Source organism: Anomalospiza imberbis, chromosome 27, assembly GCF_031753505.1.
Source record: "Anomalospiza imberbis isolate Cuckoo-Finch-1a 21T00152 chromosome 27, ASM3175350v1, whole genome shotgun sequence".
In the NCBI taxonomy this organism is placed as follows: Eukaryota; Metazoa; Chordata; class Aves; order Passeriformes; family Viduidae; genus Anomalospiza; species Anomalospiza imberbis.
In genome coordinates, this window is record NC_089707.1 from 4,805,865 (window position 1) to 5,029,974 (window position 224,110).

The following is a 224,110-nucleotide window of genomic DNA, read 5'->3' on the forward strand; positions in this document are numbered from 1 at the left end:
AGTGCCCCTCAGAGGGCAGGGACACCCATCAGGAGGTGTCTTTGTGCCGAATTTTCACAGGGATTGGTGCCGGGGGAGGTGGGAAGGCCCCAGATCGGTGCAGACAGCTGGCAAACCCTGCCCAGCGCGGGCAGCGGCTCCGAGCGTGTCCCCTCCTGGGATGGGAGCCGGGCTGCAGACCGTGGACAAGCTCCTTGTCTTTAAACTGGAGTCAGATTCCTCCCTGCTGGCTCGGGGTGCAGGAAACCGTGCCCAGGAGCAGGTGAGGAGGGACCCCACTCTAACAAGAAGGAGACGCATGAAATTCGCTGGTTCCACTCCCCCCAGCAGGCAGCCGGGGGTTTTTCCACCCGACGCCTTTTCCTTCTCATTCCCTCTTTTATTTTTTCACAGGGAAAGGGAAATTCGTGGTGTGTGGCCCCATCGGCCATGGGCAAGCCAGGCTGTGGTGGGATCACCCTCCAGCCCATGGTGGTGGTGAGGGCATGGGGGCACCCTGAGCCCATGGTGGATCACGTCCTTGGGGCGAGCATTTGTGTGCCCACATTCACATCCATGTGTCCATCGTCGTGTCCTCGTGTCCATCCTCGTGTCCTCATGTCCATCCTCCCATCCTCATGCTCATTCTGATGTCCTTGTGTCCACACTCACCTTTATGTCCGCATGTCCACGCTCACACCCTTGTGTCCACTCTCACCTCCGTGTGTCCACATGTCCAGCCACAGCTCCACAACTAATCCCAGATGTGTCTGCGGCAAGAAGTACCCTCAAAAAGTGGGAAAAATCCCGCAAGTTTCCCCCTACACTTCCACCACAGACCCCTTTGGCATCTCCCCCCTTGGCCGTGGCTCGGTCTCTGTGCCAGCAGTGGGTGCTGAGGGTTGTGGGGGTCTCACCAGCTGTAATCAGGGTCAACAGCCCCCCTGGCTGCTCTTGGTGGCTGCATTGAGCTGCTGTTGTCCCCTCCAGAAAATCTCAGCTGCTGGGAGCTGGCCTGGCTCCACCAGGCTCACACAATGCCTGGAGGAGCTGGGCCAGGCATGGATTTCCCTCCCCTCCTTTCCCATCTGCTCCCAAGCGTGCCTTTGTCCCGGTTTCTCGCCCCGTTCCCTTCAGGAGCACTTGCAGCTCCTTGTCCTTGAGCCCTGGGCCTGTTCCTCCAGGATGTCTCTGCTCGGGGAGAGCACTGGGGTCCTTGGGATGCCTCAGAGGGCAGAAATCCCAGGACTGGGTCAGCAGGCAGGAGAAGTCCATGTGCCAATCCCCTTTTTGCTGATTTGGGACCAATGATCCCACTCTCATCCCAGGGAGATTCTGCAGGACACCAAGAGGTCAGGGGAGGTTTCTTATTCCTGTCTTGTAGGAGGAAGAAGGTGATGATTCCCATTCTTCCATGGGAGTCCCCAGCCTGGGTGAAACAGCAGGTTTGGAGCTGCAGGGCTCCTGGAGGTGATGGAAGCAGAGCCTGGGCTCCTCTCTGACATGGGAAAGGATATTTTCCAGCAGCTCCAGCTGCCTCTCCCTGCTTCTGGCCCAGCTCCTGTCAGCACAAAGCTGCGATCCCGAATTCCCGACCAACACTCAGAGCTGTAAATTCACTTTTAACCCCAATGGAGATAAATCCTCATCCAGGGATGGAGCGAGGATGAGGAGGTGAGATGGGGAGCTGGACAAGGGCTCAAAGCACCTTCCTGAGCCCGCATGTGGAGCTGAGCCCTTTCCCTTACAAATTCTCCTTTGAATCGTGCCTGGAGCCACCACAAAGCCCACCAGGCCTTCAAAGATGGAAACCCCATGGAGCTGCTGGAACTGGGCAGGGCAGCACCATGCCAGGGATGGGAAAACACATCCATGGGTTTCCTCTCCCAGTCCTCCTTCCTATGACCTACCCCACCGAGCCGGAGCCACGGGTGATTCAACAACAACAAAACCAAAGGAAAAACAATCTCCTCGTGCTAATGGGATTGGTTCTGTCCCTACCACGCACATTCCAGCCCGGCTCGAGGGACCCCTCGGGGGGCGGGGGGGATAATGAAGCCAAATTATTCCTTGTCTTCAAATGTCAGAGTTGAGCGCGGTGCCGCTGGCCGGGCCTGGCGCAGCTGCTGGGCCCTGGCGCTGCCGTGGGGAAGTGGAGCACCCTCGGAGCACAGCCAGTGACAGGCATTTTCCATTCCCTGGCCTTCATTACTTCTTGGAACGCCGGCCCCGCTGGCCGGGCCGCGAGGGGCTTCGCTTCCCCGTTCAGTCGTGTGTTCTCCTGCCAGGTGAGGAGCGCAGCCAAGCTGGTCGGGGAAGCTGGGGTTTGACTGGGTGGATGGGAACCAGGCTCCCCAATGGGCTGGGGTGGTGCTGCAGCACCTGCTCCCCTCTGGAGCCATCCCCTGGTTTTGGGGGGATGACACGCGTTGGGCACGGAGGGGACCTGCGGGATCGTGGCCTCGCCGCGGTGCCAAACGGCGCTGGGAATGGCCAACGCCGCCAGCTGAGCGGGAGCCAGCTCCTGAGGGGGTCAGCTCTCCATGTGGGAGTGGAAGGAGCCCAAGATTCCTGCCAGAAGGTGTTGATCCTTCCCCCAGTCCAGACCCCACATGGCTCCATGCTCTGTGTCCCGCTCATTCCTGCTCCTCCTGCTCGCTCACCGGCACAGGGCAGCATTCCCACACTCCGTGTTCCATCCCTGCTGGATAATGCTGCACCGCTGCTCCGCAGGGTGGGGGGCACTGCCTGGGGTGGGAATCCAGCCAGAGAACCAGGCTGGCTCCGTCCTGGCACAGAAGGGATGCTGCTGTCCCCGTGTTTTGTGCCAGAGCTGAGCTGCTTGTGTTGGATCATCTCTGAGATTGGGGAATTTGGGACTGGCGGGGCTTGGCTGCACCCCAGGATGGTGGGAGCTTACAGAGCTCGTCCCGACGGACTCGGGTATCCCACATCCCTGGGGGTCCCACATCCCTGGGGCTCTCACATCCCTGAGAGTCCCACATCCCTGGGGGTCCCACATCCCTTGGGGTCCCAGATCTCTGAGGGTCTCACATCCCTTGGGGTCCCACATCCCTTGGGGTCCCAGACCCCTGGGCTTGGTGGCTGCTCACCACCATGGAATTCTCTCTCTGCCATGGGACCTGGCAGTGGTGGAGCTGCAGGGGGAAGGAGGGGATGATCCACCTCCACCAGCCCAAAGGGGCAGGATAAAAGGGAGGGAGAAAGGTTGGTCCATCCTCCTGGCACAGCAGACGCACCCCAGCCCATGCTCCCGACCTTCCCCAGGCTCACGCTGTGGTCAGGATTACCCAGGATTAGCAGGGAGCAGTGGAGCAGAAATCCAGAGGGAATAAAACCAGGCACTGAGAAACTCCACCACACCCTCATGGCAGGAAGGAGACAGGGCTGGGATATCACCAAGGAAGAGCGAGGGAGGTCATTGCAGCTTCCTCCACAACAAGGGAAAATAAAGCAGCCAAAAAAGTAACAAGAATTGGGAAAAAAAACAAAAACAAAAACAAAAACAAAAAACAAACCCGTGCTGGGAAAAATCTAACAAAAATTGGAAAAAATAAAACCTCTGGATGCTGGTGCTGGGAGCTGTGAGGAATTCCTGCTCCTGAGCAGAATGAAGTGAGGGGGTCTGAGGGAAAGGCAGTGCTGCCAGCTCATGATTTTGTCATTACTCTCCCAGTGTTGGCTGTGGATTTTAAAGTCCAGCTGTGGGAGCCGTGGGATACACAAGAGCTTGGCTTGCAGCAAAAGGTACATGGAGAGACCTCATATTTTGCAAAGGGGAAAAACAAACAAACAAAAAAAAAAGGGTGAAAATATGACTCGAATAGTCATAGATTGAAATCAAGATCAGAAAGAAGAATGTAAATAGTTTGGAGTATATTCCTTTTTTTTTAAATAAATCCAGTCCAGTTGGAGTTGGGATTTTCCAGGCAGACCTCTGCTCTCCACAGTAGGAATTCCAGGCCTGCCTGGATGTTCTGAGTGCACGGGATAAATATATTACAGTTGTGTGAGTTGCTCAGATTGCTGTGCTAACACTGGTCATAAAATTCACCTTAGATATAAGGCAGGCTGCTCGGGGAAGGGGGCTAAGTGCACTCAACAAATAATGAAGAGAAATAAAAATAAATATCAAATGGCCCATAAAATCAAACAATAATGGTAACTAAAAAGTTCCTGGATTTGCTGCCAGAGGTAAAATCCCATCAGCAATATGAAATAACAAGAAATACCCCCCTTGGTTCCTTCTCCACATGACACAAGTCAGCACGCCTGCTCACCAGAGTCGTTATGGAATACATCTTCCTTCCAGGGTCTTATAAATGCATTTTTCCTGCTTTGAGAGACCTTCTGGGGTTCAATTTAACTGGGATCTGGGGAACATGTGAAAGGCATTTACAGCATCCAGCCCGGCCCCGCTTTTCCTGCAGGGGAAGCAGAGGTGTAACGCTCACAGCTCCCATCGCTGCCCCACCTGGGATGGAGAGGGCACAGCCCTTTTGGGACAGAAATAGCTGCACTTCAAATATCAGGGCAGACCTAAAAATATCAGGGTGGACCTAAAAATAACAGAGGGGAAGCGTTTGTTTGAAGCCTTTCACAGGTCGGGGTGTGCTGATCAGGTGAGGGGCAGCTGAGGGAGCTGGGGAAGGGGCTCAGAAGGAGCAAAGGAGGCTCAGGGGGGACCTTTGGGCTCTGCACAGCTCCCTGACAGGAGGGGACAGCTTGGGGGTGTCAGGCTCAGCTCCCAGGGGACAACAGGACCAGAGGGAACGGCCTCAGGCTGGGTATTGGGAAAATTTCCTCATGGTCAGGCTCTGGAAGGGGCTGCCCAGGGAGGTTTGGAGTGCCCTTCCCTGGAGGTGTCCAAGGAACTCGGGGATGTGGCACTCAGAGCTCTGGGCTGGGGACAAGGTGGGGATCAGTCACAGCTTGGACTCGGTGGTCTCGGAAGTCTTTTCCAACTTAAATAACTCCGAGATTCCATAAAGTGACCCCCAGAGAAAGGGGAAGGTGTCAAATTAAGCCGAGCTGGAAGCTGGACAACCACGAGGTGTTGGGAAGGAGGGGCAGGACCCCCCCCCAAACACCAGAACAAGGAAAAGAGCACCCCTGGAGAGGGGGGAGAGCTGGGTGGGAGCTCCTGCAGCGCCAAATTCCAGAACGGAACACCAGGAGGGTCCGTCCGTGGCCTCTTCCCGTGCTGACATCTCCTCCTCTGTGCAGGTCGTGTCTAAAATAACAAGGCCCCGAGGTCCTGGCCGGGGTCTCCGTGTGCTTCAGCAACACAAATAGCAAATTAATAAGCACTGCTTCCCTTTCTCCCCAAGGTTCTGCGAGGCTTAATTAATGAATGTCTGTAAAATGCATTTGGAGCTGGGAATGAAATGTGCTGTGGAAATGCCAAATATTTTTAATGCTCCAGCAGATTTAGGAGGTTTAAATAAGAAAAATACACAGCTTTTCCTCTTCGAAACAGATTGCTCTCCTTGAAGCAAAGAGCTCCAGAACATGAAGTTTTCATCAGGCTGACTTGAAAGGGAGTTTTCACGGCTTTCCAAGCGCGTTTATTCTCATGTACGAATCCCCCCCTTTCCCTTCTACAGATGTGGACACCGAGCATGGGAAATCAAAGAAATCTACCCCCGGCCGTTGGCAGGGCCAGCGCTATGAATAATTTCCTGATTCCCACTGATGATTGGAATGCCCCCTCGAGCAGATGCGAGCCGGCTTTAGGAATTACACGGACCCCGCGTGGCCTCGGTGGCTTTGGGGAGAGCTGGGAGGGCTCTGATGCCGACCATGTGTGGGGACGGAGGCGGTTTTGGCACCGGGAGGCGCAGGGAGCTCCGGTGACATGACTGCACCCTCTGGAGGGTACTGCTGCTCCTGCACGTGCGGCTTTTGGCCAAAAATCCTGCTGCAGAACGGCCCAGGCGGCCTGGCAGGAGGTTTTGTCCCCACCAGGGCCGTCCCCGCAGTCCTGGCTGGCTGCACATGTGATGGGCCCCGCAGGTGACACGGAGTGATGCGCAGGTGACACTGGGTGTGGAATCCCGAGGGAAGTGCTGGGATTTCCAGGGCAGGCTGCAGCAAAGGACATCGGCTGATAACGCTCGGAGGGAAGGGACTGGTGGCCTGCGGGGTGGCGACAGACCCCTGCGACCCCGCAGCTACAGGGCGGTGACATCTCCTGGGACATCCCTGGGGACCGACCCCCAAGTCCTCTCAGCCGGGAGGCAGTGGCAGACCCTCAAAGTCCTGAGTCTGGGGGGTGACAGAGTCCTGGTCCCTGCGGTCTGGGGGGTGACAGACCCCCGATCCCCTCGGCCACGGGGAGGTGACAGCCCCCAATCCCCCAGCCCCGTGGGGAGGTGACACACCCCAATCCCCCAGCCCCATGGGGAGGTGACAGCCCCCAATCCTCCAGCCCCGTGGGGAGGTGACACCCCAAAATCCTCCAGCCCCGTGGGGAGGTGACAGCCCCCAATCCCCCAGCCCCGTGGGGAGGTGACACCCCCCAATCCTCCAGCGCCGTGGGGAGGTGACAGCTCCCAGTCCTGTCTGGGGGTGACAGCCCCCAATCCCCCAGCCCTGTGGGGAGATGACAGCCCCCAATCCTGTGGGGGGGTGACACCCCCCAATCCCCCAGCCCCATGGGGAGGTGACACTCCCCAATCCTGTGGTGGGGTGACACCCCCAATCCTCCAGCCCCATGGGGAGGTGGCAGCCCCCGGTCCTGTCTGGGGGTGACAGACCCCCGATCCCCTCGGCCACGGGGAGGTCACAGCCCCCAATCCCCCAGCCCCGTGGGGAGGTGACACCCCACAATCCTGTCTGGGGGTGACACCCCCCAATCCCCCAGCCCCATGGGGAGGTGACACTCCCCAATCCTGTCTGGGGGTGACACCCCCCAATCTCCCAGCCCCATGGGGAGGTGACACTCCCCAATCCTGTCTGGGGGTGACAGCCCCCAATCCTCCAGCCCCATGGGGAGGTGACAGCTCCCAGTCCTGTCTGGGGGTGACACCCCCCAATCCCCCAGCCCCATGGGGAGGTGACACTCCCCAATCCTGTCTGGGGGTGACACCCCCAATCCTCCAGCCCCATGGGGAGGTGGCAGCCCCCGGTCCTGTCTGGGGGTGACAGACCCCCGATCCCCTCGGCCACGGGGAGGTCACAGCCCCCAATCCCCAATCCCCGTGGGGAGGTGACACCCCACAATCCTCCAGCCCCATGGGGAGGTGACACTCCCCAATCCTGTCTGGGGGTGACACCCCCCAATCCCCCAGCCCCGTGGGGAGTTGCCAGCCCCCCCGGTCCCGGGGAGAGGTGCCAGCCCCGCTCTCCCGCGGGGCGGTGACACGGCGGTGGCGGCGGGGCGGCGCCAGGCCCGGCGGGCTCGGAGCGCAGCCCGCGGCTCCCGGTCCCCGCCGCTGCTGCGCCTTTAACGCGGCGGCCCCGCCGCCTCCCCCGCGGCACCGGCGGCGGCGGCGGCGCTGGGCGATGGCGGAGTCCGGCGGGGCCGAGTTCGGCGCGGAGCGGCCGAGCAGGTGAGCGGGGCCGGCGCGGCCTAGGCCGGGCAGCGGGGCCGGGCCCCATCGGCCCGCGGGGCTCCGCGCCTTCCCCCGGGCCCGGGGTCACGGAGCGCCGGCCCGGCCGCACCCAGAGCCGCTGCCCGGGGGCGCTGGCGGGCGGCAGCACGGCCCGGTGCCCGGTGCCCGGTGCCCGGTGCCCGGTGCTCGGTGTCCGGTGCCCGGTGCTCGGTGCCCGATGCCCGGTGCCCGGTGCCCGGTGTCCGGTGCACGGTGCACGGTGCCCGGTGCTCGGTGCCCGGTGCCCGGTCCCCGGTGTCCGGTGCACGGTGCACGGTGCTCGGTGCCCGGTGCCCGGTGCTCGGTACCCGGTGCTCGGTGCTCGGTGCTCGGTGCCTGGTGCCCGGTGCCCGGTGTCCTCGGGGCATTGTCCTGAGCGGGGCCCGCGGGAAGAGAACGATCGTGATGAGCAGCGACGCTGTTGCTCATGGGGTGTCTGAGGTTTGGGGGAGGCTCTGAAGCAGAAAATAGCGTGAATCCTACAGTGAATCCTACAATGAATCCTACAGCGAATCCTACAGTGAATCCTACAGCGAATCCTACAGTGAATCCACATGGTGAATCCTACAGTGAATCCTACAGTGAATCCTACAGTGAATCCCACCCAGTGAAACCCCCCAGTGAGTTCCACCCCGGGTCAGCTGTGTGGAGCCACCAGCTCTGCGGGTTTGTAGGGGCACCAGGTGTAGCAGCTCCAGAGACACCCAGTTTTTGGTGGTTCAGGCCCATTCTGCTGCCCCCCATCCCCTCTGCTGTGCCTGCAGACCCCCAGTCCCTGATTTTGGGGGGTTACTCAGGCTTTGAAGGCAGCACAGGGCAGGTGGTACCTGTCAGGGTGATGTGGTACCTGTCAGGGTGATGTGGTACCTGTCAGGGTGATGTGGTACCTGCTGGGTTATGTGGTATCTTTTGGGGTGATGTGGCATCTTTTGGGGTGTGGAGTACCTGTCAGGGTGTGTGGTGCCTGTCAAGGTGTGTGGTTCCTCTTTGGGTTTGTGGTATCTTTTGGGGTGTGTGGTACCTGATGGGTTATGTGGTACCTGTCAGGGTGATGTGGTACCTGTCAGGGTGATGTGGTACCTGCTGGGTTATGTGGTATCTTTTGGGGTGATGTGGCATCTTTTGGGGTGTGGGGTACCTGTCAGGGTGTGTGGTGCCTGTCAGGGTGTGTGGTTCCTCTTTGGGTTTGTGGTATCTTTTGGGGTGTGTGGTACCTGATGGGTTATGTGGTACCTGTTGGGTTATGTGGTACCTGTTAGGGTGATGTGGTACCTGCTGGGTTATGTGGTATCTTTTGGGGTGATGTGGCATCTTTTGGGGTGTGTGGTACCTGTCAGGGTGTGTGGTACCTGTCGGGGTGTGTGGTTCCTCTTTGGGTTGTGTGGTATCTTTTGGTTGTGTGGTACCTGATGGGTTATGTGGTACCTGTCGGGGTGTGTGGTACCTGTCAAGGTGTGTGGTTCTTCTTTGGGTTTGTGGTTCCTCTTTGGGTTTGCAGTATCTTTGGGGTGTGTGGTACCTGTCAGGGTGTGTGGTTCCTCTTTGGGTTTGTGGTATCTTTTGGGGTGTGTGGTACCTGTCGGGGTATGTGGTTCCTCTTTGGGTTTGTGGTTCCTCTTTGGGTTTGCGGTATCTTTTGGGGTGTGTGACACCTGATGGGTTATGTGGTACCTGTCGGGGTGTGTGGTACCTGTCAAGGTGTGTGGTTCTTCTTTGGGTTTGTGGTTCCTCTTTGGGTTTGCGGTATCTTTTGGGGTGTGTGGTACCTGTCGGGGTGTGTGGTACCTGTCAGGGTGTGTGGTCCCTGTCGGGGTGCGTGGTTCCTCTTTGGGTTTGCGGTATCTTTTGGGGTGTGTGGTACCTGTCGGGGTGTGTGGTACCTGTCAAGTGATGCTCTGGGTGTTGCAGGTGGTACCTGCTCACGGAGGAGTTCCCGTTCCCAGGGTTTCCCTGTCCTGGTGTGGGACGGTGCTCGGGAGTTGTGGTGTCTGTCTCGGGGATGTTTCGCTGGTGCTGCCTGGCTGTCACTTCGCCTCAAAGCATTGTTTATCCTCAGCTTCGCTCAGCACTGCCTCCTGAAATAACCCCCGTGTGTGTCAGCCGTGGAGGGGAAGCTCTCCCAGGCATTGTTCAGTCTGAAGAAGCCTCTCTGAATCCTCACTGATAGATATATTCTATTTTTTCCCCCTAATAACCATCTGTGCTCTGTGAAGCTCCATGCTGTGTCACCTGCAGCATCTCATTTTATCCCTCTGTGCCTCCTTTTCCTTTCTCAGACAGGAATTCCAGCACTTCTCACTCCAGGTGTTGGTAGCACTTCTCCCCTGGCACTTGGGAGTTCCCTGGGTGTGCAGCAGTGAGAAATGGAAGTAATTTGTTTCAGGGCTATGATAAATCACCCAGGCTGGAGCTGCAGCAGTTTTATTCCCCTGAGCTGCAGCTCCGTCATGTTCCCTATCGTGTTTATTTTCTTTGTTAATTTGAAAGCAAAGCCCGTTCAAGTTTGGATCCAGCTTCTTGTTGGTCGGCAGTTTAAAGGGTTTTTTTTGCTTGTTTGAAGGTGGATTTATTGGGCAATACGAGGAGAAACCTGCTGGAGGACTTTGGATGTGCTGTGGAGCGTGAGGAGGATTCCAAGGGCATTCCCTGTCGGCAGTGATTCCTTGTTAGGTGCTTCCACTTGTGACTTTTTTGCACTTCTTATTTGCTCTCTGAGGCAGGAGGACAGAGGCTCCGGGGCTGTTTCACACGTGCCATTTGGATGGTGCACTGCAGCTCCAACACCACGGGCAGAATTTCCATCTTTGGAATTGCTACCGCTTGCCCGGGAGCTGTGTGGCTGCCCTGAGCAGGAAAATTCACTTCTCTGCTGGGATCCTGCTCTTCCATTCAGCACAGAACAGGCTGTGCAAGACCATGGGGACAAAAGGACACGCTGATGGCACGAGATAAAGCCACTCCTGGGCATAGAAAAGCAAACGGCCCCAATCTTCTGTTTTGAAATAAACTTGGGGTTTGGGGTTTGGTTTTTGTTTTTGTTTTTTTTTTTTCTTCTTTTCCTCCTTGGGTAGAATTTCATGACTTACAAATGGGTTTCCTATTTTACTCCCAGCCCTCTTCATCATGTAGAGGAAGAGTTTCAGGCTGCAGAATTCACTCTGCAGCACTGGGGATGTGCTTTGGGAGTGGGGAGAGGAAATGTGGAACCCTTCCGGACCCTCAGCAGGAGAATCTTCTGTGCTTGAGCCATCGTTGCTGCAGCATTGGTGAGGTGCGGTCAAAAAAAAAAAGCAAAGCAGGGTCACAAAATCTGGGAAGAACATCATCCCAGATGCTGGAGAGAATGTCCCTTTGCAAGCCTTTCCATGGGAATTAATTGAGGAGTCCAGACTAGCTGCTGAGGAATTAATTGGGAATAATCCCCTGAAGGACACACAGGAGTGTTGGCTGTGAAAACCAGGATGAACAGGCAAGGTCTTATCACAAATGTCTGGGTTCCCATCAAGGGAGTGCTGACCTGAGCTTCCCAAACTTTATTCCTTCTGAGAAAGTGGTGGGAAGGAGAGAAATGTCCAGGAGGATGGAGTAAAACCACAAATCGGGGAAGATAAGGGCTGTGAGCCTGCCTTGCTTTGGTGTTCCTGTCATCTCCTACAGCTTTACCCTTCAATCAGGCTTGGTATTTTCTTCCCTTTTGGAGCTGAAGTGGAGTTTTTGTGGGGTTTCTATGATCTATCCTCTGCCACATGGCAAGTTTCAGACAGATTTAGTTGTTAGATCTGGTAGACGTGGTGTAAATGTTTATGCTCGAACTGAATCACTGTAAAAATAACTGCTGCCTGCTCTTGCAGTGTTGGGAGAGTCCTGAGCTGGGGGCTTTATTTAGACCAAAAGTAAACTTGGGGGATGCTTTAGAGGTTCCTGTCCTACCTCTGAGTGTTGTGTGGCTTTGTAAGGAGGAGCCTTGCCCAGCAGGACGCTGGTTAAAGTGTCTCTCCCACTTTCTCATTTATTTAAGAAATGCTGGAGTTGCACAGAAATTTGGGATCTTAAAGAAAAGCTGTTCTGGTGGCCTTGGTGGCTCTGTTCAGGGCAGGGTGGCACAATGCCTGTGCAAGACAGAGCTGCCCACGGAGCTGGGAGAGAAAGCAATGTTGTGATGGGGACAAACCTGAGTGCAGAGGGTTCAGGTGAGGAGAGGAGTGAGCTGTAAGCAGATTTGAGCTGGAATTTGACGCTGAGTGCTGGAAAACACCAATTTCTTCATTTCCACGGAAGGAATGGGGCGTTTGCTGCTGCTCTCTGCTGTTCCATCACTTTGTGCTGGTTTTGCCTGAGCTCCCTGGCTGCTGCCAGGCTCTAGTCAGGAGGGTGGAGGTGCAGGGAGGGCAGAGGAGCACCTGCTCTGCACGTACCTGCTCCTGCTGTTCTATTGCCACACTGCCCAGGCTGTGCAATCCTGCTGCACAAACAGCCTGGCACAAGCACTGCTCCCAGGACCTCCGGAAAAGCTGGAAGTTTTCCCGACTTCTCCCCAGGTGTGGAGTGGGGTGGTGGTGTGGGACAAAGTGGGGAGTGATTCTCTTGCAGTGGGGACCCTGCCAGAGCTGCTGGCAGAGCTGGCACGGGGAAGGTGACCCAGAGGTCGCTGACCTGTGCAGAGCCCGGGCAGGTCCTGGCAGGTTTTTGGATGGACGTCATGGCATGGATCAGCTCTGCTCGCCTCCCGGGGATGACAGGGTGGCACTGGAGCGGGCTCAGGGCAGGAGGGAGTGTCCAGCAGTGCCGTGTGTGGCCCAGGTGACACTTTTGGGGTGGCCTTGGTGGCTCTGCTGTGCTTCCCGACACCACTAGGTGCCTCCCGGCCTTTGCACTGCTGGGAGAGGCTCAGGAGCACCCGCTGCTCCCCCGGGCTGTTCCATCAGCAGGGCACAGCTCGCGTTTTTGGCTTATTTTGGACGTGGCACCGCTGTAGTTCTGCAGGGTTTGACCCTCAGCTGGGCAAACGTGCAGTGTTTAGGGCAGAGCTGTCAGGGAGTACTGAGTGCGTAAGGAGGCTGAGCTGGGGGTGTACATGGATTTTATGGGATGTAAACTCCACACTCTGAGTATTGAGTGCGTAAGGAGGCTGAGCTGGGGGTGTCCGTGGATTTTATGGGATGTAAACTCACGCTCTGAGGGTGCCTGTGTGCCTGGCTGTGTCACTGCTGTCACACTGCCTGTGCCTGCCACAGTCACGGACGTGCTCCGAGTGCGCTTTGTGTTTGCTCTGTTTGTTCCTGGCTCAGAGGAATTAGGTTTGGGGCTGACCAAAACGAATCACCGTCGAGTTTGTGGGGTGGGGGAGCATCTTCCCGTTTTCAGTTGTTGTGACAAGAGCAGGTCGAGGTGGTGACAGGGCAGGGAATGGGTGGTGATGAGTGTCACCTCTCCAGCTGTCACCTTTCTGTTGGGACCAGCTTTGGGCAGGACTGAGGAAAACCCCAGTACAGGACAAAACCCTCTGTGGTAGCTTTAAATATGAAAAAAAGAGAAATGGCAAATCCTTGTCATTAATCTCACTGTGACATTTTTGCCCCTCCAAGCCCTGGTGTCCAAGCCTGGGCTCGTGGACCTCTCACCTGAGAGTCCACTGGTCCTTCTGGCTGCTGAAGAACCAGCACCAAACTCCTTTTCCCACTGCACCAGCACAGAGATGCCTCTGGCTCTGTGACAGAAACATTTAAAAAATCTGATTCTGGGTTGTTTTTTTTTTTTTGTTGCCGTTTTTCTTCCTCCCCACAATTTCTCCTGGGTACAGCATGTCCTGCCCAGAGCCTCACGTTGAAACCCCGGGCGGTGGCAGAGTTGAACGTGTTCACATTTTTCACCCTCCACTTTTTTGCTGCTCTGTTTTACCAGGCCAGCCAGCTTTTTGACAGCCATCCACAGTTTTATTAGTGCAGAAACCAAAATCCCACCTCTTTTGGCTTGCAAACAGCCTCCTGATTGATGCCTGGGAGCAGAATAAATTCGTGTGTGTCTGCTGGGCCCCGAGTGAGCCCGGCTCAGAAGAAAAGAAAAACAGAGATTTTGGAAATGTCTGAGACTTCTAAGGACATAAAAAATAATATTTAACAAGTAAATAAATTGAAAAGCTTCTTGCTGCTTTACCTCTGGGCTCCAGGGTGTACCTTGGTTCCAGCCTGGGGGAAATGGGATGCAGATAAGGAAATCAGGGGACCAGCAGGACCTGAGACGGAAAGCACTGGAAAATGAACCAGGTGCCTCCTGGCTTCTGTAAAATGCAGCTTTAATTGCTGTTTTCACGAAGCTGCAGGGCTGAATCCGGCCTGGGTTGGCTGGCAGTGGTCAGTGTGGGGGCACAGCAGTGCCCAGTCCCATGCCAGTGCTGACCATTCCAGCTGCTGGAAGAGGGACCAGCCTTTGGGGCCCTGAAACAGAACTAAAAAAAAGCTTTGTTTGCTGGGCTTTGTCCTTTTTCTTTCTTAAACAGTGAATGTTTCTTTGCTCTCCCTTTGCCAAACAATAATTTCCCTTAAATTCAGAGGCTGGAGACTTTTCAAACTTTCCTGTTGCACTCGAGGCGTTTTCCAGAGGTCCATTATTTTCACACAAAGTATCACTCCTCGTGAAACTCAGCCCCATTCGTAATCTCTTTATTTGAGCCCTGCAAATTGCCAGTCACTTTTAAACAGCGATATTAGTCTCAGGCTCTCTCCTTTTATTTATTGCTTTGATGAAAGAGATGGTGTCAGGAGTGGAAAATGAGTGGAGGCAGAGGAGGGAAATGGGAGAAATTAAGGGAAGGAGTTGGAAAAGAGAGCAAAGAAATCGATTAAATACTTTTTTTTTGCGCCCGTATCTTTCTTGAGGATGATTATGTTTCGCTGGAAAACATCCCCTTCATTCAGAGTGTTAATATTTAATTAGTTGCTGATCATTAAGTGCTTATTGTGGTTTTCTGATTTGGCCAGGAAACGCTGTAAATGCTGCTGGGAACAGAAGTAGGTTAACGGGGCAGGTATTTTTGTGCCTCATCTTCCTTGCCCCCGAACTTCCAAGGAAACTCCTTGCTGTGTCTTCTTAGAGGGATGCAAAGGCCACGGGAACGTCATCCCAAAATCCCAAATGAGAGTCTGGGAAGCAGCAAATCCTCAGTGAAGGGCTCAGCCTTTCTGCCCTAACGTAGCATTTGTGAGTGTGAAGTGCTGAAAACTCATTTTTGTCGTTTGGGCATGTGATAGAAAGCCTCAGGATCTGAAATATTACAGTCACCATGGCTACCAGTGACTTATCTGAGGGAGTTTGACTTTTGTTTTGATTTTAAGTGTCTTAATTGTAGTTTAAAAATCAGAATCTAAATGTGTTTTTTTTACTTAGGCATGAAACTAAAGGCATTAAATGATTTGCATTATTAAAATATCTATAATGCTGCCTGTCAGAGGTTCCTAAAGAAGGTCCTTAATATTCATACCTTATGTTCTAAATAAAGTTACTCTCCAGCTTTATGGGAGTTCTGCTTCTCTCACCACAAAAAATCCCTTGCAGGTGCCTCGCTGGCTATTTTGCAATCCCAGCCCTTTTTGTTTAGCCTTGGAAAAGCTGTGCCACTCCATACCTGGTGCTTTTCCACACATTCTGCTGCTTTTCCTCCTTCCCCTCCTGTCCCCCAGCCGTTCCCTGCAGGGTCCCACCTCTGGAGCTGGCGTTTATGGAAGAGTTTGGCTGTTGGAAGTTTGCCCTGCTCAGGAACCCTGCCAAACCCCCTCGAGTTTCTCCTGGATGAAAAATTACCCAGCACCACCTGCCCAAAAAGTGGGAAAACGTGGGGATGCTGAGCTGGGGTGGAGAGCACCAAGCTGCCCCTCCTTCCACGTTGTAAAAGAAGAGGAGGAACACGACAGGCAGTGGCGCAGCCAAAGATTTTTCTCCCTTAATTCAATCACTAAAATGTTACAATCTGTCCTGCTCTAATTCTCTCCACTTGTACTTGTGCAGTGGTTGCAAACATGCTGAAATATGAACTCATGCCTGGTAAGCCTTTAATTCCAGCTTTGATGTTTTTAATCATCAGTACAGATTTGGTAAAAATGATTCATTAGCTCGAAACGCATCTTGGATTCCACGTGACGCCGTGGGGAACGGAGGAGGCAGCGCCAGGGGCCGCTTGTTCTTGGGACGTTCTCGGTGCCTGAGCTGATTCTTGAAGTGTGGCCCTCAACATCTCCGCTTCAGAGGCCTCTGGGGTGTCCAGGTGCCTCCTCTCTGCATCTGGTTTTGGTCAAAACCCGAGCGTTCCTTGCTGGGAAGTGTGTGAGCAGAGCCCGAGCTCGGTGAGCTCAGGGTGAGGGCTCCTCTCTGGGTGCAGCAGCAGGAGGATTTCTGGCCCTGTTTGCCTTCCCTGCCTGGAACCACTCCCTTAACCCTCGCTGGGACACCTCCACACCCTCCCCGAGCTCCGGGGTTCAGCTTGGGGCTGGTTTCCCCCACGCCGAGCTCTACCCCGCAGTGACCGCAGAGGATTGAAAGCAATCTGGCTTCAGAGCAGCGGCTGGAGACAAATCCTCAATCCCATTACTTGTTCCCTGGCTGGATCTGGGGTACCAGGGATGTTACCAGAGCCTCTGAGGCTGCTGCCCAAAAGGCATCGCCCTCCTGGCTCAGCGTGGCTGCCGGATTCCAGCTGCCCCCGCCGTGCGTGCCACGGACATAAAGATCCCTTTCACAGCTGTTTCCATAGGGAAAGTGGGAATCCTGCTCCTGCAAAGCCACCTTTGTGCCGCTACAGCCAGGTGAGAGGCCCTGCTGGTGGCAGGCTGTCGGGATCCTCACCGAGGGGTGTTGCTGGGGCTGTGATTTTTGTGCCCTGCATTTTCCCAACGGAGAAATTCGGCTGCAGCCCCGCGCCTGACCCTGCTCCAAGCCGAGCTGTTGAAGGACTCTCTGACCGCAGAAACCCCCGTGAAACTCCAGCTTTTTCAGGACAAAGATGAGCATCCCGAGGAAAATTCCAGAAGCTCTCCAGCCCTGCCTCCCAAGGAAAGGGAAGGAGCGGAATAAACACTTTCTCCCTGTTGTGCTGAAAAGCTTTTATCTCCCGGGGCACGTTCTGAGCTGCGAGGAGGAGACAAAACTCTTCCCAAGTTTCGTCTTCCAGGCTGTTCCTGCTGTAACAAATTGTTAAGCAACAAGTACACGGCATTTGGAGATCTGGGATGAGATAGCGACAGCCTCACAAAGGCGCTCTCACATGTTCAAGGCTTCCTTTTGTGCTCCGGGGTTTTATATATTTATTTTTCACTCTCTGGCATCCAACTGCTGCTCCTCTTCTTCCTTCATTCCCAGTGCTGGAGTGGGAGCCAAGGCCGTGGATTCAGGCGTGCTCCCGTGTCCAGCCAAGCCTGCTCTTATCACAAGTCCCTTTTTTCTCCCCGCAGAGCAAACACTGCTTGGTGCTGTTCTCTCACCTCTCCTCCTCCCACTTTGTTTTCCATAAATCCCTTACTTGATTTCTCATGCTTTGTGAGGATTTTGTTTTGTTTCCAGCTTTTTTTTTTCTCCTTAAAATCCTTTTGGTTTTTTTTTCTTTTTGCTGGACATTAGCGATGCTTTTCTTTGTTTTGCTTTTTTTTCCCCCTCCTTCAGGGTATTGTGTAATCATTGGATCCTTTTATTCTATCCCTGTAAATAGACAAAGGAACCAGAACACAGAGTTTTTTCCTGGAGTAGCTGTTCCATTACCTGTTGAGGTGAATCCCACATCCAAACACCTTTATTCCACACAGATGGGCCAACCCGCCCTGAGCTAATCCTGTAAATGTGAATTGAGGGAAAAAAAAAAAAAAAAGAATATTTGTGCAGGTGACGCTCGTTGTTTGAACCTGTGCTGCCTGTGGATGCAGGGACAGCATTCCCATAGGGATGAACCCGAGGCTGGGAAGAGGAATGCTTGAAATCAGTACCAAATAAAAACCACTGAGGAAAGTTCTCATGAGGAGACTCCTGGAGGAGATCGAGAGTGATGAGGTCACAACAAACTCGGGAATTTGGGCTCCTGCTGGATCTGTCCCTGTGGATTTTACCTGTCCAGCCTGGAGCTCTGGCTTTGCTGGGTGGCTGATGCTGTGTCCAGAGGGAGCATCACTTCGTGCTGCTGCTGGACCTTTCCTCCTTCCTCCCCCAGCAAATCCAAGCTCCAGGGAGGAGAGGGAAAGGGCTCTGACGTGCTGAGAATCCCTCCAATCTCTTCCCTCTTTTTCCTCAGGAAGAGCTAGAGTGGACAGACATTTCTTGGCTTGCAGAGTGTGGATAAAGGTCCTGTCAGCAGCTGCCTTTTTGCTAATCCTTTTTATTCCAGCAAGGAATACTCCACACTTTGCTCTGGGGCTCTTTAGAGTGCTTTGATTTTAGGGTGGGAATTTCAGACCACCCTACCCCAGCTGAGCACCACCAGCCATCCCAGCAGGAGCTCCCATGGATTTTGAGGCGCATTCTCAAGGCTGAGGAGCTTGAACCAGCCTGCCAAGGTTTGCTTTGTGCATCCCAGCGAGCTCCAGAGCCGCCCTCCCAGTGCTCTGATGGACATCCCAGATTTCCCCTCGCTCCCTCTCCCTAAAGCTTGCAGGAAATTGCAACCCGATAGGAGCGAGCTCTGTCCCTTGTCCCTCATTGTTTGAGGATTGTTTACATCCCCTTTTTTTGTTATCCCATCTCCCTGACTCTTCCCTGACCTCGCCGGCTCGTTTGGTCCATTGTGTGTGGCTGTTGTTGTTCCAGGGAGTTCTTAGGGAGGAGGGTTGGAGCAAACCCTGGGATTACTCAACCCAGCCTACTCCTTTTTGGCTCCGTTGCTTTATTCCACCTAAATAATAATAATAATAATAATAATAGTGATGATAATTCCCTCTAAGTGCAGTCCTAAGTGAACTCTCCCACTGTGGATTTGGGAGCAGCTCACGCACCTTCCCAGACTCGGGATATTCTCCTTGGGATTTTTTTGAGGTCACGTTTCCATAAAACATTTCTCAAAAACGCAGACACCAAGCAGCAGGATGCTCCTGGAAACATCAGCCCCATCCAGAATATTGATCCCTGTGTTTTCTCCCCAGGAGCACACAGGATCTTGATCCCGAAAAAGTCGGTCAGAGCTGGATTAAATTTGCAAATGAATTTGGGATTTCCCACGAGCGGGCTCAGGGAACCTTGCAGTCGGTTCTGGAGTTCTTTGCAGAGCATCCCACAGCCCCTTTCTTCCCCTGGAGCGGGGCTCCTGCTGCTCCCACTGACAAGTGCATCTGAGGGCAGGCAGATCCCGGGATGCTGCTGGGGAGCACGTGTGAGAGGCACTGGGAAAAGCAAGGAAATGTTTACGCTGGGAGGGGACTGTTGACAGTGCAGCTCAAACAGCTGACGTTATTCGGGGCAGCCAGGGCCGTGCAGTATTTTGCTTTTTGCTCCTCTCCTGGGGGTCAGGCAGAAGGGAAGGATCAAATGGGGCTGGCAGGGCTGTCCTTGGCCGGAGCAGGGAATCCAGCAGCTGCAGGCAGGGAAGGTGGTGAGGAGAAGCAGCAACTGTGACTTGGTTGAAGTCGAGGTCAGGGTGGACTCTGGGGCAGCTCAGCGCGGAGACACCAACATTCCTTGGAGGCTGTGGCCCCAGGAGATGTTTGGGTGGTGTCTGGAGCCCCATGTGTCACCAGTGCCAGAGGATATCTGGGCAGCATGGAGGTGTTTTGTGGAGAAGGGAGCTCCAGGTGCTGATGTTCTCTGGGTGGCTGCTGAGGTGGGAATTTGCCTTCCAGCTGCTGCCAGTTCCCGTGTGTCCCCATCTCGCTGGGTGGGTATCTGACATTCTGTGTTCGTTTCAAACCAGCCTGTCTCTCTTGTTCTGTTTTTAGCATGGCTGACAAGAACAGCACCCTGAAATGCACGTTCTCTGCTCCTGGCCACAGCACCACGCTGCTGCAGGGACTGGCCTCGCTCCGAGCCCAGGCTCAGCTGCTTGATGTCATCCTCACTATAAATAATGAAGTGTTTCAGGTTCATAAAGTTGTCTTGGCTGCCTGCAGTGACTATTTCAGGTGAGAATCCCGTAGGGAAGCAGGCACTTTCACCTTTCTCGTGGGTTTGCTGTCTCCCCATCCTCCCCCACCCCAGCCTCCCCACCACACCCCAAAAGTCCCACCCCACAGAAGCCTTTGGAGGTTTGGTTTGCTCCATAGATGTCCTGCAGGCAGGTAGAGGTTCAGGATCAGTCCCTCTGCACTCAGGTCTGTTCAGCTACAGCTGCTGGGCCAGGGCAGGAGCCCAAGCTCAGGTTTTGACCCCACCTGGGCAGGTGTTGGTGCTGCTTTTGCTGTTGGAGCCACTTGAGCTGATTTGGAAGTGGCAGTGAGGGCTCCAAAATGAGGCATCTCATCCTGCTGTTCTCTTTAACCACAACTGCTCTGACTGTAGGGCTCCCTGCCCCTGGGCTGAGAGCAACAAGGTCCTCATGTGGTCCCAGAAGGTCTGGGAGAGTTGTCCCAGCCGGTGTGGGCTGAAAACCGAAGCACTGCGAGGAGTTCCTGCAGCCAAATTAATGCACAGGGAGACAATTGCAGGGCAGGGAGTTCAGTCCTGAGTGAAAATAGGTGTTTTCATCTTGCCTCTGTCACAGAATCGCAGAATTGTGGTTCAGGTTGGAAAATACCTCCACGGTCATCAAGTTCAACCAGCCCAGAGCGCTGAGTGCTATGTCCAGGATTTCCTTGGACCCCTCCAGGGATGGGGACTCCAAACTGAGCGGGCACACAATTAATCCTGGAGCTGCTCTCCCCCAAAATGCTAATGGCACTGTTCCGTTCCTCCCTGCTGGGTGCAGGGCCACTGCCAGGGTGGTTTCACCTATCTGAGTAGGTTCCTCCTTAGAACTTCAGTGGTGCTCAAGAAGGTTGTCCTCATGAACAATGGCAGAATAAGAATCCAATTTTTGAAAACACTTTGTGTGTTTTTTTTTTTTTCCTGCGGGAAGGGGGAGGGAAAAGAGTGAAATTGAGGCATTTATATAATCAGCATTTTAGAACCATAACACTTTTGAAGGGGATTGCATTCTAGTTGACGATTTGTCTTCAGCATGGCGACAATAAAGGCTTTCCTCTCCCTGCTCCGCTGGTGCAGGAGCACACACGTGGCTGGGTGTCCTCTGGGGCGAGGGATCAGGGCTGGGACAGGGGATATGCTGGGATTTCTGCAGAATGCTCTCATCTGCTGCACAGACAAAGAATTGGGAGCAGCCTTCCTGGTCACTCGCTTACAGCAGGCTGATCTCACGTGCAGATATTTCCTTATTTAGGTCATTTAGGATTTCTTGGGTCTATGCTGGACGGCAGCAGGTTTTGTAGCCTGGTTTGGACAGGAAACTTGGAACTCCTGTCTTTTGACAGTGTTCCCAAGATATTCCTTTATTCCTGTGTGGATGCAGGGTCTGGTCAGCATTTTTTGGGGCTGACTCGAACCTTGGAGCCGGCGCAGGCAGCTCTGGTGACACCACAGATTTACCTTTCCCATGGAAAAGAGCAGGTGGGAAAAAACAGCCCGAAAAGTGCAGTTTTAAGACCTTTTGTGCGACATTTCACGGATTACTGGGACGTGTGTGCAGTGGCAGGGAGTGGTGACACTCCGCGTCACCCCGTGTCACTCCATGTCACCTGCTCTGACTTTGCCTGACCCACAACTGCTCTGCCCCTGCCCCTTGAGCACCACGGGGTGCAAACCTTCACCCCCTGGGCAACAAAACCCTCTGGAACGGGCTGTAAATGGCCCAAAGGGCCCAAAAGGGCCCAAACCCCACAAGTGCAGCCCCGTCCCCATCCCGCCCCCGGTGCTGGGAGCTGCGGCCTCCCAGCCCTCGGCGTGGAATGTGCTTCCTGTGGAATTTAGGAGCCTCCCAAGGAGGTGATCCAGGGCCTAAGCTCTGCGTGGCCTGGGCGAGTGATGTGCTCGCAGCTGTGCTGTAACTGAGCCTTTTCCCCCCATTTTTGTTTAATTGCCTGTCAGCCCCCTGCTGCAGGGGCTGCGGCTCCCATTTTTTCAGGCCTTGGGAAGGAGCCTTGGAGGGGAGGTTCTGCTGGAAGACCAAAGCTGTTCGTGAGATGTGTTGCACCTGCAATTTTTGAGCCGTTTCGTAGCTCCCTGCGAGGTAACAGGATAACAGGGCCTAAGGGCCTCGCTGCCAGGAATCACTGGCCTCCCACCACAGGTGTGTTCCCTCCTTGTGCTCCCAAATCCTAAACCTAAGCCTGAAACCCTTCAGGGTACAGCTCCCAACCTCTGCTGGTGCAGATCCCGTGGGATCTGGTTTTTTCTGGACATCACGGATTCGTTGGTGTCCAGAATTGTTCACTCTGGCAGCTCTGCCTCTTCCTGGAGCTTGCTCCTGTGGTCTGCTCTTACTCCTGCTGCCAGTGGGATTGAAAAACTTCTCCGGTTGCTGAGTATTCCTCCTCAGTGCACTGTTTATGCAAGCCTTATGTAAGTCATTGCACACTCTCATTTCTCCCGGCTCGTAGAGATTTAGCCTTGATTTATTCCCCCATTTCCCCACCCTAAGAGAATCAGAGTGTTAAATGAAATCCAGTTCCGAGGTGCTTCATCTTTTGCTTAATCAGGGGGGATTTTTTTGTTTGTGTTGCTGACCTGCAGGGCGATGTTCACGGGCGGGATGAGAGAAGCCAGCCAGGACGTGATCGAGCTCAAAGGTGTGTCCGCCAAGGGCCTGAAGCACATCATCGACTTCGCCTACAGCGCCGAGGTCACTCTGGACCTCGACTGCATCCAGGACGTGCTGGGAGCCGCCGTCTTCCTGCAGATGGTGCCGGTGGTGGAGCTGTGCGAGGAGTTCCTCAAGTCCGCCATGAGCGTGGAGACGTGCCTCAACATCGGCCAGATGGCCACCACCTTCAGCCTCGCCTCCCTCAAGGAATCCGTGGACGCCTTCACCTTCAGGCACTTCCTGCAGATCTCCGAGGAGGAGGATTTCCTCCACCTGCCCCTGGAGCGCCTGGTGTTCTTCCTGCAGAGCAACAAGCTCAAGAGCTGCAGCGAGATCGAGCTGTTCCGCGCCGCCGTGCGCTGGCTGCAGTTCGACCCCGCGCGCCGCGCCAGCGCCAGCCAGGTGCTCTGCCACATCCGCTTCCCGCTCATGAAGTCCTCGGAGCTGGTGGACAGCGTGCAGACCCTGGACATCATGGTGGAGGACGTGCTGTGCCGCCAGTACCTGCTGGAGGCCTTCAACTACCAGATCCTGCCCTTCCGGCAGCACGAGATGCAGTCCCCGCGCACGGCCATCCGCTCGGACGTGCTGTCCCTCGTCACCTTCGGCGGCACCCCCTACACCGACAACGACCGCACCGTCAGCTCCAAGGTCTTCTGCCTGCCCGACGCCGGCGGCCGCCAGTTCCGCGAGCTGACCGAGATGGAGGTGGGCAGCAGCCACTCCTGCGTGGCCGTGCTGGACAACTTCGTCTACCTGGTGGGAGGGCAGCAGCTGCAGTACCGCAGCGGGGAGGGCGCCGTGGACATCTCCTACCGCTACGACCCCCACCTCAACCAGTGGCTGCGCATCCAGGCCATGCAGGAGAGCAGGATCCAGTTCCAGCTCAACGTCCTGCGCGGGATGGTTTACGCCACGGGCGGCCGCAACCGCTCGGGCAGCCTGGCCTCGGTGGAGAAGTACTGCCCCAAGGACAACGAGTGGACCTACGTGTGCTCCCTGAAGCGCAGGACGTGGGGCCACGCCGGGGCCACGGTGGGGGACAAGCTGTACATCTCGGGGGGCTACGGGATCTCCGTGGAGGACAAGAAGGCCCTGCACTGTTACGACCCCGCCGCCGATCAGTGGGAGTTTAAGACGCCCATGAACGAGCCCAGGGTGCTGCACGCCATGGTCAGTGCCAACAGCAGGATTTACGCCCTGGGAGGCCGCATGGACCACGTGGATCGGTGTTTTGATGTCCTGGCCGTGGAATATTACGTCCCCGAGACGGACCAGTGGACCACGGTGAGCCCGATGCGCGCGGGGCAGTCGGAGGCCGGCTGCTGCCTCCTGGAAAAAAAGATTTACATCGTGGGGGGCTACAACTGGCACCTGAACAACGTGACCAGCATCGTGCAGGTCTACAACACGGAGACGGACGAGTGGGAGAGGGACTTGCACTTCCCAGAGTCTTTTGCCGGCATTGCTTGTGCCCCCGTCATCCTCCCGCAGGTGACGAGCCAGAGGTGACTCTGGGGGGCTCTGGGGCTGTGGGAGAGGGAAGGACAAAACAGCTCCAGAACGTTCCTCCTCCTGCTGGGGAGTGCTGGCAAGCCAGTTCCATCAGCAGCACTTGTCAGCCAGGCAGACTGAACAGATGCTACAGCTGGGAAAAGCTTTTCTCTCCTCTCTGTCTCTCTTTTTTTTTTTTGGTGGGGGGTGCATTTTGCCAACTTTTCGTATTTTTAACGGCGCCACGCACTGCAAACATTGGCAGCTCAGGAGTCATTCACTCAGCACTGGGGTCTTGTTTCCAAGAGATCAGGTGAGGGTTTTTTTATCAATAGCTCCAGAAATAAAAATCATCGTGCGTCGCTTTGTTGGTTTTTTAGCAAATGACAAACAAAAAAAAAATACCAAAACCTGTGTAACACATTGACCTCCAGAAGCAATAAAAGGACAGTGGGAGCTACAAGAGCTCAGGTGCTTGGATTGGGAAAGCAGATCCCTGTTTTTCAAAGGTGACTTCTCCTTTTTTTCCCCTTCCTGAAAAAGGGAATATTTATCCCTGCACACCTCTGGTCTTCACTGCTTGGATCACGCTGCGATTCCTCGCCCCCTCCAGCTCCTCTAGTGCAGAAATTCTCCCTTAATTGGGGCGTGCAGAGTTTGCAGCACTAAAGCCATGGCGAAAGCTTGATTATATATAAACAGGCATGATTATTTGGGTTTAGAAGTGCCAAAAATTTGGCTGCCCTGGCAATAAGAGCTCTGCAGTCGTCCACCAGTGAAGCCAAGAGCTCCTGCAGATTCTGGGTCAGGATTTTCACCTTTCCCAACACCTTCATCCCAACTCTTCCTCCAGTAAAGGAGGCGGGTGCTACTCCTTCAGCAGCTGGAAGGTTTTCTTCCCTGCCACGTGAAATGAGCTGCTTGGCATCCCAAAATGATGGGAGTCCCAGTGGAATGTGGTTTTGTTGTTGTGGTGGTATTTTAAATTAAGAGGCTGGTTTAAGATGGCTCTGTCATTTTTGTAAAATCTTCACTGCACAGAACGCTTCCTGAACCTTCCTCTCCTCCAAGCCATTTCCCTTATTTAATTTGATGAATGAATTGCAAAAATCTCTGCTTCTATCAGGAATTCTGTTTCCAAGGGCTTTGTTTTGTATCTGTGTCAGCTTGATTTGGATGCACACGGTCTCCTTTTGTAGAGAAGCTGTTGCATTCTGCTCTGAAATAAATCCTGGGCTGCAACCTTTAGTGACAGCTCTAAGTGTCTGGTGTGCTGATGAATCCTTGAGAGGTCTGTGCACAACATGAGCTCCACACCTCAGAGATTTTTCTGGAATCCATGGGATCAGAGCACCTCCGGGTAAGGATGCAGGGGTGCTCGCATTCTGAATTTCAGATAAAAGCCATGCAGAATTTCCTCTGTTCCTCTCCATTTGTTGGTTTGCCAGTAAGAAATCGATGAAAAGGACGTGGTGCTGTATGGAATGCTGCAGTTGGGGGGCTCTCAGGCACTTCATGACTCCTTTTCTCTGTTCCTTTGGCCTGGCCTGGCCGCCAGAAACGCCCAGGGCGGGCTTGGCAGAGACAGGAGATGCTGAGAGGATGAGCTGGAACTCAGTTCAAGCTCCACAGTTCCAAAAGAATGGATTTTCCTTGTTGAATGGTTCCACATGTGTATAAAAATGGTATTTCTCAGGTTGGTAACAAACTGCGGTGCTCTCCCTTTCCTGTGTGCGGGATCTGCTCAATCCCCCTCCGAGGGTGTTGTTCCTTCATCCAGAGTGACAGAGAGGGGCTTTAGGTGGGATATTTGGGATAAATCCTTCCCTGGGAGGGTGGGCACCCCCTGGCACGGGTGCCCAGAGCAGCTGGGGCTGCCCCTGGATCCCTGGAAGTGCCCAAGGCCAGCTTGGAGCCACCTGGGACAGTGGGAAGTGTCCCCACGGCAGGGGTGGCACTGGATGGGATTTAAAGTCCCTCCCAACCCAAACCACTCTGGAATTCCATGATTCTACAGCACTTAGATATTCTTCCCTGTTTTATTTGCACCTTTCCCCGACTGCTGGGGCAGCAGTGGATGGTTTGGGTGCTCTCTAATCCCTGAGTTTTTCTGGATGTGCAGCCGTGGTTCCCATCCCACACACGCCCCGAGATTCACGTGGGGCCCATCCCTGGAATCTCTTGCTGAGGAAACCAAACTTTAGTTTCTATTTTTCCCTTCAGCCTTCTCAGGTGTGTGTGTGTGTTGGGGGGAAAGAGGAAAATCCTTGGAAAACATGGAAAAGCCTGTTTGATCTCACTTTTAAGGACAACCTTGCAAAAATAAACGTGATCCAGCATTCGTTCCTGCTGGAAGCGTTGTTTTGCAGACAGGAGGATGCACAAAGCCCTTCTGGAATTCCATTTATTAAACAATTGCCTGCCACGAAGCAAAACTAACCTGGGATTGCCATTCCTGTTCCCTGCCACTGAGGAGCAGGAGCTGGGAAAGAATCTGGAGGTCTCTGGATCAGAGCACTGCAGCTCTTTGTTGCTGGAATGTTCTTTTTATAGCAATGTAAATAATTATTTCTCATCAAAAGAGCTGGAAGTCTTCTGGCCGCTCTAAATTTAGCAGAGACTCAAATATTTGTGGACCATAAATATTTTGGATCATAAATTTTGCTTGACCCCTGTGCAGGGGATGGAGTTGTGGCTCTGGGCTGGGCACAACCTCTCTGATATTCTGACAATAAATGGGTTTGGTGCTTTTGGTGCATTCAATAACTGATGGATTCAGGAGGGTTTTCCCATAAATACGGATGGGATTGTGTGGAAACATTTCCCAGGATGCCCCACATGGAAAGGAGGTGGATTGGGCTCCTCTTTTCCTGAGGAATGAGCCAAGCCAGATAAATGTTTGACTGCCCTCAGAGTCCTTTGTGGGTCTCGGAGCAGCCATAAAAGCCCTGGGGGTGAATTGGGTAAATTTGGAAATGCCCCTGAGCAGATGGGGAGCAGGAGAAGCCGGAGCATCGTTAGCACAGAGCCCGTGTGTCCCTCCAGAGGCTCCTGTCAGGCCTGGGATAATAATTCCTGTCTCCTCTGATGTTTTATGGGCCTGAAATTGTGCTTAAAACGATAAAGGCAGCCCTGGGAGTCTTGGCAGGGCGGAGAGCAGCGAGGGATTGGGAATGTCTGCATCCCATTAATGGTGTCACTGACCCTTCTCCAGAGGGTCTGCCTGCTCCCAATCCCACTGTCACTTCCCCCTAGCCCAGAACCCGGATAATTCACACAGACGTGCCTGCAGCCCTGGAAGATTTTTAGCAGCAGTGGAAATATTTCAGTGTCTTTGATTCAGACAGAACCAAGACACTCCCAGCAGCTCCCAGTTAGCCTGGTGCTGGTTTGGAGTGCTGCTGTGGGAGCCACATCAAACCCAGGCAGAAATTCCCACTTCCAGGGCTGTGATAAGGGCTGGAGCTGCTGAAACTCCACAAACTTTCGGGACATTTATCACGGCAGGATTATTGGAGCCAGACTACTGTCAGGATAAATAAAACATGTTCCCCAGTGCAGCTCTAATTATGATTTTTAGCCAGTTGTGTAATGTGCAGAACTTTATTTACAATAAATCTTCCAGTTGCTCGCACAAATGAATGGGATTTCATCACTCGTGGCTGAAGGAGCAGGAAAAGTGGATGTGGCTGGAGAAATTCACAGGCTGGGGGTGTTGGCACGTCAGGAGAGGGAGGGAGCAGGGCTGCCTGCCCTGGCCTGCCAAGGAGGGCTCAGCTCTCCTGGACTCCACCTGGGAGCACAGAAATATCCCCCAGCCATCTCCCCCCGAGGTGTTCTGTGCAGAGACAGCTCTGCCTGTTCATGGGGAGTGGGCACAGCAGCATCCCACGGCCTGCAGAACTTTTGTTTCTCCTTCCCAGCTCCTCGCTGAGCTCCAGGAGCAGGCACTTCTTCTTTTTTGGCACTTCTCTGTTTGATCACTCAGCTCCAGGGAGAAGTCCCAGCTTTTATTTTATGGGGCAGGTAGGTTTCTGACTGCTCCAACCCCGAGGATTCCAGAAAATGAACACAAAATGGGCTTTTCTGCAGGGAAACAGCTGCTGGTTGAGCTGTGCCACCCGAAATCAGCCCCAGAGCTTCAGGAAAAGGGTGGGGAGGAAGAGGAGGGGGACAGTTCCCACCCCTGGAGTGTCCAAGGCCAGGTTGGAGGGGGTTGGAGCAACCTGGGGTAGGGGAAGGTGCCCCCCCAGATGATCTTTATCCAAGCCACACCACTCTGGGATCCTCTGAAAGCAGAAAAGCTGCTGGGACCAAAGTTTTCAGGAGGCTTTACAAGCTGGAGAGAGAAATCAAAGCTTCTTGGCCAGATCCCTGAGGCTTTGCAGTTGCTCTTTCACACCCAGGCCCCTGTAATTAGCTCGAGCTGGTTTATATGGCTTCTTAAGAAATGAAAATCTCTTTTTTTTTTTTTTTTTTTTTGGGGGGGGATGGGGTGTTGTTTGTGCAGGCCACCAGCCCAGCCTGCTGCTGGCTGCCCCTCAGCCCAGCTGGAGCGAGGCCTTTGAAGTCACTGGGCTCGCACCACATCAGGAGCACCTAAAGCAGAAAGGATCCTTTAATATATTTAATCTTTTTTTCTTTTTCTTTTCTTTTTTTTTTTTTTTTTGATCATCCGGGTCCCAGCGCTTTGCAAACTGCACTAAAAGTTATTTTCCATGTGGCTAAGTGATGTTTGTAACCAGGCTGCTAATCTGGGCCTGCCCACAGAGCTGGCAATTATTTAGCTTGAAATGCAAAGTTCTTTTAAAGTTCTTTTTATCCCCCTTCTGCTGTGGCCTGGGGTCGTGTTTGATCCTCCTGAGGATGCAGAGTGAGTCTCTGGCAGGATCAATGCTGGCACTCAGCGCCTCCAGGAGCTGCTTTCCAGCTGCATTTCGCAGGAATGTTTGAATTTCACCCAGCTTTGCAAGGCAGGAGTTTGCCCTGGGGTGCAGGTAACGTGCCTGGGCTGCTCCTTTTTGCAGGATTTGGGGTTTGCACGTGAGGGGAGGCTGCCAAAAACCCTGGGCTCGGGGTTTCTCAGGGAGAAAATCCCACAGTTCCCAGTTTTCCCCATGGAAAAGGGGCAGGATTGACCCCTGGATGGGCAGAGGTGCCCTCCGTGTGTCCGCCCTGCGTGCTGCAGCTCCCAGGGGGTCAGGGGGACCTGGCAGGGGGGTTCAGACGGGATTTTGGGAAGAAATCTTTCTCTGGGAGGGCGAGGAGGCCCTGGAATGGAATTCCCAGAGCAGCTGTGGCTGCTCCATCCCTGGCAGTGCCCAAAGGTTGGGTGGGGCTTGGAGCAGCCTGGGACAGGGGGAGATGTCCCCGGGCCGGGGGAGCAGCTCCCAGGAGCCACAAAAGCAGGAATTCCGTGGTGGCTGCTCGGTCTCCCGCTGGAAAATCGGCTTTAGTGATGCTCCCACTTCACTGAAATGAGGGAAACCCAGGAGGTGCCCGACTTGGTTTATCAGGATTTCATGCAAAAAACACCTGTAACTGCAAAAAAAACAAAACAAAACAAAAAAAAAAACCAAAAAAAAAAAACCCAAAAAACAAAACACCACAAACACCCTGAGCTCCCCTTCACGCTTTGATTTCTTTCTTTTTAATACCTTCAGCCTGAAAATCGGGCTGTGACTGGCAGGTGACCGCCTGCCCTAAGGGAGGGACGGAGCAGAGCTCGGGTTTTCTCCGGGGTGTGAACCAGAGCTGGCTTCCAGGAGCCTGGAATGGGTTGGGATGGAAGGGACCGTAAAGGTCACCCTGCCGTGACAGGGACACGTCCAGCCTGGCCTTGGGCACTGCCAGGGATCCAGGGCTGACCACAGCTGCTCTGGGAATTCCATCCCAGCCCCTCCCAGGGAGGAATTGCTTCCCAAAATCCCACCCAACCCTGCCCCGTGGCAGTGGGAAGCCATTCCCTGTGCCCTGTCCCTCCATCATTTGGAAATTGTCTTTCCATCCCTCCTGTGGCTCCTTCTCTCCCTGGAGTGTCAGGTGCCTCCTCACCGAGTCTCTGGCAATTCCCACATGGAATTCTCTGCCTTTGGGAAGGCTCGGAGTGGCTGCTGCTTTCCCAGCTCCCCACATCACCTCAGCATCCCTGGAAATGATCCCTGCATCCCGGGAATGCTCCCTGCATCCCAGGAATGATCCCTGCATGCCAGGAATGCTCCCTGCATCCTGGGAATGCTCCCTGCATCCTGGGAATGATCTCTTCATCCAGGGAACACTCCTTGCATCCCAGGAATGATCCCTGCATTCTGGGAATGCTCCCTCCATCCTGGGAACGATCCCTGCATCCCAGGAATGATCCCTGCATCCTGGGAATGCTCCCTCCATCCTGGGAACGATCCCTGCTTCCCAGGAATGATCTCTGCATCCTGGGAACACTCCCTGCATCCCGGGAGTGCTCCCTGCATCCCGGGAACGATCCCTGCATCCCGGGAGTGATCCTTGCATCCCAGGAACGATCCCTGCAAATGCTCTCTACATCCTAGGAATGACCTCTGCATCCCGGGAGTGCTCCCTGCATCCCGGGAACGATCCCTGCATCCCGGGAACAATCCCTGCATCCCAGGAATGCTCCCTCCATCCCGAGAACAATCCCTGCATCCCGGGAACAATCCCTGCATCCCGGGAACGATCCCTGCATCCCGGGAACGATCCCTGCATCCCGGGAGTGATCCTTGCATCCCAGGAACGATCCCTGCAAATGCTCTCTACATCCTAGGAATGCTCTCTGCATCCCGGGAGTGCTCCTTGCATCCCGGGAACGATCCCTGCATCCCAGGAATGCTCCCTCCATCCTGGGAACGATCCCTGCATCCCAGGAATGCTCCCTCCATCCCGGGAACGATCCCTGCATCCCGGGAATGCTCCCTCCATCCCGGGAACGATCCCTGCATCCCGTGTGGAACAAAGCCAAGCCCCGATTCTGGGAAAAGGGACCGGGAACAGAACCCTCGGCGTGGCTGCCAAAACCTCCCCGAGCAGCAAAAGGATCCGAGGTGTGGAAATGGGAATTAATTTCTCTCAGCAGTCGGTGTTTGCTTGGCTTTTCTGTAATTTTAGAATTTACAGGGAATGGTAAAGGAGCGGAGCTGGAAGGGTGACAAGGGAATATTGGCGCAGGGAGCCGAGCCAACCTTCTGTGGGAGTGGATTTGCTGGGCTCTTGGAGGGGAGAGTGGTTCAGGTGCTTTTATTTGCCCTCTGGAAACAAGGACATCTCAAATTAAAGGAATTTTCACCAGTTCCAAGTGAAACAAGAGAATGTTTTCCTACTCCAAGCACGGTTTGGAGCCCGGTTCGAAATAACTGGGGACTCTGAGGATATTCTTCTCCGAGGATAATGGGAATGTCAACAGGAACATTAAGTAGGAAGTGTGAAAGATCAAAATCTTCGTGTCTGCAGGCAAAAAAAAACCAAAAAAAAAAAAAAAAAAAAAACACCCAAAAAAAAAACCCCAAAAAAAACACAAAAAAAAAAGAACCGCGAGCTCATTCGAGGATCACAGCACAACCTCAGCGCTGCCCTGGTGCTGTGTGAGCCCCTCACCTCACACCTTCCTGGGAAAGCTCCGAGGAAGGAAGGAGCTGGATTTTGTCTGCAGGGGCTTCTGGAGGATGAAAGCCAGCGAGGAAAGCGAGGAGCAGCTCCTCCCTGCAGCTCCTCCCTGCAGCTCCTCCCTGCAGCGCACCTGCCGCAGGTCGCTCGCGAGGATTTCTGGCAGCTGTGGCCGCAGCAGCCCCGGCCCCGGGGGTTCTCTGTTTGCCCCGGAGTCTGGGTTACCAAAATCTCTTCCCAAACACTGCTGGAAGGAGCCGGAGCCGCCCCGGGGAGGATGTCTGGGGAGAGGGGGCAGCTCTGGAGAGAGGAGGCAGCTCAGTTCAGGGGAGAGGGGCAATTCTGGGGAGACTGGGCAGTTCAGGGGAGATGGAACAGTTCTGGGGAGATGGAACAATTCTGGGGAGATGGAACAGTTCTGGGGAGATGGAACAGTTCTGGGGAGAGGGGGCAGTTCTGGGGAGAGGGGGCAGTTCTGGGGAGATGGAACAGTTCTGGGGAGAGGGGACAGTTCTGGGGAGATTGAACAGTTCTGGGGAGAGGGGGCAGTTCTGGGGAGAGGGGACAGTTCCAGTGAGATGGAGCCATTCAGGTGAGGTGGGGCAGCTCAGTTCAGGGGAGACTGGGCAGTTCAGGGGAGAGGGGACAGTTCAGTTCAGGTGAGATGGAACAGTTCTGGGGAGAAAGGGCAACTCAGTTCAGGGGAGATGGGGAGATGGAGCAGTTCTGGGGAGAAGGGACAGCTCAGTTCAGGGGAGATGGAACAATTCTGGGGAGAAGGGGCAGCTCAGTTCAGGGGAGAGGGGGCAGCTCAGTTCAGGGGAGATGGAACAATTCTGGGGAGAAGGGGCAGCTCAGTTCAGGGGAGAGGGGATAGCTCAGTTCAGGGGAGATGGAGCAGTTCTGGGGAGAAGGGGCAGCTCAGTTCAGGGGAGAGGGGATAGCTCAGTTCAGGGGAGATGGAGCAGTTCTGGGGAGAAGGGGCAGCTCAGTTCAGGGGAGAGGGCGCAGCTCAGTTCAGGTGGGACGGAGCCGTTCAGGTGAGATGGGGCTCAGAGATGGAACGAAGCTGGATTTTGTCCCAGATGTGCTGGAGGTGAGGCAGAAATGACCCTCGGGGCGCGAGCTCATGGCCCTGTCCAAGGAATGGCACAATTCCCCGGGGACAGGAGGAAACCTGGCACCCCCCGGAGCCTCTCCCTGCCCTCACCCCGACCTGCAGGGGCAGCAGCACCCAGAGCCACCCCAAAACCTGGGGCTCCGAGTGCCTGAGATGTTCCAGCAGCCCCACATTAGAGAAGTTTGTGCTGCAAACTCGGGTAAAACGTGGGGATTTCGGGAAGCGGGCTCCAGGTTCACGCTGGAATTTGATCTGATAAAGCTGCACAGGGAAACAATGAGAATTAAGGGAGGTTTTTAGGGGAGGAAGCTGCAGCCCCCTCCCCTTGCCTCCCTGGCCATCTGCATTCCTTCCCAGGGAGCAGGAGTGGAGATCCCATCTCGGGAGATCCAAAAGGGGAGAATTTATCAAGCTCCATCTCAGGCACTTCATCTTGCAGCGCTGGAGCAGAGGCAGAGTGGCAGCTGGGGCTGGAGATGGTTGATATCACCACCTTCGGGATGAAACCCAGGACAGCCGCAGCAATTATTTATCATTGTCCCACTCCTCGAGTGAAAACAATGTGGATAATCAGTATCTCCCCGGTAAATCTCGGTGATTGATGTGCTTTTAGCATGACAGGCCAATTTTGCAGGTCATGTGCTTGTTCGTGTGCACAGCCAGAGGGGATTTTAGGGAAAATGGTGTTTATTCCTGGTGGGAAAGGCAAGGAAGGGCTCGGAGCAACATCTGCCAGGAGGGAGGGAGGGAGGGCTGGTCCTGCCAGGTCTGCATGAGCTTCCCGAGATGGTATCTCAGCTCGTGTTGGAATTGTTAAGTGCAAGTTGGCAGCCAGGATTTAGGGCAGGACGTGACTTTGTGGCTAAGCCTGAGCCTGGAATGAGGACTGAGCCATCCATCAGCGGGGGAATTGTGGGACCTGGGTGGGAAATGCTGAGAAATAAGTGGTGAAGTGACCGGTCCGGGGTGGGGACCACACTGGGGACACCTTGGGGACTTTCTAAACACGGCGACCCGTTTAGGAAGGAGTTTATTCCGCACAGGTTTTGCTGCAGAAGTTTTCCACAAATCAAGCCCGAGGAGTTCCAAACCTCCACACTGCGAGTCGTTTTAGCGAACAAAGAAATCGCAGTTCCTTGGCTACAAGTCACCGGATTCTTTATTAATGAATGCTCTACCTTCCGCCGGTTAATCGGTTCTCTCTCTTCTCATGTTAATTAGTCCTCAGGCTCAACTTTTCTCTTTACATTTTTCATGCTCCTGATCCCCCTCTGCCCGAGGCTGCGGATTGGCACCGACCCTGGCACCACAAAGGGCGCGGGGACCCGTGTGACACAGCAGGCGACAGGAGACAGCCAGGTGGCAACAGGAGGTGACAACTCCACAGGAAGACCCCCGAGGATGCGATTAAAGCTTTTGTGTTTGAAGCTCCCGTGTCAGTGACAAGGCAGAACCCCGCTCCCAAACCCTGCTCGTTATCTGGGAGAATTGTTAATTATTCCTGGCTGGCTCCTGGGAGCCAGCTCTGGTTCACACCCCGGAGCAAACCCGAGCTCTGCTCCGTCCCTCCCTTAGGGCAGGCGGTCACCTGCCAGTCACAGCCCGATTTTCAGGCTGAAGGTATTAAAAAGAAAGAAATCAAAGCGTGAAGGGGAGCTCAGGGTGGTTTTGGTTTTGGTTTGTTTTTGGTTGTTTTTTTTTTTTTTTTTTTTTTTTTTTTTTTTTTCAGTTCCAGGTGGTTTTTGCATGAAATCCTGATAAACCAAGTCGGGCACCTCCTGGGTTTCCCTCATTTCAGTGAAGTGGGAGCATCACTAAATTCGATTTTCCAGCGGGAGACCGAGCAGCCACCACGGAGGGACCGGGACAGGGACAGAGGGACAGGGAGGGAACAGGGACAGAGAGAGGGGCAGGGATGCGGACAGACAGGGACTGGGATGGGGACCGCGACTGGGACAGACTGGGATGGGGACCGGGACAGGAATGGGCACCCGGGACTGTGACAGGTGATGGGGACAGGGACGGGGACAGGGAACGGGACAGGGACACGGTCCGGGATCGGGATTAGGACAGACACAAGAACAGGGGGCAGGGACGGGGATCGGGGACAGGAATGGGGATCGGGACAGGAATGGGGATCGGGGACAGGAATGGGGATGGGGACAGGAATGGGGATCGGGACAGGAATGGGGATCGGGGACAGGAATGGGGATCGGGACAGAACCGGGATCGGGACAGGACCGGGATCGGGACAGGAATGGGGATCAGGACAGGAATGGGATCGGGACAGGAATGGGGATCAGGACAGGAATGGGGATCGGGACAGGAATGGGGATCAGGACAGGAATGGGGATCGGGACAGGAATGGGGATCAGGACAGGAATGGGGATCGGGACAGGAATGGGGATGGGGACAGGAATGGGGATCGGGACAGGAATGGGGATGGGGACAGGAATGGGGATCGGGACAGGAATGGGGATGGGGACAGGAATGGGGATCGGGACAGGAATGGGGATGGGGACGAGAATGGGGATGGGGCCAGGACCGGAATCGGGACAGGAATGGGGATCGGGCCAGGACCGGGATGGGGACAGGACCGGGATGGGGACAGGAATGGGGATCGGGCCAGGACCGGGATGGGGACAGGACCGGGATGGGGACAGGAATGGGGATCGGGCCAGGACCGGGATGGGGACAGGAATGGGGACAGGGCCAGGACCGGGATCGGGACAGGAATGGGGATGGGGACAGGAATGGGGATGGGGCCAGGACCGGGATGGGGACAGGAATGGGGATCAGGACAAGACCGAAGATCAGGACAGGAATGGGGATGGGGCCAGGACCGGGATGGGGCCAGGACCGGGATGGGGACAGGACCGGGATCGGGACAGGAATGGGGATCAGGACAGGACCGGGATGGGGCCAGGACCGGGATGGGGCCAGGACCGAAGATGGGGCCAGGACCGCCGGTCGGGCCAGGACCGGGAGCGGCTCCGGGCCCGGGCCCCGCGCGCGCCCCCGCCCCGGGGAAGCCCCGGCCCCGCGCACGCGCGCGCGCCCCCGCCCGCGCCGTCCCTCCCGCGCGCGCCCGGCCCCGCGCATGCGCGGCCTCCGCCCCCTCACCGCCCCCTCCCGCCCCGCCGCCGCCGCCGCGCAGGCGCCCTGCGGCCGCCCCCCCTCCCTGGGCCGGCGCATGCGCGTCGCCCCCCCTCGGCCGCGGGGAGGGGGATGCGGACGGGGGAAGATGGCGGCCTCGAACAACCCGCGGAAATTCAGCGAGAAGATCGCGCTGCACAACCAGAAGCAGGCGGAGGAGACGGCGGCCTTCGAGGAGGTCATGAAGGACCTGAGCCTGACCCGCGCGCACCGGGTGAGCCTCGGCGCCGCCGCCCCCGGCTGAGGCGGGCGGAGGGGGGGGGGCGTGAGGGGCGGCGCCCCCCCCCGCGGAGCCCCTCGGGCCGGGGGCAGCGGCGGCGCGCGGCGGGCGGGGCGGGCAGCGCCCCCTGGCGGGGGCGGGCGGCGCCCGCGGTGTGGTGTGGGGGGGAGGCCCCCTCAGCCCCCCCCTCACGGCCCCCGTTCCCCCCCCCCCCCCCACACCCCGGTTCCGCGGCACCGGGCCCGGCCCGCGCCGCCCAGCGGGCCCGCAGCATCCTCCGGAGACCGGCACCTGCCGCGGGGGGAGGCCCCGGTGCCGCCCGCCGGAGGGGTCGGGGCAGCGGCATCACGGCACGGCCGGAGCGGGCCCGGCGGGGCGGGGGCTGCGGCGGGGGCACCCCCGTGTGTCCTGCCAGGGGGCTGAGGAGGGTCCCGGTTCCTCACACCGGGACAGGCCCCGGCTCGGAGGGAAGGGGATCCCGGATGCTGTGCCGGTGTCTGAGGGGAGATCCCAATTGCATCAGCCCGGGACAGGCCCGGCTCTGAGGGGGATCCCGGTTCCTCCAGGCCCGCCCGGAGGGATCCCCGGCTCCCGATCCCGGCACAGGCCGGGGGCTGCGGTTCGCTCGCACCTCCGAGCAGGTGTCGCGGTTTCTTCACCGGAGTGCGCGGTGGGCTCCTGGTTCCTGGGCTGGGGTCCCTCAGAGCCCCCCGGGGCATCCCCCGCTGCTCCGGGCGCGGGCACGGAGCAGCCGCGGGCGGGAGCCCCGGGCTCGCCGTGGCCGGTGTTGTTCCCGTTACACTCCGGTTGTCGTAGGTGCAAATTGCTGCACTTCCAAAGCCTCCCTTGGCTGCTGGTGTCTCTGCAAAGCCCATCAGCAGAAATTCCCGGCATAACCAACGCGCTTTCCGGGCACGAGATGCCTTTCCTGGTCCAGATTCAGGGATGTCAGGGCTGTTCTGTTCTTGTCTCACCTGCTCGTGTCAGTGTTTTGTTTTTAACTGCTCCAAGAAAATTTACGAGCCTGTTTGCGGCGGAAGCTTTGCAAGAACAACAGAACACACGGTTGGATTTGCAGGAAAAGGTTCCCTTTTATTCCTCTGTGTCAGGAGAGGGTAAATATTTGTTTTGAATTGGTGGTGCTGCTGGTTGGATGGAAAGGAAAGGCACCTGCCTGGGAAGGTGTGGGGCTGGAGCTCATGCTCACCTGGATGTTGGATGTTCCTGCTGGAGCTGGTTGGCACCAGAGTGAGGATAATTTGGAGGTGTTTGTAGTCACTGGAATCATCTTGTGTGGCTCAGTATCCTGGGATTTTGCCTTCAGTGGTCAGTCCTTGCTGCCACTCCAGAGCTGGGTGTTCCTCAGGGAGTTCTTGCAATCTGCAATTACAGGTTGTCCTTCAATTAACTCACACACTGAGCTCTCACCTTCTGCAGGAGGAGTCAGAATCCAGATTCATTTCTCCTTAATCCCATCTCAGTTTCTCCCAAATCCGAGCGCTCCTAACCCAGGTTTTGCTCTTGGAAACCCATCACACTCTCAAGAACCTGGTTTTGAGGAAAGAACCCAAGATGAATAACTTTTCTGAGCATTCTGGGTACTGAAGTGATGGAAACACTGACCAGAGAGCTGAGTAAAATGTCTCCTTTGTAGACTTTTTCTTTCAAATTCCATGATTTCATCGGGGTTTAAAATGCAGCATAAAAGCAAAAAGGGGTTAAGCACAACTTTGCTGTTTGCTCTCATTTTCATTTGGCAAGCAGCACGTTGCTGTCAGTTTGAAAACGCCTTACTCAGTTGGTGGAAGCAGCCCAAAATTTCTGTTGCCTTTTCATTATTAGTAATTGTCTTTTTGCAATGTTTACCATCTTGTCTGCTTTATTGTTGGTTACTGCTCAGAGCAGAGGCAGAAATTCTGAACTTCCTTTCTGCAGTGGTCATCTTCCACCTGTTTGTGATGGATCCACGTGGGATTTTTCAGTTCTGATCCACCCCATTCCTTTACTACCCTCACCAAAAAAAAACCAAACACAAACACAAAAATCATTTGAGAAAGAATCAACTTTGTTTTGCAGAGGGTTTCCCTGTAGCGTGGAGCAGCAGAGTGCTGTTTTTCAGCTGGCACAGTGGATTTTTGGCATTTCAGCTCTGCTGGGAGGCGCAGACCTTGCGCAGAGCGGAGGTGGGTGGTCGATGGAAGCTCTGGAGCTGCTTAATTGTCTTGTGAGTGGGACCTTGGTGTTCATAATCCAGAGCTTTCTGCCAGTCCCATAGTAACAAAGTGGGTGAGGACAGGAGAGGGGGAGTTAGTATTTTAGTATTTTTTTCTCTGTGACATTGACTCCTGTTTTTTGTTTGTGGCTCTGCTATTTTCCTTTTTTTTTTTTTTTTCCTCTGTGAGGTTTGGAATTTCAGGACTGCACTGATTTCTGGGCTTGTTTACCAGGGCTTGTCTCAATTTCTCAGCCCAGGGATGCTTTGATGCAGCTATTTACTCATCCAAGGTTGTTGCTGCCCTTTCAAATTGTAATTAACCAAAAAATTAACGTGCAGATACTGCTGAGCCCTTCAATATGCGACTCTTGAAATGCTAAAAAATGTAAGATTTTAAATTTGTGACCTGCATTTTAAGGGTTGTGCTTGTTGGAGATCTTCTCAAGTTTCCAAGATTGCTTTTTTAAAATTTTAATATTCACTTAAAGTCACTTAATTTTGAGGGCTTTCAGCCAGAGCTGTGTTTGAGCTCCCTCTGATGGGCCTTGCAGTCTTACCTTGGAAAAAAAAGACCCCCCTCAACCTCCAAAAAGCTGCCAGTGGGTGCTGTCTCCCAGCCCCACCTGCCCTGGAACAAACCTAGGGAATTAAATCCAGGTTAATGGTGATGTTTGGAAACATTGTGCAAATTTTCATCACCCTTTGCTTGTGTATTTTTAGGTGTAATCCAAAGTTCTGCGTGGCTTTTTTTGCGTTCCTGAAAACCATGTGAAGTAAAAAGTCTGTGTTTTTATTTTAAACCTGGCTAATTTTAATACAAAATCCCGTTGTAGTTTAATTTTGTCAAGCGGAGTATGTTGCAATAGCACAGATTTGATTTTTTATTTGAAATAGAAATGAAGTAGAACCCCACAGTTTGTGATGGAGTGTGTGTAAAACCCACACACATCCCCCTGCCACAAAATTTGTACTTAAAAAAAATGAGGCACTCAGTGGTTTTCTGGTTCCTGTAGAAGAGATCAAAATGTCTCTTTGTACATCCCCAGCTCAGAGTTGGATGTAGATAATATGCAAAACAGTATTTAAAAGCTTAGTTAAATCAGGAATGCTAATCTGCTTTTAAAAATGAGAAGCACTAATGATGATGATGATGATGATGATACAGAGCTGCAGCAGTTCCTGATGTCCTCAGCAGGTTTTTATTAAATAATGTGATACAAAAGAAATTCCTGATGACGTAAGAGTGGTTTTGAATGTCTGAGAGATATTAAAGAAATGCATCAAAATCAGGACTGAGCTCTCCTAGCACAGAAATTGATGCTTCCAGCTGGCAGCTCAGCTTAAAAGTGAGTTTCTCTGAAACACAAACGTGAATTTTTCAAGCTCTAGAGGGTTTTTTTTTCTTCATTAACTTTCCCAAAGTTTGCACATTTCCAGACCAAGAAATGAGTGGCTTGGGCTTCACCTGTGCTCACCACTGGTGTGATGAATTCCTTTCTCTGCTGCATCCCAGGATCACTGAGGTTGGAAAAGCCCTCCCAGCCCAGCCTGTGCCCATCCCCAGCTTGTCCCCACGAGTGCCACCTCCAGGCCTGGGGACTCCCAACGCCCCTGGGCAGCCCCTCCAACACCTGAGCACCCTTTCCTTGCAGGAATTCCTGCTGGTGCCCAGCCTGCAAAGCTTGAGGCTGTTCCTGGGAACCTTGTGGCCATCACAGAGCAGGACCCCAAGCGAAGCAGGGAGCTTGGAGCCCCCAGAGGTGCTCCAGGTGCCACCAGTGGCCATCACAGACAGGACCGCAAGCGAAGCAGGGAGCTTGGAGCCCCCAGAGGTGCTCCAGGTGCCACCAGTGGCCATCACAGACAGGACCCCAAGCGAAGCAGGGAGCTTGGAGCCCCCAGAGGTGCTCCAGGTGCCACCAGTGGCCATCACAGAGCAGGACCCCAAGCGAAGCAGGGAGCTTGGAGCCCCCAGAGGTGCTCCAGGTGCCACCAGTGGCCATCACAGACAGGACCCCAAGCGAAGCAGGGAGCTTGGAGCCCCCAGAGGTGCTCCAGGTGCTACCAGTGGCCATCACAGAGCAGGACCCCAAGCGAAGCAGGGAGCTTGGAGCCCCCAGAGGTGCTTCTTGTGCCACCAGTGGCCATCACAGACAGGACCCCAAGCGAAGCAGGGAGCTTGGAGCCCCCAGAGGTGCTCCAGGTGCCACCAGTGGCCATCACAGACAGGACCCCAAGCGAAGCAGGGAGCTTGGAGCCCCCAGAGGTGCTCCAGGTGCCACCAGTGGCCATCACAGAGCAGGACCCCAAGCGAAGCAGGGAGCTTGGAGCCCCCAGAGGTGCTCCAGGTGCCACCAGTGGCCATCACAGACAGGACCCCAAGCGAAGCAGGGAGCTTGGAGCCCCCAGAGGTGCTCCAGGTGCCACCAGTGGCCATCACAGACAGGACCCCAAGCGAAGCAGGGAGCTTGGAGCCCCCAGAGGTGCTCCAGGTGCCACCAGTGGCCATCACAGACAGGACCCCAAGCGAAGCAGGGAGCTTGGAGCCCCCAGAGGTGCTCCGGGTGCCACCAGTGGCCATCACAGACAGGACCCCAAGCGAAGCAGGGAGCTTGGAGCCCCCAGAGGTGCTCCAGGTGCCACCAGTGGCCATCACAGAGCAGGACCCCAAGCGAAGCAGGGAGCTTGGAGCCCCCAGAGGTGCTCCAGGTGCCACCGGTGGCCATCACAGACAGGACCCCAAGCGAAGCAGGGAGCTTGGAGTCCCCAGAGGTGCTCCAGGTGCCACCAGTGGCCATCACAGACAGGACCCCAAGCGAAGCAGGGAGCTTGGAGCCCCCAGAGGTGCTCCAGGTGCCACCAGTGGCCATCACAGACAGGACCCCAAGCGAAGCAGGGAGCTTGGAGCCCCCAGAGGTGCTCCAGGTGCCACCACCTCGGGCTGTGGCATCACAGGTTGGCTGAGCCAGCAGTTCCCTTAATTCTTTGAAAGAATGTTTGTAAAGCAGCAGGGTGAGAGGCAGAGGGGACCTGCCAGGGCACAAAGAATCTCTGTTCTTGTGCAACCCTTGGCTTCCCTCAGCCTGCCTGAGCTGTCCAAGGTAAACACAGAGCTCTGCTGTGCCATCCTGGGAAACTGCACTGAGCAGGGCAAGGTTTCTTCTGGCAAACCCAGGCAGCTTTTGTTGGATTTTTTTTTTTTATTATTATTATTTTTTTTAAGGAGACAATGACTTTTTTACTGATTGTCCCATCACTCCCACACAGCACAGCTGCTGTTGGACAAAGTCTTTCTGTGTGCAGTGGCCAAATCCCTCGGTGTTAATGATGTAGCAAAGCTGGGAAGGCTCTGGGAGCGCGTGAGGCTGGATTGTACAACTGCTGCATTTTGGGTGTTTGGTTGTAATTCTCAGGGTGAACATGTGGGACTCGGCTCCGGCTGCTGCGCTTGGGTTTTATTTAGCATCAGCACTGGGTGGTAATTTGCATTTATAGAAGGTGCTCATTTAGGAAGAGAATTTGTTCTCAAGGTGAGGTACAGTCAGTTCTTCCAGTTCTTTGGGGTTGATTTGGGGTTTTCCCCTCAACAAGCTGCAGAGGGGAGCTGTGCTTGTGGTTACACTGAAAAGGGGGAGGTGTGGATACTGAATCTCTTGGTTTACCAGTCAGAAATTGAAATTTGTGGTGCAGGCTTTGAGTTCCAGCTGTGACTGTAGAAGTGCCCGAGGTGCCAAAGGCCGCGGGGACAGGAGGGGCTGGTGCTGAGTTAATCCGAGTTCTGGGCTGGCCAGGGCTGAGGGAGGATCTCTGCATGAGTAAAACACCACCCCACAAAGCACAGCCACAGGAATTGTGCCTCAGAGTAATTTTCAAGAGTATTTGGTACTGAAAAATGATTTTAGTAGCAGTGTGGCCTGAGGGTGAGCTATCTTCAGGATCTGTGAGGTGAATGGAAAAAGAGCTGTTCCTCCCAGCACAGAGGAGAAGGAGGGGAAACCCCAGGACCTGGAAAGCCCAGAGTGTGGTTGTGGTTGTGTGAGGACGTGGGCTTGGGAACCATTTTTACCTGTTCTTGGGTTTCTCCATCAGATTAGTTCTTATCGATTTTTTTATCGACTAAACTGCATTTTTATTTTTCTAACTGTCTCAGAAACAACGTTTATTGAAATCTGCCACCCATCAACTCCCTGCTCCTCTCACTAACACTCTGTTCTCCATTTTATAATCAATTTGTCAATGCCATTGATTTTGGTTCAGCAGCACTTCCTGCACTTCAGGAATATCAAAGCCCTGACTCTGCTGAGGCAGCAGCACTGGGCACATTTCAGTGAGAGTTTTCCCTCCTGTGTCCAGCACCGTGTTCAGTCCAGCATGGCTACAGCAGGGATGGACCAGAGTAAACCAAACCCATGGCTTTGGGGCTGTTGGGGGGAGTTTTAACCCAGATTTCCTGCACTGTGTGAATTTTCTCTAAGAAATTCCTCCCTATGAGGGTGGGGAGGCCCTGGCAGGGGTTGCTCGGATAAATTGTGGATTTCCCATCCCTGGAAATGTCCAAGCCAGGGGCTTGGAGCAGCCTGGGATAGTGGAAGGTGTCCCTGCCTGTGGCAGGGGGTGGAATTTGATGATTTTAAGGTCCTTCCAACCCAAACCAGTCTGGGATTCTGTGAAATTATTGAGTGTTACTGAGAACCTCCATTGTCGTGGTAATCAAACACTAATTTGGCAAAAACCAGGCATCCTCTCAAAAATGATCAATAGGGATTTAACCAAAATGTATTAAAGGCTAAATATTTATCTGTGTTCTCCATTATCCATCTGTGATTGCAAAGGAGCGTTTTCTTGAGCAGTGGAAGGGCAGTTTGGTCCATGGCCCTGACAGCATCGATCACTCCCTAATGCTCTGTTCCACACTGGCATCGATATTTTTGTGCCTAATGCAGGATCTGAAACTCAAGTAGACTTCAAGGCACTTTTCAGCAAATATAAGGCTGTATTTTGAAAAAAAAAAAAAAAAGAAGCTTCTCTGGTTTAAAACCATTCCTGGTTGTGCTGGTTGGAATTCTGCCCTGGTGTTTTTGTAGCTGTGCTGGAGGAGCTGTTGCTGAGGGGTTCCTGAGGGCTTGGAGTGAGGCAGTGAACAGCAGCAAATTCAAAACCAGGTGGATTTTTTGAGAACAGGGTTCATTTTGTGACAGTGACCGGCTGTGACCTCGCTGCTGCTTCACTTTGTTCTCTTTTGGGCTCAACTCCTCACATTTTGTGAAACAAATGTGATCCCAAAGGCTGTGGTGCCCCATCCCTGGGAGTGTGCAAGGCCAGGGTTGGAGCAGCCTGGGGTGGTGGGGGGTGTCCCTGGATGATCCTTAATGTCCCTTCCAACCCAAACCATTCTGGAATTCCGTGAGCTGGAGGTGGCAGCTGGATGTGAGTCTCTGTTATCAGCATCTCTGGAGTTAATATTTAAAATGTCGCGTTGATTTGTTTGAAGTGATTTGTGTTTTGTGGTGTTGGGAGTGAAATCTGGGAATGAGGATCTGTGAGGATCTCCAGCAGTGTTTGTGGAGCACTGAACAGCCCCTCTTGATCATTTTGTGTTTTATGTTTTGGCCTGATCTCCTTGGGACTTGATAATTTATAAAGTTGTAACCAAGTGTTGATAACAGCCTTGTTTTGCAAAGAATTTCTCGGGAATTAAAAATTCTTCCCCTTGTACCAGAACAATCCTTTGCAATCAAACAACACCACCACACACCCACAAAAAACAGCTCTTAAATAATTAAGTGGAGGAGGCTCAAGTGTTGCAGCCTGAGGCTGCAGCAAGAATTCCCCAGCCCTGGCTGAAAGTGTCTGCTTCACAGGCAGGTTTTCTCCAAGTGTCTTTTCCTTCCTTTGCCTGGTCTATCACTTTTCCTGATGATTGGGAAAATCTCCTCTGTGCTGTCCCTGCTGAGCTGCTCACTGGTGGTTTTACTCTGGTTACTTATCACTCCAGAGCAGTAAGATGTGTTAACTGCACACTGCAGCTCTGTCAGATGAATTCTCAATTAATTTTGGTACCCGGCTATTACTATTTATGTGAATATTATTTTCTTTGGATGGCTGAGGTCTCAGAGGGGAGGGAATTGGAGTTGATATCCCAAAAATATGAATTTCCAGGCAGATGGTGATAGCTCCCACCTCAGACAGAGGAGCAGTTGTTGGTGACAGGATGGGGCCTCTTCAGACCTGTTGGAGGAGCAGCTGGTGAAGCTGTGCAGGAGATTTTTCCAGCTCTGGAGCCTCAAAGTGGGATTTCAACATCTGTAAGCTGGATTAAAGGAATAAAACAGCTCCGTGGGAGAAGGGAAGGCAGGGATTGTTTCATACCCTGACTTCTCACTTTTTGATTCCTTGCAGAGTCTCGGTGTTGAGTGTATTCCTGGCAGCAAGAGGGATAGAAAATATCTGATCTAATATTTATTTAATATCTTAAATATTGCACAAGTTTCCAGCAGCCAGCTCAGATTCAAATGTCTGATTGACCTTCTCCTTGTAATTAGATTTGCCTCTGGTTCAGGGAGATGATTGTGCTGAATGAGCCTTTTGCATTCGAAGAATTTGGACTCTGAGGATATTTTGGATATTTTTGGTACCTGCAGGGTTGGCTGATGCCACATTTTCAAGCCACAAACAATTTTCTGTAGCTTTTGGCCACTCTGAGGGCAGAGTGAGGTGGCCCTGAACCCCAAAGAGTGCAAACCTGCCCTGCTTGGCTCCTAATTTACGAAACTTGTAGGGTTACATAACTGAATTTTCATTCTTTAGCTAAAAATAAAAAATGGAACATAAAAGCTATTTTCATCTTACTTAATGAGGGCATCTCTGCTTTTATTTCAGCTTTTCTGAGGCATTTCAATAGGAGGGATGGGGATGGTTGAGGAGCTTTTTATTGAAGCTGGACGATTGTTTCCTGGTGTTCTCCATCAGATCCCTGCTCAGAAGGAATATTTGCTTTAAAAAAAGAAGGTCCCTTTTAACTCAGCCTTTTCTGTGACAAATTTATTTATTTTTAGGTTGGTTTGTAGTAATTAGTGTTGCACCTCAGCTGTGTGGGGCAGGGCTGTGTCTCTGCTGTTTGGGGTGGATTTTTGGGTTGGCTTTGTCTCCTGCTCTCCACAAGTCACCCAAGTGCCCAAAGTTTGATGATAACAAAGAAAAAGTGATCCTTGCCTCCCAATTCTCTGCACAATTCATTGTTATTTAATAACACTCAAAAAAATAAACAAAATTTTGAGAGTGTCAAGCTCCATCTAAATATAACCAAAAAGAATTCTTTCCTGTCTGGATATCAAATAATAAACAAGCTCCAAGCCCTCTCCTCTGCTCTCTGTTGAATTATCAGCAGCATCCACGCCTGCCTCTCACTGAAAGCCTGGCAGGGAAGGAGGGTGCCACTCTCTGAGCTGCCACGGGCTGGGGTTTGTTTTTCAAAGCTCTCAAATCAGGTTTGGTGCCTGTTGTAGCTTTGCTTGGCTCCCTGCCCGGCGATAGAGCACAACTCGGAAGAATAGTCACTATTTTAAGGCTCCAGTTTGCTGTATCCTGTTTTTGCTGCTCAGTTGTGACTGTGAAGTTTTAAACAGTAAACCTTTGTTCACCAGAAATAGCAAAAGTTGTTTTAAACACCGAGTCGCAGCCTGTGCATTAAGTTTAATTCTTTCTTATTATGCCTTTGTTTATTTATTTAAATCCTGCAAGGTGTGTTCCTAATGATTCTTTGCCCTCGACCACCTAGTGATTGATATTCATTCATTTTGGGGAGAAAAATGCAGTTTTTCTCTGTTTTTACTGTTTGGAGATTAGAAAAGAAATAAAACAGAAATAAAGAATAAAAAATAATCACAGCATTAAATTACCTCCCCTCTCCTCTCCTCTTTCTGGTTCGTTTTCTTTGGGCTCACAAGAGAAAATTGATTTTTCTTGTGGGAAAAAAAATTGTTTTGTTAAAAAAAATTATTTCTTAAAAAAAAAAAAAGGATTTGAGTTTGCTGTGGATTTTGGGGGTTGTAAATAGTGTTGGGGTGTGAGATCTTTCCACTTTGACAGGAATTGGAGGAGGCAGCTGGGGGAGAGCTGCGAGCCTGGGTGATTTTTACAGCCCCGTTTCCTCACGGTTTTATAGCTCAGGCAAGCTGGGGAGCTGCTTGCAGCTCCTGAAGGAGAATCTAATGGGGCCTTGGAATTTGGAGATGACTCATAAGAGGACAAAACAATCCAGTTAAGTGATTTGAGGTCTTAAATAATCTGTTCAACAGGAAGGTGAAGAAAACATGAACTCATGAGTAATAATTGGCTCTCTTGGAGTGCTCAAAGTGCAGCGCTGGGGCTTGGCCAGGGCTCAGCTGATTGCTGCTTTGCTGATCAATAACATCTCAGCTCTCATGAATGGAATTTATCGGGCTGGACTGTAATGCTCTTAGCTAAGGATTATTTGGATTGCAGTTCTGAGTTGGGATTCTTGGGGTGTCCTGTGCATGGCCAGGAGTTGGGCTTGATCCTGATGGGATCCCTTCTACCTCAGCCTGTTCTGCGATAAATTCATTTTAGGTTGATCCTGATGGGATCCCTTGTAACTCATCCTTTTCTGCGATAAATTCATTTTAGGTTGATCCTGATGGGATCCCTTGTAACTCATCCTTTTCTGCGATAAATTCATTTTAGGTTGATCCTAATGGGATCCCTTCTACCTCAGCCTGTTCTGTGATAAATTCATTTTAGGTTGATCCTGATGGGATCCCTTGTAACTCATCCTTTTCTGTGATAAATTCATTTTACGTTGATCCTGATGGGATCCCTTGTAACTCATCCTTTTCTGTGATAAATTCATTTTACGTTGATCCTAATGGGATCCCTTGTAACTCAGCCTGTTCTGTGATAAATTCATTTTAGGTTGATCCTGATGGGTCCCTTCTAACTCAGCCTGTTCTGTGATAAATTCATTTTAGGTTGATTCTGATGGGATCCCTTGTAACTCAGCCTGTTCTACGATAAATTCATTTTAGGTTGATCCTAATGGGATCCCTTGTAACTCATCCTTTTCTGTGATAAATTCATTTTAGGTTGATCCTAATGGGATCCCTTCTAACTCAGCGTAGTCTGCAATACATTTATTTTAGGATTACTCTAATGGGTCCCTTTAAGTCAGACTTTTCTGTGAGAAATTCATTTTAGGTTGTTTTATAGTGGGTGCTGTGTTGTACCTCAGCTGTGTGGGGTAGGGCTCTGTCTCTCCTTTTTGGGGTTCCTTTTTGGGGTTGTTTTTTGGGTTTGCTTTGTCTCCTGTTCTCCAGAACAGGAGTCACCCAAATGCCCAAAGTTTGATGATAACAAAGAAGAATGGATCCTTGTCTCCCAATTCTCTGCTTCCAGGACTTGCAGCCTGCAAAAATAAGTGGTTTGAGTCCCAAATCCAGAGGGTGGGAATGCCTTCCTCAGGTTATCACAGACTGGAGATAAGAAGTGACTCCATCACCTCCTTCTCCTCTGTCAGAGCACAGAATCTGCAGCTCTGCCTTAATTCTGGAGAGGTTTTTCAGCAGCTGCAGGGGCCTCCTGCAGGTGTTGCAGCCTTTGAGCCCTCAGGGTTTTCCTGGGAAACCACTGGAAGTGCAGCATTGAAGCAATACTATCAGGTAACCTTAAAAATAATCAGATTTACAAAGTCTCAAGTCAGCTGCCTCTCTGTGCCCTTCCCTGTGCCTGGCAGCTTTTATTACTCTCATGATGAAAACATCTTTTTCTGAATCCCAGTTTGTTTTTCCATGGAGCTCCTGTTTCATCCCAGGAGATGGAAGAGGAGGATTTTGCTCCCCCTTTGCTCTGTGCTGAGCTGGTGGGAGCTGGAACACTCCCAGGCAGCAGCACAACCCTTTGCTCCTGGTCCTTGGAGGTGTCACCTCCCATTTTGTTGTTAATTTTTGAAGTTTTGGAGAAAATTTGGGTGTTTTAGTGGTGAAAATTAAAATCCCTGAAAATCAAGGCTGGCCTCATGTTCTCAGCTCAGCTCTGAGGAAGGAGTTGCTTGGGAAGTGTCTCAGTGGCAGAAACAAAACTGCTGCTCTTTTGTGGCTGCTAAATTCCAAGATATTACAACAGCTTCCTTCCCATTAAAAAAAAAAAAAAAAACAAAAAAGCAACCAAAATGCTTTTTTTTTTTTTGGCCTTTTCCTGCATTTTTGTTCTTCCTGGCTGCGTTTGCTTGGCCTGAGAGCCGTGTTTGTGTCCTGACACAGCGATGGGATAATGGAACAAATCCTTAAAAGTGACTGCAGTGACAGTTGTGGTGCTGGAGGAGTAAACAATGATGTAGCAGTTCCACGAGCCTGGGGTCACATCCAGTTCATCCCATATGTCTGCAGTTTTTCGGGGTAATTTTCACTTTGTTTCTAGTAGACATTTGGCTTCCTGTTTTGGCTTTGCTTGTCCCATTCCTTGCAAAATCCATCGCTCCAGGACAGCAGGATCCTTGGGAGCCCAGCAAGGATTGGCACAGGCAACAAGGGAAACTTTTCCTGGGCTTGTCCTCACTCCTCTGTCCAGAGCCAGCCTTCAAATCTTCACTTTCATGACACTAAAAACACCCTGGAAATTCAAAACACCCCCCCCAAACCGTTGCAAAACATTTTGTTCCAAGCTGCTGCTGGAATCTCTGAAGTCCCAAGCGAGGCAGGCAGAGCAGCTGCTCTCACTGTGGATTATCCCTTTCCTCTCAACCTCAGCCTTCATTTCCTCTCCCCTCCTTCCTGGGAGGAACAGCTGCGCCTTTGGAGCCTCTGCTGCTCTTGGAGCACGGCTGGAAACTGCAGGAAATCGGTGACTTTAGAAATCTGCCTCTTCCTGAGTGTGACAGCCCAGTCAGAGAGAGGCACGGGCTCCTCTGCTCTTTATCCTGACCAACGGGGCTGGGAGAGCGAAGGAGCTGCCTCTGCATCCCCTTCCCTCTTCCTCGTGGCCATGAAATGTTGATTATTCCCCAGAAAAGCCCTGGTTTGAGTCCCAAATCCAGAGGGTGGGAATGCCTTCCTCAGGTTATCACAGACTGGAGATAAGAAGTGACTCCATCACCTCCTTCTCCTCTGTCAGAGCACGGAATTTGCAGCTCTGCCTTAATTCTGGAGAGGTTTTTCAGCAGCTGCAGGGGCTCCTTTGTGTTCACACAGGCACTGCTTGGGATTTCAGAGCCCCCTGTTTTATCTCTCAGCTGACAGCAGCCTTCTCACCTCGCTGGAGTTGCAGATATTTTTTATCTCCCTCTGGCTCAAGCCCTTTCCTAGAGGATCAGGGTGTTTTATCACAGAATTTGAGCTGTGGTTTGCTGTTATCGCACCTTTTTCTTTCTCTGAGGTGCTCTGGAAGACAATTTCAAACATGTGGCTTTGCACCATAAGATTTATTTCCGTCATTTATCAGGGCATTGAAGATAAACTCCATTATTTACATACTACAGGTGCCTGCCGAGGTGAAAATATTACTGTTGCTAAATTTCATAATATTAATTTTTAATTACATGGGAAATTAAAATAAAAAGCTAAACTTGCAAATCCATCTCATCAGCCATTGAATATTTGATAACAGCATGAGTGAATTTATATCAGTTACATGTAAATAATGGAAGTATTTGTAATTATTTGCAATAAATTATCCAAAACATAATAAAATTATAAGAACAAGCAGTATTCACTCAGTAGAGATTAAAAAGTCCAAAAGTCTTCCCAACCTTCATTTATCTCCTCTGGGAGCAGCAGGATATTTTAATTCATTTATCCTCACTCCCCAGATGGGATCCAGAGGTGCTGGTGGCTGTCTGGGAGCCTCTGGAATATTTGGAATGTCTTCATTTGTCCCCACTTTTCCCTGGATTGCTCCAGGCTTGGAGCTCCACTCGAACTTTGAGTTGCTGATGGGAGAATTAAACCTGCAGGGAGGGACTGTGAGGAGTTCCAGAGCAGCCTTTCCAAAATGCCCCTGCTGGGATTATTCCCATTTTCCGGGAGGATCCCTGAGATGGGAACAGTTTGGTATCTAAAACCAAATCCTCTGCCCCTGAAACTTGCTCTGTGCTCATTATTGATTTTAATTTTCAGCCTGGGGGTGTGGAGAGGCACTGGCAGCTGCTGGAATTAACAAAAATGTGGCCAGCACAGAAGTTCCCTTTTCCTTGGTTCACCGGGATTTTCTCTTATTCATTTGTGATTCTTTCCTCATTGCATTAAAGAAATCCCAGGCAGTTTTCAGGGAGGGTGGGCTCATAAATGAGCAGTTATTTCAATGTGTATTCATTTTTATTTTCAATGCTTATTCATTGCTGCTCAAATTTTAGTAATTATTTGAGTAGCAAGCGTTGGGTTTTTAAAATTCAAATTTCAGTGTGAATTTTGGACTGTTAACAGAAAAAGATTCCCTTGAGAAGCCTAAGTCTGGGTGGCTGGAGAGTTTCTGGCACCTTAAAGAACTTTTTAAATAATTCAAGGGTTAATGAGGTGATTTGTAGCTGGTGGCAGCACTGCCACTAAATCTAAACCCGAATCATTAGATGGCTGTTAAGGTCTCTTTCTTTTTGAGCTTTTATTTGCTTTTCTTATGGACACAGGACTGTGAATGGGGAGAAATCTCCCTTTGAAGGCACCAAGCCCTGGGATGGCAGCAGGAGCTGCAGTTTGTTTGACTTGCAGGGCTTGGGGAACCTCCTTTTCTTCTGCTTCCTCTCTGGCAAGTTCCTCACATCCCAAATCCAGTCCTGACACCAATCCCAAATCCTGCACCCAGCAGGGCTGCGTGCTCCAGGTGAGAATTCCTGGGAATTTCATCCCTGTCCAAGCAAACTCAGCTTGGCACATCGGGATTTCCCAATAATGCAGCCTCTAAAACTCCCACTAAATCCTGCCTCCAGAACTGAAGGCCCAATTAAGCTTTAATAATACTTTTCTAATTTTAATCTGCGCTGGTTTTGCTGCTTATTAGGCTGCAGGTTCTAAAGAGGAAGGGTTTTTTTAAAGGGTAAAAAATGAAATTATAAGAAAGCTCGGTGTGGAAACTGCAAGGCAGTGCAAAAGCTGTTATCACCGAATCTTTGCTTCCTGCAGTCATCAGATATCTGGGCTTTTATCAAACGGACACTCCACCCTTTTATTATCGTTCTGGCAGTCCACATTTCGTTTTTTTAAAAAGGCATTTTAAGAAAAACCTTTACTGTGGAATTGGGTTGATTTACAGTGCCAAAACTGCCAAATTTCCCAATGATTTCTGCCCACAAATTTGTAATTTACTCAGAATTTTTCAGGGAAGAATTTCAGTAACTTCAAGTATTGAATTCTTAATAAATGCTTCGTTTAATTCCTATCTGTATATTAGAAAATCTGTAGGAAAACTGGATTTGTATTTAGGGTTTTGTTTCTGTCTTTATTTATTATTTTTTTAATTGTAGAAGTTGAATCTCTCCCTGCAGACACAGCTGTCTGTCCAGCAAATGGTAACCCAAATGGAAAAATTGATGTGTTTCATATAAATGTTCGCATCAATTATGTGATTTTTCATGATTAAATTGGATTTTAAAGGGGAAAAAAAAAGAGGATTTAAAGTTAAGTGGAATAAGAGAAAGGCTGGTGAAAGGAAAATTACAGATTCCATTTGGATCTGGTGTTTGGGGAGCATTTCTTCAGAATAAGAAGAAATGAACAATAAGAAAAGAACAAGAAAACCAAAATAAATAAAGTGGTAGAAATAAAGTGGTTTAACAAGCAAAAGCTGCTTCCTTACCAAAAGGTTCCTTGGGAAGGAACTGGGATATTTAGCAATATTTTCAGCTGTCAGGGAGCTGCTCTTGGCCACACCACAGAGAAATGGAAAAGCTGCAATGTAGAGACACCAAGTTCTGGTGGTTCATGAAATTAATAAATCTGGTGAGCACTCAGTAGTTCCTTGTCATCCTCCCCTGTCTAAATTCATCCAGAATCCAAATTGCACTAATTGAATCCAACCCCAGGAGATAACCCTGGGGCTGCCCTGAGACTTGTTAACATTTCCAGAGTAATTGGAATTTTTCTGTTAAGAAAAGGCTTTTCCTTTTTGTTATTTTCTTTTAAATTCAATCCCCTTTCAAATCCTCATCCCCAGTTGTGCCATGTACCTGCTCCTCCTTGCAGGGTGGATGGAGAGGAAAATGAAATTTCATTTTGGTCACAGCATCTGTTTTCCTAAAGGGTGGGGAGGCCCTGGCTCAGACTGCCCAGAGAAATTGTGGATTTCCCATCCCTGGAAGTGTCCAAGGCCGGGCTGGAGCAGCCTGGGATAGTGGAAGGTGTGGGGTGGAATGAAATCATATTTATGGTCCCTTCCCAAACTTTTATTCTGGATTTTGATGCTGCTTCCCACTGTGCACTGAGGTATCTGAGAAATTTGCAGCTTTTATTTTTTATTTTTTATTTTATTTTTTTTTAAGAGAAGGAAAAAAACCGGAGCTGATTTCACTCCTGATTTCCTGCTGGAATGACAGCAAGCTCCTAAGATTCAAACAAAGTTTTCTTCCAGCTCAAAAGACGGAGCCCGGAGGCGCTCAGGACACAAATCCTGCTCTGCTTCCACTTGATCTTCCCAGATTGCAAGTGGCAGTTGTTGATGGGCTCCAATAAATGCGGAGTCTGGGGGCCACTCTCTCCTGAAAGGCAGGAGCTGAGCAGAGCAGCCAGCCCCGCTCTCCCCGGTGTGCTGATGGATGAGAGCAGCAATCGCTGCTCTTATTTCTGGCACGCATCTCCAGGAGTGTTTATCCTTGCTAAAATCAACGGTGCAGCCAAGGCATTGAGCAGCCCGGGCTCCCCAGCTCTTGGGTCGCCTCATTTCCATGGAAGTGCAGCAGAAAGACAAATGCTCCTGACCTCCCTGTGCTGTGCTGCTTTGAGGTGGGAATATCCTGAGAAAAAACCAAAATCCTAAAAAAACACAAAGCCACCCCCTCCTCCCTGGGTGCCTTTTGGAGGTTCTTGAAAGGAAACCAACACCTGTTGAAATAGTTACTTCAATGTTTGGCCCAAATCCCAAACAAGGCTTTTTTTTTAAAATTTTTTTTAAATTTTTTTTTTAACAACAAAAACATATGCAGGGGCCAGGGAAAAAGCACAGCTAGTTCTGATATTGTGCTTTTTGTGCTCTGAGTTGGAGGGGCTGTGACTCATTAAGTGATACTAACACAGGGTTTCTCTAATTTCACGTCTTGCTTCAGGAATTGTGTGGCAAAATATTGCACAAAAAAGGCAAAGGGGCCTTTCCTGCTCCTCACATGGGACCTTTCTGAGCCTTTTGATAGGGAAAACTGGGAATATTTTCTAAATCTTCAGCCTGAGGGGATTATCTGCCCTCATTTTAAGGAAAAAACGCTCAACCACTTTGTGGGTGGTGACTTGCCCTAAGATCTGAGGCTTTTGGGAGCCCCCTGGCAAAGGGCTGGACAGGACCTTGGAGCTGTTTTTCCACCTCAGTGATCCTGGCATTCTGTGCTCCGTGGGGAGGTTTCACCTCCAGAATCAGCTCCTGAGTCAGGGATTAGTTTGGTCCCTCAGCTCAAGCACAGAGATTTTGTTCAGTTGGAAATTGCTGGCTTCTGGGGGAAATTCTCTGCATAAAAGGTCTTTGAGTTTTCTAGGAATTGTTTGAATGTCAGGAAAATGTATGAGCTGTCCTCAGGGTGAGCTTGTACTCAGGGACTGTTTTAATATAAAATTCCTCCCTGGGAGGGTGGGAGGCCCTGGAGTGGAATTCCCAGAGCAGCTGTGGCTGCCCCGGGATCCCTGGCAGTGCCCAAGCCAGGCTGGAGCAGCCTGGGGTGGTGGAAGGTGTCCCTGCCATGGCAGGGGTGGGGATGAGATGATCCTTGAGGTCATTTCCAACCCAGATCATTCTGGAATTCTGTGATCCTCCATGGATACTCCCCAAAGTGTTGGCATGAACTAAACAGGCTGGGCCTTATCTCTGCAATCCTGTCTGGGTGCTGGCAGTGTGGGGTGGGCACCTGGAGCATCCCTGAACATCCTTGAGTACCCCGGAGCACCCCTGAGCATCCCTGAGCACCCCTGAACACCCCTGAGCTCCTCTGAGCATCCTGAGCATCCCTGAGCACCCCTGAACATCCTTGAGCACCCCTGAACACCTTGAGCTCTCCTGAACATCCCCGAGCATCCCTGAGCTCTCCTGAACATCCCTGAACATCCCTGAGCTCCTCTGAGCACCCCTGACCTCCTCTGAGCACCCCTGAACATCCCTGAGTTCTCCTGAGCATCCCTGAGCTCCTCTGAGCACCCCTGAACATACTTGAGCACCCCTGAACACCCTGAGCTCTCCTGAACATCCCCGAGCATCCCTGAGCTCTCCTGAACATCCCTGAACATCCCTGAGCTCCTCTAAGCACCCCTGACCTCCTCTGAGCACCCCTGAACATCCCTGAGCTCCCCTGAACACCCCTAAACATCCCTAAGCACCCTGAGCATTCCTCAGCACCCCTGAGCACCCTGAGCACCCCTGAACACCTGAGCTCCCGTGAACACCCCTGAACATCCTGAACATCCCTGAGCACCCCTGAACATCCTGAGCATTCCTCAGCATCTCTGAACACCCCTGAACACCCCTGAGCTCCCCTGAACATCCCTGAGCACCCCTGAACATCCTGAGCATTCCTCAGCATCTCTGAACACCCCTGAACACCCCTGAGCTCCCCTGAACACCCTGAGCACCCCTGAACATCCCTGAGCACCCCTGAACATCCTGAGCATTCCTCAGCATCTCTGAACACCCCTGAGCTCCCCTGAACACCCTGAGCACCCCTCAGCATCCCTGCTAAACATCCAGCAGTGTCTCCAGCTCTGGCAAACACCTGGAATGTTTTACTGGACAGTGATACCTGGAATTCAGGGAAGTTCTGCAGACCATCCATGTGGACCTGTCCCACGGGGAATTCTTGGTGGTGGTTTGATTATTCCTTGGCTGGAGGGGTTTTCTGTGAAAACCTCTGTCCTTTGTTTGAAAACCTGGCTTTGCCTTTTCCTTGGAAATCTCTCCCTGTCCTTTCTCCAGGGCTTTTCCTGCTGCAAGAAACTTGTGGAGAAGGTTGACCCTCCTTTGTAAAAGTTGGATTGATGCCTTTTAATGATTTCCACTCTCAGTGATCGCAGTGTCGAGTTGTGCTGGTTTTAAGAGTTGCAATTGTATTTTCTTCCTTCTTTTCTTTCAGCTACAGCTGCAGAAAACCCAATATTTGCAACTGGGGCAGAGCCGTGGCCAGTACTACGGAGGGTCATTGCCAAATGTGAACCAGATTGGGAACAGTGCCATGGATCTCCCCTTCCAGGTGAGTTCAGAGGCTTTTTCCTTGGATTTGCTGATGAATTCTGGGCTTGGATGCTGGTGTGCCCTCCCAGGCAGCTGCTGGTCCAGAAGTCATCACCCTGGTTTAAAAACTTCTGGTGGGGTTGGGATGTGAGGGTATTTTTTTATGTTGATTGTGGTAGATTTTAGTTCTCCTGTCCCTGGTTGTGAGGCTTTGGGGTCAGGAATACTCAGAGAGATGCAATTCCTGATGAAATCTTGGAAGATGCTGTAAATTCAAAGCAAAATGAGAGGAAATACAGATGATGCTGGGGGCTGGGGGTGGAAGAATCGATGTGCATGTTCTGTGGGAGGAATTCTGGGAGAGGAGAAGAGCAGTGGGACACAAAGTGGTATCAGAATAATCACTTTTTTTTGGGGCTGGCTGGAAAGGAAATATAAGAATGTCCTGGCTGGGTTTTGTGCCTCCAGGGATGATGCACCTTAAACAGAAAATCAGAGTTTCAGGTGAATATTTTGCTGTTTGAAGCATGTTTGGACAGAGGATGTTGTCCAAGGACAGGATTAGTTGGCGGATCCTTTGTGGACTCCTGATTTGCACATTAGTTGATTTTAGAGTGGTCAAAATAATGAACATTTCTGCATTAGTTTTCCTTTTTTGAGCAGTCAGAGTTACAGTTGAGCTCACGAGGATGTGGTGGGAAGGAAATTTTGCAGTTTGTGGTTTTCTGATGAAGGCTGCTTAATAAAGATGGAGAAACTCTCGGTGACCTCCTCTAACTGCTTCTTGAAATAGGTGCAGACAGCTGAATTTGGGCAGGTTAAAACCTTGAATCTTATGCCAGAGGAGAGGCAAAAGTCTATTTTAATCTTTAATTCTTTGGGGAATACAGAGCAGAGGTTTGTAGTGGATTGAAGTCCCCAGTGTTACTCCACAATATCTGCTCTGTTCAAGCTTTTCTCTTCTGCTTTTTGTTAAGGAGGTTAAGAATTCCTTTTAAACAATAATATTTCAGTATTTCTGTGCTTGATGGCCATCACTGGTGGTTCTTACCTGGACTGTTTTAATCCTGACTGCTGAAAAGGGAATATTCAAAAATTTATGAATGACTGGAGGAGGAGACAGAAACAAACTATCCTTAAACCCTGGGGTTTGCTATATTTTTTCCACACACACTCTAAAAAAAAACCCAAATTGATGTTGTTCCAGATAACAAATGGTGACAAGCAACAAAACAACCCCATGTGTTTGTAGCAGGGGGGGGAAGCTTCCCAGGTTTTTCCAATCTGAAGCTCAAAACACGACTGCAAACGACTCTGGGATGGTGTGAAGGCAGAGCCTGGGTGGTTGTGCCTGCTGAGAGCGTTGGTGTCTGAGCATCTTCTGCTTCTTTGATTTGCAGCACAACGGAGCTCTGGCTGAAGCCTTTGGAGCAGTTCCTGTCTCTTTGGTAAACAAGTTTTTAGGTTTGTGCAAATACGTATTTAGGACTGGTCCTGTTTGCCCAGGTGGATACGTATTTCTGCACACCTGCTCTGCTGTGCACAGGATTTATTTGGTTCACCCCCAGCTCCACAGGACTGCAGGGCTGCCACACAAATCCAGGTTTTGCCATGCATCCCAGTCTGGAACATGCAAATAATTCCTGTGCAGACTCCCTGGACTTGCTGTCATGTGGTTATTTCTGGTTTTTTGGGGGTTTCTTTGGTGCAGCCAGTGGATTATTCAGTCTTGGCCTGTGGTTTCAGCAATCTCTGAGCATGTGCACTCAGCCTGCATGTTCAAATCCATGGGGAAGGGCAGAATGAATTCCCAAATCCTGCTTGGCACCAGGAGGCACCAAAATATCAACCAGCAGTAGGTACCACTCCTCCTTCCCCCTCATCCACCTCACCTGGGTTTATTTCCTGATAAATCCTAAAAGGACGCTTGGAGAGCACTGAGCTTTTTCCTTCCTGTCTGTATTGAGCTGCTTTTTTCATGGTTTGGGGGGGTTTTGGGTCTGGTCTCAAACCCTTGAATGTTTTTCAGGGCAATGAAACCCTTTTAGTTCTTCATTTTCCCAGATACAATCAATGCTCAGATCTATTAATTGCTTTTAATCCATTTTTTTCCCTAAATATCTCATGCCATGCAGAGATGGGGACTTTTAATCCAGGAACATTGTCCTGGTGTTTGGCCCTAAATAAATTTTATAGGAAGGTTGCTGAGAGAAGCCAGACCTGTTAGAGGTGATACCCATTTCCTCAGGTGTTTCTGGTTCCCTAAATTCTTTTGGGATCTGGGTTCCTGGAAAGGCAGGGAACAGCATTGCCCCAAAATCCCCTCTATAAACTGTAGCCCTGATTTGGGACACATTCTGCGTTTGTTTGTGCCACTGCTGCACTCAAATGAGATTTTTATTGTGTTTTTAACAAGGAAATTGTGCCAATAAAAGGTAAAATCCTAGGAAATAGCTGTTTTTACATGGAACTTTTTGTCTTTATAGTTTTATGCTTTGGCCTCCCTTTAAATTCCAGGTGAGCCCTGTGCTCAGGGCTGGCTGCTCCTTTTTTAGCAGCACTGTGCTGACACCACTGACATAGGAAATTGCTTTTCCTGTTGACCTTCCAAGCACGTATTTGCAAGTTTTGCTGCCTTTTGGGCTGTAACAACAGTAAAAAAGGAGGAGTTTGAGACCTTTTGTCACTTTGGAATGATGAATATTCCCACTTGTGTGTGGGGATTGTTGCTCAGTGCTTGCAGCAGAGATTAAAGCACCGTGTTTGAATTTAAAACCCTTAAAATTGAGATTCTATTTGAGATTTCTCAGCCAAGTGAGGAAGTGAAGCACAAACCCCATGATCTGAAGTGCTGAGAGTCCTGTAAAAAGTCACTGTGCTCCTTTCTAGTCCCCTGTTGCCTTAAATATTCTGCTGCATATAAAATGTTGGCCCTGAAATGAGAAAATAAACACCACAGCCCCTCTGCAGCTCTGTTAACACAGCCTGTGTGTGCAGAGAGGGTGAGGAGCCCAATATTTGCTGAAGAGAAAAGAGTTTAAAATAGTAGAAAGACTCTTTAAAAAGTTCATACAAACAAAGCCTTTGAAAATAAATGCAAAGCTTTGTAGAAATAATCTTTTCAACAGCCAAAGCTGACACTTGAAAAAAAAAAGAAAAACCAAAAAAAAATCCCCAAAAGAAAAGGGATGAATGTGGAAGCCAGATGGTTTCATGGCTTGGCAGACAGGACAGTGCATTTGCCACGTGCAGCACCTGAATGGAGGAGGAAATTTTGGATTTCCAAACAGATGGTGTTGAGGGACTCAGCAAAGCTGTTCACATTGGCAGGGAGTGCGGGGCTGGGGAGGATTTTTCTCCCTGGAGACCCATAAATTGCTGGTGGAGTACGAGCAGAGATTGACCCCTCGGTACTTCCTTTGTCCCCCCCGGTACGCCCTGGGAAGGGCTGTGGAAAATGTGAAAGTTTTCCAGTTTAGCCTGGGAATTCATCTTCCCTGTCCTTCCCCTGCCATCCTCTGCTCTGAAATCATCTGCTCAGGATGTCAGTGAGATAAGAGTCCAGGTGGGATCATCCCACCTCGGGTCACTGAAGGAGCTGAAAACCACTTCAAAACCATCCGACAGAGGAGGAAGGAAACTGCTTTTCTTTTCCTTTTCATTCTCTCAGTGTCCCCTTCAAATAAATCTGCTGCAAGGAGGGGTGAGAGGCAGCCCTGAGAGCAGGCAGCGTGTCCTGGGGCATGCTGAGCTCAGCGTGCAGCTCCTCCCTGCATCTCCTGCCCTCGGGTCAGGCTCTGGATGGCGGCATGTTCCTCCCGTGCACCCTGCATGCTGCACCAAGGGCATGTGGACAGCGCCTGGCAGCTCCTGCCACGCTCAGCCCCGGGGCTTCAGGGGAGCCAAGGGGTGAGGGCAGTGCTGGGCCAGGCCAGGGCAGCTCCAGCATGGCCCCTTCTGGAGGAAGCAGCTTTCCCAAAAAGCTGTCGGAGGGAAAACAAAACCACACAAGGCGCACATCTTGTTTTGAGTCTGATTCCTTGGAGCGAGCCAGCCTGGCACAGGAGGAGGAGGAGGAGGAGGCTCTGGGCAGGCTGGGGCTGTTTCCCTGTGGGTAACCCCTGTGTCTCTCCCAGACCCCGTTCCAGTCCTCGGCGCTGGACACGAGCAGGACCACGCGGCACCACGGGCTGGTGGACAGAGTGTACCGGGACCGGAACCGCCTGGGCTCGCCCCACCGCCGCCCGCTCTCCGTGGACAAGCACGGCCGGCAGATATCCTTGGGAGCAGGGCTGCCACACCACCAGCATCCCTTCTGCACCCTGGGGTGCCACACCACCACCTCAGGTCCCTTCTGCACCCTGGGGTGCCACACCACCCCCTCAGGTCCCTTCTGCACCCTGGGGTGCCACACCACCCCCTCAGGTCCCTTCTGCACCCTGGGGTGCCACACCACCACCTCAGGTCCCTTCTGCACCCTGGGGTGCCACACCACCCCACAGGTCCCTTCTGCACCCTGGGGTGCCACAGCACCACCTCAGGTCCCTTCTGCACCCTGGGGTGCCACACCACCCCTCAGGTCCCTTCTGCACACCTGGGGTGCCACACCACCAGCATCCCTTCTGCACCCTGGGGTGCCACACCACCCCCTCAGGTCCCTTCTGCACCCTGGGGTGCCACACCACCAGCATCCCTTCTGCACCCTGGGGTGCCACACCACCCCACAGGTCCCTTCTGCACCCTGGGGTGCCACACCACCCCACAGGTCCCTTCTGCACCCTGGGGTGCCACACCACCCCTCAGGTCCCTTCTGCACCCTGGGGTGCCACACCACCACTGGTCCCTTCTCTCTCCTCCCCCAGCAGCAGAGTCACTTCCAGCTCCATGTCCCTGCTTTTCCCAAGCCACGATCTATTCCATAATCACCTCCTGTTTGCAAAGTAAGAGTTCACCTTTGCTCAGCTTTCCGTGGGGATGATGATCCACGTGGAGCTGAGGGATGCTTGGATGGATTGGGGCACCCAGCAGGGCTTCACTCAGGGCAGAGGTGCCCTGGGGATTTGGTGGCCTTCTCTGATGGGGTTGCTGCCATCATCAGCTGGGCTTGTGTGAGGCATTTGGCCCTGTCCCACAGAATATCCAGTGTCTGAACTGGATTTGGAGGATGGATCAGTGGATCAGGAATTGGCTGGATGGATGTGTCCAAAGGGTTCTGGTCAACAGCTCAGTGTCCAGGTGGACGCCAGTGACAAGTGGCATCCTCAGAGCTGGTTTGGGGACATTTAAGGGTGACATGGACAGTGGGATTGGGTGTGCCCTCACTGTCAGCTCTGGGTCCTCTCATTCCAACCCAAACCATTCCAGGATTCCCTGAAAGGTCAGGGCTGTCCTGGGGAAATGGAGTTTCCCTTCAGAGCTGAGCAAGCCCAGCCCAGGGTTCTGCTTTGCAGCTCCTTGTGCATTTCAGTGCAGGTTGATTCATGCTGTTGGCATTTGGGGACGAGGATGAGCTGAGCATTTCTGACAGGTTTAAAATCAGCTGGGGCTGGAGGGGATGTGTGACAGGAGGGTGGAGGCACCAGGAGGTAAATCCATGGAAAAGGAGGAAGGATTTTTACTGCTCAAACATTCCAGCAATCCAAATACCACTTTGAGTTGAGATCCTTTTACAGTTCCCCGTAGAGAATCTGTGAGTTTAGTGGTTCTGACAGGATAATTGGAATTATTCTTGGGAAAAGATTTCCTGCTGGAGTGGGAAGCGTTGCTGCCTTAACCCTGGCCCACGTGGACAGCTGCCCCTATGGCACCGTGTACCTGTCGCCGCCGTCGGACACGAGCTGGAGGAGGTGGGTGCCACCATCCTGGGGTCTGGGGTGTTCTCTGACCCTGCAGCACTTCCAGCTGCAGCAGGTTGCAGTTGTGCCTTTTCATATTCAGAAACTCAGGCTTGAATTCAGTAATGCTCCTTTTAGATGAGCTTTCAAATTAAGGTGTCTGCAAGTGATACTTTCATTTAATGGTACTTTTTTAAAGGTAAATCCTTAAAGTTTAATCTTCAAAAATCCTTAAAAAGCTGTAAAAATCCAGAAGTTCCCAGGCACAGCCCAAGATTTGGATATTTCTATGGGTGCAGAATCTGGGCTGGGAATGTTCCAGTGGGAAGGAACACAGAGTTACACTTTGAGGGTGGCCACACTCACAAAGTTCATCCTGAGATGTGCTGGCCATGAAAATTCCCATCTCCACAACATCCTGATCCATTCCTTTTGCTCCTCCCAACCAGGAATGTTTGTTTTAACCACCACAATAACCAAAGCATGGCTAAACAGCTTAAAAATTTGATCATGTTTACTCTGAACAAAGCAGATAAAAACTCTGTTCTAACACGGGCAACCAATTTATCCTGTGTTCCTCTCAATCCCATTATTGAAACAATTGCTCTTCAAACTTGATCTAATTTGTTCTGCAAATTGATTGTTTCACTGGGAAATTCTGCCTGGTTTCTGCCATATAGAGATTTTTGGGTTTTAATGCACAGTATTGAGGTTTTACTGAGTTGTTGCTTTTCCCTGAGAGGAAAATTCTTTTATTTAGTGAAGCTGACAATAAAAATGTTGTGGGTTTTGCTTTCTCTCAGGACAAATTCTGATTCTGCCTTGCACCAGAGCACCATGACTCCAGCTCAGCAGGAATCCTTTTCAGGAGGGTCACAGGACATGCAGCAGAAAAGAGGTGAGCAGAAAAAAAAATAAAATAAATAAAAAGATTTATAACAGTGGAATCCCCACGGATTGGGCTCCATGTGTTTGTAAAATTCAGGAGTGCTGACACTTCCTGTGACACGGCAGCTGGGTCACATTCACCTTTCTGGGTGCTGAAATCCAGGAAAAAATAACACAAAACGAAGGGAGAAGATTTTCCCGAGCCCCAAATTTTGTCGTTCCTGCCCTGGGGGGATCCTCTGGGCTGGCGGGACTCTGGTGCTGAGTTCTCAGCTCTCCCAGAGCTGGAATTCCCAGAATTTCAGTCAGGGACACACAGGGAAGGAGCAGAGGCTTCACCCCGAGTTTATTCCTGGCTGGGGGATCCCCATGGAGGAGGCAAATTCCAAAGGATCCCAGAAGAATTCCAGGCTGGATCCCAGAACAATTCCAAAGGATCCCAGAACAATTCCAAGGGATCCCAGAAGAATTCCAGGCTGGATCCTGGAAGAATTCCAGGCAGGATCCCAGAACAATTCCAGACGATCCCAGAACAATTCCAAGGAATCCCAGAAGAATTCCAGGCTGGATCCCAGAAGAATTCCAAGGTATCCCAGAGCAATTCCAAAGGATCCCGTAAGAATTCCGGGCTGGATCCCGCAAGAATTCCAGGCTGGATCCCAGAACAGTTCCAGGCTGGATCCTGGATGAATTCCAGGCTGGATCCCGGAACAATTCTAAAGGATCCCAGAAGAATTCCAAAGGATCCCAGAAGAATTCCAGGCTGGATCCCAGAAGAATTCCAAGGGATGCCAGAAGAATTCCAAAGGATCCGAGAAGAACTCCAGGCTGGATACCAGAAGAGTTCCAGGCTGGATCCCAGAACAGTTCCAGGCTGGATCCTGGATGAATTCCAGGCTGGATCCCGGAACAATTCTAAAGGATCCCAGAAGAATTCCAAAGGATCCCAGAAGAACTCCAGGCTGGATCCCAGAAGAATTCCAAGGGATCCCAGAAGAGTTCCAGGCTGGAGCAGCTCTGGCACCCTCTGTTCTGGTGCCCTCTGCTGGGCCCTGCTCCAGCTCGGGAAAATCGGGAATTGCTCATCCCAAAGGGCTTTTCCAGCCTTGAAATGCCCTAAAGGTCCTAAAGGAAACTCCGAAATTTAATCCTTCAGCGAACGCCCAGAAAACACCCTGAATCCTGTGAAGTTCCAGGAACCAAGTGAGTTCTCAGCAATTTTTAATTTGAAAAGCACTGAGATCCTTAAGAAGAACTGTGGATTGGACATCCTTCGGAATTTTCTGGGAAGGTTTTAGGTACAGAACAAGACCCTCCGAGGGCCAGAAATACCCTTATGAAAATAACCTTCTTTATGGAATTTCTTGTTAAAAACATTTCAGAAAGCGTAAAAAAACCTCTTAAAGAGATATTCTTGTTAAAAACATTTTTTAAAAGCTCAAAAATACCCTTTGTATGGAATTCCTTGTTAAATACATTTTTAAAAGCTCAAAAAGGTCTGCTTTATGGAATTCCTTTTTAAAAACATTTCAAAAAGCTTCAAATATATCCTTTAAGGAATTCCGTGTTAAATTCATTTCAAAAAGCTTAAATCACATTCTTTATGGAATTCCTTGTTAAATACATTTCAAAAAGCTTAAATCACATTCTTTATGGAATTCCTTGTTAAATACATTTCAAAAAGCTTAAAATATATTCTTTATGGAATTCCTTGTTAAATTAATTTCAAAAAGCTTAAAAATATATTCTTTATGGAATTCCTTGTTAAATTAATTTCAAAAAGCTTAAAAATACATTCTTTATGGAATTCCTTGTTAAATTAATTTCAAAAAGTTTAAAAATACATTCTTTATGGAATTCCTTGTTAAATACAATTTAAAAAGATCAAAAATATATTCTTTATGGAATTCCTTGTTAAAAACATTTCAAAAAGTTTAAAAATCTATTCTCCATGAAATTCCTTGTTAAATACATTTTAAAAAGTTTAAAAATATATTCTTTATGGAATTCCTTGTTAAATACATTTTAAAAAGTTTAAAAATAGGTTCTTGGTGGAATTCCTTGTTAGATACATTTTAAAAAGTTTAAAAATATATTCTTTATGGAATTCCTTGTTAAATACATTTTAAAAAGTTTAAAAATAGGTTCTTGATGGAATTCCTTGTTAAATACATTTTAAAAAGTTTAAAAATAGGTTCTTGATGGAATTCCTTGTTAAATACATTTTAAAAAGTTTAAAAATAGGTTCTTGATGGAATTCCTTGTTAAATACAATTTTAAAAGATCAAAAATATATTCTTGATGGAACTCCTTGTTAGATACATTTTGAAAAGCTCAAAAATACCTTTTGTATGGAATTCCTTGTTAAATACATTTCAAAAAGTTTAAAAAGAGGTTCTTTATGGAATTCCTTGTTAAATACATTTAAAAATGTTTAAAAATATATTCTTTATGGAATTCCTTGTTAAATACATTTCAAAAAGTTTAAAAATCTGTTCTCCATGGAGTTCCTTGCTAAATAATTTTTACGAGCTCGCGTAAGCCGGGGGTTGTGGGCACGCAGCACACGGCTTGGGCAGGTCTGTGCTGCCCTGCCGCTCTTCCCTGTGCTCCTGGAGCTGGCTTCCACCCACTCCAATCCAGAATTCCATACAGCTTCATTTTTATTGATTCATCTCTCTCTGGCTGGGCTTTTTTTATTGACTTGATTTTGTTTTTTTGTTTCTTTACCTAATAAACGACAAAGAAATGTCCTTGGGGTGTGGGGAATTCCCCAGCTTGGGGGCGTTTGCCCGTGCCGGCGAGGAGGGATTGGATTTTCCCCCTGGAATTGTCCTCCCTGCCGCCCTTTGGATGTTCAGCTCGCAGCCCTTCATTGCAAAAGAGGGGAAAAAGCAGAATAAAACCCCAAATGCCAAGGAAACCCCTCCACGGGCGTCTCGGCAGGAGAAGTTGGAAGCCAGAATGGTTTAAGTGTTATTTGGGTGGGTTTTTTTTGAAGCCTCGTTGATTGAAGAATTAATTAAAGACCGTCGCAGTCCGGTTTCAGGAATCTTTGGGTTTTTTAAAACAACAAAATGCACCTGGTTCATCCTCCCTGAGAGCTGGAACTGTGTAAGATTTTTTCCCAGAGGTTCAACTTGCACGAATCTGAAGATTATTGATTATTAATGATTCCTTTTCATCTTCTTTTTATTGGGTTTTTTTTTTTTTTCTTTTTTTTTAGTTTTATTGCTGACCGTCCCTGGAATGGAAGAAACCACCTCAGATGCAGACAAAACCCTCTCTAAGCAAGGCTGGGACACTAAAAAGGTGGGAATTGCTCCTTTCAAAGCCCAGAAATTTCATTTTCTGAACATATTTGGATGAATGAATGCTTTAGTTCCTGTCAGTATTAATTAACTACTTGAAATCGGAGATCAAAAAGAAACAATAAACATTAGAGAGGAACGAGCATTCTGCGTGGGTGAGGAGAAACTCGAAATTTAAGATTCTTTGGGTCGATAAAACAACAAGAACAACAACAAAAAAAAAAAGATAAATATCTTGTAAGAGCTGCCAGATCTTACACAGAAAGGATGAAATTCAATTTAGAAATTGAAATATCTCGGGGAGGGAAAACCCTCCAGCAGCAGCTTTGCTTTTAAATCTCTCTCCCTTCTGTTTCAGACTGGGTCGTCAAGACCTAAATCCTGTGAAGTTCCAGGCATCAAGTGAGTTCTCCGCAATTTTTTATTTGAAAAGCACCGAGGGCTTTAAAATGAACTCTGGATTGAGCATCCTGTCGCGTTGGAAATTTTGGGGAAGGTTCTAGGTACAGAACAAGACCCTCTGAGGGCCAGAAATAAAACCAGAAAAATAAAAATATAATTAAAAAAAAAATATATATATTAAAAAATAAAAATATCTTATAGAAATGGATAAAATATGTAAAAATCATCTTAGAAAAAGATCTTCTCTGTAGAATTTGGTGTTAAAAACATTTTAAAAGCTCAAAAATACCTTTTGGATGGAATTGCTTGTTAAACACATTTAAAAAAGCTTTAAAATCATCTTCATGAATTTCTCTTGTTAATTGCATTTAAAAAAGCCTTAAAATCATCTTCATTAATTTTTCCTGTTAATTGCATTTAAAAAAAGCTGAAAAATCATCTTCATGAATTTCTCTTGTTAAATACATTTAAAAAAAGCTTTAAAATCATCTTAATGAATTTCTCTTGTTAAATATATTTAAAAAAGCTTTAAAATCATCTTCATTAATTTTTCTTGTTAAATACATTTTAAAAAAGCTTTAAAATCATCTTCATGAATTTCTCTTGTTAAATACATTTTTAAAAAATCAAAACAACCTCTGAATGGAATTTTGCCTATTAAATATATTTTAAAAAGCTGAAAAATATCTTCCTAATGAAATTTTCAGGTTAAATACAATTAACCTGATATTTAATGGTTAAATTATTGCATTGAACCATTAAAATATTAATAAAATTTTAATTAAATATAAAAAATATTAATAATTTAAAAAATAACAATAGGAATAAAATTTTAATTAAAAATTTTAAAATATTAATAAAAATATAAGACAAAATTAAAAATCTCAATAAAATTTTAATATAAATTAAAAGTGTTAACAAGTTTTAAAAATATCAATACAAATTTAATAAAAATGAATAAATATTAAAAACAATAATGAATTTTTAATGAAAATAAAATATTAATAAAATTTTAATAAAAAACTTAAAAGCACAATAAAATTTTAATAAAATTTTGATGAATATTAATAACATTTTAATAAAATTCTAAAAATCTTAATAAAATTTTAATTAAAAATTAAAAAAAATAAAATTTTAAAATCTTAATAAAATTGTAATAAAAACTTTAACAATCTTTATAAAATGTCAATAAAAAATTCAAAGAACCTTAATAAAATTTCAATTAAAAATGTGAAGAATGTTTATAAAATGTCAATAAAAAATTTAAAAATCTTAATAAAATTGTAATAAAAATTTTAGAAATCTTAATAAAATTGTAACAAAAAATTAAAAAATCTTAATGAAATTTCAATAAAAAATATGAAGAACCTTAATGAAATGTCAATTAAAAATTTAAAAATCTTAATAAAATTGTAATAAAAAATTAAAAAATCTTAATAAAATTTCAGTAAAAATTGTGAAGAACCTTAATAAAATGTCAATAAAAAATGAAAAGAACTTAATAAAATTGTAATAAAAAATTTAAAAATCTTAATGAAATTTCAAATAAAAATATGAAGAACCTTAATGAAATGTCAATTAAAAATTAAAAAATCTTAATAAAATTGTAATAAAAAATTAAACAACCTTAATAAAATTGTAATAAAATTTTAAAAAAATCTTAATAAAATTGTAATAAAAATTTAAACAATCTTAATAAAATTGTAATAAAAAATTTAAAAATCTTAATGAAATTTCAATTAAAAATATGAAGAACCTTAATGAAATGTCAATTAAAAATTAAAAAATCTTAATAAAATTGTAATAAAAAATTAAACAATCTTAATAAAATTGTAATAAAAATTTAAAAAAATCTTAATAAAATTGTAATAAGAATTTAAACAATCTTAATAAAATTGTAATAAAAAAATTAAAAATCTTAATGAAATTTCAATTAAAAATATGAAGAACCTTAATGAAATGTCAATAAAAAATTAAACAATCTTAATAAAATTGTAATAAAAAATTAAAAAATCTTAATAACATTTCAGTAAAAATTGTGAAGAACCTTAATGAAATGTCAATAAAAAAATTAAAAAATCTTAATAAAATTGTAATAAAAAATTAAACAATCTTAATAAAATTGTAATAAAAAATTAAAAAAAATCTTAATAAAATTGTAAGAAAAATTTAAAAAAATCTTAATAAAATTGTAATAAAAATTTAAACAATCTTAATAAAATTGTAATAAAAATTTAAACAATCTTAATAAAATTGTAAGAAAAATTTTAAAAATCTTAATAAAATTGTAATAAAAAAAATTAACAATCTTAATAAAATTGTAATAAAAAATTAAACAATCTTAATAAAATTGTAAGAAAAATTTTAAAAAATCTTAATAAAATTGTAATAAAAATTTAAACAATCTTAATAAAATTGTAATAAAAAAATTTAACAATCTTAATAAAATTGTAATAAAAAATTAAACAATCTTAATAAAATTGTAATAAAAATTTTAAAAAATCCTAATAAAATTGTAATAAAAATTTTAAAAAAGTCTTAATAAAATTGTAATAAAAAAATTTAACTATCTTAATAAAATTCCACTCGAATTTTTAGACAACTCTTCACAAACTTCCCCCGCTGACTGAAATTGCGAGCGGCTCTTTCCCGACCGAAACGCCGATTGATCCGGCTTTTCTTGTCCCCCTTGCACCCAGCATCTTCCCATCGGCCGAGCAGGAGAGCACCGCAGCCCTGATTCCTGCCGCGCACAACACGGGCGGCTCGCTGCCAGACCTGACCAACATCCACTTCCCCTCGCCCCTGCCCACGCCCCTGGACCCCGAGGAATCCACCTTCCCTGCCCTCAGCAGCTCCAGCAGCACCGGGAACCTCGCTGCCAACCTGACCCACCTGGGCATCGGCTCTGCCAGCCAGGGTGAGCTCGGCGGCTGCTGCCGGGGAGGGCGCGAGCGCTGCCGGCCGCCAGGTTGGCCGCAGCCGTGCCTGCCGAGAATGGGGCTTTGGTTTGGTTACGGGCCTTTATCTCGTGCTCTTGATGCTTTTTTGGGGTTTGTTTTGGGGTCTTTTTCATGGTTTTTAAAAAAAAATTGGATTTTTAACGCGTTCGTCACTTGGAATTCCTTGTGTGAACCCCAGCATCCCCTGTGGTATGGGAATGATTGAAATTATTAATGTTTAAACTTGGAATTCCTTGTGTCAACCCTAGCATCCCCTGTGTTATGGGAATGATTGAAATTATGGGAATGATTGAAATTATTAAGGTTAAACTTGGAATTCCCTGTGCTGAACCCCAGCGTCCTCTGTGTTATGGGAATGATTGAAATTATTAAGGTTTAAACTTGGAATTCCTCGTGCTGAGCCCCAGCATCCCCTGTGTTATGGCAATATCTCCAGGACCAACCTCCCCTACAATTATGGGATTTGTGGAATTTTGTTCTTTCCCAGCGGGAATTTGGCCTCACTGTTCCCGTGTATTATACATACCAAACATGGGCAGTTTTTCTGTAGTTTCAGGACCTTTCTGTCCTGTTCCTAATGCCCAACACGTTGGGTTCGCTGCCAGACCTGACCAACATCCACTTCCCCTCGCCCCTGCCCACGCCCCTGGACCCCGAGGAATCCACCTTCCCTGCCCTCAGCAGCTCCAGCAGCACCGGGAACCTCGCTGCCAACCTGACCCACCTGGGCATCGGCTCTGCCAGCCAGGGTGAGCTCGGCGGCTGCTGCCGGGGAGGGCGCGAGCGCTGCCGGCCGCCAGGTTGGCCGCAGCCGTGCCTGCCGAGAATGGGGCTTTGGTTTGGTTACGGGCCTTTATCTCGTGCTCTTGATGCTTTTTTGGGGTTTGTTTTGGGGTCTTTTTCATGGTTTTTAAAAAAAAAATTGGATTTTTAACGCGTTCGTCACTTGGAATTCCTTGTGTGAACCCCAGCATCCCTTGTGTTATGGGAATGATTGAAATTATTAATGTTCAAACTTGGAATTCCTTGTGTGAACCCCAGCATCTCCTGTGTTATGGGAATGATTGAAATTATTAAGGTTTGTACTTGGAATTCCTTGTGTGAACCCCAGCATCCCCTGTGTTATGGCAATATCTCCAGGACCAACCTCCCCTACAATTATGGGATTTGTGGAATTTTGTTCTTTCCCAGCTGAATTTGGCCTCACTGTTCCCGTGTATTATACATACCAAACATGGGCAGTTTTTCTGTAGTTTCAGGACCTTTCTGTCCTGTTCCTAATGCCCAACACGTTGGGTTCGCTGCCAGACCTGACCAACATCCACTTCCCCTCGCCCCTGCCCACGCCCCTGGACCCCGAGGAATCCACCTTCCCTGCCCTGAGCAGCTCCAGCAGCACCGGGAACCTCGCTGCCAACCTGACCCACCTGGGCATCGGCTCTGCCAGCCAGGGTGAGCTCGGCGGCTGCTGCCGGGGAGGGCGCGAGCGCTGCCGGCCGCCAGGTTGGCCGCAGCCGTGCCTGCCGAGAATGGGGCTTTGGTTTGGTTACGGGCCTTTATCTCGTGCTCTTGATGCTCTTTTGGGGTTTGTTTTGGGGTCTTTTTCATGGTTTTTTAAAAAAAAATTGGATTTTTAACGCGTTCGTCACTTGGAATTCCTTGTGTGAGCCCCAGCATCCCCTGTGTCATGGGAATGATTGAAATTATGGGAATGATTGAAATTATTAATGTTTAAACTTGGAATTCCTTGTGTCAACCCCAGCATCCCCTGTGGTATGGGAATGATTGAAATTATTAAGGTTTAAACTTGGAATTCCTTGTGTGAACCCCAGCATCCCCTGTGGTATGGGAATGATTGAAATTATGGGAATGATTGAAATTATTAAGGTTTAAACTTGGAATTCCTCATGCTGAACCCCAGCATCCCTTGTGTTATGGGAATGATTGAAATTATTAAGGTTTAAACTTGGAATTCCTTGTGTGAACCCCAGCATCCCTTGTGTTATGGGAATGATTGAAATTATTAATGTTTGTACTTGGAATTCCTCGTGCTGAACCCCAGCATTTCTTGTGTTATGGGAATGATTGAAATGATGGGAATGATTGAAATTATTAAGGTTTAAACTTGGAATTCCTTGTGTGAACCCCAGCATCCCCTGTGTTATGGGAATGATTGAAATTATTAAGGTTTGTACTTGGAATTCCTTGTGTGAACCCCAGCATCCCCTGTGTTATGGCAATATCTCCAGGACCAACCTCCCCTACAATTATGGGATTTGTGGAATTTTGTTCTTTCCCAGCGGGAATTTGGCCTCACTGTTCCCGTGTATTATACATACCAAACATGGGCAGTTTTTCTGTAGTTTCAGGACCTTTCTGTCCTGTTCCTAATGCCCAACACGTTGGGTTCGCTGCCAGACCTGACCAACATCCACTTCCCCTCGCCCCTGCCCACGCCCCTGGACCCCGAGGAATCCACCTTCCCTGCCCTCAGCAGCTCCAGCAGCACCGGGAACCTCGCTGCCAACCTGACCCACCTGGGCATCGGCTCTGCCAGCCAGGGTGAGCTCGGCGGCTGCTGCCGGGGAGGGCGCGAGCGCTGCCGGCCGCCAGGTTGGCCGCAGCCGTGCCTGCCGAGAATGGGGCTTTGGTTTGGTTACGGGCCTTTATCTCGTGCTCTTGATGCTCTTTTGGGGTTTGTTTTGGGGTCTTTTTCATGGTTTTTTAAAAAAAAATTGGATTTTTAACGCGTTCGTCACTTGGAATTCCTTGTGTGAGCCCCAGCATCCCCTGTGTTATGGGAATGATTGAAATTATGGGAATGATTGAAATTATTAATGTTCAAACTTGGAATTCCTTGTGTGAACCCCAGCATCCCTTGTGTTATGGGAATGATTGAAATGATGAGAATGATTGAAATTATTAAGGTTAAACTTGGAATTCCTCGTGCTGAACCCCAGCATCCCCTGTGTTATGGGAATGATTGAAATTATGGGAATGATTGAAATTATTAATGTTCAAAATTGGAATTCCTCGTGCTGAACCCCAGCATCCCCTGTGGTATGGCAATATCTCCAGGACCAACATCCCCTACAATTATGGGATTTGTGGAATTTTGTTCTTTCCCAGCTGAATTTGGCCTCACTGTTCTCGTGTATTATACATACCAAACATGGGCAGTTTTTCTGTAGTTTCAGGACCTTTCTGTCCTGTTCCTAATGCCCAACACGTTGGGTTCGCTGCCAGACCTGACCAACATCCCCTTCCCCTCGCCCCTGCCCACGCCCCTGGACCCCGAGGAATCCACCTTCCCTGCCCTCAGCAGCTCCAGCAGCACCGGGAACCTCGCTGCCAACCTGACCCACCTGGGCATCGGCTCTGCCAGCCAGGGTGAGCTCGGCGGCTGCTGCCGGGGAGGGCGCGAGCGCTGCCGGCCGCCAGGTTGGCCGCAGCCGTGCCTGCCGAGAATGGGGCTTTGGTTTGGTTACGGGCCTTTATCTCGTGCTCTTGATGCTTTTTTGGGGTTTGTTTTGGGGTCTTTTTCATGGTTTTTTAAAAAAAAATTGGATTTTTAACGCGTTCGTCACTTGGAATTCCTTGTGTGAACCCCAGCGTCCCCTGTGGTATGGGAATGATTGAAATTATGGGAATGATTGAAATTATTAATGTTTAAACTTGGAATTCCTTGTGTCAACCCTAGCATCCCCTGTGTTATGGGAATGATTGAAATTATTAATGTTTAAACTTGGAATTCCTTGTGTGAACCCCATCATCCCCTGTGTTATGGGAATGATTGAAATTATTAAGGTTTAAACTTGGAATTCCTCGTGCTGAACCCCAGCATCCCTTGTGTTATGGGAATGATTGAAATTATTAATGTTTAAACTTGGAATTCCTTGTGTGAACCCCATCATCCCCTGTGTTATGGGAATGATTGAAATTATTAAGGTTTAAACTTGGAATTCCTCGTGCTGAACCCCAGCATCCCTTGTGTTATGGGAATGATTGAAATTATTAATGTTTAAACTTGGAATTCCTCGTGCTGAACCCCAGCGTCCCCTGTGTTATGGGAATGATTGAAATTATGGGAATGATTGAAATTATTAATGTTCAAACTTGGAATTCCTCGTGTGAACCCCAGCATCCGTTGTGGTATGGGAATGATTGAAATTATTAAGGTTTGTACTTGGAATTCCTTGTGCTGAGCCCCAGCATCCCCTGTGTTATGGCAATATCTCCAGGACCAACCTCCCCTACAATTATGGGATTTGTGGAATTTTGTTCTTTCCCAGCTGAATTTGGCCTCACTGTTCCCGTGTATTATACATACCAAACATGGGCAGTTTTTCTGTAGTTTCAGGACCTTTCTGTCCTGTTCCTAATGCCCAACACGTTGGGTTCGCTGCCAGACCTGACCAACATCCACTTCCCCTCGCCCCTGCCCACGCCCCTGGACCCCGAGGAATCCACCTTCCCTGCCCTCAGCAGCTCCAGCAGCACCGGGAACCTCGCTGCCAACCTGACCCACCTGGGCATCGGCTCTGCCAGCCAGGGTGAGCTCGGCGGCTGCTGCCGGGGAGGGCGCGAGCGCTGCCGGCCGCCAGGTTGGCCGCAGCCGTGCCTGCCGAGAATGGGGCTTTGGTTTGGTTACGGGCCTTTATCTCGTGCTCTTGATGCTCTTTTGGGGTTTGTTTTGGGGTCTTTTTCATGGTTTTTTAAAAAAAAATTGGATTTTTAACGCGTTCGTCACTTGGAATTCCTTGTGTGAACCCCAGCATCCCTTGTGTTATGGGAATGATTGAAATTATTAATGTTTAAACTTGGAATTCCTTGTGTGAACCCCTGTGCATACCCCAGCATCCCCTGTGGTATGGGAATGATTGAAATTATTAATGTTTGAACTTGGAATTCCCTGTGCTGAACCCCAGCATCCCCTGTGATATGGTAATGATTGAAATTATGGGAATGATTGAAATTATTAATGTTTAAACTTGGAATTCCTTATGTGAACCCCAGCATCCCTTGTGTTATGGGAATGATTGAAATTATTAAGGTTTAAACTTGGAATTCCTCGTGCTGAACCCCAGCATCCCCTGTGTTATGGAATGATTGAAATTATGGGAATGATTGAAATTATTAAGGTTTAAACTTGGAATTCCTCGTGCTGAACCCCAGCGTCCCCTGTGTTATGGCAATATCTCCAGGACCAACCTCCCCTACAATTATGGGATTTGTGGAATTTTGTTCTTTCCCAGCTGAATTTGGCCTCACTGTTCCCGTGTATTATACATACCAAACATGGGCAGTTTTTCTGTAGTTTCAGGACCTTTCTGTCCTGTTCCTAATGCCCAACACGTTGGGTTCGCTGCCAGACCTGACCAACATCCACTTCCCCTCGCCCCTGCCCACGCCCCTGGACCCCGAGGAATCCACCTTCCCTGCCCTGAGCAGCTCCAGCAGCACCGGGAACCTCGCTGCCAACCTGACCCACCTGGGCATCGGCTCTGCCAGCCAGGGTGAGCTCGGCGGCTGCTGCCGGGGAGGGCGCGAGCGCTGCCGGCCGCCAGGTTGGCCGCAGCCGTGCCTGCCGAGAATGGGGCTTTGGTTTGGTTACGGGCCTTTATCTCGTGCTCTTGATGCTCTTTTGGGGTTTGTTTTGGGGTCTTTTTCATGGTTTTTTAAAAAAAAATTGGATTTTTAACGCGTTCGTCACTTGGAATTCCTTGTGTGAACCCCAGCGTCCCCTGTGGTATGGGAATGATTGAAATTATGGGAATGATTGAAATTATTAATGTTTAAACTTGGAATTCCTTGTGTCAACCCTAGCATCCCCTGTGTTATGGGAATGATTGAAATTATTAAGGTTTAAACTTGGAATTCCTCGTGCTGAACCCCAGCATCCCTTGTGTTATGGGAATGATTGAAATTATTAATGTTTAAACTTGGAATTCCTCGTGCTGAACCCCAGCATCCCCTGTGGTATGGGAATGATTGAAATTATTAATGTTTGAACTTGGAATTCCCTGTGCTGAACCCCAGCGTCCCCTGTGTTATGGGAATGATTGAAATTATGGGAATGATTGAAATTATTAAGGTTTAAACTTGGAATTCCTCGTGCTGAACCCCAGCATCCCTTGTGTTATGGGAATGATTGAAATTATTAATGTTTGAACTTGGAATTCCCTGTGCTGTACCCCAGCGTCCCCTGTGTTATGGGAATGATTGAAATTATGGGAATGATTGAAATTATTAATGTTCAAACTTGGAATTCCTTGTGTGAACCCCAGCATCCCCTGTGTTATGGCAATATCTCCAGGACCAACCTCCCCTACAATTATGGGATTTGTGGAATTTTGTTCTTTCCCATCAATTTGGCTGCGCTGCTGCTGTGTGTGCCAAAAATGGGGATTTTATTTGGTTCCAGGACTTTTATCTCGTGTTCTTGATGCTTTTTTTGGGGTTTTTTTTTGGGTCTTTTTAATGTTTTTTTTTTTATTAAATTTTAAAATGTTTTCATCACTTGGAGTTCCTCGTGCTGAACCCCAGCATCCCTTGTAGTATGGAAATGATTGTAATTTTTAATGTTTAAACTTGGAATTCCTTGTGGTATGGGAATGATTGAAATTTTTAATGTTTAAACTTGGAATTCCTTGTGGTATGGGAATGATTGAAATTTTTAATGTTTAAACTTGGAATTCCTTGTGGTATGGGAATGATTGAAATTTTTAATGTTTAAACTTGGAATTCCTTGTGGTATGGGAATGATTGAAATTTTTAATATCTAAACTTGGAATTCCTTGTGGTATGGGAATGATTGAAATTTTTAATGTCTAAACTTGGAATTCCTTGTGGTATGGGAATGATTGAAATTTTTAATGTCTAAACTTGGAATTCCTCTTGCTGACCCCCTGCATCCCTTGTGGTTGGGCATGGGCTGGGCACCTGCCTGGCCTGAGCCCCTTCTCCTGCTGCCTCCTTGGCAGCCTGGCCTTCCTGGCTCCCTGGCAGCTTGCCTGGAAGCCCTGAGCCTTTGCCAAGTGCCCGGGAGCTGCAGGCTCCTGCGAGCTGCTGCTCCCTGGCAGCTCTGAGAGGAGCAGCTCACGCTGGCTTGGCCTCAGATCCTTCCCTCACTTCCTCTGGGGTGAAGCAGAAAAGAGGGGAGGTTTCTAAACTCACTGTTTTTTGGCTTGATCTGAACAAAATGACGATATTTGGGTTGTTTTTCCTCACCCCGTGCTGGGTCGTGGCTCTTGGGAGCGTGGTGGACATTTCCTGCCCTGCCGTGCCATTAAAAATGGGGCTCTTCCTGCATGACCAGTTTTGCTTCTGCTTTTTCCATTCGAGGGGTGTTTGCTTTTACAGTACCTCGAGTGCCCTCTGATAAGCCTGGGTCCAGGATTTGTTATCTCATTCCCAGAGCCTGAGCCCACACAAAGGGAGCAGAACCTGCTCTTCCCGGGCTGGGCGAGCGCAGGTGTGCGAGCACGGTGCCTGTGGTGTCTGCAGCTGCTGAGGCTGCCCTGCCTCTTCCAGTTCCTCATCCTGGCCACCAACCCGACCAACCGTGCCTGGGGTTGAGCCAGGACAACCCACAGGACTCTTCCTCTCATCCTGATGCTCTTCAACCTGACAAAATTAATTACAAATCACCTAACGAGCTCCCGCCCGATCGCCCGCGGCGCCTCCTGTGCTGCCCGCTCAGGCCGCTCTTTTCTCCAGGTTTAGGGAATTATTTTGGGCACAAAGCTCAGCAGGGCCTTGCTGTGTCCCTGCTGAGGGTGGTTTGCTGTTCCCAGCAGGAATGACGACGACGCCGGCCCCGTCCCAGCACCGCCAGCCCAGCGTCAGCCCCCTGTCCTTGGGCGCGGACTCACGGCGACCTCAGTCCCAGCAAATGTCCCCCACGCTGTCCCCGCTGTCACCCATCACTCAGGTAGGAGCTCAGGGGCAATTCAGGCTTTCTAATCACAGCTTCATTGGTTTAATCTGCTTAATCAAAGAGCCACAGGGGTTTTGGGAAGGAATTTCTCGTTGGGAGAGTGGGAGGGGAATGGGATGGAATTCCCAGGGAAGCTGTGGCTACTGCATCCCTGGAAGTGTCCAAGGCCAGGTTGGACTGGGTTTGGAGAAGCCTGGGATAGTAAAAAGTGTCCCTGCCCATGGGACAAGATGAGCTTTAAGGTCCTTTCCAGCCCAAACCATTCCGTGATTCCATGAACTTCATCTCTTGTTCTGTAATTTCCTCCTTGAAAGGTGTTCCTTAATTCAGAGCCTTAAAACAGGAGAGATTTGTAGAGGGGACAGATTTTGCTTCCTCTTTTCTAGAGCTGTGATAAAAACCATCTCTTAGACCGCATTTATTTTGTGTTGTCCCAAAGTGAGCTGTGAAATTTGAAAGCCATTTCTCTTAATTTGTGAGAGAAACTCAATTAACTTCTAACATCGGTTTCATGGTGGCTCTGTGACTGCCCAGGCTGGTGATTTCTGACCTTGAGATTCAACTGAGCTTTTAAAACATTGATTTATACAGGATGGTTTGGCTTGGAGGGAACTTAAACCTCGTCCAGTCCTCCTCTGCCAGGGACAGGAACATCTCAGAGCAGCTTCTTGACGCTCTGACCCTTTAGGTGCCGTTTTTACAGCACCAGGCCAAGCCTGACTCCATTATCTTGGCGTGAAGAGGAATCCCCTGCCAGCGTGGCTGATCCTGCTCCTTCTTTTGCAGGCCGTGGCTATGGATGCATTGTCCCTGGAGCAGCAGCTCCCCCCATACCCCTTTTTCACCCAGACCAGCCCCCAGCAGCAGCAGCAGCCAGCAGTGGCCAGTTCCCTGCCCCAGACCCCCCCTCTGCTGCAGAGCTCGGGGCTGCAGAGGGGCCCCCAGCTCCCCCCTCTTTCTGTCACGGTACCTTCCACCATCCCCCAGTCACCTCCAGGGAGCCAGAGCCAGCCCTCCATGGGGATTGACATCAACTCGGTGAGTTTGGGAAGGGCTTTCCTTGGGAAGAGCTGGGAATGGGCAGTGTGGGCTGGCAAATCAGCTTGGACAACCCCGTGATCATGAGAATGTTAGGGAGGATGAAGTAAACTTCAAGTGGTTCTGGTTAAGTGTTTTCTAGAGGAAAATTTTTATTAAATTTTGCCCCAGGTTTGATTAGACCCAGCTTAAATCTGTCAGTATTTACTAGGAGATTTTCAGGGTGTTCAGTGTCCCCCTAACACATCACGATACAGATGGGGGAACTCCCAGAGCCTTCAGAGAGAGTCCAACCACAACAACCATTTCCCAATAAAACACAAATAAATTTGGAAAATTTATTTTCCAAAAGTTGTCTAGAACCAGGTATTCTCTGCAGCTTCGCTGCTTAGAACCCTTTGAGGAATTTTAGAGTATTCCAAAGTGGGATTTGTGGCTGCCTCCAGTGCCCAGAAGAATGGGAGCAAGGATTTATGGACAGATCCCTTTTCCTGCTTGTTCTAACGTGGCCTCTTAGGAACTGTTCTGTCTCAGCAGCTGAAAATGCCAAATCAGGAATCACAGGCCAGGAAAGAAGGGAGGTCCCAGCTCCCCCAGCTCCTCCTGGCCCTGGGGGGTCCTGGGTGTCCCACCCGTGGTGTCCTGGCAGTGCTGCAGTGACAGGAACGCCTTTGGGAATGAGAACAAAGCGATTCTACTGCTCTGCCCTCGGTTGTGGGTGAAAGTTTTAACAGTTGGTGCTCCTTGGGAGCAGCTGCTTCCCTTCCAGGGTGGGAAGGGGAAGAGGGAAGGACAATCCAGCAGCGGAAAGGATCCCACCCCACTCAAAACGTGTCCCTGTTTTGATTCTAACCCTCATGTAGCCCCAGTACAGACAATTCTGATCTCATCCTCTGCTTTCTGTGTTGCTTTCCTCATCCTAAACCTCTTTATGACCTGAACTTTTAGGCTGCTGTGTTTATCTTCTAAAGCAACTCAAGTAATTCCTAAATAAACAGATTTAAAGCCACTTTATCAAAAAGCCTTTGGAGCTGTCACAGCCTCGCTGGCAACTTCTGCACAGGTTTTGTAAAGCAGAATTGAAATTTATTTGTAGTTTGTACAACCTTCTGACAGGCTGTAAGTGGCAGTGCAGAGCAAAAGGGGAAATGTTCTCAGAATTTAGAGAATTTGGGGTGAAAAATTGGCAGTGCAGAGTTCTCCCACACTGCAAATCTGATTAAATTCACTGGATTGCAGGTTCTTCTCGATCATCCCTTAATTTCTAATGGAAGTAAAATAAGAAGAGCTGGGCTACTCTTGATGTTAATTAGTGCAGCATTATTTAAATACCATTAATATTATTAATTTGTTCCAAACCAGGGTTCTTTATGATAGGGAAAAAACCTAAATCTTTGAAAATAACTTCTCAAGACACCTGAGAAGAGTATAAACATCCCAGATACGAGCCTGCAGAACACGGTGTGAATTCCCTGAGGCTGCCTGCTCCATGTCCTGGGGTGCAGTGCAGGTTGGGGCTGTGTGGGGACAGCTTTGGAGCCCAGGTTATCATTCAGGTGTTCTCACCTGCACTGTGCTGATAACACAGCTGGAGGCAGAGCAGCATCCCAGTGAGCACACACGTGGGGCTGGCACTGGAACTGAAGCATGAATGACATTCTTTTTGAATCATTCCCAGCTTCCAAGACTTCTTTGCCCTAAATCCTTGGCTGACCTGATTTTTTTTTTTAATATATTTTGAACTGAGCATAAGTGAGAACAGGCAGGAAATGCTCCCAGCTGTGCCTGCCCCTGCCCTGGGGCTGTCCCAGAGCTCTCCCCTCTTTTTGGGGACCTCATTCCCATAATCCTATCTACCCACACAGACTCTGAAGAGGATGTTTTCTCCCAGCTGTTGGTATTTGCAGGGCTCCCTCAGTGGCACGGTGTTTAACTCTGTGTTGTTCTGTAGGCCTCACTCCAGCAGTACCGCAGTAATGCTGGCTCCCCAGCCAACCAGTCTCCCACCTCTCCTGTCTCCAATCAAGGCTTCTCTCCTGGCAGCTCCCCTCAAGTAAGGGACTCTGTGCTTCCACAGGCCTTGCTTCTCGTGTGTGTTTTGAGCTGGATTTCTCCATCACTGCCCCATAGCCGTCTCACTGTGACTCCGTGTGTGCCTCATGCATCACCGACGTCCCATCTCGGCCGCCCCTCCATCCCCACTCCCACAGGGCTGCAGGAGCTGCTGAATTGCCTTTTTTAGGGAGCAGAGAACCACAGGATCAGGCTGCTGGTGGAACACTGGGGTGGTGTTTGTTTGAAGGGCGGAACCTCCAGGTAGAATCCTTTCAATTGCCAGGATCCCAGGGGAGCTGATGGGTGCGAGGTTGGGAGGGCGAGAAAGGGGGAATTTCAGTGCCTCCTGCAGCAGGAAAACTCCTGGGGCGCTAAATATTCAAATATTTACACTAAATATCCCAAACTGATTTAGATCAGGACCTTTTTTATGTGACAAGACACCCAGTGAAAGAAAACACTGGAGAAAATGCTCTTAAAATGAGCAGCTTGTGGCTGGCAGGGAATGGGTTCCCAGCACGCTCCCTTGCATGCCAGCTGCTTTTCCTTGCTCTGCCTGTATCTCCTCACACATCCACATGTCCTGGATGGAAATCACAACTTGGGGGAGTGTGTGATCCTCTGAAGGGCTTTTTTTACCTGCCAGCAAAAAAATTAAAACCAGGCAAAGAAATTAAAATTAAATTAAAAACCAGGCAAAATTTGAGGGTGCCCCAATGTAAGAAAGTGCATTTTCAGTGCCTGATGCTGCTGAAAGAGCCTCAGCTGGCTGCTCTGGAGAATCCCACCTGGAGAAAAGAAGTGCAGGGAATTCTTCCAGAGCATCACAAGAGTCTGAAAATCCATTTTCTGTTCCATCACTGAACACTGAAGGCTGTAAGGAGGATCCTTTCTAAATAAGTGCTGCCCCTTCATGGTTCCCAGGCAGAAGCTCCAGGTCTCCTTCATTAGCCAGGTCATGGTAAGCTCAGCCCTGGATCCGAGTGGCAGGAACTGTCTGCGTTTCCTTAACCCTGCCTTAATTGCCTCTTAACCTCTCTCTTCTGCCTGCTCCTGTGAGTTCTGCTGTGCTCTGTGTGCCTCCAGAAACCAGCACTGTCCCCTAGAGCAGAGCATGCTGCAAACTCTCAGTTCTCACTGGACAGCACGTCCAAATTTGGGGTTTATGTTGATTTTTTTTTGTTTTCCCTTTGATTTCTCAATCACTCTGGCTTGGTTTTGTCCCCAGTGGTCGGTCCCAAGGACCAGAGCACACACACACTGGGTTATGATTTTTCCTGCTGGTTTTATCCTGTAAAAACTTCCTCAGGTTTTGCTGTGTTTGACAGGGACACCACAACTCTTGAGTGGAAGGCAGAGGATTTGTTAATTCTGCTCTCTGTAGTTTTGGCCTCTTAAATACCCACAGAATTCCTTAAGTTTTGCTAAATTAAAACCGAGGTGGATTCCGTGCCTCCAGGAGTGCCCCGAAAGCCGGTGGTGGTCACAAACATGAAACGTGGAGAGAAGAAAAACTAGTTTGGAGGGGAAATTGGGCTTGGTCATGAAGATGGGGCAGCTCCAGGCAGCAGAATCCCTTGATCTGCCCAGAGGGAAGGCAGATCCCTTCCAACAGCAGAATATCCCACTGTGGAGCAGCCTGGCACTGCTGAGTGGGATGCAGTGACCGGGCAGGTGCCTCCATGTGCTCTTCTTCCTCCCGTGGATTTGGGGTTTCATCCCCACAGTGCCAAAGGACATTCCTTAAACCACAAACCCAGGCTTTGATTTGTGTCCCACATCCACCACAGGTTCTTCTCCATGCTCCCACCTCTCCCAAGCCCCGTGCTCCTGTTTCCCAGCTGTGTGTGTGTGTCCCACCAGTGCTCCCAGTGCCCGCAGGGATGGGAGAGCCCTGCCTGCCCCCCAGCTCTGTGTTTGCATGGCTTCCACCCCAGTGCCTGGGCTGTGCTTCCCTGCTCTCACCCTCATTCCCGTTCCAGTTAGATACAAACATTCCTGCTCTAGTGGCTCTGACCTGGAGAACCTGGTAGGTATTTCTAGATGGATCATCCCAGCCAGGGATTTGTGCTTTGGGGTTGGTTTTTCCTCACAGAAGATGCTCTGGTGACTCCCCAGTGGTTCTGGAGATGGTGTTTGCACAATGTTGCTCCTGGAGTTGTTGATAAATTATTTTGAGGCTCTGAAGTGTTGAAGGAATGACATTTCCAGTGGGAATTTTGGGTTTCCTTTGGGAATTTCCATGCTTGCAGCTGTAGGAACCAGCACACTTCACAGGAGGAGCAAACCCAGCCTCGGGGTGGGTAGGAGGCTCTGACCTGGACTTGCATGAGCCCGTTCTGCTCTCCTCTTGATTACTTCAAAAGTTTTTTGGGATGGAAACAGTGCTTGGTGAAACACAAAGATTTTAGGGGTTGTCCTCATTTTGGGAATTCTCCTCTCATTCCCAATCTGTGGAATGAAACCACAGGAGTGAAAGGGACAAAATACCTTGATCCTCTTTGGAACTCTCAAATAGATACCCATTGGATTTTAGTGTTGGTTTTGCTTCCTGTCAAGTCTGTGCCATCCCAAAATTCAGGTTTTCCTTGGAAATGGTTATAAAACATAGGTTGGACTGGATTTAGATTGGTTAAAAAACCCCAAATTTTCTTTAAATTGCTTTAAGTGGTGCTTTGCTTTTCTCTTATCAGCAGTTTATCAGAGGCTCTTGTGGTGTTTGATCCCTTTTTCCCAGGGGTGTTTGATCCCTTTTTCCTGGGATCCAGCAGCCTCTGGAGCGTTGATGACCAGGTGATAAATTGGAGAAGTTTCCAGTTCCAGCCCTTTCCCAGTTCTGGCTGCACATGGGGCAGGGATTGTTGGGTGGTCTGGCTCTGACAGACCATAAATGCTCAGGAAAGGGAATCCCAAATCTCTTCTCCAAGTGCATCCAAACCATCCCAGCTCGGAGCAGCTCTGGGACCAACCAGGATCTGCTCAGCCAGGATTTTGGAGGAGGAGTTCCAGCCATGCAGTCCTGGGTTGGGAATTCCCCCCTTGATCCACATTTATCCCAAACCATCCCCAGGATGTGACAGCCCAGGGCTCTGGCTGGAACTGGGGAGGTTTTTGAGGAATATCTTGGTGCTTCTTTCCCTCATGGAAGGGGCAATTCAGGTGGTTTTTAAATTATTTTTTCATACAAGGTGTTTTTTTGAGGGTCCCGTTCCTGTTCTGATTCTTCCTAGACTTTCCCTGAATTTCCCATGCTTAGGTTTTTAAGGAGGAAATTTGTGGCCTTCTGCTTTTGCCATGTGGATAAACCAGCAACTGAATTTTGTTTTCCAAGACTGAGAAAACACTCCGTGGGAATTGTCTTTCAGAGATGTTCTCTGTCAGTTAACGGTTTTTATTTTCAGCTGGAATATCAGAATTTGGCAATTTTAAATCAGGAGTGATGTTGCCGATTTTTATCTGGCATTTTTGATCAGGATTAAAACACGGACCTCAAATTCTTGGTCACCTTTAGAATAATTGATAAATGATGGAGGGACTGGACAGGGCTGAGGAATTCCTCCTGGAATTCTCACTGAGCTTCCCCCTGACCTTTCCTGCTCTGCAGCTCCTGACTTTAAATCGGGAATTTTGCCCTTCGGGGCTGCAGATACAGACCCAGAACAGCCCCTCCCGCCTCAGTGGGGGGAAATTCCACAAAATCCCCCAGAAATCCACAAAATCCCCCAGCAATCACGGCGCTGCTGTCCCTGCCCGTTTCCCAGCGCAGTGTCCTGTCTGGAAATCCCAATTTTCCATCCCGTCCCTGCTCTGGGAGAGGCCTCTGGGCTTCTGTGGTGTCCCCGTGGCAGGCGCAGGGTCCTGGGGGATTCCCTCGTGCTCCATGAGGATCCTGTGGGATCTTCATGGTCCTGGGGGATTCCCTCATGCTCCATGAGGATCCTGTGGGATTCCCTCGTGCTCCATGAGGATCCTGTGGGATCTTCATGGTCCTGAGGGGTTCCCGCCTGCTCCGTGAGGATCCTGTGGGATCTTCATGGTCCTGGGGGATTCCTTCCTGCTCCGTGAGGATCCTGTGGGATCTTCATGGGCCTGGGGGATTCCCTCGTGCTCCATGAGGATCCTGTGGGATTCCTTCCTGCTCCATGAGGATCCTCTGGGATCTTCATGGTCCTGGGGGATTCCCTCCAGCTTCCTCTGGATCCTGTGGATCCTCTGGGATCCTCTGGGTCTGGAGGGATTCCTGCCTGCCCCGTTTGGATCCCCTGGGCCCTGTGGGATTCCCGCCTGCTCCCTGTGGATCCTCTTGGCCCCCGTGAGGGCCCCGAGTGATTCCCGCCAACTCCATGCTGATTTCTCCGGCATTCCCAGATTTCTCTGGGATTCCTGGATTAATCTGGAATTTCCAGATTTCTCTGAACACTCAGATTTATCTGGCATTCCCAGATTTCTCTGAATTCCCAGATTTCTCTGAATTCCCGGATTTCTCTTGAATTCCTGGATTTCTCTGGCATTCCCAGATTTCTCGAGAACTCCCAGATTTCTCTGCCATTCCCGGTTTTCTCTGAACTCCCAGTTTTCTCCGCCATTCCCAGTTTCCCTGGCATCCCTGCTTTCCCCATCATTCCTTTTTTTTTCCCAGTTTTCCCTGGCATTCCTGGTTTTCTCTGAATTCCCAGTTTTCTCTGCCATTCCCAGTTTCCCCGGCATTCCTGGTTTCCCCAGCATTCCCGGTTTTCCCGGCATTCCCGGGTTTCCCCGGCACTCCCGGTTTTTCCTGGTTTCCCTGGCACTTCCAGTTTTTCCTGGTTTCCCTGCATTCCCGGTTTTCCCCCATTTCCCTGGCACTCCCAGTTTTTCCCGGTTTCCCCAGTTTTTCCCGGTTTCCCCAGCATTCCCAGTTTTCCCCAGCATTCCTGTTTTTCCCCAGCACTCCTGGCATTCCCGGTTTGCCCAGCATTCCCCAGCATTCCCAGTTTTCCCCCGCATTCCCGGTTTCCCCAGCACTCCTATTTTTCCCCAGCACTCCCAGCATTCCCCGGCACTCCCGGTTTCTCCTGGTTTCCCCACCATTCCCGTTTTTCCCCGGCACTCCCGGTTTTTACCGGTTTCCCCAGCACTCCCAGTTTTCCCCGGCACTCCCAGTTTTTCCCCGGCACTAACGGTGTTCCCGGTTTTGCCGGTTTTCCCCAGCATTCCCAGTTTTCCCCTGCATTCCCGGTTTCCCCAGCACTCCCGGTTTCCCCGGCACTCCTGTTTTTCCCCGGCACTCCCGGTTTTTCCTGGTTTCCCCGGCACTCCCAGTTTTCCCCGGCACTCCTGGTTTTTCCTGGTTTCCCCGGCACTCCCAGTTTTCCCCGGCACTCCCGGTTTTTCCTGGTTTCCCCGGCACTCCCAGTATTCCCCCGCACTCCCGGTTTTTCCTGGTTTCCCCAGCACTCCCAGTTTTCCCCGGCACTAACGGTGTTCCCGGTTTCCCCAGCACTCCCATTTTCCCCCGGCACTCCCGATTTTCCCCAGCACTCCCAGTTTCCCCAGCACTCCCCGTTTTCCCCGGCACTCCTGGTTTTTCCAGTTTTCCCTGTCACTCCCGTTTTTCCCCGGCACTCCTGGTTTTTCCTGGTTTCCCCAGCACTCCCGTTTTTCCCCGTCACTCCCGTTTTTCCCTGGCACTCCCGTTTTTCCCCGGCACTCCCGGTTTTCCCAGTTTCCCCGTCACTCCCGTTTTTCCCCGGCACTCCCGTTTTTCCCCGGCACTCCCGGTTTTCCCAGTTTCCCCGTCACTCCCGTTTTTCCCCGGCACTCCCGTTTTTCCCCGGCACTCCCGGTTTTCCCAGTTTCCCCGTCACTCCCGTTTTTCCCTGGCACTCCCGTTTTTCCCCGTCACTCCCGTTTTTCCCCGGCACTCCTGTTTTTCCCCGGCACTCCCGGTTTTCCCCGGCGCTCCCGGCGTTCCCGGTCTCCCGGGGCCAGCCGGGGTTTCGCACCATGCCGCCTCTGTTTCGTTTTCAGCATTCTTCCATGCTGGGCAGTGTTTTTGGGGACTCCTATTATGAGCAGCAGATGACAGCTAGGCAGGCTAATGCCCTCTCCCACCAGGTGAGCAAATTCATCTCGGGCCACGCCCGGCCCCTCCCACTCCAATTAACCCCAATTAATTCTGCCTCCTTTGCGTCACGTCCCCGTCCTGTCCACGTTCACTTTTCCTGCTCTTTTCTTTTCCTTTTTTTTTTTGTTTTTTTTTTTTCCCCCCACCCCTCGTTTGTTTCTTGTTTTGTTTGGCTTCCCTCCCGCCCCACGCAGGCGTTCTGCCGAAAGAAATGGGAGAGCAGGTAAAAAATGGAAAATAATGGAGGTTTTGAAATCAGAGATTAACTAAAAAATGGAAAATAATGGAGGTTTTGAAATGGGACATTAACTAAAAAATGGAAAATAATGGAGGTTTTGAAATGGGACATTAACTAAAAAATGGAAAATAATGGAGGTTTTGAAATCAGAGATTAACTAAAAAATGGAAAATAATGGAGGTTTTGAAATCAGAGATTAACTAAAAAATGGAAAATAATGGTGGTTTTGAAATCAGAGATCAATCGAAAAATGGATGATAATGGAGGTTTTAAAATGGGACATTAATTAAAAAATGGAAAATAATGGAGGTTTTGAAATCAGAGATTAACTAAAAATGGAAAATAATGGAGGTTTATAAAATGGGACATTAACTAAAAAATGGAAAATAATGGAGGTTTTGAAATCAGAGATTAACTAAAAATGGAAAATAATGGAGGTTTTGAAATCAGAGATTAATTAAAAATGGAAAATAATGGAGGTTTTGAAATGAGAGATTAATTAAAAAATGGAAAATAATGGTGGTTTTGAAATGGGACATTAATTAAAAAATGGAAAATAATGGTGGTTTTGAAATCAGAGATTACCTAAAAAATGGAAAATAATGGAGGTTTTGAAATCAGAGATTAACTAAAAAATGGAAAATAATGGAGGCTTTGAAATCAGTGATTAATAAAAAATGGAAAATAATGGAGGTTTTAAAATGGAAGATAAATTTAAAAATGGATGATAATGGAGGTTTTAAAATCAGAAATTAATTTTAAAAATGTATAATAATGAAGCTTTTAAAATCAGGAGATCAATTTTAAAAATTGAAAGAAGAAAAATACTGAGATTTTCAAATAGTGAAAGTTAATTTTAAGAAGGAAAAATAACAAGAAGAAACTTAAAGTAATGAAAACTTTAAAAGGAAAAATAGTGACATTTGAAAGAGGAAAAATACTGAATATCTTTAAGTAGTGAAAATTCGTTTTTATAAGGAAAAATAATGCAAATGTATTTTAAAATAATGAGAATCAACTTCAAAAAATAAAAATGAAAAAAGAAAATTTTTAAATAATGATTTTCTAAATGAAAATTTTATCGAGGAAAACGATGAAATTAAATTTTAAAATGACAAACCAAAAAATCTAAAATAATGAAAATAATTCTGACCAAATTTAAGATACTGAAAAATCTTTGAGATGAAGCATCGTGGGAATGCATTGAAGAGTGAAAATAAGGAAAAATTTCCAGCTCCACATTTCTGGCTGGAGTTGCAGTTGGGAAGGATTCCCTTGTGGGGATTGAGTCAGGAATTTGGGAATAATCGGAGCCTCCCTTGGTTTGGCCAACCAGGGCAGGGATTAATTAAATTATTGGATTGAATTCTGGAATTAAATCAAATTAATTATGAAATACTATACCGGGATGTGTCCTGGAGGGAATTCTGCTGGGCAGAAACCTCGGAGCCAGCCCGAATTCCCTTTATTTCCCTTTCAGAGCATGGATTAGTTAAATTATTGAGTTTAATTCTGGAATTAAATCAATTAAATTATGAAGTACTTAAACCGGGATGTGTCCTGGAGGGAATTCTGCTGGGCAGAGACCATGGACTGAGCCTGAATTCCCTTTCAGAGAATGGATTAATTAAATTATTGGATTTAATTCCGGAATTAAATTCATTAAATTTTTAAATAGTAACCTGGGATGTGTCCTGGAGGGAATTTTGCTGGGCAGAGACCTCGGGCCAGCCCGAATTCCCTTGATTTCCCTTTCAGTCTTCCACCAGAGAGGGGATTAATTAAATTATCAAGTTTAATTCTGGAATTACATTCATTAAGTTATGAAGTACTTAAACCGGGATGTGTCCTGGAGGGAATTCTGCTGGGCAGAGACCTCAGAGCCAGCCCGAATTTCCTTGATTTCCCTTTCAGAGTGTGGATTAGTTAAATTATTGGATTTAATTCTGGAATTAAATCAATTAAATTATGAAATACTTAAACCGGGATGTGTCCTGGAGGGAATTCTGCTGGTCAGAGACCTCAGAGCCAGCCCGAATTTCCTTGATTTCCCTTTCAGAGCGTGGATTAGTTAAATTATTGGATTTAATTCTGGAATTAAATCAATTAAATTATGAAATACTTAAACCGGGATGTGTCCTGGAGGGAATTCTGCTGGGCAGAGACCATGGGGTGAGCCTGAATTCCCTTTCAGAGAATGGATTAATTAAATTATTGAGTTTAATTCTGGAATTAAATTCATTAAATTTTTAAATATTAAACTGGGATGTGTCCTGGAGGGAATTTTGCTGGGCAGAGACCTCGGGCCAGCCCGAATTCCCTGGATTTCCCTTTCAATCTTCCACCAGAGAGGGGATTAATTAAATTATCAAGTTTAATTCTGGAATTATATTCATTAAGTTATGAAGTACTTAAACCGGGATGTGTCCTGGAGGGAATTCTGCTGGGCAGAGACCTCAGAGCCAGCCCGAATTTCCTTGATTTCCCTTTCAGAGCGTGGATTAGTTAAATTATTGGATTTAATTCTGGAATTAAATCAATTAAATTATGAAATACTTAAACCGGGCTGTGTCCTGGAGGGAATTCTGCTGGGCAGAGACCTCGGAGCCAGCCCGAATTCCCTTTATTTCCCTTTCAGAGCATGGATTAATTAAATTATTGGATTTAATTCTGGAATGAAATTCATTAAATTTTTAAATATTAAACCGGGCTGTGTCCTGGAGGGAATTCTGCTGGGCAGAGACCCCGGGGCCAGCCCGAATTCCCTGGATTTCCCTTTGAACCCTCCCTTTTCTTCTGTTCCCCCAGCCCCTGTCCCCAGTTTGGTTTGTGCCTCCCTCTCCCGGCCGGGGCAGGGGACGTCCCGTGCAGCTCAGGGCCCGGAGCCCCGTTTTGAGCAAGGAAAGATGAATTTGTTTGCCTGTCTGTGTCCTGTCCTGGAGCATGTCCTTGTCCCCCCGTCCCGTCCCTGCCGGGGCTGCCCGTTAACCCTTTGTGCTGTCGCCCTGCAGCTGGAGCAGTTCAACATGATCGAGAACGCCATCAGCTCCAACAGCCTCTACAGCCCCTGCTCCACCCTCAACTACTCGCAGGCTGCCATGATGGGACTGACGGGCAGCCACGGCAGCCTGCAGGACTCGCAGCAGCTCAACTACTCCAGCCACAGCAACATCCCCAACATCATCCTGACAGGTAAACCCACCTGGGAGCAGCCCCGGGCTCCTGTGTTGCTGTTGAGTTCTCGGGGTCCGGGTGTCGAGGTGACCCCGAGAGTGTAAAAGTCCTCGTTTCCCAGCCCGAGCAGCCAAAGGAGGAGTCTGGATGCGCAGGGTCGGCTTCTCCAGGTTGTTTATTTCCCTTATCCAGAACATTCTCTCTCTGCCCTGCTGAGCTCTGTCCAGCAGGTCGGCCATGGCATTCTGTCTGCCCTCAGGGCGGTGTTCACATTTTATACCAAAACTCCGTGTGCCACATTTACAGTAACGTGCCAATGTCTGTCATTTCTGTTGGGCAGTGTGTCTGTACCTTAAACCAACAGAAAAGTGTCACCATCACAGCAACACATGGAGGGCAAGGAGAAGGAGGAGGAGGTCAGGACACACCCAAATCCCTCCATCTTGTACCCCTGAACCTCATTCTAAAAACCCCAAAATTCCACTTTTTCACCCTTTGTTAATTCAACTACCACACCACTCAAACCCCTGTGGCTTGTAATTCCTCACACAGAGCTGGCAGCTTTTCCCACGGGCTAAAATGGAAGCCACAGGTGTTTTTGACTTGGTGCCAAGGTCTCCGAGATCCCTGCCAGGGTCTGGAGCCAGCCAGGGCAGCCAGAGGGGTGTGCTGGACTCCGACACTGAGTAAGGAAGCAGCACAGACTCCGAGCAGGCTGCTCTGCACAAAACTCTCTCAGAACAAGGACGAGCCCGACGCAGGGAAATGGTGAATTTTGGCTTTAGGTTAGGAGGCTGAAGGATTGCCTTGTTAAAACCATACTATACTATTTTAAAGAGATACTTACTGTATACTTACTATCTACCAAGAACTAACAAAATTCATGACACTCTCTGCTCGAGAGTCCGACACAGCTGGATTCACTTGGTCCATGAATCCAAACAACCTTCACTCGAATCTAATCATCAGTCACTTTGGGTAAACCATCTCCATGCCACATTCTATGTGGGACAAACACAGGAGCAGATAAGAATTGCTTTCTCTTCTTCTCTCTGTGCTTCTCCAACAAAAACCCTGAGGGGGAGAGGATGTGAATGCCACACTTCTCTTTACGGACTGTTCAGATACATTCTGCCTGATGGCTAATTAACAAAACCACTTTTCTCACAAACAATGCTTGAGAAGAGCAGAAGAACAAAGAGTAGAAAAACACCAGCTGCAGGTTGTTTACAGTAACAAGCTCTCATCGTTTCTCTACAGCTCCCTAAAAGTCTCACAGGTCCTCCTGAGAAAACTGATCTGGTTTTCTGCTCTCTGAGCCGGCTGTCACATCCACAGTTCTGCCCCTCAGAACTCCAGCTACTCAGGGAGTGGCCCCAGCCCTGCCAGAGCTCCAGGCTGTTTGGACAACACTCGGGGACAGGCTGGGATTTTGGGGTGTCTGTAGAAGGCCAGGAGCTGGATCCATGATCCTTGGGAGTCCCTCCCAGCTCAGGATGTTTCAGGATTCCACGGTCCCAGCCTGGGGGTTTCTCTTGGGGGTTGTTTCACCTGGGCTGTGGTGCCAGTCCAGTGTGGATGCTGACAGAGAGAGAAAGGGATAACTTTCCCAGGGAAGTTGTGAGAATGCTCAGAGAAAGAATTAAAACAATTCTTACCTTAATCTCTGCACCTGGTGCTTGTGAACACGTGGAACGTTTGTACGTGATGTTTATGGAAAGATAGTTACAAAACGGTGGTGTTCCTGTTTACCAGTGGTGTGAGGGGTGGTGTTCAAGGACCAGTCAGGTTCTGAGTGAGCAATCCTGTCTATAAATATGTAAAGTTCCTGATAAATCTCACTTCATGTCTTCTGAGCACTGGAGTCAGTGTCGCCTTCCTTCAGCCGTTCCTAACGCAGCGGCGACAGGTCCAGGTGTGTCCCAGTGCTCACCTGCACACAGGCAGAGCACCAGTTTTCCTGTGGATTTCCCCTCCCTCTGAATTCCCTGGACCCTCTGCTACAGTGAGGAAAAGCTGGGGGAGCCAAACTGCTTCCCCTGCTCTGCCCAAGCTGGCCAGCAAAGGGTTGGAGTGTCACATATGGTGGCCAGTCTGGTCACAGTGGGGTTTTGGAAACAATCCCTGCCCAGGGATTGCTGATGGCAGTGGTGGAAATTGAGGTTATTCCCCCTAAAGCTGAGGGAGAGAAAAGGCTCCAGTTGCACCAAACACGAATTTTGGGTTGTGTTTGGTGGCTTGGAGATGCCGTGAAGAATCGGAAATGTGAAGGAGGGTGGATGTTCCTCATCTGAGAGCTCCTTAAACATTTCCAGGGTTTTTGGGAGCTGTTTTCTGACCTCCACACTGGTGTTTGACCCCTGTGTGTTCTGTCCCTGCAGTGACAGGAGAATCCCCCCCCAGCTTATCAAAAGAACTGACCAGCTCCTTGGCAGGAGTGGGGGACGTCAGCTTCGACACGGATTCCCAGTTCCCTCTGGATGAACTCAAAATTGACCCTTTGACCCTGGATGGACTGCACATGCTCAACGACCCCGACATGGTCCTCACCGACCCCGCCACAGAGGACACGTTCCGCATGGACCGGCTGTGACCCGCCGGCACCTCCGCAGGATCCGGCCCGGAGGGTCCGTCCCGTCCCAGAGGGTCCATCCCATCCCGGAGGGTCCGTCCCGTCCCGGAGGATCCATCCCGGAGGGAGCAGCTGCTCCGTGTCCCCTGTACAATGAGTAACCACAGCTTGTTGTTCTGAGCTTGCCGCGCTGCCGAGCCCCCGTCCCCGTGGCGCCCAGCGATGTCGCCCCCGAGCCGCTGTTGCCGTCCAGCAGTAAGGAGTTGTCCGGTTTCCCCCGGTTTTCCATCGGCCTTTTCCTCTCCAGAGCCCCCCTTTCCCCCAGCAGAGCTCCGGCGGGACCGTGCCCGTGTCTCCTGGCACCAGAGAGGGGCTTTGGGCAGCCGGGCGGGGCAGGAGGTGCTGGCAAACCCCGGGCTGCGGGGCTGGGGGGCCGTGCCCCCTCCTCGTCCCCGGCTTGGGAAGCAAATCCCCGCATTGCCGCCTTTCCCTGCGGCTGGCGCTCTGCTCTGTGACACTGTCGTCCCTCCAGGTGCCCTGCTTGTCCCCAGCTGTGTCCCCACCCTCCCGTCCCGGCAAAGCGGAGCCGCCGCCGGCCACCAGTCCCAAAAATCCACTTTAAACACTATTTTTTCCAAGCTTTTTATGTTTTTGTTTTGTTTTTAATATATATGTAATATATATCTATTTCTATATATGGCTACATATATAGAGAGCATTTCTGAGCACACATGAAAGTTCTATAATTCATTACTTGATTAGACAGAGGATCAGAACATCTTAAAGCAGCTAAAAAGAAATAGAGACTAACCTGCATAATCCTAATTTTTACTTTGTGAGAGATTCCTGGGCAACAGGAAGGGCATTTCCATAGCAATGCCAGGCTCGTAGCATCATGATTTTTTAATTTTTTATTCTTATTCATTACTTATTCTGTTACTTATTTATGATTTTTTTTTTTTGGTCGTTGTTGTTGTAATTTCTTTTTTTTTTTTTTTTTATTTTATTTAAATATTTGGATATTAGGAAAGTAGCTCAACTACATACAGCCAATGGAAGCACTCTACATAATATTTGTACAGTACATTATTTTTTGTGGTTTTATTCCAGAAATATATTATATATATTATATATGTAGGTATTTTTAAACTAACTGGAATTTTAAACAGATGGAATAAGCAGGAATAAGGAAGCCTGAGGCAAGTTTAGATATTTTCCTTTGGAATAGGCAAAATAGGGTGGTTGGAACTTTAAAATTCCTTCATTCACCCGAGGGAAAAATAATCTCTTGCTCCACAATGACCAGAATGGACTCCTCCAAAATTCTGTTTAATTAAATGGAGAATTGATTATTTCTGATGGTCCTTGTGAATATTTTGTGATGAAAATTTAAAAAAAAAAAAAATCCCATCCAGATTCCTGAGGCTGGGAATTGGGGGTTTCACTCTGGCTGGATGGAAGGTGATTCCCAAATCTGTGGGAATGAATGAATTTAAAGGGCACTGCTGGAACATCCTCATTCCACTGGGATCTGCATGGGAACGGCAGGAATCCATCAGGAATTGACAGGATTTGGAGTCATTAACTAATTAACTAATTAACTCACCCCGAGGGCCAGCTCCTCCTGGGGAGGGAGGCGCCTCCTGCCTGGGTTGGGAGCAGGATTTTAGGGATTCCGTTCCCTAAAATCCCATCCCCGTTCCCTGGTCCCACCAGCTGGGGTTTGCCCCACCTGGATTTTCCTCCTGCCTCCAGCCCAAGGAAATCCCAGTCCTGGCACTCCCAATCCCAAAGCTTCTCCTCTTTGGGAACAACGCTGGGCTGCTCTTAACGAGTTCCCCCGCAATTAATGAGAGTCCCCCTGCAATTAACGACTTCTCACTGCTCTCCTGAGCTCTCCTAATGAGTTATACCAAGTTTCTGTGTGCTTCCAGAAATCCCTGGGCTGGGATTCCTGCCTGCTCCGCTGAGCAGGAGCAGGGTCAGGATCTCCCCAACCCCAGGGCATCCCCTCACCTTCTGTGCCATTTGTTGACCATTTGCACTAAAAATGTGGAATTTTTTCTTGGCTTCCCTGTGTCTTTTGGTTTTCTTTGTGGTTTTTTTTGTTTTGTTTTAATTTTATCCTTCTCCATGACCTCCCGAGGTTTCCCCGCATCTCTTGGGAATGTTTTGGGATTTTTTGGCAGGGTTTGGGCTCGGCAGGACAGGTCCACTCCTGGTGGCTGCTTGTTTCAGATCCCTCATGCTTTTTCAGTGAAGGGAGGAGATAAAAGGCAGCTCAAAGAGGAGGAAACCTGGAAAAAACAGGAGGAATTTGGGCCCAGCTGCCTCGCAGCCCTTTGCTGAAGGTGCAGTGAGAGCTTGGTGCAGCTCCCGTAGCTCCGTGTGGGAATTCCTGCTGGAATGACTCCCGTGCATGTGCAGTCCTTGTCTGTGCTGTGTTTTCCACTCCAGAGTCACTCCAGAGGGGAGCAGCCAGCAGGAGCTGGGCTTCCTCACGGGAGGCTCGGGCAGGGAGCTCCGGCTCCTTCCTGGATTTTTAACTCCCTGTGTAAATAAGAGCTCTTTGTTTCTTAGACTTGTAAAGTAGACCTTGAAAATCGCCTTAATTTCAAACTTACCACACCTTGGATGCAACTGTCACAGTTAGGGACCCTCCAGCTGGGAGAAATCCAGGTTTAATCCCTCGGGAGAGGGAAGGAGCTGGGGTGTGACAGGATGGGCTCCAGCTGCGGCCAGGGAGAAGCTGCTTCTCATCCCGACCCTGTGAGATCCAGGGATTCCAGCAGCTCCTGCCTTTCCCTTCCCCCAGGGGAACCTTTCACGTGGGAGCTGCCCCAGAGGATTCCCCCTTTCTCACTCCTTCAAATTCCAGTTTTTGTGGCATCAGGCTGATCTGGAAGCAAACCCAGAGAAAAGCGTGGAGCGGATCCCAAGTGTTCCCAGAACAAATAATCTGCTTTTATTTCAAATGTACCAACCCTGTGCTCATTGCAGTGTGTGGGGCTCCCTCCCCGCGGGTGGGAGCAGAAAGGGAAAACCATCACTTAGCAAAAAAAAAAAAACAAAACAAACCAAGGAGAAAATGGTGTTAATTGCTGTTATTGATAAGTTTGCTTTCAGTGGTGGTGAAGCTGTCTGGTGTCTCCAGGGGTGACTGTCCCACCCTCCCTCCTGATTCCCCCCTCCCTCCGTGTTTTTCTATCTCCATAACGAATTAACCCCGAATTCCCGAGCTAGACTGTTGCATTTGCCAATACAATGGGGAAGAACAGGAATAAACCCTCGGTGCACCCAAAACTGTGATTTTTTTTTCCAGCAGCCAGCCCAGCCCTGGCGCTGTGGGGGCTGGGGGGAGGCTCCTTTCCCTGTACATAGATTCCCCCTCTGGGCATGCGTGACCCGGCCCGGCTCCCACGGCTTCTGCATGGCAGGGAGCGCTTGCCAGCCCCCCCTGTGCCCCCACACACAGCCTGGGCTGGGCTCTGCCCCCACCCCGGGCTGATTTTCCATTTTCCAGAGGGGAAAACCTTTCCAGAAAGGGCCGCCAGTCGCCTCGGCAGCCGCCGGTCCCGCGCGCATTTCGCGGCGTCCGCGGAGGTTTCGTGGGTTATTTGGTGAATTCGTTTTTAGGAGCGCTCATGGGTGAACCTTCAGCTCAGAGGGAGGTTGGGTTTGATGGTCCTGGAGGTCTTTTCCAACCTTGATTTGGTTGTTCCTTCCCAACCTTGACTCCAGAATTCTTTTCCAACCTTAATTTGGTGTTTCTTCTCCCACCTTGGTTCGGTCGTTCTTTTCCAACCCTAATTTGGTGATTCTTTTCCAAACTTGATTCGGGTTCTTTTCCAGCCTTAATTCAGTGATCCTTTTCCAACCCTGATTCAGTGGCTCTTTTCCCAACCTCAATTCCATGATTCCAAGACCAAAAGCTGCCCTGAGTTTATCTAAAAGCAGTTTACCTAAATTTCCCTCAAAAATGAGCCCTTGGACCTAAAACCGTGAATTTCTGCCAAATCAACAATGAAGGCTTGAGCTGTTCCCTTAAGGAAAGACCCTGGAAACCCCCTCTGGACAGGAAGGAAGCAGGAAGGCCCCTCCTCCCCCCGCAGATCCCGACCTTGGCTGTTTTTTTTGGGAGAAACCCCAAAACCAGCGCGTTTATTCCTCGGAGCAACGGCCCCCCCGTCACTGTGATGGCAATGTGAAAGCGCAGGTAGCCTTTGTTACGTGTGTCTGTCCTTTTTAAAAAACAACCAGGAAAAAGAAAAAAAAACCCAAAAAAAAAACCTTCCCTCCCTCTTAGAATTAAACTTTGTAGTGTTCCTGTTCTTTGTATTTTGAGTTGCATCTTATTTATACGGCGCAGTGTAGGCATGGATTGCATGTCGGTTTTCTATGCGGGCACCACGACATTCTGACTGTGTATTATAAATCATTTTTACCTTTTTAAACAGGGGAAAAAAAAAACAACAAAACAAAACAAAACAAAAAAAAATAACAGCAACACAACAGAATCATTGTGTGGAATTTCTATACTGCAAAGCCAAACACTACATGGAGTCCTCTCTTGGTTTGTGTTATTTATTTTCCGAGGCGGTTGGGGCGGGCGGGGGGCGGGCGGAGCCGTGTGTGCGTTGCCTTATGTGGGCTTGACCAATTTTATCAAAATAAAGGCCTGAAGGGGTAAAATCCTCTGGCTCCTGTCTTCAGGGGGTGGAGGGGTGGGATGGGAAAAGCGTGGAAAGAAGGGAGAGAATCCCGTGGGAAAAGGGGAGAGAATCCCGTGGAAAAAGGGAGAGAATCCCGTGGGAAAAGGGAGAGAATCCTGTGGGAAAAAGGGAGAGAATCCCGTGGGAAAAGGGAGAGAATCCCATGGAAAAAGGGAGAGACTCCTGTGGAAAAAAGGGAGAGAATTCCATGGAAAAAGGGAGAGAATCCCGTGGAAAAAAGGGAGAGAATCCCGTGGGAAAAAAAGGAGAGACTCCTGTGGAAAAAAGGGAGAGAATTCCGTGGGAAAAAGGGAGAGAATCCCAAAAGCAGCTGGGCCGTGTGGGATTTACTCCTGGGAGTGAAGAGCAGGAGGGGGTTGAGTTTGAATTGTAGAATTCCAGCCCTGGAATCCTGGAATATCCCCAGTTGGAAGGGACCCACAGGGATCCTCATCACAGGACACCCATGATCCCATGATCCCGGAAGAGCTGGGGTTGGAAGGGCCCTCTGGAGATCTCCCAGTCCAAGCCCTGCCCACCCAGAGCAGGGACACAGGAGCGTGTCCAGGTGGGTTTGGGATGTCCCCAGGTGGGTTTGGGATGTCCCCAGACCCTGCCTGGAGCTGTTCCGACTCTGCCGCCGCCATGGGAAGCTCTCCCCCTGTGGAGGTGGAACTTCCTGGGAGCGTTGTCGGGGCACTCCGGAGCCGTGGTGGCCTTGGGGACAGGGACAGGGCAGGGACAGGCAGCTCTGAGGGTGGCTTTGGGTCAGACCCAAAACTGTTGGATTTTGATGCCCTTTGGGTCAAGTTTCTGGTGTTTTCCTTCATTCCCTGTGCTGGTGAGTTGGGATGGAGCCGACCTTGGAGCGGGGGTTGGCCACGGGATGGTTCTGTCTTGGGGTCCTTGATTTTCCTGCCCGGTGTCCCCACCCTTGAGGGGACAAGGGACACACCCAGGCCAGTCCACACTGGTGTCACCTCCTGGAGAATCCTCCAGTCCCTAATCCCAGACAGGGCTGGGACTGCTCAGTGCTCGACCATCCCCAGGGATTCCTCAATCCCGCTCTTCTCCACTGTGGTTTAGGAAGAAAAAAGGGATGAAAAGTCTCCATTCTAAAACTAAAAATGGTTTCTGTCACTGGAGTAGGGGAGTTGTAAAATTCCTGAAGGAAAAACCAAGAGGCTTGAACTTGCTTGTAGAAATTGAGTTCAATTCTGCCATAAAAAGGGAATTTTTGGAATTCAGCCAGCAGGAGAAGCCCTTCCCAAATATCCTGCCTTCTGTCTGATGCCACCTTTGAAAGGAAAAGGTTCAGTTTGGCTCAACTTTGGGATTTTTAAGGTATTAAATGAGGAGACAGAGGTGATGTTTCCATCCTTGCAGGGATATCGAAGTTCTGGGATTTTTGTGGGGTGCATTTTGGGGGGTTCAAGGCTCATTAAGCCAAACCTTGCTGGATCCTGAATTTTCCTGGCAGCAGCAGCGGCGCAGCCGGAGGGGCCGGGGTGGGGCAGCATCCCCTGGACATCCCCAGCCCTGGGCACCCAAAAAACCCTGATAAAACAGGACAGGAGCCCCCGAGGGTTCTTTTGGGGAGGAATCAGAGCTTTGAGCTCTTCCTGACCTTCTGGGGGCCCTGTCCCTGACCGGATTCCCTGCTGAAGGGGAAGTGAAGGTTTGTACTCCTGGAGGGAAACTTTGATTTTATCCAACCCAACCCAGCAGCGTCTCTGCCTCAGTGGCAGGTAAACCTGACCTGAAAGGGGTTGAATTTGGGGGAAAAAAACCAAAATGATGCATTTTCAACCTAAAAGTGCTGCTCTGGACAAGAAAACCTTTCCTATTCAGACAATTCGTGGGTGATTTCACTGATGTATGCAAACAAACCCTGCTCAGTGCAGCAGCAGGGGCACAGAAAGGTGGGAAAAGTTGTCCCTGTGCCAGCAAATATTTATTTATTGTGTTTTTCTCTGGGTGAAGTGGAAAACTGACATTGGCTTTAAGTGTTTGCAGCCAGACCTGATGTGGAAACGCAGCTCAGCTCCGTGTACATCCTCTCCCACCTTGATTTTTTTTGTGTGAAGGCTTCTCTGTCTTTGTATCTTTGCTTTCTTTGTAAAGGAAATGGAATAAAAGTTGAAATGTTTTTGCCTCTGGCTGCTCAGCTTCTTGTGAGTTTCATTTGTTGTTGGTTTGGTGGCGGTTCAGTGTTGATAAGGAAATGGCAAAATCAGATTATTTTGGTTGAAAACTGAACTGGGGACTCCTCAGGGGGAAACTGCAGCTGCTCTAAAACCTTGTGAGGGCTGGGTTTAAACTGTCCCCAGAATGTTCCCAGGGGCCTGGCTACCTGGCAGGGACAGGGATTTGAGTCTTCCCAGGTTTCAGCTGTGGAAAACCTCGCCCAGCTCCCGTGGCAGGGACAGGAGCATTTTCCCAGCTCCTCGGCCGTTTGTGGGAGCCCTGGCACGGTGACAAACCCAGCAGGAAGCTTTAATTTGTTGTTCCAGCGAGAACCAGGCAGGGCAGGGCTGAGGAGAGAGAGGCTCTTGAGGAAAAGGTGCCTCCATGATTGGCATTTCCAAGAAAATTCCCAGTCCAGCCCTGGGCTCTCTCAGCCCCACCGAGCTCAGCCCTGGAGGGTGGAGGGTTCCTCCCTTCCACGTCTGCAAGGGAAAAGCTTCAGAAGAGTGGAGAGAACACACACATGACCAAGGAGAAATCTAGAATTTATTATCCAGCATTCCAAGTGTTCATTTTCCAACATTCCAGAACAAAGATACTCTCCTTAAAGTGCTTTTTCATTTATTAAAATGAGCAACTTGTACCGAGGCTGCTCCGCGCGTCCCTCTCAGACTCGTGCTGAGTTTGCTCTGCAGCAGGTCTTGAAAAGGAAAACAACATTCACACTCGGGAGCCTTGGAGCAGGGAGGAGATTCCTGGGAATCATCCACGCCAAACGTTCTCCAACCATCGCAGCTGCTGCAGGGAGCTCCCAGCACGGCCCTGAGCTGGGGCTTGCAGCAGCTCAGGCTTCTGGTCACACTCCTGTCTCCACCTCTGCCCTTCCCAGAGGATTCGTGTAACATTTTCAGGGATTTGCTGTTGGGGAAGGGGAGCTGGAGGCTGCGAGGGCGCGCTGGGAGGTGCTGACAGCTCTTGGGGCAGGATTCCAGAGCGGGAGCAGGGAAGCAGGACGGGCTGCAGGGACGCTCCACGGGGATTAGTCCTGCTGGAACCGGAACGTCTCGTAGTCCTCTGGGATGGTGTCTGAGCATTAAAGAAAGAGAGATCAGGGGCAGGAACAGCAGGGAAGGGTGGACTCGGGTCCTGTTTGCTGCCCTGCTGTTATTGGACACAAAATGAGTACACAGAAACTTGGTGAGTTCAAGAGAGAAAGAGAGTTAATTTTATTTCTGACTTTGCAATATATAGAGCTCCAAAAGTGGCAGTGGATTGGAGGGTGAAACTGCCACTTCTCTGACTACACTGGTCAAACCAACAGTCCATCAATTCTCTCCTCCCACACAGAAGAATGCAAAACTATCATTATGTACATGAGCAGTGCGTGAGAACTCCAGTGGAAATATGTAACCATTATCAGAAGGCTGAAGAAGTTTTATGAGAACTTTAAAACTTTCAAGAGAACTATAAAATAAAACTTAACACTTTTAAAAATCAGGGCAACGCTGCCCCGTTCCCGTGGCTGTGCAGGTGTCCACGTGAACGAGTGGAAAACGGAGGAGAACCGCGAGTCTGCCTTCCCCAACTCACCGTTGCAGCGGTAGCGGAGGTTGGACCAGATGATGTTCTCCTGGGAGAAGCAGAAGACCCCGAGGCGTCCCCCTCTCATGGTGGTGTCCAGGACAACTCCAGTGTCTGCCACGACCTCGGGGCCCTCGTAGAACCGAGCCCTGGAGGGGAACAAGGCAGGGAGTGGCAGGAGCTCCCCCGGCCTCGGGGATGCTCCAGCCCTGGGAGTGCCCAAGGGACAGTGGGAGGTGTCCCTGCCCATGGATGAGTTCCCTTCCAAAACCATTCTGGGGCTGGTTTTCCTGGTGGGAATGGTCCTGCCCTGAGCCTCACCTGATGTAGCCGACCTGGGGCCGGTGCTGCAGGAACCAGCGGTAGGAGGTCTTGTCCTTCCAGCCGGAATTCCGGGGGTCCTTCCAGAGCAGCTTCACCTGGTCCGTGGTGTCTCCCGTGTGCCACAGGGAATTCCTCAGGTACTCCCCAGGGCCGGTTTTGGATTTCACTGCCTGGGACAGAGGAGAGCCTGGTCAATGTGTGCAGAAAGGATTCAACACAGCTGCTTATCCCAAGGCAAAAACCCACCAGGGGATTCCTTTTGCAGGGCTCCTTTACCTTCAGCTGAATCCCGGGCTCTGCCACTGCCCGGAAGGGGTTTGCCTGCCAGTAGGTCTGTTCCATCTGCTTCCACATGACCACGTAGAAGCTGGAGCTGTCCTGGTAGCCGAAGATGAACCCGGCGTAGTCGTCGTCCGTGGCCGTGTTGACGTGGAAGGTGCCCTCGAAGTCCACCCCGTTAAAGGCTGTGTACCCTGTCAGGGGCAGCAGAACAGAAACTCCGCATTCCAGGACAGAACAGAGCCCAGATTCGGCTGGGGAGGTGGATTTAGCCAGGGGGAATCTGGACTCTGTGCACTACAGGAAACGGTGGATGGAGTCGTTAAGCAGTGGCTGATCAAAGCTGCATGGAGTGATGATTTCCCAAAGGGAAAAGGGAAATTCCTCACCTACGGCCAGGCCAGGGTCGCTGTTCATGGTCTGGACAATCTCCATGCCCTGGGAAAGAGGAATTGTGACTCCTTAGTGCAATTCCAGTCACACCTAACTCCCTCTTGTGCTGCTCCAGGGCTGCAGCTCTGGGATTTGGGCACTGCAGAACCACGGAGCCTTTCAGGGAAAACCCTCCAGGATTGCTCCCAGCTGGGGCTCTCCCTACCTGGTTGAGGACGATCCAGTTGGGGTCGATCTGAGCGTCGCCCTCGGGGTCCAGCACCACGGTCTGGAAGGCCCTGAAGTCCGTGAGCGTCACCTTGGCGTTCTCGGGGCAGACGTCGATCCGGTCGATCACCATGTCCCTGTCGAAGTCATCCTCACACAGGTTCCCCACGCCGTCCCCTGGGCACGAGGAGGAGGAGGAGGAGGAAGGAGCCTGGAGCAGCAGCTCCTGCCCTGGGTTTGCTCAGCCTCAGCAGCACCAGCTGAGGGCACCGAGGGATGGACACACCCCGAGGAGCTGCAGAGAAACCTGCAGGCTTCTCCTGCTGGCAGAGAAACCCCTCAAACCCCAGACACTTCTGGGAGAGAGAACCTGACCCCAGACGTGATCCTAAACGTGATCCCAAACGTGATCCCAAACATGATCCCAAACATGACCCCAAACATGATCCCAAACATGATCCTTAACGTGATCCCAAACGTGATCCCAAACATGACCCATAACACGACGCCAGACCTGATTCCAGACCAGATCCCAGTCCTGATCCCAAACACAATCCCAAGCACAATCCCAAACCTGACCCCAGACCAGATCCCATGCTGCCTCTGAGGACACCTGCCAGCACCACAGGCCTGGCACGAGTCAGGCCCGAGAAAACCCAAATAAATTCCTGGGGACGCCAGAGCTTGGAGCGACCGCAGGGAGCCCCGGAAGGATCCATCCCTCACCATCCGAGTCCTCCTGGCCGGGGTTGGGGACCAGCCTGCAGTTGTCGGGCCCGGGGGGCCTGAAGTCGGGGATGCCATCGTCATCGTCGTCCTCGTCGCACTCGTCGCCCAGCCCGTCGCCGTCCGTGTCCAGCTGCGAGCTGTTGGGCACTGTGGGGCAGTTGTCCCGCGAGTCCTGGTGCCCGTCCCCGTCGCTGGGGAGAGGGGACAGGGACAGGGACACGTCACCCACGGCCACCAGCACGGGAAGCCTTCCCCAGGGCTGGGGTCCTCGGCAGGATGGGTGATTTTAGCCATTTTAGCCAGGAATGGGTCAGGAATGTTCCTGCTGGAAACGGACAGCTCTGGGAGTGGGCCTTCCTGCCAGTGGTCGCTTTTTGTGAGGTCTGAAGAAAATTCCACCTCTAAACCTCCATTTTTTATAGGATGAGGCCGAGCCAGGCTGTCACAGCCCTCTGGTCCCTTCACCCCCAGGATTTCATGCAAATAAATAGAATTTTTAGTTTCTGCAGCTCACCTGTCCTGGTTGGTGTCACAGACATCCCCCACCAGATCGTGGTCAGTGTCTTTCTAGAAAAACAAAGGAAGAATAATTTAAATTTTCCAGAGGAAAAGGCAAGGAAGAGAACAGAGAGCTGCCAACAGCAGGAGAGTTTCTGTGGGATTTTTTGGGGGGATTCTGAAGAATTCCAGCAGTGGGACAGGGCAGGAAGGGGGAGCCCGGAGAGCCAAACTTCCCCCCTGGCTTCCAAGGGAATTTCCTTTTGTGCCTCGGGAGGGTGGCAGCTGGAATTGTCACCTGGGCAGTGACACGGGCAGGGCTGGGGTGACAGGAGTGGCCCTGCAGGACTCACACTGGGGGGGCTGTACCTGGTCAGGGTTGCTGAGGTTGGGGCAGCTGTCACAGGCGTCCCCCACGCCGTCCCCGTCCCCGTCCCTCTGGTCAGGGTTGGGCACTCTCCTGCAGTTGTCCATGGCGTTTCTGATCCCTGGAAAACGGGGGACAGTGGATGCACAAAAATCCAGGGGGGTGAATCCATGGCTAAAGCAACGATTTCAGGATTTGGGGGTGGTGTTTGCTGGGATTCCTGGCTGCTGGGAGCAGCTTTTGTGCAAACTGTGATCAGCTCAGTTTCCAAAGCCAGCCAGGTTTGTCCCCTCCACCCCAGGGGGACAGCCCTGACCCCCCCAGCCTCGAGCCAGGGGCTGCTGGCAGCTTGGATATTCCCCGATTTCTCCCTTAGGACACAGCACAAGGCAGTCAGGACGAGGCTGGCTCTGATTGTGGACAGCAAAAATGATAATAAATCCAAGGCGGAGAGCAGCACCCTGGGAGAGGCTGAGCGCGGGGACACGGGCACTGCCCAGTCTGTCACCCCAGGAACCGAGCTGGGCCTGATCCCAGCAGGAAGCAGCCCGGGATGTGCCTGGATCTCACCGTCCCCATCCATGTCATCGTCACACTCGTCGCCCTTGCCGTCGCCGTCGATGTCCTTCTGGTCGTTGTTCTTCACCTGCCGGCAGTTGTCACACGCGTCCCAAAGTTGTCCCGGTCGGCGTTGCGCTGGTCCGTGTTCCTCGCGTACACACAGTTGTCCTGCGGGGACAGGGGACACGGGCTGGGACACCAGCACCCCCCAGGCTGTCCCCAGCCAGGCCTCACCAGGGACAGGCTCCCCAGGTCCCAGCCCCCGCGGCGTCCCTTCAGTGTCCGGAGGTTTCTGGGCCTGGCTTGAGATCCCCAGAGCGCGGCCACACCGGGACCCTGAACTCCCACTGGGACCCTGAAATTCCACTGGGACCCTGAACTCCCACTGGGACTCCTGAACTCCCACTGGGACCCCCTGAAATCCCACTGGGACCCTGAACTCCCACTGGGACCCTGAAATTCCACTGGGACCCTGAACTCCCACTGGGACCCTGAACTCCCACTGGGACTCCTGAACTCCCACTGGGACTCCTGAACTCCCACTGGGACTCCTGAACTCCCACTGGGACCCCCTGAAATCCCACTGGGACCCTGAACTCCCACTGGGACCCTGAAATCCCACTGGGACCCCCTGAACTCCCACTGGGACCCTGAACTCCCACTGGGACCCCCTGAAATCCCCACTGGGACCCTGAAATCCCCACTGGGACCCCCTGAACTCCCACTGGGACCCCCTGAAATCCCCACTGGGACCCTGAAATCCCCACTGGGACCCCCTGAAATCCCCACTGGGACCCTGAAATCCCACCGGGACCCCTGAAATCCCACTGGGACCCTGAAATCCCACTGGGACCCCCTGAACTCCCACTGGGACCCTGAACTCCCACTGGGACCCCCTGAAATCCCCACTGGGACCCCTAAACTCCCACTGGGACCCCCAAACTCCCACTGGGACCCCCTGAACTCCCACTGGGACCCCCTAAATCCCCACTGGGACTCCTGAACTCCCACTGGGACTCCTGAACTCCCACTGGGACCCCCTGAAATCCCACTGGGACCCCCTGAACTCCCACTGGGACCCCTGAACTCCCACTGGGACCCCCGGAATTCCCCCTGCAGGTGCTGCTGCCCTGCAGGAGCCCGGCGGGGGCAGCAGAACCCGAACCTCAGCGTTTGGGATCCCGTCTCCGTCGGCGTCGTCGTCGCAGGCGTCACCGATCCCGTCCCGGTCCGCGTCCTCCTGGCCGGAGTTGGGCACGGTCATGCAGTTATCCTGCCGGGACAGACACAGGGATGTGGGAACGGCCCCCAGCCTGAGCTCTGGCGGTCTCAGCAGCACCCAAGGCCTGTCCTGGAGCGAAACTGGGGTGAAATTCCCGGGTTTCCTGCCCTCGCCCTCACCTTGCGGCATTTCTTGTCGGAGCAGCGCTGCTTCTCGTCGGGGACTCCGTCGATGTCCGTGTCCTTCCCGCACACGTAGCCGTTCCCTGCCCACCCCACGAGGCACTGCAGCACACAAAGTCAGCCCCCCGATGGCCTCCGAAACGCAAGGGTTAAAGAGAAACAGCACGAAACGCTGCAAGTCCCGGGATGGGAAACCCTACAGGGAAATAGCGCCTGGCAGAAAGTTTCTGGGATTTCAGCAGCTGGGATCCGGCTCGCTGCGTGCTGCTGGGACCCCGAGGAGCAGCAGCAGGAGTTGGCTCTGAGGCTGCTGAGCGGATCCTCCCTGCTCAGCCCAGGGAACTCCGTACCCGACAGATCCGCAGCGCTGCAGGGAAAACCAGCGCCCCAAAAAAGCGGGAGCGGGTCGGAGGCGCCGGGAGCAGCCCAGGGAGGAGCTCAGGGCACAGGGACGAGCAGGGATGGTTTGGGAAGGGCGTTCTCCAGGAGAGGGCAGTGGCAGACCCGGGAGAGGAGCGCGGGACGAGGGAACGAGGAGCGAGCAGACCGACCCCAGTCCCAGGGAGTTTGGGATCAGACCAGACCCCATCCAGTCGCAGGAGTGGCTGGATCAGACCCCAGTCGTGCGGGAATCAGGCCAGACCCCAGTGTCTGGGGGGTGGGATCAGACCCAAATCCCGGGGCGGGGGTCGGACCAGAGCCACAGGAGTGTGGGACCCAACCCCGATCTCGCGAGGGCGGGACCAGACCCCAGCCGCGGGGAAATTGGGATTAAATCCAGACCCCAGCCAGCCTCGGGAGCGTGGGACAGACCCCAGTCTCGGGGGACACTGGGACCAGTCCCCATTTGCAGGAGGGTCAGACCAGACCCCAAACAAAGGAGGGTCAGACCAGTCCCTTCCATCCCACGGATCAGCGCAGACCCCCATCTCACAAGGGGGCGGGAGCCGACCCCAGCCTCGGGAGGGTGGGACCAGACCCTAATCTCGATAGGGTGGGACCAGACCCTAATCTCGATATAGGGTGGGACCAGACCCTAATCTCGGGAGGGTGGGACCAGACCCTAATCTCGGGAGGGTGGGACCAGACCCTAATCTCGATAGGGTGGGACCAGACCCTAATCTCGGGAGGGTGGGACCAGACCCTAATCTCGGGAGGGTGGGACCAGATCCTAATCTCGGGAGGGTGGGACCATCCCCGATGCCAGGGCGGCACCAGTGCCCCCGGACCTGGCAGGACAGGGAGCCGTCCCTCTCCACGATGCACTCGGCTTTCTCGTGGCACGGGCTGATCTCGCCGTTGGGGCAGCGCCGTGCCCCTGGGGCCGTCTGGCTCCTGCAGCCGCTGATCTGATCCCCCACAAAGCCCGGCTTGCAGGCCCCGCATTTGTAGGATCCCTGCGGGGAAAACGGGGAGGAGGAACTCGAAGGCGAATCCAGGTAAATCCCTCCTGCAGCCCCTCCTCGGGACACCTCCCCCTGTCCCGGGGTCTGGCGTGGGACACTGCCAGGGATCCAGGGGCAGCCACAGCTGCTCTGGGAATCCCATCCCATCCCACTCCCTCCCCACCCTCCCAGGGAACAATCCCTTCCCAAAATCCCACCCATCCCCACTCTCTGGCACTGGGAAGCCATTCCCTGTGTCCTGTCCCTCCATGCCTTGTCCCCAGTCCCTCTCCAGCTCTCCTGGAGCCCCTTCAGGCCCTGCAGGGGCTCTGAGCTCTCCCTGGAGCCTTCTCCTCTCCAGTGAACCCCCCAGCTCTCCCAGCCTGGCTGCAGCCCTGGGATCCTCCCCCTGTCCCTGCGGATTTACCCGAGTGTTGATGCAGATGGAGTTTGGGACACAGTTGCTGGCGGCTCCAGTCTCACACTCGTTGATGTCGGTGCACACCTGCCCAGGGAGAACAGGACACACCTTTAGCCTCACTCCACCCCAAATCCCGGGACTTGGGCGGGGCCAGCTGCAGAAGCAGAGCCCCGGCGCACCTCACTAGCCCAGGACTGGCAAGTTTTCCTGCTGACAAGCTTGAGGCAGATCCCAGCAGGGTTCCAGACCCCTCTCCAGAGTCAGCAGAGGTTCCAGCCTGGGAACAGAGCTCTGAACTGAGCTGCTGGAATATCCTCGCTATGGAAGGGGCTCCATGGATTTGGAAGCTCAATGGCTGCATCCCACGACCAGCCCCAAATTGCCAGAGCCACATGTGGGATAATTATCCCTAAAAACCCCAATCAGCCCAGGCTGTTGGGATTTTTAATCTGCCTGGAGCTGTTAGAGAAGCCGGGAGGGGGTGGCAGCAGCTGCAGGAACTCTTCTGTGTCCCAGCAGGAAGGATTCCCGTTCCCATTCCTGTTCCCATTCCCGGGGTGGCCCCACAGCCCCAGAGGTGTTGGGATGCTCTGCCCAGCCCCAGTTTGGCACAGGGGAGGTGGCTCTGGGGCTCAGGTGCCAGGAGATCCTGGGCACTCTCCTCTCCCTGCATTCCCACCAATACAGTGGGAATCCCAAATCCACAGTTCGGTTCCAAATCCGCAGTTTGTGGGACTCCCACAATCCCAAGACAACCGGTTTGGGTTGAGAATCCCATCCCCAGCCCCCAGGGACACCTTCCACTACCCCAGGGTGCTCCAAGCTGGCCTGGGACACTTCCAGGGATGGGAATTCCCTCCCAGCCCCTCCCTTTCCCTCACTCAGGAATCCCTTCCACCTTTAGGAACCATCACCTCGCCTTTCCCTCCCGCTTCTTCGCAGACCTTCGAGTCCCAGCTGCAGAGGGGAGAGAATTCCCAGCTTCTGAGGGACACAGAACATTCCAGGCCCTCACCTGTTTGTTGGCCCTGGCAAAGGCCAGTCCCACCCCTTCCAGCAGCTGCCCGGTGAAGCCGGGCGGGCAGGGGTCGCAGCGGAAGCCGGGGTTGGTGTTAATGCACTGGACTTTCGGGAAGCAGGGGTTGGCATTGCACTGAAACAAGAGAGAGGGTGCCCGGGGCTGTGCCAGGGGGCAGCTCCAGCCCTGGGGCACGTCCAGCTCTTGGGAGTTTTAGTCTGAAGGCAGATATAAAACGGCACAGGAGTTCCTCGAGGGCTTCCCCAGCTCGGGTGTCCCCCTGGGCTGCAACAGAACAAAGCCACTCTGGGCTCTGATTCTCCTCAGGTGACACCAGAGCTGCTCTTGCTTCACCTCTTCCTTCCTGGAATCCTCAGAGTCCAGGGGACTGGACAATTCCTCACCCTGGCCTCGAAACACACCAGTTGTTTGTTCACCACTCTTTCCAAAACTGCTCCGAATGCTTTGCTTCCTCCAACACTTCATTATTTCCCCTGGATTTTTATGCTCTGTGCTGGCAGCTGCATCACAGGAATACAGTGGATCCCATATTTTGGACTGACAATCCCAAAATCTCCCATGGAGCCTTCAGCAGGTTTTTAAATTGAAATGCAGTTGAGGTTCCACGAGAGTGGGATAATCAAGTTCATGGTTTGGGAAGCACAGAGCTCAGGAGCCCTACAAAAAATCCATGGATGAGCAGAGCTTTGTGCACACACACAGCTTAAAATTGGTGGAATGCCACATTTCCTAAAAAAAGAGAAAATTTCCTAAAAATAATACTCGGTATCTGGTTTGATTTAGGGGCAGAAACAAAGCCCTGTGGTTAAGATTTGCTGTTTCAAGGATTATCTGGGAACTGTTTGATCCCACTCCACACCTAATAAATCTTATCTCTAACGGCTCCTCAGCGAAGGAGGCTGCTCTGGTGTTCCAAACTCCCCTCTCTGTGTGGCACAAACCTCAGGATTTATTTTGTTGGGAGAAATCCTGACTGGACTGGCCCTAAACCCTCCCTGGGGAGGGCCAGGCACAGAATTCCAGAGTCTACAGGAACCCTGGCATGTGCCAGGCACAGAATTCCAGAGTGCAGGAACCCCAGCGTGTGCCGGGCACAGAATTCCAGAGTCTACAGGAACCCCAGCGTGTGCCGGGCACAGAACTGCAGCTCCTGCAGGGACCCCAGCGTGTGCCAGGCACAGAATTCCAGAGTGCAGGAACCCCAGCGTGTGCCAGGCACAGAATTCCAGAGTGCAGGAACCCCAGCGTGTGCCAGGCACAGAATTCCAGAGTGCAGGAACCCCAGCGTGTGCCGGGCACAGAACTGCAGCTCCTGCAGGGACCCCAGTGTGTGCCAGGCACAGAATTCCAGAGTGCAGGAACCCCAGAGTGTGCCAGGCACAGAACTGCAGCTCCTGCAGGAACCCCAGCGTGTGCCAGGCACAGAATTCCAGAGTGCAGGAACCCCAGCGTGCGCCAGGCGTGGAAGTGCCGCTCCTGCAGGCCCTGAGGGCTCTCCGTGCCCCCCGGCAGATGCCACGGCAGGCCCGTGGCCGGCGGTGCCGGTGTTACCTCGTTGATGTCGGTGCAGTGCGTGCCGTTCCCGGTGTAGCCGGCGGGGCAGGGCCCGCAGCGGAAGCCGCCGCCGCTCTCGGTGCACGGGACGCCCGGGAAGCAGGGGTTGGGGACACAGCGGTTGAACTGCGTCATGGTGATCACAGGACCTGTCACCTCCGGCCGCATCCCTGGGGGACAGCAGCGGGGTGAGGACACGGTCCCAGAGGCACCACGGACAACCTGGAGTGTCCCCGAGCCACCACGGGGTGTCCCAGAGCCACCAGCTCAGATCTGAGGTGTCCCAGAGGCACCACGGACAACCTGGGGTGTCCCCGAGCCACCATGGAGTGTCCCAGAGCCACCAGCTCAGATCTGGAGTGTCCCAGAGCCACCAGCTCAGATCTGGAGTGTCCCCAAGCCACCATGGAGTGTCCCAGAGCCACCAGCTCAGATCTGGAGTGTCCCCAAGCCACCATGGAGTGTCCCAGAGCCACCAGCTCAGATCTGGAGTGTCCCCAAGCCACCATGGAGTGTCCCAGAGCCACCAGCTCAGATCTGGAGTGTCCCAGAGCCACCAGCTCAGATCTGAGGTGTCCCAGAGGCACCACGGACAACCTGGGGTGTCCCCGAGCCACCATGGAGTGTCCCAGAGCCACCAGCTCAGATCTGGGGCATCCCAGACCCACCAAGACAACCTGGGGTGTCCCAAAGCCACCAAGGAGTGTCCCAAAGATACAAGCTCAGCTCTGGAGTGTCTCAAAGCCACCACCACGACCTGGGGCATCCCAGAGCCACCATGGATTGTCCCAGAGCCACCATGGATTGTCCCAGAGCCACCAGCCCAGCTCTGGGTGTCCCAAAGCCACCATGGGGTGTCCCAGAGCCACCATGGATTGTCCCAGAGCCACCATGGGGTGTCCCAGAGCCACCATGGGGTGTCCCAGAGCCACCATGGATTGTCCCAGAGCCACCATGGATTGTCCCAAAGCCACCAGCCCAGCTCTGGGTGTCCCAAAGCCACCATGGGGTGTCCCAGAGCCACCATGGATTGTCCCAGAGCCACCATGGGGTGTCCCAGAGCCACCATGGATTGTCCCAAAGCCACCATGGGGTGTCCCAAAGCCACCATGGATTGTCCCAAAGCCACCATGGATTGTCCCAGAGCCACCATGGGGTGTCCCAGAGCCACCATGGGGTGTCCCAGAGCCACCATGGATTGTCCCAGAGTCACCATGGGGTGTCCCAGAGCCACCATGGATTGTCCCAAAGCCACCATGGATTGTCCCAGAGCCACCATGGGGTGTCCCAGAGCCACCATGGGGTGTCCCAGAGCCACCATGGGGTGTCCCAGAGCCACCAGCTGTGCCCAGCTCCTGGCACAGGAGCACAAGCAAAGGCTGGGGCTGAGGGGATGGAAAAGAGCCCTGGGGAGGATCTGGGGGGTGAGGGGCTCAGGGCACAGAACCCCCCCAGCCCCGGGCTGATCCCACAGGGGCTCATGGGATTTTGGGAAGGAATTCCTGCCTGGGAAGTGGGAAGTGGGGAGGGGCTGGGCTGGGACTCCCAGAGCAGCTGTGGCTGCCCCTGCATCCCTGGGAGTGTGCCAGGCCACCCTGGGCTGGTGGAAGGTGGAAGGGCTGGAGGGTCCCTCCGACCCAAACCATTCCAGAATTCTGGAATTCTGGGCGCTTGCTGGAAGGAAAGAGAAGCTTCTGGAAGCCCCCCAGCTCCAGCTGCCCTGGAGAACAGCCTGGGCACCAATCCCTGGGGGCAGGGGGCCGAGAGAAGACCCCGGCTGTGGGGAATGTCCAGGGGCGGCAGTGACCCGGGCTGCTCCCGTCGGGCACGGCTGGAATTCCGGGCTGGCTCCAGAGGGGCAGCGGGCACGGCCGCACTCACCGCAGGCGTCGCACTCCATGACCGTGTTCTTCAGGAACGTGATCTCCTTGATCTGCAGGGGAACAGCCAGGCTGAGCCGGGCCCGCACGGGCATCCCGGCACGCCCGGGGGCGAAATGAAATCACGGCAGCGAAACGAAATGAAGCCAATGAAATAAGTAATAAAGAGTTACATAAACAAACAAGCAAACAAATAAATAAACCATTTTTTAACGATGCGGTGAAATGGATAAATACTAAAAAGTAATAAAAAAATATTTTTAAAAATGAAATGAAATCAATGAAATCAATAAAATAATAAGAAAATAAATAAAAAATAGAAATTAAATGCAAGTAATAAAATAAAAAATAAATCGTTAAAAATTAAAATGAAATAAAATAAAATAATAAATAAATAAAATAATTAAAATAAAATAAAAATAAAAATAAAATAAAATAAATCAAAAATAAAATAAATCAAAATAAATCAAAATAAATCAAAATAAATCAAATACATCAAAATAAATAAAATAAATAAAATAAATAAAATAAAATAAAATAGTGGCAAGAGGGGAAAAAGAACAAACAGGCAAATCTGCTGGAAGGCAGCAGCACTGGAACGACTGCTGCAGGCTGCCAGGAGCCCTGGCTGCCCAGATTCCCAAAACCCTGGGGTTTTTTGCAGGGCCTGGAACGTGAGAGGAGCTCGGAAGTTTTTGCAGGATTCCAAAATCTGGAACCCCTCAGTTGCCAGCAGGAACAGCAGAACTGGAACCTTGCTGTCCCCCCCAGAGAGAAGAAGGCAAACCTCTGCTGAAAATCCTGCTTAAACCAAGGCCAGAGCACCCGAGGAACCCCAAATTCCCGAGAACCTGCTGGAGCCAGGAGGGCTTTTGGGATCAGAACAAGGTGAGGAAGGAGGGAAGGCAGAGCTCCCTGCCCCGGAGCACGGGGAGGGCTGGAAGCTCCCAAATTCGGCCTCTCCTGTGATTCCTGAGCCCACAAAACCGCGGGAAAGGGATTTTGTTCTCCCAGCCCAACCCATCCTGCCACATCCCTCTTTGAAGGGTGTCAGGGCTCACCCCCAGGTTGGGGTGGCCCCGAAAGGTGGAAAAGTCTCTCCTCCAACCCGTGCCTCCAAAGAAAGGCTCAGTAGCCTTCAGTGGTCCGTTCTCAAGGTAGTTTTTGTGTGTTATCTAAAAGATTTCTCCCTGAGCTGCTGCGGTCCTCCAGCAGTCAGGCAAGGGCACACACTGATGCCCAGGGGGCCGGTGCCCTCGTTTATATCTTTTATATGTTAAATGTTTCTGGTTTTTCCCCAGTGCCCATCTCCTCCATTGAATGGTGACTTGCATGGAGGCTGCAGAGGTGCAAGGACAGGAACATTGTCTGGGCTCACCCCCAGACTGGAAAAGTCTCTCCTCCATCCTGTGTCTCCAAAGAAAGGCTCAGTAGCCTTCAGTGGTCCGGTCTCACTGTGTGTTAGCTAAAAGATTTCTCCCTGAGCTGCTGCGGTCCGTTCAGCAGTCAGGCAAGGGCACACTCCCCCTCCCAGGGGGCTGGTGCCCTCTTTTATATCACACATTGTGTGTTAAATGTTTATGGTTTTACCCCAATGCCCATCACCTGTATTGAACAGTGACTTTCTGCTCTAAACCAATCTGTGAGTGCCAACATCACCAAGAACATGGAGGTTAGGAAGGAGAAAGAAAGAGGACAGGGCACGCCCAAGTCCCTCCATCTTAGAACTTCTGACCCCCATGTACAAAACTCAGACCCCTCTGTACAAGGCCTAAACCCCCCTGCACAGCACTCAAAAACTCTTCCTCTCGCTTTGTGACTACTTCTACTATAATATCTAAACTTTTGTGATTCCTTGTTCTTCCTGCAAGGTTGGTAAATTGTTCCATGGATCGGGTTCAAAGCCACAGGGGTCTGTGGCTGCACTCCGGGGTCTCAAATGCTTCTGACCTGGGCCTGGAACATCCAAGAGCGTCCAAGGGACGTTCTGGGTTCCGACAGAAGGGCTCACTCCCCACCTCTGCTGGAGAATTTGGGAATCCAAAGGAACTTCCAGTGATTCCAACTCCAATCTTCAACATGAGTTCCTCAAGTTGAGTTTTTTTTTCCCAGCTTGAAGGGTTTTTTCACCTTGTTTTGGTTTTTTTTTTCCAATTTGAAGGGTTTTTTTCCAACTGCAATTCTTTCCCAACTCGAAGGTTTTGTTTTTTCCAACTGCAATTCTTTCCCAACTCGAAGCTTTTTTCCCACCTTGAAGTTTCTCCCAACTTGAGAGTTTTTCCCAGCTTCACCTCCCAATTACAAACCACCTCGGGATTCTGTTTTGTAGCAATAATCTGCTCACTCTGCACAGGAAGCAGAGAAATTCCCAGCCCTCAGGAAACCAGGAATTAGGAATTTTTCACCCACCTGCTGCTTCAACAGATCCCGAACTTCCAGCAGCACCCGGTTGGTTTCCCTCATTTCTTGCAGCATTTCTGGCCCAACTTCTCCTCCTAAAAAAACCCCAAAATTGTTGGGAAAATCCCAGAGGATCCCAGGTTTATAATCCAGCTGATTATAAACCTGGGAAGGTTTATATAGATATATATATTATATGAATATATCTATATATATTTATATGAATATATGAAAATATATTTATAGATTGGTATCTATTTTAATATATATGTTTATATGTTTATATATTCATATTTTTTATATATTTATATAAAGATACATGCATACGAATATGTATTATATAGTCATATATTCATATATGAATAATAATTATATGAACAAGATTTTAATTATTATCCATATAGCGTTTTCTATTATAAAAGAGAAATATAAGATTTTAATGTTATATTAATGTTTTCTATTATATGAATAATAATTGTAGGAATATAGGAATTATATGGACAATATTCACCGACTAGGGTATGAATAATTTAGCATTCAGGGCTCAGCCTCCAGCCCAAGGAGTTTCTGGCAGGGATTTGGGGCTGGAGTGGGATTTGGGAACAGCTCCGGGCTGGCGCAGCGGGATCTCCCCTGGCACAGCCCCCCAGGCTCCCACCTGGGAAGGGATTCGGTGCCGAAAGCAGCAAATCCCGGGCTGCGGGCGGGGGAAGCTCCGTGCCCGAGGCTGCCCCGGCGGCGGAGCGGGGCCCGGCCGCTGCTGCGCTCACCTGCGGCCACGGCATTCCCGGGATCCCGGCTGAACGCGGCGGCGTGCCGGGCGGCGGCACCGGGGAGCGCCCGGCTGGCATCTGGGGACACAAGGACACGGAAAACCGGGAATGCCGGGGTCAGGGTGAGCTCCAGGGAACACCGGGAATGCTGGGGGTCAGGATGAATTCCAGGGAAATCCGGGAATGCCGGGGGTCAGGGTGAGCTCCAGGGAACACCGGGAATGCCGGGGGTCAGGATGAATTCCAGGGAAAACCGGGAATGCCGGGGTCAGGAGCAGCTCCGGGGAAAACCGGGAATGCCGGGGGTCAGGGTGAGCTCCAGGGAACACCGGGAATGCTGGGGGTCAGGATGAATTCCAGGGAAATCCGGGAATGCTGGGGGTCAGGGTGAATTCCAGGGAAAACCGGGAATGCCGGGGTCAGGGTGAGCTCCAGGGAAATCCGGGAATGCTGGGGGTCAGGGTGAATTCCAGGGAAATCCGGGAATGCCGGGGTCAGGAGCAGCTCCAGGGAAAACCGGGAATGCTGGGGGTCAGGGTGAGCTCCAGGGAAAACCGGGAATGCCGGGGTCAGGAGCAGCTCCAGGGAAAACCGGGAATGCTGGGGTCAGGGTGAGCTCCAGAGAACACCGGGAATGCCGGGGGTCAGGGTGAATTCCAGGGAAATCCGGGAATGCCGGGGGTCAGGGTGAATTCCAGGGAAATCCGGGAATGCCGGGGGTCAGGATGAATTCCAGGGAACACCGGGAATGCCGGGGGTCAGGGTGAATTCCAGGGAACACCGGGAATGCCGGGGGTCAGGGTGAGCTCCAGGGAAAACCGGGAATGCTGGGGTCAGGGTGAATTCCAGGGAAATCTGGGAATGCTGGGGGTCAGGGTGAGCTCCAGGGAAAACCGGGAATGCTGGGGGTCAGGGTGAGCTCCAGGGAAAACCGGGAATGCCGGGGGTCAGGGTGAGCTCCAGGGAAAACCGGGAATGCCGGGGGTCAGGAGCAGCTCCAGGGAAAACCGGGAATGCTGGGGTCAGGGTGAGCTCCAGAGAACACCGGGAATGCCGGGGGTCAGGATGAATTCCAGGGAAAACCGGGAATGCCGGGTGTCAGGGTGAATTCCAGGGAAAACCGGGAATGCCGGGGGTCAGGGTGAATTCCAGGGAAAACCGGGAATGCCGGGGGTCAGGGTGAATTCCAGGGAAATCCGGGAATGCCGGGGGTCAGGAGCAGCTCCAGGGAAAACCGGGAATGCCGGGGGTCAGGGTGAATTCCAGGGAAAACCGGGAATGCCGGGGGTCAGGATGAATTCCAGGGAAAACCGGGAATGCCGGCTGTCAGGGTGAATTCCAGGGAACACCGGGAATGCCGGGGTCAGGGTGAATTCCAGGGAAAACCGGGAATGCCGGGGTCAGGAGCAGCTCCAGGGAAAACAGGATGAATTCCAGGGAAATCCGGGAATGCCGGGGTCAGGGTGAATTCCAGGGAAATCCGGGAATGCTGGGGGTCAGGGTGAGCTCCAGGGAAAACCGGGAATGCTGGGGGTCAGGGTGAATTCCAGGGAAATCCGGGAATGCCGGGGTCAGGAGCAGCTCCTGCGCTCGGCCAGGGAGGGGATCCCCGTCCTTCCCCCCGCTGGGATTTGGGGTTTGCCGGGTCCCTTTGGGATGGGGGAAAAAAACGGGATCTGCCCAAGGGAGGGAGGGATGGAGCTCGTGCTTCTGGGTTTGGGGATTTTTGGGGATAATCTGGGAGTGAAAAGGTAACTGGACATCCCAGTTTAACTCAGGGATTCTCCCAAAATCCCAGTGTCGAATTCCTCGGTGGCCACGAGGATGCACAACCTCATTTCTCTGTGTTTTTTTTTCCCGTAATTTCTCAATTTTTCCTATAATTTCTCATTTTATTCTTATAATTTCACATTTCCCCCCCTTCATTTCTCAATTTTCACTATCATTTCGCAATTTCCCCCCCATAATTTCTCAATTTCCCCCCCATAATTTCTCCATCTTCCCCCCATAATTTCTCCATCTTCCCCCCATAATTTCTCCATCTTCCCCCCATAATTTCTCTCTTTTCCCCCAGATTTGCCAAACCCCTAACAGAAACCACCCCTCACCTACAGCAAAGAGAAAACCAGGAATAAATCCCACAAAACCCTCTGTGTGTACAGGGAAAAAAAAAAAAAAAATCAGCTGGAATTTGGGCTCAGCCTCCTTGAGCAGGGAGAATTTCCCAGCACTGATTTAATAAAAAAAGTCCTCATTTTCCACAAACAAACCCAAAAACCTTGTGGATCTTCCCAAAAAAAAAAAAAGAAAAAAAAAGTGAATATTTGTGAGCTCTCCAGTAAATTTTGGATTGGGAATAATTTGGATTGCCAGAAATCCTCCTGGAGGTGAGAATTCCCCAAAAGCAGGGTTGGAAAAGTGGAATTTGAACATTCCTGGAGGTCAGGAATGCTTAAACCATTAAGCTTTCCTTAAATTATTGATTTCCTTTATTTTCCTTAAATTATTGATTTCCTTTATTTTCCTTAAATTATTGATTTCCTTTATTTTCCTTAAATAAAGTTTCACCTCTCAGGAGGGAAAGTGGGGAAAAAAAAATCCCATGGAGCATTTACAGTTTTCCTGTAAAACTGCCTTCAACATTTTCAGGCTCCAGCTGAAAAGTCCTCCCTCTTTATCCCCTTGCACCCCTCAGCACTTTCAGAGCAGCCTAAAAAAGCCTCAAAAAATCAGAATTGAGTCAGAATTAAAGGAGAATTAAAGAGGAGTTAAAGCAGAGTTAAATCAGGATTAAAGCGGAGTTAAATCAGAATGGAATCAGCATTAAATCAGAATTAAATCAGGGAAAAGCAGAGTTAAATCAGAGTAAAGCAGAGTTAAATCAGAATTAAATCAGAGTAAAGCACAGTTAAATCAGAGTAAAGCAGAGTTAAATCAGAATTAAATCAGAGTAAATCAGAGTTAAATCAGGATTAAAGCAGAGTTGTTAAAGCAGAGTTAATGCAGAATGAAATCAAAATTAAATCAGAGGTAGAGTTAGCGTTAAAGTAGAGTTAGAGTAGAGTACAGAGTATAATCAGAATAAAATCGAAGTTAAAGTAGAGTAAAAGCAGAGTTAAAGCAGAGTTAAAGCTGAGTTAAAGCTGAGTTAAAGCTGAGTTAAAGCAGAGTAAAAGCAGAGTATAAGCAGAGTATAAGCAGAGAAAAAGCAGAGTAAAAGCACCATTAAAGCAGAGTAAAAGCAGAGTAAAAGCAGAGTAAAAGCAGAGTAAAAGCAGAGTAAAAGCAGAGTTAAAGCAGAGTTAAAGCAGAGTTAAAGCAGAGTTAAAGCAGAGTTAAAGCAGCACTAAAGCAGAGTAAAAGCACAGTTAAAGCAGAGTTAAAGCAGAGTAAAAGCAAAGTTAAAGCTGAGTTAAAGCTGAGTTAAAGCAGAGTTAAAGCAGAGTTAAAGCAGCATTAAAGCAGAGTAAAAGCAGAGTTAAAGCAGCACTAAAGCAGAGTAAAAGCAGCGTTAAAGCAGAGTAAAAGCAGAGTAAAAGCAGCATTAAAGCAGAGTAAAATCAGCATTAAAGCAGAGTAAAAGCAGCATGAACCCCGCATGAACCCAGCGCGCCTGCCCTTACCGATCCTCCTCTGCTGGCCCCAGCAGAGGGGAGAGCAGAGCAGCAGCGCCAGCAGGGCTGCGGCCATCTCGGGCTCCGGGGCTGCGGCGCTGCTCTCCCCATGCAGCTTCGCTATTTATGCGGCGCATTCCTGCCTTCCTCCTTCCCTCCTTCCTCCTCCCTTCCCTCCTTCCTCCTTCCCCCTTCCCTCCTTCCTCCTTCCCTCCTTCCTTCCCCCTTCCCTCCTTCCTCCTCCCTTCCCTCCTTCCTCCTTCCCTCCTTCCCTCCTTCCTCCTTCCCCCTTCCCTCCTTCCTCCTTCCCCCTTCCCTCCTTCCTCCTTCCCCCTTCCCTCCTTCCTCCTCCCTTCCCGCCTTCCTCCTTCTCCCTTCCCTCCTTCCCCCTTCCCTCCTTCCTCCTCCCTTCTCCCTTCCCTCCTTCCCCCTTCCCTCCTTCCTCCTCCCTTCCCTCCCTCCTCCCTTCTCCCTTCCCTCCTTCCTCCTCCCTTCTCCCTTCCCTCCTTCCCCCTTCCCTCCTTCCTCCTCCCTTCCCTCCTTCCTCCTCCCTTCCCTCCTTCCTCCTTCCCTCCTTCCTGCCTTCCTCCTTCCCTCCTTCCTCCTCCTCCCTTCCCTCCTTCCTCCTTCTCCCTTCCTCCTTGCCTCCCTTCTCTCCTTCCTCCTCCCCCCTTCCCTCCTTCCTCCTTCCCTCCTTCCCGCCTTCCTCCTTCCCCCTTCCCTCCTTCCTCCTCCTCCCTTCCCTCCTTCTCCCTTCCCTCCTTCCCTCCTTCTCCCTTCCCTCCTTCCCCCTTCTCCCTTCTCCCTTCCCTCCTTCTTCCCTCCTTCCCTCCTTCCTCCTCCTCCCTTCCTCCTTCTCCCTTCCCTCCTTCTCCCTTCCCTCCTTCTCCCTTCCCTCCTTCTCCCTTCCTCCTTCTCCCTTCCCTCTTTCCCTCCTTCCCCCTTCCCTCCTTCCTCCTTCCCCCCTTCTCTCCTTCTCCCTTCCCTCCTTTTTCCCTCCTTCCCCCTTCCCCCTTCTCCCTTCCTCCTTCCCCCTTCCCTCCTTCTCCCTTCTCCCTTCCTCCTCCTCCCTTCCCTCCTTCTCCCTTTCCTCCTCCTTCTCCCTTCCCTCCTCCTCCCTTCCTCCTCCTCCCTTCCTCCTCCTCCCTTCCTCCTTCCCCCTTCCTCCTCCTCCCTTCCCTCCTTCTCCCTTTCCTCCTTCTCCCTTCCCTCCTTCCCCCTTCCCTCCTTCCTCCTTCCCTCCTTCCTCCTCCTCCCTTCCCTCCTTCCCTCCTTCCCTCCTTCTCCCTTCCCCTCCCTCACCGCTGGCTCTGCTCCGCCGGCCTCGGCGTAAACAACGGCGAGACGCCGCTGAAAGCAGCGAGTTCTTCTTTTTTGGGTTTTTTTTTTTTCGGTGCTAAAATAGGAAGGCAAAAAAACTGGAAGAAATTAAAAAAACTGGAAAAAAAAAAGCTGGAAGGGAAAAAAAGCTGGAAGGGGAAAAAACTGGAAGGAAAAAAAACTGGAAGAAAAAACTGGGAGAAAAGAAAACTGGAAGGAAAAAACCTGGAAGAAAAAAATGGGAGAAAAAAAATGGAAGAAAGAAAACTAGAAGAAAAAAACTAGAAGAAAGAAAAAAAATGGAAGAAAAAAAACTGGAAGAAAGAATAAAACTGGAAGAAAATTCCAAATTTTTTTTTTTTTGTTTTGGGGGCTTTTTTTGCGCTAAAATAGAGAAGAAAATTCCAGATTTTTTTTTTTTTTTTTGGTGCTAAAATAGGGGAAAAAATCCTTTTTTTAAATTATTATTATTTTTTTTTTTAGGGGGGTTTATTTCTTCTGACGGACACGGGGCAGACGATGATTCATGGGTGGATTTCCCTTCTGATGACAAGTCAGGTCATTTCCTTTGGGGTTTTTGTTCCAGGCTGAAAGAAACCCCAATAATTGACATTAAAAGGAATTAGGGCTCCTGCATATCAAGGCAATTTCTTTTCTATTTTTATTTCCCCCCCCCCTTTTTTTTTTTTTTTTTTTTAAGAAACCCAAAGAATTTCCCAATCCCAAGAAAAATTCCAGCTGGGAGGAAAGGCCTGGAACATTCCTGGAATTCGGCCTGGAAATGCAGAAAAAAAAAAAAAAAAACAAACAAACAAACCAGGAGAGGCTCAAGGAAACCCCAGGAAACAGAAGCTCGGTCTTTAAAAAGTGGGAGCAGCAGGAATTTGGGATATTTACAGAAAATGAGATTTTTTTCCCCTGGTTTTACCTCAGACCTCCCAAGCTCCGGGTCCCTGAGGGCGCTGCTGGGCCCGCACAGGCCCCAGAGTGAACAATAAATAATAATTAATAAATATTCCCGGTTTGGCGTGCCAGGAAGGCTGGAATTTATGGATTTTTTTACTCTTTTTTTTTTTTTTTCAGCAAATTCCCACTGGAAATAAGGGAATTTGGACTCGGTGACATTTGGGTGGCTCTGCTGGCACATCCAGCCAGGGGCTGAGGGGTTTGATCCTTGTGGGATCAAAACTTTGGAATTTCCCTGGATTTAGCATTTCTGGATAAATGAACCCCCTGACATCATCATCATTATTATTATTATCATTATCATCATCATTATAATAATCATCATTATCATCATCATCATCATCATCATCATTATTATCATTATCATTATCATCATCATCATTATAATAATCATCATCATCATTATAATAATCATCATCATCATCATCATTATCATCATTATCATCATCATTATTATTATCATCATCATCATTATCATCATCATCATCATAATTATCATTATCATTATCATTATCATCATCATTATCATCATCATCATCATCATTATCATCATCATTATCATCATCATTATCATTATCATCATCATTATAATAATCATCATTATCATCATAATCATCATCATTATCATCATTATCATAATCATTATCACAATCATCATCATCATTATCATCATCATTATCATCATAATCATCATCATCATTATCATCATCATCATCATCATCATCATCATCATCATTATCATCATCATTATAATAATCATTAATGCTATTATTACAATTAATATCGTTATGACGATGATGATGATGATTATTATTATTAAAGATAAAATATAGTATTTTTTCCCACTGATATCCCGAGGGAAAAATCTGCTTTATAATCTGGATTTTCCAGTAACAAATGAGGAGCGAGTGATGGAGAAATTCCCTGTCCCACATCCCTCAGGGATCAAATCTTTCACCCAGAGCTGTGACAATTGGGGCTCATCCAGCTGGGGAGGGCAGGAGCAGCCAGAAAAATCTGGAATTTTCACATTCCCACTCCCAGAAAAGGCAGCAGTCCCTGTTCTGGCAGTGCAGAGTGAAGGAAAAACACATTACTTATCAGAGGCCTGAGAGGACGTGAATAAAAAAGGGGTTTTGCCAAGGATTCATGAAAAAAAAAGGAGTTTTTTAAGCAGTGGAAAAGTCATAAAAGTGCAGAAAGAAAGAGATGTAATTCCCATGGAATGAAGAGTGGACAGGGTCACTCGCGAGAGACACGGCTGACCAAAATCTGCTTTGTGTGGGGAGCAAAGAGACCCCAAAATCCTCATTTTGTAGGAAAAGGAACCGTGGGATCATGGAATGGCTTGGGTTGGAAGGGCTTTAAAATTCCCATCCATAGATATCAGATTTTATTTCTGTATTTGAAATATATTTTCAATCAATTTTGATGTATTTATTGATCAAATAAATCCACATTAAAAATAAACACCCAAACCAAAGCCTTGAAAGTTCAGTCTCCAGGGAATTCTGGGTTTCTAAGTGTTGAGTGGCCCAAATCCCACCAGTTCTGGAGAGGAAAAAGCAGGTTGGCATTGCTTTGTGCCCTCCAGCCAGTTATTTTTTTTAAATTTAAATCCCATCAGGAGTCATCTGCTGCCTCTGGACAGAGCTCAGCACTTCCAGAATCCCATTTTCTAACCCTATAAACTGCTAAGAATAATAGAGCTACTTTTATATATTGTGGTGCTCACATTCTATATAAAAGTAATCACATTTTCTATTATTTCACAGCCAAATGAACTCACCAAAACCACACTGATGACAAGTCAGGTCATTTCCTTTGGGGTTTTTGCTCCAGGCTGAAAGAAACCCCAATAATTGACATTAAAAGGAATTAAGGCTCCTGCATATCAGGCAATTTTTTTCTATTTTTATTTTTTTCCCCCCCATTTTCATCTTTTTAGAAACCCAAAGGAATTTTTCTTTTGGGTGCAGCAGATTTTTGGGATCAGCTCTGGCCACTGAGAGCAGCAAAGCCCAGCAGAGCTGGTCCCTCCTGCCTTGAGTTGAGCAGTTGGTGGCTCCACGGGCTGAGGTCATTCCCACCTTTATTTTCCTTGGATTCATCTGATTCCTTCCAAAATCCAGCCCTGGATTCCCTGTAAATCAGCTCCAGCACAGGAGCAGAAAACTTTGCTTGTTCCTGTTGAAAAAACCCAAATTCAGAAGGAGCTGATGGGGAAACATCTCCCAGCCTGGAGCAGGGTTATTATTGAAGCTTTACTGATTGCAAAAAAAATCAAAATATGCAGCAGAAAATGTTTATTTGGGGTTTTTTTTTTTGGAGTCTGGGCACTGCCAGGTTCGTTACACCTTTTTTTCCTGCCTGGATTTGACATCACAAATGAGAGGAGCTCACAAACAAACAAGAAAAAGCAAAGCTCCTGCTGCCTGAAAGTTGAAATATTTTCCATTTCTCTGTTTTGAACTGGCCTCTGCCAAGTGAAGGACAAAAGTCAGAAGGAGGAAAATGTTATTTTTCAGCCTTGGAAGGTCAGGTTCTAAAAATAAGTGGAAAACATCTCCGGCCTGGGGCTGGGGTGAGAAGGGTTTCACAGGGGCTCTGATGCATTTCTGGTGTAAAAAAAACCAAATTATAGAGGAGATACAAGGAAAGCCTTCCAAAAACTCCTCATTTTCCTCACAGTCTGGGCTTCCAAAGGCTTCTCTTCCCTGCTTTTAAATGCTTCCAGTCAGGGGGATCCAGGCAGTGAAATCCCCAGTTTTAAGGGATGCTACTCAAGCCCATTCCTCCTTTTTTTTCATTCCCCATGGACTCCAGGAGCAGATTTGGAAAACTTGCAGTGCAATTCCATGCTTTCCTAGGATCCTGGAATCCCAAAAAATCCCATTAAACCTCAATAAATATCAATAAATCCCAATAAATCTCAATAAACCCCAATAAATCTCAATAAACCGCAATAAATCCCAATAAATCTCAATAAACCCCAATAAATCCTAATAAAAATTACGCTTGGAAGCCCAACCTTACTTGAAAGAACCATCCTGGTCCCAAGGTGCCAGTCCCTGTCTTCCTCTGCAAGGTGGCCCAGCCTTGCCATGGCTCAAATTCCATAAATGGGGAAGAAAAGAGCTGGAGAAAGAAAGGACAGAGTGAAAAAAATAGGGGTGAAGTTAAGAAAATTAAGGGTGAAGTTAAAAAAATTAAGGATGAAGTTAAAAAAATTAAGGAAAAAGTGGAAAAATTAAGCATAAAGTTAAGAAAATTAAGGATGGGGTGAAAAAATTAAGGATAAAGTTTAAAAACATAAGGATAAAGTTAAAAAAAATTAAGGATAAATTGCACAATGGAGCTGCCTCCAGGTTTAATTCACTTTGCCACTGATTGAATGGAAAAAAAAAAGCATTGAAGTGATTTTAAAAAGGTCTTTAATGCCTTGATTTCCTGAGGAATTCGGAGTTAGAGACACAAACCAGACTGCAGCAGGCTGGGACTCCTCAAAGCTGAGACAAAGCACAGCCCTCAGTGGATTATTCCATGGATGGGCTGCTCTTCCCACGGATTAATGGATTTATTTCTAATATTTGCATCCCTCTGGGTGTTTATCTCCCATAATCACTGCTGCTACTGCTGTCCATTATTAATTAATTAACTAATTAATGTCGCCAGGTCGTTAGCTCAGCGCTGGCAGCGGCTTTGAGGGGATCCTTTTGGAATCTGTTTGTTGGGATTGTTTTAGCAACGGATGAGATCTGGAAAATCCTGCTTGTGCAGGCTTTTAAAAAAGGATTAAAAAAAAAAAAAGCAGGATTTTTGTGTTGTCTGGGAGCAGAAAGGTGGGCCAGGAAGGAGGATCCTGCCTCCAGCTGCAGTGTCCAGCTCTTTCCATGGAGTATTTTGGGAATTTGCAGATGGAGCATCCGAAGTGGGAAATTCTGGTTTCTTCGCGGGGTTTCTGATGGATCTGCTCCCGGTGAAGTGGCTCAGGCTGGTCTCACTTCAGATCACAGAATTCCAGGCTGCTTTGGGTTGGAAGGACCCCAAATCTCATGGGGACCCTCGAGGTGGGCTGGGGAATGGGGTCACCTGCAGCACATCCCGGGAATCTGCTGGGGAACAGCAGGAGGTGACAGCAGTGACGAGCGCCAGGTCCAAGGGCTGTCCAGACCCAGGGATCCCGGATCACCCTGGACGTGCTCCTGCACTAAACCAGGATCCAGGAGCTCTGCTGGATCCCAAATCTCCGCCGTGCCTCCCAGCTCTGTCAGACATTCCTGGGCCCGCGCTGTGACCCCAAACACCCGAGCCCTGGTGTCAGCAGGGTCCTGTCCTGTGGCAGGCACATTCTTCTCTCTCTCAGGACTTTTCATAGAGCAGCACAGAGGAAAGAAAGAGAAAACAATTTCTATTTCTGCTCCTTGTTTTTCCCATGTGGAATGTGTTTGGAGAATCGTTTACCTGGGGTGATTGCTTGGTTGGATTCTGGTGAGGATTGTTTGAGCTGATGGCCAATCCAACCCACCTGTGGCTGCACTCTCAGAGAGGGGCACGACTTGTTAGTTATAGTAGTTAAGAAAAGTAGGTTTGTAGCTTTAGTATCTCCTTTAGATAGTATATTAATGGAATATAGCATAGTTACAATAAAGAAATCATTCAGCCCGCTGAACTGGAGTCACACATCAGCGTTTCTCCCCACCGGGTTCACCTGCATTTACAATACTGTCCCAGCAGAACACCTGGGATTCATCTGGGCTTGACCAAGCCGAGGCCAGGACCCCAAGGAAGGTGCCCTCTTGGGGTCCGGGTGTCGAGGTGACCCCGAGAGTGTAAAAGTCCTCGTTTCCCAGCCCGAGCAGCCAAAGGAGGAGTCTGGATGTGCAGGGTCGGCTTCTCCAGGTTGTTTATTTTCCCCTTATCCAGAACATTCTCTCTCTGCCCTGCTGAGCTCTGTCCAGCAGGTCGGCCATGGCATTCTGTCTGCCCTCAGGGCGGTGTTCATATTTTATACCAAAACTCCGTGTGCCACGTTTACAGTAACGTGCCAATGTCTGTCATTTCTGTTGGACAGTGTGTCTGTACCTGAAACCAACAGAAAAGTGTCACCATCACAGCAACACATGGAGGGCAAGGAGAAGGAGAAGGAGGTCAGGACACGCCCAAACCCCTCCATCTTGTACCCCTGAACCCCATTCTAAAAAATCCCCAAAATTCTCCTTTTCCACCCTGTGTTAATTCAACTATCACACTACTCAAACTCTTGTGGCTTGTAATTCCTCACACAGAGCTGGCAGCTTTTTCCATGGGCTAAAATGGAAGCCACAGGTGTTTGTGACTTGGTGCCAAGGTCTGCGAGCCCCCTGGCAGGGACAGAGGGTGACAAATCCCAGGGGAGGCTGGGGTCAGCAGGAGCTGTGTCCCATCCTCCCCAGGAAGGAGCCCTGCAGATGGAGGTGGGAATGTGTGAATGTGGGAATGTGCCCAGAGCCACCCAGCACCCATCCATGGCGCAATCCCTGCCCCCAGGAGGGCGCTGAATTTTTTCCTCACATTTTTTCCTTCGCTATTCACGGCGTTTTCTAGCAGGGATAATAAAAGATTTCGAGCTCTGGATTAGGCTCATCGGTAACAATGAGCTCCTCTTCCTCCAGCAGCCAGCGGGAGCTCAGACACGCCGAGGAAACCGGGAATAATTAACTGGAATTGTACTGGAAATCGGGGAAGGCTGAGGGATGTTTTGTCTGAGAGGAGGTGCGAAGTGATGAGAGAGCGAAGCCATCACTGCTTGCTGGGAATTGTTGGGACTTTAATACTCAGATTCTTCAGCTTTTCCCACTAAAGGTCCTTTGGCTGAGATCTCCCTTTCTTTTTTGGGATTTTCTTCTGAAAAACACTTCCCAGAGTCATAATGACAATAACACAGATTTACTGCTCCGTGGTCCCAAAACTCCCTGGGATGGCAGAGCTTAAAAACAAAAGCTCTTCTAAGCAGCCTGGCTTTTCCTTTTCCCCTAAATGATGCATCCCATTGATCTCTGTGGTCAAAGCTCCTGAATTTTGGAACCCAGGGGTCTCCAGGCAGGAGTAAACAGGAATTGGCTCCTCGCAGGCAGGACTGGAAGTGCTCAGGGCTCTGAGATCACGGTGGAGGTGGGCAGACAGCACGTCCACGCTTTAATAGCTTTGGGACCTCTCTTTGGGAGCATTGAGCTGGCTTTGAATGCATCCCAAGAGTTATTAACTCCAGAGGAACATCTGGCACTGAGCCCTGGACAGGCAGAACCCTGGAGCTCAGGGATCCTGGGGATCTCCTCGCTGCTGGAGCTGCCTGCTGGCTGTGGGCTCTGGAGCTGCACAAAATTTCACATTTTGTGTAGGAAAAATGGCATTTTTGTGACCCCAAGGATGGCTCAGATGCAACTCTGGTGTCCTCAGGTTGCTGCCTCCTGGCACAGCTGGGGGCATCCAGGACAGAGCTTCCATCTCTCCTTTCCACAGGGAGGATCCCAAGGAACCTGACAACATTCACCCCTAAAAACAGGGACAGGGACCACAGCCAAATCCAGGGGGACAGGGAAATATTTGGGTTGGAACTCCAGAGAAAATCTTGTTTTTCCCAGGGAGCTGAGGAATGGATCCCCTGGAGATGGAGCTGGGCACAGCCCCCAGGGAAAATGGGGATGAGAAGTGGGGAGCTGGGAATTTCCCAGGAATTGTGGCCACACTGCCCCCAGAGCTGCCCTTTCTGTGGGCATCCCAAGGGAACTCCAGAGATTTTCCATGCCAGGGCTTTTCTTAAGGAAACCTGCCCAAATCTCCTGAATACACAGCAAAAAACCAACTTTTAATTAATTAATTCAAAAGTAATGCCACTTCTCTTGCCTCTTCCTCTCACTGACTACAACAGGGTCTGGGTTTCCCCTCCCAATTTTCCCCTTTTCCATTAAAAAAAAACCCTCAACAAATCCAGCAGGAAGATATCTAGGGTAATTTAACAGCTGGAAAAAGGCAAACCTAGCAATCAGGTCTTTTCAGGACACCAGTGATCAAAGAGGTGCTCTGTACAAATGATTTTGCAGCCAGCTCTTGGCAGGAGACAGAAACCTTTTCCCTGCTGGAAATGAGATTTAAGTTGTAAGGAGAGGAAGAAAGGATCGATCACTGTGTGTTAATTCCCTTTCTCCCAACTGGAAATACTGAGTGGGACAGAGAAAAGGGGGGAAATAAATTGATTATTGAATGTAATATTCTCTGCCTCGTCTCAGGAAAAGATTAGATTCACTTCTATTCACTTAAATTCGGTTTTAATAGGAGTCATTTAACACTTGTGTGAAGAAAAAGGGCTTTTTCTTATATAGGAAATTGGGGGAGAAAACCTTCTGAATTACAATGAGAACTCTCCAGGATAGGTGGGGTTTTTTGCTGTGGAATGGGGAGATTTGTGAAGAACACAAAGAAAAGAGGGATAGAGGAAGCACCAGCAAATTCTCCGTGCTGTTCTTTGAAGTGGTCTCGTTGTCCTTTGGCAAGATGAGAATCTTGAACAAAAAAATTGATTTATTACCAAATTCTTCCTCTTCTGGGGGTGGTGGAGCAGAGCTTTGTCTCGATCCTTTTTGCCTGCCCCCCTTTCAGCTGATATTTCATCCCCAGCACACCAGAAGGAAGTTTTCTTCCTCAAAAACTGCTTTTAATTCCTTTGGGAACTGCTCCCAAAATCCTGAGCACGGAAGGATCCCAGCTCTTGGGGGCTGAGCAGAGAGGGACAATCCCAGGACAGCCCCCGGTGTGTCAGTTCCTCACCCTGTGTCCCCTTCCCAGGGATTTCCTGAGGCATTCCAGAGGTTTTCCAGCAAGGATAATGCTGGCTGTGAGCAGGATGAATGCACAAAGATGCTCTGGGCATGGGCAAGGACAGGGACACCCTCAGGATTCCTCACCCTGTCCTTTGTCTCTCTCCAAAGAAAGATTTCCTCCAATAAAAAGATGAATTTCCAAATAAAAGAAAGAGAGGAAAATACAGAAATAAAAACCTGCAGCAGTTGGGGAACAGTGGGAAACACTTCCATGCAGGAGAATCTTCTCAGTCTGGAGCTGCAGCTCCTTCCTGAAGGTAATTAACGAATGTAAATCAAAACAATTAATTAAAGAGGCTCAAACAAACAGCTGCACTCGTGGAAATGCTCATTTCACCCCCTCATGGCTTCTGGGACAACCACTGGGCTCCCAAATCCATCTTTTTCCTGGCTCCCACCCCTCAGCTCCCCTTATCACCCATCTCTTCTCTCACACACGTTTTATTTTGCTCAACTTTGAGACATTACAGATTCTTGGCCCCATCTGCAAATGGTGCTGCTTTGGACATCCTCGATGAGCTCAGAGGAAAATTCAGCATCATCCAGGCTCTGGGGGTGTTTTGGGGTTTTGGTCACTTCCAGAGAAATGGAAAAACGGCGTGTGCAGGCTCACAAGGGATGGGAAGCTCTCCAGAAAGAAGGAGGATGGAGACTGACCCAAACCTCTGGAGTTTTCCAGAAAATCTCAGCCCCAGAAATCTCCCAGGAATGACCTGGCTCTGGAGAGTGCTGGCAATGCCTTCTCCCGACCCCACCCAGAGTTGAAAAACAGCCTCAAGGGCAAAGCTGCCCTTTTTCCATAATTATGGGCTGTGGAGAGATCCAGAGTCAGCCCTTGCTTCATCGGAACTGCTCTTCCTACCCAAAAATTGCAAGGGCACAGGTTTGGCCTGATTGTGATGGTCCCAAATCCCTTTAATTTGAATTCCAGATGGAGACCACGTCAATTCTCTGCATTTTTGCAGTGTTCCCTGCATAAAATTCCTATTCCTTTTGGCCAGCACAGGGTCAGGTTCTTCCCTGAACCTCCCCTCGAGCCAGAGCACGTTGGGTGCTCATCAACAGCCAGAGAAATACCCACCAGGAGAGAGAATTCCAAGAGCTCTCCCTAAATTCCAGCTGCCTCCTGGACATCTCTGCAGCCTTGGAGTGCTTTCTGCACAAGCCATTCCGGCCTGCACCACTTCTTCCAGGAAAAGCTCACAGGATTCCAGGAACCCCACGCCTCAGGTGGAGAAGTGGGAATGACAAAAGCAACTTTTTCTGCTGGCAGAGTTGAGTGTCCCGGATACAAAAGGCAGCAAAAGCTGCTGAGAGGGCCGAGATTTCCCAAGGAAATCAAATATCCAGGCATGGCTTGGAGAGGAGGACTTCTGGAAAAGAGGAAAGAACAAGCCTAACCCTGTAGACTCAGCAAAATCTGATCTCACAGCCTGAGCTCATTCCTGGCTCCCAGCACAGCGGGAAGAGAAGTTGTTCCTGGGGAGCTCCAAGTCCTAAATCTCCTCCTGAAACAGGAGCTTTTTGTCATTTCCAGCTGCAGGTGCCCCTTCCTCTGCTTGCTTTGTTGGGTTTTTTCACCCCCAGCTGAGGTTTGTGGTGGAACAGGGAACGAAAAAAGGACAAAATGTGCGAGGCTTTATCCAAGGCTGACCAAGCCTCAGCGTTCTATGGCTGGGTTAGTGGGAATTCATTTAAAACCCCATGGAAAGGGCTGATCCTACAGCCTGGCCCGAGGGTGATCCTCCATTTCAGCCCGTGAGGGAGCAACCCCACAAAGCAGTTTTTAGATGGCATTTTTGATGTCCAGATCATAATGGAACAACATCCCTCGGTCGTTCCAGCCTTTTGGCCTCCTCAGGCAAGGAGGTGGATGCAGATTTTGGCTGGATTTGGGTTAAATCCCAGGAGAAGAGCTCAGGATCACTCTGGGATCACAGTTTGGGGTCACAACAATCCTTCAGGCTGTTCCTGTGCTCCAGAATTTGGCTTCTGACTTCCAGACAGAGGAGTGAAAACCCCTGTCCAGGGTTTGAACATCTTCCTCCCCTCCATTTCCTTGGAATCTTCATGCTCACAGAAAATTCCAGGCTTTTTATCCACCTTTCTTCAGGGTTATTCTGATTTGGTTTTCCACCATGACCTTCCACGCTTTGGACTTTCCATTTTGCTGCAGTTCCTCCCCACCCTGGCTGCTGGCCCCGGGCTCTGCTTGCCCAAACTTGAACATTATTTTTCAGCTGAAATGACATCATGGCTGAAGTGCTGTTTAAAATTATTGCTCTCCAGACCTCCCTCACATCCCCTTTTGCAATCCCCTCTTCCAGCAAAGCCGTGCTCTCATCTGGAGCCAGGAAGGGTGGCCCAGAACTGGAATGTCTTGTCCACATCCATTCCAGGACTTCTGCTCTGCCCTCATCCTATAGCCAAAAAAAAAAAAATAATCCAATTGAACATTTCAATTTTTTAATAACACTTGCTAACAACTCCATAAAAATAATTCCGTGTTCTGGGCCCTCTCCACATGACATCAGGCTCATGGATTTCTGGGCCAGGCTCCCGAGGCCGTTTGCAAACTTCTGTTTGCTCATAAATCAAGGCCAGCGGTGCCGTTTTTAGCAAAACCAGCCCCAGTTCAGAGTTTCCAGACTCCTCCATGGGTTTGCTGTGCTGCCACAGGCCGTGCTCAGAATCCAGCAACTCCACCAGGCTCCACGTCCATCAGAGCACCTGTGGCAGCCTCTGCAATGTGAATCCCGGCTCTGCTGGTGACCCTGGAGGGAACAGCATGGAAAAAGTCCTTATCTCTGAATTTCCATGGCCTTTGCAGTGATGATTCCCTCCTGTCCAGCTGGCTGCCCTTCCCAGTGGGAACTCTGCCTCCTCACACAGCCCACGGAGCAGCCAGGAGGCTCCGGTGGCTCTGGAGGAGCGGTTGGGCCCGGGCCAGGGAGGCGCTGAGGTGTTTCCATCACGATCCTCGCCCGGCCTGAGGCGGTGCCAGGGCCCAGCACCACCAGTTTGGGGGGAAGGATCCCTCCCCAGGCTGTGGAACCACGTGGAAAAAGGGAAAAGTCATCATCCTTGGCAAAGGGAGCGGCTGGAAGAGTCCTGAACATCGGTGGGATGAGGGGAAACCTTGCCAGCACGTAGAGGCAGGCCCAGAGTTTAAGGGTCCCTCTGTTTGAGGGTGTTGGTGCCCTCGTGGAATGGGAATGTTCCCCTTTGGGAATGTGGGACAGTCTGGGAGCCCACAGCCCCCTTGATCTCTTCCCAGGCTGTTTGGTGGCATTCCTGGGTTCATTTCCAAGGAACTCCTGACTTCTGGGAAGGCCTCACAAAACTACACTGAGACCATTCACTGCCTGAGGGCAGCCCTGGCTGGATTCCTCCTGAAATCCACAGAATTCTGCAAGGAAAACATTCCTTCCCCTTCCTAAAACCATCCCCCCAGACACGACAAACACAGCTCCTTGGAAGGCCTTCCACGATGGCAAAACAACTGCAACACCCAACACTTTCGGGTTCCCTCAATTCTGCTTGATTTTTGTTCAGCAAAAATGAAAAAGAAACTTCAACTTGATGAAATATCGCCAGTTTTTCCTACAGCTGTGGAAGCATAAGTGACTTTACACTCCTTGTTGTCCAAACTTGGAGTATTTGCAAGGAAAAGATAAGGCCAAGCTGAGCAAATTTAACATCAAAAGGGACTGAAAAGGAAAATTCTTCAGGGATGGAGGCCAGAAAATGAAATTTTCCTGTTTTGGGGTATTTTTGACTGAGGGTGTTTGGTCCTGGAGCCCTCCTGGAAGTCCTGGTGTGGCCAAACACACCTTGGACATGTTGGGACACGCAGCCAAACCCCAATTATTGATTCCGTACACTAAGAGCCAAATTAAGATTTTTCCACAGCAGGAAAGAAAGATTTCCTTGGGAGGATTTATTTTCTAGGCAGAGAATGTAAATATGTTATTCCCTTACACCAAAAGCACAGAAAAAGCCAGGGTGGGACTCCAAAATTCCTGATTTTGAAGTGAATTTTTTTTTTGTTTGACGATACAGACCCAACCTCAGGTTTAACCCTGAGTGTTCTGCCTGCCCCAAAAGTAAAAACCTGCATCAGCACAAAATCTGAGGAGAAATCAGCTGCCACCACATCAAAAACCAGCTAAAACTGCCCACAACCCCAAATTTCCACGGGATAACCTGGAAATTCCCCATTTTCCTCTCTTTTTGGGGAGGATCACCAGCCCCACACACACATCCCAGCCCTGTGGGAAGCCTGGATTTTCCATTACTCCACAATCACCTCCATCTGCCCAGGAAAGCTGCCAGGAATCCCAACAAACAGGGACATTTTGGAGCCCATCAAGAGCTCCACATTTTGTTTTTAAGCTCAGCTCCAACAACATCTGCTTTGGAGAAATCCCTTATTTTTGGTTTTTTTTTTTTTTTTCCCAAGAGCTGTCGATGCCCCTTTGGAAACTGAGGATTTTTAACAATTCTGCTCCTTCCAAAGGCAGCTTTAATAGGGAACAGATCCTCCCAAAGATCTCCTCGAATAAATTCAGGAATTCCAGCATTTTTTCCCTTGGATTTTAGGAACTCTTGGCTTTTTCCTTAGTGAGTTTTATCTTCACATGGTGATTCTGCAGCTAAAAACCTACAAAAGGCACAAGTTCTGCCCATAAAAAGCTTTTTTCCCTACATTAATTCCGTGAATCCAGGTCCTGTCCTGTTGTTTCAGCTCTTTTCAAGGAAAGGGAATTTTAACACATTTTTGGAGGGAAGGATTTCAAATTTCCCACTGAAACTCAGTATTTTTAATTCTTATTTTAATATTCAACCCCAATTTATTGGAGTTTATTTATTTCTTTATTGATAGCATCCATTTGGAGCTGGTTTAGAGCACCAAGTTTCATTTCCTTTTCATCTCCTGCTGTTATCTTTTACTATTTATCTTTTATTCTCCGCTATCTTTTAATGCCACTCACCATCCTTAATTTCTGAGAACTTTCTTCATTCAAAATCCCTGGATTTTGGCCAAAATCTTCTCCTCCTTTTCCTTCATGGAGATACATCCCCGTGACTTGGTCTGGGAATATTTATCCCAAATTAAACCTGCAGGTAAAGCAGAATTAATCAGATGCATCACAATTTGCCGAAGGATAAAAGCAAAAAACAAAATCATGAGGAAAAACCCTTTTCTGTGAATCTTCTCCACTGAAATCAGAGCTGGATTTGCATTTCCTGTTGCACTAAAGTTTCTGGTAAATTAAAGACATTCTTACATGTATTTAATAACACTTTTTGGAGATGTCCTTAGCTTCTGAAAGCATTCTGGGCATTAAAGGGCTTGGTAAAAATAAAAAAAAATATATAAAATTAGGTATATACAATAATATAAAATATAAAACTCTAAAAATATAGAAATACAGTAGTGTAGAAATAGAAATGGAAAAATACAAATAGTTATGTAATTATAAAATAAATATATAAATATATAAATATATAAATATATAAATATATAAATATACAAATATACAAATATACAAATATGACCTCTGTGTTCAGCACTCAATGGACTATTTAATGTGATGTTAAAATGCTGTCAAAGAAATGTAAGACTGAAGTCCATAAAGTTATCATTCTTAAAAAAAAAAAGGATTTTTCCTCCCATTTTCCTTTTTTCCAGCATTTTTATCCCAATCCCAGCCTGCCCAGCCAGGGCTGGAAGTGAAGCTTTGCTGCCATTAAGGATGAATCAACTGCAGATCCCGAAAAATCCACTCTGCATTAATTCATTCCAGGGCATTTCAGGACTGGGATTTGTAATTCCACAAGAGCCCACGAAATATTCAATATTTACTTCAGGGGGCTTTATGGGGCCTTTGTTCCATGCAGGAATTTTATGGGATCTGGGATTTCCTGGCATTTGCATCATCAGCTGTTAATTAGTGAAAATTCCCTGGGAATAAACAGAAATACCTCCCCAACCTCCACAAACAAAAAGTCGCTGGGAATAAACAGAAATACCTCCCCAAACCCACAAAATCCTGTGGGATTTGCTGCTCCTGGACGGAACAAAATCCCAGCCAGCTCAACCTCTCCCTGTCCTGACGTTCTAAAGGGAAAAAGCTGAGGAAAATGAGGAAAATCTGGGGGGGAAAAAACCCCATTCGCGTTTCTTACCCGTTATCTGTGAAGATGTTTTAGGATTTTATGGGACGAATTTAGAATTTCAGGGATTTTGGTGGATTTTATGGGAGCTGTAGGAGTGCTGTGATCCCAGAAATTCCCAGACAAAAGGGAAATGTGTTGCTATGATCCCACCTCGAGCTGGTCCTCGGATTCTTTCTTTCCCAGCTCCTTTTGCTTTCCTTCTGTGTCCCTCTCGTGGTAACTCGGGAGAAATGGCCCAGCTGCACTGGAAAAACTCATTCCCAATTTTTTTTTTTCCTATGGGTTTAACCCTTTAAAAAAATAATAAAAAATATCTTATTGGAATTTTATCAGCATTGAGAATATTTTTATTTTAAAAAAACAGATTTTTTTGTTATTCTTTCATTTATTGGTATTCAGGTGGAGTGAAATAAATAAAATTTTAAGGGATTTTCATTTAGGGTTTTTTTTAAGGAAAAAGGGGAGAAAAAGGCAAAACACAGAGACAGAAAATGAAGAAAATGGAGCATTTGGATGAAATTCTTTATTATGAAAGGCACTGGAAGAGATTGGTGTGGATTCTCCATCCCAAGGACAGCTTGGATGGGGCTGGAACAACCTGGGATAGTGGGAGGTGCCCCTGCCCAAGGGAATGGATGGGATTTAAGGTCCCTCCACCCCAAACCATCCTGGAGTTCTGTGATTTTTAAACCCTCTGAGCTCCCTGAGCACTAAATAAAAATATGTGACCAGAGCAGGGCGGAGATAAAGCAATTAATTTGCTTCATCAGCATCCTGGGTGCATTTATTGTCCTTAATAAACATCCTGGGTGCATTTATTGTCCTTAATGAACATCCTGGGTGCATTTATTGCTCTGGGTGGGAGCTTCCCTTGAGCTCCTCCCTCCCCACCTGATCCCTGCTCCACCCTCACTTCCCCCTAACCCGAATTGTTCCATGCCAGGATAAAAATATCCCATTTTCCCCCCGTTTTGGCCAGCCTGGGCTCCATTGGCTGCGCCCCCCTCACGTCATGGAGCTGTTCCAGCCTTATCTCCATGGCTGGGAATTCCTGGAGACCAATCCCATTCCTGCCTTCCCCTCACAGCCCCGAGAGGAGGAGGAGGAGGAGGATGATGATGATGCCAGCAAATCCCAGAGCTGCTGGGCTCTGGAATTCAAATCAGGTTCAAGGAAAGGCCTCTTCTTATTCCCAGGGCTGGGATTTCTCCCCAGCACCTCCAGCTGCTCGGGTTTGTCACTCCTCATCAGCACCTGGGGATAATCACCGGCACGTTTGCACCTCCTGCGAGCAGAAACCATCTTTTAAAACATGAATTCACTCACGTTTCTTCTCTTCCTGTGAATCCCAGCTTCTGATCTGCAGGGGAATGGGGAGCTCAGCAGGGAATTGTGCCAGCTTTTGCCTGTTTGAATTCCATACCGGCTGCACAGCAGTCAAGCCCAGTGAGTCACAGCCTCTCCTCTGCAGCAGCCCGGATTTGAGGGAGAAAACTTGCACGAAACACACAAAAAAAAAAAAAAAAAAATACAGCCTGGCAGCTCTGTAGCCTGGCTGTGCATCCATTTTATCCTTAAAAGCTCCAAAGTGGCCCCCCAGAGCTTCCAGCGTTGCAATGAAGCAAAGTTACCCCGAAATCCACATGCCTCTGCTCTGCGTTGGTATAAAGAGAATTTCAACCTCCAGTTTAAACCAGTTTGGTTTTCCAGCTGCTTTTCCAGTTCCACGCAGGCCGTGGCGGGGGATCTGCAGCTTCAGCACCTCAGACAGCAGCACCGAAGTGTCCCCACCGCCACCCTCAGGGGACAAATCCACCTGGCACTGGCACAGGAGGGACTGTTCCTCACCGTTATTCCCCGAGTTGTGGCAGGAACAGGGAGAGGAACCCGGCAGAGCAGCAGAACTTTGATCCCTTTCCAAGACTTTTGAGGATTCTGTCAAGCAGCCAAACGTTTGGAGTGTGGTGTGTTTATTAATAAATAAAAGTGTTTGCAGCAAGCAGCCACCTGGCTTTGTACTATATATTTTTTTTTTATTTCATACTTTCTCCCCGTTATGCTTTGGTGTGAACAGTTTATTCTGCTTAAAAGTAAGATGAATTCAGTCTCTCTGCAGAAGTGGTGACTCCCGCGTTCTCTGGATTTGTTTTTTTCCCCTCTCCTTTTGCTGCACAATATTCCCAGGACAAGGATGTTTTCCAATCTCCATCTTTTCAGCCCAGCAGCTGCAGATCTGGTACACGTTGTTTCAGGCTGGGCTTTATCCTACACCAAAAGCAAGAATATAAAATCCAAGTTATTTATAAGAGAAGATACATATTTGCATCTGAACGTGGAAGGGAAGAGGGACTGAATATCCAGCCTTTCCCAACACTTAGAAGGGATTTATTGTGTGCTGATCAGACGGAATGAGGGTAAATCCAAAGTTTGGGTTTATTTCAAGGTAGAAATGTGGTGCCCCCTTCTCTGCACGGCCTTGACCTCATGGAATCCCCAGTCCAGCACGCCCAGAGCGGCTCAGCTTTCCCTCAGGGCTGAGGGCTATTACAGGTGTGACAGGAATTACAGCTGGAGCAGGAATTACTGTAATTCCCGATCCTTAATTCCCACTTAACCCCGTGTCCCTCCCGTCACTTCCAAGGGAACGGGCAGAGCTGGCAGCTCATGGTGGGCACAGGTGACCCCACTGTCACCGCAGTGTCCCCATCCCCTCACGAGTGTCCAGTGCCAGCACATTCCTTCAGAGTGACCTCTCCACACCTCAGCCCCTCACGAGTGTCCAGTGCCAGCACATTCCTTCAGAGTGACCTCTCCACACCTCAGCCCCTCACGAGTGTCCAGGGCCACCACGTCCCCTCACAGTGACCTCTCCAGGACCTCAGCCCCTCACGAGTGTCCAGTGCCACCACGTCCCCTCACAGTGACCTGTGCACACCTCAGCCTCTCACGAGTGTCCAGTGCCACCACATTCCCTCAGGGTGACCTCTCCAGGACCTCAGCCCCTCACGAGTGTCCAGGGCCACCACGTCCCCTCAGAATGACCTGTGCACACCTCAGCCCCTCACGAGTGTCCAGGGCCGCCACGTCCCCTCACAGTGACCTCTCCAGGACCTCAGCCCCTCATGTGGGTCCAGTGCCACCACGTCCCCTCAGCCCCTCACGAGTGTCCAGTGCCACCACGTCCCCTCAGCCCCTCACGAGTGTCCAGTGCCACCATGTCCCCTCACAGTGACCTGTGCACACCTCAGCCTCTCACGAGTGTCCAGTGCCACCACGTCCCCTCAGAGTGACTTCTCCACACCTCAGCCCCTCACGAGTGTCCAGTGCCACCACATTCCCTCAGGGTGACCTCTCCAGGACCTCAGCCCCTCACGAGTGTCCAGGGCCGCCACGTCCCCTCACAGTGACCTCTCCAGGACCTCAGCCCCTCATGTGGGTCCAGTGCCACCACGTCCCCTCAGCCCCTCACAAAGTGTCCAGTGCCACCATGTCCCCTCACAGTGACCTGTGCACACCTCAGCCCCTCACATCTGTCCAGTGCCACCACATCCCCTCACAGTGACCTGTGCACACCTCAGCCCCTCATGAGTGTCCAGGGCCACCAGGTCCCCTCACAGTGACTTCTCCACACCTCAGCCCCTCACGAGTGTCCAGTGCCCGCACGTTCCCTCAGAGTGACCTCTCCAGGACCTCAGCCCCTCACATCTGTCCAGTGCCACCACATTCCCTCAGGGTGACCTCTCCAGGACCGCAGCCCCTCCTAAGTGTCCACCATGTCCCCTCAGGGTGACCTGTCCACCCCCTCAGCCCCTCACGAGGGTCCAGTGCCACCACATCCATCTCAGTGACCTCTCCACCACCTCAGCCCCCGCCCCTCACCTCGATGTCCCATTGGCTGCCACAGCCGTCACTCAGAGCCAGGCACCGCCCACCCCATAATATCAAGAACCCATTGGCTGCCAGGGCAGTCACTCAGAGATAAGCCCCGCCCACAAGGTGTGCGACGGTGGGTGGAGCGCCCACTCCCGCCCTCTCACCCTCATTGGCTGCAACTCCCGTCACTCAGAATCAAACACCCCCACCTCGATGGCCCATTGGCGGCCACACCCGTCACTCAGGGCCAAACCCCGCCCCTCCCCACCGCGTGCAGTGGGCGGGCGGGGCGCGCACCCCCCCGCCTCCCCTCCCCCTTCCCCTCAAGCCCCCATTGGCCGCCCCCTCTCCCCCCTCCCCCCGTGTCACTCAGGGGCCAAGCCCCGCCCCTTCCCCATGCGCGCTGCAGGGCGGGCGGGGCGCCCCCGTGCGTGCCGCGTGTGCGTCACCCGCGCCCGCCCGCCGGCCCCTCCCTCCTCCCCGCGCGCGCGCGCGCGCTGCCGCCGGCGCGTCCCCCCCCCCCCCCCCCCCCGCGCGCGCTCCGCGTCACCGCTCACGGGCCTGGCGCGCGGCGGCCGCGGCCGGACGGGCGCTCGGAACCCCGGCCGCACCGGCGCTCGGACGCGGCCCCGCTCCTCTCCCTTCTCCCGCCCCTTGGCGCACCCCCCCCCCCCCCCCACACCGAGGGCCGCCCGGCGAGCCGGCCCGAGCGCGGCGGCGGCGGCGGCGGGTTCGTTTTTGTGTGTGTGTTGGGGCGGCGGGAGGAGGCGGGGGGAGGCGCGCGGCCTGGTGCGCGCGGCGGATCCCGCCGCTCGCGTAGCGCGGCCGCCCGGGCCCCGCTGAGGGGGAGGCCCGGGGTGCGGGGCGGGGAGCCGGGGGCGGCGGGGGCGAAAGCTCCCGGCCCCAGAGGAAACGCCGCCGCCATGAGCGTGGAGGCGTACGGCCCCAGCTCGCAGACCCTCACCTTCCTGGACACCGAGGAGGCCGAGCTGCTCGGCGCCGACACGCAGGGCTCCGAGTTCGAGTTCACCGACTTCACCCTCCCCAGCCAGACCCAGACCCCGCCCGGGCCCGGCCAGGCGGGGCCGGCACAGGGCCAGGGGCCCCCCGGCGCGGGGCAGGGAGCTCCGGGCCCGCTGGAAGCGCAGGTGAGGGGGCCGTGAGGCGGCGGAGGAGCGGGGGGGTCCGGAAGGGGCGGGCGGCGTCGGGCGCCCGGGTCCCCCCCGAGGCGGGCGGGGAGCGGGAGCCCCGGGAGGCGGGATTGCAGCGAGCTGCTGCAGCGAGGAAACTCGCGGCCGGCTGGGCGAGTCGCGATAGTTGTGTCGTTGCGATAGGGAGGGGTGGGGGGGAAAAAAAAAAAAAAAACCCCAAAAAAAAGCCAACTACAAAGCGCCGAGGCTGGGTGTCGGTTCAGGTTCTTTCTCCTTAAAACAGACGCGGGGTTTGGGTGGTGTTTGGTTATGCAAAGTTGGGCGCTGAGGAAATTCGGCTCCTTGGCTTCCCCTCGCTACACTGCGCTTTAATTCCTTCTTGTTATTACTATGAGTGTTAATTTTTTTGATTTCAGTTTCCACTTTCTGTGCTGCACGGCTGTTGGGCTGGTTTGTTTGGGGGTTGTGTGGCAGGGGCAGGCCTGAGATGTGTTCCGAGCTCTGGGTCCTCCTGCCTTAAAAGCAGGTTTTAGTTTTGGTGGGTTTTTTTTGTTTTTTTTTTTTTTAATTATTATTTTTGCAGTTGGTACCTAAAAGAGAATGACATTGTATTTATTTGGCAATTGACAACTCGTAGGCAGGGGAGGAATTAGGATTACAGCTGACAAGAAGTGCAGCAAATGAAGGTAACAATCCCAGTGTGCCCCTAGTAAACAACAAAACCACCGAAGAACTCTCCCGTATTTTTAAAAAAGCCACACTTTCCTCCAGTCTGAAGATCGTGGAGTATTCAGGTGCCTCACAGAAATCCCATTACTAACCATTAAATGCTTGCACATCAGCCACGTGTTAAGGGGCGAGTTTAAAGAGGAGTTGAGAGTTTTAGGTGAGTTTTTATGCCCAAACCAAGCATCCTGGACCTGGTTTTTGTCCTTTTCTTTGCAAAAGCTGCCCCGGGTGGGTGTGTGAGTGCAGCACAGTGGGAGCAGGGAGCACATCCAGCTCCACAGGTGTGCAGGGCAGGACTGAGCGAGGCTTTCTCCTGTCCTGGGCCTCCATCCCAGCACAAATTAAATCAGTTTTCGTGCCTGAAAGTGCTCGGTGATGGGATGTGCTCAGGTCACTGTGTTTGTGAGTCACAGAGCTCAGAGCTGTTGGGTTATTTTCTGTTTATTTGCAGCTTTTGGATTTGGTAGAATTGATCCAGTTTGAGCATCGAGAGATCAGAATTATTTTCTACCTGCAGTAAAATCTCTGCGTGCATACATCAAAAGAGAATTTTAATCACATTTAATTTTAAACCTTTTAATAGGTTGTGATCACTCCAGAGCTCCCAGTAGGGAATTTGTGGCCAAGGAGAAGAAAAACCACCCCAAAATCAGCCTCATAAGCAGAAAGTCCAGACAAGAGGATAATTAATTGGCTTTTTTTTTTTTTTTTGTCTAAACATGTTTGAAAAACCTTTGAAGTCAAAGTGAAAAAAAAAGTAATAAAAGCTTTGGAGAGCACCTTCAGGTACTGGTCTTGTCTCCTGGCTAAAGGGAAGGGGTTTTATGTTGATTTTTTTAAAAAATCAGGATGGTTTTGAGTTTCTGCAATCTTTTGTGGTCGTGCTGCTGCTCATTTTGACGTTAGAAATGTCATTTCTGGGGAGGGACTCTCAGAGGTGGAACAGGCCCCGTTTCCTCCTGAGTGAAGTAAAACAAAGCCCAGGCTCTGCTCAGACCTGCCCCTCTCAGTGGGCTCAGGGCTGATAAAATCACAAAATCTGGGGTTTTTTAAAGGTTCTGGGCAGAATTTTTGCTGCCCTCACCCGGTAATTGAAGTTTGTTGTTCCTTTTGGCAGGAGGCATCTTAAATAATGACTTCTGCAACTGATCAGGTTTTGCTTAATGAAATATTAGCCCTGTGATTATAATTAAAGCTAATTAAGTAAATAATTTTATTTGGAGCTGAGGAGTATTGGAGGTGGAAACTTTTGCTCTGCTGTCTCTGGGGTCTTTTTAAAAAGATGAGTTGAGCAGTGCAGGGCACTTCATTTCTTAGGAAAAACTTCCTTTCCCAATATATTTAATTAATAGTTTAATAGTGTTGCAACTGATTAGTGGTCAATTGCCAAAAGTAGGTGTAGAGCGCAAACATTTTCTACAGAAAATTCTATTTCCATTGCTTCCTAGAATTAAAGAAACACAAGAATCGATTTTCTGAAGTGTTTTAAGAGGAATTTAAAATACTCACAGCAGCTGTGGCTGCCCCTGGATCCCTGAAGTGTCCAAGGAGCACCCCGGGATCATGGAAGGTGCCCCTGGCTGGGCTTTAGGGTCCCTTCCCACCCCAGACCATCCCGGGATTCTCTGGAATTCTCATTCCTGCCTCTTTTTGCACTGCTGCGGGTGGGATTTGGCTGCTGGGACCCTCGGTGGGGATGGGCTCAGCGAGGCTGGGGCAGCTCGGAGCTTGGCGGTCTGGCCTAGGGAGGCTGGGTTTAATTTGCAGTGCTAACAAAGGCTGTTTTGTCCGGGCCAGACGAGTCCTTGTTGCTCAGGTCCCATCTGGAAGCGCCGCTCCCTCCCAGGGGCGAGGCTTTCCCCAGCTTCCTCCTGGGGAAAGGGAAAGCAAATCGCCCTCACCCGGGCATCCCAGCAAAGCCCTGGAGGGAAAATCCCACACAGCAGCAGCTGCCTTTGCCACCCGACCCCAAAAATGTGGGGTTTGGGGGGATTCCCTGAGCTGGGGGCGTTGTGGGGGTGACATCCACCAGCAGGATGGTGCTGAAGCCTCGGTGCAGGACTCCTCTAGCAGAATACCTGCTGGAGTTAAAGTGCAGTCACAGTTCTTGCTGCAGCTTGAAATGCAGCACTTGAAAGCAGAGCTGGCTGAGGAGGCTGCAGGTGTGCTCACCTGGAGCTCTGCTCCTGGCCTGGCTGGGTGTGGGAGCTGGCAGCAGGAGTGGAGAGGGGAATATTCTGTTAGCACTGATCCGGGACTCACAGGCAGCAGGATCCCAGAATCCTGGCATGATTTGGGTTGGAAAACCTTAAATCTTAAAAGTCCCAGAGGCAGGGACACCTCCACTGTCCCAGGGTGCTCCAAACCCTGTCCAACCTGGCCTTGGGCACTTCCAGGGGCAGCCACAGCTTCTCTGGGAATTCCATCCCAGCCCCTCCCCACCCTCCCAGCCAGGAGGGTGGGATATTCCTTCCCAGTGTCCCACCCAGATTCCCCTTTCCCTTTGAAGCCGTTCCCCGTGTTGGGATTCCAGTCCTTGTCCCAAATCCCTCTCCAGTCCTTGTCCCAAATCCCTCTCCAGCTCTCCTGGAGCCCCTTTAGGCTCTGGAAGTGGCTCCAAGGTCTCCCTGGAGCTTCCCTCCTCCAGCCTGGCCTTGAATCCCCACAGGGAACAATTCCTTCCCAAAATCCCACCCATCCCTGCCCTCTGGCAGTGGAAGCCATTCCCTGTGTCCTGTCCCCCCATCCCTTGTCCCCAGTCCCTCTCCAGCTCTCCTGGATCCCTCAGGGACTGGAAGCCTGGTGACATCCTAACACCACCTTGTCACCTCCTTCATGGAATCAGGGACTCCCAGAGTGCTGGGAAGGACCTTAAATCCCATCCCATCCCATCCCATCCCACCCCTGCAGGGACACCTCCACTGTCCCATGCTGCTCCAAACCCCATCCAGGCTGTCCTGGGGCACTTCCAGGGATGGAGCAGCCACAGCTTCCCCGTCCCCCGCTGGTTTCTGTCCCTTAGCTCGGTCCCTGGCCCTTGTTTTGTCTCCCAGGGAATATTTTGGAGGCCAGAGGAGCGAGGCAGGCCCGGCAGTTTTTGGGAGTAGTTTTGTGGCACCTCTCAGTGCTCAGCCCGGAGCTGCCAAACTCGCTGTGCCAGAAGTTGCAGCCAACATTTTTTCAAGCAGAGCCGTGGCCCCCCTGCCACCCCAGCTGCCCGTGCCAGGTTTTTAATCCAGTGCACACAGGCTGACATCACAGGAGGGTTTGGAACAATCACTTCCTCATCCAGAGCCTGCCAAGGGCTGGGGCTGCACTTCACAGCACAGGTGACATCACTGCTGCCTCCCCGAGGGCTGGGACAGCACAGCCACTCCTGCCCTTGACATTTCTTCCTTTTCTGCCTTAAAAAAATCCCAAACCAGACCCAAACTTTACTGCTTTTTTCTTTTTTTTTTTTTTTTTAACAGGAGGGCAGTTTTTTATGAGCACCCAAAAAATGTATTAAAATCAACCAGCCTTCAAGTAATGCATTGTGGGGTAGAAATGCCTGGGAATGCTTGTAAGGAGTTCAGATAAAGTCCAGGCTTTGGAATCCCACCTGTGCCAGATCAGGCCTTACTTATCTTTTCTAAAATGGCTCTATCAATCGGAAATGGATTTTTGAAGTGGATTTTTACCTGCTGACAGTGATTTGAAGTGGATATTTATCTGTGCAGAGTCTGTTCCACAGCGAGCTGATGGGATTTGCCCTCACCCCAGTAACGGAGTTGTGCTGCTGCTGCTGCTCCTTCCGTGGGATTTGATTCTTTTTTCCATCTTCCCTTTTGCACTTTCGGTTCCTTTGGGCTGATCGCTTCTATTAAAAGGCAGAGCTTGCAGATAACACCAATAAAAGTCAGCCCGTTTATTTATTTTATTTAAATGCTCCTCATTTCATTTGCAGAGCTGGAAACGGAGCTGGTGGCTTTGAGGGCAGGTCCTGATGGCTCAGGGCAAGTGGGAGGTTGGCTTGGGACTTTAACTCTTGCAATTGGCTGTTAAATTTTTAATGTGGATCTCTCTAAATGAGAAATAAGCTCAGTTTGCTTCATTACAGCGTGAAGAGGACAACTTTTTAGTTTATTTTTTGATTTCTTTTACTAAAGGTATTGTGTTCTCCCTGGAAGCAGCTTTCTGTCAGAATTAAGTTGCACCTCCCAGATAAATTGCATTAAATCTAAGTTGTTCAAATATTATTTCAGAGACAAAGGCCTTGAGTGATTTTTGTTCTATTTGGCTGTTTAAAATTTATAAATAAATCTTAACTTTACAAACATTGGTGGGGGGTGTTAATTATCCCTTTGATAGGGAAATGACCCCAGCACTCCCCTCAGATGTGTTGTGAATATTCCAGTCACTTTCGTGGCTCCTTTCCCGCATTTTCCACTCAAAATTAACATGGATTAAGAGAAACTTATCCCTGTTCAGCTTTTGGTGGGAACTTGGCTAAAGAAGGCAGAGAATAAACCAAATATTGGGGTCTTTCCCAACTCAGTATTGAGGTTCTAAAGCCCCTCAGGGCTGGAGAAATTAAACCAGGACTCCTGGGAAGCCCAAGGGGCAGCACCTGCAGTGGCCCTGCCAAAATCCCAGCGTGACATCTGCACCTCCTGGTGGCAAAAGTGCCAAAAAATGGAGTTATTTTTATCAGGAGAAAGGCTGGGGGTGGGAAAGTTGCTGAGACAGCACCAAATGTTGCAGAATTCCATGGCTCTGGCAGTCCGTGGTGGATACAGGAAGGGGTAGGGGAAATTCCTGTTCCCAGGTAGATCCCTGGAATAAAAAGAAGGGTGAGAAAACAGCTGCTGGAATTGTTGAAACAGAATTTTGTTCTGTAAGGCTGTGGGAAAATGGGACTGCAGAAAAGCAATCTCCTTGTTTTCCTGCTTATCAGTTGGAGTTTAAATAATCCTGTGAAACAGGAGGTGATGGAGCAAGTATTGATTGTGGGATTGTATGGAAAAATACAATCTGCAGGAAAGCAATCTCCTCCTGGAAACTTTATTCCAACTTATCAGTTGGAGTTGAAATAATCCTGGAGAGCAGGAGCTGCTGAAGCAAATCGTGGTTGTATAATGGCTGTGTATATAATGCTCTTGGCAGCAGTTTCCTGTGGAGGCTTTTCAGTGCCACACAAGATTTTTGGGGCTCATTTTGGGTGTGCACCCCAATTCCAGGTGAATGGTCCCGATGGGATCCTGCAGAATGGAGCAGTGGATGAGAACGTGGCCAAGACCAGCCAGCTCCTGGCAGAGCTCAACTTCGAGGAGGATGAGGAGGACACTTACTACACCAAGGATCTCCCTGTGCACGCCTGCAGGTGAGGGTTCCAGGAGGGAAAGGGATTTTGGGAACAGCTCCCTGTGCTGCTCTTGGAGTTCTTGTACAGGTTTGGAGCTGCCACGTCCACTTTGGGCCAGCTCGGAGCTCCCTGGGGGATAAACTCCAGGCTCAGCCACCCCGGTGATGGGGAGTTTTAAAATATTTGTGACTCACAGCAGAAATCTGGCTCCTGTTTGATGATTCTCCCAGCACTGATGTTCCCCAGTTTCCTCTTGCCCTTGTTTTTGTGCCCTGTAAATCCAGTTAGAGCTTGGATTTGGATTTTCCTCTCAGCAGTAACCGATCACTTGCTGGTTTTCCCTTTGGAATTGCAGTTACTGTGGCATCCACGACCCTGCCTGTGTGGTTTACTGCAACACCAGCAAGAAATGGTTCTGCAACGGGCGTGGAAACACCTCTGGCAGGTAAGTGATGAAATCCTGGAAGTCAAAAAGTCAACTTTGTACCCATTTCCTCCTCTTTCACTCTCAGAGCACCCACGTATCGGTGTTGGAATCCCCGACGTGGGAAGAATGATGTGCAGGACTCTAATGATTTCAGAGGGCTAATTAATTACTTTATTAAGCTATATTATTCTATAACTCTATTACACTAACAAGAACTAACTAAGTAGTTAACTAGTGACTTTCTCCTGAGAGTCTGGACACACACGTGGATCTAATTGGTCAATGAATCTAAACACCCATCACCAGAATTAAATTAAGTAATCACCTTGGGTAAACAATCCCTGTACCACATTCTACATGGGCACAAACGCAGGAGTAGTGGATGGGATAAGAATTGTTCTGATTCTCTTTTCTCAGCTTCTCTCAGGAGAAATCCTGAGAAAGCTGAGTCTCCCTCTGTTCAGAGGGCATGTGAATAGCACACCCATGCACTGAGAAATGTTCCCAGCATGGGTGGAAAGAGGCAGATCCTACCAGTGTGTGCCACAATAAATAGATTTATCAGTGTTCTAATAATTGCTAACACGCTGGAATCCCGGATGCTGAGAATTTTAAACTTTCTGTGCTTAAAGGCACAGCCCCACAGGAGAACACTGCATTTGGCCTGAGATCATGGAACAGGCTTTTAAAATTGGTTAATAGCACTGGGGTTACGGGTGTGGAGTCGGTTAGAGGTGTGTAATATCACAGGGTGGAAAACTTAGAGTTTGGGATTTTAGAATACAGAAATAAATATGGGGCAAGATGGAGGTTTTAGGGTGGAGGCAGGTTGTTCTTCTTCACCTTCTTCTTCCTTCTTCTCCGTGGGTTTGGGTGTTTTGTGATTGGACAGAAAAGTCCACATTGCGGGCTTCGGGGAATCAGTTATTGGGTTAAAAGGGAAAATAATCTAGGTGTCCTTCCTTAATTGGATAGTTTAGTTTTAAATAGACCTTGTACCAAGAGTTAGTTAGCCATTTTGTGCCTTGCTACTGAACAAGCTGCTGAACTCAGGGTGGTGAGAGATAAAGAAACAAACAAAGATAAGAAACAATAAACACCTGAGTCCCAACGTGAACACACCTTCTCGAGTGCCTTCAATCCCAACACACATGCTTGTGGTGTGAAACTGCTGCACATCTGTGCTGTTTGCTTGCAGCCACATCGTGAACCACCTGGTGAGAGCCAAGTGCAAGGAGGTGACTCTGCACAAGGATGGGCCCCTGGGAGAGACCGTCCTGGAGTGCTACAACTGCGGCTGCCGCAACGTCTTCCTGCTGGGCTTCATCCCAGCCAAGGCTGACTCCGTGGTGGTTCTGCTGTGCAGGTGAGAGAAGGCTCTGCTGCCAGCTCTCTTCAGCATCTGGCTTTCCGAAAAGCAGCCCTTGCTTTCGGTTTGGCCCAAAATATGTTCTGGTCTGCCACCCTTGTTCCTTCAGGTGGTCGCACGGAGTTCAGGGGTGCAGATGGGTAATGCAGCAAAGGGAGTTCTGTTATGCTGGGCAAACATCTTAGTTCTGTAGAAAAGTTTTTTTTTTTTTTCCTGAATTCTGCATTCCTTAATGGAAGAAAGGTGTTTTTCCCTCTTTTTTGAGCTTTGGAAGAGGCACAGCTCCTCTCAGGAAGTGACTCTGGAGCCATGGAACAGTGACTCTCACTCAGGGTGTTTTTCTCTCAGCTCACAGAGTCATTTGAGGCCACAATAAATCAGAAATTGTTCTGACAGGCTCAGTCAGAACTCAAAATTTATAATTGTGTGTGTTTTAATTCAGTGCTGTCACTGTGTGTTTGCCAGTAGAAATTGTATTTCTGTGGAGGAAGTTCTGTTTGGGAAATAACATCTTTTTTGGTCTGTGTGTGCACAATCTTCATGGATCATAACCACCTCCAAAGGTGTCATATTTAATATTTTAAATGCATTTTCAGTCCTGGAAACACCCAAGCAACACTTCTCACAATACTGACATAAGAACTGAAAAAGGAGTTTTCCCAGCAGACTGGGGTTGTGTTGCTTGGATTTGCCCTGGTTTTTGAGCAGTTTCAGGAGCACACCAGCCCTGTTTTCACCCTCCACACCAGCCTGTCCCTCATTCTTGTCTAATCTCACAACTCCTGGCTGTGTTTTGGTCCTGCAGGCAGCCATGTGCCAGCCAGAGCAGCTTGAAGGACATCAACTGGGACAGTTCCCAGTGGCAGCCCCTGATCCAGGACCGCTGCTTCCTCTCCTGGCTGGTGAAGATCCCCTCGGAGCAGGAGCAGCTCCGGGCCCGGCAGATCACAGCCCAGCAGATCAACAAACTGGAGGAGCTCTGGAAGGTACAGCCTGAATTTTTCAGGGTTTATTTTACCAGTTCTGAGTTTTTTTTTTTTTTTTTTGAAGGGAGGACGAGACTTTTAGGAGCTCTGGAAGGTGCAGCCTGAATTTTTCAGGGTTTATTTTACCAGTTCTGAGGTGTTTTTGAAGGGAGGACGAGACTTTTAGGGGCTCTGGAAGGTGCAGCCTGAATTTTTCAGGGTTTATTTTACCAGTTCTGAGGTGTTTTTTTGAAGGGAGGACGAGACTTTTAGGAGCTCTGGAAGGCAGAAATCACACAAGGTTTAAATCCTGCAGTGCCACAGGGAATTGGTCAGAGGATTCGGGAAATTGTTGAAGGCTTCACCAAGCTGAAAACCAACTTTCCTTGCTCATATCAAGATTTCCAAATATTTCTGCTTTATGTGATGCCCAGCAGAGCGGAGAGTTGTTGCTTAATTCAGTTATGGGTTTTTTTCAGAGGTTTTTTGTGCATCCTTTAAAATTTAAACTGGGTTTAATACTATTTGTAATGCCCTGGTGCAGCTTTAAGGGTGGTTCCACCTTGATATCACTCCCTGAATCAGTAAAACACAGTTTTACCAGTCCTGCTGCCAATTTTTATACTTCAAACTGTGAAACAAAACATCTCTGCTTTAATTTCCAGGAAAATCCATCTGCAACCCTCGAGGACTTGGAAAAACCTGGCGTTGATGAGGAACCCCAGCATGTCCTGCTTAGATATGAAGATGCTTATCAATACCAAAATATATTTGGTCCTCTGGTCAAGCTTGAGGCAGATTATGACAAGAAACTCAAGGAATCTCAGGTAAAATGTGTGAGATTTGCCTTTTGAGGGACTCCTGACCAGTGCTGGCGTCTAACATGGAATCACAGCACAAAAGGAAGCCTTGAGTGCAATAAATAAATATTTGAATTGCTGTGGTGTAGCAGCACTGGGATGTCAGCACTGATGGTGCTGTGTGATAGCAGGGAGAGGAGAGGAAAATCCTCACACGAGGGGATTTAAGAGATTGAAACAATTGGGAACTTCTCACCTCTTCTGTGTTCAAGTTTTCCTTTCCAAAAACCACCTTCTCTCCCAGAAGTGCAGCTGTTTGTTAACCCTCAGAAGCTGCAGTTCCCTGGCAGGGAAATGGGAGTTCTGAGAGCTCCTGGGAGCATTTAATGGGTGTTTGAAGTGGGGGAGAATGACACAGCTGGTGAGCAGGACTTTGTTTCTCATCATTAACTCTCAGAACAGAATTCACCTTCTGCAGGTGCTGTGAACTCAGCCACAGGAATAAATACAGATTTCTGTGACATTGGAACAGCAAGTTTTGTAATTTCTGCACTATTTTGAAGCACAGGACTGTGGTGGTTGGCAAACAGCCCTTCAAGAAAATAATAGATGATCTTTTTTTCCCCTCAGACCCAAGATAACATCACAGTCAGGTGGGACCTGGGCTTGAACAAGAAGAGAATTGCTTATTTCACTTTGCCAAAGACTGATTCAGGTAAGGACACCCGGACTGTCTCTTTGTCGGGGTTTTTTGCTGCCTTCTGAATAAAACCAGCGTTCAGAGCACTCTGAGGCTGGCCTGGGGTGGCTCTGGAAGGTTTTGTGGTTGTTCAGAGCTTTTTTTCCCCCCTTCCTTTGCAGACATGCGCCTCATGCAAGGAGATGAGATCTGCCTGAGGTACAAGGGAGACCTGGCCCCCCTCTGGAAAGGAATCGGGCACGTGATCAAAGTTCCTGATAGTATCCTTTACTTAGGGAGCCCTCAGCAGGGCCAGGCCAAAGCTGGAGTCATTAACAAGTCATTAATTATATCCAAAAGTAATTCTCTGCTAATTTAAAATCTCTTGGTGGGGAGTGGGGGGCGGGGCTCTGCTGAAGAAAATCACCAAAATGGGGGAGAATAAAATTCAAATTTTTGCTCGAAATTACTACTTAACGAGGTTCTACAGATTATGGTGATGAGATAGCCATCGAGCTGAGGAGCAGCGTGGGAGCTCCCGTGGAGGTCACTCACAACTTCCAGGTGGATTTTGTGTGGAAATCCACTTCCTTTGACAGGTACTGAGGCAGCTCCTCACAGCTTGGCAGGCACTGGATGCACTCGGTGCAGATTTTTTGTTCTTTGCCTTCACTGAGTGCTTTTCCACCAAAAAATTTGTCTTGGTTTGGCACCACCCATCAGAGATCTCAGTGTGTGGTCAACACCTGGTACCTGGTTCAGAGAGGCTAGAAATTGGATTAATGGCATGAAATGGCCAATTTTTCTCATTTTGAAGGGTTTGTTGCAAAGCTATCAAAGGGAGGAATGTACCTTCTCTTTAGTAATACTTGAAACATAAGAAGAAAAACAATTTTATAGTTGAGCTTCCTGAAATTGCTTTAAACAGTTAAAATACCAAAATTTGGCTGTGGGGCCCACTGGCTTCAGCCAAGTCTGTGTTAGGTAAGACAGGGGTTGGCTTCTTGTCCTATTATTAGAATTTCCTATTAGTAGTATATCCTATTATTATTATCATCTCCTCTTATCCTATTATTTTCTTCATTATGGCTGCAAATTTTCTTCAAATCTTGCCCCTAAATTCCTGTCACAGGTTCTTGCACCTCAAGTTACCGTCCCAGATCCTGTCACCAAAGCTGATGTTCCTCTCCACATTTTTCTGGGATGTTCACGTGGGGAAAAAGCAAAATCTGTGTTCTCAGGGTGTAATTTCTGTGATTTTAATTCTGTCAATAAGTGTTGGCCCTTGTTCTCTTTCCCATTTGTGTCTGATACCTGGTGTAGGACACCTGCGGGTGCTTCACGCTGATCTTTAGGAATAATTTTCCTGCTTTTCCTTCATTTCAGGATGCAGAGTGCTCTGAAAACGTTTGCAGTGGACGAGACCTCGGTGTCTGGGTACATTTACCACAAACTGCTGGGCCACGAGGTGGAAGATGTCATCATCAAATGCCAGCTGCCAAAGCGCTTCACAGCCCAGGGGCTCCCTGATCTCAACCACTCTCAGGTAACCTCATCTCCTCCCACTGCTCAGGGTGACACAAAGGATTTATAAACAGAGGTTAAACAACTTCAGTCCTGTGCTGGGAATGTTAAATAGCAATAAAACTTAATTTTTATTTTTTTTTTTTAGGTTTATGCTGTCAAGACCGTCCTGCAGCGTCCTCTGAGCCTTATCCAGGGTCCCCCTGGCACTGGGAAAACAGTGACATCAGCCACCATCGTGTATCACCTGGCCAGGCAGGGCAATGGGTGAGAGCTGCTCTCTCTGAGCCTTTATGGATGAGGTTGATTCATGCAAAGAATCACCTTGATTTTAAAAGCAAAAATCATGTGTGTCATTGAACTGTGTTTTCTGGGGAGACTTGGGCTCGTTGCACAAAACACCCTTCCCCAGCATATTTTTAGGGGATATGTTACTACTTACATTTTATTGCACATCTAGTGGAAAAATATTCCAGTTTATTGAGATTTTTGGCTGATTTTTGGCTGACTTTCCCAGGCCTGTGCTGGTGTGTGCCCCCAGCAACATCGCTGTGGATCAGCTGACGGAGAAGATCCACCAGACTGGCCTCAAGGTGGTTCGTCTGTGTGCCAAGAGCCGCGAGGCCATCGACTCCCCCGTGTCCTTCCTGGCCCTGCACAACCAGATCAGGAACATGGACAGGTGAGGAATGAGGAAAAAACCTCAATTTTTGGTGTTCACGATGGGCACAGCTGAGGGATGTTGTCACCGCAGCACTGCTGTTTGCTTGATGGGATTATTTTGCTTTACTTAAAAATCACTGTCACTGCAGTCCTACAAAGTTGGTTGGGCTGTAAAGCAAAATTCCTGGGTTTTTTTTCAGCATGCCAGAGCTTCAGAAGCTGCAGCAGCTCAAGGATGAGACTGGAGAACTTTCCTCTGCTGATGAGAAGCGTTACCGGGCGCTGAAGCGCACGGCGGAGCGGGAGCTGCTGATGGTGAGGGCCCGGGGCTGCCACCCTTAAATCCCTGCTGCCACCCCCGAATCCCCAGGGCTGCCACCCCAAATCCCTGTGACCACTCCAAATCCCCAGGGCTGCCCCCTCAAATCCCCAGGGCTACCACCCCAAATCCCTGCTGCCACCCCTAAATCCTCAGGGCTGCCACCCCTAAATCCCCAGGGCTTGCCACCCCAAATCCCTGTGACCACTCCAAATCCCCAGGGATGCCCCCTCAAATCCCCAGGGCTGCCACCCCTAAATCCCTGCTGCCACCCCTAAATCCCTGCTGCCACCCCTAAATCCCTGCTGCCACCCCCGAATCCCTGCTGCCGCCCCCAAATCCCCAGGGCTGCCACCCCAAATCCCTGTGACCACTCTGAATCCCCAGGGCTGCCACCCTGAATCCCTGTGACCACCCCAAATCCCCAGGGCTGCCACCCCCAAATCCCCAGGGCTGCCACCCCAAATCCCTGTGACCACCCCAAATCCCCAGGGCTGCCACCCCAAATCCCCAGGGCTGCCACCCCAAATCCCTGCTGCCACCCCAAATCCCTGTGACCACCCCAAATCCCCAGGGCTGCCACCCCAAATCCCTGTGACCACCCCGAATCCCCAGGGCTGCCACCCCAAATCCCTGTGACCACCCCGAATCCCCAGGGCTGCCACCCCAAATCCCTGTGACCACTCTGAATCCCCAGGGCTGCCACCCCCGAATCCCCAGGGCTGCCACCCCCGAATCCCCAGGGCTGCCACCCCTGAATCCCCAGGGCTGCCACCCCAAATCCCCAGGGCTGCCACCCCAAATCCCTGCTGCCACCCCTGAATCCCTGTGACCACCCCGAATCCCCGCTGCCACCCCAAATCCCTGCTGCCACCCCTGAATCCCTGTGACCACCCCAAATCCCCAGGGCTGCCACCCCTAAATCCCTGCTGCCACCCCCGAATCCCCAGGGCTGCCACCCCTGAATCCTTGTGACCACCCCGAATCCCCGCTGCCACCCCAAATGGCTGCCCTCCGTCGCAGTGCTGCCCCCCTGATCCCGCTGCTGCCACCCCCGTGCTGCCCCCATCCCCGTGCTGATCCTGCTCCCTGCCTGTCCCAGAACGCTGATGTGATCTGCTGCACCTGTGTGGGGGCTGGAGATCCCAGACTGGCCAAGATGCAGTTCCGCTCCATCCTCATCGACGAGAGCACGCAGGCCACCGAGCCCGAGTGCATGGTGCCCGTGGTCCTGGGGGCAAAGCAGGTAAACCTTTGGATTCCCTAAAAAACGACTTTGGAAACACAGCAGGAGGTAGCACTGAGCAGCCACATTCCCAGGGCAGGCACACAACGTTTTTGCTTTTCTATAGCATAAACTTACCTGACTTCATTTTGGGGTCAGCCCTGTTCATTTTGGGGTCAGTCCTGTTCATTTGGGGTCAGCCCTGTTCATTTTGGGGTCAGTCCTGTTCATTTTGGGGTCAGTCCTGTTCATTTTGGGGTCAGTCCTGTTCATTTTGGGGTTAGCCCTGTTCATTTTGGGGTCAGCCCTGTTCATTCTGAGGCTAGCCTCATTCATTTTGGGGTCAGCCCTGTTCATTCTGAGGCTAGCCCCATTCATTTTGGGGTCAGCCCTGTTCATTCTGAGGCTAGCCTCATTCATTTTGGTGTCAGCCCTGTTCATTTTGGGGTTAGTCCTGTTCATTTGGGGTCAGTCCTGTTCATTTTGGTGTCAGCCCTGTTCATTTTGGGGTCGGCCCTGCTAGTTTCTGTTCCATGGCCTGGAAGGTGTTGGTGCTGTTGGAACAATCTGGAGAGTGATCAAGATTTTCTATTAAAATGATCATCTGAAAAGAGAGTGACACTAAAGGTTTCTGAGCCTTTGGGGAGAGCTGAAGCTTATCACAAGTTAGAATGATTAATTCCTAATATGTCAGGGGATGGTTTAAACTGACAGAGAGTAGGTTTGGATTTTATATTTAGGAGAAATCGTTGCCTGTGAGGGAGGGGAGGGACTGGGATGGAATTCCCAGAGAAGCTGTGGCTGCCTTGTCCTTGGGAGTGTCCAAGGCCAGGTTGGAGAAGAGAAGCTCCAGGGAGAGCTCAGAGCCCCTTGCAGGGCCTGAAGGAGCTCCAGGAGAGCTGGAGAGGGACTGGGGACACGGGATGGAGGGACAGGACACAGGGAATGGCTCCCACTGCCAGAGAGCAGGGCTGGGTGGGATATTGGGCAGGAATACAGGGGCAGTGAGGCTGGGGAGGGAGTGGGATGGAATTCCCAGAGCAGCTGTGGCTACCCCTGGATCCCTGGAAGTGCCCAAGGCCAGGCTGGAGCCACCTGGGATAGTGGGAAGTGGCGCTGGGTGGGATTTAAGATCCTCCCATCCCAAATGGCCGCTCTCCATTTTCCAGTAGGATATTTCTGTTATCCCAAACAACCTCCAGCAACCAAACTGAGCCGTGCCCAAACTCTTCCCGCAGCTGATCCTGGTGGGTGACCACTGCCAGCTGGGGCCTGTGGTGATGTGCAAGAAGGCAGCCAAGGCTGGGCTGTCGCAGTCCCTGTTTGAGAGGCTGGTGGTGCTGGGCATCCGGCCCATCCGGCTGCAGGTGCAGTACCGCATGCACCCCGCGCTCAGCGCCTTCCCCTCCAACATCTTCTACGAGGGATCCCTGCAGAACGGCGTCACTGCAGGTAAGGGGCTGCTGCCCGCCTCGGCAGCACCACAGGGCAAAGCAGGAAAATTCTGGCCTTCCCTCAGAAATGGAGTTTGGAGCACTGAGCATTCGCATTCCCAGCGTAGGCACACGGAGTTTTTCCATAATATAAACTTAACTGACTGCATCTGGGGCTAGTCCTGTTCATTTGGGGTCAGTCCTGTTCATTTTGGGGTCAGTCCTGTTCATTTTGGGGTCAGGCCTGTTCATTTTGGGGTCAGGCCTGTTCATTTTGGGGTCAGCCCTGTTCATTTTGGGGTCAGTCCTGTTCATTTTGGGGTCAGTCCTGTTCATTTTGGGTCAGCCCTGTTCATTTTGGGGTTAGTCCTGTTCATTTTGGGGTCATTCCTGTTCATTTTGGGGGTCAGCCCTGTTCATTTTGGGGGTCAGCCCTGTTCATTTGGGGTTAGTCCTGTTCATTTTGGGGTCAGTCCTGTTCATTTTGGGGTCAGTCCTGTTCATTTTGGGTCAGCCCTGTTCATTTTGGGGTTAGTCCTGTTCATTTTGGGGTCAGCCCTGTTCATTTTGGGGTCAGTCCTGTTCATTTTGGGGTCAGCCCTGTTCATTCTGGGGCTCGCCCCATTCATTTTGGGGTTAGTCCTGTTCATTTTGGGGTTAGTCCTGTTCATTTGGGGTTAGTCCTGTTCATTTTGGGGTTAGTCCTGTTCATTTTGGGGTCAGCCCTGTTCATTTGAGTTAGTCCTGTTCATTTTGGGGTTAGTCCTGTTCATTTTGGGGGTCAGCCCTGTTTATTTTGGTGTCAGCCCTGTTCATTTTGGGGTCAGCCCTGCTAGTTTCTGTTCCATGGCCTGGAAGGTGTTGGTGCTGTTGGAACAATCCTGAGAGTGAACAAGATTTTCTATTAAAATGATCATCTGAAAAGAGAGTGACACTAAAGGTTTCTGAGCCTTTGGGGAGAGCTGCAAATCTTGAGCAGGGATCAAAGCAGGCATTCTCTCATCTGGGTTTGGATTTTTAATAAAAAAATTTGCATCACGTTTCATTTCGAGGTGCTTTGATATGGAAATTGCAAAGTGGTGTTGCTGATTTGTTCTGCTCCCTGTTGCTGTGCTCCTCAGCTGACAGGGTGAAGAAAGGCTTTGATTTCCAGTGGCCCCAGCCTGACAAACCCATGTTCTTCTACGTGACCCAGGGCCAGGAGGAGATTGCCAGCTCAGGCACCTCTTACCTGAACAGGTGAGCAAAACTCTGGCCTCAGAGTGCAGGGCTGGTGATTGCTCAGTGGATAAACCCTAATTTGTGCTTTAATCAAAGCCTCCATCAGGGGGGTGCAGCCTGAGCTGCATTTCAGAGCTGGTTTTCCCTGGGCTCCTTTCATAGCAAACCAGGAGGAGAAGGCACCAGGTGGGAGCAGCTCAGAGCTGGGCTGGGATTGCTGTGTGGAGGAGTTCACCCTCACTGGCTGTAGAAGGAGCAGGGGATGATAAAATGCCTGGTGTGGATGAATTTGGGCCAGCAAGAAGTGCTGATCAAGTCACATTTTGAATTCCAATAACTCCTCAAGCAGAATCCTGAATCTCAGATTTAGTTCAAAAGGGATGGAAATGAACTTTTTTTTTCATATCCTTTTTTATTTCTGCACATTCAACCTTCTTTTTCAACAAATAAATGTAAAATCTGCTCCTCTTGGGTCATGATTGTTCACGTGCCTGGCAGGGAAACCAGCCCAACTTGTGAAAAAAATATCAGCTGAGATATTTTTAATCTCAGTCTGTTTCCTGAGCAGCATGTGCAAGACTGGATACAGTGGAGCAGATTGTGCACAAACAAACAGCACAATGGTTGGCTGATAGGGGGCATTGACATTCAAAACATTCTATATTTAAAGCTTTTAGATAAAGCAGCCGAAGGATCTGGGGGATGTTTGGAATGATGCTGATTATAAAAGTTCCATGTGTACATTTAACTCCAGCAAGAAATTCCATTTGGAATTGAGGAGTCTTTGCTGTTTGTTGTGCCGTTCCGAGAAGGTGGAGGTGAAATTAGTGTGGTTCTGAGGCCTTTGGGATGTTGGTTTTGGCCCAAATTCCTCTGTGCATGTCCAGAGCGAGGAGCTCGACCCGAATTAATTGCAGTGCTTGAGCACAATTGATCTTTCCATTGAAGCACCCTCACATGGGATGCTTTTAAATCCCATTAACTGCCTAAAAACTGATCCCTGATGCCCTGACCCTCCTTGGCTGACCCAATCTGCCTCTCCAGGACGGAGGCTGCCAACGTGGAGAAGATCACCACGAAGCTGCTCAAGGCTGGGGCCAAGCCTGACCAGATTGGCATCATCACCCCCTACGAGGGGCAGCGCTCCTACCTGGTGCAGTACATGCAGTTCAGTGGCTCCCTGCACACCAAGCTCTACCAGGTAACTACTGGGCTGCACAGAAGCCCAAAAGTCCCAGATGGTGAAATTCTCAAGGGTTTTTTATGTTTATTCCACCTTCAGGCTCAGTGTGTGTTGATGGATTTTTGAGTTGGTTTTGGTTGAAATCAAGAAGAGTTAGGAGGTACCAGTGGGAACAGGGAAAATCTGTGTGGAAAGAGGCTCCAACAAATCCTCTGAGGCACAGAAGGGAGAGGTCACTGTGGAAAACCTTGTGCCTTCATCACCCATCCATGCCAAGGGACGTGCAGGAAGCCAAGCAAATAAATCCTGCTGGCCACACGATTTATTTGCGTGGGAACACATCCTGCCACCAGTGCAACTCCTCCACCAAACAGAAAAATGAGCTGCTACAAACAGCACAATTCTGTGTTTAATATGGTCTTGTTTTGCAAGATTGAGAACTTGAGCAGTGTTTTCACTGCAGGGAGACTTGGTGGAAATACTTTTCCCTGTGCCAGGAATGATGTGTCCCTCTCACTGAGGTTACTCAGAGCTAATTTGGACCCTCTCATCCTACAACATTTTGGAACAGTCAGAACTTTTTGGCAACGTCCTCAAGCAAAGAGCTGCTTTGCACAGTTTTGGGGGAAACAGGAGAACCATGAAGCTGTGAACATGAAAGGAATTTCTCCTAAACTGAGACTCCCTGTTCCCCTCTGGGGAAGCTGCTCAGTGCCCAGAGGAATTACCAAATCATTCCTCACTCCAAAACCAACATTTTTCTCAGCTGATGGAAGGCTCAGTGCGTGGCCAGGGCCTTTGGCAGTGCCTGGTGGTGGCAGAGCTGTTTTGCTTCCGTGCCTGAGGTGTTTTCCTGTGTTCCAGGAAGTGGAAATTGCAAGTGTGGACGCCTTCCAGGGCAGGGAGAAGGATTTCATCATCCTGTCCTGTGTGAGGGCCAATGAACACCAGGGCATTGGCTTCCTCAACGACCCCAGGAGACTCAACGTGGCCCTGACAAGAGCCAGGTAAAGGGAAGCTGGGCATGGAGGGAGCTGCAGGAAACAGGGAGAGGGATGGAGGGACAGGACCAGGGAATGGCTTCCCAGAGGGCACGGCTGGGTGGGATACTGGGAAGGAATTCTTCCCTGTTGGGGGTGGAATTCCCAGAGCAGCTGTGGCTGCTCCATCCCTGGAAGTGGCCAAGGCTGGGTTGGAGCAGCTGGAAGGTGTCCCTGCCCGTGGCAGGGGTGGCACTGGATGGGCTTTCAGGTCCCTCCGACCCAAACCATTCTGTGCCATTTTTATCTGCTCATCTCAGCCCCTGTCACCATTTGGCATCAGTAAATTTTGGAAGTCACCATGTCCTTCCCATTTTCAGCACAGATCCCTTCCCTTCACCTGCTGCTTTATCACTTCCAGCAACCATTTTGTGCCCATTTGGGTTTTTTTAAATGGGTTTGATTCCAGAGAGGCTGAGGTGGAATCCAGCACGGTGCTGCTTGGCTTCCCTGGTGTTTCCAAGCTTCAAAACCAGCACGGGGGGGTTTGGTTGGACACAGAGCGAGCCTGGAGGAGGGAGTTTGTGCTGCTGGAGGAACTGCCTGCAGCAGTCTCCTTCCAGGTGTTGAGCCACATCTGGAATGGTTGCTGTAAACAATTCCAGTTGCATCAGCTCCCAGAGAGAAGAGCCGGGGGCTGTTCTGACATCAGCGTGGTTTTAACATCACCAAGTTAACTGTGGTTCCTCTGCCCCTCACAGGTATGGGGTGATCATTGTGGGGAACCCCAAAGCCCTGTCCAAGCAGCCCCTCTGGAATCACCTCCTGAATTACTACAAGGAGCAGAAGGTGCTGGTGGAGGGGCCCCTGAACAACCTGCGGGAGAGCCTCATGCAGTTCAGCAAACCCCGCAAGCTCGTCAACACCATCAACCCCGTGAGTGACCTGCCCTGGCCCCCGGGGCTGCTGACAGCAGCCAATTAGGCCCTGACGGGTTAATTAATCCTAAATGGGTGGAATGAGCCACCCACACAGCCTCACGCCCCCAGAAGTTTCCATTTTTGCTGCCTTTTGGTGCAGCGTGACTTCAGGGGGAAGCAGCTGCTGCTGCTGTCCCCGGGCTGAGCAAACTTCATTATTGCTTTTTAATTGCAGGATTTTATTAGGGCTAAATCCTGAGGTGAATGAAATGAAGGAGCTGGTTTGTGTAGAAAGGGCAAAGTCACTTTTAACCCTCAAGCTGCAAGTTTTATATTTGATTTTTAACATAAATTATTGTTGGGGGAGCTTGGCAGCCACCACAGAACAGTGAATGGACCAGGGGAACTGCCAGGGCCTCAGAATAGACTGAAAACTCATCAAATGTCCCACGGTTTGGGACAGGCTGCTGGAAAATCTTACTTTTGGTATTCAGGATGTGGCTGAAATAATAATTAAAGCTCTTCTATGTGTTAGAATTAATTTCCACAACATTCGTGTGATCTGTGGAATTTAATGGGTTTTTACCCAAAATAGCTTCCACTGAGGTTGCAGTGCAAAGTTTTCTGGGGGGAAAAAATGAGGATGAGTGCCTAATTCCCAAAATCTCTGCAGGGTGCCCGTTTCATGACCACTGCCATGTATGATGCACGAGAGGCCATCATCCCTGGCTCTGTCTACGACCGCAGCAGCCAAGGTAAAGGAAATTCCCAAAATTCACTTTCAGGGCTTTCTTTTTCTCCTAACCAACACCTGAGGGGTCACATCTTACACACTTCGAACTTTGAAACTACTTAAAAGCTTTTAAACTTGTGAAAATTTTGAATTTGTTAAAGATGTAAACTTCAAACTACAGAAATGGAATTTGAGAACTGGAATTGGTGCAGTTTGAGGACTGAGAATGTTTGGGATGAGTTTAAGGGCTGAAAATGGGATTAATTTAAGGACTGAAAACGTTTGGGATAAATTTGAGGGCTGAAATATTTGGGGTAAATTTGAGACTGAAGTGTCTGGGATGAATTTGAGGCTGAAAATGTTCAGGATGAATTTGAGGCTGAAAATGTTCAGGATGAGTTTAAGGGTTGAAAATGGGATGAATTTAAGGGCTGAAAATGCTTTGGATGAATTTAAGGACTGAAAAGGTTCAGGATGAATTTGAGGCTGAAATGTTTGGGATTTAATTTAACAACTGGAAATATTTGGGATGAATTTGAGGGCTGAAAGTCTTGAGCCTGGATTTTGCTCTCTGTAAGCCGACTTACCTGACGTGTGCAGAGCAAGTGCAAAATGAGGGGAAAAGAGCCATTTCAGGAATCTCAGGTGCTGCTGTGAGGAGGAGCTGTGGGGTGAGAGTGTGTTGGGTGGATTTACGGAGATTCCAGGTGTGGAATAAACAGCGAGGCAGAAACGCTGCTGGCTCTTGGCAGGGGGAGCTCCTCCTTTTCCATCCTGCTCCAGGGCTGGGGATTGATCCTGAAATCTCCAGAATTCCTGCAGTCCCTGTGCTCTCCCCTTTCCCAGGGCGTCCATCCAACATGTACTTCCAAACCCACGACCAGATTGGGATGATCAGTGCTGGCCCCAGCCACGTCACTGCCATGAACATTCCCATCCCCTTCAACCTCGTGATGCCCCCGATGCCACCCCCGGGATACTTCGGCCAGGCCAACGGCCCCGCTGCAGGTAAAGGGGGAGGAATGCCCAGGAGCCATCTGGGAGGGATCAGATTCCCTAAAAAAAAGTGTTTGTACCTGTCCAGCTCCTCACTGTCGGGTGGGATGAACTCTCTTCCAGGCCGTGGGGCTCCCAAAGGGAAGACCGGCCGTGGCGGGCGGCAGAAAAACCGATTTGGGATTCCTGGCACGAGCCAGTCCAACCTCCCCAACAGCCAGGCCAGCCAGGACGTGGTGTCCCAGCCCTTCTCCCAGGGCCCCCTGACCCAGGGCTACATCTCCATGAGCCAGCCCTCACAGATGAGTCAGCCTGGGCTCTCCCAGCCGGAATTATCCCAGGTGAGCGCGGATTTTGGGATAGCTGAGCTTTTCCTGGGATTTGTGTTGGTGATCTGTGCCTGCATCTCCTCCCCCCCAGGGAAACGAAACTGAAACTGCTCTCAGTGACTCAGCTGCAGCATTTACACCCTGCACTGCTGGGGGCATGAAAGTGAAATATTGCTTCAGCTGATAAACAGCTCAAAAACCCCTTAATTTGGGGAAATTCTGCACCAAAAAAGCAGATGTAAAAAACCAAACACTCTCAGCTTTATCATTAACTTGGTTCTGCCTTGCACTTGGGCTGGACACTGATTTTGAGGCTTCCCTCACCTTTCCCCTTGCAGGACAGTTACCTTGGTGATGAGTTTAAATCCCAGATTGACGTGGCGCTGTCACAGGACTCAACTTACCAGGGGGAACGAGCATATCAACATGGTGGAGTGACGGGACTGTCACAGTATTAGAGTGTAAGGACCCCTGTCCCCTCCCCTGAGCTAAACCGTCCCCTCCCCTCCTGATTTAAACTGTCCCCTGCTCCTGATCTAAGCTGTCCCTTTCCTCTGATTTAAACTGTCTCTTCCCTCTGATTTAAGCTGTCCCTTTCCCCTGGTTTAAGCTGTCCCTTTCCCCTGGTTTAAGCTGTCCCTTTCCCCTGGTTTAAGCTGTCCCTTTCCCCTGGTTTAAGCTGTCCCTCCCTGGTTTAAGCTGTCCCTCCGTGGTTTAAGTTGTCCCCTCCTTGATTTAAGCTGTCCCCTTCCCTGATTTAAGCTGTCCCCTTCCCTGGTTTAAGCTGTCCCTCCCTGGTTTAAGCTGTCCCTCCCTGGTTTAAGCTGTCCCTCCGTGGTTTAAGCTGTCCCCTCCTTGATTTAAGCTGTCCCCTTCCCTGATTTAAGCTGTCCCCTTGCCTGGTTTAAGCTGTCCCCTTGCCTGATTTAAGCTGTCCCTTTCCCCTGGTTTAAGCTGTCCCCTTGCCTGATTTAAGCTGTCCCTCCCTGGTTTAAGCTGTCCCTCCGTGGTTTAAGCTGTCCCTCCCTGGTTTAAGCTGTCCCTCCCTGGTTTAAGTTGTCCCCTCCTTGATTTAAGCTGTCCCCTTGCCTGGTTTAAGCTGTCCCCTTGCCTGGTTTAAGCTGTCCCCTTGCCTGATTTAAGCTGTCCCTTTCCCCTGGTTTAAGCTGTCCCTCCCTGGTTTAAGCTGTCCCTTTCCTGATTTAAGCTGTCCCTCCCTGATTTAAGCTGTCCCTCCCTGGTTTAAGCTGTCCCTCCCTGAGCAGGGACACCCCTAACTCCGCTCTCATTCCGCCCGCAGGTTGAGGAAGAAGAGCTAAGCTTGTGTGGAGCTTAGTTCATCAGCATTTTATTCTGGGTAATAAAAAAAATAAAATAAAATGGATACCTGTTTTCCACTGCTAAAACTGAAGCACCACTGTGTGAGAGCAACAGGAGAAAGAAACCAACCAACGGAGAGGAGAGAGAGAGAGAAAGGAGCGCGCGAGAGAGCCACTGCTGGAGCTCACTGAGACAAGGAGACTGACAAGGAGAGGAGAGAGAGCCCTGGAGGACTGGCTGGCGCCTCGTGGGAAGGAACTCACCCCAACAGGAGTGCTCAGCTGAGTCCCTGCTCCCCCAGTCCCCCCCAGCTCCGGAGAAGGGCCTTAAAAAAGCAGGTTTCACTTCATTCCATACTTCTCTTTGCGAGCAGGGCATTAACGTTTCAGAGCAGATGGGGAGAGGAAAACCCTCATCTCAGAGTTGGGCTCGTTTTGTCCAGGGGTACTAAAAGTATTTTAGCAGGAACTGTTTACCTTTTAGAAGCAGAGTATCTGAGAGAGGGAGGGGGAATAAAGAGAGAAAGTCCCTGCCTGGGTGACAGCCAGCCTAGCAGAAATCCAGCTGCTGCTCAACTCTGAGGTGCAGGTTTTGTTGTCCAACACTGGCTCTGAAATTTGTTGTCATCGTGTCGCCCACATTCTGAACGAGGTGGTTTTAAAGAGATTCTTTCAAAAAGAGCACTGAATTTTTTAAGAAGTTTTGTCTCTGAATTCTTAGTGGTGGACCTGGGAGATTTAGATCCTTGTTCTGAGAAGCTTATATTACAAAAAAACTAAAAAAAAAAAAACCAAAAAAAACAAAAAAATATGTTTCAAACAAAAATTAGAGCACCATCCTTGAGAACTTTCAGTGTGATTTCAAGTTGCAGCAATCAGCCTCTTCTTCCTACATGGGATAGGTTTAGAGTGAGAGGAGCCTGCGTGCTCGAGCAGGAGGGTTTCAAAGTGTTTTCTGTATGCTTTAATTGGCAACTGTCTGGACTCTACTCTGTGAAAAACAGCCTTTCTGTAAGATGAACTTTATGCTTGAAAGGGGACGGGTTCCTGTGCCCTTCGGCCCTGGAGGGAAGGTGCAGCCAGGCCTGCTTTGGTCCCCACAGATTTTGGGGAGGAGTAGTGGAAATTGGGGATTATTTTGGATGGAAAGTCAAGACTCCACGCCATTGCAGGAGCAGGATGGACAAACGCAGGCAGGTGGTGGAAGGTGGTGGCCTCTGAGAGACAGAGCTGGGTTTAACTGGGGAGGATGGGTCAGGCTTGGGGTGGCTTCTTGGGCGATGAAGGCAGGAGAGGGACAGAGCGAGGTGTTGAAGCCAAGTTTTCAGGGGGTAAAGAAGTTGGAACGAACTTTGCTTTGTTGAAGCAGAGTTTTCAGCCCAGCTGGGGATCAGGGCTGGGAAGAGCCCACGAGGAGAAGCCATCCACGCTCTGAGTTGTAGCCATGTCTGAAACACTCACAGGGGAACACTTGGGAGCTTTCATTTCTGTCAAAACCTTTTTTAGGGACAGCAGAGAGAGAATTGATTCCTCCAGCCCCGTTCTTAGCAGATCCTGAATTAGAATAACTTCTACCTCCCAATTGGCCAGCAGCAGCAGAGATTGAGCCAGAGCCTGGGTGTTCCTCAGGCTGGAGTTAAGCTTTACACTCTAAAGGGCTCCAAGTGTTTCTAGTCCTTTTATTTTTGGGGGGGAAAACTCAAAATACCTCTCATCTGAATGTACTTCAAACAGCTCCAACCCCATTTTGTACCCGGGGAGGGGGGAAACCCTTTCATTCCTGTCCTTCCTGGAGATCCCTGCCCTGGAGTTGCTGGATTTGCCCCCAGAGCAGCCCTGGTGTGGAACACCCCCAGCCCGGGAGGGACGTGCTCCCCCAGCCCCGGGGGGGAGCTGCAGAAACTGCAAAAACCACAAAAAACTCAACTCACAAAACCCATTCTTTTCTCATCCAAAGCCTCCAGAGTTTAGACTTCTAAAACAGTGAAAGAATGGAGACACAGGCCACCTTCCTTCCTCGTGAGATGGACTTGTTTTATTTATTAACATTGCCGAAGGGCTTTTTAATTTTTTTTTTCCTTGGTAGGCTGCGTAGTGGCGTAGACTTTTCGGGTAGGTTTAAGCTGAACCCCTCTGTGCAAAGCTATCCATGAGTAATGTAGCCCCCTCCTCTCCCCTCACCCTTTATTTCACTGCTGGGAATGCTTGCCTCTGCTTCGTGCTGGTTTTTTCCTTTGTAGCAGTTCAAACTCTTTTGAGTTTTACAAATCCAGACATCAGTGCTAGCACGGTGTTAAAACGCTTTTTTTTTTTTAATTCATTTTTTTGGGTCTCAGTTTTGTTTTAAAACCTGTTTGTCATCAATAAAAAAAAATGAATAAACAGCTCTTGCATTCAAGGTGGCCCCTAAGTTTCAATGAGGAAACCATGCAACATTCATTAAAGCTTTAGTCTGATTGTATAAACTTCAAGTTTATTACTTTTTTTAAACACGAGACTAGTACAAAAGTGGGGGTGTGCATAGCAGAGGGGGTGAGCGACTCAACTGGGAGAACTGGGAGAACTGGGAAGGGCTCCCAGCCTGGAAGCTCCCCCTGCCCTGCAGGAAGCACAAAAATGGCTTTGCCCTGCCAGGCTCAGGGCTGGGGGCTCAAAGCTGGGTCTGGGGGGGTTTAGGCCTGGCCTTGGCACCACCCTGGGCACAAACTCACGCCGGGGTGAGCCCAGGTCCTGTCCTGGCTGTCACTCCCCCCTGGGTGGCCACAAACCCAGGAACACTTGAAGGTTTTCTTCCTCTGCCCATCTAAAGTCAGAATGAAGCGGCTCCTGCTGGTGGAGTTAAGCCCTTTGAACACTGAAATGGAGCAGGGCTGGGTGGGAAACACCTGGATTTGGGGATGGGAATCCAGCTCAAGCTGCTCCAGGCTGGGCTCTTCAGCCCCACATTTTGGGTGTTAAAAACAAAAAAAAAACACCATCCCAAGGTGGTTAAACTCTCAGTGCTTCCCTTGGTGGGGGGAGGAGGTGGGAAAACCATCAGAGCTCAAAGAGAAAACAGCAAAATAAAACCAAAGCTGCGCTACGGCTTCACAGTTGAAAAATAAAGAGGAAAAAAATTCAAGTCTAACTGGGATTCCTTTTCAGTTGCCCCAAAATCCCCGAAGGGGCAGGGGAGCCTTGCTCTGGTGGTTTTACACGCTCAGTTTTACACGCTCGGGCACAGCTCAACAGCTGGCCCGGGGCTCCAAACCTGGCTCAGCCCCTAGCCCGCAGCTGGAATTTGCAGAGAAGAGCTCCAGGATGGGAAATGCCCCAAATTTGGGTCCCTGCTGCCCCTCGGTGACACCACAAAGAGCCTGGGGCTGCCAGCCGGCACAAAACCCAACAAATCAACCAAAACCAACCCGGAAAAGTCAGAAGTGTGCAGAGCTCTGCCCCTGCCTGAGGCTCGGCTGCCACCTGGCTCCTGCCCCGGGACACGCGGGGACAGCCTGGGCTCATCGATTTGCAAATGAGGTAAATTAAAACTGACTGACAGCGGGCTGGGAGGGGAGGAGACCCACTGACCCCACCAACCCCCCCCGAGGTCACCCAGCCACATTCCCCGCAGGATCCTGCCCTTGGCACGCGGCTCCCAGCTGATTTCTTAAGTAAAATCTCCACTTTTTTAGACAAATTCTCCAATTTTTAGGGAAAATCTTCATTGTTTTAGTCAAAACCTCCTCTACATTTGGCCACCCGACGCAAGCCCTGTCCCCAAACCAGCCCATCACCAACCGCACCCTGAAAACAGCTCCCGCAGCACAAAGCTCCCGCCTGGCTCTGATGGGATTTGGTCACCCCATCCCTGTCCCTGCAGCTGGATCACACCCCCGGCCCCGATCCACCCAGAAAAGTCATTTATACCCTGAGAAATCCGCAGACTTCAGCCAAACCCCCAAAAAGCTGCGACCCTGGCGGTGCCCGGCACGAGCAAGGGGGGAAATCTGGAATTCACAGCCCGGTGCCAGCATCCCCTGTGGAGAAGGGACCCAGCAGCAGAGGCTCGGTCATAATCCCACAACCCCGTCCCAACTAATCCTAAATCAGCACCGCCCAATAACGCCAGCCTAACCCCAGCACAGAGGGGAACCCCCGGCGCCCCGAAACGCCCTGAACACAGCGGGGATTTCACAGCGCGGGGTTTATTCCACCCCTTCGTCCGTCCTTCCCCCACAAACCCCGCTACCTGCAGCCGCACTCGTCCACCACCATGTCCTCGTAGTGCCGCAGCACCACGTTGTCGCTGTTGTCGTAGTAGAGGATGGAGATGGGGGAGAGCCTGACGGGGACGCAGCAGGGCTGGGGGGTGCCCTGCGGGTCCAGCGAGTGCACCATGGTCTGCAGCACGGCGTGGTTGGTGCTGTTGAGCTCGGCCGCCAGCGGGAAGGGACAGTCCCCGCGGCAGTAGTTGGCCAGGTAGCCCTGGGGGGCGATGATCCAGTTCTCCCAGCCCACGTCGCTGAAGCTGATGTAGAGCCGGCGGGGCTTGCACAGGGGGCTGGGGGTCACCGGGGGGGTCGGGGCGCTCCTCCTCCTGCGGGCAGCCTGGCACTGCTGGCCCAGCGTCACCACCAGCAGCGAGGTGGCCGCGAAGGCGTCGGTGCTGGCGCAGAGGCTCCGCAGGGTCCCGCTGTCCCCGGCGCGGCCGCTCGCCGAGATCTCCAGCACCAAGGCCAAATTCCTGCCCGGCACCTTCCCGTCCTTCAGCGCCGCGCTCAGGTTGAACAGGAGGGATTTGCGCAGCTGGACAAATGACCGCTCCACCAGCGGCCTCCGGCCGGGCTGGGGCAGCCCCCGGGGGGACGCCGGGTACAGCCGGAGCTCCAAAACCCGCCCCGGGCTGGGGGAGTGGTAGGAGTTGTGGTGGAACTGGAGCTCCAGCTGGGCCATGGTCAGGCGCTCGCCCTCCTCGAGCGCGGAGAGGTTGAAGAACAGGAGCTTCCGCAGACACAGCCACCCCTGCGGCTGCCCCTCGGGGAGGAAGCGGCCTGACAAAGAAGGAGAAACAGGGGTGGGGGCGGCTGAACGCTCGGGCTGGGCAGGATCAGCTCCTGGGACGGGATGGGGGATCCCTGGGGCTGAGCAGGATCAGCTCCAGGGCTGGGAGAACCCTCGGGCTGAGCGGGATGAGCTCCAGGGCTGGAAGAACCCTCGGGCTGAGCAGGATGAGCTCCAGGGCTGGGGGATCCCTGGGGCTGAGCAGGATCAGCTCCAGGGCTGGGAGAACCCTCGGGCTGAGCGGGATGAGCTCCAGGGCTGGGAGAACCCTCGGACTGAGCAGGATGAGCTCCAGGGCTGGGGGATCCCTGGGGCTGAGCAGGATGAGCTCCAGGGCTGGGGGATCCCTGGGGCTGAGCAGGATCAGCTCCAGGGCTGGGGGAACCCTCGGGCTGAGCAGGATGAGCTCCAGGGCTGGGGGATCCCTGGGGCTGAGCAGGATCAGCTCCAGGGCTGGGGGATCCCTGGGGCTGAGCAGGATCAGCTCCAGGGCTGGGCTGGGGCTGAGCAGGATCGGGGAAAAGAGGGCGAGCAGCAGCGAATTTGGGGATCTGCCTGGTTTAGCCAGCCCGAGCCAAACAGGAACCACGAGAGGAAAGAGCTCTGGTGTGCCTTGAGCCCTAAGGGACGCCAATCAAACAGTCCCCAGGGGACTGAGAACGGCTCAGAGCAGCCAGATGTGCCGTGGGGTCAGCCAGATGTGCCGTGGGGTCAGCCAGATGTGCCGTGGGGTCAGCAAGAGGCGTTGGGACAATGAGGAGGGGGGGACACAGCCCGGGGGTCGAGCATCCCATCCCTGCCCGAGCTGCTGTTGATCCCGTTCCTGCACCCACATTCCCACTCACCTCCACCACCGTGGACCCCAAAGCCTGGGATCGGGACTGGGATCAAAGCAGCACCTCGGGAGGGATTTAGGGGGCTCCAGGACGGAGCCTGGCACAGCTGCCCCCTCACCGCCCGCCTCGGGGTCCCAAACCCATAAATCATCACCTACAGCAGCCGGAGGGACTCCAGCCCGCAGGGATTTCTCCTGGAATCCGGCTCCGGCCTCGGGACACAGGGAAGGAAGGAGCGGAGCCAAGCTCGATCCCAGCGAAAGCCCAAACGCGGCGTGGCTGTACCTTGGTCAGCGAAGACACGGACGATGTTGCCGGGGACATTAAACTCCTCCACCCTACAGGACTCCAGCTCTCCGTCCGGCCAGGGCAGCGCCTTCCTCTTCTGGAAGATCCTCCAGAGCACGGGCGGCACCGGGCCGGGGCTTTTGGGGCTGGGCTTGGCGCTCAGACCCAGCGATTTCAGCAGGGAGCTTTCCTGCGGGCTCAGCTCGGTGGCCAGGACGGGGCTCAGGAGAGCCCAGGCGAGGCTGCGGAGAAGCCACATCGCTGCTCTGCTCGCCCAGACAAAGAAGAGCCGGGGCCGGGACCCGGCGGGGGTTGGGTCCCTGATTGGAGCCTTTGATGGGCTCGGAGCTCAATCAGCACCGCGGGATTCCCGGCTCTGGGCAGAGGGTGGGATCCCTGCAGGCTCCCGGCACCCCTTAACCCTTTCAGGGGCTCCGCCGTCTCTCCCGCGTCTCCAGAGCGCCCACTCGGGCTCCAGCACGGTCCGTGGGGTCAGGGATGGGGATGGAAATCCAGCGCTGCTCACAAAAGCCCTGCCCGGAGCCGGGGGCAGACCCGGATCCGGCTCTTCCTCCCAAAAAAATCCCTTTTTTAACTCAATCACGGCGTCCAACGCTTCTCTCTTAAAGCCAACGACATCCAGCACATCAAGCCATCAAAGTCCTGCTTCACACGGCCCCAAAAACCATCGGCCCTGAAAAACCATCGGCCCCAAAACCACCAGTCCCCACCCAGCGCCGGGTCCTGCCCCAGCCAGGCACCCCCAGGTCCCCCAGTCCCTTCCTGGCCATCACAGCAGAGCTGCCACCACCACCTCGATGTCACAGCCCCCAAAAACAGCTGGAGCCACCCAGCTCAATGCCAGCACTGGAAAATTCCGTTTTATCCCCCCAAGGTCACCCCAGCTCTGCTCCGGCCCATCCTGGGGGATCAGATCCCTTCCTGCCCTGCAAGCTGCCCTGAAAAGCAAGGAATTCCAGCACTGGGATGCTGCTCTGACACCCTGGAAGTCACGGAGGGAGGGACAAGGTCCTGCCACAGCTTGGGGACATTCCCAGCAGCCCCATTCAGAGTCTGTCCCTGGCTCAGATGCAACAAGCCTGGGGGGGAATCACCGTGACAGACCAAACATGGAAGAAATCCCACAAATTCCCACCCTCCCACACCTGGAATTGATGCCCTGGATCCTCCTCCGGCTGCTCGGGGAGGGAGCTGTGGGTCCTGGCCTGGGAGGGGACAGCGAGGGGACAGCGAGGGACCCAAACCCACAGAGCTGCCCAGGACAGGGACCTGGAACCTGCAGGGCTGGAGCTGCCTGGAAACCCAGCCCCGGGAGCAGGAATTCTCTGTTCTTCCCAAAATCCCAGCCCTGGGAGCAGGAATTCTCTGTTCTTCCCAAAATCCCAGCCCTGGGAGCAGGAATTCTCTTTTCTTCACGAAATCCCAGCCCTGGGAGCAGGAATTCTCTTTTCTTCACGAAATCCCAGCCCTGGGAGCAGGAATTCTCTTTTCTTCCCAGAAATCCCAGCCCTGGGAGCAGGAATTCTCTTTTCTTCCCAGAAATCCCAGCCCTGGGAGCAGGAATTCTCTTTTCTTCATGAAATCCCAGCCCTGGGAGCAGGAATTCTCTGTTCTTCCTTCAGCAAGGGGACGGTCCTGGGGGGAATCCCCCAGCAGGGACCTGCAGGACCCTTTTGAAGCCACTCCAAGACCTACACGGGGCTTCCCAAGCTTTTCCAACCTCCTGGGCCTCCTCCAAGGGCTGGGCTGGAGCTCCTGAGGTGGATTTCCAGGCAGTGGGAGCTGCAGGTGACAGTGACTCCTCCGAGGTCACCTCTGCAGCCCCTGGGTGGCAGCTGGAGCACAGCTGGCCTCGGGGTCCCCTCCCCAGGGCAGGACAGGAGCTCCCCCTGCCCAGTTTGGAGCCGGACCCTGCAGGAGCAGCTGGGGGAGGCTCAGAGGGGGGGTCCAGGGGGCTGAGAACGTGGAGCAACACCAGGGACACAAAGCCAGCCCCAGACCCTACCTGGGCCAGCACAGCCACCAGTCTCCCAGCCAAACTGGGCCACAGAGAGCCCCCCAGCCCCAGGGGACAGGTGACAGGGCACAGCCCAGCCCCGAGGGGCCCTGTCCTGGCAGTGGCGTGTCCTCCCCGGCTCCGGGCAGGGCTGGCAGGGGGCAGGGGGGAAGTTCTCCTTGGGCCTGTCCTTGGCAGGGTCCCAGAGCAGGGTCCTGGGCAGTGCCAGGCCCTGGCAGCCGTGGCCATGCCGCCCTCACAACCTCTTGTCCTTCACGAGGCCGTTCTTGAGGTGCAGCCTGGGGAAGAGCAGAGCCCGTGGTCAGCCCCGTGTCCGCAGCAAATCCCCTCCCTCATCTCCCTGCGGGGGACACTCCTGTCCCCGGATTTGGGCAGTTTGATGGGTCCAGCACCAGGTGCTCCCACAGGGAAAAGCTCCAGGGAGAGCTCAGAGCCCCTTGCAGGGCGGCTGAGAGGGACTGGGGACAAGGGATGGAGGGACAGGACACAGGGAATGGATTTAAACTGGGAACAGGGAGATTTGGGTGGGATATTGGGAAGGGATTCCTGGCTGGGAGGGAATGGGATGGAATTCCCAGAGCAGCTGTGGCAGCCCCTGGGTCCCTGGAAGTGTCCCAGGTGTGGAACTGGATGTGCTTTAGGGTTTTCCCACCCAAACCAGTCTGGAATTCCACGTACCCTTCCTTCAGAGCCCGGGGCAGTTGGATCCCAGCCTCCTTCCCGGCTTTCCTGCTCTCCTCCACGTCGTACTCACGGACATCGTTCACCTCCTGCATCTGCCCCAGCAGCACCTTGGCCACGAACAGCACGATGTACTGGGGGCACGGGGGGACAGAGACCCTCAGGCACGGCCCGAGCCCGGGGGGGACCTTTCCCTGCTGCCCCCCACCCCATTTCGGGCAGGGCAGCTCCCCCCGGGATGGTCACAGCCCCGGGATGGGGTTTGTGACTCGGAGCAGAATTCCTGGGAGGTTTCATCCCGGGGATGATGGAATCAGCAGCTCCCTGCCCTGCTCTGCCCTGCCCCTCTCCACCCCTCCCCACAGCCTGGGGCTTGCAGGAACATTCCCACCTCTCTGGAATCCCCATTCTGGGACGCAGGAACATTCCCAGGACGTTCACACCTCTCTGGAATCCCCATTCTGGGATGCAGGAACATTCCCAGGACGTTCACACCTCTCTCAAATCCCAGCCGCTGTTATCACTCCCGCTGTGGATCCCCGGGGTGTCAGACAGTCTGAATTCCCAAGGGAACCCCCCAGAACCTCCTCCATCCCTGCAATCCCAGCAGCAGCGAGGACAGGGTGGACCCCAAGGAGAGCGGACATTTCCCTGCTGTCCCCAGCCCCAGTTTGGGCCGGGCAGCTCCATGTGGAGGCCGGGATCACCCACCAGGAACCAGTAGATGTTCATCAGGGTGAGCACGAGCAGCAGGGCGTTGAAGAAGAAGTAGAAGGGGATGTTGGGGACAGACTGGAGGCTGGAGTGGCAGGTGGCGTAGAGCACCTTGAGGGGGAACCAGTAGAGACGGAACCAGAACCTGCCGGGGACAGGGACAGCGCGGGGTCAGCGTCCCCCAGCACAGGACAGAGCCAGCACAGCCTGCTGCTCCCCTGAACCCCAATCCCTGCTCCTGGGGAAGGGACAGAGCCAGCACAGCCTATCCATCCATCCATCCATCCATGGATCCATCCATCATCCATCCATCATCCATCCATCATCCATCATCCATCCATCCATGGATCCATCCATCATCCATCATCCATCATCCATCCATCCATCCATCCATCCATGGATCCATCCATCCATCCATGGATCCATCCATCCATCCATCATCCATCATCCATCCATCCATCCATCCATCATCCATCATCCATCATCCATCCATCATCTATCCATCATCCATCATCCAGCCATCATCCATCATCCATCCATCATCCATCCATCATCCATCCATCATCCATCATCCATCCATCCATCATCCATCCATCATCCATCATCCATCCATCCATCATCCATCCATCCATCCATCATCCATCCATCATCCATCCATCCATCATCAATCCATCATCCATCCATCCATCATCCATCATTCATCATCCATCCATCCATCCATCATCCATCCATCATCCATCCATCATCCATCCATCCATCATCAATCCATCATCCATCCATCCATCATCCATCCATCATCCATCCATCCATCATCCATCATTCATCATCCATCCATCCATCATCCATCATCCATCCATCCATCATCCATCATTCATCATCCATCATCCATCCATCATCCATCCATCCATCCATCATCCATCCATCATCCATCCATCCATCATCCATCATCCATCATCCATCCATCATCCATCCATCATCCATCCATCCATCCATCCATCATCCATCCATCCATCCATCCATCCATCCATCCATCATCCATCCATCATCCATCCATCCATCATCCATCATCCATCATCCATCCATCATCCATCCATCATCCATCCATCCATCATCCATCCATCCATCCATCCATCCATCATCCATCCATCATCCATCATCCATCCATCCATCATCCATCATCCATCATTCATCATCCATCCATCCATCCATCCATCCATACATCCATCCATCATCCATCATCCATCCATCATCCATCCATCATCCATCCATCCATCCATCATCCATCCATCATCCATCCATCCATCCATCCATCATCCATCCATCATCCATCCATCATCCATCCATCATCCATCCATCCATCCATCCATCCATCCATCATCCATCCATCCATCCATCCATCCATCCATCCATCCATCCTCCAGCTCTTTGTTTTCCTCCCCGGGCCCCAGGAGGAGCTGGAATCTGGGGCAGCCCCGCCTCCCTTTTCCTGCTGGGAAAAGCTCCCCCTCCTCCTCCTCCTCCTCCTCCTCCTCCTCCTCCTCCTCCCCCGTGCCCGTGCCCGGGGTCATTTGTCCCCGCAGTGTCTCAGAATTTCACAGGCCTGGAATTTCACAGCCCCAGCACTACAGAGGGATTCCGGCTCCGCGGGGAGCCAAAAATCCCCCAGGACATGGTGGGGGGTCCCAAAAACCAGGAGGAGGGAGGGGACTGGGATCAGGGGGACAAAAATCCTCCAAGGGGGGTCAGGATTGGGATCAGGGGAGGGTCAGGAGTGGGATGGGGACACAAATCCAGCAGGGAAGAAGGTCAGGAGTGGAATGGGGACCCAGACCCACCAGGGAAGGTCAGAACTGGGATCTGGGGACACAGACCCACCAGGGAGGGTTGGATTTGGGATCAGGGGTAGCAGACCCACCAGGGAGGGTCAGGATGAGGATATGGGGACACAGACCCACCAGGGAGGTTCAGGATTGGGATCAGGGACCCAGACCCACCACGGAGGGTCAGGATTGGGATCAGGGACCCAGACCCACCACGGAGGTTCAGGATTGGGATCAGGGACCCAGACCCACGACGGAGGGTCGGGTTTGGGATCAGGGGACCCAGACCCACTAGGAAGGGTCAGGATTGGGATCAGGGACCCAGACCCACCAGGGAGGGTCAGGATTGGGATCAGGGACCCAGACCCACCACGGAGGGTCAGGATTGGGATCAGGGACCCAGACCCACCAGGAAGGGTCAGGACTGGGATCAGAGACCCACCACGGAGGGTCGGGTTTGGGATCAGGGGACCCAGACCCACCAGGGAGGGTCAGGATTGGGATCAGGGACCCAGACCCACCACGGAGGGTCGGGTTTGGGATCAGGGACCCAGACCCACCAGCTGACGCTGAAGGCGAGGCAGCCGATGTTGGAGATGACGTCGTTGAGGCGGTGGTAGACCCCGGCGCGGTGCTTGAAGTAGACGTTGAGCTTGGTGAACTCCAGCTGCACGTCATTGACGTCGTGCAGGAACAGCACCAGGATGCCCACGTTGTGGTACCTGGGGAGGGAAAATGGGAAAAACGGGGAAAAAACACGGGGAAATGGGGAGAAACCATGGGGAAATGGGGAAAAATGGGGAAATGGGGAAAAACACAGGCGTAATGGGGAAAACCACGGCAGAATGGGAAAAAAACCACGGGGAATGGGGAAAAACAGCGGGGAAATGGGAAAAAAAACATGGGGAATGGGGGAAAATGGGAAAATGGGAAAAAGCCATGGGGAAATGGGGAAAAACCATGAGGAAAATGGGGGAAAATGGGGAAATAAGGGTCAAAACAGGGAAAAAGGGGGGAAAATGGGGAAAAAGGGGGGAAACAAAGGAAAAAAGGGGTAAAAACATGGGGAAGAAAGGGGGGAAATGGGGAAATAAGGGTTTAAAACAGAGAAAAAGGGGGGAAAAACAGGAAAAAAAGGGGGGAAATGGGGGGAAAAGGGGGAAAGCAGGGGAAAGTGGTGGAATAAAGTGGGAAAGCAGAGAAATAAAGGGGGGGGAAGGGGAAAAGCAGCGAAAAAGAGGGGAAAAAAGGGGGAAAGCAGGGCAAAAAGGGAAAAAACGGGGAGCAGCGTTGATGCTGGCTCCCAGCCGGGCGTTCCCTGCGCCATCCCGGCATCCGCAGCCGGCTCCGGAGCCCTCCGCGAGCTCGCCGTGGCCCGTTCGCGGGAAGGTCCCGCGGGATCCCGCAGGAGGGGCTCACCTGAAGGCGTAGGAGGAGGCGATGAGGGTCAGGGCCACGACGTGGTGCAGCAGCATCACCAGCGAGTCCTTGCGCCACGTGTCCATGTAGGCGGTGGCGTAGAGCGAGTGGCCGTAGAAGCTGCCCTGCAGCAGGTAGGCGACGGCGATGTCCGTGGGCACCTCCATGCCCCGCTGCCAGCCTGGAGGAGCAGGAACCAGGGTGGGGTGGTGTTTGTCGTGATATCAGTAATAATCGATACGGTTATAGGTTAGCGGTAAGGAGTAGGCGGTGTTGTTGTAGGAGAAATGAAGATAATTTGCGTTATTATCGGTTATCGTTCGGTAATAGTCTGTGTTGTTATAGAGGGTCACGAGATGATCAGGTGGGTTATTGTGGGAAAGTAAAAATAATCTTTGTTATTATAAAAAGCATTGTTGTAATGGATAATAATATATTATGAAATAAAAAGAAAAGAAAAGAAAAGAAATTTTAAAAAATTAAAAATTAAAAAAAAATTTAAAATTAAAAAAGTTTAAAAAGTTAAAAAAAAATTTTTAAAAAATTAATAAAAATAAATGAAAATAAAAAAAAAATTAAAATAAAAAATTAAAAAATAAACAATTAAAAATTAATAAAAAATAAAAATAAAAAATAAAAAATAAAAAATAAAAAATAAAAAATAAAAAATAAAAAAATAAAAAATAAAAATTATTATAAAAATCAACTTTATTATTGTAGAAGAATAAAAATATTCGGTATTATTATAGATCATTATCAAATAATTATATATATTACTATAGAAAAATCAAAATCATATATATGATTGTAGAAAATTTAAAATCATCTATGTGATTATAGAAAAATTTAAATAATCTATGTTATTATAGATGATCAGAAAATAGTAATTTATATTATTATAGAAAAATAAAAATCATCTATGTTTTTATAGATTATTAGAAAATAATAACCTATATTATTATAGAAAAATTAAAATAATTTATATTTTTATAGATTATTAGAAAATAATAACATGTATTACTACAGAAAAATAAAAATCATCTATATTATTATAGATTATTATAAAATAATGGGGCAATTTTAAACAATTTTTAACCCTGGTTTGTGCAGGGGTTGGAATGAGGGGATTTTAACCCTGGTTTGCTGCCCCTGGCCCAGGCCGTGAGCTGATCTTCAGGATCCTTTCCAACCCAGCCCATTCCATGATTTAATTGTCCGTGATTTGATTGTCCATGATTCGATTGTCCCTGATTTGATTGATTCCTGCTTTACCTGCTCAGCCCCTCTGGCAGCCACCAAGTGACTCAAGGAAAAAATGCTGGGACACCCCCGTGTCCCTTTCTGCACCTGGAGCAGGACAAAAAAAGGGGATTTCGGGGGCGGCCCCGCTTTGCTCACCATGGAAGACGGAGGGGGGGTCGTGGAAGAAGGGGTAGTCGGTGCAGAAGAGCAGGTAGGCGCCGTAGGACCACGACAAGGAGTAGAAAAGCAACTTCCAGGCACTCTCGGGCATCTTGGCAGCATCTTTGGGCTGCAGCTTGCACCACTCCCCGAAGGGCTGCGAGGAAAAGGGGGAATTTCATCAGCGAGGGGGGGAGGAGCGTCCCCAGGGGATCCATCATCCATCCATCCATCATCCATCCATCCATCCATCATCCATCCATCATCCATTATCCATCATCCATCCATCCATCCATCATCCATCCATCATCCACCCATCCATCATCCATCCATCCATCCATCATCCATCCATCATCCATTATCCATCATCCATCCATCCATCCCTCATCCATCCATCCATCCATCCATCCATCCATCCATCCATCATCCATCATCCATCCATCATCCATCATCCATCATCCATCCATCCATCCATCCATCCATCCATCCATCCATCCATCCATCATCCATCATCCATCCATCATCCATCATCCATCATCCATCCATCCATCATCCATCCATCATCCATCCATCATCCATCATCCATCCATCATCCATCATCCATCATCCATCCATCCATCCATCATCCATCCATCCATCCATCATCCATCCATCATCCATCATCCATCCATCATCCATCCATCATCCATCCATCCATCATCCATCATCCATCATCCATCCATCCATCCATCCATCCATCCATCCATCATCCATCCATCCATCATCCATCATCCATCCATCATCCATCATCCATCATCCATCCATCCATCCATCCATCCATCCATCCATCCATCATCCATCATCCATCAATTCTTCATCCTGGCTCCCCGAGGGGACAGGGACAACCTGGGAGTCACAGGAAAACATGGAACAGCCTCGTGTTTTGGGGGAATAAATGGATCCAGCCTCATTTTTTTGGGAATAAACTCATCCAGCGTGGCACAGTGCCATGCTTTTTGGGAATAAACAGGCCCAGCATGGCACAGCCTCATTTTTTGGGGGGAAATGGACCCAGCAAGGCACAACCCAGGGTTTTTGGGAATGAATGGACCCAGCACGGCACAGCCCCAGATTTTTTGGGAATAAATGGACCCAGCACGGCACAGCCCCAGATTTTTTGGGAATAAATGGACCCAGCTCCCATCAGGGCAGTGACAGCTCCAGGGTCCCTCCGGAGCCCCCGGACACGGCCCAGGCCAGGGGGGCACAGGGAGGTGTTTGGGGGATCCAGAGCACTGAGAATTCCCAAATCCCTCCCAGAACCGCCCTGGGAGCTCCGGATGAGCCGGGGTGAAAACAAAACTCCTGCAGAGTAACTGGACCCTGCCCGGGTCAGCACTTTCTGCTCCTAAATTAAGGCCCCAGCTGTCCCCAGGCCTTGGCCCCTTTTCCAGGGGCTCCAATCCCAAAAGCTCTGGGATTTCTGGACACGTCCCACGCCGGGAGCAGCTGCCGAGGCCTTTTCCAAGGGGAAAAGAGGAGCAAGCTCGGAGGGGGAATAAATAATGCACAGAAAGCGTCAGTTCCACAGGGCAGGGACACGGGGACAGCCACGGGGATTTGGGATCCTCAGATCCCTGCTCACCCCACAGGGGTTTGGGGTGGAGGGGACCACAGGGGTCTGTGGGGTCTGTGGGGTCTGTGGGGTCTGTGGGGCAGGGATTCCCTATCCCAGGGTGGATTTGGGATCTGAACTCAGCCTCAGATCCCTGCTCACCCCACAGGGGTTTGGGGCGGAGGGGACCACAGGGGTCTGTGGGGTCTGTGGGGTCTGTGGGGCAGGGATTCCCTATCCCAGGGTGGATTTGGGATCTGAACTCAGCCTCAGATCCCTGCTCACCCCACAGGGGTTTGGGGTGGGAGGCCCTCCAGGGGTCACCCAGCTCCAGCCCTTCCCCAATCCCGGGGCTCCGGAGCAGGAGGGGAGGGACCTGCAGCCCCCTGGGGACACGGGGGGCACGGGGGACACGGGGGGCACGGGGGGCACGGGGGGCACGGGGGACAGAGGGGACAGTGGGGGCACGGGGGACACGGGGGGCATGGGGGACACGGGGGACAGAGGGGACAGTGGGGACACGGGGGACACGGGGGGCATGGGGGACACGGGGACAGAGGGGACACGGGGGGCACGGGGGGCACGGGGGACACGGGGGGCACGGGGGCACGGGGGACACGGAGGGCACAGGGGACACGGGGGACACGGGGGACAGAGGGGACAGTGGGGGCACGGGGGGCACGGGGGGCACGGGGGGCACGGGGGACACGGGGGGCACGGGGGTGTCCCTGGGGCTGCCGCAGGCGCCTGTGAGGTGGAGGGGGGTGGGGGGTGTCCTCCCATCACCCGGCTGCCGTTGCCATGGTGACGGCGCAGAGATGCCTGTTGCTACGGGCGACGGAGCCGCGGCGGGAGCCGGGATCTGGCTCGGGCTGGAGGAGCCCAGCGCTGCTGGCTGTGATGTCACGGGGCTCTGCTTAAAGGGCAACCTCCCCCTGCTTCCCCTCCTCCTCCTCCTCCTCCTCCTCCTCCCCCGGGATGGGGGAAGGGGCTGGGGCAGGAGCTGGGGCTGCCCGCGGGGTCGGGAACGCCCGCGGCGAGGAGAGAACGCGGCTGCTCCCTTCGCCAGCCTCCGGCACAGCCCGAAATCCACACCCGGGGATCCCTAAATCCACAGCCGGGGATCCCTAAATCCACAGCCGGGGATCCCGAAATCCACACCCAGGGATCCCTAAATCCACACCCGGGGATCCCGAAATCCACAGCCGGGGATCCCGAAATCCACAGCCAGGGATCCCGAAATCCACACTCAGCTCCAGGGATCCCTAAATCCACAGCCGGGGATCCCGAAACCCACATCCAGGGATTCCTAAATCCACAGCCGGGGATCCCAAAATCCACAGCCGGGGATCCCGAAATCCACAGCCGGGGATTCCTAAATCCACAGCCGGGGATCCCTAAACCCACAGCCGGGGATCCCTAAACCCACACCCAGGGATCCCAAAATCCACACCCAGGGATTCCTAAATCCACACTCAGCTCCAGGGATCTCTAAATCCACACCCAGGGATCCCTCAATCCACACACAAGGATCCCTAAATCCACAGGCAGGGACCCCTAAATCCATACACAGGGATCCCTAAATCCACCCCAAGCTCCAGGGACCCCTAAATCCACACCCAGGGACCCCTAAATCCACCCCCAGCCCCAGCAGCAGGACCCGGGAGAGGCGGGCAGGGGGAAGGGGCATCCAGTGCGGAGGAGTTGGATGCCCCAGGCCGGAGCCCGGCGGTGCCAGGGCTGCTGCCAGGGCTGGCTGCGGGCACAGAACGTTCCCGGGGGACACAAAGGAGCGGCTGGCACGGAGCATCCCCGGGAACTGGCAGTGCCAGCGGGAGGGACGAGCCAGGACAGCTCCCGAGCCCTGCCCGGCCTCACCCAGAGGCTCCTGGCCCTTCCCAGGGCTGTGGGGTGCCCCCTGTGCCCCCTGTGCCCAGGCTGGCACGGCTCCCGGATCGGCCACCGCAGGGATGGGGCTCCCGAAGGATCCCAGAGTGCCTGGGGGTGGGAGGACCCCGGACCCAGCAGCTCCCACCGGCCCGGAGCTGCAGAGCCCAGCCTGGCCCGGGCACTGCCAGGGACGGGGCGGCCGCAGCTTTTTTGGGAATTCCACCCCACGTGGAGCGATTCCCCCCAGCATCCCCCCTCCAGCGCTGCCCTGGCAGCCTCCAAGAGGCAAAACCAGGAAAAAAAATCCCTGAGCTGTGAGGCCGGCAGTGACTGTCACCCACCCCAGCTCCGTGCCTCAATTTCCCCGCACCGTGCCAAGCTCTGCACAACATTTCCCAGCTCCACCAGTGGGAAAAGGCGATTTCCCCACCAGAATATCGAGCAGAAGTTCTTTTATCCCCTCGATTCCGCGTCGCTGGCGGGGAGAGGAGCAGCGGGAGCCGCCGGGAGGACGCCCCGGCGCTGACACAGCAGAGCAGCCCCGCTCCCGGGGGGATAAAGGGCCCTTTGTTGTGGCCTTTTTCCCTCCGCAGCTCCCAGGGCCGGTGCCCAGAGGAGGAAAAAGCAGAGCCTGCCCCAGCTGGGTGTCCCACAGCGGGCTGGGGGCACTGCTGGGGGCTGGGGAAGGAAATCCCGGCAGCGCGGGGGAAGCTGCAGAGAGGAGCCCGGGCAGCCTGAAGCGGCAGCTCGCACCTCCCCCGCCCCGGGGGCTGCTCTGAACCGCTGCCCCCGGCCCAGCTGCCCCCCTGCCCTGCTGCCCCCTGCCCTGCTGCCCCCTGCCCTGCTGCCCCCGGCCCTGCTGCCCATTGCCCTGCTGCCCCCGGCCCTGCTGCCCCCCGGCTCTGCTGCCCCCCTGCCCTGCTGCCCCCCGCCCTGCTGCCCCCTGCCCTGCTGCCCCCCGCCCTGCTGCCCCCTGCCCTGCTGTCCCCCGGGCCTGCTGCCCATTGCCCTGCTGCCCCCCGCCCTGCTGCCCCCTGCCCTGCTGCCCCCCGGCCCTGCTGCCCCCCGGCCCTGCTGCCCCCCGCCCTGCTGCCCCCCTGCCCTGCTGTCCCCCGGGCCTGCTGCCCCCTGCCCTGCTGCCCCCCTGCCCTGCTGCCCCCTGCCCTGCTGCCCCCGGCCCTGCTGCCCCCAGCCCTGCTGCCCCCTGCCCTGCTGCCCCCGGCCCTGCTGCCCCCCGGCCCTGCTGCCCCTGGCCCTGCTGCCCCCTGCCCTGCTGCCCCCCGGCCCTGCTGCCCCCCTGCCCTACTGCCCCCCGGCCCTGCTGCCCCCCAGCCCTGCTGCCCCCCGGCCCTGCTGCCCCCCTGCCCTGCTGCCCCCTGCCCTGCTGCCCCCTGCCCTGCTGCCCCCGGCCCTGCTGCCCCCTGCCCTGCTGCCCCCGGCCCTGCTGCCCCCAGCCCTGCTGCCCCCTGCCCTGCTGCCCCCTGCCCTGCTGCCCCCGGCCCTGCTGCCCCCCGGCCCTGCTGCCCCTGGCCCTGCTGCCCCCTGCCCTGCTGCCCCCCGGCCCTGCTGCCCCCTGCCCTGCTGCCCCCGGCCCTGCTGCCCCCCGGCCCTGCTGCCCCTGGCCCTGCTGCCCCCTGCCCTGCTGCCCCCTGCCCTGCTGCCCCGAACGCATTGCCCCGCCGAGACACCGGGGTGCCCCAAAAACCTGGCCACCAGCAGGGCAGAGCTGGGTTAGAGCTAGGCTTAGGGTCAGGGTTAGCGTTAGAGTTAAGGCTGGGGTTAGGGTTAGGGTGAGGGTGAGGGTCAGGGTTAGGGTTAGAGTTAAGGTTGGGGTTAGGGTTAGGGTTAGAGTTAGAGTTGAGTTAGAGTTAGAGTTAGAGTTAGAGTTAGAGTTAGAGTTAGAGTTAGAGTTAAGGTTAGGGTTAGGATTAGGGTTAGGTTTAGGGTTATGGTTAGGATTAGAGTTAAGGTTAGGCTTAGGGTTATGGTTAGGGTTAGGATTTTGTTTTGGGTTGGGGTTAGAATTAGATTTAGGTTTATGGTTAGGATTAGGGTTAGAGTTTGCCTTATTGTTATGGTTTGGGTTAGATTTAAGTTTAGGTTTAGGGTTAGGGTTAGCTGTACGTTTAGGATTAGGGTTGGGTTAGGGATATTGTTAAGTTTTGGGTTAGGTTTAGGATTATGGTTAGAGTTTGGGTCAGAGTTAAGATTAGGTTTAGTGTTAGGGTCAGCATTAGGTTGAGGTTTAGCGTAGGGTTAGTATTAAAGTTTCATTTTCGTTTAGAATTAAGGTTAGGGTAGGGTTAGGGTTAGGGTTAGGGTTAGGGTTAGGGTTAGGGTTAGCCTGATGGTTAGAATTTGTGTTAGAGTTAAGATTAAGTTTTGGGTTAGGATCAGTATTAGATTTAGGTTTAGGTTTAGGGTAGGGTTAGAATTAAAGTTTCATTTTGGTTTAGAATTAGGGTTAGGGTTAGGGTTAGGGTTAGGGTTAGGTTTATGGCTAGGCTTTGGGTTATGCTTTGGGTCAGGGTTGGGTTTGGATTAGGTTTAGGATTAGGGTTAGGGCTAGGGTTAGGGTTAGGTTTAGTACAACCTCCTGCCTGCTTCTGGTCCAAAAGTGGAGAATTTTGCCCTCTGCACAGCACAGCTTTGGGGACAGAGGGGACACCTGAGCTGCCCCAGTCCCAGCCTCTCCACCCAGGGGATTTTCCTCACTCCCAGTTCACTTCAGGGGCTTCCAGGGCGGTTGAGGGATCTCAGCAGTTCCAGGTGTGTCCAAATCCAGGTGTGCACCTGGATTTACCTGCCCCAGGGGAAGGAGGCAGCTCCAAGGGCTTCTCCCATTTGTTCCCCCCCTTTTTTTCCAGGCCCAGGGGCCCTCCGGGGCTTTAATTAGCACAGATGTGCTCAGGTTGCTGCTTTTTAATCCAACTCCTCCGGGCTGGCCCCAGCCACCCTCATGGGGACACCCCAAGGGCAGGGCTGGGGCCCCAGGGCAGCCCCAGAATCCTTGGAATCCCTGAATCCCAGGGCTCCAGGCATGGCAGAACTTCCCTGGAGCTCAGTTTTAATTTCTGGAGCTGCTCTGCAGCCCCAGGGGGCTCCTGCAGGTGTTTGTGCACCCAAAAATCCGCGGGACACAGAGCAGGGACTTGGATGAGGCCTGGGAAGGAGGGATAAATCCCACAGGGATGCTGGTTCCCGAGCACAGCTGACTCTGAGGGTCTTTCCCGACCTTTTAATCCACATTTCCTCCCCTAACTGGGATCTTTCCCACCCCAGCACAACCCCCTTGCTGTGAGGATTCTGTGAAGAAGCAGCAAAAGGACGAAAACTTGCTCGGAGAAGGACGAGGAGAAACCCAGGGCTGGAAAATCTCCAAGGCAAGGGAAACCCTTCCCATCCCCTGCAGCACCTCTGGGAGCCCCTGGGACCTGCTGGGACTGGGGTTTGGTGGGGTGAGAGCTGGGGCAGAGCCCGAGGCCGCAGCTGTGACCCCAGAGAGGGCGCAGCAGAGGCTCCAGCCCCTCCAGAGGTCTCTCAGGGTTTCTCCTGGTGCTGAGCTGAGCTGAGCTCTCGTGCTGGGAGCATTTCCAGGCCAGGGCCGTCCATGGCTCCTGAGCAGGAGGTGCTGGACACCAAGGAGTAATTTCAGCCCCTCAGCTCCCACGGGGAGAGGCTCCAAATGAGGAAGGATGGCCCGAGAAGCAAAATCCTGGGCAGGGGAGAAGTTCCCGGGCTCAAACAATTTTTTTTCTCCCCTTGAACCGTGCTGACCCAGCCCTGCCCTCCCAGGGGCTGTGAGACCCAAACCTGGCAGCTTTTACAGAAAAGCCACGATTCCCATCCTTCCCCACAGCAGTTCCAGCAAGGGAATTTTCCAATCTTTTTAAAATACAGCCCTGGAGGACGGAGCTGTCCCTCCCTGCTGCCGGGGGAAAGCTGATGCCACCAGAGCCCTGCTCAGCATCTCATCAGCATCAGCCACACGCAGCTGGAGCCACAGGAACCCCTCAGCCCCCCTGGCCCTTCTGCAGTTACAGCAGTGACCCATTTCCCCAGGGAGCGGCACCTCGGGGCTGCCAGGACCTGCCAGGGGCTGCCAGGACCTGCCAGGGAAATCCAGTCTGGCAAAAATTCCCAGCACTTTCCTCATCTACAGCCCCTTCAACCCCTGACAGGGGATGAGGGGGAAAACCCAGTCTGGCACAAATTCCCTGGGGATTCCTCACCCCCAGCCCCTTCAATGCACCATGGACAGACAGGGAATGAGGGAATGAGGGGAAAACCCAGTCTGGCACAAATTCCCAGCACTTTCCACACCCCCAGCCCTGGAGTGCTCAGGCTGGACCTTGCACAAGGTCGGGACCCCCCTGAGGAGCCCCTTCAGGGACACTTCAGGGACACTTCAGGGACAGCCTGCAGTGGCTCCCGCGGGATCCCTGAGGATCCAGGACCTGAGCGAGGCCCGGCCCAGCCTCCTCAAGGCCTGCGGGCACGCGGAGGTGACAAAAGGCTGGCCCCGACCCCAGAATCCTCCAGACCCCCGAGGGTTCTGCCCTGGAGAGGGGCAGAGGCCGGGGCAGAGCCGGCAGCACCTCCGGAGGAAGCGGAGCGGCGGCACAGGGAGGGACGCAGGGAGGGGACAGCCACCGCCGCACGGCCACCAAGAGCCGCTCCGCCTGCCCGGGGACTCCTGCCCGGCCTGTCCCCAAGCCCGGCAGCGGGGACAGCGCGGGGACAGCGGCGGGGACAGCGCGGGGGGAGCGCTCCGGGGCTGCGGGGCCGGGCGGAGGCAGCGCTGCATCCCCGCGCTGCAGCACCGAGCCGGGGACGGAGATCTGCTCCAAAAACCGCAGGAATGTGTCACCTCCGTGTCCCCTCCGTGTCCCCTCCGTGTCCCCTCTTCTTCCCCCCGGGCAAGGGACGAGCTGGGAATGAGCGGAAGGAAAAATCCGTGACCTTCTGGGGATGCGGGGATGGGAACGGGAGCGGGGGAGGAGCGGGGGGGGCTCTGCCGGCGCTCCGGGATGCTCAATCCTGCAGGATGCAGCCCCCTGGAAAAGGCATGGAAGCACGGAAAAACCCGGGAATAACTGGGAGGAAAAACCCGGGAATAACCGGGAAGAAAAACGCCTCAGCCTTGTGGGGGCAGGGATGGAAACGTGGAGGGGAAAATGGAGCAGGGGCGGCTCTGCCGGTGCTCCGGGATGCTCAGATCCTACAGGATGCAGCTCCCGGTAAACGGCACGGAACACCACGGGAAGAACCCGGGAATAACCGGGAAGAAATAACCTCAACCCTGAGGGGATGCGGGGATGGATCCGGGGGGGATGGGGCAGGGGGAAACGGAGCAGCGGGGGGGCTCTCCCGGTGCACCGGGACGCTCCATCCTCAGGGATGCAGCGCCGGAGGAGGGCACGGAACAACCTGGGAATAACCTGGAAGAAAATCCGCTCAGCCTTGCGGGGCTGCAGCGCCGGGAAGGCGGCGGCGGGAGGGGCGGGGGGGCTCTCCCGGTCCCTCGGGATGCTCCGCGCTGGGGGCACGCAGCTCCGGGAGCGCAAGCGGGGCGCATCCCTCCCCCCACGAACGCATGCCCCCCACATCCCCAACCCCGCAGCGGGGGCGGGCGCTGCCCCTCCGCGCTCCCCCCGCTGCCAGCCCCCGTTCCCCCCGCGGCCCGGAGCCCGGCACTGACCCGAAAGAGGCGGCGGGAGCAGGCGCGGCGCAGCGCGGTCCAGCCCAGCGCGCAGAGCCCGCACAGCAGCACCTCCGCCCAGCCCAGGTGCGCGTTCTCGGCCCAGGTGCGCAGCGCCAGCTGCCAGCCGCAGTCCCCGCAGCTCCGCGCGGCCGCGGCCAGGCTGCCGTAGCCCCGGCGGAGCAGCTCCCCGTAGCCGGGCATGGGCTCCGGAGGCGGCATCGCGGAGCTGCCACGGCCGCGGCCCCGCGCAGGCTCCGGCGGGGCGGGCACCGCGCTCCCCCCCCGCGCCGGTACCGGGCTGGAGCCGCCCCCTGGCACGGCCCGGCCCCCTCGGGCCCGGCCGGGGCTCCCGGAGGGGCGCGGGGAGCGGAGCGGGAGAGGGAAGAGCGCGGGGGGAGCGCGCTGCAGGCGCCGAGGAAAAAAATAAAACCAAAAAAAACCCCCGAATTTCGGTACCGGGGGTGATGGAAGCGGGGGGAGCCCCCGTGCCCAGCCCGGGGAGCGCGGGGGGCGGCGGCTGGAGGGGGCACGGCGATGCCAACAGCGCGGAGCCGCGGCTGCGGGGACGCGGGTGCCAGTTTGGGGTCTCAGTGCGAGTTTGGGGTCTCGGGTGGGAATTTGGGGTCTCAGGCGCCAATTGAGGGGATTCAAGTGCGAATTTGGGGTCTCAGGCGCCAATTGAGGGGATTCGAGTGCGAATTTGGGGTCTCAGGTGCCAATTGAGGGGATGCAAGTGCCAATTTGGGGTCTCAAGTGCCACTCTGGGGACTCGGGTGCCAGTTTGGGGGATTCAAGTGCGAATTTGGGGGTTCAGGCGCCACTTTGGGGGTCTCAGGTGCCAATTTGGGGTCTCAAGTGCCACTCTGGGGTCTCGGATGCCAGTTTGGGGGGATTCAAGTGTGAATTTGGGGGGGTTCAGGCGCCACTTTGGGGTCTCAGGTGCCAATTTGAGGGGATTCAAGTGCGAATTTGGGGGTCTCAGGTGCCAATTTGGGGGGTTCAAGCGTGAATTTTGGTGTTCAGGTGTGATTTTGAGTGGTTCAAGTGTGAATTTTGGGGTTCAAGTGCGAATTTGGGGGGGTTCAAGTGTGATATTGGGGAGTTCAGGTGTGAATTTGGGGGGTTTGTAATTTTGGGGGTTCAGGTGTGAATTTGGGGGGTTCAAGTGTGAACTCTGTGGTTCAGGTGTGAATTTTGGGGTTCAAGCGCCAATTTGGGGGGGTTCAGGTGTGATGTTGGGGGTTCAAGTGTGAACTCTGGGGGGTTCAGGTGTGAACTCTGGGGGGTTCAGGTGTGAATTTTGGGGTTCAAGCGCCAATTTGGGGGGGTTGAAGTGTGATTTGGGGGGTTCAAGTGCCAATTTGGGGGGGTTCAAGTGTGAATTTGGGGGGTTCAAGTGTGAACTCTGGGGTTCAGGTGTGAATTTTGGGGTTCAAGCGCCAGTGTGGGGGGTTCAGGTGTGATGTCGGGGGTGCAGGTGTGAATTTGGGGGTCAAGTGTGAATTTGGGGGTGCAGGTGTGAATTTGGGGGTCAGGTGTGAATTTGGGGGTCAGGTGTGAATTTGGGGTTCAGGTGTGAATTTGGGGTGCAGGTGTGATGTTGGGGGAGCAGGTGTGAATTTGGGGGTGCAGGTGTGAATTTGGGGTGCAGGTGTGAATTTGGGGGTGCAGGTGTCAATTTGGGGGTCAGGTGTGAATTTGGGGTGCAGGTGTGATGTTGGGGGTGCAGGTGTGAATTTGGGGGTCAGGTGTGAATTTGGGGTTCAGGTGTGATGTTGGGGGTTCAGGTGTGATGTTGGGGGTCAGGTGTGAATTTGGGGTTCAGGTGTGAATTTGGGGTGCAGGTGTGAATTTGGGGGAGCAGGTGTGAATTTGGGGGTCAGGTGTGATGTTGGGGGTCAGGTGTGATGTTGGGGGTCAGGTGTGAATTTGGGGGTCAGGTGTGATGTCGGGGGTGCAGGTGTGAATTTGGGGGTCAGCTGTGAATTTGGGGGGTTCAGGTGTGAATTTGGGGGTTCAGCTGCGTGCTGAGGATCCCTGCTGGATCCCTCTCCCTGCAGCCCTGCTCCGGTCAGGTACAAAATCGTTCCTCCAGGAGGATTTTCCCCTCCCCGGGCACAAAGCTGGGAGGAAACTCCCGCCCTTCCCTGCTCACCCTCCAGCTGTGCCCCGGATTTCAGCTCCGTTTTGGGCACCGGCGGCAGTTCAGGGGTCAGGAATTACAAAATTCACCTTAAAAATGGGTCTGGAACTGGAAATTTCACCTTAAAGAACGGGTCTGGAATTATAAATTCACCTTAAAGACGGGTCTGGAATAAAATTCACCTTAAAGACGGGTCTGGAATTATAAAATTCACCTTAAAGACGGGTCTGGAATAATAAAATTCACCTTGGAAAGGGTCTGGAATAATAAAATTCACCTTAAAGATGGGTCTGGAATTAGAAATTTCACCTTAAAGATAGGCCTGGAATAAAATTCACCTTGGAAATGGGTCTGGAATAATAAAATTCACATTGGAAATGGGCCTGGAATAATAAAATTCACCTTGGAAAGGGTCTGGAATTACAAAATTTACCTTAAAAATGGGTCTGGAATTGGAAATTTCACCTTAAAGATGGGTCTGGAATAATAAAATTCACCTTAAAGATGGGTCTGGAATTAGAAATTTCACCTTAAAGATAGGCCTGGAATAAAATTCACCTTGGAAATTGGTCTGGAATAATAAAATTCACCTTAAAGACGGGTCTGGAATAATAAAATTCACCTTGGAAAGGGTCTGGAATAATAAAATTCACCTTGAAAATGGGTCTGGAATTAGAAATTTCACCTTAAAGATAGGCCTGGAATAAAATTCACCTTGGAAATGGGTCTGGAACAATAAAATTCACGTTAAAGATGGGCCTGGAATAATAAAATTCACCTTGGAAAGGGTCTGGAATTATATAATTCACCCTAAAGACGGGTATGGAATAATAAAATTCAGTTTTAGGTGGGTCTGGAATTATAAAATTCACCTTAAAGATAGGCCTGGAATAAAATTCACCTTGGAAAGGGTCTGGAACAATAAATTTCATGTTAAAGATGGGCCTGGAATAATAAAATTCACCTTGAAAAGAGATCTGGAATAATAAAATTCACGTTAAAGATGGGCCTGGAATAAAATTCACCTTGAAAAGGCATCTGGAATAATAAAATTCACCTTGGAAAGCGTCTGGAATAATAAAATTCACCTTAAAGACGGGGCTGGAATAATAAATTTCAGTTTTAGGTGGGTCTGGAATGATAAAATTCACCTTGAAAATGGGCCTGGAATAATAAAATTCACCTTGAAATGGGTCTGGAATTATAAAATTCACCTTAAAGATAGGCCTGGAATAAAATTCACCTTGAAAAGGGTCTGGAACAATAAATTTCATGTTAAAGATGGGCCTGGAATAATAAAATTCACCTTGAAAAGAGATCTGGAATAATAAAATTCACCTTGAAAAGAGATCTGGAATAATAAAATTCACGTTAAAGATGGGCTTGGAATAAAATTCACCTTGAAAAGGCGTCTGGAATAATAAAATTCACCTTGGAAAGGGTCTGGAATAATAAAATTCAGTTTTAGGTGGGTCCGGAACAATAAAATTCACCTTAAAGACGGGTCTGGAATAATAAACTATATCATTATAAAATAAAATTACAGAAAATAAAAATGATATAAATATAAAACCAAACCATATAAATATAAAATAAGAACAATGGGAATATAAATTAAAAACTGTATCAGCAAAAATATATCAATATGAAATAAAAATACGTAAATATGAAATAAAAAATATCAATATAAAATCAAACTATATAAATACAGACAATTTTATAAATGTAAAATAAGAACAACAGAAATATAATAAATATTTTTATTTTTAATAAATTAAAAACTATCTAAATAAAAAATAAAAACGATATAAGTATAAAATAAAAACAATAGAAATACAAAAAAGCTATATAAATAGAAAATATCAATATAAATTAAAACTATATCAACATAAAAATTTATATAAATTAAAACCAATATAAATATACATTTAAAATTATTTAAAATAAGACTGTTATAAATATAAAATAAAAGTATATCAACATAAAATGAAAACTATATAAATATAAAATACCAATATAAATTAAAAACGATATCAATATGAAATAAAAAGTACATAAATTAAAACCAATACAAATCTAAATTTATATTTATATTAATTATCAATATATAAGCATATTTATATTTCTAGTTTATAAATACAATACACTGATCTAAATAAATCTATATAAAAAGATGAATTTATATTAAATAGGAATTATATGACATAAACAGAAATTTAAAATTTAAATTTTCAATAAAATTTAAAATCAAACGGATATAAATAGGAAATAAAATCATAGAAATAGGAAATAAAACTATAGAAATAGGAAATAGAATGATATAAATAGGAAATAAAATGATAGAAATAGGAAATAAAAATATATAAATAGGAAATAAAACTATATAAATATGAAATAAAACTATAGAAATAGGAAAGAAAATAGTAGAAAGAAGAAATAAAATGATAGAAAGAGGAAATAAAATGAGATAAATAGGAAATAAAATTATAGAAGTAGGAAATAAAACTATAGAAGTAGAAAATAAAAGGACAGAAGTAGGAAATAAAAGGACAGAAGTAGGAAATAAGAAGGATAGAAATAGGAAATAAAAGGCCAGAAATAGGAAATAAAAAATATAAATAGGAAATAAAAGGACAGAAGTAGGAAATAAAATCGTAGAAAAAGGAAATAAAACTATAGAAACAAGAACTAAAAGGACAGAAGTAGGAAATTGGAAGGACAGAAATAGGAAATAAAACAACAGAAATAGGAACTAAAAGGACAGAAGTAGGAAATAAAATGATAGAAATAGGAACTAATAAAAGGACAGAAGTAGGAAATAAAAGGACAGAAATAGGAAATACAATGATAGAAATAGGAACTAAAACGATATCTATAGGAACTAATAAAAGGACAGAAATAGGAAATAAAATGATATAAATAGGAACTAAAAGGACAGAAGTAGGAAATAAAACGATAGAAATAGGAAATAAAACGATATAAAGAAGAACTAATAAAAGGACAGAAGTAGGAAATAAAATGATAGAAATAGGAAATAAAACAATACAATTAGGAACTAATAAAAGGACAGAAGTAGGAAATAGAACGATATAAAGAAGAACTAAAAGGACAGAAGTAGGAAATAAAACAATATAAATAGGAAATAAAAGGACAGAAGTAGGAGATAGAACGATAAATAGAAATAGGAACTAATAAAAGGACAGAAGTAGGAAATAAAACAATATAAATAGGAAATAAAAGGACAGCAGTAGGAGATAGAATGATAAATAGAAATAGGAACTAATAAAAGGACAGAAGTAGGAAATAAAAGGACAGAAATAGGAACTAATAAAAGGACAGAAGTAGGAAATAAAACAATATAATTAGGAACTAATAAAAGGACAGAAGTAGGAAATAGAACAATATAATTAGGAACTAATAAAAGGACAGAAGTAGGAAATAAAACAATATAATTAGGAACTAATAAAAGGAGAGAAGTAGGAAATAGAACGATATAAAGAGGAACTAATAAAAGGACAGCAGTAGGAAATAAAACGATATAAATAGGAACTAATGAAAGGACAGCAGTAGGAAATAAAACAATATAATTAGGAACTAATAAAGGGACAGCAGTAGGAAATCGGAGGGCAGGGCCAGCGGTCGCTCCAGCGCTGTGCCCGGGCACAGGGGCCCTGCCGGGGCACAAAGGGCCATTGATGCCCAAGCCCGGCGGGCACAAAGGAACCTTTCAGTGCCACCAGCCCGGGGCCACCGCAGGGAAAGGCCAAAACTCGGGCACAGCGGCGTGGGACTGGGAAAATCCCAAAAATCCAGGATGGATCTGCAAGGGACTGGGGGAATTCTATGGGGAAGGGAAAATCCCAAAAATCCAGGATGGATCCCCAAGGGACAGGGGGAATTCTATGGGGAGGGAAAATCCCAAAAATCCAGGTTGGATCCCCAAGGGACAGGGGGAATTCTATGGGGAGGGGAAAATCCCAAAAATCCAGGTTGGATCCCCAAGGGACCGGGGGAATTCTATGGGGAGGGGGAAAATCCCAAAAATCCAGGATGGATCCCCAAGGGACAGGGGGAATTCTATGGGGAGGGAAAATCCCAAAAATCCAGGTTGGATCCCCAAGGGACAGGGGGAATTCTATGGGGAGGGGAAAATCCCAAAAATCCAGGTTGGATCCCCAAGGGACTGGGGAATTCTATGGGGAGGGGAAAATCCCAAAAATCAGGCTGGATCTGCAAGGGATCGGGGGAATTCTATGGGGAGGGGAAAATCCCAAAAATCCAGGTTGGATCCCCAAGGGACAGGGGGAATTCTATGGGGAGGGGAAAATCCCAAAAATCCAGGCTGGATCTGCAAGGGATCGGGGGAATTCTATGGGGAGGGGAAAATCCCAAAAATCCAGGTTGGATCCACAAGGGATTTGGGGAAATTCCAATGGGATTTCTGCTACAATAATTCCTAAAAATCCAGGTTGGATCTGGCTGGGATTGGGGGAATTTCTGCCAAAATAAATCCTAAAAATCCAGGTTGGATCTGGCTGGGATTGGGGGAATTCTATAGGGAGGGGGAAAATCCCAAAAATCCAGGCGGGATCTGCAAGGGATTGGGGGAATTCCCCATGGGGAGGGGCCATAAATCCTAAAAATCCAGGTTGGACCCAGCAGGGATTTGGGGAAATTCCATGGGGATTTCTGCCAAAATAATTCCCAAAAATGCAGGTTGAATCTGGGAGAGATTGGGGAAATTCCAATGGATTTCTGCTACAATAATTCCTAAAAATCCAGGTTGGATCTGCCTGGGACTGGGGAAATTCCATGGGAATTTCTGCCACCACAAATCCTAAAAATCCAGACTGGATTTGCAAGGGAATGGGGGAATTCCCATGGGGAGGGGTCATAAATCCTAAAAATCCAGGTTGGATATGGCTGGGATGGGGGAAATTCCATGGGAAGGGGGAAAAAAATCCTAAAAATCCAGATTGGACACAGCAGGGATTAGGGGAAATTTCTGCCAAAATAAATCCTAAAAAATCCAAGTTGGATCTGGAAGGGATTGGGGAAATTCCAAAGGGATTTCTGCTACAATAATTCCTAAAAATCCAGGTTGGATCTGGCTGGGACTGGGGGAATTTCTGCCAAAATAAATCCTAAAAATCCAGGTTGGATCTGGAAGGGATTGGGGAAATTCCAAAGGGATTTCTGCTACAATAATTCCTAAAAATCCAGGTTGGATCTGGCTGGGATTGGGGGAATTCCTGCCAAAATAAATCCTAAAAATCCAGGTTGGATCTGGAAGGGATTGGGGAAATTCCAAAGGGATTTTTACCACAGTAATTCCTAAAATATCCAGGCTGGGCCCAGCAGGGATTGGTGACAAGGACACTGCAGGAGGGACATCAGATTATTTTTATTTTTATTTTTATTTATTATTCTGGGGTTTTCCCTCTCGCCAGCAGCCAAGCCCAGGGTTTTTATCCCGAAAGGAATTGGCAGAAGGGCTGGAAGATGCTGCAGAGTTTGGGATGGATCCGTGGAAATGCTGGAATTTCACCTCCCCCCCTCTCCCACCTCCATCCCCCAGGGCTGCGTCCCCAGAAACGGCAGGCTCAGAGGTCCGGGAATAAATTCCATTTCTTGGGAACGGTCCAGGGGATCTCCTCAGAGCAGAGCCCAGGGCTCTGGTGGGGCTCGAAGCCCAAAATTTAACCCCAAATTTGGGGGTTCCCCCAGGTGCGGGGGGCGCAGATGGGATTTTCTGGGATCCAGAGGGGATTCTCCCTGTTCCAGAGGGGATTTCTGGCTCCCAGGGGGAATTTTCTGAATTCCAGAGGGGATTTTCCCAATTCTAGAAGGAATTTCTGGGTTCCAGGCGGAATTTTCCCTGTCCCAGGGGGGATTTTTTGGGTTCCAGAGGGGATTTCTGGGTTCCAGAGGGGATGTTCCCTGTTCCAGAGGGAATTTCTGGGTTCCAGGGGTTTTTTGTGTTGGATTTTTTGTGTTCCAGGGGGATTTTTCTGGGTTCCAGGGGGATTTTTCTGAATTCCAGAGGGGATTTTCCCAATTCTAGAGGGAATTTATGGGTCCCAGAGGGAATTTCTGGGTTCCAGAGGGGTGGTTTTTTTTGTTCCAGAGGGGATTTTCCCTGTTCTAGAGGGGATTTCTGGGTTCCAGGGGGGATTTTTTGGGTTCCAGGGGAGATTTTCCCTGTCCCAGGGGAATTTCTGGATTCCAGGGGGGATGTTTTGGGTTCCAGGGGTATTTTCCCTGTCCCAGGGGGGGATTTTTTGGGTCCCAGAGGGAATTTCTGGATTCCAGGGGGGATTTTTTGGGTTCCAGGGGGATTTTCCCTGTCCCAGGGGGAATTTTCCCTGTCCCAGAGGGAGTTTCTGGATTCCAGGGGGGGATTTTTTGGGTTCCAGGGGAGATTTTCCCTGTCCCAGGGGAATTTCTGGATTCCAGGGGGGATTTTCCCTGTCCCAGGGGAATTTCTGGATTCCAGGGTGGATTTTCCCTGTCCCAGGGGAATTTCTGGATTCCAGGGGGGATTTTCCTGGTCCCAGAGGGAGTTTCTGGATTCCAGGGGGGATTTTTTGGGTTCCAAAGGGGATTTTTCCCTGTTCTAGAGGGGATTTCTGGGTTCCAGGGGATTTTTCCCTGTCCCAGAGGGAATTTCTGGATTCCAGGGGGGATGTTTTGGGTTCCAGGGGGGATTTTCCCTGTCCCAGGGCTCAGGCACTGGGTGCATATTGCAGGGCCAGGCGGTCAAAGTCGTTCTCCTGCAACCACAGCCAAAAACAAATTTATTAAATTAATGATCAGTTAATCATTCAGAATTAATTATTATCAATCGATCCCCCCCCAAATTACATTTACCCCCTCTCCTCCAGCTGAACACACCACAATCAGCTCCCTAAAACTCAATTAATTCCAGCAGCAAACCCCATTTCTCCCTTTTTTGCCATTTGCTGCTTTTCCCTTCCCCTCTCCCCAAATTCCCTCTCCCAGTTTTTTTGTTTTTTTTTTTTTTTTTTAGCTCTTTTTAGCACAGATTTCCACCTGGATTAAAAATCTGCATCTCAGGCAGATTTGGGATTCCCAAAAGGGCAGGAAAACCTGAACCAGATGGAGCTGCTCCCCTTGGGATTTGTTTGTAAAGAACCCCCCAGGCTCCATCAGAACGGGGGGGAAATTCAATTTATTTGATTTATTTCTGTTATTATTTCTATTTTCTCCCATTCCCTACCTTGGCCTGGTACTCCTTGATGAAGGGATGGTTTTTGTGAGCATCTTTCAGCTGGGACAGGTAACGATTGGTGACCTGGGGGGGACAAAAAAATTCAATTTTGAGGTGGCAGGGTGGATTAAATCCCACCTAAATGTGGTTATTCTTACACCTAAAATCCTGATTTTTCTCACTGTCCCAGTTCAAACCAGTAGGAGCCACGCACACACTTGAAATAGAAAAATAAAACACTTCCAAATCAACTTTCAGTGGTGGTACCAAGTTAAAAAAACAAAAACAAAACAGGAAAAGCAGAATTTAGAGCTCTAAGTGCTTTCCCTGCCCAGGTGTTTTCTCAACCATGTGGAATTCTGGAATTCTGGAATGGTTTGGGTCGGAAGGGAGCTTAGGGATCATCCAATTCCATGGGAAAGGGCAATTCCCACTGTCCCCAAGAGTTCCCATTCCCAAAATGGTCCCAAAATGAGCCAAATTACCCCAAAATGGTCCTATTTACCCTAAAATGAGCCCATTTACCCCAAAATGAGCCCAATTACCCCAAAATGAGCCCAATTACCCCAAAATGAGCCCATTTCCCCAAAATGAGCCCATTTCCCCAAAATGACCCCATTTCCCCCACCCCTGCCCCCCCAGAACCCCGCTCACCTCCGGGGCCTTGCCCAGGTGCTGGGACAGCACCACCAGGTTCAGCAGGGTCTCAGGGTGCCCGCTGTCCTGGGAAAACACAGCCAAATGAAATAGATGAAATGAAATGAAATGAAATGAAATAAAGCAAAATAAAAAAAAATAAAATAAAATAAAAATAAAATAAAAATAAAATAAAAATAAAATAAAAATAAAATAAAGCAAAATAAAATAAAATAAAAAATAAAATAAAATAAAATAAAATAAAATAAAATAAAATAAAATAAAATAAAATAAAATGCAGTTAAATATTTGGGGTGTCCCTGTGGGGTTGGGGTACCTTGTCCCTGTGGGGATCCGGGGTGTCCCTGTGGGATCTGGGGTGTCCCTGTAGGGTTGGGGTGTCCCCATGGATCTGGGGTGTTCCCGTGGACCTGGGGTGTCCCTGTGGATCTGGGGTGTCCCCGTAGATCTGGGGTGTCCCCGTAGATCTGGGGTGTCCCTGTGGATCTGGGGTGTCCCCGTAGATCTGGGGTGTCCCTGTGGATCTGGGGTGTCCCCGTAGATCTGGGGTGTCCCTGTGGATCTGGGGTGTCCCTGTGGACCGGGGGTGTCCCCGTAGATCTGGGGTGTCCCCATGGATCTGGGGTGTCCCCGTAGATCTGGGGTGTCCCCGTGGACCGGGGGTGTCCCTGTGGGGATCTGGGGTGTTCCCGTGGACCGGGGGTGTCCCCGTGGACCTGGGGTGTCCCTGTGGATCTGGGGTGTCCCCGTGGACCGGGGGTGTCCCTGTGGATCTGGGGTGTCCCCGTGGACCAGGGGCGTCCCTGTGGACCAGGGGTGTCCCCATGGGGTTGGGGTGTCCCCGTGGATCTGGGGTGTCCCCGTGGACCGGGGGTGTCCCCATGGATCTGGGGTGTCCCTGTGGATCTGGGGTGTTCCCGTGGACCTGGGGTGTTCCCGTGGACCGGGGGTGTCCCCGTGGACCGGGGGTGTCCCCGTAGATCTGGGGTGTCCCCGTGGACCGGGGGTGTCCCCGTGGACCTGGGGTGTCCCCGTAGATCTGGGGTGTCCCCGTAGATCTGGGGTGTCCCTGTGGATCTGGGGTGTTCCCGTGGACCGGGGGTGTCCCCGTGGACCGGGGGTGTCCCCGTGGATCTGGGGTGTCCCCGTGGATCTGGGGTGTCCCCGTGGACCAGGGGTGTCCCATGGACCAGGGGTACCTTGTCCAGCGCCTCCTGGAGCAGCCCCTCGGCCTCGTCCCAGCGGCCCTGGGCCATGGCGGCGGCCGCCTGCCCGTTGAGCAGCAGCAGCGAGGGGCAGCTCCGCTCCGCCAGCTCCTGGAAGGTGTAGAAGGCGTCCTGCAGCTTCTCCCCGCCCTGCAAGGCAGCACAGGGGCATCCCTGGGCTGGGAGCTCCCATCTCCACCCTCAGGGGCACGGGAATTCCTGATCTCCATCCTCAGGGGCACGGGAATTCCTGATTTACATCCTGGGGGTCATGGGAATTCCTGATTTCCATCCTCAGGGGCACGGGAATTCCTGATTTCCATCCTGGGGGTCATGGGAATTCCTGATCTCCATCCTCAGGGGCACGGGAATTCCTGATTTCCATCCTGGGGGTCATGGGAATTCCTGATTTCCATCCTGGGGTTCATGGGAATTCCTGATTTCCATCCTCAGGGGCACGGAAATTCCTGATTTCCATCCTGGGGTTCATGGGAATTCCTGATTTCCATCCTCAGGGGCACGGGAATTCCTGATTTCCATCCTCAGGGGCACGGGAATTCCTGATCTCCATCCTCAGGGGCACGGGAATTCCTGATCTCCATCCTCAGGGGCACGGGAATTCCTGATCTCCATCCTCAGGGTCATGGGAATTCCTGATTTACATCCTCAGGGGCCGTGGGAATTCCTGATTTACAACCTCAGGGTCATGGGAATTCCTGATTTCCATCCTCAGGGTCATGGGAATTCCTGATTTACATCTTTGGGGTCATGGGTATTCCTGATTTCCATCACTGAGATCATTGCTGGGTTGGGAATTCCTGCTTTCCATCTTTGGGGTCCTGGGAATTCCTGATTTCCATCCTGGGGGTCGTCCCTGGGCTGGGAATTCCCCATCAGGAGTTTATTTAAAGGAAGCCCGAGCTGTGTGCCCCGGATCCCAGGAAGTGGAGGAGTTCATTTCCATCCCTCCTGCACTCCCAAACTCAGCGGTTCTGCCTCATTCCCAAACACCTTTAAGGACATTTTGTGTCCTGGAGTCTGGATGGGGGCAGCAGAGCAGCCCCCTGGGATGTTTTGGGGATGTTTTGGGGATGTTTTGGGACCATCTGGCTCCTCCTGGGAAGAGGGGGCACCCACCAAGGCCAGGTTCACCCAGGCTGTGGCCAGCTGGGTCAGCGTGGCGTCCTCGTCCTGCTCCTGCATTTTCTTCAGCTCCTTCCTGCAGGAAAAGTGGGAATCACAAAGGAAAAGGGATTTCAGCACAAAACCAAACAAATCTGGGGGCTTTCACCTTGAGTTTTGCATGTTTTATTTCACCAGGAGAGGCCTGGTTGGACTCTTGGAAAAGGAGAAGGAGAAGGGAAAAGAGAGAGAAAAGGAGAAGGAAGGAAGGAAAGGGGAAAAGGGGAAAAGGGGGAAAGGGGAAGGAAGAGAAAAGAAGGGAAAAGGAACAAGGAAAAGGAACAAGGAAAAGGGAAGGTCCAGTCCCACCTGGCCAGGTCGAGCCTGTCGAGCTTCAGCAGGATCTGGACCATCATGGCCAAGCTGCAAGGGCAGGAGCAGAGGGACTGACCCCGTCCTGACCCCAAACCCCACCTGGGATGGTCCTGAGGGTCCCTCCCCAACCCAAACCCCTCCTGGGATGGTCCTGAGGGTCCCTCCTGACCCCAAACCCCTCCTGGGATGGTCCTGAGGGTCCCTCCCCACCACAAACCCCTCCTGGGATGGTCCTGAGGGTCCCTCCCCACCCCAAACCCCTCCTGGGATGGTCCTGAGGGTCCCTCCTGACCCCAAACCCCTCCTGGGATGGTCCTGAGGGTCCCTCCTGACCCCAAACCCCTCCTGGGATGGTCCTGAGGGTCCCTCCCCACCCCAAACCCCTCCTGGGATGGTCCTGAGGGTCCCTCCCCACCCCAAACCCCTCCTGGGATGGTCCTGAGGGTCCCTCCCAACCCAAACTCCGACCCCTGGAGCTGCTCCCAGCTCAGATCCCACATGGATCAATATCCAAGCTCTCCCATTCCCCATGGGAACTGCAAGAAAAAAAAAAAACAAACCCCAAATCCCCAAAATGTCCTCTGAGGAGGAGCCTCTGGATGCTGGCAGAGCTGCTCCGAGTGACCCCAGAGGGCAGGCAGGGGCTGGCTGGGGTTTGTGGGGAGGATGTGAGCCCGTCTGGGGGAGCCCCTCACCACTCCAGGCTGTCCCCCTGGTGCAGGGCGCGCAGCGCAGCGTCGGGGTTCTGGTCGTGCAGGTAGATGGAGGCTGCCATCAGCAGGAAGGTGCAGTTGGCCACGTCCACGCTCTTGGCCATCTTCTTGTCCAGCTCGGCCACGATGGAGTCCCTGCGGGTGGGACAAGGGGGAATGGGGGGTGGGTGTGGGGAGAAAATGGGGGAGAATGGGGGGAAACAGGGGAGAAAATGGGGGAAAACGGGGGAGAAAATGGGAGAAAATGGGAGAAAATGGGGGAGAAAAGGGGGAAAACAGGGGAGAAAATGGGAGAAAAGGGGAGAGAAAAGGGGGAAAACAAGGGAGAAAATGGGGGGAGAAAATGGGAGAGGGGAAATGGGAGAAAATGGGGGAGAAAAGGGGGAAAACAGGGGAGAAAATAGGAGAAAATGGGAGAGGGGAAATGGGAGAAAATGGGAGAGGGGAAATGGGAGAAAATGGGGGAGAAAATGGGGGAGAAAATGGGGGAGAAAATGGGGGAGAAAATGGGGGAGAAAATGGGGGAGAAAATGGGGGAGAAAATGGGGGAGAAAATGGGGGGAAAAGGGAGGGGGGATGGGAGAAAAAGGGGGGAAAATGGGAGGGGGGAATGGGAGAAAAAGGAGAAGAAAATGGGGGAAAAGGGGGGGAAATGGGGGAGAAAATGGGGGGAAATGGGAGAAAAAGGGGAAGAAAATGGGGGAAAAGGGGGGGGGAATGGGGGAGAAATGGAGGGGAGAAAGGGGAGGGAGAAAAGGGATAAAACAGGAGAGAAAATGGAGGGGAAAATGGGGGAGGAAGGGGGGGAGAAAGCCAGGGAGAAAATAGGAGGGGGCAAATGGGATAAAACAGGGAAGAAAATGGAGGAGAAAAGAGGAAGAAAATGAGGGAGAAAGAGGGGAGAAAATGGGGGAGAAAATGGGGGAGAAAATGGGGGAGAAAATTGGAGAAAAAGTGGGATAAAATGGGAGAAAACACGGGAGAAAAGTGGGGAGAAAAGAGGATGAAACTGGAGAAGTTGTGGATGCTCCACCCATGGCCAGGCTGGAGCATCCTGGAACACTGGAAGGTGTCCCTGGATGATCCCTAAAACCCCCTCCACCCCAAAACCTCCTGGAACTGTAGGAATTCCGCCTGTCCCAGACTGGCTGAGACCCCCCCAGATGCCCCCAGGGAAGGGCTGGATCATGGCTCACCTCTGGCTCTCGCTGGCCAGGAACTGAGCAAACATCCTGACCGCCTGCAGCTCGGGGCTGCAGCTGCCCTTGAGCTCGTCCAGCACCACGCCAAACTTCCTCTGCAGGGCAGCGAGAGGAGAAGCAGGAGAAAAAGGAAAAGGAGGAGAAGCAGGAGAAGAAAGGAAGGAGAAGCAGAAAGGGAAGGAAAAGCAGGGAGAGCAAGAAGAGGAGAAGGAAGAGAAAAGGAGGGAAAGGAGGAGGAAAAGGAGGAGGAAAAGGAAGAGGAAAAGGAGGAGGAAAAGGAGGAGGAAAAGGAGGAGGAAAAGGAGGAGGAAAAGGAGGAGGAAAAGGAGGAGGAAAAGGAGGAGGAAAAGGAGGAGGAAAAGGAGGAGGAAAAGGAGGAGGAGGAAAAGGAGGAGGAGGAAAAGGAGGAGGAGGAAAAGGAGGAGGAGGAAAAGGAGGAGGAGGAAAAGGAGGAGGAGGAAAAGGAGGAGGAGGAAAAGGAGGGGGAGGAAAAGGAGGGGGAGGAAAAGGAGGGAAAGGAGAGAAGAAAAACAAGGGGAAAAAAAGAAGGAAAAGAAGGGAAAGAAAGGAGGGAAAGGAGGGAAAAGCAGGAAGAGAAAGGAGGTTGAGGTTAGAGCAGAACTCCCAGGGAGCTGCAGGGACAGGACACAGGGAATGGCTCCCACAGGGCAGGGTGAGGGGGGATCTGGGGACAAACGGGGACCCCGGACGGGGACCCCAGGGACAGATGGAAAGGGACTTGGGATTGGGATGGGAATCCAAGGATCCAGGGAATGGATTTGGGATGGGAATTCCAGGACTCAGGGAATGGATTTGGGATGGGAATCCCAGGGAACAGGGAATGGATTTGGGATGGGAATCCAAGGATCCAGGGAATGGATTTGGGATGGAATCCCAGGACTCAGGGAATGGATTTGGGATGGAATCCCAGGATCCAGGGAATGGATTTGGGATGGAATCCCAGGATCCAGGGAATGGATTTGGGATGGGAATCCAAGGATCCAGGGAATGGATTTGGGATGGGAATCCCAGGGCACAGGGAATGGATTTGGGATGGAATCCCAGGGCACAGGGAATGGATTTGGGATGGAATCCCAGGGCACAGGGAATGGATTTAAACTGGGAAGGGGAATCTGGGTGGGATTTGGGAAGGAATTCCTGGCTGGAATTCCCAGAGCAGCTGTGGCTGCCCCAGGCTCGCGGGGGTGCCCGAGGACAGGGTGGGTGTCCCTGTCCCTCCCACAGGGACACTCTGGGGACACAGGGACACCGGCCGGGCTTTAACCCCTGCCACGCCGGGCACAGCCCTCGGCTCACCTGGGCGATGTAGGCCCGGAACAGGAACACGTCCCTCTCCACCTCCTTCTCGGGGCTGCCCGGCTGCACGAGGGGAGCAGGGACCCCTCAGGGCTCTGGGCACCCCAGAGCAGGGGGAGCCTGGAGCCAGAGCCCGTGGAGCCCACCCCACAGAAACCTGCCTATAGAACCCACCCACAGAAACCTGCCCTATAGAGCCCACCCCACAGAAACCTGCCTATAGAACCCACCCCACAGAAACCTGCCCTATAGAGCCCACCCCACAGAAACCTGCCTATAGAACCCACCCCATACAAACCTGCCTATAGAACCCACCTCACAGAAACCTACCCTATAGAACCCACCCACAGAAACCTGTCTATAGAACCCACCCCATACAAACCTGCCTATAGAACCCACCCACAGAAACCTGCCCTATAGAACCCACCCCACAAAACCTGCCTACAGAACCCACCCCACAAAACCTACCTATAGAACCCACCCCACAGAAACCTGCCCTATAAAACCCACCCACAGAAACCTGCCTACAGAACCCACCCCACAGAAACCTGCCTACAGAACCCACCCCAGAGAAACCTGCCCTATAGAACCCACCCACAGAAACCTGCCCTATAGAACCCACCCCACAGAAACCTGCCCTATAGAGCCCACCCCACAGAAACCTGCCCTATAGAACCCACCCCACACAAACCTGTCCTGTGAAACTCATCCCATACAAACCTGCCCTATAGAGCCCACCCCACAAAACCTGCCCTACAGAACCCACCCCACAGAAACCTGCCCTATAGAACCCACCCCACACAAACCTGCCTATAGAACCCACCCCACAGAAACCTGCCCTATAGAACCCACCCCACAGAAACCTGCCTATAGAACCCACCCACAGAAACCTGCCCTATAGAACCCACCCCACAGAAACCTGCCTATAGAACCCACCCCACAGAAACCTGCCTATAGAACCCACCCCACAGAAACCTGCCCTATAGAACCCACCCCACACAAACCTGTCCTGTGAAACTCATCCCATACAAACCTGCCCTATAGAACCCACCCCACAGAAACCTGCCTATAGAACCCACCCCACACAAACCTGTCCTATAGAACCCACCCCACAGAAACCTGCCCTATAGAACCCACCCACAGAAACCTACCCTATAGAACCCACCCCACACAAACCTGTCCTGTGAAACTCATCCCATACAAACCTGTCCTGTAAAACCCACCCCACAGAAACAGCCACATAAAACCCACCCCACAGGAACCTGCCCTATAAAACCAATCACATACAAACCTGCCCCACAGAACCCTGTCCTGTAAATCCCACCCCACAGAACGCACCCCATACAAACCTGCCCCATACAGCCCACCCCGCAGCAAGAGCCCCATAAAACCCATCCCAGCCTGTCCTACAAAACCAATCCTACACAAAGAGCCCCACACAAACCCGCCCTATAAAACCAGCCCCGCCAATCCCCGCCGCCGCGCGGCCCTCGGGGAGCCGCGGCGGGCCCCGGGCAGCGCCGCCCGCCGTGCCCGACCTTGGCCCGCTGCGCCTCGTTGATGGCGGCCTGGTAGGCGCCGATGTAGAAGTTGTTGCGGAGGTCGAAGAGCTCGTCCGCCTCCCCGGCCGGCGCCGCGCCCGCCCCGGCCGCCATCGCCCTCAGACACGTCCCCGGAAGCGCCCGCGCCGCGGGGGCTGCCGGGAGCCGCCGTCTCCATGGAAACCGCCAATAGCAACGCGAGGAGGCGGATACGTCATGCAAAGCGACGCACGGTCCCCCCTGGTGTGGGCGGGGCTAGAGCGAGCTGGCCAATGGGCGGGGCGCGCGGCGGTGACGCCATCGGGGCGCGCGGCGCGCGCGCGGAGCGGAGCGGGGCGCGGCCATGGCGGAGTTCCGGGCGCTCGGGCTGGCGCCGTGGCTGGCGGAGCAGGCGCGGCAGGTGGGGCTGCTCCGGCCCACGCCCGTGCAGGCCGCCTGCATCCCGGCCGTGCTGCAGGGTGAGCGCTCCCATCGCCGTAACGGCCAGTGGCGGGCCCCGTTCCTTCCCCGGGAACGCCGCTCACGTTCCCGGTTCCTTCCCCGGGAACGACCCCTCACGCTGCCCATCCCTCCCTCGGGCCCGGCCGCTCTCCCCCCGGTCCCGGTCCGGCCGCTCTCCCCCCGTACCCCTTTCCCTCCCGTGCCCCTTTCTCGGTCCCGGTCCGGCCGTTCTCTCCCCGGTGCCCCTTTCCCCTGTCCCGGTTCCGGTCCAGCCGTTCCCGTCCCGTTCCCTTGTCTCGGTCCGGCCATTTCCCTCGCGGTTCCCGTTCCCGTTCCCGGTCCCGTTCCCCTTTCCCCTTCCCGTTCCCCGGTTCCCATTCCCGGTTCCCGGTCCCATTCCCTGGTCCTATTTCCGGTTCCTGGTCCCGGTTCCCGTTCCCCGGTCCTTTTCCCCCGTTCCCGTTCCCGGTTCCCTTAACCTGTTCCCATTCCTGTTCCCCTCCGTTTCCCATTCCCGTTCCCCGGTTCCCGTTTCCCATTCCCGGTCCCCTCCCGTTTCCCGGGTCCCGTTTCCCGGGTCCCGTTCCCGGGTCCCGTTCCCGGGTCCCGCTCCCGGCTCCCGTTCCCGGGTCCCGCTGACGCCTTGCCGCCGCAGGCCGGGACTGTCTGGGCTGTGCCAAGACGGGCAGCGGGAAGACGGCGGCGTTCGTGCTGCCGGTGCTGCAGGTGCTCTCCGAGGATCCCTACGGCATCTTCTGCCTCGTGCTCACCCCCACCCGGTACCGGGGGAACCGGGGGGAGAACCGGGGAGCTCCAGGGAACCGGGGGGAGAACCGGGGAGCTCCAGGGAACCGGGGAGAGAACCGGGTGGAGAACCGGGGGGGAGCTCCAGGGAACCGGGGGGAGCCCCGGGGAACCGGGGGGAGAACCGGTGGAGAACCGGGGGGAGAACCGGGGGGGAGCTCCAGGGAACCGGGGGGAGAACCGGGGAGCCAGGGGAGATGGGGGGTGACCGGGGTGATCCCCGAGGGTCGATTTGGGGAGAACCGGGAGGAGTCCCGGGGAGCTCTGGGAGAACCGGGAGGAGTCCCGGGGAGCTCTGGGAGAACCAGGGGGAGCCCCGGAGAGCTCTGCAAAACCGGGGGAGAGCCCCGGAGAGCTCCCGGGGGAGTTGGGAGGAGCTCCAGGGAAACCGGGGAGAGCCCCGGGGAGCTGCGGGGGAACCGGGAGGAGCTCAGGGGGAACCGGGGAGAGCCCTGGAAGGAGCTCTGGGGAACCAGGAGGAGCTCCAAGGAGCTGGGGGGAGCCCGGGAGGAGCTCTGGGGAACCGGGGAGAGCCCTGGAAGGAGCTCTGGGGAACGGGGAAGAGCTCCAAGGAGCCAGGGGGAGCCCCGGGGAGCCCGGGAAGGAGCTCTGGGGAACCGTGGAGAGCTCCAAGGAGCCGGGGGGAGCCCCGGGGAGCCCCGGGAGGAGCTCTGGGGAACCGGGGAGAGCTCCAAGGAGCCGGGGGGAGCCCCGGGGAGCCCCGGGAGGAGCTCTGGGGAACCGGGGAGAGCTCCAAGGAGCCGGGGGGAGCCCCGGGGAGCCCCGGGAGGAGCTCTGGGGAACCGGGGAGAGCTCCAAGGAGCCGGGGGGAGCCCCGGGGAGCCCCGGGAGGAGCTCTGGGGAACCGTGGAGAGATCCAAGGAGCTGGGGGTAGCCCGGGAGGAGCTCTGGGGAACCGGGGGGAGCCCCGGGAGGAGCTCGGGGGAACGGGGGAGAGCTCCAAGGAGCCGGGGGGAGCCCCGGGGAGCCCCGGGAGGAGCTCTGGGGAACCGGGGGGAGCCCCGGGAGGAGCTCGGGGGAGCCCCGGGCGGGCTGAGCCGTTCTGCCCCCGCAGGGAGCTGGCGTACCAGATCGCCGAGCAGTTCCGGGTGCTGGGCAAACCCCTGGGCCTCAAGGACTGCGTGGTGGTGGGCGGCCTCGGTGAGTGCGGGGCCTTCCGTGCCCCCTTCCCAGTGCTCCCATTCCCAGTGCTCCCAGCCCCATTCCCCATGTTCCCAGTGTTCCCAGTGCTCCCAGCCTCATTCCCTGTGTTCCCAGTGCTCCCAGCCTCATTCCCTGTGTTCCCAGTGCTCCCTGCCCCATTCCCCATGTTCCCAGTGCTCCCAACCCCGTTCCCAGCCCCGTTCCCCGTGTTCCCAGTGCTCCCAACCCCGTTCCCAGCCCCATTCCCCATGTTCCCAGTGCTCCCAACCCCGTTCCCAGCCCCGTTCCCCGTGTTCCCAGTGCTCCCAGCCCTGTTCCCAGCCTTGTTCACAGTGTTCCATGCCGTGTTCCCAGTGCCCCCAGCCCCATTCCTAGTCCCGTTCCCAGCCCCATTTCCCATGTTCCCAGTGCTCCCAGTGTTCCCAGCCCCGTTCCTAGCCCCGTTCCCAGCCCCACTCCCCGTGTTCCCAGTGCTCCCAGCCCCATTCCTAGCCCCATTCCCAGCCCCATTTCCCATGTTCCCTGTGTTCCCAGTGCTCCCAGCCCCGTTCCTAGCCCCGTTCCCAGCCCCACTCCCCGTGTTCCCAGTGCTCCCAGCCCCATTCCTAGCCCCGTTCCCAGCCCCACTCCCCGTGTTCCCAGTGCTCCCAGCCGTGTTCCCAGCTTTGTTCACAGTGTTCCATGCCGTGTTCCCTGTGTTCCCAGTGCTCCCAGACTCATTCCTAGCCCCGTTCCCAGTGCTCCCAGCCCCACTCCCCGTGTTCCCAGTGCTGCCAGCCCTGTTCCCAGTGTTCCATGCCACATTCCCAGTGTTCCCATCCCTGTTCCCAGTGCTGCCAGCCCTGTTCCCAGTGTTCCATGCCACATTCCCAGTGTTCCCATCCCTGTTCCCCGTGTTCCCAGTGCTGCCAGCCCTCTTCGCAGTGTTCCATGCCGTGTTCCCAGCCCCGTTCCCCGTGCTCCCACCTCCCCTCACAGCCCCCTGAGCTGGGAGGGACCCTCTGGCTCACTGATCCCAGCTGGCCCTGCACGTGCCCCACAAAATCCATCCTGGGAATCCCTGGGAGCTCCTGCAGCTCTGGCAGCCTCGGGGCTGGGATTGTTCCTGGGGGAATTCGGTGCCCAGCAGCCTCTGGGGGAAGAAAATCGCTGGAATCCATCCCAAATCCCAGAAATCCATCCCAAATCCCCTGAACCTTGCCCTGAAATCCCTGATTCCCTGATCCCAGGCTCCCAGCCCCATTCCCCATTTCCAGCCCTGTTCCCAGCCCTGTTCCCAGTGCTCCCAGCCCCGGTCCCAGTGGTCCCAGTGTTCCCAGCCCCGTTCCCAGTGTTCCCATTCCCAGTGCTCCCAGCCCCATTCCCAGTGTTCCGTGTTCCCATTCCCAGTGTTCCATGCCCCGTTCCCAGTGCTCCCATTCCCAGTGCTCCCATTCCCAGTGCTCCCATTCCCAGTGCTCCCAGCCCCATTCCCAGTGCTCCCAGCCCCATTCCCAGTGTTCCATGCCCCGTTCCCCGTGTTCCCATTCCCAGTGTTCCCATTCCCAGTGCTCCCAGCCCCATTCCCAGTGTTCCATGTCCTGTTCCCAGCCCCATTCCCAGTGCTCCCAGCCCCATTCCCAGTGTTCCGTGCCCCGTTCCCAGCCCCATTCCCAGTGTTCCATTCCCAGTGTTCCGTGCCCCGTTCCCAGCCCCATTCCCAGTGTTCCGTTCCCAGTGTTCCGTGCCCCGTTCCCAGCCCCATTCCCCGTGTTCCCTGCCTGTCCCCCAGACATGGTGGCCCAGGCCCTGGAGCTGGCCCGCAGGCCGCACGTGGTGATCGCCACGCCCGGGCGCCTCGCTGACCACCTGCGCAGCAGCAGCACCTTCAGCCTGGGCAAGGTCAAGTTCCTGGTGAGCATCCGGCCCTGGGAGCATTCCCGGGAATCCTGGGGGGTTCCCTGGGCACATTCCCTGGTCTCCCCGGGGTTCCCTGGGCACATTCCCTGGAATCCTGAGAAGTTCCCTGGGCACATTCCCTGCGGGTTCCCTGGGCACGTTCCCTGGTCTCCCTGGGGTTCCCTGGGTACATTCCCTGGAATCCTGAGAGGTTCCCTGGGCACATTCCTTGCGGGTTCCCTGGGCACGTTCCCTGGTCTCCCTGGGGTTCCTTGGGCACATTCCCGGGTCTCCCTGCAGGTTCCCTGAGCACGTTCCTGGGTTTCCCTGTGGGTTCCCTGGGCACATTCCCATGGCACAACCCGGGTCTCCTGCTGGTTCCCTGGGCACATTCCCTGGAATTCTGAGAGGTTCCCTGGGCACATTCCTGGGTTCCCTGGGCACATTCCCTGGGCACATTCCTGGGTTCCCTGGGCACATTCCCTGGGCACATTCCCGGGTTCCCTGGGCATATCCTGGGTCTCCCTGGGGTTCCCTGGGCACATTCCTGGCTCTCCCATGGGTTCCCTGGGCACATTCCCCAGGCACATTCCCGGGTCCCCCGTGGGTTCCCCGGGCACATTCCCGGGTCCCCCGTGGGTTTCCCGGGCACATTCCCGGGTCCCCCGTGGGTTCCCGGCCGCTGAGGGGGCTGTGTCCAGGTGCTGGACGAGGCCGACCGGCTGCTGGAGCAGGGCAGCGCGGATTTCAGCGCCGACCTGGAGCTGATCCTGGGCGCCGTGCCCGCGCGCCGCCAGACGCTGCTCTTCAGTGCTACCCTCACGGCCACCCTGAGCCAGCTGCGGGCCCTGGCGGCCAACAGCCCCTTCTTCTGGGAGGCCACGTCCCAGTGAGTGCCCAGAATTCCCGCTTTTCCCTGGGGTTTGTCTCCTTTTCCTGCTTTTTCCTGTGCTGGCGCTGCTGAGGCACCGCCAGGCCTTTTGGAGAAGGGCGTGGAGGGGCTGGAGAATTCCTGAGGGGGCTGGGAAAGGGCTGGAGAATTCTTGGGAAGGAGCTGGAGAATTCCTGAGGGAGATGGGAATTCCTGAAGGAGATGGGAAAGGCCTGGAAAATTCTTGGGAAGGAGCTGGAGAATTCCTGAGGGGCCTGGGAAGGGACTGGAGAGAATTCCTGAGGGAGCTGGAGAATTCCTGAGGGAGATGGGAATTCCTGAAGGAGATGGGAAAGGCCTGGAAAATTCTTGGGAAGGAGCTGGAGAATTCCTGAGGGGCCTGGGAAGGGACTGGAGAGAATTCCTGAGGGAGCTGGAGAATTCCTGAGGGAGATGGGAATTCCTGAAGGAGATGGGAAAGGCCTGGAAAATTCTTGGGAAGGAGCTGGAGAATTCCTGAGGGGCCTGGGAAGGGACTGGAGAGAATTCCTGAGGGGGCTGGAGAAGTCCTGAGGGGGCTGGGAATGGGTTGGAGAAGTCCTGAGGGGGCTGGGAAGGACTGGAGAGAATTCCTGAGGGGGCTGGAGAATTCCTGAGGGGGCTGGAGAATCCCTGAGGGGGCTGGGAAGGGACCCAGCCTGGAGAAAAGCAGGATCAGGGGGACATTCCCCATGTCCACAAGCCCCCGGCAGGAGGGGACAGCCAGGAGGGTCCCAGGGGACACCAGGACAGGAGGGAACGGCCCCAGGGTGCTCCAGGTGGGACATCAGCAGGAATTCCCTCCTGGAAAGGCCGGCCAGCCCTTGGAAGGGGGTGTCCAGGGCAGGGCTGGGCGTGCTGCGGGGCGGTCGCAGCTTGGACTGGATGATCCTGGGGGGCTTTTCCAGCCTCAGGGATCCTGGGATTTCCCTCTTCCCCGTTCCCTGCAGGGTGAGGACGGTGGAGGAGCTGGAGCAGCGGTACCTGCTGGTGCCCGAGGCGCTCAAGGACGCCTACCTGGTGCACCTGGTGCAGAGCTTCCAGGACCAGCACGAGGACTGGGCCATCATCATCTTCACCAAAACCTGCAAGTGAGAGGCCTCCTCCCTGGCACTCAGCCCTGGCACAGTTTTCCCACCCCTGGAATTGTCCCAGGCCACGCTGGAGCACCCTGGGGTTGTGGGAGGTGTCATAAAGGAGGGGGGAAGTGGGGATTTTGGGAATTAAGCACAGAAATGGGAGGTGTCCCTGGAATTGTCCCAGTTTTCCCACCCCTGGAATTGTCCCAGGCCACGCTGGAGCACTCTGGGATAGTGGGAGGTGTCATGAATGAGGGGAAAAATGAGGATTTTGGGAATTAAACACAGAAATGGGAGGTGTCCCTGGAATTGTCCCAGTTTTCCCACCCCTGGAATTGTCCCAGGCCACGCTGGAGCACCCTGGCATGGTGAGACAGTCCCTGCCTGTCCCAGCTCTGTCCTGATCCATTCCCTCAGTGCATCCTGAGGATTTTCCTGTTTTTTTCTCTCCCTTCCAGGGACTGCCAGGTGCTGAACATGATGCTGAGGAAATTCAACTTCCCTTCTGTGGCTCTGCATTCCATGATGAAGCAGGTGAGGGATGCAGGGGCCTGCCAGGGGCTGCTCCCAGCTGCATCCCACACCCCTCACCTGGGATTTTCTCCTCCCAGAAACAGAGATTTGCAGCTTTGGCCAAGTTCAAGTCCAGCATCTTCAAGATCCTCATCGCCACCGATGTGGCTGCCAGGTAAAACAAAAGCTCTCACACCTGGATTTGTTCACCAGCACCAGTTTAGGCTGAGTTTAGCAAGAGCAGACCCTCAAATCCCCCAGATTTGGGTGGGGCAGGCTCTTCCCAAGCTGTCTGAGCTGGGCTTTGGAGCCTGGGGGTGCTGAGGCTCTGCCCAGGGAGGGGTTGGAGGTTCCTGAGGGGTTCCTGGATCTGGGAGCAGCTCCAAGGGGACAGGGAATTGCTGAGCTCTGAGGAGTTGGGGAATTGTTGAGCTCTCAGGAATTGGGGAATTGCTGAGCTCTGAGGAAGGAGTTGGGGAATTGTTGAGCTCTGAGGAGCTGGGGAAATGCTGAGCTCTCAGGAGCTGGGGAATTGCTGAGCTCCCAGGAGCTGGGGAATTGCTGAGCTCCCAGGAGCTGGGGAATTGCTGAGCTCTCAGGAATTGGGGAATTGTTGAGCTCTGAGGAGCTGGGGAATTGCTGAGCTCTGAGGAGTTTGGGAGTTGCTGAGTTCTGAGGCAGGAGTTGGGGAATTTTTGAGCTCTCAGGAATTGGGGAATTGCTGAGCTCTGAGGAGTTGGGGAATTTTTGAGCTCTCAGGAATTGGGGAATTGTTGAGCTCTGAGGAGTTCGGGAATTGCTGAGCTCTGAGGAGTTGGGGAATTTTTGAGCTCTCAGGAACTGGGGAATTGCTGAGCTCTGAGGCAGGAATTGGAGAATTGCTGAGCTCTGAGGCAGGAGTTGGGGAATTGCTGAGCTCTGTGAGGAAGGAATTTATCCTCCAATCAGCCAGTAAAGACTTTTATCCATGAGAATCTGGGGCTTTTGGAGAAAGCAGGAATTAAACAGATCCCCGGTACAGTGCAAGTGTGCCTACCCAAGGCAAGGCAAGAACTAAATGGGTTTTAAGGTCCCTCCCACCCCAAACCATTCTGGCATTTTATAATTCTATGACATTTAAGCTGTTTTTCCCACAACTGGGTGTTTTTTTGTTTTTTTTTTTTCCCCATTCCAGAGGTTTGGACATCCCTGCAGTCCAGGTCGTCATCAACCACAACACCCCGGGGCTGCCCAAGATCTACATCCACCGCGTGGGACGGACGGCGCGCGCGGGTGAGCGCGGCCACCACGGCCACCCCGGGCTGACAGCCCCCCGGGGAGGGGCTACCAGGTGTCCCAGCAGCACCCTCACACCCACTGGGATCACTGGGATCCTGCCCTGGGATGCGTGAGGGCGGATCGCGCCGCCCTGGTTTGAACGGGATCGTTAATGGGATCACGAATGGGATTTTCAGAGCCAAAAGAGCTCTCTGAGCAGCCAGCGTGGCTCCTGGGGAGGGAGGGCTTGGGAGTGCCTGGGATTCATCCCTCTCTGCCTGCCAGGATTGCCCAATCCCTGTTTTTTACCCCGTTTCAGGGCGGAAGGGCATGGCCATCACCCTGGTGACGCAGTACGACATCCACCTGGTGCATGCCATCGAGGAGGAGATCAGTGAGTAGGGCTGGGCTCCCTGCCCTTCTCCAGGGCTTGGGAAAGAGCAGGAGCAGCTGGATCCCTGATTTGGGATCCCTGGCTGGGTCAGGCAGGACCCTGCTTGTGTTCCTGCTGGTTTTAGTGGAGCAGAAATTGTGGGGAGCTCTTCCTTGTGTGTGCAGCTGCTTCTGCAAAAAGCCCAGGTTCACATTCCCTATTCCAATCTTCACATTCGCTATTCCACTCCTCAGGATCTCTGTTCCCTATTCCAATCTTCACATTCTCTATTCCACTCTTCAGATTCTCTATTCCAATCTTCAGGATCACATTCCCTATTCCATGTTTCAGGTTTACATTCCTTATTCCAGTCTTCACGTTCACATTCCCTATTCCATGTTTCAGGATCACATTCCCTATTGCATGTTTCAGGTTCAGATTCCCCACTCCACTCTTCAGATTCCCTATTCCAATCTTCAGGACCACAATAGGGAATAGATTCTCTATTCCACTCTTCAGGATCCCTATTCTCTATTCCATGTTTCAGGATCCCATTCCCTATTCCATGTTTCAGGTTCAGATTCCCTATTCCAATCTTCAGATTCCCTACTCCATGTTTCAGGATCCCTGTTCCCTATTCCACTCTTCAGATTCCCTATTTCAATCTTCAGGTTTTCACATTCCCTATTCCAGGTTTCAGGTTCAGGTTCGCTATTCCACTCTTCAGGTTCCCTATTTCAGGATTCCTATTCCAGTCTTCAGGATCCCTCTTCCATGTTTTGTGTTCACATTCCCTATTCCACTCCTCAGGATCACATTCCCTATTTTATTTTTATTTTTTGGGAAACGGACCAAATGGTGGAGCACCTTGTGCTGCAGGAGCTGCAGGCAGAGGGGAGGATGGAATCCCTGCAGGCTGCAGCAGTCAGCTGTTGCTCTGATTTTTAAAAGTGTTAAGCTCCCTTTTTACGGTTCTTTAGAAAGTTTTAAAGTTCTCATAAAAGTTCTTTAGCTTTTTGATAACGTTTTTACGTGTTTAAGAGTCAGAGGTCCCACACAATTTCGTGTGTAAACAGAATATTTACGTATTTCTCTGTGGGTGGAGAGAAATGATGGATTGATCTTTGGACCAGTGTGGTTGGGGAGGTGGCAATCCCATCCTCCCATCCAGGGTCACCTCTGGAATTCTAGAAATACCAGATGTTCATCTAAAACTCTCTTTTTTTCCTCTTTTGAACTCCCCAAGCTGCTGTGTGCTCATTTCGTGCCCAACAGCGACAGTCGGCGACCCCGGCGTGTAGCAATCCAACATTTCACCCACAGAGCACAGAGCAGCTCCACTGATAATCCCAGGCATTTCCTTGGCTCCTTTTCCCTGGAGGATTAGGATTTTGTGACCCAGCCTGTGGGAACCCAGCACACCCCTCTGGCTGCCCGGGCTGGCTCCAGACCCTGGTGGGGGCTCAGAGACCCTGGCACCAAGTCACAAACACCTGTGGCTTCCATTTCAGCCCGTGGGAAAAGCTGCCAGCTCTGTGTGAGGAATTACAAGCCACAGGGGTTTGAGTGGTGTGGTAGCTGGATTAACACAGGGTGAAAAAGTGGAATTTTGGGGCTTTTTAGAATGGGGTTCAGGGGACAAGATGGAGGGATTTGGGCGTGTCCTGACCTCCTCCTCCTTCTCCTTGCCCTCCATGTGTTGCTGTGATGGTGACACTTTTCTGTTGGTTTAAGGCACAGACACACTGTCCAACAGAAATGACAGATATTGGCACGTTACTGTAACCGTGGCACACGGAGTTTTGGTATAAAATGTGAACACCGCCCTGAGGGCAGACAGAATGCCATGGCCGACCTGCTGGACAGAGCTCAGCAGGGCAGAGAGAGAATGTTCTGGATAAGGGAAAATAAACAACCTGGAGAAGCAAAACTGACCCATCTGGACTTCTCCTTTGGCTGCGGGGCTGGGAGGAAAAGACTTTTTGTGATCTGGGGCTCACGTTGAGCACGGAACCCCGAGAGCTGTGCCTGTCTCGCCCTGCTCTAGAGCTGCAGCTGAAGGAGTTCTGTGTGGAGGAGCAGCAGGTGCTGGACATCCTGACCCAAGTGAACGTCACCAGGAGGGAGTGCGAGATCGTGAGTGTCCCGGGCAGGCTCCCGCAGGAGCTCTGCCTGTGTGGGAGGGAAAATCCAAACCCCACGATTCCTCTCAAGATTTGTGGGGGACGGTGTGTTTATCACAGCAGGTGAGGGATTTTTTTTGTGGTGCCCTCCTGCTCCTTTTTTTTTTTTTTTTTTTAATTACTCTTACTAATTTACATATGCATAGCATCTCACAGTCAGCTCATGAATATTCATGGTGCTGATTTACACCTACAGCCAGTTACACTTTTAGCCGGTTTTTGTCAGAAAATACATAGAGAGCTTCTGGGTCACTCTGCCCTGTCTGTTTCAAGGTCTGAGGAGTCTTTCTTATCTCTTCAGCTTGGAAATTCACATTATTTCTCCTCAGCTGGGCCAGTTTTGCTCCTGCTGCAGAGTTGCCAGACTAAACAGCAGATTTTACTTATGCTAGCAAGCTCAAAGCGTCACATTTCACCTAAATCCACATGGATTTCTACCCCACAGATTTTCACTCTGTCTCATGGGGGAGCCTTGCTCTGCCTCTCTCCCCGAGGTTTTCTGGTTTTCTCACAGTTATTCAGGGGTTTTCTGGTTTTCTCACAATTTTTCAGGGTTTTTCTGTTTTTTCTCACTAATTTTCAGAGGTTTTCTGGTTTTCTCACAGTTTTTCAGGGGTTTTCTGTTTTTTCTCACAGTTTTTCAGGGGTTTTCTGTTTTTTTCTCACAGTTTTTCAGGGTTTTTCTGGTTTTCTCACAGTTTTTCAGGGGTTTTCTGTTTTTTTTTCAGTTTTTCAGGGGTTTTCTGTATTTTCTTACAGTTTTTCAGGGGTTTTCTGGTTTTCTCACAATTTTTCAGGGGTTTTCTGTTTTTTCTCACAGTTTTTCAGGGGTTGTCTGGTTTTTTTTACAGTTTTTCAGGGTTTTTCTGTTTTTTCTCACAGTTTTTCAGGGTTTTTCTGTTTTTTTTACAGTTTTTCAGGGGTTTTCTGGTTTTCTTACAGTTTTCAGGGGTTTTCTGGTTTTTCTCACAGTTTTTCAGGGGTTTTCTGTTTTTTCTCACAGTTTTTCAGGGGTTGTCTGTTTTTTTTTTACAGTTTTTCAGGGTTTTTTCTGGTTTTTCTCACGGTTTTTTCAGGGGTTTTCTGGTTTTTCTCACAGTTTTTCAGGGTTTTTCTGGTTTTTTCTGGTTTTTCTCACAGTTTTTCAGGGGTTTTCTGGTTTTTCTCACAGTTTTTCAGGGTTTTTTGCTGCTGAGGGTTGAGGTTTGTGGCTCTGCTGCTCTCCCCTTTCCTCACTGCTCTGCTGCTCTTCCTTCTGCCAGGAGCTGGAGGGGATGGATTTTGATGAGAAGAAAGAAATCAATAAAAGGAAGCAGATGATCCTGGAAGGGAAGGTGAGAGCTGCTGCTTTAGGAACTGCTCTGAGCTGATAAAATGTGGGAAAGTGGAAAGGGAAAGGAAAAGGGAAGGACAGTCCCTCCCTCCCTCCCTGCTGGGCTCACTCCCCTTCTGGGTGGGGAAGGTTTATTTAAAATAATCCTAAAAGAAACATTAAATATTGTTATGTTGAAAGATTGAATATGATCAAAACCATGAAGCGTTATTAAATACATTCAGCTTTATCAGATTAAATCGATTAAGTACCAGGATGTTAAAAATGCTCTGGGGGAAATGGAGAAGGGACTGAAATCTGGAACCTCCTCGGTCGTGGGCACCTGGGACAGGGCACGGGGTTGTCCTGGGCGTGTCCCCAGTGTCCTGGGCGTGTCCCCAGTGTCCTGGGCGTGTCCCCAGTGTCCTGTCCCCAGTGTCCTGGGTGTGTCCCCAACACCCCGGGCCTGTCCCCAGTGTCCTGTCCCCAGTGTCCTGTCCCCAGTGTCCTGGGCGTGTCCCCAGTGTCCTGGGTGTGTCCCCAGTGTCCTGGGCTTGTCCCCAACATGCTGGGCATGTCCCCAGTGTCCTGTCCCCACTATCCTGGGCGTGTCCCCAGTGTCCTGGGCGTGTCCCCAGTGTCCTGGGCGTGTCCCCAACATGCTGGGCGTGTCCCCAGTGTCCTGTCCCCACTATCCTGGGCGTGTCCCCAGTGTCCTGGGTGTGTCCCCAGTGTCCTGGGCGTGTCCCCAGTGTCCTGTCCCCACTATCCTGGGCGTGTCCCCACTGTCCTGGGTGTGTCCCCAACACCCCGGTCCTGTCCCCAGTGTCCTGTCCCCAGTGTCCTGGGTGTGACCCCAGTGTCCTGGGCGTGTCCCCAGTGTCCTGTCCCCAGTGTCCTTGGCGTGTCCCCAGTGTCCTGGGTGTGTCCCCAACACCCCGGGCCTGTCCCCAGTGTCCTGTCCCCAGTGTCCTGGGCGTGTCCCCACTGTCCTGGGTGTGTCCCCAACACCCCGGGCCTGTCCCCAGTGTCCTGTCCCCAGTGTCCTGGGTTTGTCCCCAGTGTCCTGGGCGTGTCCCCACTGTCCTGGGTGTGTCCCCAACACCCCGGGCCTGTCCCCAGTGTCCTGGGCTTGTCCCCAACATGCTGGGCATGTCCCCAGTGTCCTGGATTTGTCCCCAGTGTCCTGTCCCCAACACCCTGGGCTTGTCCCCAGTGTCCTGTCCCCAGTGTCCTGTCCCCAGTGTCCTGGGTGTGTCCCCAACACCCTGGTCCTGTCCCCAGTGTCCTGTCCCTGTCCCCACTGTCCTGTCCCCAGTGTCCTGTCCCCACTGTCCCTGTCCCCACTGTCCTGTCCCTGTCCCCACTCCTGCTGTTTGTCCCTGCAGGACCCAGAGCTGGAGGCCAGGAGGAAAGCAGAGCTGGCCAAGATCAGGAAGAAGAACAGGGAGTGTCGGGAGAAGGTGCAGCAGAGCCTGCAGAGGAGGAAGCAGCTGCAGCTGAAGAGGAAACTGCAGAAGAGGATGGAGAGGAGGAAGAGGAAGATGGAGAAGGAAAAGGAGGAGGAGGAGCAGTGACATGGCTGGGCCTGGCCTGGATTGCCCTGGAATTGCTGCGGCTTTGGGAAAATTGGGATTGGACTCTGGAGTGTGGGGGAAAAAAAAATCCATGCTGGGGAGAAGGGAGGAATCCCAGAATCCTTGGGACTGGGTTGGAAGGAGCTCGGACCTCATCCAGTCGCACCCAGGCTGCTCCAGCCCGGCCTTGGGCACTCCCAGGGATCCCGGGGCAGCCTCAGCTGCTCTGGGAATTCCCTCCCAGGGAAGAGTTTCCCCCATTCCTGGCAGGAAATGGATCCCTCTCCTGGAGAACTCGGAATTCCTTTCAAAAGGATTTTTACTTCCTGGAGCAGAGGCCTGGGTTCCTGCTGGGAAAATTCCTTTGGGAGTAATCCTGTTTTGGGAGTAATCCTGGGATTTTGGGAATAATCCTGCTTTGGGAATAATCCTGCTTTGGGAACAAGCCTGGGACTTTGGGAATAGCCCTGGGATTTTGGGAATAATCCTGGGACTTTGGGAATAATCCTGGGACTTTGGGAATGATCCTGAGACTTTGGGAATGATCCTGCTTTGGGAACAAGCCTGGGACTTTGGGAATAACCCTGGGATTTTGGGAACGATCCTGAGACTTTGGGAATGATCCTGGGATTTTGGGAACGATCCTGAGACTTTGGGAATGATCCTGGGATTTTGGGAACGATCCTGAGACTTTGGGAACGATCCTGGGATTTTGGGAATAATCCTGGGATTTTGGGAATGATCCTGAGACTTTGGGAATGATCCTGGGACTTTGGGAATGACCCTGGGACTTTGGGAATGATCCTGGGATTTTGGGAATGATCCTGGGACTTTGGGAATAATCCTGGGATTTTGGGAATGATCCTGAGACATTGGGAACGATCCTGGGATTTTGGGAATGATCTTTGCACATCTCAAGGATTTTTCTGGAGCTCAGGCTCCAGCCCTGGCTGTTCTCCCAGTCCTGGTGTTTTCCTGCATTTCCTGCACAGGAGAACGCCGGGAGCAGCATTCCCAGAGAAACCAGAGCAGGGTTTGGGGCAGCCTCAGGCTGAGCAATCCGAAAATCCAGTTCTGTTTCCCTCAGGAGACAGAAATCCCCAGATTCTGGCCAGCTCTGATCCCCAGTGCCTTTTTTTCTGTAAAACTCCTATTCCTGCCCCTCTCAAAACCAGCGTGGCCCGTGCCCAAATAAATATTTATTGCCACAAATGCCTGGACTTTGGATTTTTTTGGGGGGAATTGTGGGGCCTTGGGCACTTGTGTGGGGATGAAACGGGGTTTGGGTGAGGATGGAGCGTTTCGGGGAGTTTTATCTCTCAGGCAGCCTGAGCCCAGCTCCTTTCTGTGGGGCCTCTTCCCCGAATTCCCCGAATTCCCCGAGAGCTGTTCCTCGGGGAATCCATCCTGGATGTTTCTTGGGGGGTTTTGGGGGTGCCAAAGCAGATTTTGGGGGGATTTGGGGTTTTTTGGGGTGATTTTGAGGGTTTTTTGGGTGTCAAAACAGATTTTGGGGTGGTGTTTGGGGTATTTTGGGGTGATTTTGAGGGGTTTTTGGAGTGCCAAAGCAGATTTTGGGGTGGTATTCAGGGTTTTTTGGGGTGATTTTGAGGGTTTTTTGGGTGTCAAAACAGATTTTGGGGTGGTGTTTGGGGGTTTTTTGGAGTGCCAAAGCAGATTTTGGGGGGATTTGGGTTTTTTTGGGGTGATTTTGAGGGTTTTTTGGAGTGCCAAAGCAGATTTTGGGGGGATTTGGGTTTTTTTGGGGTGATTTTGAAGGTTTTTTTGGAGTGCCAAAGCAGATTCTGGGGGGATTTGGGTTTTTTTGGGGTGATTTTGAGGGTTTTTTTTGGAGTGCCAAAGCAGATTTTGGGGTTTTGAGGGTGCCCAAGCTGATTTTGGGGTGTTTTTTTGAGGTGATTTTTTGGGGGGATTGCTGAAGCCAGTCTTGGAGTTATTTTGGAGTGGTTTTTGAGGTGATTTGAGGGGTTTTTTTGGGAGGGCCAAAGCTGATTTTGGGGTGATTTGGGTGATTTTGGGCGGGTGCTGGAAGGTCTTAAAGCTGATTTTGGGGTGATTTGGGGGTGCCAAAGCCAATTTTGAGGTGATTTTGGGTGGTTTGGGGGGTGCCAAAGCCGATTTTGGGGTAATTTCAGGTGATTTTGGGGAGTTTTGGAGGTGCTGAAGCTAATTTGGGGGTAATTTGGGTGATTTTGGGGGTTTTCTGGAGGTGCCAAGGCTGATTTTGGGGTGATTTGGGTGTGCCAAAGCCGATTTTGGGGTAATTTCGGGTGATTTGGGGGAGTTTTGGAGGTGCCAAGGCTGATTTTGAGGTGATTTTGGGGTGATTTGGGTGTGCCAAAGCCGATTTGGGGGTAATTTTGGGGAGTTTTGGAGGTACCAAGGCTGATTTTGGGGTGATTTTGGGTGTGCCAAAGCCGATTTCGGGTGATTTTGGGGAGTTTTGGAGGTACCAAGGCTGATTTTGGGGTGATTTGGGTGTGCCAAAGCCGATTTCGGGGTAATTTCGGGTGATTTTGGGGCTGGGAGGGGACAGGTCCAGCCCTGGTGTCCCCAGGGCGGCTTTGGAGCTGCTCCTTTGGTGTGGAGCAGGGGATGCCTTTGGGAAATCAAACCCCGCAGCCCTGGTGTGCCGATTTGGGGACTGAAAGCCAAATTTCACTTTTTTGAGCCGCGCTGCTCCCTGCGAGCGTCGCTCCGGTCTTTATGGGGAACGAAAGCGAGGAAAAAACGGGGGAAGTCCTGGGGAGCCTCCCTCTGCTGCTGCTCCTCTTTCCGAACGCCAGCCCGGCTCCTCGGAGCGCCCCAAAAAAGGCGCTTTTCCCCCCAGAACGGCCCTGGGCGCTCCTCGGGGCCGCTCTGCCGGCAGAGGGCAGCGGGGCAGCCCCGGCCACCGCTCGGGAGCGGCCGGGAGTGGGGACGGGGACGGGGGACAGACATGGGGACACACATGGGGACAGACATGGGGACACACATGGGGACAGGGGACAGACATGGGGACAGACATGGGGACAGACATGGGGACACACATGGGGACAGAGATGGGGACAGGGGACAGACATGGGGACAGAGATGGGGACAGACATGGGAATAGGGGACAGACATGGGGACAGGGGACAGACATGGGGACAGACATGGGGACAGACATGGGGACAGGGGACAGACATGGGGACAGGGGACAGACATGGGGACAGACATGGGGACAGGGGACACAGTTGGTGACGGGGGACAGGGGAACAAGGGGACAGGGGCACAGAGATGGGGACTGTGGGTGATGGGGGGGACAGGGGGGACAGGGACAGAGATGGTGCCATGGGGACAGACATGGGGACATGGGGACAGGGGGGTGAGATGGGGACAGGGGGACAGGGATGGGGACAGGGGGACAGGGATGGGGACAGGGGGACAGAGATGGGGACAGGGGGACAGGGATGGGGAGAGGGGGACAGAGATGGGGACAGGGGGACAGGGATGGGGACAGGGAGATAACATGGGGACAGGGATGGGGACAGGGGGACAGAGATGGGGACAGGGGGACAGGGATGGGGACAGGGAGATAACGTGGGGACAGGGATGGGGACAGGGGAGTGACATGGGGACAGGGGGACAGAGATGGGGACTGGGGGGTGACGGGGGGGACATGGGGACAGAGATGGGGACAGAGGAATAGGAGGGGTCAGGGGGTGACACGGGGACGTGGGGACAGAGATGGGGACAGGGGTGGTGCCACGGGGACAGAGATGGTGCCACAGGGACAGGGCAGTGCCATGGGGACAGAGGTGACACCAGCCCCGTGCCCACCCCCCAGCTGTTTCCCGCAGTGACACTGCTTTCCTCCCAGAGGAGAAAAAAAAAAAAAATTCTCCCAATAAAATTTTTCTCCCTGAAAAAATTTTTCCCCCTAAAATTTTTTTCTCCACCAGACAAATCTTTCCTCCCAGAGCTGCCCTGACCCCTGAATTCCCTGGGGATTCCCTGGCACGGTCCGGCGGGGTGCGTTTGGGGGTGCCCCACGCCCGGCCTGTGCTGCCGAGTGTAAACTGAGCACTGCTGCAGTAAAAATAACCTCTCCTCCGAGGAAGGCAGCAGCTGATCCTGCAGCCCAGATGCAGCAGCTCAGCTCACCCAGTTTCTCATTAGTGGCATGATTTAATTACAAACCGCCCCGGGTCTCATCCTCGGCAGCTCCCAGACTAAAAGGCCTCGTTGCTTTGCCTCCATCAAGAAGTTGCTCTGGTAAAAATTCAGGTCTCAAAGGCAGGCTGCTGAAGAGCTTTGATGTCAGGCTGTGTGACAGCACTGCAGCATCACCAGGGCGTTTTGGGGAAGGGAAGGACTTTTAGGTCTTGGTTGAAATCACTCTGAGATCACCCAGCGTGGCCTTCCCTCCTTTTCTCCTTTTCTCCTTCTCTCCTTCTCTATTTTCTCCTTTTCTCAATTTCTCCTACTCTCCTTCTCTCCGTTTCTTCTTCCCTCATTTTCTCCTTCTCTCCTTTTCTCCTTCTCTCCTTTTTTCAATTTCTCCTTCTCTCCTTCTCTCCTTTTCTCCTTCTGTCCTTTTCTCCTTTTCTCCTTCCCTCATTTTCTCCTCTCCTTTTCTCCTTCTCTCATTTTCTCCTTCTCTCCTTCTCTATTTTCTCCTTTTCTCAATTTCTCCTTCCCTCCTTCTCTCCTTTTCTCCTTCTCTCCTTCTTTCCTTCTCTCCTTCTCTCCTTCCCTCCTTCCCTCCTTCTCTCCTTTTCTCCTTCTCTCCTTTTCTCCTCTTGGCTCTGCAGCACCTCGGAGATGGTGGAAATTAAAGTCCAGGCTGCAGGGAGGGCAATTCTGTCTTGGAGGAGGAGGAGGAGGAGGAGGAGGAATCAAAGCTGGGCTGGCAGGGCTGGATTTGTGTCTGGTGGCATTTCCCATTCCCATTCCCACCAAAACCCCGTTTCCTTGGGCTGGGCTGGGCAGCAGGGCCGAGTTTTGGGGCTGGATCCCCCCTTTTCTGCTCAGCTTGTTATAGATACATTATTATATATAAAATTATATATATAATTGCTGATATATGTTATAGATATATATTATATAAAATATATATTTTAGATATATATTATATAAAATATATATTTTAGATATATATATTATAGATGTATATATTATAGATATATATTATAGAGGTATATGATATAGATATATATTATAGATGTATTATAATATCGGCTTTTCACAAATATTAAAACGGATTTTACATGTGTAATGCTGAAGTATCTTTGTTATAAAGACACAGTTTTTATTCCTGGTGTTAATTAAGCTCCGTGCAGTCGCAGATATAAACATGCTGGTGCTGAAGTGCCTGCTGGCATGGGATAACCCCCAGAGAACACAGGATGAGGACACCTGCACAGATATCCCAAAGATATCCCAATTATCAGCACTCGCCGCCTAAAAACTGTGTGGACCGCACCCAAGAACTGGGAGGGGTAAAAAAGGACCAAAACCACACCCAAGGAATGCTCTAAAAAGGTGGAACCGAGGAGGGGCCGTGTAAAATAGTTCCTGGAAAATGTAAACCAGCTTATGGATATGCATAAGGGTCTATGAATATGCAATGAGCTGATGGAATGAAAAGGTATTTAAGGGGGATCCACACCGATAACGCCGTGCTCTTGGCTGAGTGCCACGATAGTCTCTGCTCTGTGGGCCTTGTCTCCGGTTGTCCTTTATTAAACTTTTTACATTTTCACAGGAGAGTGAAGGTGTTTTTCACATGGTGGCAATTCCCATCTCCACCAAAATCCCATCTCCACCAAAATCCTGTTTCCACCAAAAACCCGTCTCCACCAAAAATCCTGTTTCCACCAAAATCCTGTTTCCACCAAAATCCCATCTCCACCAAAATTCCATTTCCACCAAAATCCCATCTCCACCAAAATCCCATCTCCACCAAAATCCCATTTCCACCAAAAACCCATCTCCACCAAAATCCCGTCTCCACCAAAATTCCATTTCCACCAAAATCCCATCTCCACCAAAATTCCATTTCCACCAAAATCCCATCTCCACCTAAATCCCATTTCCCTGAGCTGGGCTCACAGGAGAGTGAACGTGGCAATTCCCATCTCCACCAAAATCCCGTTTCCACCAAAATCCCATCTCCACCAAAATCCCGTTTCCACCAAAATCCCATCTCCACCAAAATCCCGTTTCCACCAAAATCCCATCTCCACCAAAATCCCATCTCCACCAAAATCCTGTTTCCTTGGGCTGGGCTCACAGGAGAGTGAACATGGTAACTCCATCTCCACCAAAATCCCATTTCCACCAAAATCCCATTTCCTTGGGCTGGGCTCACAGGAGAGTGAACATGGTAATTCCCATCTCCACCAAAATCCCATCTCTACCAAAATCTCATCTCCACCAAAATCCCATTTCCACTAAAATCCCGTTTCCACCAAAATCCCATCTCCTTGGGCTGGGCTGGGCATCAGGGCCGAGTTTTGGGCGTGGATCCCCCCTCTTCTGCTCAGCTCAACCTTCTGTGCTCAGGGGAAATCTCCAAAACCTTCTCCTTGCTCATCCCACTCTCCTCTGCGATTCATTTCCCCCGTTGTTAATTCTGGCTGTGAGTAATTAAGATCCTCATTTGCCAAAAGCACGAGGCCTCTCCAGGCCCCTCAGCCAGGAGGGTGCAGGCGTGGAGCAGCTGGCAGACACAAAAATGCACAAAATGCACAAAATACTGCTGCGAGACACGAAAATGCAGCTCTGCCACCTTCGCGGCACAAGATGTCCCCCTTCGGAAGCACAAAAATGAGGAATC

At 51.3% G+C, this 224,110-nt stretch overlaps 8 protein-coding genes and 1 long non-coding RNA gene across 15 annotated transcripts; 4 read left to right on the plus strand and 5 right to left on the minus strand.

Moving 5' to 3' along the window:
* Positions 1 to 3,917: 3,917 nt before the first annotated feature.
* On the minus strand, positions 3,918 to 203,948 carry COPE (COPI coat complex subunit epsilon). 3 transcript variants are annotated; one of them, XM_068173846.1, is made up of 11 exons: positions 203,794 to 203,948; positions 202,256 to 202,318; positions 200,933 to 201,033; positions 199,719 to 199,871; positions 199,018 to 199,071; positions 198,664 to 198,745; positions 197,521 to 197,676; positions 196,319 to 196,387; positions 195,674 to 195,748; positions 195,156 to 195,206; positions 3,918 to 3,928 (listed from the first exon to the last, which is right to left on the minus strand). In XM_068173846.1, exons 1-10 carry the CDS (start codon positions 203,908 to 203,910, stop codon positions 195,159 to 195,161), a joined length of 918 nt encoding a protein of 305 aa, XP_068029947.1. In that variant the 5' UTR covers positions 203,911 to 203,948; the 3' UTR covers positions 3,918 to 3,928; positions 195,156 to 195,158. The 3 variants fall into 3 exon arrangements, with proteins under 3 accessions (XP_068029947.1, XP_068029949.1, XP_068029948.1); XM_068173848.1 differs by lacking the exon at positions 196,319 to 196,387; XM_068173847.1 differs by lacking the exon at positions 202,256 to 202,318 and having other exon boundaries at positions 203,794 to 203,946.
* On the plus strand, positions 7,352 to 25,098 carry KLHL26 (kelch like family member 26). Of its 2 annotated transcripts, XM_068173841.1 has the most exons (3): positions 7,352 to 7,553; positions 19,496 to 19,678; positions 22,281 to 25,098. In XM_068173841.1, exons 1-3 carry the CDS (start codon positions 7,507 to 7,509, stop codon positions 23,860 to 23,862), a joined length of 1,812 nt encoding a protein of 603 aa, XP_068029942.1. In that variant the 5' UTR covers positions 7,352 to 7,506; the 3' UTR covers positions 23,863 to 25,098. The 2 variants fall into 2 exon arrangements, with proteins under 2 accessions (XP_068029942.1, XP_068029943.1); XM_068173842.1 differs by lacking the exon at positions 19,496 to 19,678.
* Positions 35,744 to 92,125, plus strand: CRTC1 (CREB regulated transcription coactivator 1). Of its 2 annotated transcripts, XM_068173849.1 has the most exons (15): positions 35,744 to 35,948; positions 55,430 to 55,546; positions 56,928 to 56,975; positions 59,664 to 59,801; positions 61,312 to 61,373; positions 62,165 to 62,259; positions 65,476 to 65,561; positions 65,919 to 65,962; positions 68,662 to 68,882; positions 76,722 to 76,858; positions 77,651 to 77,902; positions 79,854 to 79,955; positions 85,967 to 86,053; positions 89,313 to 89,493; positions 91,857 to 92,125. In XM_068173849.1, the coding sequence occupies exons 1-15, from the start codon at positions 35,772 to 35,774 to the stop codon at positions 92,066 to 92,068; spliced, it is 1,959 nt and encodes a 652-aa protein (XP_068029950.1). In that variant the 5' UTR covers positions 35,744 to 35,771; the 3' UTR covers positions 92,069 to 92,125. The 2 variants fall into 2 exon arrangements, with proteins under 2 accessions (XP_068029950.1, XP_068029951.1); XM_068173850.1 differs by lacking the exon at positions 56,928 to 56,975 and having other exon boundaries at positions 35,747 to 35,948; positions 76,725 to 76,858; positions 91,857 to 92,123.
* Positions 99,475 to 118,437, minus strand: COMP (cartilage oligomeric matrix protein). The gene is given in 20 exon segments (XM_068173701.1): positions 99,475 to 100,032; positions 100,537 to 100,676; positions 100,849 to 101,021; positions 101,128 to 101,324; positions 101,520 to 101,568; positions 101,729 to 101,907; positions 102,457 to 102,650; positions 102,974 to 103,026; positions 103,327 to 103,445; positions 103,895 to 103,996; positions 103,999 to 104,053; positions 105,051 to 105,158; positions 105,287 to 105,391; positions 106,519 to 106,686; positions 107,102 to 107,179; positions 108,111 to 108,248; positions 109,686 to 109,858; positions 111,570 to 111,621; positions 113,978 to 114,063; positions 118,365 to 118,437. Coding segments are annotated over 20 exon segments (2,283 nt in total). The 5' UTR covers positions 118,432 to 118,437; the 3' UTR covers positions 99,475 to 99,985.
* LOC137463051 (uncharacterized) lies at positions 127,348 to 139,661 on the minus strand. The gene is made up of 4 exons (XR_010993834.1): positions 139,521 to 139,661; positions 134,834 to 136,948; positions 133,491 to 133,621; positions 127,348 to 128,744 (listed from the first exon to the last, which is right to left on the minus strand). It is a non-coding gene; the product is annotated as an uncharacterized lncRNA (long non-coding RNA).
* On the plus strand, positions 139,431 to 165,330 carry UPF1 (UPF1 RNA helicase and ATPase). 2 transcript variants are annotated; one of them, XM_068173955.1, is made up of 24 exons: positions 139,431 to 139,704; positions 145,656 to 145,798; positions 146,136 to 146,225; positions 147,406 to 147,573; positions 148,382 to 148,562; positions 149,207 to 149,368; positions 149,972 to 150,056; positions 150,203 to 150,301; positions 150,502 to 150,619; positions 151,407 to 151,566; positions 151,693 to 151,811; positions 152,062 to 152,226; positions 152,408 to 152,522; positions 153,629 to 153,772; positions 154,990 to 155,203; positions 156,306 to 156,423; positions 157,450 to 157,606; positions 158,453 to 158,595; positions 159,330 to 159,504; positions 160,162 to 160,243; positions 161,068 to 161,229; positions 161,341 to 161,558; positions 161,885 to 162,007; positions 162,847 to 165,330. In XM_068173955.1, the coding sequence occupies exons 1-23, from the start codon at positions 139,480 to 139,482 to the stop codon at positions 162,002 to 162,004; spliced, it is 3,363 nt and encodes a 1,120-aa protein (XP_068030056.1). In that variant the 5' UTR covers positions 139,431 to 139,479; the 3' UTR covers positions 162,005 to 162,007; positions 162,847 to 165,330. The 2 variants fall into 2 exon arrangements, with proteins under 2 accessions (XP_068030056.1, XP_068030057.1); XM_068173956.1 differs by having other exon boundaries at positions 150,511 to 150,619.
* GDF1 (growth differentiation factor 1) lies at positions 167,066 to 169,499 on the minus strand. Its single transcript, XM_068173756.1, has 2 exons — positions 169,027 to 169,499; positions 167,066 to 167,895 (listed from the first exon to the last, which is right to left on the minus strand). The coding sequence occupies exons 1-2, from the start codon at positions 169,286 to 169,288 to the stop codon at positions 167,090 to 167,092; spliced, it is 1,068 nt and encodes a 355-aa protein (XP_068029857.1). The 5' UTR covers positions 169,289 to 169,499; the 3' UTR covers positions 167,066 to 167,089.
* CERS1 (ceramide synthase 1) lies at positions 169,630 to 186,644 on the minus strand. 2 transcript variants are annotated; one of them, XM_068173758.1, is made up of 7 exons: positions 186,288 to 186,644; positions 177,100 to 177,259; positions 175,702 to 175,882; positions 174,843 to 175,004; positions 172,460 to 172,607; positions 171,746 to 171,858; positions 169,630 to 171,345 (listed from the first exon to the last, which is right to left on the minus strand). In XM_068173758.1, exons 1-7 carry the CDS (start codon positions 186,507 to 186,509, stop codon positions 171,303 to 171,305), a joined length of 1,029 nt encoding a protein of 342 aa, XP_068029859.1. In that variant the 5' UTR covers positions 186,510 to 186,644; the 3' UTR covers positions 169,630 to 171,302. The 2 variants fall into 2 exon arrangements, with proteins under 2 accessions (XP_068029859.1, XP_068029858.1); XM_068173757.1 differs by having other exon boundaries at positions 171,746 to 171,882; positions 186,288 to 186,638.
* A 149-nt stretch (positions 203,949 to 204,097) lies between the features above and the next one.
* DDX49 (DEAD-box helicase 49) lies at positions 204,098 to 218,491 on the plus strand. The gene is made up of 13 exons (XM_068173934.1): positions 204,098 to 204,254; positions 204,893 to 205,016; positions 206,117 to 206,202; positions 207,977 to 208,098; positions 208,785 to 208,972; positions 209,944 to 210,084; positions 210,531 to 210,606; positions 210,684 to 210,760; positions 211,760 to 211,857; positions 212,162 to 212,236; positions 214,263 to 214,351; positions 215,661 to 215,732; positions 217,099 to 218,491. Exons 1-13 carry the CDS (start codon positions 204,140 to 204,142, stop codon positions 217,285 to 217,287), a joined length of 1,452 nt encoding a protein of 483 aa, XP_068030035.1. The 5' UTR covers positions 204,098 to 204,139; the 3' UTR covers positions 217,288 to 218,491.
* Positions 218,492 to 224,110: the final 5,619 nt, after the last annotated feature.

Coding starts and splice junctions, on each gene's coding strand:
- DDX49 (XM_068173934.1), top strand. CDS start 204,140: ATGGCGGAGTTCCGGGCGCTCGGGCTGGCGCCGTGGCTGGCGGAGCAG. Junction 210,607..210,683: donor TGCATTCCATGATGAAGCAG/GTGAGGGATGCA, acceptor TTCTCCTCCCAG/AAACAGAGATTTGCAGCTTT. Junction 212,237..214,262: donor TGCCATCGAGGAGGAGATCA/GTGAGTAGGGCT, acceptor GCCCTGCTCTAG/AGCTGCAGCTGAAGGAGTTC.
- COPE (XM_068173846.1), bottom strand. CDS start 203,910: ATGGCGGCCGGGGCGGGCGCGGCGCCGGCCGGGGAGGCGGACGAGCTC. Junction 199,872..200,932: donor CTGGCCAGCGAGAGCCAGAG/GTGAGCCATGAT, acceptor TCCCACCCGCAG/GGACTCCATCGTGGCCGAGC. Junction 199,072..199,718: donor CAGGGGGACAGCCTGGAGTG/GTGAGGGGCTCC, acceptor CTGCCCTTGCAG/CTTGGCCATGATGGTCCAGA.
- KLHL26 (XM_068173841.1), top strand. CDS start 7,507: ATGGCGGAGTCCGGCGGGGCCGAGTTCGGCGCGGAGCGGCCGAGCAG. Junction 7,554..19,495: donor GGCGCGGAGCGGCCGAGCAG/GTGAGCGGGGCC, acceptor TTCTGTTTTTAG/CATGGCTGACAAGAACAGCA. Junction 19,679..22,280: donor GCCTGCAGTGACTATTTCAG/GTGAGAATCCCG, acceptor GCTGACCTGCAG/GGCGATGTTCACGGGCGGGA.
- CRTC1 (XM_068173849.1), top strand. CDS start 35,772: ATGCGCGTCGCCCCCCCTCGGCCGCGGGGAGGGGGATGCGGACGGGGG. Junction 65,963..68,661: donor TGTGAAGTTCCAGGCATCAA/GTGAGTTCTCCG, acceptor CCTTGCACCCAG/CATCTTCCCATCGGCCGAGC. Junction 77,903..79,853: donor TGGGGATTGACATCAACTCG/GTGAGTTTGGGA, acceptor GTTGTTCTGTAG/GCCTCACTCCAGCAGTACCG.
- GDF1 (XM_068173756.1), bottom strand. CDS start 169,288: ATGTGGCTTCTCCGCAGCCTCGCCTGGGCTCTCCTGAGCCCCGTCCTG. Junction 167,896..169,026: donor CCGTGTCTTCGCTGACCAAG/GTACAGCCACGC, acceptor CTTCTTTGTCAG/GCCGCTTCCTCCCCGAGGGG.
- CERS1 (XM_068173757.1), bottom strand. CDS start 186,509: ATGCCGCCTCCGGAGCCCATGCCCGGCTACGGGGAGCTGCTCCGCCGG. Junction 177,260..186,287: donor GCTCCCGCCGCCTCTTTCGG/GTCAGTGCCGGG, acceptor TTTTCCTCGCAG/CCCTTCGGGGAGTGGTGCAA. Junction 171,883..172,459: donor TGAACATCTACTGGTTCCTG/GTGGGTGATCCC, acceptor CCGTGCCCCCAG/TACATCGTGCTGTTCGTGGC.
- UPF1 (XM_068173955.1), top strand. CDS start 139,480: ATGAGCGTGGAGGCGTACGGCCCCAGCTCGCAGACCCTCACCTTCCTG. Junction 145,799..146,135: donor CTCCCTGTGCACGCCTGCAG/GTGAGGGTTCCA, acceptor TTGGAATTGCAG/TTACTGTGGCATCCACGACC. Junction 149,369..149,971: donor AGAAACTCAAGGAATCTCAG/GTAAAATGTGTG, acceptor TTTTCCCCTCAG/ACCCAAGATAACATCACAGT.